The sequence below is a fragment of the Pelophylax lessonae genome (genome assembly GCF_965119305.1).
Source record: "Pelophylax lessonae genome assembly, chromosome: 6".
Lineage (NCBI taxonomy): Eukaryota > Metazoa > Chordata > Amphibia > Anura > Ranidae > Pelophylax > Pelophylax lessonae.
In genome coordinates, this window is record NC_138773.1 from 262,087,130 (window position 1) to 262,375,487 (window position 288,358).

General features: G+C 41.4%; 1 protein-coding gene across 1 annotated transcript; it reads left to right on the forward strand.

Annotated features, from left to right (window-relative positions):
• Positions 1-270: 270 nt before the first annotated feature.
• On the forward strand, positions 271-219,120 carry LOC309558200 (sodium channel protein type 2 subunit alpha-like). Its single transcript, XM_082261220.1, is given in 29 exon segments — positions 271-510; positions 46,083-46,397; positions 77,542-77,659; positions 90,631-90,721; positions 90,810-90,938; positions 95,985-96,082; positions 96,085-96,101; positions 96,103-96,265; positions 97,283-97,546; positions 103,601-103,664; positions 106,359-106,500; positions 110,684-110,890; positions 115,003-115,287; positions 116,626-117,003; positions 124,134-124,266; positions 130,415-130,653; positions 146,207-146,380; positions 149,148-149,507; positions 151,291-151,779; positions 173,428-173,551; positions 176,182-176,336; positions 178,038-178,211; positions 182,950-183,072; positions 202,961-203,245; positions 204,701-204,754; positions 209,563-209,700; positions 211,890-211,994; positions 212,496-212,766; positions 214,973-219,120. Coding segments are annotated over 28 exon segments (6,243 nt in total). The 5' UTR covers positions 271-510; positions 46,083-46,130; the 3' UTR covers positions 216,169-219,120.
• Positions 219,121-288,358: the final 69,238 nt, after the last annotated feature.

Below are 288,358 nucleotides of genomic sequence, written 5' to 3' on the forward strand. Positions count from 1 at the left end.
TGTCTGTGTACCCCTCTCCCTTCCCATTTCCCAGCATTAAATGTTCTGTCACAAATGAATGCATATATAATAAAGTATTCAACATCACGATCTTGTCAGTCATGCGGCAAAGCCTTTGCAGGAATTAAAAAAAAAAAAAAAAAAAAGACAGAAAGAAACATTGTAACTGTATGGTGATAACTGCATGCTGCACTTAGCCGTTTGTCCAGCAGATGGGGCTGGTGTCCACGTTTGCTTTGCAGCCTCTGTATGCCTCTGTAAGCCTTTTCCTGGTATATATTAGCCACTGTAGAGTGATGCTCAGAGCAGGAAGCAAGGGGAAGAAATGAAGAGGGGTTGTGAAGGAGCTTCACGGTCTTTTTCAGTCATAATGGATTAAGGGCAAATGCTTTGTCAGCTTTTGTGGCTTAGGGATCTCAGCATCTTGTACAAGGAGCTCCATTCCATTCTGATTATTCTTGGTGCAGGTTCCCTCTGCTGACATGGTTTGCAGACTTTCTCCTACATCAGGTAAGCCTGCAGCATTCTCTATCCTCCCTGGTAAGCCTAGCTGATATATTAATAATGATTGCACATTGCAGCATTCTCCGCATTGGGTGCAGCACATTGCACTTGCTGTAGATGTGACAAGGCAGAATTTGCAATATTGCATGAATAGCTTTTTTTTTTTTCCTCTGTCTGATCAGTAGCTGACACGGTATAAAAAAAAAAAAATTGCCTGGCATTGCTATATTTTCACTCTACCTTGACTTACTGGCCTAAGGTGGCACATTTAATTAGAGGGTGCTGTGAAGGCATCTGCATGAAGGATGAAAGGAAACTGGAGATTCTCTTTAATCTGGAGCCTCTTAGGAAGTTTTTGCATATGTGGAGGTCATATGTTTTTGCAATAGCAGGGCAGTGTTTGTTGGAGGAGCCCCAGGACAGGGCTGGAGACACATTGCAGAGATTAACACAGCTCAACCTGATATGGATGGTCAATGGAGCTCACCTTGTAAGATTTCAAGATTCCATATACCCAATCCAGTATTATCTAATGGAATTTCAGTTGATTGCATCAAGCACCTTGAAATGCCGCAAATGCCAAAGAAGGCGGCAGGTAGACTCCAAACAGTCATCTGCTCTGCCTAAGTAATTTATATTACAACACTCATTTTTTTTTCTTTTATTTTATGGAGATATTTAAATATGAAAGGCGTTAGGAACTTGATGAAGTTGTCATCTGATTTAAATGTGTTATATTATTTGAAGCCAAAGGGGCTATTGATAGGTCAGTGAGGCCTTTATTGAAGAAAACAGAACTCTATAAAGCTTATTTTGTTATTTTTTGTTGATGTCTTTATCTTTTATCTGTTTGTAAATAAATAAATAAAAAATATGAATTCATTGGAGCAAAGTTTACAAATTAAAAAAATATGCCTTTGTAAAAAGATTTAAGAAAAAAAAAAAAAAAAAAGGTTAGTGTAAACTGTGTATTTTATTCACAGCTTGTGATTTGATGCTAATTGTGAAATTTCTTGTAGCTTGCAAAAAAAAAAAAAAAAAAAATCTGTAATGAAAATTGTTAAAAAAATATAGGAAAAAAAATGATAGTGGATAAATTCAAGAAGCTTTTTTGCTGATGTAAAGCAGATTTGATGATGATGTATGCAGGAAATGCAGGTAAAATAATAAGCTTCGGTGCCCAGCTGGAACACCTTAGCTCAGGAAAATTCAAAGGGCTCATCGGGATGCGGTCCATTAACATGTCTTGTTAATGCCTGTCGTGTCAACATGTTTTTATACCATTAGATGGCACTGTGTCGTCTCACAAACTCTCAGAATGCTGCATATTGTAACTAGCGTGACACCATTGATCTCCTTTGCGCATTTTCCAAAATGTATGGGCTAGTGTACAGTCTGAATACAGACATCAGGTCCCTCCAGATTTACATTCCTCTCAGAAATGTGCAGCCTAGATCAGCCTCAGAGTGGCCCTGCAATGTATTGAACCTCTGCGAACACAGAATCCGTCTGCTGAAAAATATTCCCAATCAAAGACTTCTTTTCCCTTTGAAATTACAAAGCTCTTTTTTTGTGCCATTGAAATGATATTTGGCTTTGGATTTTATTCCAATTTGCACGGTATTATGTTTATTTTAAGATTAAGTGATCGCAGTGTTCCTCCCTCAAATCTCTGATGTGTTGCACCGTATCTTGGGTCTTGCTGTAGATTAAGGGCCCTGCTGTTTTGTTTCGCAACATCAAAGGGCACATTAGTTTGTGTGTGTCTTTATATGGGATCTTTTCATTATCCCGCAGAACAAAGGGAAGATTTGTGTTGGCTGTAGTAAAGGATTTTTTTTTTTTTTTTTTTTTGCTGCAGTTGTCTACATTATCCAATTCACCTGACTCATCATAACATGGTCACTTCCTTTGAAAAGGTCATTAATTATACAGTAGTTCCTGTCAGAATCCTTTAGCATGATATGAGGTCTCAACTAGGGCTGTGATGTGTGGCTTTTATGGAGCCGGCATATGGAAGACCATTTGTATAATGACCTTGTCGTATTGACGTTGTTTTTAGACTCAAAGCCAAAGCTGCTGACTTTCACTAATATTTGGTGCAATTTGTCTAGAAACCCATACAAGGCTTGCAATCATCTTTTTTTTGGAGAGATTTAGACAAAATTGTTGCAGGCTAAATGTTATTACGTGATATGATCTACCTATGCCTGGTTGTGTCAGTGTTATTGTATATGGATAGAGGAACCATCTTGAAAAAGAAGGAACTTGAGCAAAGAGCCTCCTAAAAAATAAAGTGTTAAATATATCTAACCTAGATAAAATAAAACATATGCAGTTATTGCAAATTGAGGTATATATTATTTTCATTGGTAATCATGAGGATGGAGGCTTTTAGGCCTGAAAAAAAATCATAGTTACCAACATTTTACATTTCCAAAGACAGTTGGTTGTTGGGCTGATGATTCAAAGCCCATAATAGTGCTTAAATTTTAATATACTGAAAACGACTATAACACCATCATTTGACAATCTGACCATGTATTGTAGTACACAGGCCATCAGGACACTGATCGAACAGGTTAAGACTATAGCCCACTATAGCCATCTGTTATTTAAGCAAACATAAGGTGTTATAGTCAATGGGGTCATATAGTAAGCAGTAGATGAAAGAAAATGTTAATCATTTGAAGGTATGATGCATCTTAGAGGAACGGTCAAAAACCCTGGTATTGTGGACAGTTCTATTTCTTATACCAACCCCCTCTCCTCACAATCAGCTTACTCTCTGTGCTCCCCCGTATAATCAATATAGTGAAATGGTACACTTTTTCCAATATGATATGTCAAGCTAAAATATAGTCTTAGTGGTCAGTAATGCATACCATTGTGTTTATTCAGAAGAGGCCAAAAAACCTTTTAGAATTTAACCACATCATTTTACAGAATATATATATATATATATATATATATATATATATATATATATATACATACATACACACTATTGTCAAATGTATTGTGACACCTGCCTTTACACTTTACACGCACATGAACTTTAATGTCATCCCAGTCTTATTCTGTAGGGTTCAATATTGAGTCGGCCCACTCTTTACAGCTATAGCAGCTTCAACTCTTCTGGGAAGGCTGTCCACAAGGTTTAGGAGTGTGTCTATGGGAATTTTTGACCATTCTTCCAGAAGTGCATTTGTGAGGTCAGGCACTGATGTTGAACGAGAAGGCCTGGCTCGCAGTCTGCACTCTAATTCATCCCAAAGGTGTTCTATTGGGTTGAGGTCAGGGCTCTGTGCAGGCCAGTCAAGTTCCTCAACCCCAAACTCAGTCATCCATGTCTTTATGGGCCTTGCTCTGTGCACTGGTCCACATCATTTGGTGGAGGAAGGATTATGGTGTGGGGTTTGTTTTTCAGAGGTTGGGCTTGGCTCCTTAGTTCCAGTGAAGGGAACTTTTAAGACGCCAGCATACCAAGACATTTTGGAGGATTTTATGCTCCCAACTTTGTGGGAACAGTTTGGGGATGGCCCCTTCCTGTGCCAACATGACTGCATACCAGTGCACAATGCAAGACAAGGATAAGCAAGTTTGGGGTGGAGGAACTTGATTTGCCTGCCTGACCTCAACTCGATAGAAGTCCTTTGGAGTGAATTAGAGCGCAGACTGCGAGCCAGGCCTTCTCGTCCAATATCAGTGCCTGGCCTCACAAATACCCTTTTGAAAGAATGGTCAAACATTCCTATAGACACACTCGTAAACCTTGTGGACAGCCTTCCCAGAGAAGTTGAAGTTGTTATAGCTGCAAAGGGTGGGCCAACAAAATATTGAACCTTATTGACTAAGACTGGGATGCCATTAAAGTTCATGTGTGTGTGTGTAAAGGCAGGTGTCCCAATACTTTGACAATATAGTGTGTGTGTGTGTGTGTGTGTGTAATCAATATTAAAATGTTAAAATGTAACCTAGGTTGGAATTGTAATGCAAAGGCACCCTTCCATATATAAAGCACATCAGCATTCACAGCTAAGCCCAATGAAGGAATTATATTTGGGTATTTCCTGTCATTCCTTTGGATGCTACAGTAAGTATTTCTGTTTCATTTAGGCATAGCTGATTGAGGCTAGGCAGCCCCCCCCCCCCCCTAAAGTTGAATTTGGTTCATAGATACTCTTGGGTGCACATAACTTGGGATCTGCCAGTTCATTATTCTGGTGATGATTGATGAGACTCTTCTCTTCTGTATGCATCTGAATATCTGATTACTGTCTGAGACTTGCTGAGATGCACATTTTACTTCCAGTACCTATTCAGTACCATAGAAGTGGACAGCTGCTGTAATATAAAAAGCCCATAATGTGTTTGTATTTTACAGCCACAAACATGTCCATTTACTTCGTTTTTGGCCTTCAAAATTGATTGAGATATTACATTAAATGAGTGAGGATCATTTAAATTTAGCCTAACTTTACCTAAATCTACTCTTCCACTTCCACTTAAGCTCCACTGCATTAATTACCCTTCCACAGCTGCTTATCTACCTGTGTTCTGGTACTTTGGCCTTTTCTGACATTTAGACAAAATCTGTTCAGGGATAGCCACGCCTGTGAACTGTGTCCCCATAGGCTTGAATGGACCAAATATGGGGACTCATCAGTCTGACAGCAGGACTAGCAGAGGAACGTTCAATGGACTCATGATCCCGAGAGTCTGTGGCTCAGAAAATGACACAGGACTAGACGTTTTCTATGGAAATATAATTTATCATTTGTTATGTCTCAAAAAAGATTTGTTTCCTGCTCATAAGTGCTTTATATTCTACAATTTTTTTTTTATATTTTACGTATTATATGTTCTAGATTGTAAGCTCTAACGAGCAGGGCCCTCTAAATCCTCCTGTATTGAATTGTATTGTAACTGTATTGTCTTCCCTTATATTGTAAAGCACTGCGCAAACTGTCGGTGCTATATAAATCCTGTATAATAATCAGTGGCGGCCGGTGCATAGGGGGCGCCAGGGCGCCGCCCCCCCTGAAAAAAGGAAGAAAAAAAAAAAAGATAAAAAAAAAAAAAAGATTGCAAAACGAGCAAAAAAGTTTGAAAAAAAAAAAAATTGCGTTCGCCGCCGCCGCCGCCAGCCGATGTGGAGGGGGTGGGGGGGTGGGGTTACCACCCAGAAGAGGCGCCGATTGGCTGCCTTCTGGGGGGCGTGGGGGGCGTAACCTGGGCGCAAGGCAGATTCCTTGGAAACCCCCACTTCGTGGATTCCTGGCTGTGATTGGTCCAGCCTCCAGCCTGGACCAATCACAGCATCCAGGACATCCAACGCTGACCCCGCTGACGTCACTCGCAGCAGTGGACCGGACCGCGGGCGATGGAGTCGGGTGGACACCGGACGGGAGTGACGGCGGCACCGGAGAGGAGACCAGACCACCGGAGGTCATCTGCTGGAAGAAGACATCACCACCGGTGAGTCCTCGTGGTCCTCCTGTCCTGTCAGTCCTCCATGACCATCCATCCAGCTTTTCCACCGCTATCCCCCTATGCTCTGCCTCATCCCATGAGTCATGGGATGAGGCAGAGCAGAGGGGGATGGCGGTGGAAAGGCTGGATGGATGGATGGTCATGGGATGAGGCAGAGCAGAGGGGGGTGGCGGTGGAAAGGCTGGATGGATGGTCATCATGGGCCATGACCATCCATCCATCCATCCATCCAGCCTTTCCACCGCCATCCCCCTCTGCTCTGCCTCATCCCATGACCATCCCTCCCACCGCCATCCCTTTGCCTGATCCCATCTCTCCCACTGCCATACCTCTGCAGGGGGCATGTACGCTGGTCACTGCATTGAAAGGGGGCCTGTATACTGGTCACTACATTGAAAGGGGGCCTGTACGCTGGTCACTGCATTGAAAGGGGGCATGTACGCTGGTCACTGCATTGAAAGGGGGCATGTACGCTGGTCACTACATTGAAAGGGGGCATGTACGCTGGTCACTACATTGAAAGGGGGCATGTACGCTGGTCACTGCATTGAAAGGGGGCCTGTATACTGGTCACTACATTGAAAGGGGGCATGTATGCTGGTCACTACATTGAAAGGGGGCATGTACGCTGGTCACTGCATTGAAAGGGGGCATGTACGCTGGTCACTGCATTGAAAGGGGGCCTGTATACTGGTCACTACATTGAAAGGGGGCATGTATGCTGGTCACTACATTGAAAGGGGGCATGTACGCTGGTCACTGCATTGAAAGGGGGCATGTACGCTGGTCACTGCATTGAAAGGGGGCATGTACGCTGGTCACTGCATTGAAAGGGGGCATGTACGCTGGTCACTGCATTGAAAGGGGGCCTGTATACTGGTCACTACATTGAAAGGGGGCATGTATGCTGGTCACTACATTGAAAGGGGGCATGTACGCTGGTCACTGCATTGAAAGGGGGCCTGTACGCTGGTCACTACATTGAAAGGGGGCATGTACGCTGGTCACTGCATTGAAAGGGGGCATGTATGCTGGTCACTACATTGAAAGGGGGCATGTACGCTGGTCACTGCATTGAAAGGGGGCATGTACGCTGGTCACTGCATTGAAAGGGGGCCTGTATACTGGTCACTACATTGAAAGGGGGCATGTATGCTGGTCACTACATTGAAAGGGGGCATGTACGCTGGTCACTGCATTGAAAGGGGGCATGTACGCTGGTCACTGCATTGAAAGGGGGCATGTACGCTGGTCACTGCATTGAAAGGGGGCATGTACGCTGGTCACTGCATTGAAAGGGGGCCTGTATACTGGTCACTACATTGAAAGGGGGCATGTATGCTGGTCACTACATTGAAAGGGGGCATGTACGCTGGTCACTGCATTGAAAGGGGGCATGTACGCTGGTCACTGCATTGAAAGGGGGCCTGTATACTGGTCACTACATTGAAAGGGGGCATGTATGCTGGTCACTACATTGAAAGGGGGCATGTACGCTGGTCACTGCATTGAAAGGGGGCATGTACGCTGGTCACTGCATTGAAAGGGGGCATGTACGCTGGTCACTGCATTGAAAGGGGGCATGTACGCTGGTCACTGCATTGAAAGGGGGCCTGTATACTGGTCACTACATTGAAAGGGGGCATGTATGCTGGTCACTACATTGAAAGGGGGCATGTACGCTGGTCACTGCATTGAAAGGGGGCCTGTACGCTGGTCACTACATTGAAAGGGGGCATGTACGCTGGTCACTGCATTGAAAGGGGGCATGTATGCTGGTCACTACATTGAAAGGGGGCATGTACGCTGGTCACTGCATTGAAAGGGGGCATGTACGCTGGTCACTGCATTGAAAGGGGGCCTGTATACTGGTCACTACATTGAAAGGGGGCATGTATGCTGGTCACTACATTGAAAGGGGGCATGTACGCTGGTCACTGCATTGAAAGGGGGCATGTACGCTGGTCACTGCATTGAAAGGGGGCATGTACGCTGGTCACTGCATTGAAAGGGGGCATGTACGCTGGTCACTGCATTGAAAGGGGGCCTGTATACTGGTCACTACATTGAAAGGGGGCATGTATGCTGGTCACTACATTGAAAGGGGGCATGTACGCTGGTCACTGCATTGAAAGGGGGCCTGTACGCTGGTCACTACATTGAAAGGGGGCATGTACGCTGGTCACTGCATTGAAAGGGGGCATGTACGCTGGTCACTACATTGAAAGGGGGCATGTACGCTGGTCACTGCATTGAAAGGGGGCATGTACGCTGGTCACTGCATTGAAAGGGGGCATGTACGCTGGTCACTGCATTGAAAGGGGGCATGTACGCTGGTCACTACATTGAAAGGGGGCATGTACGCTGGTCACTGCATTGAAAGGGGGCATGTACGCTGGTCACTGCATTGAAAGGGGGCATGTACGCTGGTCACTGCATTGAAAGGGGGCATGTACGCTGGTCACTGCATTGAAAGGGGGCATGTACGCTGGTCACTGTATTGAAAGGGGGCCTGTATACTGGTCACTACATTGAAAGGGGGCATGTACGCTGGTCACTGCATTGAAAGGGGGCCTGTATACTGGTCACTACATTGAAAGGGGGCATGTACGCTGGTCACTGCATTGAAAGGGGGCATGTACGCTGGTCACTGCATTGAAAGGGGGCATGTACGCTGGTCACTGCATTGAAAGGGGGCCTGTACGCTGGTCACTACATTGAAAGGGGGCATGTACGCTGGTCACTGCATTGAAAGGGGGCATGTACGCTGGTCACTACATTGAAAGGGGGCATGTACGCTGGTCACTGCATTGAAAGGGGGCATGTACGCTGGTCACTGCATTGAAAGGGGGCATGTACGCTGGTCACTGTATTGAAAGGGGGCATGTACGCTGGTCACTGCATTGAAAGGGGGCATGTACGCTGGTCACTGCATTGAAAGGGGGCATGTACGCTGGTCACTGCATTGAAAGGGGGCATGTACTGTGTGGTCTGTGCTAGGGGGTCTGTACTGTGGGGTTTGTACAAGGGGCCTGTACTGTGGGGTTTGTGCCACTCTGTCAGTGTATCCCATAATAGGGCCCCTGCTCCCTATTATGGGATATACTAGTACTGATGGAGCCCTTAATATGTGATATATTGGGAGAATTGGTTCACGCAAGCAAAATACAGGGGACAAAATGGGTGGGGTCTATAAGGGGTGTGGCTTCTGAGAAATGGGAGGGGCCAAAATAGAAGGGCGGGGTCTTGCGCCCCCCCATCTTAAAACTTCACCAGCCGCCACTGATAATAATAATAAGTAGATGTCATGGAACTGTAGTTTACATGTCACTTTTGTGCTCAGTGGAGATATGTGACACCGATGAACTCAGTGTGTATTTAATCTTTAAGGAAATTTGTAATGTTTTCAGACCAAGCCAAGTAATGCAGCTTCTATGTAGCAGACACCAACCTTTGCCACCTCTCCAATATGCCATTGGACTTCTCTGCAAAATCCAAACTTTTGATTAGGGTCTTTCATGCAGAATCACCCCTTCCCATGATGCTCAGAGTGCTGTCAGTAGTGTATGAGCAACATATAATCAGGCCTGAGCACTGACAGATAAGGAGCAAGGGACATGTAAATTCTTACATTTAGAAAGCAATGAGAAAAACTCCAGGGGTTTATTGGGAACGTGTGGGATATAGATGACAGGAGCAAACCCCATAGGTTACCAACTGAACCGTAGATGTGTTACTCGGCTTTGTCTGCGTAAATTATAGACTTAGGATAGATGTATTTATAAGTCGTAACCTAAGTAAAAATAAAGCATGTCAGGTTTGTACTTCTGTTATTGTTATTACCCTGGTAGGGTGACCAAAAATGGCCCAATAATAGAAAGCTATGTTTGCCCTATTACAGAGAAGAGTGAGGAGGAAAATGTCACTTATGACACCTTCAGCTAGGAAATCCTGTGCTTTCTAGCATTTTGATGACTAACCCAAGGTTCAAAAGAATCCTCCCATCATAGACAGATACCTATAAAACAAATTGAGACTGTTATACCTAGAAGATGGTCCACTCCATATTAATGCCCATGATGTTAGAATAGGGTGTCAGAATCCCATACAGGTGTGATGGTCAGGTGTTCACAAACTTTTGGCTATGTAGTGTAGTTCGCATAGATGGAAGACATTTGTAGACGTTCTGTAAAGCAAATTTAACTTTCTACCCATTACACCAACAGCAACTGATATTGACAGGTTTCTGCTGACTAGGGCAAATTCAAATAGAATAAACACTGACAGTATATGCATTAAGCTAATGACTGTTTATTGGGGACACCTATTCCTCTGACAACTGTAAAAAAGGTGTAGTTTTCCTTGTTTTACAGGGATTTCCTCTTATTTCCTGTTACGTCTCTAGTACAGGAAATGAAGGGCAATCTCCCGAACATGGCAGAGACTGCAAAAAATAACCTTCAGGGGTTTTAAACCTTTTCTATTCTATCCAAAGTGAATGGGTAATGTTAATAACATATGCAATGAATATTTTGTTTTTATTGTTCAATTTAATTGACTAAATAACATTTTGGATATTTTTATATACAAGAGGAATTAGTGGGGTACTATTAAAGTCTTGTTAGATTTACCTGGAGGGATTTTACTGTAAAGTGAATGGTGCACTTTAAGTTTTTAAAGTGAGCCCTAAATGCTGGTGTTAAGGGTCGGGTTAAGTATTTTAGGGTTAAGTATTTTAAGTTCCTTTTAGAGGTTAGAGGTATTCTGTATCTCTACCAAATGCTATAACTCTTTTATTTCAAATAATTTTTATTAAAGTTTAAACAAGTACAAAAACCAAGGTGAGATGTATAAGTTCACAATTATACAACATGAAATATCCAAATTTTGTAACTCTTTGACAAAGCCCCAAACCTTAACCTAACCTGTTACTTAACAATTTACATTAAACCTGCACTTATCCTTATAAAGAACTAAAGTTATTAGCACCAAACTCCCTTCGTCTTTTGGAGATCTCAAGGCCAAAAATAAACTGCTTCCAATTGGAATAGCCACCAGGTCAATTTAAAGGCCTAGATCTGGCCCATAGTTTATTGTGGACTATGCCAACATGGGCAATATTTTAGTGCAAATGAGATTTTATCAGATACTATTAGGAGTCCATTTACTAACAGAGTGTTGACTTAAATGTTCACTTTTCATCCAAACATGTGAATGGAAATATGGAAAATCTCGTTCGTTTTGATTTTTTTTTTTCTTGAACATGTACATGTCTGGGTCCTTAGGTAAACAAACATCCCTTCACCTTAATTACTAAGTGTAAAAAGAACATTCATTTTGCTGCTTGATCAGTTTCTACTGCTTTAGTAAATCAATCCCAGGGGCATATTTATAAAGTAGCAAATGTGCCTTTCACCAAACACTTACTGGTGATGCACCAATCACGGTCATTTAAAACAAACATACCTGGAAGATTCACCTGCAATGTTTGGTGAATCTCACATTCACAGCTTTTCAAATAGCCCCTTAATGTCTGATAAAGAGTTAGAATTTGTAATGAATGTTTTCCTAAAGAGTAACAATCTAAAGAAAAAAACATAGTGGATTTTTCGCTAATGAATCTTCGTATAAAAAAGGAAGGTCATTCTTGAACTGATGATGGGTACAGTATTGGATTTTAATATTAGACAATTAGAAATCCTAAAATAGCGACATAAATAATTGTTGGAGCTCACTCTTAAAATGTCATTTCCATTTGTGAGATGAAAGTGGTTTTATTTTCATAACAGTGGTAACAATGAGACAAGCTGTCTCCAAAGCAGCATTGAGTCACAGCAAGTTGCGTCACGGGATAGGACGGATTTGAGTGAATGTCAGCGAAAAAAGAAAAGCCAAACTCGCATTACCCTCACCAGGCCCATTGTACACTGCTGAAAGGACAAGGGCAAACCAAATAGATATCAGTTTTCTGACAAGGCATGGTGATGTCAAGATCAATTTACTGGAATTCCTTATGTACAAGCAAATGTGTGTGATGGTAAAGGAGTGACATTATTATGGAAAGGTTTTGGCCAAACATGAAGATGATACATTTAAACAAATGCAGAGACACGTCTCTATATCAGATCACAAACTTAGAATACAGTGTACACTGCGAACACATGGGTTTTGCAGGGTCAACATTGTCTTTTTTAAAGTTGAACTCCATGCAGATATAAAGGATTCAAATTAATGCATTTGTAGTCCTACTCCAGAGGGAGCGGCTGAGTGTGGGTCCCCCTGGGTTACCGCTAGCAACAACAGTACCTTCAGACATGTTTTCAAGTGTGAGCACCTTAGACAAGAATCAGTCCAGTTTCTTTGGGTTTTTTTGGGTTTATTTGAGAACTTGGATGGGAGAAGGGAGAAGTGGGATACTCCAACAACTGAACTATGCACAATTAGGCAGGGACACTGAAAAATGCTACTTGGCGTTTTGTTAGCGCTCCTCTGACGCTGATTAACGCTGACTGATGCTGGTTAACACTGACTGATGCTGGCCTCTGCAAGGCCAGATACTGGAACTTCGCCTCTGACTGTAGGAAAAGTCCCTTTAAGCTCCCCAAGACACTCCTTCCTGAGGTAGCTGACTTTAGAGTAAACTGTATTGCTGAACACTTCAGGGCCCTTCCTGGCACCCCCTTTTACTCCCCAACTTCAGGGTTTAACTACTTGGCACCCCCTTTCACTGGCTAGCTGGCTCCTGGATCCCCTTTGACCCCTCTGGATTGGTCTCCTCTCTTGGGCAGACCCCTGGGCAGTTTTTGAGTACTCATGATACTGTTTTTCCTGAAGAATTCTGCCCAGCAGTTCCACTTGGTCAGCAACTCTGGATCCCTTCTGGCTCAGCTCAACCTCAGGTCCCTAGGCCGACTGCTTGGACCACCTTCACACTTTACAGAAGGAGAGACAGCCGTCACCTCCTCCTGGGACTGATGCTCCCGCCAAAAGACGCTCTGTCACATGCTCCCCACAGATTTATTCCCAATCCCAGGGTGCATTGTGGCAGACTTCGCCAACTGGGACAGTTATAAACCCTGGTGTGCCATTGGCTAGGTTTCCTCCACTGCCCAACAAGATCCCTCATTGGATACAGTGGGGAGACTCCCCAGACTCAACAGATCACACCTGGAGGCATGTGACAGATGCTAACAGATCAGGCCCTCCTGATAAGCAGACAGTGCCACAGCTATACTTTTCCTAGCACCTATCTAGGAGGGTGCTACACATTCATAAATACACCCTTATTTATTTTTTAACGCAAGAAGTGTATGTACCTGAATCAGGTATCAGTTATCAGCTGCTTACAATCCCTGTACAGTTGAGCTCAGACTCAGGAAGGGAGAAGCAGCACAATAAAACCACCAGTTGTGCTGCAGTGCAAAGAGCATATTAATTGGAGGAGAAAGCAGAGTAACAGAGAGAATAACTAATCAGTCTCAGTAATCTTCTACTTCTCCTTCACTGGCCAGTCACAGGCTTGTAGGCGGGGCCGTTTTCACCATTTACACAGGGGTATCTTTTGTGCGGAGGGCACTCATCAATGTCTGGGACCAGGCGTAGACTGCGGTCATGTGAAGAATCTAACATTAAGGCAGATCACCTGACTTAGAGATGAGACTTCACTGTGTGCAGTAATACATTATTTATTTATTTATTTTTTCTGTATTCCAAAGGCTATTTTGTTTTCTTATTTTGAACATGTGACCAGCAGCAGAGGACTAGAAGCTCCTCCTGCTAATGATTCCCTGAGTCAAGTGACAGTTGTATATCAATTAGGAAAAAAGGTACTTTAAATTTTTTTAACCACATCTCGCCTGGCCTATAGCAAAATGATGGTCGGGCTTTGGCTCTCCCATTCTTACTGGATGTCATATGGCATCCTTCAAAACAAGCAGGTCGTGCGCGCCCTGGGGAGGGGGGGGGGGTGCGCAGCGCAGCGATCGGTAGTGCAGTGTGTGTCGCTCCGACACACCACATCTCCAATCTCGGTAAAGAGCCTATGACGTAGGCTCTTTACCATGTGATCAAGCTGTGTACAATCACAGCTGATCACAGCATAACTAGGAAGCGGCGGTTATTGGCATTCCTCTATTCACGCTGACAGATAAGCAGCTCCCCTAACGGGAGGGGTGGGGGGCTCTACACTGATAATTAGTGTAATGATTATCAGTGCAGCCACATCAGCGGTGGCCACCAGTGCCCACCAGGGATGCCAATCAGTGCCCGTCAGTTATGCCAATCGGTGCCCATTAGTGATGCCTTACAGTGCCTCCTCATCAGTGTCACCTATCGGTGCTCATCAGTTCCGCCCAATAGTGCCCATCATTGTCCATCAGTGCCCATCATTGTCTATCAGTGCCGCCTATCAGTGCCTATAAAGGCTGCCCATCAGTGCCACCTATCAGTGCTGCCTATAATTGTCCATCAGTGCTGCATATCAGTGCTACCTATCAGTGCCCATCAGTGCTGCATATCAGTGCCTCCTCATCAGTGCACATCAGTGAAGGAGAAAACATACTTATTTACAAAATAACAGAAAGGAAGAAAATCTTTTTTTTTTTTTTTTTTCGGTCTTTATTTTTTTGTTATTTGTTAAGCAAAAAGTAAAAACCCAGTGATAAATAAATACCACCAAATGAAAGCTCTATCTGATCAAAAAAATTGCAAACATTTTGTTTGGGTATAGCGTTGCATGACCGTGCAATTGTCATTCAAATTGCGACAGCGGCGAAAGCTGAAAATTGGCCTGGTCAGGAAGGGGGTGAAAGGGCCCAGTATCAAAGTGGTTAAATTATAATAAATACAGCGCCATCATCCAGATACAGAAGTAGAAGGGACAATGTATATTAAACAGGGTGTTAATGATGAATAGTCCTAAAGGGTGCACAGACAGCAACACAAACCTGACAGATATTCTAATCCCTCTCCACTTCATCCAAAATGTAAACAAAATTTACTTAAGTTATACTCTGACGTGTTTGTAAATCCTTACATATACAGTATCTCACAAAAGTGAGTACACCCCTCACATTTTTGTAAATATTTTATTATAACTTTTTATGTGACAACACTGAAGAAATGACACTTTGCTACAATGTAAAGTAGTGAGTGTACAGCTTGTATAACAGTGTAAAATTTCTGTCCCCTCAAAATAACTCAACACACAGCCATTAATGTCAAAATTGTTGGCAACAAAAGTGAGTACCCCCCCTAAGTGACAATGTCCAAATTGGGCCCAAAGTGTCAATATTTTGTGTGGCTACCATTATTTTCCAGGACCGCCTTAACCCTCTTGGGCATGGAGTTCACCAGCGCTTCACAGGTTGCCACTGGAGTCCTCTTCCACTCTTCCATGACGATATCACAGAGCTGTTGGATGTTAGAGACCTTCTTTTTTTTTTTTAGATCCTCAGAGATCCTCAGAGAGTTCTTTGCCATGAGTGGAAGGAATGGACACACCCAATCCACACGATCTCATAGGTGCACAGCTAAGGCTGTCAATCACAGGCTGTGTGCTGGAGGACCTCTTCCCTGTCCCACTCCATCCCTTGATATTGGCATTAGCTGTCAGAAATTATTTATGTAGAAGCAGAAAAATCAGACAGCATTCAGTGCTTTGGACCAACGCTAGTATACACTATAGAAAGATATGTTTTGCTAATTTTTCATGTCACAGGTTTACAACCACTTTAAAGTGCACCTGTGCCTCCGCTATGCCCATTAACCACTTGCCTACTGGGCACTTTTACCCTTTTCCTGCCCAGGCCAATTTTCAGCTTTTAGTGCTGTTGCATTTTGAATGACGATTGCGCAATCATGCAACACTGTACACAAACTACATTTTTTAAATTTATTTTTGAGACAGATAGAGCTTTCTTTTAGTGGTATTGAATCACCACTGGGTTTTTATTTTTTGCTAAACAAACAAATAAAGAATTTTGAAAAAAAAAATTTTTTCTTAGTTATAAAAAAATTTGTAAATAAGTAATTTTTCTCCTTCACTGATGTGCGGTGATGAGGATGCACTAATAGGTTGCACTGATGGGCACTGATTAGGAGGCACTGATGAGGCTGCATTGATAGGTGGCACTAATAGTTCGGTACCGATGGGAAATGATAGGCTTCACTGATGGGCGCTGATAGGTGGCAATGACAGGCATCACTGATAGGCGGCACTGATTGACACTGACAGGCATCACTGATATGCACTGATTAGCAGCACTGGGGGGCACTGATTGGCAGCATTGGTGGGCACTGATTGGCAGCACTGGTGGGCACTGTTGGGGTGCACTGATAATCAGGACACTGATGATCAGTGCCCTGATTGTCAGTGCAGATGTCCCCTGTGTGGATTTGTCGGTTTTCGGCTCTCCTCTTGCCCTTTCAGCTTGAGGGGAGGATTGCTGATAACTGGAAAATCCTGTTTTCATCCGTGATCAGCTGTGATTGGACACAGCTGATAATGTGGTAAAGAGCCACTGTGATTGGCTGTTTACCACATGATCACAGATTGTTGCTGATTTTACCACATCACAGATCATTGCTCATGCGTGCCGCAGGGGGCACGCAGGCAGCGAGAGCACAGGAGGACGTCATATGATGGCCTCCTGGCAGAGTGCGGCTACAGCGTGGTCGCAAAGGGGTTAAAGTATTTACATATTGTGAACAAGCAATGAAAGCACATTACACACACCAATTGACCTCTGTAGCTGTAGACATTGTCCAGAAATTCATCTCAAGGCCTTGTTTACACAGACACTGAGGCCTATACACGGTGAACGAGCCATTTATTTATGCATACCTCGTGGCCAGCTGCTATGTGCAGGCAGCCCATTCAAGCCTATGAGGACTGCTGCATGGACAGAGCAGCTCGTCCTAATGTGATGTGCAGAGAACATCACAGGGCACATAACCCAGACAGTGCACATTTGGGACTGCTGACAAACACCTGCACACCTGTCACATTGGAATGAGTGGTTGTGTCTGTTGCTGCTTCCTCATATGCTTGAATGGGCTGCCGCCTGCCTGCATGCAGCACCTGCCGGCTAGGGACACATAGACAAATGGCTCGTTCAGGTGCTGTAAGCTGTTAGAAACTGACTAAAAGCCAACTTCAGGGTCTCTGTTTTTATTTTTTAGAATAAATTACTTCACAGTCCAAGCAGCTAGGGAGGTCAGTGAGGGCATGTTTTAACCCAGTGGTTCTTAACCTGGGTTGGATCGAGCCCCAGGGGTTCGGTGGGTCAGTCTCGAGGGTTTCGGCACTCCGCTAGTACCACTTCGCTGTCAGGGACTATTTCTCCAGTTTCGGGCAAGTCCTTCCGCTCCCGCTCCGCGCCGTCATCATGGAAATACATAACATCCAGTGGCGTAGCGTGGGGGGTGCAGGGGGGGCCAGCCGCACCGGGCGCAACATCTGGGGGGGGGGCGCATCCGCTCCGCAGTGTCATATCACTCACTCTGTCATGATAGGCTGGCCGCCCCTGCCCGCTGAGTCTGTTTGCACTCGCAGCTCTCTCTGCCCCTGGCTCACTCTCACTGCTGGCTGTGCAGCTCGGCTCCCGGCCGAATCCGATCCAGCCGGAGCTGGCGTCGCCCACTGTGGAGTGGTGGGGGGGGGGAGACAGGCCAGGAGTGCAGTGTGGATAGGGACTGTCTGGGGGAGGAACTAACTAACCAGTGCAGCGGCCGCCCAGCGCGGGAGAGAACCACCAGGCCAGGCAGCAGCAGAAGAAGCCAGCAGGTGAGAGGCCAGAGAGCCAGTGGTGACAGTGGTGCTGCAGCCTGCAGGAGGAAAACCTAGCCTGTGATCGGTAGTCGGGACACAGGTGAAAAAAAGGTAGGACTGGAGTAGTACTGGCTGTACTAGTCTAGTGACTGACTGTCTGACTGACTGTGTGAGAACACTGAGAAGACTATGTAAAGGGGATCTATTTTATGGGGAACCTGGCTTGCTGTAAGGGGGGAGATCTAAATGGGGGACAGGACCTCACCCTGGCCTGCTGTAAGGGGGGATCTATATGGGGGACATGATCTATATGGGGGACTCCCCCCTACAAACAAAAACAAGGTGGATAAACCACCTATCTCCTGCGCTCAGAAAAGCCAACTCCTTGACTGCTCTGTCCACAAAACTTTCAAAATGGCGTCTTGGATGGCTAGGATCCTGCTGCCTAAAAGGACTGGGGCAGTCCAACAATACTGCAAACAAGAAACACAAAGAAAGGCGCATCGACCTAGCGCATTATCCTCAATATGGGCTTTATTGTTAAAACATAAAAATGGCTACTCACAAGCAAAGGTATAAATCAATCACATCGGACTCAAAATCTTGAGTATCAAGAGTAGTCCACACGAATGTCCTTTGAAAAGGGGATCTATTTTATGAGGAACCTTGCCTGCTGTAAGGGGGGAGATCTAAATGGGGGACAGGACCTCACCTCACCCTGGCCTGCTGTAAGGGGGGGATCTATATGGGGGACCCCCCCTACAGCAGGCCAGGGTGAGGTTAGGTCACTCTGGGGTCCCCATATAGATCTCCCCCCTTACAGCAGGCCAGGGTGAGGTTAGGTCACTCTGGGGTCCCCCATATAGATCCCCCCCTACAGCAGGCCAGGGTCCGGACCTCACCTCACCCAGTCCTGCTGTAAGGGGGGAGATCTAAATAGGGGGGACGTGACCTCACCTCACCCTGGCCTGCTGTAAGGGGGGATCTATTAGGGGGACCTGAGATCTATATGGGGGACCTCACCCTGGCCTGCTGTAAGGGGGGATCTATATGGGGGACCAGGTCCCCCATATAGATCCCCCCTTAAAGCAGGCCAGGGTGAGGTGAGGTCCTGTCCCCCATATAGATCCCCCCTTACAGCAGGCCAGGGTGAGGTGACATGAGACATGATAATGACATGAGAGTGGCACTGGCCAAGATAAAGCCGTGCATTTCTGAACTGGTTTCTGAAAGACAACAGCAGAAGTCACACTAATTTGCAGTAAATATTCATTATTATGTTTTTGTTTTTGTGTGAAAATCATGTTTTAATGGTTTTGTTCTTTGTTCTTAATGGTTTTGTTCATTTTGTGCACCTATGTATAAATATATACCTAAAATAATATATACCTATGTTTTGAATTTGAAAAAATCATATTTTATTTTTCCAATTAAGAAGGGTTTGGTGAATGCGCATATGAAACTGGTGGGGTTCAGTACCTCCAACAAGGTTAAGAACCACTGTTTTAACCACTTCTGGACCTGAAGGTTTTATCGCCTTAATGACCAGGCCATTTTTTGCAACTTGGCACTGCGTTATTCTAACGGACAGTTGCTCGGTCGTACAACGCTGTACCCAAACAAAAAATGATGTCCTTTTTTTCCCTACAAATAGAGCTTTCTTTTGATGGCATTTGATCACCTGAGCAATTTTTATTTTTTGCGCTCTAAACAAAAAAAGAGCGACAATTATGAAAAAAAAAAAAACAATGTTTTCCACTTTCTGTTATATAACATTCCTAATAAAAAAGTAAATAAAGTGAAAATCAAAATTTTTCATCATTTTAGGCCAATTTGTATTCTGCTACATATTTTTGGTAAAAAAAATCCCAATAAGTGTATTTTGATTGGTTTGCGCAAAAGTTATCGCGTCTACAAACTAGGGGAAAGATTTATGTCATTTTTATACATTTTTTTTTTCTTACTAGATTTTTAGCGGGACTGTGACATTGCGGCGGACAGATCGGACCCCTAACTGAGATTTTTGGGGGACCAGTGACATTTGTACAGTAATCAGTGCTAACAATATGCACTCTTACTGTAATAATGACACTGGCAGGGAAGGGGTTATCTCGGGGGTGATCAAAGGGTGAAGTGTATGCCTAAGGGTTTTTTTCTAACTGTGAGGGGCTTGTGGAATCAACACAGACACCTGTGATCCTAAATAGGAGGAACACAGGAGCTCTGCATTGTAGTGATCGCAGGTGCCCGGCGGCAAAACGTGGCCGCCGGCCTTGTGAATCAGCTTCCCCGCTAGCGAATGGGGGCACAAATGCACCTCCAGTGGCACGCGCCCCCAGGAGCGCTCCACAATTCACTGTACAAGCAGTTCTTGCAGCCGAGCCAGCCTGCCGCAGTATATCTGCAGCGGGCGGGCGGTTAAAGGTATTTTACTGCTTGTTAAAAACATGTAATCATTCAATTTCACTAGTCTGGGCACAGGTACACTTTAAAGTATATCTACAACCAACACATCATTTAAAAATGGCTACAGTAGGAGAGGATTAATTTCCCTGTCAAGCTATTTATTTATTTTTTGGTGTCCCAATAGAAAACAAATGTAACTTTCTGCTGTGTTTGTAACACAGGAAGTAAACAAAAATCTCTCCAAAGTGAGGAAATCCCTCCCCTCCTAGACAGTTGTCACTCATAGTTGCCAACCTTTGAGAAAAATTCCCAGGGACACTTTGCAGCACAGCTATTACTTACCACACCCACTTCCCTGAAGCTCCACCCACTAGGCATAATGAATCTACGCCTACTTGTCATCAGATTATAGGGTCTACTCAATAAAGAGAGAATTACAGGAAATTGAAAAGGGAGGTGCACATATAATGAATTATATCATACAGTAAGTGACACATGCTCATTGAAAACACTTTGGTTACATTTGCCCTCCCTTAAGGCTGAAATTGTAATTTAAAATGGTTCTTTCAATATATGCTTTTCCAAGTTTTATTGCATACCATTATTTTTGTAAGCGAAGCCTTGCACTTATAAATCCTATGTTTATTTTTGATGAAGGGTAGTAGGTGCAGATTAGGTTTCCAATGGTCCTTGTAGACCTGCTGTTTAATTCCAGGAAGTGTCTCTGCCTATCTCTTACATTTTCTCCTTTGAAGGCTTCTACTTGTCAGAGATTGGCCGCCAAACCCATTCAAAATTAAAGGCTTTCTCACCTTCCACAGAATATGTTCATCCCCTGCAAGGGGCAAGTAGTGTCCAGCAGCACTCCCAGGTGACGGTCCTTCTCTGCAGCTGACTGTGGCGGCCGGCTCCACGCTGTCAAGAATGAGTGCCTTTGATTTAAAAATGGCGCCAGGCCGCACCATTACGTAAGTGCGCATGCGCCCGCCTCGCCAAGCTTGTACGAGCTTTCCCAAGCCCGGCAGGCGTTGGAATGGCCCATGTGCTGTTACGATGTCGGCCGGTAACCATTTTATTTACGGGCACCGGCTGCCCACAAAGGGCATTTACAGACAGCCGGGACAAATTAAATTATCCGGGACAGGGTCCTGTTTGCCGGGACTGTCCCTGCAAAAATGGGACAGTTGGCAGGTATGGTCACTGAGACAGGTGTCTTCTTTTAAATATTTTCTCCCAGTTGCTGTTCTGGTGACAACAGGACATTTTGGATCGTCCCTTTTTTGAACTCCACAGGACAAATAGAGATGCGCTCCCTAGAGTGGAGACAGCAACCTAGACAGCGATACAAATCTTACAGAGGTTTTACCCTTCTCAACTCTATCCGAAATGAAAAAAAAAATATTACTTTAGATACACTTAACCAGTTTTAGCATTTCTCTGATTGTTTTTGTGACCTGCCTGCAGTAGCTATTGAAATAAGAAGTTTGGGATTATAAAAAAAAAAAAACAATTATACTAACTTAAGTGGATGCAGCATCAATGCAATGCAGCATCTGTCTACCCACAGTCAACAGCTCTCTGCTCTCCCCTCCAACACTCACTGGTTCAATGGGCTGTGGAGGAGGTGGGAGGCATTGGCTCAGGCTCCCAGTGGGCCGCTGATGTCAGCTAACAGTGCTCTTTAGCCCCCTGTCAGCTGAAGACGGGTCACTGGAACTGCACTCCTGTGATCCATAGGAGAAATATGGGCAAAAAAAAAGCTTTGGACATACTTCTCCTTTAATCAGTTGCTGACCGCGCACTGTCGTTTTACTGTTACAGTGCGGCCGGCTGCGCAGAATTACGTATATATACATGATTTTGCATTTCTGGGTAGGGGGCGCAAATTGTTTATGGCTGGGACCTGCCTATCGGCAGAACAAATAACAGGAGAGAGCTCTGTGTAGGTAAACAACACAGAGCTCTCTAGTAACAGCAGGGTTTTGTGCCAGTTTTTGTTTCCCTACAAAGCAGGGAATAAAAAACAGCACATCCCTTAGTAAAAGCACCACAGAGTAAACACTTTACACGTATTAGGGACACAGTTAACCCTTTGATTGCCCCAGATGATAACCCCTTCCATGCCAGTGTCATTAGTACAGTGTCAGTGTACATTATTAGTACTGATCACTGTATAAGTGTCATTAGTACAGTGTCAGTGTCAGTGCACATTATTAGTACTGATCACTGTATAAGTGTCACTGGAGATGTCAGTGTCAGTTAGCCAGTTCCCACAGAGTGCCAGTTAGTGTCGGATTTCCACGCCGAACAATCCTGCTATAAAACAGTCTTGCTATAAGTCGCTGATCACCGCCATTACTAGTATAAAAAAAATACACAAAAATTCCAATATATATTCCATCGTTTGTAGATGTTATAACTTACACACAAACCAATTCATATAAACTTATTCAGATTTTTTTTAACCAAACAAATGTAGCAGAATGCATTTTGACCTAAAATTTATGAAGGAATTAGATTCGTATTTTTATTGGAGATGTTTTATAGCAGAAAGTAAAAAAACAAATTTTTTCCCAAAATGTTTTGATATAATAAAAAAATAAAAAAAAACCCAGTGGTGATCAAATACCACAGAATAAAGCTCTGTTTGTGGGAAAAAATATATACATTTTGTTTGTGTACAGTGTTGCATGACCGTGCAATTACCAGTTAAAGTAGCGCAGTGCCGAATAGCAAAAAATGGCCTGGTCATTATGAGGGTACAATCTTCCGGAGGTCAAGTGGTAAATAATAAAACTTTGATGATGCTACAACTTTCTTCACCCAGTTGTAAGATTCTAAGCTACAACCGAGCAGTATGCTTTGTTAAACAACAGCAGATGGCATCATAGAATACCACAGAATAAAATAATGTCAGGTTTGGTTCTCACAGAGCAAACAGCTCTAATGTTGTGCTATACTGTAATAATAATGAAATGCAATTTTGCACAATCTTCTAAATAATTAAGTAACAGAAGCCTAAGTAACTGAAGCCATTATTTGGCAGGGTGATTCTTAAATTAGTCCTAATTATTATTCATTCTTAAAAATAGCCAAAGACAGGTTCAAAATTAGCCAAACGTATCCAAAACCCCCCTAAAAAAATTGCCCAACCAGGAAAATTAGCTGACATAGAGATCACATGATCAGGAATCACTCTAATTGATTAAAGAGGACTAGAACTGTCATAAATAGCCAGGATTGAAGTGCCATCTGGTGGCTCTTTACTGTATCTGTACATTACAAACTCAAAAACCCTATTACTACAAATTGTCCCCTCCCCCCGGGTTCCAAGCCAGGCCCTTCAGGTCTGGGTTGGATTTTGAGGGGAGCCCCACTCCAAACAAACGGTGTGGGGTCCCCCCCAAAATCCATACCAGACCCTTATCCGAGCATGCAGCCCGACAGGTAAGGAAAGGGGAGGGGACGAGCGAGCATCCCCACCCCTCCTGGACCATACCAGGCAACACGCCCTCAACATGGGGGAGTGTGTGCTTTGAAGCAGGGGGGGCTCTGCAGTCTGCACCCCCCCACCCCAAAGCACCTTGTACCCATATTGATTAGGACAAGGGCCTCTTTCCGACAACCTTGGGTTGTGGGGGTTGTCCCTATGTGTAAGAGTATGAGGTACATTTTACCCCTAACCATTCACCCCAAAAAAGGCAGTGTAGTGTAAATAATGACAAGAGATGGTTTTGAGAAGTCCTTTATTAAAAATCTTCCTCCAATCTTCTCCCTCCGGTCTTCTCCCTCCGGTCTTCTCCCTCCGGTCTTCTCCCTCTGGTCTTCTTCCTCCGGTCCTCCTCCGGCAATGTCTCCTGTGATTATGCCAGCTCTGCTCTTTGCAGCTTCTTATATAGTCATGGGGGCATGGCCTCCTGGTGACGTCACCCAGAGACCCCGCCCCCTTATGTCATCATCTGACGATGCGCGAGGCCATAAGATCATGGGGACGATGCGTGAGGCCATATATAGTCATGGGGGCGTGAGGCCCCCATGATCATAAATATTAACAGGACAGGGCTCTGCCAATTAAACAAAGAAGAGCCCTGTCCTGTTAGTGGGGAAGTAATAGATTTTCTTTCCCTGCAAAGCAATGAATCTATTACTTCCCCTAGTGAAAGCACCACACAAAGTACAAATAAACACTGGTTAGGCACACATTTAACCCTTTGATTGCCCTAGATTTTTATCCCCTTCCCAGCTAATGTCATCAGTACAGTGACAGTGCATATTTTATGCACTGATCACTGTATTATTGTTACTGATTACCAAAAAGTGTCTGAATGTCCGCCGCAATATCGCAGTACCGCTATAAGTTGCTGATCGCCACCATTACTAGTAAAGAAAAATAAATAAATAAATAAGAATTCCAGTATACAGTGGGGAACATAATTATTTGATCCTCTGCAAATTTTGTAGGTTTGCCCACTTACAAAGAAATGAGGGGTTTATTATTTTCATTATAGGAGTATTTTAAATAATAGAGACAGAATATCAACCAAAAACCCAGACAAAACACATGATACAAAAGTTATAAACTGAGTTGCAGTTCAGTGAGTGAAATAAGTATTTAACCACTTCAGCCCCGGAAGGATTTGCCCCCTTAATGACCAGGTCATTTTTTGCAATTCGGTACTGCATTATTTTAAAGGATAATTGCACAGTCGTGCGACGATGTACCCAAATAAAATTGATGTACTTTTTTTCCCACAAATAGAGCTTTCTTTTGGTGGTATTTGATCACCTCTGCGGTTTTTAGATTTTGTGCTATAAACAAAAAAAGAGCGTCAAAAAAAAAACGCCATATTTTTTACTTTCTGCTATAAAACATTCCTAATAAAAATTTTTTTTTAATTACATTTTTTTTATCGGTTTAGGCCATTTGTATTCTGCTACATATTTTTGGTAAAAAAAAATCCCAAAAAGCGTATTTTAATTGGTTTGCGCAAAAGTTATAGCGTTTACAAACTACGGGATCGATTTTTGAACTTTTTATTTTTATTAGTAATGGTGGCGATTTGTGATTTTTAGCGGGACTGCGACATTGCGGCGGACAGATCGGACCCCTAACTGACATTTTTTACACTTTTTGGGGACCAGTGGCACTAAAACAGTAATCAGTGCTAAATAATATACACTGTTACTGTATAAATGACACTGGCAGGGAAAAGGTTAATACTAGGGGTGAGTCATTCCCCCGACGATCAAGGGAGGAAGGCAGTGATCGCCGCCTCTCCTCCCGTGGCCCGCCTCCCGCTGTGTCTAAACACAGCGGGAGTGCGGCTCCGGCGAAGCCGCCGAAACCACAGGCACTCCAGTCACGTAGTACTACGTGAGTGGATGCAGTTGAGCCGCCCTGCCGCAGTAAAAAGCCAGCGGGCGGTCGGCAAGTGGTTAAACCCCAAGCAAAACATGACTTAGTACTTGGTGGAGAAATCCTTGTTGGCAAGCACAGAGGTAATCCGTTTCTTGTAGTTAGTGACCAGGTTTGCACACAATTTGTATTCTGCTACAAGTTTATTAGCAGGAAAGATTTATGTCATTTTCATTTTTTATTTTACTAGTAATGGAGGTTTTTATCAGGACTGCGACATTGCGAAGGACAGATCGTACCCCTAACTGACATTTTTGACACTTTTGGGGGGACCAGTGACATTACTACAGTAATCAGTGCTAAAAATATGCACTGTTACTGTAATAATGACACTAGCAAGGAAGGGGATAACCCAGGGGCGAGCAAAGGGTTAAATGTGATCCTAGGAGGTGTTTTCTAACTGTGTGGGGGTGGGCTTGTGAAATCAACACAGAGACCTGTGTTCTTAAATAGGAGGAACACAGGAGCTCTGCAGTGATTCCTGAGAGAACAATGGTCTGCTGTGTTTCCGCTGTTCTTTCTTCACGGGCAGCGGTCGCGGGTGCCACCTCTGTTTACTGTAGAGATGGTGTTCTTGGGGTCATATAGACCCCCTCCTCAGGAAGGCACATGTACAGTCATGCCAATGAACATCTAAATGATTTAGAGAAGGATTGGGAGAAAGTACTATGGTCAGATGAGACCAAAACTGAGCTCTTTGACATAACTCACCTTGCCGTGTTTGGAGGAAGAAAGAAGCCATGGTTGGGACACAGGCAGCAATCATAACCTGACAAATAAGCAGACAATTTTGGCATTAAATACACTTTGCTTACACTAAAGTCAAATTTGTAACTTTAGTATACACTGTATACCAAACAAAAAAATCTTTAGTGGATCAGTGGGACCTTTCCGCACCAACACATTTAGAACATATGGTAAAAAATAGTAAATAATAATAATTGTAACAACGTTAAAAAACTATTAGGGCTCTTTCACACAGCCGCTCCGTGTGAGAGCTCCGCTGCGGTCCTTTTTTTTTCTTCCACGGAGCGGATGACATTTCTGTCATCCGCTCCGTATGCCCGCATATCATCCCATCCATTTGCGGATGATATGCGGACATAATGTAAGTCTATGGGGGTTTGCGGATGACACCGCTGACATCCGATTTTCCTTCCTTTCCGTTTTTTGGACGGAACAAAAATAGGGTTTTGTTCAGTTCCAAAAAACGGAACAGAACTGAAAGGAAGAAAATCGGATGTCAGCGGATGGTATTCCGCTGACATCCGCAATGCCATAGACTTACATTATGTCCGCAAATCATCCGCAAAAAAATAGGATGATTTGCGGACATACGGAGCGGCCGTGTGAAAGGTGTGATGTCCGCCGGTCACTCGCGATCTCCCGGTGCAGAGGGAGAAAGGCAGGCGGCTGATGTAAACAAAGCCGCCTGTCATTCTCCCTGATCTAACTGCAGAGATCATACGATCCTGCTATGTAGGATCGTATGTCTCTGTGGTTACATCACTAGCCACACCCCTTTACAGTTAGAAGCACGCCCCTAGGGACACATTTAACCCCTGCATCACCAATAAAGTTAACCCCTTCCCTGCCAGTGTCATTTTTACAGTAACAGTGCATATGTATAGCACTGATTACTGTAGTAATGTCACTGGTACCCCCAAAAGTGTCAAAAATGTCAGTCAAGGGTCCGATCTGTCCGCCGCAATGTCGCAGTCCCGCAAAAAAATCGCAGATCACCGCCATTACTCGTTAAAAAAAAAAACAATAAAAATGACAAAAATCTTTCCCTTAGTAAACGCAATAACTTTTGCGCAAACCAATCAAAATACGCTTATTGTAATTTTGTTTACCAAACATATGTAGCAGAAAACAAATTGGCCTAAAATGTTAAAAAATTTTGTTTTTTACATTTTTTGGGGGGGAATTTCATATAAAAAAATGTGAAAAAATTGTTACTTTTTCAAAATTGTCGCTCTTTTTTTATTTATAGTAAAAATCGCACAGGTGATCAAATACCACCAAAAGAAAGCTCTATTTGTGGGAAAAAAAGGACGTCAATTTCATTTGGGTACAGCATCGCATGACCGCGCAATTGTCCGTTAAAGTCACGTAGTGCTGAATTGCAAAATAGGGCCTGGTTTTTGGACAGCCAAATCCTCCGGGACTTAAGTGGTTAAGGCGTCAGCAAACCAAGACATTTTGGACAATTTTGTGCTCCCAACTTTGTGGGAACAGTTTGGGGATGGCTCCTTCCTGTTCCAACATGACTGCGCACCAGTGCACAAAGCAAGGTCCATAAAGACATGGATGAGAGAGTTTGGGGTGGAGAAACTTGACTGGCCTGCACAGAGTACTGACCTCAACCCAGTAGAACACCTTTTGCATGAATTGGAGCGCAGACTGCGAGCCAGGCCTTCTTGTCCAACATCAGTGCCTGACCTCAGAAATGTGCTTCTGGAAGAATGGTCAAACATTCCCATAGACACACTCCTAAACCTTGTGGACAGCCTTCCCAGAAGAGTTGAAGCTGTTATAGCTGTAAAGAGTGGGCCAACTCAATATTGAACCCTACGAAATGGGATGCCCTTAAAGTTCACCATTTTAATTTGCACTGAGATCTGCAAATCGATCTGGGGGTGTCATTAACTTTACATTGACACCCGCAGCAGTTCGCAGATGTCAGTGTGAACCATTTTCAATTCAGATGCAATGCGGGAACCTGCACAGGATTTGCAGGGTTTCCCGCATCGCACCAGTGTGAACCCAGCCTTGGATGGTTCCTAAATAATATATTATGTGATTCTTCACCATAATCTGTGTCTGTGAAAAGCCTATGCTCAGTGCTGAATATACCACTCTTTCATTTAGAAATGCTCCAAAAAAAATGTCCAAAAAATACACACACTGTATTTCCTTTTCCAGCCAAATTCTTTTTACAATCCGACCGCAAATTTAGATGTGAAAATGTATTAAATTGTTATCCTTTCTAAAACAAAGAGAGGAGCTCAGCTGACAATTTGAACCTTACTCGAGCTGTCGGAGGGGCTGGGTTGCTATAAGTTACAGTAACTTTTCTCTATTACTGCGCATAACAGTTCAAATCATTTCTCATTATCTTGGCTCAAGTAATAAAGCTATAATGGGCTGAATCATGTTTCATAACTGGCAGAGAATGAAAAACACTTTTGATATGTCAAGGTCATTTTCAATGGTAACAAAACATTAGTAGTGAAAGATAATGTTCCAAGGCTTTTTTCACATAATGTTTTTATAAGTGCACGTCTGTCATCAGTTTTCAAATGTCTCTGGATGAAGACACGTACCTACGCATATCATGGCTGTCAACCTGATCCCTTTCAGCTTTTAAATATTTTCCAGAAATACAAACTTAGAACCAACTTTTCAGAACATGGAACATGGAATTGCCTCATGGAAATTTTTATAATTCATATATTCATAGTTACATATTTACATTGTCGGTGAGGTTGAATAAAGACAATAGTCCATCCAGTTCAACCTGTGTAGCTGTGTATGGCCCTAATCATTTCCAATACCCCTGAATATTTTGATCATTGAGATGTACATCCAAGAGTCTTTTAAAAATAGCCATACTTCCCGCAGTTATTACCGTTTGTGGTAGAGATTTCTATAGTCTAGTTACTGTAAAGAACCCACTGCTTAGACTGAGGTTAAAACGCTTCTCCTCTAATCGCATTGTATGGCCTCGTGTCCTCATGCATTCCTTGTGACTTAATAGTTTTTTTTCTATGTTGGGATCACCGTTGGGGTATTTATAAATCGCCAATGAGCCTTTAATATATTACTTTAATTATAAATACTGGGCTTGTTAATAATAAAAAAATTGACTGTTTCTAAAATGAATGAGATGAGATTTCACTGGCCTGATTTTCATAAAGTAAAATAGATAGGTTGTGCAGTATAGTGCTTATATTCTCTATATTGAACTGACTCCAATGTGTGCCTGTGGAGAGTTGCAAATATAAAACTTGGTGACCAGCTAACATTCAGCCAACCTGATTATTTAAACCAAATGTTCACAATAAAAAAAAAAAAATCTTCTATTTAAAAAAAAAATGTTAAAGGATAAGTCCAGTCAAAACCTAAATAACGCTAAACCTGCTCTATCCCACATTCTAAGACCATTCTATCTAACCCTATAAAGCAAAAATCACTGTACTCACCTTTCCTACAACCAATCCAGTCCGGTCTTCAATGACAGAAGGCCTGTGCAGGAGAGGACCAACAACAGCTGGCAAATTAATGGGAAGTGACGTCACCCATAGACTTACTATGGGGCTTCCGTTGTCAAGGGCCTCTCCTGCACCATCCTCCACGCTGAAGCCGCCGCTGACAGATCACCATTGGCCTGGACCAGGTCGGGTGTAGAAAAGGTAAGTACAGTGATTTGGGCTTTACAGGGTTAGATAGAATAGTATTAGAATGTGGCGAGGAACAGGTTTAGCGTTAGTTAGGTTTTGACTGGACTTCTCCTTTAATATAGCTGTTATGGCTGACAGATGTAATTGAGTCCTAAATACTGTATAATAAGGCTGGGTTCACATATGTCCAGCTGTGGTTTGCAGTCCGAGGTTCTGTGCCTTTTGGTTCACCGGTTCAGGTGCGATGCAGGTGTGAATTTTTTGCCTAAATTCACACCTGAACCAGACCCAAAAACACACAGGACCCTTTTTAAAACCGTGGCCATCCTGAACATGTGTTAGCTGGCTCCATTGAGAGCCATTCACATTCACACGTCATATGAATTGGATGCGGTTTAAAACGTAATGAGCAGACTATGCAAATTGGTAAAAAATTATAAGCCTTGACATAACGAAAATTTCCTTGCAGAAAATGCAATTAAGAGAGAGGAATAAGGAAACAAAGAAAGTGAAGACCATGCTGACTTTTAGGGCTCGTTCACACCAGGTGTGTTGGGACTGTACTGGGTAGCCTTGCCCAGCACATTCCTAAAACAAGACACGCAGCCTTGTTTTCCTATCATGTCAGTTCAGACCACCACCCTGCAGTAGCGTGCACTAAAAAAAGTTTGGCATGCCAATAGAACTTAATGAAAGGCCACGTTATAACATTTCAATAAAGTTTGCACAACAGTGCAATATGCCTATACTGATGCATTGGCATTGTTCCTTCTAGTGCACACCAGCGGCCATGTGTTTAGTGCAGCTGCTGGTGTGAACGAGCACTTAGTTCTGTTGTGTAGCGGCATGAATGAAATGTACAGTGAATGCATGGTTGACAGTATCAATACCATGTCTTATTTTTACATTTTTCCTTATAAATCTGTAACCGCGTGCTGTACTAAAGCTTACTACAGCTAGCCTTTGTTCAGATGCTTTGATTTAAGCAGCTAACAAAGATTTTATTTCCCAGTTACATTCATTAAACTGCTACAAAAATCCATTGGATGCTGTACCTGTGCTCTCTGTTCTATAACAAGATATAAAGTCTCCCGCTGCTATGCAGTTAGAGAAGCTAGCAGACACCTTTCTATGTGTGCTCATTTTAGAATCTTCAGATCATTCTTCACAATGTGTTCTAGAATATATTGTATTTCCTGTGCCCTTTGTCCTATCAGTTGGAAGATGAATGTTCATTGTTCAGAGTAAAGTTAGAGTATGGAAAACTCCTCAAATGTCTTCAAGCCGAGATTGTTGGAGATTGGCTTGGATCCCTGTTGACTTCAACAGGTTCTTAAGAAATTTGGAATCATTTTGCCGCATTATAGGGTCAGTGTCTCCAGTGTCTCTATTTCTGTTCTAAGTAGACACAACAGGTTTAAATTCCCTTTATACTTTTACCTAAGGATTCTAATGGGAACATCTCTAAATAAAAGTTCCTCCCATGTGCTGCGGCCATTGCAAAGGACTTATTTTGTTATTCTATTTTTAATTCATCTGGGAAAATCTTGCCATCGAAGACCCCAAGAGATATAACAAGCCAGCTGGTGCCATCCATTGACCAACTGTAATATAATTTTTGGAAAACTTGTCACAAACCTAGACAATTTAAACTAAGCATTAGGTTTTAGTTTTATAAATTCAGATATCTCTAGCCAAATCCAAATTTTAGTTTTATTTTTAGCAGATGGAATTCGCAAAAGTCTTCTGGACGAAAGGGACCAAAGGTTGCCTCTGTCTTATAAATGCTTCTTCTGCTATTGCTTAGGCACCCTTAGCTTGATTGCCATTGTCACAATTTTCTGCCTTTCTATCTCATATCCCTGGTAGACATTTTATAGAAAAGTACCTCAAGCTGTTTTTGGCCCCATCTTCTCATCAGGCATGGCTTCCAGGAGCTTCCTAAACCATTCTGCACAATTTTGCATCAATGGTTGCTCTGTAATACGCACGATGTTGGAGATTGGCTTGGATCCCTGTTGACTTCAATAGTCAAAGGGTCACAAATATTAAAACATTCATACAGATTACAATTGATCAATCCTTTCAGAAGTTCACTCATCTCTATTGCCAACATGATGAAAGTATGCATAAACCAAAGTTTACCGCCAGCATAAAACCACATGTCAAAATGTGTACATTTTAACTTTTAAATCTACCTTGGTTTAAACTCACTGCTTCTTGCCTTCAAGACCCCACTGTTGCTCAGTAAAGAACTCATTGCATATAAGGATTCATGGAAGAATCGGGAAGTGAAAAGGGAAGTCTTAACTTCTACAAAAAAGTTATTTTTATTCAGATGCCCTATCTTTAGATCTACTAATTAAGTTGGCATGTGTAAGTAATTTTCTTGTTTTCATCATACCATTATACCTTGTGTATATATACACAGTTAGCGCCTAATATTTTTCAGGAGCTCCTCAGAGCTGAAGGCAAACTATATGACCTAAGTGTGTATACACCTGACCATCACACCAATATGAGCTTGATAGACATTTCATTCCAAATGCATGGACATCAATATGGAGTTGATCTCCACTATACCAGCTATAACAGTCTTCACTCTTGTGTTTTTGGGAGAGTGTGCCAATTGAGGCAAGTAGGCATTTATTTTGAATGGGAAGACCTGGCTCACAAGTCAACCCAAAGATGTTTAGTAGGCTTGATGTCATGCCTCTGTGCGGTCCACTCCAGTTCCCTCTCTTTATGAAACAAGCTTTGTGCAAAGGGGTGCACTCATGATGGAACAGAAAAGGATCTTCCCTAAACAGCTGCCGCAAGTCAGAGGCTCTCAGTTGTCTAATTGCATGCTGCAGCATTACCAGTACTCATTACTGGAAACACCTAAAGTCAATAACATGGACAGGTGTTCACTTTTGACCATATAGTATATTTACAATAAAATTATACTGTGTACAGATTAAGTTTTCTATTGCACAGCCAACTTCCTGTCATCCCATAGGATATTGCTGTCTGATTTAGCTTAATGCTGTATGATAGATCAATATGCTGCAGATTGTAATAACATTCAGTGCCAAATATCTGATTCCTATATGGACATGAATGATCATTGAATGTTTGATGTGTGAATGCTATTCTTTCATCCAAAGTCATATGGTAGACAAAAAACAGGTAAAACAGAATGAAATTCAATTGTATCAGTGCTAACTTGAGGACTTAAGCATTTTATCAATGCCTGCTTTTTTTTAATGTTCTCTGAACCAGAAAAAGCAGTGTTTCACTCCAGTTTTCAAACTGTGATAGCCTCTGTGAATCTAGGATTGACTATTCATTGCAGACATCCCAAGGCGATCCAAAATTGGACTTTCAATGCTGTGTTATACTGATTTTAACAGCTGCAGGGCACTATTATTATTCAGTAGAGGGACTACGTTAAAAAAAAAAAAAAGAAACAAACATGTAGGGGTTGATTTACTAAAACTGGACCATGAAAAATCTGGTGCAGTTTTGCATAGAAACCAATCAGCTTCCAGGCTTTATTATCAAAGCCTAATTGTACAAGCTGAAGTTAGAAGTTGATTGGCTACCATGCACAGCTGCACCAGATTTTGAGTGTACCAGTTTTAGGAAATATCCTGCATAATTTACTGTACTTTAGCTTTAATTGTTTTTTGTTTTTTTGTTTTTTAAGCTGAACTTTAGAAACGCAAGCCTGACAGGCATTTTTCACGTTTCATAAACGCGTGCAAAATTGCAGACTTTTACCAGTTATTGTGGCCTAAGAGAACTGGATTTCCAGCCCAAAAAATTTGTCATTCTGTCCATTCAGTCCTGGCATTTACATAGCTTTTCAAAACAGCAAATTCCTGTTTAGATAAAGTGGGTAAAGTTTCCTGCTGACAATTATTTGACTGTAAAGGCCCGTACACACGTACCGATCGTCGGCATACAAACGTCGGTGGACGAAGGATCTGCCGATTGTACGCGTGTTAGTATGGTGCCTCCGACAGATGTCTGCGCACAATCCGCGGACAAAAGTCTTTCTTGCAAACATGAAAATATTTGTATGCCGACACCAGAACGGACGATTGTTCGCCTGTCAGTACACAATTCGGCCGACAGACCGCAGATTTGCAAGACTGGGCATGCTCAGAAAATAGAAAACACAGGGAAAGTCGGCGGACAAAATTCTTGTGCTGTCCTTGTGCTGTCTTTGCACTTTTCAGCAGACACCGACATCCCGGGGAGAAAAGAGGAACATTTGTAAGCCGACCATCGGTACGTGTGTACGGGGCTTTAGACTCCATTCACTCTTGAGCAGTTTAAAAACGCTGTTGTTTAACCACTTGCCGACCGCCGCACGACTATCTACGTCGGCGGTCAGCCCCTCACAGGCAAACTAACGTAGGGCTACGTTGCTTGCTTGTGAGGGTCTAGGGAGCGAGCGCGCGCCCCCCGGGGCGCGCTCCCGCTCCCGCGTGGTCACGGACCCCCCCGCGCGTGTGACCAGCGGACCCGATGTCCGCCGGTCACTCGGCGATCGGCGGGGGAGAGGGAGAATGTCAGGCAGCTTGTGTAAACAAACTGCCTGTCATTCTCCTCGCTGCAAAGACACTGATAAAACGGATCTGGTATGTAGATCCGTTGATCAGTGTCCTTACAGCTAGAGCCACAGCCAATCACAGTAGAAACCACGCCCCTAGGGACACACACAGCCCCTCCCTTCCAAATAAAGTTAACCCCTTCACTACCAGTGTATTTTTACAGTAACAGTGCATATATATAGCACTGATTACTGTAGAAATGTCACTGGTAACCCCAAAAGTGTCAAAAATGTCAGTCAAGGGTCCGATCTGTCCGCCGCAATGTCGCAGTACCGCAAAAAAAATCGCAGATCGCCGCCATTACGCGTTAAAAAAAAAAACAACAAAAATGACAAAAATCTTTCCCTTTGTTAGTAAACGCGATAACTTTTGCGCAAACCAATCAAAATACGCTTTTTGCGATTTTTTTTACCAAACATAGGTAGCATAAAATAAATTGGCCGAAAATTTTTAAAAATTTTGATTTTTACATTTTTTTTGGGGGGAATTTCATATAAAAAAATGTGAAAAATATTGCTATTTTTGCAAAATTGACGCTCTTTTTTTGTTTATAGCGCGTGATCAAAAAATCGCACAGGTGATCAAATACCACCAAAAGAAAGCTCTGTTTGTGGGAAAAAAAGGACGTCAAATTCGTTTAGGTACAGCGTCGCACGACCGCGCAATTGTGCGTTAAATTCACGCAGTGCCGAATCGCAAAATACCCCCTGGTCGGAATGGGGGTAAAATCTTCCGGGGCTTAAGTGGTTAAATGATACCTGTGTACATCTGAACGCTGAGTTGCTTATCACAAGATGTCTGTACAGGGGTTTTTCTCAGAATTGTGCATTTTTGGAACCATAAACTTCAAAGGGAGTGTCTGAAAAAAGCAGGAAAATGCTTATTGTATACATTTTTCAAACGTTCCCATAATAAAAGTCTATGAGGCCAACAACACTTAATCATAGAAGTTATTGTACAGCCAATCACTCTTTAAACATGCAAAAATGCACAACTTAAAAAACACCTTTTAAAATCACTTAAATACTCTATGCTCAAGTGTGAATGTAGTCCTAGCGAAGGCCACTCTGGTCTTCAACAGCAACATGAAAGAAATAAAATGTTTTTCTATGAAAGAGTAGGGAAAGGCTGCAACCTGTCATATTTTTACTGTGTATATACACTGCTCAAAAAAATTAAAGGAACACTTTAAAATTACATCAGATCTCAATGGGAAAAAATATCATGCTGGTTATCTATATCAATACGGACTGGGTAATGACTTAGGAACGAAAGGTTGCCACATCGTTTGATGGAAATTACAATTATTAACCTACAGAGGGCTGAACTAAAAGACATCCCCAAAAATCAAAGTGAAAAAAATAATGCAGCAGGCTAGTCCATTTTGCTGAAATTTAATTGCAGCAACCAAAAATGGTACTCGGTATTTTGTATGTCCCCCGTGTGCACAGTACCTGCAGTTCCCAATAAGGTCCTCTTCAGCCATGCAAATGAGGGCTTGAAAATGAGTCAGCAGTGATTGGTCAGATAGCTTGACCAGAAGGACTGCCATGCAAATGAGGACTTGAAAATGAGTCAACAGGGATTGGTCAGTAGGGATGATCGAACGGTTCGGGTCCACCATCGGTTCGGCCCGAACATTGGGTGTTCGAGGTTCGGCCGAATTTAGAACTTTTTGCCCAAAAAGTTCGGAATTCGGCAACCAGAACCGCCCAAAATGCAATGCTTCAGGAAATGGGCTTTAAAAGCCCGTGATTGGACCAGAACCATTAGCAAAAGCCAATTGAGGGGGCAGAAGAATGCTAGGAATGTGATTGGAGTGACTAGGGGGTCCCTAGACCAATCATTAGTGAATACGCCCCCCAGTATATAAGATCGCCCCCGCCATATTCCCAGCATTGTTATACTGGACATGGAAGAGAGTGGAAGCAGTTCTGTTAATTTTACTTTAAAAGTGTCATTTAGCTATTTTTAGTGTGAGGAAAGGGATATCTAGTGTAGTTAGAGTGCTCCTTTACACTTAAGTTAGCTTCAAAAATTTAGTTTCTGTAGGGAAAGTGTTAAGTGTCAGGGGACCGTAGTGTAGTGTAGGGTTAACTGACAGTGACTGCTATGGCAGGGTGACAAAACCCTTCCATAGCAGGGTGACCGCTATAGAGAAATGATCATTTCTCTGCTTCGGGACAGGAATGTGGCTTCTCACCAGCAAGCATTTTTTAATGCTGCAGGGGCTGCCACTGCCAGTGCTTTTTTGAGGACATGTTTGATGTCAGACATGACATCTGAATATGTGTATAGGGGGTATATATAGACATATATGTCTGAATATATACCCCTAGACATATATAGGTGTGATAGTAGCAGAAATAAATGCTTGCGCTAATGAAATCATTTACAGTAATATATTTCTGCTACTATCACACCTATATATGTCTAGGGGTATATATTCAGACATATATGCCTATATATACCCCCTATACACATGTTCAGATGTTTTGCCTGCCTCAAAAGAACCCCAAAAAATGCCAAAAAAACGCTAGTGTCAAAAAAAAAAATGCCCAGGTGTGTTTTTGCTGGCATTTTTTGGGGGGTTTTGGAGGCAGGCAAAACATCAGAACTTGTGCACAGTACCACTATACACAAGTTCAGATGTTTTGCCTGCCTCAAAAGAACCCCAAAAAATGCCAAAAAAAACGCTAGCGTCAAAAAAAAAATGCCCAGGTGTGTTTTTGCTGGCATTTTTTGGGGGGTTTTGGAGGCAGGCAAAACATCAGAACTTGTGCACAGTACCACTATACACAAGTTCAGATGTTTTTCCTGACTGCAAAGAACCCAAAAAAATGCCTGCTATTAAACCGGCAAGGTGTTACAGCAGAGAAGCCATATTCCTGTGCTTAAAGTTTTCTAATACAAACGATCTTTTTTTTTATGGTTCTGGACATGCTACAGAGCTGAAACTTCACAGGTACACCTTTTAGACCCCCCAGACACAAAATCACACAAAAAAAAGTTCTTAAAAATTGTCATTTTTGATAAAAAAGCCAATTATTGAAAAATTAAAAAAAAAAAAAAAAAAGAGATTTTTTGATTTTTACTTTGGATTTAGTATCTGGGGGGTCTAAAAAGTGTACATGTGAAGTTTCAGCTCTGTAGCATGTCCAGAACCCCCCAAAAATTAGCATTTTCTTATAATTTTTATTAGAACAGGAATACGGCTTCTCTACGGCGCTTTTTCTTGCATTTATCGGGCATTTTTGGAGGCAGGCATGACTTTTTTTGGATTTAGTGTCTGGGGGGTCTAAAAAGTGTACCTGTGAAGTTTCAGCTCTGTAGCATGTCCAGAACCAGAAAAAAAGATAATTTTTCAGTAGAGCAGGGATGGTGGGACCCCTCTTTTACACTTATATGATCTTTTTTTGGGGTTCTGGACATGCTACAGAGCTGAAACTTCACAGGTACACCTTTTAGACCCCCCAGACACAAAATCACACAAAAAAAGTTCTTAAAAATTGTCATTTTTGATAAAAAAGCCAATTATTGAAAAATTAAAAAAAAAAAAAAAAAAAAGAGATTTTTTGATTTTTACTTTGGATTTAGTATCTGGGGGGTCTAAAAGGTGTGCATGTGAAGTTTCAGGTCTGTAGCATGTCCAGAACCAGAAAAAAAAAGATCGTTTGTATTAGAAAACTTTAAGCACAGGAATATGGCTTCTCTGCTGTAACACCTTGCCGGTTTAATAGCAGGCATTTTTTTGGGTTCTTTGCAGTCAGGAAAAACATCTGAACTTGTGTATAGTGGTACTGTGCACAAGTTCTGATGTTTTGCCTGCCTCCAAAATCCCCAAAAAATGCCAGCAAAAACACACCTGGGCATTTTTTTTTTGACGCTAGCGTTTTTTCTGGCATTTTTTGGGGTTCTTTTGAGGCAGGCAAAACATCTGAACATGTGTATAGGGTGTATATATAGGCATATATGTCTGAATATATACCCCTAGACATATATAGGTGTGATAGTAGCAGAAATATATTACTGTAAATGATTTCATTAGCGCAAGCATTTATTTCTGCTACTATCACACCTATATATGTCTAGGGGTATATATTCAGACATATATGTCTATATATCCCCCCTATACACATGTTCAGATGTTTTGCCTGCCTCAAAAGAACCCCAAAAAATGCCAAAAAAAAACGCTAGCGTCAAAAAAAAAAATGCCCAGGTGTGTTTTTGCTGGCATTTTTTGGGGAATTTTGGAGGCAGGCAAAACATCAGAACTTGTGCACAGTACTACTATACACAAGTTCAGATGTTTTTCCTGACTGCAAAGAACCCAAAAAAATGCCTGCTATTAAACCGGCAAGGTGTTACAGCAGAGAAGCCATATTCCTGTGCTTAAAGTTTTCTAATACAAACGATCTTTTTTTTTTCTGGTTCTGGACATGCTACAGACCTGAAACTTCACATGCACACCTTTTAGACCCCCCAGATACTAAATCCAAAGTAAAAATCAAAAAATCTCTTTTTTTTTTTTTTTTTTTAATTTTTCAATAATTGGCTTTTTTATCAAAAATGACAATTTTTAAGAACTTTTTTTGTGTGATTTTGTGTCTGGGGGGTCTAAAAGGTGTACCTGTGAAGTTTCAGCTCTGTAGCATGTCCAGAACCAGAAAAAAAGATCATATAGGTGTTAAAGTTAAAGGAGGCTCCCGAACCACATCCCTGTTCTACTGAAAAATTATCTTTTTTTTTTTCATGGTTCTGGACATGCTACAGAGCTGAAACTTCACATGCACACCTTTTAGACCCCCCAGATACTAAATCCAAAGTAAAAATCAAAAAAATCTCTTTTTTTTTTTTTTTTAATTTTTCAATAATTGGCTTTTTTATCAAAAATGACAATTTTTAAGAACTTTTTTTTGTGTGATTAATAGTTAATGGGGCATGACCCAGAACCCTAGGCACTTTTTAGGGGCATTTATTGGGTTTTAGGGCTTAAAAATGGTGTTTTTTGATTACAGAAGTTCGGGTCCCATTGATTTCAATGGGGTTCTGAAATCCGGGCCGAACTTTCGTGAAGTTCGGGTGTTCTGGTCGAACCGAACTTTTCAAAAGTTCGATCATCCCTATTGGTCAGATACAGAACAATGGTTCCCTAACGAGCCCTCAATACACATTACTCTGAGTGTCAATACATCCCTTAGCAGACAACAGGTGAGGTCATTAGCACACCTGACAATAGGTGAATGGAGAGCCACCTCAGACAGTCCGTCTCCTCAGAACTTTCTGTAATGACCATATTAGGAGTTGACTTCCTGTTCAGAGACCTCATGGCAAATGGGAACAAAAATCTTCATATTACAAGGGAGACATTATTCCTGAATATGACTGTCCCATTTGTAGTAGTCCAAACCATATTTTCAGTGTTCACCACCCTCCTGGTCACCCTGCATCCATAACAGATGCAGGGTGACTTAAACATAAGAAAGCTACACAAGGCTGGACATAGTGCCTCCCAACCTCTTTAAAGGAATTTGGGGTCCACAACCCCCATGCCCAAAGTGACTCCTGTCACAGTGTCCTGGGGTATTTCCTCCCAGATCTGGACCAGGGCATCACTGACCTCCTAAACAGACAAAGGTGCAACCTGGCGTTGTCGGATGGACCAAACATAGTGTCCCAGAGGTGTTCTATTGGATTTAGGTCAGGCGAGAGTGGGGGTCATTTAATGGTATCAATTCCTTCACTCTCCAGGAACTGGCTGCATACTCTCACCACATAAGGCCAGGCATTGTCTTGCACCAGGAGGAACCCAGGACCCACTGCACCAGAATAGGGTTTGACAATGGGTTCAAGGATTTCATCCCGATACCTAATGGCAGTCAGGGTGCCATTGTCCAGCCTGTGGAGGTCTGTGCGTCCCTCCATGGACATGCCTCCCCAGACTATAACTGACCCACCTCCAAACCGGTCATGTTGAATGATGTTACAGGCAGTATAACATTCTCCACGGGTTGTCCAGGCCCTTTAACGTCTGTCACATGTGCTCAGGGTGAACCTGCTCTCATCTGTGAAAAGCACAGGGCGCCAGTGGCGGACCTGCCAATTCTGGTGTTCAAAGGCAAATGCCAATCGAGCTCCATGGACCTGGGTAGTAAGCACAGGGCCCACTAGAGGACGTTAGGCCCTCAAGCCACCCTCATGAAGTCTGTTTCTGATTGTTTTGTCAGAGATATTCACACCAGTGGCATGCTGGAGGTCATTTTGTAGGGCTCTGGCAATGTTCGTCCTGTTCCTCCTTGCACAAAGGAACAGGTACCAGTCCTGCTGATGGGTTAAGGACCTTCTATGGCGCCATTCATCTCTTCTAGAGTAACTGCCTGTCTCCTGGAATCTCCCCCATAGTCTTGAGACTGTGCTGGATGACACAGCAAACCATCTGGCAATGCCACGTATTGATGTGCCATCCTGGAGGAGTTGGACTGCCTGTGCAGCCTCTATAGGGTCCAGGTATCGCCTCATGCTACCAGTAGTAACACTGACTCTAGCCAAATGCAAAAATAGTGAAAATCAGTCAGAAAAAATGAATAGGGAAAATAAATTTTAGTGGCCTCCACCTGTAAAACCATTCCTCTTTTGAGGATTGTCTCATTGTTACCCATCTAGTGCAGCTGTTGCTAATTTCATTAACACCAAAGCAGTTGAAACTGATTAACAGCTCCTTCTGCTACTTATACTTAACTGACCAGGTCAATATCCCAGGAGTTTAATTGATTTGATGCTGAGTATGAGTACTGAGGAGCTACAGTTCATTGAGGGAATCATGAATGCCAACATGTACTGTGACATACTGAAGCAGAGCATGACCCCTCACTTCAGAGACTAGGGGGGGAAGGGCAGTATTCCAACATGATAATGACCCCAAACACACCTCTAAGATGACCACTGCCTTGCTAAAGAAGCCGAGGGTGAAGGTGATGGACTGGCCAAGCATGTCTCCAGACCTAAACCCTATTGAGCATCCTCAAACGGAAGGTGGAGGAGCACAAGGTCTTTAACATCCATCAGCTCCACCAGCTTAGTGGAAGAGGACAGTGGCAACCTGTGAAGCTCTGGTGAACTCCATGCCCAAGAGGGTTAAGGCAGTGCTAGAAAATAATGGTGGCCACAAAAAATATTGACACTTTGGACCCAATTTGGACATTGTCACTTAGGGGTGTAAACACTTTTGTTGCCAGCAGTTTAGACATTAATGGCTGTGTGTTGAGTTATTTTGAGGGGACAGAAAATATACACTGACATACAACCTGTATACTCACTACTTTACATTGTAGCAAAGGGTAATTTCTTCAGTGTTGTCACATGAAAAGTTATAATAAAATATTTACAAAAATGTGAGGGGTGTATTCACTTTTGTGAGATACTGCATATATATATTTATGTATGTACGTATATATATATATATATATATATATATATATATATATATATATATATATAATAAGGGTGACTGTAAAAGGTAGACATAACAGAGACAAAAGGACACAGAAGCCTAGTGCATTACCATAAATACATTTATTAAAGAACAACCCAGTGAGAGCATACCCATGAAAGCCAAAGGCTTAAACAGTAATTAACACACAACGCAAGTGGCAGTGTGGTCCTATAAACATATATATATAACATGACCCTGACTTTGTTCTGAGAAAGAGGGTTTATTCCTTGAAACAAGTCAGCTGTCAAGTCTGAGTGATGTCAGGGTCATGTGATATTCACCTCTGTGATAAATTCATTTATGGCAATGCACCAGGCCTTTGTGCCCATTTATTTTTGTTTATGTCTACAGTTCATGCTTTCCTGGTCTGGAGAGGGCAGCATTGGTGAAGCTTACCAGTCCTTGATGGGATTTTGTTCTCACTAATCTGTTAGCACTATTGTGGCATTTTTGCATGTTGACTGTAAAAAGTGGTAAACCCTGCATGAGACTGTCCAAGCAGGTCTGTCCCGCACTCTTATTCAGCAAGGCAGCCAGCAAACAGTTCAATGCAGGAGGGCTTTGTACAGCAAGTTTATAGCATAAAACAAACAAAACATCTGCTCATCCAAGCCACCAACTACACTTATGTCACTTCTTGACCAACAGGTTGCATACTAATGTGTTCACCAAAACAAACAGGCAGATCATGTACCATTTTAGTGTTCCTTCAGCAGTCAGCCCTTTCACCCAACAGCAGAGAGTCAGTTCATATACTGTATAAAGGCCTGTGCAGAGCTGGGACTAATATCCCACCAAAAGCTATGCAAAGCCTGTAGGCTCCAAGTCCAAATGTAGAATTTATTATTGCATTGTCCAATCATAGTAAAACAATAAGGCCCCATTCACATAGGGGCGACGCTACTTCGCACCGCGACCTCCGCGCCGCGACCTCGGAGTGGCCGCCACGGACTTCATAACATTGAAGTCTATGGCGGTCGCCTCCTGGTCGCCCCAAAGAAGCTCCGGACCCTTTTTCTAAGTCGGAGCGACTTGTGTCGCTCCTATTAGAACGGGTCCGCAGCTTCCCTATGGGAGGCGACCTACGGCGACCTGTGAGGCGACCAGGTCGCCTCACAGGTCGCCTTAGTGTGAACCGGGACTAAATATGCCCAACTGATAAAAGAAAAATAGGGATTTATCATTTTTTTTGCCTGCAACGTTTTTTAACCACCTCCCACCTGGGCCATAGTACATATACGGCCGGGTGGGAGTCTCGTCCTTCTGAATGGACGTTCCGGAACGTCCTTCAGAAGGAGAGAGATTGCGCCGCCGCGGGCACGCGCAGCGGCGCGATCTCGATGTGCCTGTGTCCCTAGGACACAGAGCAACAAGACTCGGCAGGAGGGCCCTGTGATTGGCCCTCCTGATCACATGACGGCTGTGACCAATCACAGCCGTCATGTAATGTCAATACAGCCGTTGTAACGGCTTCAATCTCTTCTCCTCCTGACAGATCCTGTCAGTGTGAGGAGAAGGAGAGGATCGATTCTGCAGCCGGGGTAATCAGTGAGTATTTCTAAATACTCACTGATCACAGGGGGGGTCTGTGCTGGTAATCAGATGATTGATTACCAGTGCAGCCCTGGGGGGAGGGGATGCCACTAGAGCCACCAGGGATGCCCACCCATGACCACCAGGGATGCCCACCATGGCCACCAGGGATGGCAAACAGGGCTCAGAGAGCCTGCCAGTGGTGCCCCCCTATCAGTGCTGCCCACCAATGCCATCTATCAGTGCTGCCCACCAGTGCCCGTTATTGCCATCTATCAGTGCCGCCCACCAGTGCCCATTATTGCCCACCAGTGCTGCCTATCAGTGCCCATCAGTGCCCCCCATCAGTGCCGATCAGTGCCGCCCATCAGTGCCACCCATCAGTGCCCATCAGTGCCGCCTATCAGTGCCCATCAGTGCCGCCGATCAGTGCCCATCAGTGCTGCCTATCAGTGCCCATCAGTGCTGCCTATCAGTGCCCATCAGCGCTGCCTATCAGTGCTATCTATCAGTGCCACATATCAGTGCCCGTCAGTGCTGCATATCAGTGCTACCTATCAGTGCCCATCAGTGCTGCATATCAGTGCCACCCCATCAGTGCCACCCCATCAGTGCCACCCCATCAGTGTCTCCTCATCAGTGCCTGTCAGTGCGGCATCATCAGTGCTCATCAGTGCAGGAAAAAACGTATCTATTTACAAAATTTTATAACCTAAACAAAAAAACTTTTTTTTTTTTTCAAACTTTTCGGTCTTTTTTTATTTGTGCACCAAAAAAGAAAAAACCTGGCGGTGATCAAATACCACCAAAAGAAAGCTCTATTTGTGGGGAAAAAATGACATAAATTTGGTTTAGGTACAGCGTTGCATGACCGCACAATTGTCATTCAAAATGCAACAGCACTAAAAGCTGAAAATTGGTCTGGGAAGGAAGGGGGTTTAAGTGCCCAGTATTGAGGTGGTTAATGAACGCCTGATAGGCTACTGCATTGTTCACATCCCAGCCCCATGTCCATATAGAGGTACAGACCTACCGTTGTAGGGCTGGAGGAAGTAAAAATAGAACTACAAATGAGATGATGTCACCAAACGTGTGTTCTATCGAGATTTACATGTCTTGGCAGATTGTACATTTTCATAGATCCTTGTAAATAGATTGCATGATGTGGCTGTGCCATATTCAAACGCAGACAGAAGGCTGCAGGGAGAAGCACCCCATGATTTTATTAAGTGGGCGAAGGGAGGGGTTTGAGGGAAAAAAGGGAGGTTGGGGAATGTGACCATGTTTCATTTCACATCCTAAATATGGGTGTAACATATAAACTATATTAACAAAAGTATTGGGACGCCTGGCTTTACACGCACATGAACTTTAATGGCATCCCAGTTTTAGTCTGTAGGGTTCAATATTGAGTTAGCTCACCCTTTGCAGCTATAAACAGATTCAACTCTTTTAGGATGGCTGTCCAGAAGGTTTAGGAGTGTGTCTATGGGAATGTTTGACCATTCTTCCAGAAGTGCATTTGTGAGGTCAGGCACTGATGTGGGCGAGAAGGCCTGGCTCACAGTCTCCGCTCTAATTCATCCCCAAGGTGTTCTATCGGGTTGAGGTCAGGACTCTGTGCAGCCCCATCAAGTTCCTCTACCCCAAAAGCACTCATCCAAGGTCAAACATTCACATAGACACACTCCTAAACCTTGTGGACAGCCTTCCTAGAACAGTTGAAGCTGTTATAGCTGCAAAGTGTGGTCTGTCTCAATATTGAACCCTACGGACTAAGACTGGGATGCCATTAAAGTTCATGTGCATGTAAAGGCAGGAGTCCCAATACTTTTGGTAATATAGTGACAATTGAGAGAGAGAGAGAGAGACAAAAACATTTTTGGCACTGCAGATATCTTGGAAATTAGGTGTAAGAAAAGGTGCACATATACACAATTAGAATGTGTGTGTGTCACCAATATTCACCTAAATTAAAATACCAATTCATGCTCACTTCCATCCTGAACTATTTTCCCAGCCTTGTATCTCTTCAGACCTCCATTGGGTCCACTGCAGAAAATGTTGCCACTGGCACCTCAAGGATACTTGCACTAGTAAAGTAAGGTTTCTGATTTGTTACTATCTCTCCTAACTCCCATTTTCGGGAGTAAAAAAGTGCTAGATCTGATCCATATGCTCTGGAGATGCCCAAAGGGAAGGGAAATTATTTTTTTATGTTTTTGTATGGACATTTGTATGGAAATTCTGAATATTGGAAAATAAAAGTTACTATAATAAAAAATGAATTGAATTAAAAAAGTACTAGTACAATGACCACTATTTGACTGAAGAAAAAAGGTCTAAAAAAAAACAAATTGCGGAAGTGGACATAAAACCTTAAAATAATGTATGAACTATAAATGTATTCATTTAAAAGATGTTTAAAAGAGATATATTTAAATTGTTTCTACAGCACCTTCATGTGTGAGAGGCTGATTGGGAATTACTGCAGGATGAGAAGATGGAACAGCCACTTGTACCCCCACCAGGACCTGACAGCCTTCGCCTCTTCACCAGAGAATCTCTTGCTGTTCTCGAGAAACGCTTTGCAGAAGAAAAAGCCAAAAAACCAGCAAAGGACCGCAGAGATGACGATGACGAAAATGGACCCAAGCCTAACTCGAACTTGGAAGTAGGCAAAAGTTTGCCTTTTATATATGGAGACATACCACCCGGAATGGTCTCGGAACCAATGGAGGACCTCGATCCCTATTACAGCAACAAAAGGGTATGTTACTTGATGGTCATTACTGCTTCAAAGTTAAGCTAAAAAACAGTCATGTTAAAGAGTTTTTTAGCCTTTTATAAGTGGTAATATAATCCTACTAGGGTGGCAAAATGTTTTATAGTCCCTTTGCATTTTTTATACTTTTTTATACTTTATGCTACTTTAATGTTCCTTGGAGGTTTTTGTATCTTTCTTAAGAGCTGGGGCATAAGCTGTTATCAGGTTTTATTGGTGTAAGAAGCGGGATGTATGTAAAGATACATTTTTCATTGAGAACTGTTTTACCAGCCAAAAGATTTGTATATCTGTTCAAAGAATTTTGTCATTCACACACAACTGCCAAGCAACACTACCAAGCTGGTATTTTCCAGTTCAGCATTGCAGCTTTCTGTGTCCAATTTTCACCACCATTCTGGCCACTGGACTGTGAATTAGCACCATCGCATCAATGATGTATGGTCTGCTGACCATGTCATTTTCCTGGTTATATAGAGGTCTGTAAATCACAAAACTAAGGATAATTACAAATCCCTTATAGCAGTTGACATATACAATATGTACTTCAAAAGTGTATATAGAGTATTTCCCAGAATTCCAGTTTGAAGCAAAAAAAGTGTTCATAAAACAACTAAACTCTTTACTGTAGGCACAGTGAAGGACACCACAGTGGTAGTTCTGGGGAGCACAAAACATGTAGTCCTGATTAAGCAGGGTATATTCCTGCATCAAGAAATGCATCTGTGCAAAGTAGTGCAAAAGTAGTGCAAAAGTAGCAGAAGTAGAGCAGGGAGGTGATAGGTCATGTAGGGCACAATAATTATAGAACTTTAAAAAGTATGTTTAAAATGACGAAAAACAATATACTCTTCTATCTCTATAATACCATAATACCCTTTGCATGCATCATTTTTTCTCTATCGTTCATTGACAGACACAGCTCCATATCTTCTTGACCATTAGGTTATGCTGCCCCCCTACAGGAGTAGGACAGTAGGCAGGAAAAAACTTTACCACGCCTATGGAGAAGTCCCTGCAGACATACATCCACTCACTTTGCTATAGCCCTCAATTTGTTTCTACCTAGTTTAGGAGTAGGACATAGTTCCCGGCTGGGACTTCGGTCTTAGCTTGTCTTTTTTATTTTAAAGGGAACCTTTGTTAAAAATTTAATTTAAGAGAACTGCAATCAACAGCCAGCCTGGGTTTCGGACTGGATATGCTAGATCCTTAAGGTCTCCCAGCCCTGCCAGTGAGCGTGTGCAGGTTATAGCCCAGCGCTACGCTTCGCCATGACAGAGCCCCAATGGACAGGGGCTGGCCTGCGAGTGAAACACCTCGCCGGGACACACACAACCTGGTTTGGCCTAAGTCGCAGTGTACCCCTTGGCCATCAGCACCCCCACCTGAAGTGGAGAAGTATCCTGTCTGGAGTGGCGCTCACCCGATGTCGTTGATATGGTGAGTAGTGTCCCTCCATACCTCTTGCGGTTTCGGTGTGGACGTGGGCCCCTCCTTGGGATGGTCAGACCCCTGGGTTCCCTTTCATTCCCCCAGCTCCTCTAACAGTCACAGTGGTCTTTTGGCCCCAACCTCCCTCCACCCCCCCCTTCCCGGGGTTAGGTAGGAGCTGGCTTTGCCACTTGCTCCAGTAAGGGGGGGGTGGATGCGGTTGTTGCTGAGTGGACTGTCTGGATTGCACACAGGGGTCTTTGAGCAAGTTCCTGGCAACCTGGGGATTAGTGACTGGGGCAAGGATGTCTTTTGGGCTCCCTGTGGCGGTTACAGGCTTAAGGGGGAGCAGATGTTTCTTCATCTGTGGGTCTGCACCTCACGTGGCTGGATCGGGCCTAAAATTGAGGCCGCTGCTTGCGACCTACTCGCGGCTCTCAGGGTACCATGTCAAGTTGTCCGAGTACCATGTCAAGCTGTCTAAAATGCCTGACTGAGCTGACCAGTGGATGCCGACGGATCCCCTCACACGGCCGGTTCGAGCCAAAAATTGTGGCTGCGGCTTGCGGCCTATTCGTGGCTTTCTGGGTACCATGCCAAGCTGTCCAAGTACCATGCCAGGCTGTCTGAGTACCATGTCAAGCTGTCCAATGTGCCTGACTGAGCTGACCAGTGGATGTCGATGGATCGCCTTATATAGGACTGGATAGGACCGAAAATTGAGGCTTACGGCCTACTCGTGGCTGTCTGGGTACCATGCCAAGCTGTGTGAGTACTATGTCAAGCTGTCTGAAGTGCCTGACTGAGCTGACCGACTTTGGGGCCTACTTAAGGCTGGCTAACCGAGCTGCTGACTAGGTGGTTTGAGATGCTGACCAGGGTGATAGAGCAGCAGGTGGGCACCTGCCCTTCCCCCCTTCCTCAGAGGGGTAGACGTATGGACTGCCTAGCACCCCCTTTGAACCGGGGGGCGCCATGGGGACATTGTTGTGTGAGGGTACCCTGTGTACGTGTCTGCATTATGACTGGCCCCCTCTTCCCCATTATAGGGGGCTATGTCCTCTTATGTCATTTATGGTCTTTAGCCAGCATCTCCTCGCGGGACTGTGGTCAGCGACCTCCCCTGCTTGTTATGCTCTCAGGGTGAGCTTAGCATATAGTGACTCTATTGAGTCGGCGTCCACGCACTTCGGGTGCTCTGCAGTGAGGATCAATCCTTTTTTACTGCACATGCGCATGCAAAGGCACTGGTGGATGCACTGATTGTATCGGTGAAGAAAATTTTAACATTGGGGGCCCCGGTTTCCTCTGGGCCCGCATATCTCCTAAAGGTGGCAAAGGTACTCTCTTTTCCTGCCTACTGTGACAAAATTGTTGCACGTCAGTGCCATTGTTCTAAACGCAATAATGGTAACCACTTATGGTGTGGCTAAAAAGCTGATCTACGGATCAGGCTTCGAAAAAGGCTCTACAGATCTCCCCTTTACGGGGGACTGCCTTTTTGGGTCTTTGTTGGAATCCGCTAAGGTCAAGTCACCGCGTAATAGATGAGGCCCCTTTTTTCAGCAAACAGGTGGCCTTCGGCACGCAGGAGCAAGGGGGGATTGTGACGGTTTTCTCTCGGGAACGCTTTCAGGCATTCTATTCAAACCTGTTTACTGTGCCCAGAAAAGAAGGCAAAGTACATCCAATTCTGGACCTTAAGGCTCTGAACTGCCTTGTTCGGGTAAAGAAGTTTAGAATGGAATCCATTTGAACGGTAGTGGTGTCTCTACACTAAGGAGACTTTTTGGCCTCTATAGATATCAAGGATGCATATCTACACATCCCTATCTTAGCTGGACACCAGCATTTTCTTTGCTTCGCTGTAAGAGAGGAGCATTATCAATTTGTAGCGTTACCTTTTGGTCTCGCCTCCGCCCCCAGGGTCTTTACCAAGGTGCTGGTTCCGGTGTTGGCATTACTGCGCCAACGGGGTATTTCAGTACTGGGATACCTGGATGATCTCCTATTGAGGGCGGTCTCTCATTCAGCCCTGTTGGGCGACTTGATGATCACTGTACAGACTCTGCAAGAGTTCAGTTGGAACATCAATTTAAAAAAATCTGCCCTAATACCTTCATTAAGACTGGATTATCTGGGCCTGACTCTGGATTCCACTTTGGCGAGGGCCTTTCTTCCTCTGGACAAACTGCACAAAGTGCAGGGGGCGATCCATTTGCTGTTGGCAAGCAATCTGTCCTCTCTGTGGACTTGCATGCAGGCCTTGGGTCTTATGGTGTCAACCTTCGAGGCGGTTCTGTTTGCTCAGTTCCACACGAGACTCTTTGAAAGAGAGATTCTCGTCAAATGGAACAAAGATCCAAAGTCCTAGGATACTTTGATTCGGTTGAGTCACAACACAAAGACTGCTCTACTATGGTGGCTTCACTCTTTAGTCCTTCCTTCCATTGTATTGGACAGTGGTAACCACGGACGCCAGCCTGTCAGGCTGGGGAGGAGTGCTGGAGAAGTTCTGCGCCCAGGGGTCCTAGACAGTAGACGAGTCAAAACTTCAGATAAAATACTTTGTAGCTCAAAGCGATAAAGCTTTGCCTGAGCCACTGGACAAATCGTCTGCAAGATTGTCCGCTTCGGATTCAATCAGACAATGGCCGTGGCTTACATCAATCCTCATGGGGGCACCAAGAGTGTCTTGGCGGCACGGGAGGTGGCCGAGATCCTGGATTGGGCGGAAAATCTTGTTCCAGCCCTCTCTGCTGTGCACATCCCAGGGGTGGAGAACTGGCAGGCGGATTACCTGAGTCGTCAGGTGTTGGATCAGGGGGAGTGGTCCCTACACCCGGAGGTGTTTCATCTCTTGTGTGTTCGGTGGGGGACACCCGACATCGACCTGTTTGCTTCTCGACTCAACAAAAAGGTTCAGAGGTTCGTTGCCAGGTCTCGTGATCCTCTGGCCGACCCACAGATGCACTGGTGGCTCCTTAGGGTCAATATCGGCTGATTTATGCATTCCCTCCACCAAAACTTCTGCCGAGGCTTCTTCGCAGGATAGAAGTGGAAGGGGTTCCAGTCTTTCTGTTGTCCCCAGACTGGCCTCACCGGTCTTGGTACACAGACCTGATAAGGTTGGTCGCCGATGCTCCCTGGAGACTTCCTCTCAGTGAAGATCTGCTGTCTCAACGACCGATCTTCCATCCTGCTTTACAGTCACTGGCTTTAACGGCGTGGTTTTTAAAAGCCAGGTATTGAAGGATAAAGGTCTTTCATATTCAGTGATTCCTACACTACTGAAGACCAGGAAGTCTACTTCCAGGAGGATCTATCATCGTACGTGAAAATCGTACATTTCATGGTGTGAATCCTTGAAGGTGCACCTTTGCTTGTCCTCAGTGGCTAGGGTTTTGACTTTTCTTCAAAAAGGTGTTGAACAGCGGTTGGCTCTGGTCACTATCATAGGCCAAGTGTCGGCTCTGGCTGTGTTTTTCCAACGCCCTTTATCTACGCATGCCCTAATTCACACTTTTATTCAGTAGGTTCGCCATATGGCTCCCCGGAGGCGATCCCCGCTACCTCCGTGGGATCTGAATTTGGTATTATCTGTTCTTCAAAAACCTCCCTTTTTTGTAGCGAATGGCGTCTTCAGGAGCGACGTCATTGATGACTAAATGAGTAGGGCTTAATTACGTCATTTCCGCATCACTGGAACGCAGATCCGGCGGATGGCTCGCATAGCGTCCCGGAAGTCACGCGAAAGAGGATAAGCTCGCTTGTTTACCTGTATTGAATGTGAGTACTACTCTTATTTTATAATAAAGGAAATTACTTTTAATCAGTACTTCACTATATGAGGCTCTTTTTCTCCTGTATATGACCCTGGTATTATTTTTGATGGATATGAACCGTACTTGAGGCCCATTTGAATATATTATATACTGTATATGGGAAAGAGGATTCAGGATTTACCATTGAAGTGATCGGCACACAGGATAACACCTTACTGAGGGCATATCTTATTGCCAACACGCTGGTTACCCCTGCAGGGGTGCCGACTTCTGGTGAGTGCGGGAGAAATTGAAGGGGGAGCACTGTTTCCTCACCCCGGCACCCAAACACCTGGATCACCTCAAGAGTCACCTATCGATTTGGCACTCCAATCATTTTGTGAACTTTATGGACTTTTTCTGCCCAACTTTCTGCGATTTTTTATGTAGTCAATTTTTGGCCAATTCTTTGTTTGTTGCTTTTACATTTTTTCACGGGTCCTTCTACCAATTTTATGTTTGGTAGGACCTATTGCACTCAATCACTTTTCCTTGAGATATCTATTCACCACCACTAATAGTTTTTTGGCCATCTTCTAGTCTCACTGGTCCATTTCAGGACCTCCCTGCACTTGATCACTTTTTTCCCGAATTTTATATTTATTCCATATCAATCTATATTGGAATCACTTATTCTTTTATTTACCAGCCCTTGCTGATACACTTGAATATTTCCTTCACTGATATTCTGTTCATATTTCTGAACGACCAATATATAGTCTTCTGGACACCCTTTTTTCACTTCACTTGGTCACCTATAGTTCACCAAGCACTTTACATATATTTATTTATTTATTCACCGTTTATATTATTGCACTTTATATTTATAATATTTTATACATGGTTTATTATTTCTGTATATGATTGTACCATTATTGTGATATTAAGTACTCATTATACCATCAAACCTATAGGCAGCGCCAATAACCTAACCACCCCTACTATGGATCTGCATCTGTCAATGAAGTTCAGAGAAAAGGATATTACAGCAAGTCAAAAATCCAGTTATTCCATACTCTTTCTATACTTTAAAGTGGTATTAAACCCAAAATCAAACATTTTTATATTGCAGCTTACCAATCCATGGTTGTAATGCCTTCTATTTTCTTCTATTTTCATCTGGTGATCCAGTCAGTAAATCTATTGTTTTTCAAAAGAACAAGTTCTCCAGCAGAATGTAACCATTACAAAGATGAGGCAAACCATTTAATACTTGCATGGATGCTTACAATGATCAGTTTTTATTTATTTTTATAAAGCCTTTATCTTAAAAGGAAAAAAGATGTTTCCTGTGACTGCTTATAAAGTATTAGCTGGAGTTCGGCTTCAATTTAGTAGTGTAATTAAATCTGCCAGTCAATCTAACACTCCCCCCCCCCCCCCCAGACTGACAATGCTGCTGTCTAAAGGTGCCCTCTGTGCTCACTCATCCAGAGTAGGGGCACTCTAATACAGAGGGTGTGCTATTGGCCAGATCACTAGGTGAAAACAAAGGGAAAAAGCCTAGGAAAAGAAAACTGATGCAGCCACCACATCTAATGACTAGCAAGCTCATATTTTTGGTTTTGGGTATAACACTGCATTCATTTCAATTGAAAGATATACGCAGTACATATATGTAACTGCTCCAATGGATTTGGCATAATTCATATCATTTGCATAGATGTGGACTGGTGTGTTGTAGAGATGCATGCAGTGTTGTAAATGTCCATGTGTAATTAAAAGCGGAGTTCACCCAAAAGTGGAACTCCCGCTTTAAAGCCTCCTGACCGCCTGACATGGCACATTTGGCATGTTATTTTTTGGGGAGGGGAGCTGGTACCTAGATTTGACATGTACCGCTCCCACTTCAGCACTGGCAGCCTAGGCGGCTCGAGCGGAAGTTCTTCTCTCCTCCTCCCTCCCTGCAATATTCTTGGACATATCACAGGTACCAGAAGATTGCCCATCTACTCAGGGCGTGCAGCAAGACTTGAGCATGCACAGTACGCACCCAGCTGTGAAGCCGCAAGCTGTCACAGCCGGGTGCCCACAGTAGAGATGCCAGTGCCCCGGGGAGAAGAGGGGGAGAACCGAGGCTCCCGCCAGCTGCATCAAGGACCGTGGGACAGGTGAGTGTGTGTTTATGAAAAGTCAGCAGCTACACTTTTTGTAGCTGCTGACTTTTAATAAACACCATAACGGGTGGAACTCTGCTTTATGAGTCGGGCTTAAAGTTCTTTCATGAAAACTTTTGTCTTCGTTTTGAATAGGATAGGGTCAGGAAGACTTGAGACCCTTGTCAGGCTTATGTTGCTGTCTATGGTTCCACTGAGGAAATGCACCATTTCTGCTTGTCCTGGTGACCATTGTGTGAGAAGAAAGTGAGAGGAAATCCAAAATTTTACAGTAGTCATCAAAATAGGGGGTTAACAAAAAAAACCCTAATAGGGATACCTGTTCTGGTGACTTTTCCGTAGCTCCCAACAGTTCCTGATTTTTGGGGACTGTCCCTGATTTGGAACAAAGTCCCTCTGTCCCTCTTTCCTCCTCATTTGTCCCTCATTTTAGTCTGGTCTATATTATTGTAAATAAAATGCACTATTTTATTTATCTTTCAAAAAGTGTTTCCCAGTGCTAAACCTTTCATCCAAAGTCTAAATGGCTGCTTTTGTAAATGTCAAAAGCCAATAGAAAGGAATAGTAGTGTCTATCCACTTGCCGACTGCCGACAGTAATCCTACTACGGCAGTACGGCTCCCCTGGGTCCAGCGATGTAGACCTATGTTGCTGGACTCCTAGTGGTTTTGGCGGCGCGTTTAGACACAGCGGGAGCCGGGCTGGAGGAGGAGAGGCCGCGATCGCCGCCTCTCTTCCCCGATCGTCGGGGAAAGTGTGAGAAGATCTGCCTGCTTATGTAAACAAAGCAGGTGGATCTTCTCAGTGACAGACAGGGAGAGATCACAGAATTCAGCATAGCTGAACCTGCGATCTGTCTGTGTCACAGAAACCCCACCTCCCCCCCCCCCCACACATCAGTAAGCATGAGGCATATATTTAACCCTTTGATCACCCATAGGGTTAGCCCCTTCCCTGCCAATCAGTGGCGTAGCGTGGGTTGTCAGCGCCCGGGGCAAGGTAAGTAATTTGCGCCCCCTACACAAATCTACTAGACCACTACACTGACACCTACAGAGACCTACCTTATACCTACACTGACCTACCTGACCATTACAGAGACCTACCTTTTACCTACACTGACACCTTCACTGACACCTACAATGACCCCCCCCCCACACTGACACCTTCACTGACAACTACACTGACCCCCCCATACACTGACACCTACACTGACCCATCTACACTGACCCCCCTTACACTGACAACTTCACTGACCACCCCTACATTCCCACATACACTGAGGCCTACACTGACACCTACAATGACCCCCCCCACACTGACACCTTCACTGACAACTACACTGACCCCCCCATACACTGACACCTACACTGACCCATCTACACTGACCCCCCTTACACTGACAACTTCACTGACCACCCCTACATTCCCACATACACTGAGGCCTACACTGACAACTACACTGACCCCCCCCTAACACTGACACCACACACTGACTCCCCTACACTGACCCCCCTACACCAAGACCTACACTGACCCCCATACACTGATACCCCCTACACTGACCCCCGCATACACTGACACCCACCCATACACTGACACCTACACTGACCCCCCCCATACACTGACACCTACACTGACCCCCCCATACACTGACACCCCCTACACTGACACCCCCATACACTGACCCCCCCATACACTGACCCCCACTACACTGACCCACACACTGAACCCCCCATACACTGACACCCCCACTGACCCCTCATACACTGACACCCCCTACACTGACACCACACACCGACTCCCCTACACTGACCCCCCTACACTAAGACCTACACTGACCCCCCTTACACTGACACCACACACCGACTCCCCTACACTGACCCCCCTACACTAAGACCTACACTGACCCCCCTTACACTGACACCACACACCGACTCCCCTACACTGACCCCCCTACACTAGACCTACACTGACCCCCTTAAACTGACAACTACACTGACCCCCTTCACTGACCCCCACCCATACACTGACACCAACACTGACCCCCCCATACACTGATACCTACACTGACCCCTACACTGACCCCCCTATACACTGACACCCCCATACACTGACCCTTGCACTAACCCCCCCATACACTGACACTTGCACTAACCCCCCCATACACTGACACCTCTACACTGACACCCCCATACACTGAAACCTACATGGACCCCTACACTGACCCCCCCTATACACTGACACCTACAATTACCCCCCCCCCCATACACTGACACCTACACCGACCCCCCCATACACTGACACCCCCTACACACTGGCCCCTCCCCATACACTGACACCCCCTACACACTGCCCCCCCATACACTGACACCTACACTGACCCCCCCATACACTGACACCCCCCTACACTGACACCTACACTGACCCCCCCCATACACTGACACCCCCCTACACTGACCCCCCCCCCATACACTAACACCCCCCTACACTGACCTATCTCCCCCCTCCCATGTCCACTTCCCTGGGCTCCCGGAGCAGCACATCACTCACCTCTTTCTGTGTCCAGACACTGGGGACTTGAGGAGGCGATCTGGAGCAGAGGAGAGAGCAGCAGCAGCAGCCAGCGTGGAGGCAGCCGGTCCAGACAGCAGGGAGAGACTCCAAGAGCGGCGCTGCACATGCACAGAGCCACCGGTGTTGGCTGCCATCTTCACCCACGACCAGCCCCGCCCCCTGGCCGCACATGACACCTTCAGCGTCCGCCGCTCGTCCTGCACAAACAGGCAGTAAAGGAGCCAAGTGCAGGAAAGAGCGGGCGGGCGCCGGACGAGCACTGTCACAATAAAGGGATGGGGACACTATTATCTTGCGGATGACGGGCGTGGAATGCGCCCCCCTAAATGTTGCGCCCGGTGCGAGTGGCCCCCTCTGCACCCCCCACGCTACGCCACTGCTGCCAATGTCATCATTACAGTAGCAGTGCATATTTATAGCACTGATTACTGTAGTAATGTCACTGGTCCCCCCAAAATGTCAAAAATATCCGATCTGTCCGCCGCAATGTCGCAGTCCCACAAAAAATCGCAGATCGCCGCCATTACTAGTAAAAAAAAAAACAATAGAAATGACATAAATCTTTCCCGTAGATAGTAAGCGCGATAGCTTTTGCGCAAACCAATCAAAATACGCTTATTGTAATTTGTTTTACCAAAAATATGTAGCAGAAAACAAATTTGCCTAAAATGTTAAAAATTTTTATTTTTTTTGGGAATGTTATATAGCAGAATGTGAAAAATACTGTTTTTTTTTTTTTTCAAAATTGTCGCTCTTTTTTTGTTTATAATCGCACAGGTGATCAAATACCACCAAAAGAAAGCTCTATTTGTGAGAAAAAAAGGACGTCAATTTTATTTGGGTACAGCTTCGCTTAACTGCGAAATTGTCCGTTAAAGTAACAAAATAGGGCCTGGTCAGGAAGGGGGTCAAAACTTCCGGTCTTAAAGTGGCTATTTAGGGACTGGCTAAAAAAGATTAGCAGATTATTACTATTAGCACATCTTTCTACCTTCTGCTCTACTACAAAATAAGCTCTTGTGCCTTTTTTGGGCGTCATGCGTCCCGTGATTCTGTTTGCGTGATGTTACCTCGATCCGGCAGGCGGAAATTGCGGCAACATCGCACAGCGTTTGGGGTGCCAGTGCAAATCATGGGCATCACACATGCGTCCCACGATTTGCAATGATTTCCGGATCGCGGGCAGAATCGCGGTGATTCTGCCCGTGATCCGCTACGCCCACAGGTGAACGCAGCCTTAGGGCAGTTTGGGGTGCTATGGTGAGCCGATTCGATGGTTCAATGGGCCACTTGACTGGACTTGCCCCCCCAGGCCTAAGGTTTCCAGCCCTCCCCTGACTACAGAATTGAAATGCTTTCCATCTTTAAAGTATACACATACACTCATTTACTTTTTCTTTAATAAGCAGTTTTCTATGTAGTTCAGAGAGCTTATTTTGACAGAGACCAACGATTGGCTTGGATGCTAGACACCATTTCACAGTAATTGGCAAGTCAATTTCATAGGGACAGGCTAAAAAAGATTAACAGATTAGCACTACTACTAGGTATCTTCCTACCTTCTGCTCTCCTACAGAATTTATATGCTCTCCATCCTATAGGTATACACATACCACTCATTTGCTCTTCCCTTTTTTTTTTTTATATACTTTTCAAACAACAAAGGTCAATTTTTTTGGTCTCCCATGGGCCATTAGTGAGTGGGCATGTGCACCCCTGTTTCTAGTTTTTTCAATAACCTGTGGTAACCTGTAAAGTTTTTAAGCTTTAAGGTGTCGCCTATAGATAGTAAAATTTACATCATTTGTCGCTGTTGCATCAGGGTGTAAAATTTTAAAGCAAACTATTTACTCAGCATAACATCATCTTTTACATTTTATCAAACAATTGGGTGTTATTATGTTGTGTTTTTGTGCATTAAAATTTAAAAAAGTTAATTTTTTTCTCAAAAAAAACTGCATTTGAAAAGCAGCTGCACAAATACTGTGACCTAAAAAATTGCAACACCCATCAATTTATTCTCTAGTGCCTCTGCTTTGATGGAATAAATAATGTTTGAGGGTTCTAAGAAACTTTCTAGCAAAAGAGTACAGATTATTACATGTAAACAAAAAGTGCCAGAAAAGGCCTGGTCTTAAAGGCTTTTAGCCCGTATTCACACCTGAGCAATATGTAGATTAAAGCTCAAGGCCCTAAAATGCTCAACAACAAAAATCTCATGCTTTAAAATTGTGCTTGTTCACATAAGGCCCATTTCACATGGGACAGACTGTGGATGTGATCCCCTTACTCAGCACGGGATCCCCGCTGGACAGGCAGATGACAGGTATGTGTCCGCTCCAGACACAGACCGCTCTCCTCTATGGGTGGCCGAATGTAATTGGACTGCCTATCCATTTACCCCCAACTGCCATCCAATCCACTGGATGGAAGGAGAATGATCCCCATCCTTCTCTTTTTGGCGGAATCGGATTGGATGTCCGTTTACACCTGCCATTCCATAGAGAAGAAGAATGAAACATCTGTGTGAAAGGGGCCTATGAGTGCTCCTCATGTCACATGCCTGACGAAGGGGTCCTGTGCGGCTCCGAAACGCTGCACTATATTTTTTTGATGTGATCTTATCTTGAATAATGTTTTTGGACTGCTTTTGCAAAATCCTTGGTGTGCTGGCGAATATGTATCTACTTGTAACTAATCCAGTTGTCAAGTGGTGATCGCTTCAGCACCCAGTACACACGAGCCTACAAACCAGGAAGGTGTGCGATAGGAATATGAACTATATAATATATACGCTTACAGAGGTGGTCACAGATTAATGGCGTGAAGCCACCGGCTCTGCTAAGTGCATTTTGACACGGACCTATCCAGGCACCACCACAATGGAAGGTCAATCAGAGCTAAAGAAACCTTTAGCAACCTCTGTAGGAACCTTAGGGTTCCATTAAACCTTGGTTGAGAATTGCTTGGTTAGACCCTTTGTCAAGTTTTTATTGCTGTCTGCGACCCCGCTGCAGAGATGTACCCTTTTATTAGCCGTAATGAACAGGACAGAAAGTGATAGGAAATCAAAAACTTTGAGTTTTCACCAGGACACCTGTTCCTGTGACAAGTGTCTACGATGGCAATTGAATTAATTTTGGAGAAATGTATTCTCATTTCCTGTTTGAACTTCAAGGTAGTTCTACCCAGCAGGTCAAAGGCAGAACAAATTATTTAAAATGTATATAAATTAATAAATGATATTTAATATGTAAGGCTGATTCAGACTGTTTAGGTACATAACCAAATGATTGTTATTGTTTCCTATGTTAAAATGCGTTGCATTGAGGCAACCCATTCATTTTGAACTGCAACACAGTTTTCAAAAGAATTGCCACATGTTTGGCTAACATTGTGCACCACAATGTCCACATGGTTTGCATCTGTGAGTTGTAGTATGCTAAATCACATAGGCATTGTGGTGTGGTGAGTATATAAGTACAGATGATCCCACAACTCTTTGCATTTAATTCCAGTTGCTCATGGTTATTTTGTATCACAGTAAGGAGGTTTTTCTTGCTTTTTATGGCCGTGCTCACACTTGAGTGATGCTACCATCATGGGCGTCCGCAGAACTTTTTTCAGGAGGGGCATCATTTTAAGATCACTCATGCTCCGCCCCCTTTCAGCAATGTCATGAAGCAGAGGTGCTTAGTCATTATACTTATTTTGAGTATTTATTTTTAAAGAGCAAACAGCAGCATTTATTTTACAGTAAAAGCATTTGTTAACCTAAAAAAAATAAAAATTGATCATGTTCCCTTAAAGCATGTTATAGAGCACAGTGCTTTGCTGTGTTATTTGGCCCCTTCTATCACATGAAATACCTGGCTGATCCTGCCTGACTATGTCCTCCCCTCTGTAAACTGACCACGGTATACCATGACTGCTGAGCCCTGACACCATGGTTAGTTTACGTGCCTCAGTCATCCGCAGCCCTCCTGTCCTCCTCTGTCCTCTCTCCCCCCTCCCTACCTGTCTGCTCCTGTGTCAGTGCCCGCCTCTCCCCCTCCCCTCCCCTCCCCTCCTGCTGCTGTAGTTTCATTTAAAGTTTCATATCCTGTCTACAGTCTGTTTAAAAATCCTGTGTGCCCCTGTGTATGTGTTTTATAAAAATAAGCCATTCTTTACAAGTTTTCAGAGCGCCACTCTCCGCTCACGTGACCCGTCGCCTCTCTCCTCTTTTCCTTTCACCTTCAACTCTTCCTCCCCTTCCGACTGACATCAGTGAGGAATCCTCAGCCCCGCCTGCGGCAGGCAGCTGTCAGACATGGAGAGGAAAGAGCCGATGGGTCACGAGAGCAGCGCCCGGCCCTCTCAAAACTGGTAAAGAACGGTTTATTTTTTTAAAACACATACACAGACACACAGGATTATTAAACAGACCAGACAGGATGGTATAAAGTGGCCTAATAACCACTTGAAAGGGGAAGTTGAGATTCCAGAGGGTGGCATTTGCCCCCCCCCCCCCTGCCTTTACCTGCAGACGCCCATGGCTACCGCATTGTGTTTTTTTGCGATTTTCTTTAGCGCATTTTTGGAGCTGCACAATTAATTTGAATGGGCCTGCCTCCACTCCAAAAACACGCTAAAAAAATGTCAAAAAACATAGTGCAGTACCAAATTTTGGCACTAACCCAAACGCGTTTTGTATCAAGCTTTTGTGCACTTTTTTGTGCATTTTGTCACATAGAAAATGCATTGAAAAATGGACGCTGCTACTTGCATTTTGGGTGCCATTAAGAACTAATAGCACTGCAAGGCTTTGTGCATTTTAGTGCATTTTTCATGCATTTGCAGGAACATTGGCAGAAACGTAGCTTCTGCACGCGTTTCTTCTTCGCCCAGGGCCTAGGAAGACAAGATACATTGGTTTACAAATATGTAAATGTAAAAATTACCCAACATTACTTTTCCCCTATATATTTGAGGTGAGTTCAGTGCTTTCACTGCATTTGTCCTGGCCTTAGATAAATCATAGATAAACCCAGCAAAATAACCTGGGGGGTAATGGGGTTGCATGGTTTACTAAAAGAAGTCATTAGGTTCTGTAGGTGCCACCAGCCCCCATTTTGGTGGACTGTTAAATAGAAGTTTAGCTCTGCCATACATTTTTAAGTTTTCTTAAAAATCATAATATAACTCAAATGGCTGGATCTTTTACAAATGGATATCATCATTAAAATGTGCCCACAGTGGCATGATGTCTAAGTGAAGTTTGATAAAATCATGTTAGAAGGAATGAAACTAAGGGACCTTTGTGTGTTTGCATATGTACAGTGTTATTAAGACAAGTAAAGTTTTATTTAGATATTGTTCCTCAGGTACTCCAGTTTCTAACTGTAGCATCCTCCTAGCTAGTGTAGATTGCCAGGTAAATTTAGTTTAGCTCATCTGTAGTGGAGGAGGCATTGATAGCTTTTGTCTTCTCAGTGTCTCACAGGGTGCTGATCTGATTGCTTTCCGCTGCATTCTAGAGGATTCTAGAATCATAGTTGGAGGAAAAATAGAGAGGAAGCCGGAATATTTATGGAGATCCAGCCAATCCCTGGGAAGGGGTATCCAGTAGGTGGCTGAAGAGCCCATAAACAGGGGCATGAAGCAGGAAAGATAGCCTGTTCCAGTCCTGCTTAGCTGGGGAAATATATTGTTTTTTTTTTTGTTTTTTTTTTAAATTAAGAATTGTCTGAATTATTTTGTTTATAGCACAAAAAATAAAAATCACAGAGGTGATCAAATAGCACCAAAAGAAAGCTCTATTTGTGGGAAAAAAGGATATAATTATTTTTTTCCGGTACAGTGTCGCATGACCCCGCAATTGTCAGTTAAAATAATGCAGTGCTGAATCGCAAAAAATGGCCTAGTCATTAACCACTTTACGACCAGCCACATAGACCTACATCGGCTGACTTTGCGTGATTGTACCGGGATGATGCCTCTAGCTAGCTAATGTTTTTTTAGAGCCGGCGGTTGGCTTTCCGACGGTAATACCGATGCGGCTTGGGAGCCGCTCGATCGTTACCCCGGCTAGCGGGAGGGGACGTCCCACGGGAGACCCGAGCACCCAGCCGGTGCATCCGCCGGCTGGATGGAGTCCCGATCTAAGCCAGATGCGGCTTCGATCGGGTCTCCGATGACGTAACCCGGAGGCAGCGTCCATGACGTCCATGACGTTACTCGGCTGCTAAAGGCGGCAGTTTTAAAAAGTGAGTGTATTAAAAAATGCAGTTTTCGACGTTTTGAATACATGGAAGTGTAGTGGAGGGGTCTAGGGTCTTTTAGACCCTCCATAAAGAGTACCTGTCACTGCATATTGGTGTCACAAGGGATGTTTACATTGCTTGTGACAGCAATAAAAGTGATCAGATTTTTTTTTTTTTTTAAAAAAAACCTGTGTTAAAATGTAAAAAAAATAAATGAATTGGAAAAAAAAAATGTTTAGCCGCCCTGTCGCGTGGAGCTCGCGCATGAAAGAAAACGTATACTGAAGTCGCGCCGCAAATGAAATCGCTGTTCAAACCACACATGTGAGATATCGCCGCGATTGCCAGCGTGAGCAATAATTTTAAAAAAAGAGCTACACTCTAACTCTAAACTGGTAACCGTTAAAAAAAATGTTAAAGCGTCGCCTATGGAGATTTTTATTGACCGTAGTTTGTCGCCATTCTGCGGGTGTGCGCAATTTTAAACCGTAACATGTTGGTTATCTATTTACTCGGGGTGACATCATCTTTCACAATATAAAAAAAAAAAATGGGCTAACTTTACTGTTTAGTTTTTTTAAATGCAGTGAAATGTAATTTTTCGTAATTTTTCCCAAAAAATGGTGTTTGAAAGACCGCTGCGCAAATACCGCGTGACAAAGAATATTGCAATGACCGCCATTTTATTCTCCAGAGTATTTGCTAAAAAAAAAATGTATATATATATATATATATATATATATATACAGTGTATATATAATGTTTGGGGGTTTTAAGTAGTTTTCTAGCAAAAAATACTGATTTTAACTTGTAAACAAAAAGTGTCAAAAATAGGCTCGGTCTTAAAGTGGTTAAGGAGGAAAATCTTCCGGTCCAGAAGTGGTTAAACAATACACTTTATCAGCTGCAGAACAGAAAGCAATTAACTCACTTTGAAAAAAAAATTGTTAGTGCTTGCCATTGTAAGAAAGCATTTTAGTAAATGGGAAGCAAAGGTTTTCAAAGCTGTTATCTGGTCATGATTTGCAACCCAGAATCAATAAAGTTCTATCCCTGGCTTTCTCTTTGCTGCTGCTTACCACTGGCTTTTTACAAATAATTAGAAATAGGGCCTGGGTCAACAGGATTTTGTTTGCTTCAAACGGAGTTTGCATTTTCATGGACGTCCCCCCATTATTTTATTTTTTTTTAACTAAAAAAACGTACAAAATTTACTGATGCAGCACATTTACTAATAGCCTCAGAAATGGCAGAAAGGACCAAGAGTATGCCTGGCTAATTAGGAATTACTCAACACATGAAACTAAAGCATAAAACAAGACATGGTAAAATAGTGCAATTCCTGCACTACCATGCTCAAAAAAAAGAGAACTCAGATACAACTGACACTACTGTGGAGGCAGTGGAAGTGTATTTTGCCAATAGAGCAGATTATGTTTGTGGTCATAGATGCAACTGTTACATTGGAGACCAGTGAAATATCCTCCAATACATTTGTGGTCATTCCCTTGTTATTCCCCTGTTACACTGAGGTCATTGTAAATTAACCAATTACATTGGAGATCATTGTAAAATCCTCTGGTACATTGATGGTCAGTGTCAATTCCTTTGCTATATTGGTGTTCAGTGCAATTGCCTTTGTTACAATGGTTATCAGTAGAAATTTCCCCATAGAATTTGTAGTCAGTGTAAATTCCCCCATTACATTAGTAGTCAGTATAAATTCCCCCATTACATTAGTAGTCAATATAAATTCCCCCATTACATTAGTAGTCAGTATAAATTCCTCCATTACATTAGTAGTCAGTATAAATTCCCCCATTACATAAGTAGTCAATATAAATTCCCCCATTACATTAGTAGTCAGTATAAATTCTTCCATTACATTAGTAGTCAGTGTAAATTTCCCTGTAACGTTGGTGGTCAGTGTAATTTCCTCTGTTATATTAGTTGTCAGCTTAAATTGCCCTGTTACATTGGTGGTCAGTGTAAATTCTTCTGTTACATTTGTGGTCAGTGTGAATTTCCCCAATACATTAGTAGTCCATTTCAATTTACTCACAGGTGGTCAGTTTACATCCCTCTGTTAAATTGCTGAACGGTGTAAATGTCCCAATAACATAGGTGGTCAATGCAAATTCCTCTGTTATATTGTTTGTCAGTGTAAACTCCCCCTTTACCTTGCTGGTAAGTGTGAATTCCTCAGTTACATTTGTGGTCAGTGTATATTCCCTTGTTATATTGGTGGTATTGTAAATTCCCTCATCACATTGGTAGTCAGTTTAAATGTACTCATTGGTGGCCAGTAAACAGAATATCCCTCTGTAAATCCCCCTATTACATTTGTGGTCAGTAAAATGCCATTGTTACATTGGTGATTAGTAAAAATACTCCATCATATTGGTAGTCAGTTTAAATGTATTATTGGTGGCCAGTAGACATTATATCCCTCTGTTACATTGGTTTTTAGTATAAATTCCCCCATAACATTCGGGGTGGTGAATGGAAATTCCTGTGTTATGTTGTGTTGTGTTGGTTGTCAGTGTAAATTCTCCCTTAACATTGGCAGTCATTGTTAGTTCCTTTTTTTACATTGGTGGTCAGTGTAAATACCCCTGCTACACTGCTTGTAAGTGTAAATTCCCTTGGTATATTGGTGGACAGTGTAAATTCTCCTGCTATATTGGTGGTCAGTGTAAATACCCCTGCTACACTGCTTGTAAGTGTAAATTCCCCTGGTATATTGGTGGACAGTGTAAATTATCATGTTATATTGGTGGCCAGTGAGAATTCCCCTGTTACATTGGTGGCCAGTGTAAATTCCCCTGTTACCCTGCTTCAGTGAAAATTCCCCTGTTATATAGGTGCTCCATGTAAATTCCCCTGTTAAATTGGTGGCCAGTGTAAATTCCCCTCTTATATTGGTGGCCTGTGTAAATTCCCCTGGTATATTGCTAGAAAGCGTAAATGATCCAGTTATATTGGTGGTAAGTGTAAATTCCTTTGTTACACTGCTGGTCAGTAAAAATTTCCCTGTTATATTGGTTGTCAGGATAAATTCCCCCGCTATATTGGTGGCCAGTGTAAATTCCACTGTTATTTTGGTGGCCAGTGTCAATTTCCCTGTTCTATTGCTGGCCAGTGTAAAATTCCCTGTTCCATTGGTGGCCAGTGTAAATTTCCCAGTTATATTGGTGGCCAGTGTAAATCCCCCTGTTGTATTGGTGATCAGTGTAAATCCCCCTGTTACATTGGTGGCCAGTGTAAATTCCTCTGTTATATTGGTGGCCAGTGTCAATTTCCCTGTTCTATTGCTGGCCAGTGTAAAATTCCCTGTTCCATTGGTGGCCAGTGTAAATTTCCCAGTTATATTGGTGGCCAGTGTAAATCCCCCTGTTGTATTGGTGATCAGTGTAAATCCCCCTGTTACATTGGTGGCCAGTGTAAATTCCTCTGTTATATTGGTGGCCAGTGTAAATTCCCCTTTTATATTAGTGGCCAGTGTAAATCCCCATGTTACTCTGCTGGTCAGTGTAAATCCCCCTGTTATATTGGTGATCAGTGTAAATCCCCATGTTACACTGCTGATCAGTGTAAATCCCCATGTTACATTGGTGGCCAGTGTAAATGCTCATGTTTTATTGGTGGCCAGTGTAAATTCCCCTGTTATATTGGTGGCTAGTTTAAATGGCCCTGTTACATTGTTGGTCAGTGAAAATTCCCCTGTTATATTAGTGATCAGTGTAAATTCCCCTGTTATTTTGGTGGATGGTGTAAATTCCTCTATTATATTTGTGGCCAGTGTAAATTCCCCTGATACACTGCTGTTAAGTGTAAATACCCTTGTTATATTGGTGATCAGTGTAAATCCCCCTGTTATATTGGTGATCAATGTAAATGCCCCTGTTATATTGGTGGCCAGTGTAAATTTCCCTGTTACACTGCTTGTCAGTGTAACGTCCCCTGTTATATTAGTGATTAATGTAAACCCCCCTGTTAAATTGGTGGCCAGTGTAAATTGCCCTAATAAATTGGTGGTCAGTGTCAATTACCATGTTATATTGGTGCTCAGTGTAAATTTCCCTGTTACACTGCTTGTCAATGTAAATTCCCTGTTATATTGGTTGTCAGTGTAAATTCCCCTGTTATATTGGTTGTCAGTGTAAATTCCCCTGTTATATTAGTGGCCAGTGTAATTTCGCCCGTTATGTTGGTGATCAGTATAAATTCCCCTGTTACATTGGTGGCCAGTGTAAATTTGCCTGTTATATTGGTGGCCAGTGTCAATTCCTCTGTTATATTGCTGGTCAGTGTCAATTCCTCTGTTATATTGCTGGTCAGTGTCAATTCTTTTGTTACACTGCTGGTCAATGAAAATTCCCCTGCTATATTGGTGATCAGTGTAAATTCTCCTGTTATTTTGGTGGACGGTGTAAATTCCTCTGTTATATGTGTGGCCAGCGTAAATTCCCCTGTTATATTGGTGGCCTGTTTAAACTCCCCAGTTACACTGTTGGTCAGTGTAAATCCCCCTGTTATACTGCTGAACAGTGTAAATTCTTCTGTTATATTGGTGGCCAGTGTAAATTCCCCTGTTGTATAGGTGGCCAGTGTAAATTCCCCTGTTGTATAGGTGGCCAGTGTAAATTCCCCTGTTACACTGCTGGTCAGGGAAAATTCCCCTGTTTTGTTGGTGGCCAGTGTAAATTCCCCTGTTGTATAGGTGGCCAGTGTAAATTCCCCAGTTACACTGCTGGTCAGTGTAAATTCCCCTGTTATATTGGTGGCCAATGTAAATGTCCCTGTTATATTGGTGGCCAGAGTAAGTTCCCCTGTTACACTGCTGGTCAGTGTAAATTCCCCCGTTATACTGGTGGCCAGTGTAAATTCCCCTGTTATATTGGTGGCCAGTGTAAATTCTTCTGTTATATTGGTGGCCAGTGTAAATTCCCCTGTTACACTGCTGGTCAGTGTAACTTTCCCTATTATATTGGTGGCCAGTGTCAATTCCCCTCTTATATTGGTGGCCAGTATGAATTGCCCTAATAAACTGGTGGTCAGTGTAAATTCCCGTTATATTGGTTGTCAGTGTTAATGTCCCTGGTATATTGGTGGCCAGGGTAAATTCCCCTATTATATTGGTGGCCAGTGTAAATTCCCCTGTTACATTGGTGGCCAGTGTAAACTCCCCTGTTTTTTGGTGGCCAATGTAAATTCAGCTATTATATTGGTGGCCAGTGTAAATTCCCCTTTTAAATTGCTGTTCAGTGTAAATTCTTCTGTTTTATTGGTGGTCAGTGTAAATTCCCCAGTTATATTGGTGACCAGTGTTATTTCCCCTGTTATTTTGGTGGCCAGTGTAAATTCCCCTGTTACAATGCTGATCATTATAAATGTCCCTGTTATATTGGTGGTCAGTGTAAATTCCCCCGGTTAAAATGGTGGCCAGTGTAAATTGCCCTGTTAAATTGGTGGTCAGTATAAATTCCCCTGTTATATTGGTGGTCAGTGTAAATTCCCCTGTTATATTGGTGGTCAGTGTAAATTCCCCTGTTATATTGGTGGTCAGTGTAAATTCCCCTGTTATATTGGTGGTCAGTGTAAATTCCCCTGTTATATTGGTGGTCAGTGTAAATTCCCCTGTTATATTGGTGGTCAGTATAAATTCCCCTGTTATATTGGTGGTCAGTGTAAATTCCCCTGTTATATTGGTGGTCAGTATAAATTCCCCTGTTATATTGGTGGTCAGTGTAAATTCCCCTGTTATATTGGTGGTCAGTGTAAATAGCCCTGTTACTTTAAATTGGTAATCAGTGTAAATTGCCCTGTAATATTTGTGGCCGATGTAAATGACAGTAACATGAAGAGGGAGCACACAAAGAGGGAACGCTCCCTTTACTCATGTTGAGATTTATAATGACACCAGCAATCGTTTCATTAGAAATCCGCAGTGGTCAGCTGAGCAGAGAAGGAGAGACAGAACGCACAGCGATTATGTATTCTTATTCTTTTCTCCCAGTTGGAGACTCGTCTCTGTAGGACTGATGTTTTCAGCTAGGAAGAAAGTATTCATGAAGCTCCCGCTCTCTTCCTCCTTCTCTCTGTTCATCGGTCTGGCAGCTGCGGGTGATTAACAAAAGGATTCCTGGTGTCACAATAAATTTTACACAAGTAGAGAGTAAATGGATCTTTCCCTCTAGTTCAGTTCTTCCTCATTCTATAATTGCCACTTTTAATTATGCCTGGTTCCCCCTCTGCTTTGCAGGAAACACCCCACCCAGCATGCAGTGTACTGCTGACAAGTGCCATCCACCAAGCTCTGCTGGGACAGGGTCCTTTAGCACCCAATACAAACATCATATATTTTATTTTTTTAAGCAGAGGTCCTAAAGGATAAAATGGATGGTGTTGCAATTTTCTATGTCACACAATACTTGCGCAGCAAATGCAATTTTGTTTTTGTTTTTAACTACACTATAGTGAATTTTAATGCACAAAAACACAATATAATACCCAAAATATAAAAGATGATGTTACGCCATGTAAATAGTACCCTAACATGTTACTCTTTAAAATGAAGCATGCTCGTGTAACAGCGCCAAACTACTGTACAGTAAAACCTTGGTTTGAGACTAACTTGGTTTGACAGCGCTTTGCAAGACAAGCAAAATTTTTAAATACATTTTGACTTGATATACAAGCGATGTCTTGATATACAAGTAGCGTCATGTATAAAAAAGAAGAGAGGAGCCTCTAAAGTGTAGCAATATGGTTACATTTAATGAAGGTTCAATATTTAGCAACTCACATGGTTGATGATTAAAAGAGGCACATCTAAGTACGCAGGCATCCGGGGTAAAGCTGTCCACATAGATCGTCCTCCCCACCACCATCGACGTCATCCCTTCCACACTGCGCTCCACGAGTTCAAAGCCTTACTTTCAGATCACTCTACTGCAGGCTATTCTTCCCGGTCATGATTGCAGACTGACAGTGGTGAGAGTCGGTGGTTCAGAAGATGGTCTATGTGGACAGCTTTACCCGGATGCCTGCATACTTAGGTGTGCCTATTTTAATCATCAACCATGTGAGTTGCTAAATGTTGAACCTTCATTAAATGTAACCATATTGCTACAGTCATATCTCTTATATTCTGTAGCTCTGCTAGATTTTGCTTCTATTCACCTTGGGAAGGCTGCATATTGTGGATGGACATTTTATGGTAACACAACCTATCACATTGCTATAATCTTTGTATATAGACTATAAACTGAAGGACTTGTGAAACTAATCATCTGAGTTTCCATTATTTCTTATGGGGAAATTTTCTTTGATATAAGAGTGCTTTGGATTACAAGCATGTTTCCGGAACAAATTATGCTCGCAATCCAAGGTTTTACTGTACTTAAAAAATCTCCGTAGGCGATGCTATATGAGCCTTTACAGGTTACCAATTTAGATATTCACAGAAAGTCTGGCGCTAGAATTTTTGCTCTCACTATAACGTGTTTACATATGTGTTTGCGACCTATATATGTGTTCACCTTTGCGTGTGAGCATGGGGGGGGGGGGGGGGGCGTTGTCCCTTTTACAATTTTTTTTTATTTTATCATTTATTTTATTTAAAAAATATATATTTTTACACTGTCTCTCTAATTTTTTTTTTTTTATCAACTTCATTGCTATCACAAGGGATGAACCAAGCTGGGTTTGATCAGATGTTTGTTCAAGCCGGTAATGGCTTGTTTGCATGAGACCAAAACCGGAAGGGACAAAACCCTTGTTGTTTCCGCTTTATGACGTCGCACAGTGGGAGGAACAAAATCAGCCCCTGATTGCACAGGAGAACCACGTAAAGGCGGTGGTGAGAGAGGGGTGGGGCCCCCTTCTGCCACCTGTAAAAGTAATTCTAGCTACTATAAGTTCCATTAAAAAAAATATTCAAAATTAGATGGAGCTCTTGGCTGAATCATTTTAGATGCACAGTGTTGATGGATTAAGGAAATAAGGAATCTTAGTTTAAGTGCGATGGCTAAATATGTGTTAGAGCCGGTTCATATACAGGCGACCCGACTTCCCGGGGCGACCTGTGAAGTCGCGGTGCACAGCTCGCACCACGACCTCGGAGCGGCATGCATGGACTTCATATCATTGAAGTCAATGCAGGTCGCTCCAGGTCGCCCCAAAGTAGTACAGGACCCTTTTTCTAAGTCGGAGCGACTTGTGTCGCTCCTATTAGAACGGGTCCTGTGCTACTCTATGGCAGGCGACCCACGGCGACTTGTCAGGCGACCAGGTCGCTTGACAAGTCGCCCCAGTGTGAACGGGGTCTTATTGGTTCTTAGTGCTGTTCAGATATTTTGGAAGGGAAGTATCCTTGCCCCTCTTCCCTTTTCCCCTCCGCCCCCCCCTTTTTTATTTGTTTTTCTTTCTGTTTTGGTTTTTGTTGTAAATTTTGTGGATATTGTGGGGATTTTTTTTAGTGTCTATTTGTTATTAACGGGCTATAGGTATTGATAAGTGGTGTCTATGGTATTGATGCCCCTACAGGGGTAATAGAAAGTTTTTTGACTTATGGTCCTTTGTATCTATACATGCCGTTATTATTTATTGATGGTATCATATATAAATTGATATTTTATGTTATTTTTGTATTACTATTTTTGAAAATCTTACTAAAGAAACATTCTATAAAAAAAAAGTAATCCAGTGGCTTCTTAGCCACTAGGATTACTTTAGCATTGAAGTGATAACCCGATCATTGCTGGAGCTGCATTGATGACTTATATATCTGTACATTGCTGATCGGCAAGTGTTTTAAGCTTTGAAGTTGAGTATTTACAGTATACTAGCAGCCAAAAATACACACAGACTTTTAATGAATTTTTAGCTCTGTTATAACCCGCTGTACATAAAAAAATGGATATTTAGCAACCCCAATAGGAACATAAATCCCACCTAAAGCAGGTCAATTGCTGGTCTTTAGAAGGTCCACTGTAGATCACTAAAACTGTCCATGAATTCTAAATCAACTCAGGAGCAACTCAGATTGATATCAACCCAATGCCATCAACACAAGCCCCAAAGCCTGCCTACCCAGGCCCTCAGATAGTGACATTGTACATTTGCTGACTTGAACAGCTAGTAAAATAAAGCATTAATATTGTTGACCCTACTGGGAATATACAGTGCAATATTCATTGAATTTAGACCCCACATTCTATTTTCACTATAGGCCAACCATGTTGTTGCAATAGTCCTGCTGGCACCCTCCAACATTCTGAGAAAAGAAATTGCCCTTCAAAGTAGAACTAAAGGCAAAGATAGAGTTTGAAAGAATTATGCCCCAGAGTCCCATTGTTAGATTCCCCTTCAGTTTTTGCCTCATAGCCAAAACAGGAAGTGAGAGGAAATCCTTCCAAAGTGAGGAAATACCTAGTTGTCACCAGGAAAAGCGTAACTCCATTTTTGTTGAGAAAAAAATCATTCCTCTCTGGATGATCTATGTACATTACAAGGATTTTAACAAACTTTGTTACAGATTCTTACCTTTTGTTATTCTGAAGAAATCATTGTTTGTTCCTCTGTGCCTCTCTGCTGAGTGAGTCTAATGGAAGTGGTTTCATAATTATCTGTCAGCTGTGGCAGCTGCAGAGCTCTAATGAGGGAAGCTGCTGGGCCTGCATCCCTTTAGACGTGTTCCTATTAGGATTATCTTACCAAAAATTACATTTTTGTTGCAGGGGATGCCAGAAATATGACTTGTAGCTTAAACAGACTTCTGGGGAAATCGGTGAGCCAATCACACAAGCAGGAAATTATATTTCTGGGGTGTGGTCAGTACACATTCTGTATACAGAACAGCTTTAGGTAGCCATATTGCATTTTCAGAAAATTACAACAGCTGCAGATTGAAAAGGAAAGGTCATTTTTAATAACATTAAATACTAATATGATTTGTGTCGCAATTGTATACGCTATATTTTTTTTTCTTTATTTGCTATTTTTTTCCCCCACGAAAGTGAAGTTACCCTTTAACCGGTTCCTGACCGCCCGCCACCAATTTACTGTGGCAGTGTGGCTCTCCTGCACAAACCGACGTAGACCTACTTCGATCACGCGCCTGTAGCTAAGGGGTGAGCGCACGCCACTGGCAGCATGCTCCTGCCCCCACTTGGCAGCGGGGACTCCGATGCACAGAGCAGGCCTTGATTGCCGCCTGACGCTCGCGATCGCTCCCCGCTGAGAGAGAAGAACGATCAGCTGTTGTAAACACAGCTGAACATTCTTCTCTCTGGAATGATCACAGAGCGCCTGTGATCCTGCTATATAGGATTTACTTCCTGGGTTCAATCTGCCCTTAGTTCAGGCATGCAGGCAGAAGAGTGTGCTTAGCTGAGAAAACCCCCCCTCCCCTCCTGAAGACTTTTTTTGGATGTTTGACATCATTTGCCTAGGCATGGAAACCAGGAAGTAAATAAAGACGTTAAAAAAAAAAGTTTAAAACAAGTAAATATGATATACTTTTCCATCCATTTACTAATTCTGGCAGCATAAGGATTCAAAATATTCAATGTTGATTGAGAGAGTGAAGTTCCACTTTAAACACTTCAGCTCCGGAAGGTTTTACCCCCTTAATGACCAGGCTATTTTTTTTAGATTCGTCACTGCGTTACTTTAACAACAAATTTCGCAGTCGTGCGACGCTGTACCCAAATACAATTGATGTCATTTTTCCTCACAAATAGAGCTTTCTTTCGGGATAGATTTTTGGAATTTTTATTTATTTTTTTGTTTTTATTAGTAATGGTGGCGATCAGCAATTTTTAGCGGGACTGCAACATTGCAGCGGACAGATCGGGCCCCTAACTAACATTTTTGACACTTTTTAATACAGTAAACAGTGCTAAATAATATGCACTGTTACTGTATAAATGACACTGGCAGGGAAGGGGTTAACACTGGGGGTGATCAAAGGGGTTAATGTAAGCCTAACTGTGATTACTAACTGTGGGGGGGGGGGGGGGTTCTGTGACAGGCACAGAGAGATCGCGATTTCAGCTTGCCTGCCTGTCTGACAGAAGACTCGCCTGCTTTGTTTACATAAGCAGGCGGGTCTTCTTTTGGTTTCTCCAACGATCGTGGGAGGGCAACAGTAACCGCTGCTGCTCCTCCCATGACCTGCCTCCCGCTGTGTCTAATCAAAGCAGGAGCACGGCTTCGGCTGCGTGCACGGGCCGCCGACACCTCGTGCACAAAATCACGTAGTACTATGGCGGGCAGTCGCCAAGAGGTTAAGGTCCTCATAAAAGTCCATCATACTTTAACCTCCCTGGCGGTATGATTGTTTCCAATTTTAGGTGCTGAAAGCGTTACCATTATTTTGCATGTAATTCTTAAGGACGAGCAGCCCAAACCAACTATTTACATATGATTTTTTTTACTGTGCGTTCTTCTTTATAACATCTCGGGTATGATAAAGTTTGAAACACAAAATCATAAATTATAATATAATAAATAACTATAAATATATATATAAAGTACAGTAAAACTGCAGGAAAGGGCACTGGGGGCAAACTAATGTCAATTTGTTTTATTTTGTAATGTAATCCAATAGGATTACAATATATCAGTGTGTTTGTGTGTTTTACTCTTCAAATTTGCCGCCGGTTCCACCCCCTGCGAGCGTCACGTCACAGGGGACGGAAGCCGGGGCACACGGAATCGGGCGGAAGATTCGGCCGCCGTATGCGGCAGGGACACATTGCGGGATCCCGGGGACAAGGTAAGTAACCTCTACCAGGATCCAGCGATGCTCCCTGAGTGTGGCTCGGGGTTACCGCTAATGGCACTAAAATTCCACCCCAAGCCACACTCAGGAATACCACTAAGGAGGTTAAAGGACTGAATAAAATCTTGCAGCAGACCTGATTTGGCCCACAGGCCAAAGTTTGGTGACCCCGGCATTAGACCAAAGAGAGAAACAATGGAAGAGAACAGAGGGACAGAGGAATTTGAATCTATAAAAGGAAGGGAAAGTCCTTCTAAAGAGGGACATATGGGAGGTATGTAGACATGTCTCATGAAGTCTTTGAACTAGACATACTGGGGATGGTTTACTAAACCTGGAGCACTCAGAATCTGGTGCAGTTGTGCATGGTAGCCAATCAGCATCTAACTTCAGCTTGTTCAATTAGGCTTTGGAAAAAAAAAACCTGGAAGCTAAATGGTTTCTATGCAGAGTTTTACCAGATTTTTCACTCTCCAATTTTAGTAAATACCCCCCACAATTTCTGTATCAATCGTAAGATCTGTTAGTACCATATGTTTGGGTTGTTGTATTATGATAGTCCTTGTTTACTCCATAGCGGTTTCTACAGAAAAAAAGGTTCTCCAGACTATATCTAGATAAAAATACTGTATCTCTGGCACAGCATGTAAATGTTTTGAAAACCTGAGGTTTCATTTGGCAATTGCTTCCAGAATTTTGCTTTGTCATCTGCTATTTATGGAGACCTTACCACAAATGTCTCTTGTAGCTACAGTCGGCAAGACAGAGGACACTCTGAAAAACGCTAAATGTGAACTTGGTTTGTATTTAACTGCAAAAATAGCTTCTGAAAATCACTGTAACCTTTTATTACTGAGCAAGAGCTCATAATAATAACACAATGGTGATAAAAGTGTCATCTAGCCAGCAGTCTGCATTAAAGTGGTATTAAACCCAAAAGCAAACATTTATGAGCTTACCATTTTTAGATGAAATGACTGCATTACTTTTCTCTTTTAGGCTTTCTTTCTTCTATTTTCATTGTGTGATCCAACCAGTAAGTCTGTTATAAAAAAAAAAAAAAAAAAATTATCCAGCAGATGTAGCAGTTACAGAGATGAGATAAACCATGTAACACTAGAAGGGGTGCTTATAATGATCAGCTTATATTTATTTATGTAAAAACCTTTATCCCAAAAGGAAAAAAAAACTGATGTGACTGCTTATAAAGTATTAACTGGAGTTTTGCTTCAGTTTGTTAGTGTATTTAAATCTGCTAGTACATCTAACACTTCCCTCCCCCCAGACTGACAATTCTGCTGTCCAAAGGTGCCCCCTGTGCTCCTTCATCCAAAGTGGGGGCACTCTAATACAGGAGGTGTGTTACTGGCCAGATCACCAGGTGAAAACAGAGGGGAAAAAGCCTAAGAAAAGAAAACTGGTGCAGCCACCACATCTAATGATTGGTAAGCTGCAATATATTACATTTTTGGTTTTGGGTTTAATACCGCTTTAAGCCGAAAAAAGCTTTATTTAGTGTAACTGGAATAGGTTAAGGAAAAAAAAACAAAAAACTTTTTTTAAGGCTGGACTCCAGAAAGATATAAAAGTAATATATGAACACAGCTCTGTATTCAATAATACATTTTAAAAATTGTATTTGTTTTAATGCATGCAGTATAAGTATCTAAATTTGACTTAAAGGAGAAGCAGCACAAGTAGCCAGGGTAAGGACCATGCCGATAGGAAGAAAGAGTAGAAGAGCAGAGAGTTGAGCTCAGCAGGCTGCCGGTTCCCCTTTTACTGTCCAGTCACAGAGTAAGGTTGGGGAGGGGACCTGTTAGTTAAAGTGACACCGCGGCAGTAAAAGATCAAGTTCCTCCCCTGGCTACACATGGCTGTGCTGTGTGGCAAGAAAAGGTAAATCTCATAAATCTCAGGACTGGTTGGACAGAAATACAAATCATTTGAAAGGTAAAACAGCTCATATATGTATATATATATATATATATATACATATATATATATATATATATATATATATATATATATATATATATATACATATATATATATATATATATATATATATATATATATATATATACATATATTATATAACTAAAAGTATTGGGGCGCCTGCTTTCACACACACTTTAAACTTTAATGGTATTCCTGTCTTAGTCCGTGGGGTTCAATATGAGTTGGCCCACCCTTTGCAGCTATAACAGCTTCAACTCTTCTGGGAAGGCTGTCCACAAGGTTTAGGAGTGTGTCTATGTGAATGTTTGACCAACCTTCCAGAAGCACATTTGTGAGGTCAGGCACTGATGTTCATCCCAAAGGTGTTCTTTCGGGTTAAGGTCAGGACTCTGTGCAGGCCAGCCAAGTTCCTCCACCCCAAACTCACTCATCCATGTCTTTATGGACCTTGTTTTGTGCAGGAAGGGGCCATCCCCAAGCTGTTCTCACAAAGTTGGGAGCATGAAATTGTCCAAAATATCTCAGTATGCTGACACCTTAAGAGTTCCCTTCACTGGAACTAAGGGGCCAAGCCCAACCCCTGATAAACAACCCCACACTATAATCCCCTCTCCACTAAATGATTTGGATCAGTGCACAAAGCAAGGTCCATAAAGATATGGAAGAGCGAATTTGGGGTGGAGGAACTAGACTGGCCTGCACAGAGTCCTGACATTAACCCGATAAAACACCTTTGGGATAAAATAGAGCGGAGATTACGAGCCAGGCCCAACTTCAGTGCCTGACCTCGTAAATGCACTTCTGGAAGAATGGTCAAACATTCCCATAGACACTCCTAAACCTTGTGGACAGCCTTCCCAGAAGAGTTAAAGCTGTTATAGCTGCAAAGGGGGGGCCAACTCAATATTGAACTCTACAGACTAAGACTGGGATACTATTAAAGTTCATGTGCGTGTAAAGGCAGGGGTCCCATTACTTTTGACAATATAGTGAATATATAATCTGGGTATTTAGATATTAAAGGTTAGCATATTCAGAATAGTCGTTTGTTAATGTGACTGTACTATACAAATTCTGTTCTGCTTTATTAAATAAGATTTATTTATTTTAGTGGAACTACTGTATAATGCTTACTATGTTGTACTATTACTAATGAATCTTGTCTTTTTTCCTTCCAGACCTTTATAGTATTGAATAGAGGGAAGGCAATCTTCCGCTTCAGTGCCACGTCTGCCTTGTACATTTTAACTCCCTTTAACCCCATTAGAAGAATATCAATAAAGATTTTGGTACATTCATATCCTTTTCTGGTATAGAGTCTGACAATGGAATACATAGTTTCAGGGGCAGAATTGTTGTCTCCAGAGACCCTGAAAAATGTAAGAAGCCAGTGAGTGTTTTATACTTGTATTTGCATGCAATGGATTATGGAATATTAGTTTTAAGTTTATTGGCTCTTTTATTTATTTTTGGTTTGTCAGTAGTAAATATCTAACTCACTTTAATGAGGCCTCTCCTAGATTATATAAAGATGCTCTCCACAGTGAAAAAGAGTTGACATGTTCAGAGATTTGTATAGTAGATCAGTGCCCATTTAATCCGTTTTACAGCTCCTCTGCAGCCTTCGGTTACTGGATTCACATCCCGCTAGTCTGGATCAGAGGTATACACACTTTCGAAACAAAGGACCAGTTTACTGCCCTTCAAACTCTAGGGGGGGGGGGGGGCAGACTGTAGCCAGTGGAAGTAGAAAATGCCCTGCTATCAGTGGAAGAAAACAATGCCATAGGCTCAGTAGTCGGCAGGAGTAAAAAAAATTACATCATTGGTGTGAGTGGGAGGAATAGTGTCCCATTGTTGGTGTCACTGGGAGAATTAATTCCCCATCTCTGGTGTCAGTGCAAGGAATAGTACCCTGTTGCTGGTATCAGTAGGAAAAATAGTACCCCATTGTTGGCGTCAGTGGGAGAATAATTCACCATGTCTGGTGTCAGCGGGAGGAATAGTACCCCATTGCTGGTATCAGTTGGAGGAATAGTGCCCCATTGTTGGTGTCAGTGGGAGAAATATTTCCCCATCTCTGGTGTCAGTGGGAGGAATAGTACCCCATTGCTGGTATCAGTAGGAGGAATAGTGCCCCATTGTTGGTGTCAGTGGAAGAAATAATTCCCCATCTCTGGTGTCAGTGGGAGGAATAGTACCCCATTGCTGGTATCAGTAGGAGGAATAGTGCCCCATTGTTGGTGTCAGTGGAAGAAATAATTCCCCATCTCTGGTGTCAGTGGGAGGAATAGTACCCCATTGCTGGTATCAGTAGGAGGAATAATGGCCCTATAGGCGTGCACACGGGTTGTGCCGGGTGTGCCCAGCCACACCCTAATCACCCTCGTGCCCTGCAATCCTTCCTTGCAGGTTCCACCATGGCTGCCGGTCCGCCGCTGAGTCTGCTCTTCCCCTGGGCTGGCTCACTGCTCGGCTTGGCGCCGCTCAGCTCCGGACTGAATCGGAGCCGGCGCCGCACACTTTGGAGTGGTGGGGGAGACAGGCGTGCGGTGCGAAGAGGGACTGTCTGGGGGAGGGACTGCCTGTGCAGCGGCTGCCCATCACAGCCAGCGCGGGAGAGAACCAGGCAGAAGTGTGGTGACGTCACGTGACGGTCTGTGGTGCTGGCAGCAGGAAAACATTGCCTGGGGAGTCGGGCAGGTGAAAAAAAAGGTAAGTAGAGTAGTAGCACTAGTGTGTAATGAAAACGGAAATGTTTTATTTACAAATTTTACAATTTCACTATCATTTTGTTGAGAGGGCAAGAACCAGGGAAGGCAAAATATAGGCAGGTTACATTTTATGGTCCCAACTTTCTATGGTACATAATGCAGTGACACCTTTCCCCCATCAACAGGCTCCTGTAAAAAAAAAAAAAGAACAAGAATCTAGCTACATGCAGCCTTGTTTCGGGTCCCGCTGCATCCTACAACTGACCAGAAATAATTCCTCAGCACAAGCCACCTGTTGGTGCAGTTTTTCTACACCATAGATGCAGAGCAGTGTTCCCAAGGTTTTTGTGTGGGTTAGCTGCACTTTGCCATAGACTTCTATTATGTCCCATGTTTTGATGCCCTTTTTGAAAGTGCACCAAAACTGCCCTTTCAGTTTTTGTTTTCAGAGAGTGCACCAAAACTGCGGGATTTAATAGAAGTCTATAGAAAAGTGCAACAAACCCACACGAAAACTGCAGGTACACTGCACTGGATCCATGTAAACCATATGGCATCAGTGTGAATGCACCCTACTGCGAGGAGGGAAGACCAAAAGCTAATTTTATGGGTACAAAAAGGCTTTTGTTATGTTTATCCACATCCTCCAGGCCCCTCCCACTGAAAACAGAAAATTATCACACCCACCATTCACCGCGGCTTTGGGGTGCACACCCTAATGCAGTGGGCTGCGCACACCTATGAATGGCCCATTGTTGGTGTCAGTGGGAGAATTAATTCCCCCATCTCTATTGTTAGTGGGAGGAATAGTACCCCCTATGCTAGTATCAGTAGAAAAAATAGTGCCCCATTGGTGATGTCAGTGGGAGAAATATTTCCCCATCTCTGGTGTCAGTGGGAGGAATAGTACCCCATTGCTGGTATCAGTAGGAGGAATAATGGCCCATTGTTGGTGTCAGTGGGAAAATTAATTCCCCCATCTCTATTGTTAGTGGGAGGAATAGTACCCCTTATGCTGGTATCAGTAGAAAAAATAGTGCCCCATTGTTGGTGTCAGTGGGAGAAATATTTCACCATCCCTGGTGGCAGTGGAAGGAATAGTACCCCATTGCTGGTATCAGTAGGAGGAATAGTGCCCAATTTTTAGTGTTAGTGGGAGAAAGAATTCCCCATCTCTGGTGTCAGAGGGAGGAATAATACCCCATTGCTGGTATCAGTAGGCGGAATAGTGCACCATTGTTGGTGTCATTTAAGGCTGATGATTTATGTAAGGGATATAGACTGTTCACATAGCAGCATGTTCATTCACTTTGAATGGCCAATTATAAGTAAGAAATATTTCACCATCCCTGGTGGCAGTGGAAGAAATAGTACCCCATTGCTGGTATCAGTAGGAGGAATAGTGCCCAATTTTTAGTGTTAGTGGGAGAAAGAATTCCCCATCTCTGGTGTCAGAGGGAGGAATAATACCCCATTGCTGGTATCAGTAGGCGGAATAGTGCCCCATTGTTGGTGTCAGTGGGAGAAATATTTCCCCATCCCTGGTGGCAGTGGGAGGAATAGTACCCCATTGCTGGTATAAGTAGGAGCAATACTGCCCCATTGTTGGTGTCAGTGGGAGAATTAATTCCCCATCTCTGGTGTCAGTGGGAGGAATAGAACCCCATTACTGGTATCAGTAGGAGGAATAGTGCCCCATTGTTGGTGTCATTTAAGGCTGATGATTTATGTAAGGGATATAGGCTGTTCACATAGCAGCATGTTCATTCACTTTGAATGGCCAATTATAAGTAAGAAAAAAAATGCATTTTTCCTAGAACATGATTGGGTAATTACAGTGAATAATACAGTTATGCATTTTTTTTAAAAATTACTTTGGTTGACTTACCAAAGGTTTAGAGAGGGGTTGGATTACTAAAGGCCAATCGACTGTGCACTTTGCAAAGTGCAATTGCACTGTGCAAGTGCAGTTGCTCCAGAGCTTAGTAAGGGTGGTAAAGCTTCACTTTGCAAAGAATACCCAATCACATACAGGGAAAGTGAAAAAAAAAATGCATTTTTGCTTGCATGTGATTGGTAGTTAGGAGAGCTTCTGTTCATTTACTAAATTCTGGAGCAGAGTGCAACTGCACTTTACAAAGTGCACAGTCTATTTGCCTTTAGTAAATCAACCGCAGAGTGTTCACTTTGCAAAGTGTATGTTCACTTAGTGGGGGAGATGTACTAAGAGTGTAAACACCAGTCTACAAAAGTGTACTTTCCCTGAATAAGTAAAAGCTATGTTCATTTCAATCATCCAATCATGCACAAGCAAGATCCAGGTCGCTGGGGAACACAGATATTTGCAGCTGTCCCCGCAGCCAGTGATTTCCTGCAGTGATCGCTGGTTGTGCAGAGAGCTGCGAATAGCTGCGGTCACCAGCAAGCTGTCATTTTAGTGAATGAGGCCAGCACCTAGCTGCTCAGAGCTGCAGCAGGAATCTTGGCGCTACAATTTGCATTGGCTTAAATCGCTGGTGTGAATGTAGCCTTACTGTCTGAAAGAGTAGAGCATGTTCACTTCCCAAATAAATGTTTGCTTAGCTTAAAAAACAAACTTAGCTTAGCAAATAAAGTGAAGCTATGTTCAGTTTAATCTTTGGTCTTTGATAACGCCCATTAAGGCGGGCGAAACGCGTCAACGCACTTCCGGGCAGCGGAGCATCGCACGACGTCATTTCCTCTTAACCACCGTGGAACGCACGCCGGCAGCGTACGCGGAAATGGAGGATACCGTTGCAGATGTAATCCATGCTCTTAAAAACTTTACGCTTGTGAGTAGCATTTTGTTTAATGGCTTCACTATTATGGCTCCTTCTCTCCTTTACAACATATGGACCTGATTAAGTGGAAAGGAGTAAGCTAAAGGCATCCTAAAGAGGTTGTGCAGGATCCATCCATCTGTCCAGGGGATACTGTGTGAGCTTAATGCATCCTTTTTCTCTCCATTTGGTGAGTGCATCCCCATAGGGGGCCTTCTTCTTGAGAGCACTTGGGCACTTTTTGTGGAATATTTAAGCACTTTTCAGCACCTTAGTTCCTCTGAGGAAACCATCTTTTTGGACTGCACTTTATTAATTTTTTGCACCAATACATGTTTGATTGTTTTATGGACATTTAAATTGTACTTCACTTATGCATTTTGGATGAATCTTGAACACATTGTGCACTTTATCCATTATTGTATACACGGATTCATGTGTTAGAATGGCCCAGTCAAAGTCCAGACCTAAATCTAATTAGGAATCTGTGGCAAGACTTGAAAACTGCTGTTCACAGACGCTCTCCATCCAATCTGACAGAGCTTGAGATATTTTTAAAAGAGGAATGGGCACAAATGTCCCTCTCTAGATGTGCAAAGCTGGTAGAGACATCCCCAAAAAGACTTTCAGCTCTAATTGCAGGGAAAGGGGATACTACAAAGTATTGACTCAGGGGGGCTGAATACAAACGCCAGCCACACTGTTCAGATATTTATTTGTAAAAATATTTGAAAACCATTTATCATTTTCCTTCCACTTCACAATTATGTGCCACTTTGTGTTGGTCTATCACATAAAATCCCAATTAAAAACATTACGTTTTTGGTTGTAACATGACGAAATGTGGAAAGTTTCAAGGGGTATGAATACTTTTTTCAAGGCACTATATATATATATATATATATATATATATATATATATATATATATATATATATATATATAATATGTGTGTGTGTGTGTGTGTGTATATATATATAGAGTATATATGTATATATATATATATATATATATATATACACACACACACACACAAATACTGTTGATAAACACAAATGTTTTGCCTTTCATTTCTATTCTAAGGTGAATGGGTTGTTTTACAAGATGAGGGATATATACTTTAATGACTGGTTTGTTATTGTTTTATACTGTAATCAAAGTAAAGAAAAATATGAATTAAGATATTTATTACATCTCTCTCCTTTAGTGAACTAGCACAGGTCAGTTAGTGGTCCGGCTGCTCTAATGATTCAGAGCTCAGCAAGGTATTCTCCTTGTTTACATGCTCTACATAAAACCACATTGTGAAGATTCTGTGCTACAATGCTGCTAATAATAGGACCTATAAATACATAGGAGTGCTGAGAGCACTTTCCACCATAAATTAGATCCATGATTAGATTTTGCATGGCGCCTGTATGACAAAGGAGCCCATCATATGCGGCCATTATTTCTCCATCCATTGTCAGGTGGTAGCTTCTAGGAAGTAATATAGGGGTAATGCTGTTATTTTTATATTTAGTTTGTACATTACAGGGGAGATCTAATGTACTGTCGTAATGTGATGCTAATTTAAAAGGAGATATCCTTTAATTTGAATGATGTAAAATGTTTACTTATTCATCTATATATCGTAAATAGTACTGATTGATTAATTGCACCCCATCAATGTCTTCCACATGGCTATGCTGAACATGCTTTTCATTGGTTTGGATCACTATAGCATGTACTTGCCTCCATCTAAAGAAGGGTGATTTCTGTCTGCTGCCTCATTCCTCTGCTACCCTCACAAGTCTGACCGCTTTTTCCGACTCCAAGGGATTCCAGGGTGATGGAGAAGGAATATTCCAGCACACAGCAAATTATTGAAAGTCTCAGTTGTGCCTGTTTCTCTATGAGACTCCACTCGAGTCTCTGGTTACACTCAGAATGCTGCTATATGCTCTGCAGTGTGCAACATCAGACACCCCCACTCTCACCTGCTAAAGCTCAGAAATGCTGTGTAAAATGTGTGCTTTAGGAGGTTGTAGAGGAGAGGTGGCTGCAGATAAACAGGTAAAACATATGTAGGATGATTTGTTTCATCTCTGTGTATCACCTGTGGCTAGTCACTTCAGTGGCTTAATGTGAGAGTTTGCAGCCACCCTCTCTATATTTCCTGATGACTTTGTCACTAGGGGGGAGATTTACTAAAAACTGGTGCACTCAGAATGTGGAGCAGCTGTGCATGGTAGCTAATAAGCTTCTAACTTCAGCTTGTACAATTAAGCTTTGGCAATAAAACCAGAGTGGCACCAGATTTTGCTCTTTACAGTTTTAGCAAATCAAGCTCTAGGACTTAAAGTAAGAGGAAATTTAAAATTACAAGTTGTCACTGGGTCAGCAATGGAGGGTAAATCTTGCAAGGGGACACTTGTTACCTTGGGTCTCAGAGAGGATGCCTTAAATTAGAATAGAGCTCCTCTTAACTCTTGTTGTATCTTGAGTAGGAAAGTACAGAAAAACCTCTTCACACAGACACCAGAAAAAAATGTCAAGGGTTTTAACCAATGTTTTGGCTTTAGATATAATTTTAAGCTGAATTGTAGGAATTCAACAAGTTTGTACAAAGTGCAGGCATACTGAGTCAAGTCCAAGAAAGTGCATGTCCCCTCCTGAACTCATTTCTATTATGTACATCTGACAGGTTTATGGCACTCCCCAGAGGGAACACTTAGGGCTGTGAGAGGAGATAAGCACACACAGCAGCTATGTCCCCTCCTCTCCTCTGCTGCCCATTCACAGAAGCCCTTGTATTTTGTGAATGAGTTCACATAATATAAAAACTTCTGTGATTGGGCAGGAGGAGGGGAGAGGTGGGCACAGCTGCTGCATTGACTTAATACACTTGAAGGAGCTGAGAGCAGAATATCCAGTAACAGAGCTCCAGATGCTATCTTCCTGGAACGCAATAAACCTGTAAGATATAAATACTAGAGATATCACCACCTGGTGGCATGCACCTTGTTGGACTCTAAATGCACTTTTTACAAAGTTGCTAAATTCCTGGAGTTCAGCTCTAAAGTAGTTCTAAAGGCTACATTTTTTTACCACTAGTACTTTTACTACCCCCCCCCCCCCCCAAACACTTACTTTCTATCTGATCTATTGCTCCCCAAACTTCTGGGATTCAGGGCAGACATTGACAGCAGCAAAGCACTAGGCTTTGCTGGCAGCAAGGGGCAGAGGCTGCCTTGCCAGTGCTCTTTGTGTCTATTGATTCACACAGCTTGGCTAGGAGAGGGAGCTATCTAGAGAGACACCTGCAAAAAGGGAGCCAGGGATATCTGACTATAGGAAAAAAGGGACTTTTCTGGAGAAGAGGACTACACATAATAGGTATGTGTGAACCACCCCTTCTGAAAGAGGGTTTAGTATTCCTTTAAGGAAAATTCATTATTAAAATATGAAACTGTCATTTGGTGTACATTGGTCATTGCTTGAATGTGGTTAACTTTGATGTTCTGTTATTCCAGTTGTTTTTTCCACAATAATTACCATATTTTAAGTGCTATCTGTATTAATAAAAATTGTAAAATCAAAATCAATGGAGATTTCTAAATGTAACTCATATAACAAATACACAATGTAAAGATAGCAAATTTAGGTATTTAAAGCAGTATTAAACCCCAAAGCAAAAATGCATTAAATTGCAGCTTACTGATTCTTATATGTGATGGCTGTATTATTTTTCTTTTTTGCTCTTTTTCCTGTATTTCACCTGGTGATCCAGCCAGTAGGTCTGTTATTTTTCTGCTTACTTTAACATACCAAGATGTCCAGGAAAAGTAACAGTTAAAGGGTTGACATAAACCCATTTACCACTGACAGAGGAGCTTACAATCATCAGCTTTAATTCATTAGACTTTTTACTCCAAACGAAAACAAACTGTTTGCTGTAGTTTATCACAAAGTGTTAGCTTGAGTTTGGCTTCAGTTAATCAAATCTAAATCTGCTAGTCTAAGGCCCCTTTCACACTTGTGCAACTTGTCATGCAACTTTGGACATCAGAGTTGCACGACATGTCGTTGCCCATGTTTTCCAATGATAACCATTCATATATGCGCAACTTAAAGTTGCAGCAACTTCAAAGTAGTTCACGCACTACTTTGGTCTGACTTTCATGCAACTTCAGGGCCATAGACTTCAATGTTAACCCTCAGAAGTTGCATGAAAGTCATACCAAATTGTTATACTATGCAACTTGTGTGCAACAGTTGTCCATTAAAACTGGTCAAAGCCAAAGTCGTATCCATGTTGCACCCGTCCAAAGTTGCGTCAAAGATGCATCAAAGTTGCATCAAAGTTGCACCAAAGTTGCACTCCAAAGTCGGTGCAACTTTGGAGTCCTATAAGTGTGAAAGGGGCCTAAAGGCCCGTACACACTTGACGGAAATTAGACGAAATATCCTCCAATTTTTCTCTCTCTTGCTCAGCGTTCATTACCGTTTTTAGTTGACAGTGCATAAATGTTCACGAAGTTTCTCGTCCGATTTTTTTTTTTTTGGGACATTTGGTCCTAGACTTCCGGGTTGTCAGCAACTTCAGATCATGCGCGGTCTTTCGTATCCGATTTTTCGCGGACGTACTGCATGCACATTATTGGTCGAAAATTGGTCGTCTGGGGACGGACGGTAAAAATGTTGGTGTTTGTCCCTCCGTTTTTTTTCGTTGAAAATGTCGGTATCGGCTGCTGAAAATTGTTTACACACTAGCCGAAAATCGTACGATTTTACCTCGGAGGGGAATTTTCAGCAGATTTTCTACTAGTGTGTACCCCACTTAACACTCCCCTCCTTCCAGACTAACAATGCTGCTGTCCAAAGGTGTCTGCTTTACTACTTCATCCAGAGTGGAGACACCCTAAGGAAGCATGTTACTGGCTGGGCCACCAGGTGAATTATAGGGAAAAAAAAGCCTAAAAAAGAAAACGAATGCAGCCATCACATCTAATGATTAGTAAGTTGCAATTTATTCAATTTTTGGTTTTGGAATTAACTAGTGATGCACCGAAATTTCGGCCAAAAATAGGGTTTTCAGCTTGTGCGATTTTACCGCAATTTTGTTATGATTTTGCATTGCTTATGGTGTGTTTATCACAAGTCACGTGTCTCAAAAAATAGATCAAAAATGCAACACGGGTGCATTTTTTATGTCTTCTTGCTGTTTTTTTTTTAATGCATTTCAATGGGAACGTGCGTTTTTTTGGGCAGTTTCGCCAAATTTGCACCAAAAATGTAGCAAATTCATTTTCATTGAAATTCATGATTTTAATTAATAAGTCAAATATAATACAATTATTTATAAAAATATATTTTTTTTTAAAAATCGTCAATTACAGTTTCTGCTAAGTGCATCCTGAATTTTTGGTTTCAGTTAGGGCACAGAAATTTTTATTAGATTTACCACCATTTTAACTGAGGGAAAACCTTTACGTTAAAAGGGCAAACTTCATAATAATGACCTCCTAAATCTTCATATAATGTGGGAAATGTATTTCTAATAATGACGGTAATACTGAATGAATAATAACTGTAATTAAAGAGATGCATTATATATTCTTTTTAAATATTAATTACAGTATTGCTGTGACAGTTAATGAAGGTCAATATTAAAAAGGAAGCCACTTTTTTTAACTAGTTTGACAACCTATGGGCAACCTAATACATATGCTAAATAAAGTCTACAGCATCCAGTGTTCTATTTTTACACTTTTTGATTGTGCTGCGGTTTGATATCTCCCGTAGCTGCAAAGCATAATAAGGAGGAAAATATATATTGAATTACAGCAGACTCTGGTGAACTCAGGCAAATGTGATATGCCTCAATGTGCCCAAGATTGACAGTTCCGCCTGTAAGAATCCAGCGTAATATCACCTTTAGAAGGAGTTTGCTCTAATATTCTTTTTCAGTAGGTAACAGCATACAACTCTACCTGCACTCCAATCTTCTAACTCTGCACTTTATAATAAGTGTTTCTATTTGCATAAAATATTTTTTCCAAGGTCAAAAAATAATCCAGCATGCCAATATATCTCCTTCCTCCCTTGTGTTAGGCCAAGGGAAAATGATATACATATACAAAAGGATCTGATGCAGCCATCAGAATGTAAATCATGTGCAAGTCAAGATTCTGTCTAACATCCTTTTTTTTTAAAAGCTGAAATCTGGGGAAACTACCCTTGCAGCGCTACCCCCCACCTCCCTCCTCCCATATACACTTTCCATCACCTTTGTTAGGTACACCTTGCTAGTACTGAGTTGGACCCCCTTTTGCCTTCAGAACTGCCTTAATTCTTCATGGAATAGATTCAACAAGGTGTTGGAAACTTTCCTCAGAGATTTTGGTCCATATTGACATGATAGCATTAAGCAATTGCTGCAGATTTGTCGAACTGCACATCCATAAGCGAATCTCTCGTTCTACCTCATCCCAAACATTCTCTATTGGATTGAGATCTGGTGGCTGTGGAGGCCATTGGAGCACAGTGAACTCACTGTAATCTACAAGAAACCAGTTTGAGATGATCTGAACTTTGTGACATGGTGCATGATTCTGCTGGAAGTGATTAGCCATCAGAAGATACACTGTAGTCCTAAAGGGATTAACATGGGCAGTAACAATAATCAGGTAGGCAGTGGCATTTAAATGATGCTCAATATACCCACCATCATTACCAGCCTGAACCGTTGATACAGGACAGGATGGATTCATGCTTTAAAGTTGTTTATGCCAAGTTTTGACCCTACCATCTAAATGTTGCAGCTGAAATCGAGACTGATCAGACCAGGCAATGTTTTTCCAATCTTCTGCTGTCCAATTTTGGTGAGCCTGTGCGAATTGTAGACTCAGCTTTCAGGAGTGACACCCAATGTGGTCTTCTGCTGTTGTAGCCCATCTGCTCACGGTTCATGTGTTGTGCGTTCAGAGATGGTATTCTGCATACCTTGGTTGTAAAGAGTGGTTACTGTTGCCTTTCTATCATTCTCGAACCAATTCTCCTCTGACATCAGCAAGGCATTTTCGTCCACACAACTTCCGCTCACTGGATATTTTATCTTTTACGGACCATTCTCTGTAAACAGTAGAGATAGTTGTGCGTAAAAATCCCAGTAGATCAGAAGTTTTTGAAATACTCATCTGCCACTTTCAGAGTAACTTAAATCCCCCCCCCCCATTCTGATGCTCAATTTGAACTTTAGCAAGTCGTCTTCTCTGTGTCTAGCTACCTAAATGCATTAGGTTGCTGCCATGTGATTGGCTGATTATCAATTTGTGTTATCAAACAATTGAACAGGTGTACCTAATAAAGTGGCTGGTGTAAGTGGAACGTTCAGTCTTCCAGTCTCTATGTAAACGACTACTTAAAATATAAAGAGACTGTTCATGCAGGAACGTATAAGAGTTTTCAAAGAAAGCATGGTTTCGCTTATTTATGGGTTTTTAAACAATGGCAATAATTTTGCACTTAGTAAATAGACATCAAGTCTTTATTGCATGATATTTTCTTTCTTTTCTCAAATTTATTTTTGTTCCTAAGATAACTTAGTTAGTACTCAGTTCAGGTTAGTTGTTTAGTTTAGGGGTTATATGCAGGTTAAAGAACTAAAACTTTTTTTTTCTTCTTTTGTTTTTTTTGTAGCATAGGGAATGGTTAACAAGGCTTGTTTTTGATTCCCCCATTGTGGAGGACTTCCCCTTGCTTCATAAATTACCATCACGAAAAGGAAATCTTTGGGATGGTCTCCAGAGGTCACAGACAACAAAGAAAGTTGGGTTGTAAAACCATATCTTCAGTTCTGATGACTTTCCTATTTCTCGGGCTAGCTGAATGCTTCCAAGTATGCCAAAAGATTGAGAGCAACAAAAAAAAATTAATTAAATTAAAATTTAATATGGAAGCAAAGTGCTTGGCTTAGAAAATGCTGATGGAAGCTGCCATTTTCTGACTCATATGCAGCAAATTAGATCCAGTGCAAAGATTTTACTTGCAGTAAAGCTAAAAATATTAATTTTCATTGTTTCAAAATGAGTCATAAAAATTAATGGATAGGTAGCTTTCATAAGTCTCATCTAACATTTCTTTGTGAATGATTTCCTTTAAAGTGAACTTGTGGAAATTATATGGATGTTCAAAAGTTTAAAAATTCTTAACAAACAGTAAATGTGGTTGGCAACAAGTCCTCACTGGCCTCTGTAACTACAGGCACTTTAGATTAGTTCACAGAAAAACCACTGAAGTCATCCAAGTCATTCTTCCAGCAGCTCATCTCCCCCTTTCAGAGTTCCTGTTTTGTGTTCAAATCAGAGATTTAAAAGCTGGAAGGCTGATGGGGGGGGGGGGGCAGAGGGGGCTGAGCTGCAGAGAAAAAGGATTTCATCTCATTTACTGCTAGTGAAGAAAATATAAGTACTTGAATGCCAATAAGCTGGCCACAAATTCACTTTAAGTATGTCTGCATACTATAAAGACAACAAAAGTCATCACAATTTCAAAAGGGGGTTTGTTAAGATAAACAGGCAAACATTAGCACTGTAATTGTGTGGACCTTCATTATTTGCATTGTGCTTCTACAGCTGGGCAAAGTTTTGATCCTTCAGCACACACCAAGGCGTTTGCTACCTAGATTCCTTGACAGTAGCAGGTCGCTTTTTGCATACATCTGTACACTATTTGTACCTCTGAACGGTATATTCCTTAACTACATCTTACGTTATTCAGCATGCTCATTATGTGCACTATTTTGACCAACTGTGTGTTCATGACCATGAGTAATCCCCCAGAATGGACCAAGAATGTAGAGTAAGTAATACACCGACCTACACCAAATCCTTACCACAGCTGTGCCATTACAACCCAATGTGAGACATTCTCCATATTGTGACTTTAGATACACTTTCACTGGGATTTATACCTTTGAATCACTAATAAAAATTCTGGCAAGAGGATTTTGCTTAGAAGGTTTCACTTTCCTGCGGGATCCATGGAACTGGCTGGACTTCAGTGTCATTGTCATGGCGTAAGTATTCAATATGTTTTATTGATTTTAAATGTATTATCTTAACATACAGCCGCAAAGAAGTAGAGTTCATTTTAAAGCAGAAATGTAGTTTAGGTACAGATGTAATGCTGCTAAAGAGCAAGTGAGATTGTTAGATACCCCATTTAGTTTTATCAGTAATGATGCTCTTAGAGCATTTTGGAAGTGTAACACTTAAAACCTCCACTTCCTTTATATGTCTGTTTGCATGGTACTTCTAGGCAGTTAGGTTGTAAAAGAGTTAGATTTCAAAGGCACCAATGTTATTAAATTGCAGTTCCAGCCAAAGTATCTTTTTTTTTCAGTTTTTGGATAGCATTGGGAGGGTTAGAACCTCTCTTGATTTTGAAAGGTTGTATGCGTCCCCACTGGGGAGATTTACTCTCTCTTCCTATCCTGTTTGACACCTGTCACTTTGATAGGATGGACGGGAATGTCTTTATTCTGCTAAAAATGTGTCTCCATTGAAAAGATTCTTCCTGTTCTGACACCCATAAAATCAACAGGAAGTGAGTGAAAATTTCCCCATCAGAGACACAGACAGCAATAAAACTTTACACAAGTCCTAACCTTTTTTCAATGTATCTATCACTATAAAAATTGCCTGGCTTTCTAGTTTAATCACAAAACATCACTATCAGATATACCAAAATGCTGAAAATTAAGCTCTTAACAGCTGCTTGGTAATATGCTTATATATGATAAATAGGATATACCAGGGCTTATAAAACTCCCCCTTCTGAGTGTCCACCTCCTACCAACCTCAGATCACAATCACTTGATTGCACCCCCTACCCACCTCCCAGTGCAGCCCCATTTAAGAAAATGCAGAACCAAGTACTATTTTGTGGTGCTAAGTAATTTATTTGGAAATTGTTAATGATAACAAGAAAGGAAGTAAGTTAGATCCCCTGCTGCCAGCAACAACAGACCCCCCCGCCCTCCAGCAACAATAGACCCCCCCTTAACAATAATCCTCCCCTCCACCAACAGATACTCCTCAATAGATCCCCCCAGCAACATTAGACCCCCTGAAACAAAATACCATCCCAGCAACAAAAGACCTCAGCAGCAACAACAGATCCCCCAACAGCCATCAGCAATAGACCCTCCAGCAGTCAGCATCAATACACCTCTCCCTCAACAGTAGATTCCTCCCAGCAGCGTAGGACCCCCCAGAAACAATAGACTCCCCCATGCAAAAATAACTTACCTCCAGTGACAATAAATCCCCAGCAGCTAGCATCAATAGACCCCTTCAGCAGCCAGTATTAATACACCTCTCTCTCAACAGTGGATTCCTTCCAACAAAATAGGACCTAGGACTGCCCAGCAACAATAGACCCCCATGCAAAAATAGACCCCCTCTAGTGACAATAGATCCCCCAGCAATTGATAGACCCTCCAGCACACTCCAGCACCCCTTGCCATTACATACATTCAGTTCTGGAGGTGCCGGAACTGCGTTCCCCCGCATTTCTTCTGAAAAAAGCCCTGGGAAATACCATCATGATGTCAGCAGCTGTCCTTAAAGTGAATCTGTGACCAGGCAATGGACATTCAAGTATTTACATATTCTTAAACACACACAATATTAAAACAATCCCTTACTGATATCTGTAGCTGCATGCACTGTGGAGTAATTTATCCTTTAAGATCACAACAGAGACTTTTAGTAGCCCCTTATTCCTGAACACCTTACAACACCTTCTGTTTGTTTATATTTGAAGTCTGGCAGGCTGCCAGGGGTAATAGGGGCAGATGAGTTGTGATTTCAGGGCCTCTGTTATAAGCTTTTGGAAAGAATTGCCCCACAGTACTGGTGGCTACAGAGGTCATTGAGGGCTTGCTTTTGAAACAAACAGTAAATGTGGTTGGCAACAAGTCCTCCCTGGCCTCTGTAACTACATGCACTTTAGATTAGTTCACAGAAAAAGTTACTTGTTAAAATATATAAACATGTATATTTCCATTGACTGGACACATATTCACTTTATGAATGCAGAATACCTACCCTTAGAAACACCATCCACCCTAGTAGAGTTGTTTTGCTGAAAAATTATGTAAAAAATGATAAAGCTGAAAAAGGGCTCTTAAAATATAACCAAGCCTAAACCAACAGATGCCTTAAACAAAGGCCACTCATGACATTCACAATTATGAATGTATGCATGTTAATACCTTGATAGCAATTAGATATTTTAGACTTTATTGTATTTACTTATGTACTGTTGAGTGCATCCTAGCATTTTGTGTTATCAGTCTTTTTATTATGGCAAAACCTAAAGACAGGCTGAACCTTCAGTATGATCTAAGTATAAGTAAGTTGTCCGAAGCAAATAAACTTTCTTCACAGTCACATATATCCAAATATTTTTAGTCCTGAGACTCCTTAATAGAATCTCAAGCTTCTTCAAATATTAATCTCAATCTTATGTTTTTTTCACACTTTAGCTTACTCCTTTGACTGGTTCTGGCATTTTACTTTGATTGGTTCTTTAATTTATAAATAATATTTAACAGCAACAGGTGAACAAAGAAATGATAAATAGTTCAAAGTGACATAAAAGACAGTCAAAAATAGATCTCTAGTTTTCTATGCATGCCTAATGTGTAAGATTTATGCTCCCTGAGAAGTATGTGCTAATATTCATTCATTATTACTGAACCTGATATGAAAACTTGTTTCCATGACAAGATAGTGTTGGACGAGAGCAGTTACTAAGTAAAAATAGTTATTATTTAGAATGTGAATAACTTCCACAAAGTTTTAGAAGAAGATCTTTCCGGCTTTGCTTTTCTACTGGAAGGAATATAACTGCAAGTAACCCAACTCGAGCCAAAAATGAATTTCTATTTTGAATAGAGTAAGAATAGTTTAGAATCTCTGTCTGTTTTTCTATTGGGAAATTTTCCCCTTACTTCCTGTTCTTGGGAAAAGGAGTGGGAGGGACATGAAGAGAGATAACTTATCCCCAACAAAACTGAGATTGCAACAAATTTATTTTTAGTAGAATGGGTAAAGCATATAAACTGTGTGCAGTTTTTATTTCTGTCTCAGTAAGCTATTTCTCCTCATTTCTTGTCTTGATGTCACAGGTAAAAAAAGTGACCATAAAGGCACGTCTGTTTATCATGCCATAAATAAAATATTCATCTGTTGATATTTTAGTATCAATTCATGAACTCAAGAATGATTACTAGTAAAAAACCTGCCCAAACAAAGACACTATTGAACTCGAAAAGACACTTTACTTGTGTTTTTGGCATGAAATCTATAATTTTAATCTATTTTAATTGATTTTTTAATTGATTTTAATTTTAATTTGAACGTTTAAAATTCTAACTTTTTGTGGATGCAAGGGGGAACTTTTGCCTCAGTTTTCTTAACCCCAAATTTTATATGTAAGCCCCACCAATGAGACCAGTGTTGTTCTTTTCTTTGATCTGGCTATATGGTTTATACTGTACATCATAGATATTTTGAGGCATTTGCACACTTAATTATATATAAGTAAAGCATGTACAGACCTCACTATTGGATTCCAAGGTCAAGTAACAACATTTCATTATCTCAGCTTGAGCAAGTATTTATCTAATTCCTTTTTCCAAAAATGAGATGGGGCTTGCAGTGCATGTTGGAGGGGAGGGAGGTTAGAGGAGGGTAGAGGTCTTAGGTGTGGATTAGGGTTGGGCATTTTTGAAACACAAGATAATAAGCTGGGCTTGTCACGTACAGGGGGAGGCATTGGTGTTAGGAGGCTGATGTAGGTCTGTAGTTGAACATTTTGGGTTCTTGGCTATATCCTGTGAAGGACCTACGTGCGTTAACCTATACCACTGTTCAGAGAATGATTAACTAGACATATACCCATCACTTCTGGTCACCTTCTAATCATTGTTTGACTCTTAATAACTTTATTGATTACAGCAGGATTGCTGCAATTCAATTACATTCAAATTTTTTATACCGTAGCAGGGCCACAGAATGCAGAACAGGCAAATTTTTTCATAGATGAAAGGACTTGCTTTTTTTTTTTTAACTTTTCAGCTATCTTTTATATCATATTGTATGTCACCATAACTACATTAGACAAAACTCCATGGTAACACACAACTGAAAAACAGACAGAGATATATACTGTACATTTTAAACTATTAAATATTTACAAAAAGAATGTTTAGCAAATCTTTAGCTTGTATATTAATTTTACTACATATTAGTTACATTGTTACATGGATTCTGTTTTATAATCAATGTTCTGTATATAGTATATGAAAAAAAAGTTTGTTTAGTTATATATTATATATTTATTTGATGTTTGAAAAATTGCAGTTTTTCTGACTAGTTAAAGCAAATATCAAGCTCTTAATCCATAGATACGCATAAATAAAAGATTATGCTCTTTAAAAACAAAAGGGAATATAATTAAATGCTCCCTACGAATCAATTATTTAAAATCAGTATCAAACAAGAAAAAATACTAGGCTTTTAAAGGTCGTTATTGTAATCAAAGACTTGTCCCATCCTAATGCTTCAGCCTAGGCTTTGAATTGCAGATTGTCCATTCTGGCACTTGCCAGTTGGCCAGATTCATATAAAAGTGGATGCAATTTAGTATAATAGATGCTGTGGACTGCTTAGTCTCAGCTAGTTCCACTTCTGTCAGTTATCAGAGTTCCCTGAGGCCCATATATGTTATGCCCATCCTTCATGGAGTTGACAGAGTTAACAGTTTACAGAAACTATATTGCCCCATTGAACGTAGCACTTATTTAATATATATACACTTGTGGGTCATCGTGGCTTATATGCTAGGACTATTGTAGTCCCAGCAAAATAATTTCCCAATTGGCTTTCAAAACTGTAGCTTGACTTTGACCACACCACCATGGTTTTAAAACCATCTCTCTATAAATTTATATTCATTAGTGATTCGTGGTTTTGAATTAAGCACCAAAAAAAAAGGTCTTAAATGGAAGACCTTTTTAGATATCCTGAATAACTCTGATTTAATCCTACAGGTATGTAACAGAATTTGTAAACCTAGGCAATGTTTCAGCTCTTCGAACTTTCAGAGTATTAAGAGCTTTGAAAACTATTTCTGTAATTCCAGGTAAGAAGTAATTGGTGTGAGGTGTTAGGCCCCTTTGTACATCCAACTGTTTCTTTGTGTCTGTCATTGTGTTTGTGTGTGAACTCCCCTATTACAGATATGTCACAGAGTTTGTGGACCTGGGCAATGTCTCAGCATTGAGAACATTCAGAGTTCTCCGAGCATTGAAAACAATTTCAGTCATTCCAGGTGAGAGACAGGTTAAACACGTAGGCTGATTTCACTTTTTTGCTCATCTTTGATCTCACTTTGAGCCCAAAGCCTCGTTGCTTGCCATTGCAATGCAAGAAAGCACAATTGATGAGTTCAAAAGCACAAATCACTTGGCAAATGCCTGATTTCCAAACGATTTTTGTGCTTTTAACCATTTTGAAGCTTTTCATTTTTTTCTTTCATTTTTTTTTTAAATCAGCCTTGGAGTTTAACAAAATTCTTGCATGGGACATCGCAATAAATACCCAGCCTGTGTGATGTTTGTTTCGTTTTCTTTTCTGTTTCCCATCCAACTAACCCTATATGTGAATGTCTTTATGATTGTTTAATTCATGAAATGTACTCTACATCCCCGACAATGCTATGTGTTATGATTACATGCTCAATTTGAAAAACCATCATTGCTGTTTCTCTCTTTAAAACAATCAAATATAAAAAAAAAAAAAAGAAAAGAAATAAAGAAAAGAAGTTAAAAGTAAAAAAAGAAAAAGAATTTTGAAAAAGTACATTCCTGAAAACATGGGCATTGCATGGGAAATATTATTTTAGAAAAACAGTGATAAATATTGGCATCTAAAACTTGGGCACAGTTTTATAATATACAATCATAACAATCTTTATGAATTGTAATTTTGCAAAAAATGTTGAGTATGTTATAAAATTGTCAGAAGATGTACTGTCTAGGCTGCAGGAATGAATGCATATATTAGATTTCACCCGTAGCATGAAACTCAAGGTGTCTTGTTTTCTTACAAAACAAGCATAATTCTTTATTTCTTGTAAAAATCTTCAGCATCCATTATCACTCACTTTTCTTCAAGTAACCTCCATATACTTTCATCTTCATCACCTTGCTAAACACCCATCATAGCTCACAATTTCACAAACATCAAACTTTATTTAGGCTGATGCATGGAATTTCAAAACTTCTATAGGGCACATGTTTCCTGCTGTGGTCTCTTGGCCTACACTAACCACTTGCCTGTTTTTTAGGCTTGAAGACCATTGTGGGTGCCCTGATTCAGTCGGTTAAGAAGCTTTCGGATGTCATGATTCTCACAGTGTTTTGTCTAAGTGTGTTTGCACTTATAGGACTGCAGCTTTTCATGGGACACCTACGAAATAAATGTGTACGGTGGCCCCCAATATATGAACCAAATATTACCTCCTACTTTAATTCCTCCTATGGCATGAATGGCTCATATGTCAACATAACTTTAAATCCATTTGACAGAGAAGAATACTTTCTAAATGACAGTAAGTATGCATGTTAATACCTGATTAAAAACGTTATATATTTACAGCTAGAACTGGCTAGATTATATTGAAAAAAACTTGAGCATTTGGCTTAGATTATTCAGCAGGATGATCTGTTTTCCATGTAAGCAGACATACGTATCATTGTAGATATATTTAAGAGGTATTAGTAACAACTGTATTCAGTTTAGAAGATACCAAAAATGTCTGACACTTTGCCAGTGTCTTTTACTAGCTCATCCACTGTCTTTTACTAGCTCATCATTCCACTCATAGTAATGAAGCTAAAAAAAAGTTTAACAAAGCTTACACAAGGTTTAGGTGTCACTCATTCCCTCTTGTAACTTTTTGAGCTTGGTGATTGGGTGCTCAGGCTTGACTTTTTCATTATATGGAGCACTACATCAAATGGAGCAGAAGAGGGGTATTAGAAAAGTGAATATAAGTGGTTTGGTAGTTGGGCTAGTAAAAGAATCTCACGCTTTGCACATGCATTCTCTTTAAATAGAGGGATCCCAGTAATATGGACTATATATATATATATATGTATATACACAGTATCTCCCAAAAGTGAGTACACCGCTCACATTTTGTAAATATTTTATTATATCTTTTCATGTGACAACACTTATTATATCTTTTCATGTGACAATGGTACTTTGCTATAATGTAAAGTAGTAAGTGTACAGTTTGTATAACAGTGTAGATTTGCTGTTCCCCTCAAAATAACTCAACACACAGCCATTAATGTCTAAACCGCTGGCAACAAAAGTGAGTACACCCCTAATTTAAAAAGTCCAAATTGGGCCCAAAGTGGCAATATTTTGTGTGGCCACTATTATTTTCCAGCACTGCCTTAATCCTCTTGGGCATGGAGTTCACCAGAGCTTCACAGGTTGCCACTGGAGTTTTCTTCAACCCCTCCATAACGACATCATGGAGCTGGTGGATGTTAGAGACCTTGCGCTCCTCCACCTTCTGTTTGAGGATGCCCCGCAGATGCTCAATGGGGTTTAGGTCTAGAGACATGCTTGGCCAGTCCATCAACTTTACCCTTGGCTATCGTCACTTTCTTTAGCAAGGCAGTGGTTGTCTTGTAGGTGTGTTTGGGGTCGTTATCATGTTGAAATACTGCCCTGGAGCCCAGTTTTCAAATGGAGGGGATCAGGCTCTACTTCAGTATGTCACAGCACATGTTGGCATTCATAGTTCCCTCAATGAACTGTAGCTCCCCAGTGCTGGCAGCACTCATGCAGCCCCAGACCATGACACTCCCACCACAATGCTTGACTGTAGGCAAGACACACTTGTCTTTGTACTGCTCACCTGGTTGCCACCACACACGCTTGACACCATCTAAACCAAATAAGTTTTTCTTGGTCTCATCAAACCACAGAACGTGGTTCCAGTAATCCATGTCCTTAGTCTGCTTTCCATTAGCAAACAAGCTTTCTTGTGCATCATCTTTAGAAGAGGCTTCCTTCTGGGATGACAGCCATGCAGACCAATTTGTTTGCCAAGACCCTGAAATTGAGCTGCAGCACAGTGGCCAAGACCATACAGGGGTTTAACAGAACAGGTTCCACTCAGAGCAGGCCTCGCAATGGTTGACCAAAGAAGTTGAGTGCACATGCTCAGCGTCATATCCAGAGTCTTTGGGAAATAGATGTATGAGTGTTGCCAGCATTGCTACAGAGGTTGAAGGGGTGGGGGGTCAGCCTGTCAGTGCTCAGACCAAATGCCACACGCTGCATCAAATTGGTCTGCATGGCTTTCATCCTAGAAGGAAGCCTCTTCTAAAGATGATGCACAAGAAAGCCCACAAACAGTTTGCTGAAGACAAGCAGACTATGGACATGGATTATTGGAATCATGTCCTGTGGTGTAATGAGACCAAGATAAACTTATTTGGTTCAGATGGTGTCAAGTGTGTGTCGCGGCAAACAAGGTGAGGAGTACAAAGACAAGTGTGTCTTGCCTACAGTCAAGCATGGCGGTGGGAGTGTAATGGTCTGGGGTTGCATGAGTGCTGCCGGCACTGGGGAGCTACAGTTCATTGAGGGAACCATGAATGCCAACATGTACTGTGACATACTGATGACTCCAAACAAAACTCCAAAACGACCACTGCCTTGCTAAAGAAGCTGAGGGTAAAGGTGATGGACTGGCCAAGCATGTCTCCAGACCTAAACCCTTATGAGCATCTGTGGGGCATCCTCAAACATAAGGTGGAGGAGCGCAAGGTCTCTAACATCCAACAGTTTAGTGATGTCATCATGGAGGAGTGTAAGAGGACTCCAGTGGCAACCTGTAAAGCTCTGGTGAACTCCAGGCAGTGCTGGAAAATAATGGTGTCCATACAAAATATTGACACTTTGGGCCCAATTTTTACATGTTCACTTAGGGGTGTACTCACTTTTGTTGAGTTATTTTGAGGGAACAGCAAATTTACACTGTTATACAAGCTGTACACTTACCACTTTACATTGTAGCAAAGTGTAATTTCTTCAGTGTTGTCACATGAAAAGATATCATAAAATATTTACAAAAATGTGAGGGGTGTACTCACTTTTTTGAGATTATATATATATATATATATATATATATATACCGTATATATATATATATATAGATATCCAAAAGCGGTTTAGAGACACTCTCAGGTCTTGCAGAGGAGGAAGATAAAGAAATCAGTGTTTTTATGTCCATCTTTCTATAATTGGCTTACAGTGCTGCTCCTCCTTCTCTTGCTCTTAGTGCTGCTGTGAAGAGAAGTAAAGGAGGTTATTTGCAAGATGGATTCAAGTATAAATGCAAGCAATACGTGAAAATATATAAAGATGCTTGAATTTAATACATACCTGGATTGAATGAAGACAGAATAATTTAACTACATAAAAGTCTGTTTGTGATCATTATGGGCAGACTAATAAACTTGCATAAAGAAAGAAGAACAGTAAAGTGCAAACACATTTACGTTTCTAAACTGTTTCTTAACACATTGATAGGATCATCATTTAGACTAAGCAGATCACAAATACACTTGTGTCTAACAACACCTTAAAATAACAACACTTTAAAATACTGAACCTTCCTATTAAGTAGGACATAATATAAGGGGGGTTAAGACACAGCATAGATTGAGTAATTATTATATATTTATCTCAGCGAAATGTAGTAAATGCAATTATTATTTGAACAGTGTGTTCTGGTATTAATTTATGTTTGTTTCCTGTGTCTATCCTGCTCTAAAGCTATGCAAACTTAAGATGGTATTTGCATGTATAGTATTGATCCAAGTGGTGACAGAGCCAGATCTGGGGCCTCAGAGACTTATAAGCTTGGCTTGACCAAGAAGGGAGCTGCAGAATGACATCCCCAGCATGGCTTTATCCATGGGGAAACAAGAAACAATAGCGAATCTAACAGGGTATCAACCTTTAGACATACAGAAAGGACCACCAGAGCAAAACTGGATGAATGAGGCCAAGAAAATTGTAGTCATTGTTAAAAAAGTAATATAAAAAGGTCCTAAAAACAATTAAACCAGCAATTACAATTATTTTGGACTCTTTTATCCAGTTTTGGTCTGGCACTCCTTTCTGTATTTCCCATTGAGGGACGCCTTGCTGTGCGAGAGCTGGCTCATCAGAGCTTTTGAGCTTGTTTGAAGTTTTCCTTCATTTGACTACATGTGCAAGCTCCCAGCGCCTCTTTGAGTATGTTGTTTTGGAGGTTATCTAACCTGTCTGACTGATCTCATCCCCAGCAGGCTGAAAACACCAAAGACATTAGAATTTCACTTAGTCAAGCCAAAAAGATCTGACTGGGAGATGCTCATTTGTGAATTCCTTAGTGAGCACATAGTCGATGATTGCACACTTTTTAAAGTGTACAGTGGTGATCGAAAGTTTTGGGCACCCCAGGTAAAAATTTGTATTAATGTACATAAAGAAGCCAAGGAAACATGGAAAAATCTCCAAAAGGCATCAAATTACAGATTAGACATTCTTATAATATGTCAACAAAAGTTAGATTTTATTTCCATCACATTCCGACACTTTCAAAATTACAGAAAACAAAAAAATGGCGTCTGCAAAAGTTTGGGCAGCCTGCAGAATTTATAGCATGCACTGCCCCCTTTGCAAGGCTGAGACCTGCCAGTTTCATGGATTGTTCTCAATCATTGTCTGGGGAGACCAGGTGATGTCAATCTCAAAGGTTTTAAATGCCCAGACTCATCTGACCTTGCCCCAACAATCAGCACTATGTTGCCTAGAAAACTGAAGCAGTTGCCTAGAAAACTGAAACTGAAAATAGTTGACGCTCACAAAGCTGGAGAAGGCTATAAGAAGATAGCAAAGCGTTTTCAGATGTCAATATCCTCTGGTCGGAATGTAATTAAGAGATGGCAGTCATCAGGAACAGTGGAAGTTAAAGCAAGATCTGGAAGACCAAGAAAAATATCAGACAGAACAGCTCACAGGATTGTGAGAAAAACAATTCAAAACCCACATTTGACTGCACGATCCCTCCAGAAAGATCTGGCAGACACTGGAGTTGTGGTACACTATTCAAATATAAAGAGATACTTGTACAAATATGGTCTTCATGGAAGAGTCATCAGAAGAAAACCTCTTCTACGTCCTCACCACAAAAATCAGCATTTGAACTTTGCAAATGAACATATAGACAAGCCTGATGCATTTTGGAAACAAGTTCTGTGGACCGATGAGGTTAAAATGTAACTTTTTGGACGGAATGAGCAAAGGTACGTTTGGAGAAGAAGGGGCACAGAATTTAATGAAAAGAACCTCTGTACAACTGTTAAGCATGGGGGTGGATCAATCATGCTCTGGGGTTGTATTGCAGCCAGTGGCACAGGGAGCATCTCACGAGTAGAAGGAAAAATGGATTCAATAAAATTTCAGCAAATTTTGGATTGTAACTTGATGCCATCTGTAAAAAAAGCTGAAGTTAAAGAGAGGATGGCTTCTACAAATGGATAATGATCCTAAACACACCTCGAAATCCATGGGGGATTACATCAAGAGGCGTAGTAGAAACTGAAGGTTTTGCCATAGCCTTCACAATCTCCTGACCCCAACATAATTGAAAATCTATAGATAGACCTTAAAAGAGCAGTGCGTGACAGACAGCCCAGAAATCTCAAAGAACTGGAAGACTTTTGTAAGGAAGAATGGGCAAATATACCTCAAACAAGAATCGAAAGACTATTGGCTGGCTACAAAAAGCATTTACAAGCTGTGATACTTGCCAAAGGGGGCAGTACAAGATATTAACTCTGCAGGGTGCCCAAACTTTTGCAGACGCCATTTTTTTGTTTTCTGTTATTTTGAAAGTGTCAATGATGGAAATAAAATCTAACTTTTGTTGACATATTATAAGAATGTCTATCTGTAATTTGATGCCTTTTGGAGATTTTTCCATCTTTCCTTGGCTTCTTTATGCACATTAATACAAATTTTTACCTGGGGTGCCCAAACTTTTGATCACCACTGTATCTAAAAATGTTTTCCTTTTTTTGGGGGTTTTAGTTTTTAGAGAGTGTAACGCTCCTATCATTTTTTTCTTTTATTGTAGTCTAATGCCCTGCTATGAAGTGTAACCCTTTCTATTTGTTTCGGTGACCACTGTCACTGGGACAAAAAGTGATGGGAAATCAAAAAAGTGTCACTAGAAAATGATTAAAGGGGAAATCTACCAATGGAAAACAGCTAACTAATTGACAACTGTCTGAGAAAGTATTTCCCTCATTTTTTGGGGTGTACAAAACAGAAAATGAATAGAATTGTCCCCATTGGGAAACAGATGGCAAAAATGCAGATTGGTATACATGGTATTCATAGAGCTGTATAGTACAATCACACGAGAGATTGAGTGGAGTTTTAATAGGTTAGAAATGTGTAACATCCTGACCTCTTATTTATCAAGACCAGGAGTTCCCAAACAATATTTCAACATTAGTTTACACACAGGAGATGTGTGGTATGTTAATCTTAAAAGTTAAAATGTGCCTTTCCTCTCTTACAGAAAATTTCTATTTTCTGCCCGGCCAGAGGGATGCTCTTCTGTGTGGCAACAGCACAGATTCAGGGTAAGCAAAAATGAACACACTTTGATGACAATTGTAGAAAAGGTTATGACTGTCACCTGTGTTTTACAGTACCTGCCATATATATCCATATGCAGAGTGTTTGTTTTCAAATGTAATTGCTCGAAAAAGTAGTCCCCAAAGGTGAACCTCAAACTAACGCTAGGAAAGTTCAAAACTAATTTTAAAAAGTTTTACAGAATTCCCCATAACAGCAGTTAATGGTTGGATCAGACTTCCAGCAGAGGTAGTAAGTCAGTCAACAGGAAGTGAATTCAAACATGTTATTATATACTTAGGTCTATACTACACAAAGATTTTTAAAAAAGTAGACAGAAATGAAAATTATAGGACAAAACCAAGGAAATTTCCAAGCTCAACTTACCGACCAGCCTGCGACTAACCTAATTGACTTGTCCAACAGTATGCATTAAAAACAGGGGTTTAGTTGCGCACAATTGCAAATACATGGGTAAGCCACAGAGCCCCAGCAAGGCACCCCATTTTCTGTGGACCTAACTCTAACTTCTGTGAGTCTCCAACGATGGAAGCACATGCATTTAAATGGGGCTCTGTGGCTTCCCTTGGTTTTGTCTTATATGCGTTGTCCTTCCAATGCTCCTTGCTACAGTGACCAGTTAAAGGTGGGGGCAGTGGCCACTTGTTTGCACTGAGAAATGAAAATTAGGCTGTGTGATGAATACATGGTGCAGGCATATTTCTAGTGCTTCAGGGGACCCTCATGTTGGCAATGTGATGAACTGGACGTAGAGCACTCATCTCTCCCTAAGGCTAGGTTCCACGAATGCACGTTTTTGCTTGTTTTTTGTGCATGTTTTTTTTTGTGATTTCTGTCTCCTCGCTCTTCCTTCTGCTATCTACATTAGTCACTTTTGACAGGTTATCCCAACAGCACAAAATCTTAGGAGGCAACCCCAACCCTCTCCAGCACACAGAATGTGATTGACAGCCTCAGCTGTGCATGTTTCCATATGAGAGTCTGTAGAGGGATGTGTGTCCTTTCCCTCCACTCAGATTACACTCAGCACTCCTCTATGTTCTGAGCAGTGATGTCATACCCCCCCCCCCACCACCACCTCCTGGGATTGAAAAACAGCCTTTGATCTGTGTGTTTTAGAAGGTTATAGAGGGGGGATTGCTGTAGATAAACAGGTACAACTTATGTAGGAAGACTGGGTATACTGTATGTAAGGGTTTACAACCACTTTAAGCTAACCCTAACCATCTCCAGTCTGGGGATAAACTAACCTCAAAAACACTCAATTAACCACCAACACCTAACTTTAACCAAATTCCATTTCTGATACCTAACAGCTTACCTGCACCTAACACCTATCTTAAACATTCACCTAACCTTAAGAGTCTAAACATACTTTTGTTCTGCAACACAGGTTACTGTACATTTCATGCATTAGAATGTTGCAGTAGCATTCATTTTGAATGGCATCCCAATGCACTAAGGCAACACAGCTCTGGTGCACATGCATTGCGATGCACAATGCATGGTAATGTACTACCATGCGCTGCGGTGTTCTATATGTGTGAAAAATATTCCATGTCTGTTTTTTTTTTGGTCAATTTTTATGCATTGGCAGCCCACTTAATGCATGGTAGCATGTGACACACTGAACCTTAATGTGTGACATCACATGTGATAGTGCGTGTGCGTTAATGCAGCGGACAAGAGCAGGCAGGTCTAAATGGGCCTTAAAGCAGGCCTTGCATTAAAATGCTAGCTCCACCACTTATGATAAAAGCACAGTTTCAATTATGGATCGTTAGCAGAAAAAAACTGAATAAAGTTTACCTTACATACTAAATTCCTGAAAGCTTGCCATGGCAAAGAGTAAAGTCACTGGGCTATTTTCTGAGATTCTGGGAAAGCTGAATTTCCCAAATCTCATTAGTAGACAAACTTGCACTGGGTAGGAGTGAATTCCCACTAGAATTGGGCTCATCTTTATTTCCAGAAGAAGACCTTGTGACATCAACTCCACCTACAGGTAGTGATCAGAAGTGGGGGTATAAGGCTGGGTTCACACTAGTGTGAATTGGATGCGGGTCTCCCCGCATCCAATTTGCATGACAGGAGAGTGTACCTGGCTCTCAATGGAGCCAGTTCACCTATCTCTGTGGCAGCTGTGGAGCGGATTGCACAGGGGTCCTTTGCATCTTTGACTCAGTTTCAGGTTTGAATTCAGGCAAAAATTTAGGGCTGATTCATACCTGAAACAGAGAACAGGGACGCACCGGACCCCTGCTGTGAGCCGCATCCGTATTAAGTGTGAACCCAGCCTAAGGAATATTTGGGTTAAATTAGTTTAAGGATATATGCAAACTATCCAGCAAAATATGTTTCCTAGTGTACCAGTCTGTTTGTGTTTTGGTCACCCATATTTTGTTGATAATTTTAGAGATAATTTGCATCTCTTGTGACTATCCTCACATGCTATTAAACTCAGATAGGCCGACCCAAATGAGACATACAGCATTCTAGAGCTATAGCCACAGGTTTACTATGGCAGTGTGTACTACCTTAACAGTTGTGATAACAAACAAGTGTGCCTACACATGCAGACTTGCGCACCAGGAAAAGCATCCCAGCAACTTGTCTGTGCCTACCTTTAAGCATGATTTTCCACATTTATTCATATATTTATTATTTTATTTATTTAGCCAATGCCCAAAAGGATATGTATGTTTTAAAACTGGAAGGAATCCTAACTATGGCTACACCAGCTTTGATACCTTCAGCTGGGCCTTCCTCTCCCTGTTTCGATTGATGACTCAAGACTTCTGGGAGAACCTTTATATGCTGGTAAGAAACAAATAATTTTTATCACTTTATCAGCCTCGTCAGAAGAGTGAGGGTTTGGGTACTGACTGTCTTCTGAAAATGGCAGTTACCTGGCCATCTCTATATTAAGTACTCTGTATAATATCTCTATTTTCAATACTATGTGAATCACATGCCTGAAACAAGCATGGAGAAAGTAAAGTATATGATGTCAGAAGGTAATGAAGAAAAAGGTTTACCAAGTCAGCTAGGCAACTAGAATTTTGAGAAAGGGATCAGCAATTATAGGTTGTACATTTCCTCCTCACAAGGTTCCTTTTCATATCATTTACCTTTTTTTTTTGATAAACATTTTATTAAAGTTTTGCAGTACAGAAAGTACAATATAATGCGGTACATGCGAAGAAAAAACAACAATGTAAACAAGATGAAACAGCATAGCACCTCCATTAAGTATGGGTCAGGGGGCCTGCAAACTGAAGCGATCTTGGGGGGGGGGGGAAATCAGGTAGGTGGGAAGAAGGGGGGGAGGGGGGTGGGGTAGCAGACGTCCGGCCGATTAGACACACGAAGTTCCATTCAAGTCAATTCCATTCTGTCATGCCGTGACTAGGGTTGCATTACAGAAGAGTAAACTAAAATCTCAGGTGTACTCAACCATTCTTAAAGCTGCAGACTCACAATTGCATAACATCTCATACAGTACCTGGCACAGTCTAAGGTAGGGGGCGGGGTCTCAGAGCCTCGATGTGTGCGTAGGGGGAGGAAGTGGGTACACTGAGCGATAAGTATGCCATTTCCTTTGGAATCGACTATGTGCTGAACCTCCGCTATGGTTCATGTCTATGAGGTCTCTCCGTAGTAGGGTCTGCATGTCTTGAAGAACCTCACACACTGATGGGGGGGATGCAGCAGTCCAATGTTTCAAGATTGCTCTCCTTGTTACCATAAGGCAATTCAGAATCCAGGGTTTATGATGGGCTAGGGACTTTCGAGCGGCTTTGTTGAGGAGGGATGAAGCGGTGTCCAAGTGGCCAAATAATAGAGCATAAATGTCTTTGGGTAGAGAGAGGCCAATTGCGTCCAAAATGAATCTTAGAATTTTGTCCCAAAAGCGAGAAATCTGAGGACAGGCCCAAAATTTGTGGAACAAGTCAGGTAGATACGCTCCACATAGGGAGCAGATTCGGTGCTTGTGTTCCGGTACCCACTTCAGGCAGGGGAGATATGCTCCATGTAAGATTTTGAGCTGCTGTTCTCGCCAGAAGTCGTTATGGACAAATAGGCAAGTGGAGTTGTAGCCCCTAAGAATGCGGTCTCGGGCATCCGGGGAAGTTAGTGTCTTATTCCAAGTGCTGGCTACCTGGAATGCCGACACGGCATGCCATTCTTGACGCAGTGGGTTGTAGATAGAAGAAATCCTGTGCCTGCCCTGTTCAATCAAGACATCTATCAACGTTGGCGCAAAGCGCTTAGATTTGTCTATACATAGTGATTGCACAAAACAGAGACATTGTTGTATGAATAGGTGATGCTTGAGAGGAATACCATATTTAGCCGACAACTCAGACACACTGTAGGGGTGACCCGTAGAGGCATCATATAGCTGAGAGAATCTGGTCAAACCCATACTGGCCCATTGTGAGAAGGCGCTATGCTGTTGCACTTGGGGGAACAGAGGGTGGTTACAGATAGGAAGACGGAGAGACAGTCTCTGAGGAGCTCTCAACTTCTTCCGTATTTCCCTCCAAGCCATAACGGTATCCCTAATCAGGACATTGTGCCGTAGACCGTGGGGGAGATCTCTGTGCCCGCAGTGCAACAGGGTCACTAGATTATAGGGCCGGACCATTTGAGATTCTAGTGATATATTGGTGTATTTAGATTCCCCTGATATCCAGTCCAGGCCACCCCTGAGTAAACACGACAAGTTATATAGACAAATGTCAGGCAGGCCCACTCCCCCGTCCCTTTTTGGCAGGTACAATTTGGTCATGGCTATACGGGGCTTTCGGCCCTTCCAGATGAAACTAGCTACCGCCCTATTGAGTCTGAGGACATCAGTGTGCTTCAGGAGAAGGGGAATAATCTGGAGGGGGTATAGTAGTTTAGAGAAGCTCATCATCTTATAAAGATGGCATCGGCCCAGGAAGGAGATGGGAAGATTGTGCCAGTTGTGCAGTTCAGCTGTCACCTTGTCTATAGTGGGGGAAAGGTTCAAGTGATACAGGGAGGATGGATGTTTACCAATTTTGATTCCCAGGTATGTGATAGAGATATGAACTACTTTGAGGGGAGAACAGGATGCCCATGGGGGTCGATGTGAGGAGTGTAGAGGTAGAACCTCACTTTTGGAGAAGTTTATACGGAGCCCGGAGCATTGGCGAAAGCGCGCAAATACCTGCTGTATTATCGGGAGATCATTCGGTGGGTTAGCTGTGAAAATGAGGATATCGCCCGCAAAGAGCGCTGTGCGCAATTCCGAGTCACCCACCGGGATCCCCTTTAGATTTGGGTGCGATGTGAGGAGGCGAGACAGCGGTTCTATGGCTAGATTAAACAGGAGAGGGGATAATGGGCAGCCCTGACGTGTGCCTTTGAATAATCTGAATGCAGGGGATGTATGACCCGCCACCACCACCTGCGCCGTGGGTTGGGCATACATAGTCTGTATAAGATGAGAGAAGGGGCCAGAAAAACCTAACTTTGCAAGAACAAACTCCAACCAGCGAAAGCTCACATTATCAAACGCTTTTTCAGCGTCGAGCCTTACTATAGCCGTGTCCGCAGTTGGGTTGGCCCCCGCAAATTCCAGAGCCGTGATGACCTTCCTTATGTTAGAGGTGGCGGACCTCCCTTTGGTAAAGCCTGCCTGAGAGGGGAGGATGTCAGCCAGTCGGTTAGCCACTATCTTGGATAGGATTTTAGCATCTAAGTTGAGAAGGGAGATGGGCGGTAGGAGCCTGGATTGGTGGGATCTTTACCCTTTTTGTAGATGAGCTTGATAAACGCTCGGTACCCTAAAGGTGGGTAGGGGCCACCAGTGTAGATGGAGTTTAACATGTCTAGAATAGTGGGTGCGATTGCTCCAATTGCCAACTTGTAAAAATCAGACGTATAGCCGTCAGGTCCCGGGGCCTTGCCAGGGGCCAAGGCCTTGATCGTGTTGAGCACCTCATCCAAGGATATCGGTGCGTTAAGCATCATTTACCTTTTTAATGCACATAATATTCAATATCCTCCTTTGAAATAAACTATTAGAGAGGGAGTTAAATATTATGTTATCCAATATTATCCAAGCAGTGAATATATTTAACAGGAATCTGTTAAATGAAACCTTATTGTCATTCGTAAGCAGTACAGTCTATTACCAACCTTTAACTCTAAGCTACAAAACATCTCCGGCTGTGAGGTTGGAAGAAAAGCTAAGCTTTCTTTGTAAACATAGTAACATTTATACGTGGTCTATTTCCAATATAGGGATTCATTACGAAGCCTATTCAGGGAAAAGCAACAGGTATACTTTAGTCTAGGTTCACACTATTGCGACCTGCGTTCTATGTGTAGGCAGTCCTACAAAATTTATTGCAATGGGCTGCTCTACCCGTAGAAACACAGGGAAAGAAGTCCCTGTCTCTTTTTTAAAATCATGTTGCATTTGAGCCATATGGTGAGGCGACACCATTTGATTGGAGCACAAAAACGAGATGAGGGTACCGATTTTGGTGCTGGGTATTTCACATCTGTTGACTTTGCAATGAATTAATGACACCTCAGTGCGTCTGCTAAAGAGCAGAATGTTTGTTTGGGGGTGGATGTAGTTTTGTGTGCATTCCTGACCTGCAATAATGTATATGGAGCCTTAGTCCCCCTTTACCTCACAGGTTATACTTACCATTGCTCTCCTCCCTACTACTCTACTCTACTCTACTACTCTGTTCAGCATCCAAAGTCACAGGAAACACCAAGTACTTCTGGGTATGGAAGAACATGGAGAACATGTAACACACTCTAGGTGACAAGGATTGGCCAGTGCACATTGTTATATGGGTGTCCATAGCCCTGTGTAAGCTTTGACTCATTGGGGGACATTTCAATACTAGTAGCTGAATAGGAAAATAGGAGAGGAGGAGAATAGGGAGATGAGGGTGAAAGGGAAGTATGTAAAACAATGAAGGTTTGTTTTTTTCTTTTTTTGATTTAGACCCTGCGAGCTGCTGGCAAGACCTACATGATCTTTTTTGTGCTGGTGATCTTCTTGGGCTCCTTCTATCTTATTAATCTGATTTTGGCTGTGGTGGCCATGGCCTATGAGGAACAGAACCAAGCAACGTTAGAAGAAGCTGAGCAGAAAGAAGCAGAATTCCAGAAAATGATGGAGCAGCTAAGACAGCATCAAGAGGATATTCAGGTAAAATTCCACAACATTCTGTTAAGTTTTGAAACATGTACCCTGATGCTACCATATCCAACAAGCCTTGTTGCACTAGTGGACATTCAAATGCATGGTGCTTAGGTTGTTGTGTTTGTTGTTCACTTCCAGATTATTCTGTAATATACATGACTCAAAACAATGTTTTCAATTGTGAGTGACATAAGGCTGCTTTCGTGTATGAGCTGGGCTACTTATTTCCTACAACTTACCCAAAAATTCCTATGGGAGATTACTGCACTAGTGAACATTCTGAAGCATAGTGCTTAGGTTGTTGTGTTCGTTGTTCACTTCCAGATTATTGTGTAATATACATGATTCAAAACAATTTTTTCAATTTTCAGTGACATAAGGCTGCCTCCATGTGTGAGCTGTGCTACTTATTTCTCTGGTCCTTGCAACTTCCCCAAAACGTTCTATGAGAAATTTTCTATGCCAGAAATGGTATAGCATTTCTGTGCCCTACATCCTTTTTTGGGAAATAATTTGTATAGTGAACACACCAGTGACCACATAAGTTTTGCTGAAGAGCAAAGGTCTCAATCAGTCACGAAAGTGAGCAAAGCTTGTCACCATATACAAATGAAAATATTTTGGGTAGTTCAACTTTAAAGCCCAATTTAACCTTCAGTTTAATTCAGCTAAAATAATTCCAAGTACATTAGAATGAAAGGTGCTTAAAGTATAATAGTTTTTGAGAAGCAACCTGTAGAGAGATAAGCCATTCGTCCACCAGCATGCTGCAGAGAAGGGCCCTTGCTTACTGTGTGGAATCAGTGGGCCTTTTCACCCCTATCATAAAATCAGCAGTGGCATACTCATCGTGAAGTCTCTTCTAAGCACCTAATCCACTTTCTTGAATTTATTAAAGTTTATGGTTAGTACAGAGCATCACTGCTCTGACATGAGGGCAGCCTTGTTTTACTCAGTAGGAAGAGAACTAAAAATAATGTATTGATCTCTCCATAAGTAATGCTTACGATAATGTCCCTCTAATGCTTGATTGATTTCTGCATTCGGGGAACAAAAAGGTTAATTTAGAGTCATTTTCTAAATAAATAAATAAATGTAGAAAGTATCAGATACAATGCATTCTAAAAAAGCCACAAGATATGGCGATTTAGAAAAAAACATACTTGCAGTTGCTGTGTATTAGGCTGTATTTGTGAAAATGTTATTGTAATAAAGTGCATGTGTTCCCACACTATGTACCTTAAAGTGTTTATAATTATCTGAACAAGCTCTCATACCCCACTGTAGCTGCAGAAACAAATCTTCAATTATCACAACAGATGCACTGAACTTACAGTGCATTTCTTTAAAAGAGAAGTATGGGGTTTGCGGTTTTTGCAGATTTATACTTACCTAGGTGGAAGCAACATCATTCCAATGCTGCTTCTGTCCCCCACCGCCTTTAACACTGAGAACTGAGCCATCAAAAACCACAGAGCGCTCGGTTCTCACAGCTCCCTGAGCAGACAGCTGCTGTCAGTCACCGCTCTCTGCTCTGTCCCCTCTTAGCTCATTGGAGCGCTGGGCTGTGGAGGGGGCAGGAGCGGCTGGCTTAGGCCCTGAGCGGAATCAGGTGCCTGTCCAGGCATGTGGGTGGATCCCAACCACAGTGTCGCGATCTTGCCTGAGTCCGTACCGGAGCCTCTGTGACGTCAATGGTCTTCAGCCACCTGTCTGCTGAAAATGGGTCAAAGGAGTGCAGAACAAACTGCACTCCTGTGATCCACAGGAGAAGTACAGCCAAAAGAGCTTTGGCTGTACTTCTCCTTTAAATTCAATGAAAGCAAGGATTTGGCTGAATGCTAGCCATCTACTGCAACCCAAAAGCAGGTCTTGACCATCCAACTAAAACTGAGTCTGTGCTGTGGTCTATGAGAATGAATTCTTATAAGCAGATATAGAGGTCAGTGTTGGCTGGTTTTACATTTCTTTTTTCGCTTGGAATGTGTGAATACCTTCAAGTTGAACTCCAGGATAAGCAAATATTTTGTAAATTGAATCTTGGTGTACTTTTTCCGATATGTGTAGTAATATAGTGTGAATTTTTGCCTCTCTACAGAAGCTTCTTATAATAAAGACCAGTCACTGCTGCTCTCTCGCCTTGTGCAAGGTGACTGGTCTTGCCTCCGCTGCTTTCAGTGGTTTTTGTAGGCAGCCTGTAGTGGGTGGGGCCTGCTGGGCCTCTCCCCCAGCTCTGCTGTCAGCATAGGCTATGCACAACACAGTGATGATGTCACTGCTTCTTTTGCAAGTAAATATTTAGCTTTGTAAAGGTTTTTGGTGAACACAAAGTGGATATATATCATTTGAGGCTAATAAGGAATATGATTAAATGAATGTTTTTGTGCTCAGAGTTCAGCTTTAATGGGTACACTTTAAAGGCCAGCTATGTACAGTAAAAACTTGTGCTCAACGGTGGGTTTATTTGCGCTCTAGCTTTTGACATCTGCTGGAAATTTAGGTGGTATGTTTTTTCTCCAACAGTGTCTGCTCTTATTTTTTGGGTATTCTATGGATCCAGTGGGTATTTCACATCTGTTGACTTTGCAATGGCTGAGGCTGTTGGCGAGAACTGGAAGTTAACAAAAGATTTGCCAACAACTGTGCGAAACAGAAAAATCACTTTGGTCGGCAATTGCACTTAAAATGCCCCTGATATGCCAGCTATGCATAAGGCACACTCTGACCACTTTTAAGGCAAATAGTTTTCCAAGGCATGCAGAGCACTATATGAACTTGGAAGCTTAGTATTGCAAGGGAGGAAGGGTTAGATCCATTGTTGATATTTATTGCTTTATCCCTGATAGGGAGACCCCCCCCCCCTTACTTATGTGTCACTAGGGCAGTAAATAAGGACACAATTCTACAATGAGAACAGGTAAGGTGATACAAACACTTTCTTTTGTGGATTAGGGGAGGATTTTGAACTTGAATTTTGAGTAATGAAGGCTTATAGGTTATATAAAACACAAGAAGAATTATATTGGCCCAGGTGTGGCCTAAGGCTTATGGTCCCATGTGTCACCTCTAGAGTGGAAGCTTACTATGTTATGAGTGTGGAGCGTTCCTGGTTTTAGGAACTGCAGTGGATGACGTTGTGTGTGCCTGGCTTAGTTGCAGATCAGTCGAGCCCTGGCTTCTTATATGCAGGTATTGACCTCTCTATAATTTAAGGGTTACCATCATTCAGTAAGCCCCTCTTTCCACAGTGGTGACGTGTGCACTTTTTTCACATCAGTTGGTGCTGGGATCTCCTTCAGCATCTTTGCCATCTTTAATGTTTGGATTTTATGTATAGTGCTTATCAGCACTTTTTAGTTGGTGCTGTACCCTTTGTTTTATATTTGTATTGTGGGGGTATGATCAAGCCTGTTGTTGCCAGCTGCCAACTTCATTATTCTACAACCAAGCGCAGATATATATTTTGTTTTTTTTGTAAGGCTTATAGCTTATCCGGCTTCTTGGCTAAAATTCTAGCATTTTTAAGGCATTCTATGGTGGGGAAGTGTAGAATTTGCCATTGGCATCCCCTCCTTTTGAATAACTAGTTATATAGCATTTATACTAATAAAAAGTTTTAAGTACTTTGTAAGCCACTTACAATGAACATGTATGCAAATTAGATATTATCACTTCACTATACCTTTACTGATTTGCATACTTATTCCAGGTTAGTGTTTCCAAGAATTGAAGCCAGAGACAGCCAGTTAATTAGTACTTTCAATGTTTCTTAGGTTTACCAATTTCCTTTAAATGCAGTAACATATAGCAGCCATTCGGAATTCACTCTGCTTAAGGCACACCAGTAGAAGATGGATTCTGGTTGGCTGTGTTGCTATTGGTTGTGGGCTACAGGAATTAGCCACTGGGTGTGGGTTATGGCATTTTAGAATTAGTTGTTAATTAATTATACATTGTTTTATTGAATAAGGCTAAAAATCGGTTATTCAGTAACACCTTTTTGCTTTTTACAGTATTTTTTGTAAAGAAGAATATAAAATAATGATATTGTTTTTTTCATAATACATAAAAAGGTCTTCTTTTATGGTTGTTGCGTGACAATCTTAATCTTCTTATAGGCAGCAGCATTGGCAGCACATGAAGCAGCTACTGGATCCAGAGATTTTAGCGGAGGGACAGGTTATGGAGGCCTGTCAGAGAGCTCATCTGTAACATCCATGCTAAGCTCCAAAAGTGCCAAGGAAAGAAGAAACAGAAGAAAGAAACGAAAACAAAAAGAACAGGGTGAAGAGAAGTGCGATGATGAGAAATTCCGCAAGTCAACATCAGAGAATAGCCTGAAAAAGTTTCGTTTTCCTGAGGGAATGCGGTTGATCTATGACAAGAAATCCTCTCCCCACCAGGTACTGTGACAGCTCTTCTTATCAACACTTTTACTAAATCAAAGGCCTGTACACATGATGAGAATATCAGATGAAAAAAAACGCATTTGGAGCGTTCGTCCAATAATCCATTCGTTAGTACACAGCTTTCGAGAGCCGATCATGACAGTGCATGTGCAATTATCCGAAGGGACAAGTACGAAAACGTTTCTTTTTAGATTGTACGATTTTTGTGTCAATAGTATAGTATTTGTACGAAATAAATTATGTGACCAAGACCACACATGCTTGGAAACAAAAGAAGACATTAAAATACAATACATTACATCACTTCTGAAGTTGTATTCTGTCTTACGAGAATTTTCGTAACTTTAGTAACCTATTGATTTTCGATATGAGACTAGCATACAAAAAACATTCTCATCATGTGTATTAGGCATAAGTGTCATCCAGTTAGGGTTTACATCAGCTTCAATGTCCTGTTGTCACAGATAATAGGGAGCATAAGGGATCAATTAGATGGACAGATAGTTTTCCTCTGTCTGGTGGGCCTATAAAATGCACACCAAACTCAGGACAGCAGATTGGCAATTCCTTCAATGATGTAGTGTAGGTGGCATTTTTTTTGCACTGCATTTCTATGGGTGCAGCAAGTCCTGCTGAGATGCATTTGCATTACAGACAAGGCAAGGCTAACACAACTTTTTGCTGAGTATTGTGTTTGAATGCTTGTGTTTAAAAGTGGACCTTGCTATAAAATGCAAGATCCATATATACTCTCCAGGCCTCCTCCTCCCGTAAAAATCATCTGCTGTAATTAAATGTAAACTGTACCTCCAAAGAAAAAAGTTAGATTTTTTACTTACCTTACTCTCATGTTCTGCCCAGGGCACCTAGGCAAGGGTAATGTCACACACCCTCCAGCTAGATCCTGGGGATTACAGAGCAGCAAAAATCTCATGAGAAGATGCTTTTGCAATGGACTGGAGTGTCTTTTTGCAAGATTTGTCCTCCACTGCATTCCCCAGGAATCTTGCGGTACAAATAGTGACTTCTTGCCCAGCGATACAGAAGACAGAGGTAAGTATAAATCTAACTTTTTTCCTTTCAAGCACCCTTTACACATTCCAGTTTCAGATCCGGGGGAAGGGCCCAGGCAGTATAAGGTGACCTTGCATTGTACTACATGGTCTGGTTTAAACAGCACTGTGCTCGGCAAAAGTCAGCATGTGAGTCAGCAGGGCCTGTCTACTGTTTCTTTAACTATTGTGGTACAGTATTTTCTGGCTGACAGCTAAACCTTCTCTACTTATCACCTTGCCTAAAAATAACTTACACTATTTGCCTTTCATTTCACAGTCCCTGCTTGATGTCCAGGAGGTTCTATTTTCACCAAGGCGGAACAGTAGAACCAGCCTTTTTAGTTTTCGAGGCCGTGGGAAGGATGTGGGATCAGAGAATGACTTTGCAGATGATGAACACAGCACTTTTGAGGACAATGAGAGCAGGAGAGGCTCTTTATTTGTACCACGCAGACATGGAGAGAGGCGGAACAGCAATATCAGCCAAGCCAGCAAGGCTTCAAGAACCATGCCAGTGTTGCCAGTGAATGGGAAAATGCACAGCACAGTGGATTGCAACGGAGTGGTCTCTCTGCTGGGTGGGCCATCACCAACATCGCCTGCTGGACTTCTTCTGCCAGAGGTGATAATAGATAAACCAGCTTCTGATGACAATGTAAGGAAGTTTCAAATAGTTTAGGCATGGTAGCCTTTATTGAGTGCTTCCCTCAGGAACACTCCATTATTGGTTGGTCGAGCTTTGAATGTGACTGCTTTTTTGCAATGCCTATAATATATACTAACAGCACAATCTACTATAACTTAGCCTATAAACTCCACTAATTCTATTTTTAACTAACAAGGTATGGTATTGCAGAATATATATTTCAAGCTCAACAAATGTTTTATGGAGATACATAAATAGGGACAAGCCCAATTGTGAGTTTACATTTTCATAAACGTTCAGAGAAAATCAGGAGATTTCAGCAAAATGTTACCATTTTGACAAAAGATATTGGAGCCAATGGGGAAAAAAATAAGGAAGATTTTTGGTGGCTTTTAAGGGTGCAATAGGATTTAAATGGTTGCTGAGAATTATGGATGTATGCTGTCATCCTATGCACTATCCTAGACCTATTCTTGTGTCACTAAACAACCCCTCATTAGCCTCATTATTTTGTTTTGTTTTTTTTTAAAAAAAGTAAAGCCACAGTATAAAAATAATAATAATTATACAAAAAAAGGAAAAAAAAACAGAAATACAAAGCACAGTCATGACCTCTTTACATTACGCATTATGTGCAGCGGGTTACAGCTCATCAAGCTGCATTGCAGTGCACAAACTAGAAAAAGACTAGCAGCTTTCATCAAAGCTATCTAAGACAGGCTTTAGTCAGTTGAGTTTGCTCAAGGATCCTCTGCATTCAACACTCTACATATATATATATATATATATATATATATATATATATAATTATACTATACATACATATATTATACTATATATACATATTCAGTGGCATGCTGAGAGGCTGAGCCAGCTGCTGGTCAGGCATCTGGGTGGATTCGGACATTATAACTGGGATACATCCAGAGACTGGAGCGGCTCTGTGATGTCAGTGGACTTTAGCCTACTGTCAGCTGTTTCTGGGTCACAGGAGTGCAGAAAGAAGTGAACTCCTTTGACCCAGGAGAGAAGTATTACCAAAAAAGCTTTGGCCACCCTTTTCTTTTAACTTTATTTGGATTCACATTTACTACTAAATTTATCTAAACTATACAACAGTATTTTACTTTACATATGCCATTTGAATCCTATTCTTTTTGCTAATATTAGGCTTCTTAATCCAATTTATTTATTTATTTTTAAAGAAAGCAAAAGCTCTTAAATAAAGCAGTATCAAAGACAGAACTCAATTGTTAATATGTATCAAAATCAAACTTTTTTTTTCGTTTTGATAGAGTAGACAAGGGTAAAACCCTTTTGGGTCATGCTTCTTGCTGTCTTGTGACCACTTTCGTACATGGGGCACAACAGGACATGGAGGAAGAATCTTACCAAAGTCAGTGGAAATCCCTTACTAAATAGTTGTCACCAAAACAGGTGTCCCTATCGGAAGATTTCCTCTCACCTCTTGTTCTGGAAATAGCCATAACATTTTAGATTTCCCATTAACTTCTGTCTTTGTAACAATGGTCCTTAGAACAAATATATAGGGTAAAACTTACCAGCGGGTACACGGACAGCAATACAAACCTGACAAAAATTCTAGGCCTCCCTTGCTCAACCCCTGGGGTCAGCAACCTGTAGATCGCGATTTACCAGTAGATCTCGACCATGGGAATGGTAGATCATGATCTGGGCTTGCTGACCTGCCATCCCAGTGCCCTGCAATCTTGTGCAGTACAGCAAAAAAAAAGAGTTACAGCAGACAGCATTGTGTTGCTTTCTTACCACCTGCTTAAACCCCTTGGACCCCACAGAAGCATGCAATTAAGGGGCTCTTGCAGAGTGGCCTTATTTACTTGAATATGTCATGAATGGCAGGTGATAGCACCCACCAAAAGCAACAGGGTGTTTAATTCCTGCTGCGCTATGTGTACACCTTTGGCTGCTGCCTCAGCAGCTAAAGGGGGTAGGGATTGGGGGCAGTAAAACTGAGACTCAGCCGCAGAGTTTTACCACACCCCAACTTTAGGTGTGAATGAGCTCTAAGGGTGCCACTGCTGAATGCAACCAAGGGCTCGTTCATAAGTGTAGCTGGCACTGCTGCTCCTCTGAAAAGTGATGTGAGTGTGTTTGACAGGTGGTGAGGAGGCAATATGTTACTTCCTCACCACCTGATTTAAATCCATGATTGCCGTGCAATGTGCACAATTGCAACATGGTAGTAAGGCAATTAGAGATTTAAATCAGGTGTGAGAAGGCGACCCTGGGTCCTGTGATCTTTAACTTCTCCCATGTTGTTCAGGTAAATCTCCACCTCTTTAAGTTTTCCTACCCCTGCTTTATCCCAAATAAAAAACAAACAGACCAAGATACGCCTAAAGGTAAAGTGCAGAGCTTTATAATGGTTAATCAAACGACTGCCTTAACCCGATTAAAGCAGAGTTTCACCCGATTTTGTGTTTCAGCAGCTACAAAAAGCTGCTGACTTTTAATAAACACACACTCACCTGTCCAATAATCCAGCGATGCGGCAGACGAGAGCCTCGGTTCTCTCCCTCTTCTCCCCGTGGCGCCGGCACCTCTAGTGTGGGCACCTAGCTGTGAAAGCTTGTAGCACGTCCTGAGTGGATGGGAAATCTTCCGGGACCTGTGACGTGACCCAGAAGATTGCAGGGAGGGAGGGGGAGAGCCTCCGCTTGAGCCACCTAGGTGGCCCGAGCAGAAGTGGGAGTGGGTAGCGGTCAGATCTAGGTACCCCCCCCCCCCAAAACAAATGACATGCCAAATGTGGCACGTCAGGGGGTCAGGAGGCCTTAAAGCAAAGTTCCATTTTTGTGTGGAACTCCACTTTAAATATGATCTTTGATTTATAACTGCAGCTTTTCGTTATATATGCTCCTTGTATTGAAAGTTCAATTAATTCTGTCTAATTAGTCTTTAGATTGGTTTTCCACACACAGATACCACAGATCTTTAAAGAAACCCATCACCTTAAAAAAATGGGAGACTTAATTGCTGATTTATTTGCTGATGCAAGCTCCACGTTGGTATCATTAGAATTGTTTTACTTCCTAGGACCATATTGATCAATTGGCAGATCATTGATTTACAGATCATTTGCTGTTTTTTTTTTTTTAAATGCACTTCAGAGCTCCATCTACAAGATTTCAGACGAAAGTTCACATATTTATAGCCAAATTGTTTCCTTTTCAACACACATATCAGAAAGGTTAAATTCTTTGAGGCACAATGGCTCAGGAGATTTAACCCAAGTGATTTTGATTAAACAGAAATGTGATTTCCAGTCAACAAGGATACGGATTTTTTGCATAGTTACATTGATCCTGTGCGGACTTATGTAACTAAGCATATGCCATACCTGTGGGACTGCTGTGAAAGTGGGCATTCACTCTAGTAGTTACCTTTACTACAATGCTCGCTGTTGGCCTCTGGCTCCTGGGTTCCATTCACAGAATGCCTTAAATGTTTCCAAATTAATGAAAGGCTTTCTCTGAATGACAACACAATCAACACCTCATTCAATCAGTGAACATTTTATATTCCTTGCGGAAAATGCAAGGTTCTGTGAACGGCACCTGTGCCAAGAGAACCCTTGTGTTCACTTTGTAGCAGGACAGCCGCAGGAGACAGCAGTGATTACTGCACTGGCTGTGACCATAAGGATTTGGCAGGTATGGTTTATGCATACTGTATTTACACTGGCCCAACCTGGATGTAACTTTCTAAAAAAAAAATTCCAAACATGGATTTAAGCTTTAAATGGTATTTAAAATCCCACTGGTAGTCGAGCCTGTATTGTATCCATCCTGTGTTTCTGTCTTTAAAAACCTGGTCTGGGTATTATGCAGCTGTTAAAGTTTTTCTTTTTTATTTAATGAATGATTTATGGAGGTTTTTACAGTTAGAATATTGTATTTTACCTTAATTTGTAATGAATATCACTCAAAATTAACCTGTGTCTGGGCTATGGGCACTCAAGTGTTTACATATTCTTAAAGTGGAACTAAAGCCATAAATAGTTACCTCCACTCCAATGATTAGACGTAAGCAAGGTCTCTTACCAGTGCTTACATATTTATCTGGCTTCATTGGTTTTTTTTTTTTTTTGATGGTGAAATTTAGTTTTTTTTTTTTTTGTTTTTTTTAAAACATTTTATTGAGGTAAAATGGTATGACATAACAAGTGAACATCCTTTTTAAGCAATACATAGTGCATCAAAAAGAAAAGCTAGTTAAACAGCAACAGTATGCACCGTGAATAAGGTTGAGTAAACAGACCTCGTCATAATCATACAGTGAAGTACAGGAATGTACAAGATCAGCACAAGTCAGGCAATGTAGACCGGTCAGTAAAGTGAGGACAATCTTGGTCCCCATACTCTTGGTGCCGGGCCATGGGGATAACACATAAACAAAAACAACAACAGAAGAAAAACCCATGGCGACCTCCACCATGACTGGGCGTGTGACGGATAAGGCTCCTCCAAGGGCAGTGGTGGTTGCCCCCACGTGTCCGGACACCCCCAAGGGGGAACATGCTGTATCCGGGCATAGGGGGCACCCATCAAAAGCGTATATGCCGTCTCGGGGTGGGTAATTCCGAAGAAACCCACATAAGGGGCCAGTGGAGGTGAGTGTTCCGGCCCGTGGGCGGAGTCGAGTCTGCGGCTTGGGGGGAGCAGAGGAGCATCCGGGTGTGGGGGGGGGGGAGGGAGAGGAAGGAGTGGGTAGGAGGGTCGAGGGAAAGACATGAGGAGAGGACGTTAGACAGGAAGAAAGAGAGTAAAGGGAGAATAAGGAGAGAAATAAACAGATGGGGGGCATGAGGCCCGTGGTATTCGTGAGAGGGACTCGATCAACTAAGTGTAATCAGTGGCCGACGGGAGAAGATGTCCGAAGCATCGCACGTCCGGTAGAATTTAGCTAGCATCTAGGATGTAGTGGTCAGTCTCTGGAATTCAGGAAGAGTTGTAAAGTGTGTCCAGGAAGCCCAGGTCGTGTAATATTTGTGGTGGGTATCCTTAGCCTGCGCAATAGTGTCTTCCATTTCTGCTACCCTCTGAACCCTCTTCAGCCATTCCGCAACTGTGGGGGGGGAAGTAGAGCGCCAATGACAGGGCACGTGGCTTCATTGGTTGTTTAGATTGGCCAATGCAAGATGACCTAACTCTTTTCTTTTCTCCTGGTACACAGGCACCGTGCCAAGAATGTACCTTGAGCTGTACATTGTAAAGAACAATGCAAATAGGCAGGTTAGGTTATTTTTTTGCAGAAGAGACAAAGCAAGTCCCTTCTGCATGAAAATAGCCTACCTGCTCATAGTTTGCTGGTTTAACACTTAAGTTCAAATTTAACAAGCAGTAAATGGGTATTAAAACAATATTTCAGCAACCTTAGTACCTGCAGACACTGTGGAGTGATTCAGCTTTGAATTTTCTCCATGCACCGCTATGGAGAGTCGGATGTCAACAGTGATATCTATCCGATCCGATCTTGCCCGTGAAATCCAGATGGATGGAAACCCTTTTTCCCATCCGTCTGGAGGATCGGATGAAAACTGATTTTCATCTGATCTTCCATAGAGAAGAGCGGGGATCTGACAGCTCCGTCTCTGCAAAGTAAGCGGAGACGGACCTGTCATCCGCCTACTCAGTGGGGATTAGCAGATCGATCCCCGCTGAGCAAAACTGAGTCCGCCTGGCGGAAAGCCTGTGTAAAAGGACCCTTTGAAGACAATTTAAGGGTTCTATTCCAAAGATTCAGTTGTGTCTACAGAATCCCTAGGGTAACAAGAAAAAAGCTAAACTTTTCAGTGGGATAGAATTTAAAAAAAAAAACTTGCAACAAATAAAAATACAAGATGGAAAAAAAACTGATGCACTTTTATAAAAATCTTGCAACACGAACACTTTCCGGCTGTAGAAGTTTACGCAGCACACCTTGCAGCCCTCTCAGGACTTGGGAAAGTTTAAAAAAAGTACTGGAAAAATATAAAGAAGAGAGGGCGCACCAACCTGGTGCATTATGCTAATAGCCTCTTAAGGTTAGTAAAAGTAAGCAAGTGACTACTCACAAGTAAGCAAAGCTCATTAAAAGTGTGCACTTGTTCAGGCTGCTCTGTAGGCTACACCTTAGGTTGTGGCTTGGAGGAGGAGGGTTTATTCTTGAAACGTGTAAGCCAGTTGGAGCTCAGAGATGTTCTCCCAAGCTCCAGGAGCATACGGAGTGGCCTGAACAAGTGTACCATTTTGATTAGCTTTTCTTCTGTGTTTGTAAGTAGTCGCTTGCTTACTTATATTAATGATAAAAGGCTATTGGAATAATTCACCAGGCTGGTGCACCCTCTCTTCTTAATCTTTTTCCATTATCTTTAAAGCATTACGCTGCCAAAAATTTTAGTGTTGGTAGGAGCTGCTTGATTCAGTAACCTACTGGCTTCTTTAAACTCCTACTTCTGTAGTTTTTAACCTGTGCTTCCACCAGTTTGAAGACTTGGAACTCTTGTTGCTTGAGCAGGGCAGCCTCACACAGAATTTGCTATTATATTAAATAATGAAAAATGCAACAAAGCTATTAAAACATCCTGTAGCTCCAAGAAATATAGCAGGTCAGTAGCTGTTTTTTGCCTACCAAAAACTAAAAAACGTACTAATACTATATTTATGTCTGTTTAATGTTGGCTTTCAGTGCTAAATATCATTAAAGTGCACCTGTGACCTACACAAAGGCAGCCATTTTGTAGAATGAGTCAATATTTCTTAGACAGAAGCCATTTCCTGCATTGTCATTAAAAGTACTTCAGTCCATAAAATGGTGGACTGAAAATACTCTAAGGGATGAGCAAGTACAGATTGCAAAGTTTTTGCACATGGCAGTGGCATGCCAACTTTTATTTTGTTATTGGCTACCTTTTGCTGCGTTAAATGTAGAAGGGAACTGCTATTGCATGTGGTAGGCCATGCAGCTGCTGAATATGAAAGCCACATAAAAACGAATCATTATAATCCAAAACTGAGGATAGCTACACATGCCGCATGTTGCATGATGCTGCCAGAAAAATTCTAGGAAATGTCTGATTCCAAATGCAGCGTATTAACTTTTTTTTCCGTTTATAGGGTACAAACACAGAGACTGAGATGAGGAAGAGAAGGTTAAGTTCCTATCACGTTTCTATGGATTTTTTGGAAGATCCAATTCTGAGACAAAGGGCTTTGAGTATAGCCAGCAATCTTACCAACACAATGGAGGGTAAGTTTTTTTTTTCTTTACCACATATGTATAGTACATATATGAACAGGAGGGGAGGGCGCCAGGGGAATCTCATGAATTTATTAGTTTCATTCACTGTCCAAACACAGGCAGGGGCGCGTCATAGACCAGGCTGTATGCTGTAGTCTAGTTTGCAGAGAGATTAAGGACTAGCTATGCTGTCTGGCAGTGTGACTTGATCGCAAGGCAAGCTGTGTAGGTTTACAAATCTTTTCTCAGGCAAAACAGTTTATAATATATATGTATTTCAGAAGGGTAAACATGATTCCAGAAGAATTTGTTTTGTAGGCGTGGGTGGGGGGTATGTACCAAATATGGGGAGCCTACAACAGTCCAAGCTATATCTGCCTCCATATCAGCTGTAGTGTCTGGTGAGGGAATCTGTTGAAAATTTGGATTGAGATTTGGTAGAATTGTTCTTGGTATTTTCCACAGCAAGGCTCATTCTATCAAAAAACATTCATGCTATATATGTAATGCACACAGAATTTAAACCTTTCCTAGGCACTTCAGGGTATACAGTATATCAAAAGAAATATGTTTTTCCCAGAAAGCTTGAAGTTGGCTTCACTTGCTCTTAAAAATCTAACTCTATCCCAAACCAACATTTTAGGCTTCATGCACACAGGCATATAAATTAATGTTGTCAGAAAAAAATATTCATGTATTCTGGCCATTAGAATAAATTTACATGCATAATTGTGCGTTTATGCACGTTTATATGCATTTTTTTTTTCAAAGAACACGTGCCTGAGACATTTTTTTTGTCTGTTCCTTAAAGCTGCGCATAAAATCAAACATATTAGCTAAGACGCAGGTGTGTTCAGGGGTGGGAAAAAAAAGCCAAACGCCCGTTAAAGCAGTTTCTTTTTTTGCATCCATGTGCATAAAGCTTTAGGCTGGCCATACACCGTGCAAAATTCGCATGATTCCCTCATCAACACAGACAGTGCTGACAGGGGAATTCCTCCTGCCCAGCAATTGTCTGCTCCCGGCAGGGGTGGGCAGGGAAAGCCATCCCCACTGGGAGAAGACAGTGATTATTGCTAGCGGCTATAGCAGCCGCTAGCGATAATCACAAGGGAATCCCACAGGCTGGTTGTACCCTAGTTGATTCAGCCTGCCCATTAATGGTTTGAATCTTGGTAGGTTCCTGCTGAACTGGCCCGAGATTTGAACCGTGTATGGCAAGCCTTATTTTTCATGGCCACTGGACAGCTTCATTGCTCAGCATATACAACAACAGGGGTGTACTGGCGCAAAAGAGATTGAAGGATAACCATCAATAAACCTTCTATAAAAACCATATAGGAAAAAAGGAAGATCTATAAATGCATAACACATATACAGAGTCCATAAAGTCCATTAAAAAAACACAGCAGGTCTGGGAACACTTGAAGGCAGCTCTGTCACAAGTGAAGAAGATGAACTTGCAGAGTGCTATGAGAGAGAGACAGGCGCCACTCTAAGTGTAATATGACTTTGTGTTTATTGGAAATTCACCATATTACATACTCACAATCGTGCAAGTAGCAAAACAGCCGTGGATATACATCTAGAGGGAGCGATGAATCCGGGTGCCTCTGCAGAAGAAAACCGACTGGTCCCCTATAGAGATCCGTTGCAGCCAGTGTAGATCGGCACTGTCAGAGCTTCCGGCGGCGTACTTCCGGTTTGGGCGTGGAGCGTGATGACGCAAACAGGCGACGCGTTGTCGGAGCATGCGCTCCTTCCTCAGGCCTCTAGTCTAGTCCTCTAGGCCTGACTAGAGGCCTGAGGAAGGAGCGCATGCTCCGACAACGCGTCGCCCGTTTGCGTCATCACGCTCCACGCCCAAACCGGAAGTACGCCGCCGGAAGCTCTGACAGTGTCCCCAGGGTCCGGGATATGCCGATCTACACTGGCTGCAACGGATCTCTATAGTGGACCAGTCGGTTTTCTTCTGCAGAGGCACCCGGATTCATCGCTCCCTCTAGATGTATATCCACTGCTGTTTTGCTACTTGCACGATTGTGAGTATGTAATATGGTGAATTTCCAATAAACACAAAGTAATTTTATACTTAGAGTGGCGCCTGTCTCTCTCTCATAGCACTCTGCAAGTTCATCTTCTTCACTTGTGACAGAGCTGCCTTCAAGTGTTCCCAGACCTGCTGTGTTTTTTAATGGACTTTATGGACTCTGTATATGTGTTATGCATTTATAGATCTTCCTTTAATATGTAATATGGTGAATTTCCAATAAACACAAAGTCATATTACACTTAGAGTGATGCATGTCTTTCTCTCATTGCTCAGCAGCTTCTTCTGTATTTTAAGAATTTGAGCTATGAGATCTTCTAACGAATGTGCCCAGATTTCTTTTTTTCTAACAAAAATTATACCTGCTATTATTATTTTTTTTTTTTTTTTTACTTTACATTTACTTTTTTTTTTTTACGTTACTTTGTTTTTAAGAAGCTTTTCTTCTTCATCTGCCTTTCTGGAATATCTGCTGATGGAAGCAGGCTGTCATATGCATGTCTTTACACCTTCCAGACACAGAGGAGCTAGACTCTGAGTCCTGTAGGCATGTCAGGGCTGTGCCCACATGATGCTGTCATGTCCTATAGAAGGTGTCAGAGAATAATTTGTGCATTTGATGTTAATAGTGCCTAGTGAAGTTTTAATTCTTCTTGTCTTTTTGTTGAAATGTAATTATTGCAGAAGGTTTTATCATTGAATTGTTCACAGAACGTGTCAATCACTGTCCATTTAAAAATTATGTAGTCCGTCATTTGGACAGGACATTTTGCACAGGCTATAAGGTTGTTTGGAAGACTGGGACAACTATAGATTAGTTGCATTGTTACAATGTAGCAGTCAGCTAAACTATGAGGTCTGGGCTCTTAAAAATGGAAAAAAAATACCTTGCAAAACATTTGGGATATTTATGCCTTGGCCTTTTTTGCCCAGCCCCAAACCATCCTCTGCCAATTAAATGAGGTTGAAAGTTATTGAAAGGTGCAAGATCCTTTAGGATTCATTCACACTCGTGTGATGCAGGAGTGCATTCAAAATTGTATGCGTTTCATAGCACACAAAAAACACGCATCTTTTTTAGAGACACGCTGCAGTGCCATTAATTGTTATTGGCTCCCAACCATTGCTGAAGTGAGTGATAAATCATGCAACAAAATGCATTGTGATAAAAAAAGGATCATGCACTTCTTTGGTGCAATTTAGATGCAGTAGGCAGCCTATACAAATGAATAGGCTGCCCTACCACAATGCAAGGTAACGCACACAAAAAAAGCACAGACACACGTGTGCTGCCGCATTGCACATATATGAATATAGATATATTTGAAGTGTCATCATAGGATGGCGCTGTGGCCACTAAAGTAGACCCGTGCCTCGTCCTAATATGTATGTAAGAAATAAAGGGCTTGGCACATCACAATTGACACCATGTCATAAAAACTATACATTTTATTCAAAACATATTACAATTTGGATAACAAATCAATATAGCATTGTCATTAAAAATAATATGCAACATCATCACTCCAAAATATTAACAATCGACATGTGAACCCCACCACACCAACCGATATTGTAAGCAGTATAATGAAAAAAAACATACGTTCTATTACTAGAACTTCATAGGATATAAAGATGATGAGTGGTTTCCAACGGAGGCGGTGGATTCACTGTTAATGATCCAATTCTCTACATGTTTCGCGCTGCCGCGCTTCTTCTGGAGAGTATCAGAATAAAATTTGATCACAGTGTCTAAGAGGAAAAGGATAGGAATGAGAAAACATCCAGCGTGACCATATTTTCAACAACACAATGCTCTTTTAAATGTGTATATACATACATACATAAGGATACATATATACGTATATACACATATAAGAATGTACATATATCGCCCTACCAATAATAATTCAAATGTTGCAAGGTACAAGGCTGATTTGTTTATTCCTTGTACCTTGCAACATTTGAATTATTATTGGTAAGGCAATATATGTACATTCTTATATGTGTATTATACTGCTTACAATATCGGTTGGTGTGGTGGGGTTCACATGTCGATTGTTAATATTTTGGAGTGATGATGTTGCATATTATTTTTAATGACAATGCTATATGGATTTGTTATCCAAATTTTAATATGTTTTGAATAAAATGTATAGTTTTTATGACATGGTGTCAATTGTGATGTGCCAACAAAGTCCATCTCTAGCCCTTTATTTCTTTCATATATGAAAATAGTCTTAAGAAATACTGTGCATTACCTAATATTTCAAAATATCAATTCAAACCATTCTTTATAATACCGGTAAAGCCCCTGAAAATTACATTTTTAATCTTCTCTATTGCACCAAGGTAAATCAAGCCTTATCCTGGGCTGCGATTCACTAATTAACCGATGAGCAAGAAATAACAAACGAGCCTTTCTGTGGATTCCGATTGTAATTCCTATTGTTATTTGTAACATGCCTTTAAATTTGCCAGGCTTTTACTGAGATTGTTAGATGGCCCCAGAAAAATCTAAGGCTGGCCATATATTATACAGATTTGTTGTACATTTTTCCTTTAGATTTACTAAAAACACTTAATATGAGGTCAAACTTAAACAACACTTTCAATTTGTATCCAATCAGGAAGGCCCTAGCACTACATAGTTGAAGTTACATCTAAAGGAAATTGTACAGAATTTTTTTCACGAAAATTGAGTAATATATGGCCAGATTTACAATATTATGTTTGTTACCTGTTCTTAAATATTATTATACTGTTTATGTTTTTTTTTTTTGTTTTGATTCTTTTTTTCTAAACTGAAGTATATATATATATATATATATATATTGTTTAACAAATTAATTTTTTTACATGTTTCCCAATATGTTGTTCCAAGTGTCTGTATAATTATAATATATATATTTTATATTTCCCCCTAGCCTCTTCCTAGCCTAAAATAGATAACAGTTAGGGATGAGATTCAGAATCGCCCAATGATGAATTTGCAGTGAATTTCTCTGATTCGAATTTGCTTTGAACAGGCGATTTTAGGAAAATGTGCATTGGGCAAATTTTGCTGCCACTCTGTGCACCCTGGCCAACAAACTCCCAACAACCAATAATAGAGAGGGTACTGTTCCAGCCCCTTGCTCTAAAAGGGCTATCTAAAAGCAGCCATAATGCCAGTGTGTAGGGAATAATAGGGAGAGATCACTGATTACACAAGGAGAGATTAGAAAGAAACAGAAAACGATATTTTACTTTTATAAATTGCAGTGCTGGATTACATTCTCATGTGCAAATGTTTTGATGAACAAATCAATTTTCCCCCAATTCTCTCATCACTATAGACAACAACTGTTAGTAGAGAGTTCTTTCAAGATGTTCAAATTGTCTCCATATAAAGAACATGCAGCTAGCTGAAGATGCATTCATAGCCAAAGGTTCTGTCTTAGAATTGAATTTTAGAGTTATACCCAAAGCACATTAGTAATTTAGGAGGTAGCCTCTGCACTTGGTTTTACTAGTGTTGAATATTTTATGTTGTGCTTAAGGCCTACTTTAGTCCTCTGTGACTGTTTGACTGTCACCATGGCAGCACTGAGGTATTACCACTTAACACCCCAGAACATTATTATACCTGACAACTTATAGTGCCTACTCTTATCTTAGCCTTTCTGCAGCTCCCTATAATCATACACAAATTTAGACTTTCTGAAAGTCAGTATTTGCATATAATTTGCCACGCCCACCAGGTGACAGTGCTTTTTCCTTGTGTTTGGCCAGTTAGATTTGTGTTTGGCCAGTTAGATTCAGTATATGTCCAGAGATGAATGCCTGGGACACAAGAAGTATGTGTTCCAAACATGTGTCCCTGTGCACGGTACTGCCCTAAACATTAGTACAGATCGGTTCATCATCCAACTGCAGGAGCTACCAGCCTCTCATAGAGTTTGACATGCTGCTGGTAGCGGGGCTGAACGATGCACATGTACTGGCATCTAAATGCTGGAGCCTCATGCATCGGGGCTAAATGGTCAGTGTGCATAGAACCTTACAGTGTAGTGAATTAGTTTGATGTAAAATTGTAATCCTTATTTAACATTTTTATTTCTACAGAATTAGAAGAATCCAGACAAAAATGCCCACCATGCTGGAACAAATTTGCCAATACCTACCTGATATGGGACTGCTGTGACACCTGGTTGAAAATAAAGCATGTGCTCAATGTTATAGTGATGGACCCTTTTGTTGATCTTGCAATCACAATCTGCATCGTTTTAAACACCTTGTTCATGGCCATGGAGCATCATCCCATAACGAATGAGTTTTCTAATGTGCTGGTTGTTGGAAATCTGGTAAGTTGTCATTATTTATGTTGCTGCTGTTACCATTTTTGTTACGTACGGGTATGTTGCTGGACTTCAAGTGGCTGCAGGCATCATATTGTTTTTTTTTTTTCACCCAGCGGTTGGCTTTTTTGTAAAAGCAATCCTAGTGGCTATTTCACCGCTGGATTGCTTTTACAAGCAGCAGAAGGGACCCCCCTACGTTACCTTCCATGGCTCTCTCAGGCTCTCCCATCCCACCAGGAGACCTGAGCGTGCAGCCGGAAGTCCCGCCAGTTGAACATAGAGCTGTCATAGATCATCTCTATAGTATAGGAAACACACTTTTGGTTTGGCGGTTGTAAACAAACTATTAGGGATTAAAAAAAAAACATAGAATCATACCAATCTTGGTTTTATATGAAGCTTTTAAGGGCAGAGGAGAGATCTGAGGTCTAATAGACCCCAGATGTCTCAGTAAAGAGTACCTGTCACTGCCTATTGCTATCACAGGGGATATTTACATTCCCTGTGATAACAATAAAAATGCTGTAAAAAAAGTGACAGTTAAAAAAAAAAAAAAATGTAAAGCCCCATCGCTCCCCGTGCTTGTCAGTCATCCCACACAAGCACAAACAGCGATCACTCCATACACGTGAGGTGTCACCTTGAACATCAGATTATGGGCAGTGATTCTAGCACCAGACCTCCTGTGTAAATCTAGAGTGGTAACCTGTAAAGGCATTTAAAGAGTCGCAAATAGATAATAAAATATAAATGTAAATATAAAATAATAAAATATACGTAGTTTGCTGCAGTTTTAAAGAGTGACATGTCTGGTATCTAATTACTTAGCATAACATTATCTTTTATATTGTACTAAAAAAATGAGTATTATATTGTGTTTATGTGCATTAAAGTTCTAAAAAAAGGGTACCTTTTCCCCAAAAAATGCATTTGAAAAACCGCTGCGCAAATACAGTGTAACAGAAAAAATTGCAACACCCACCATTTTCTTCTCTAGGGTCTATGCTTTAAAAAGAAAAATATGAAATGTTTGGGGGTTCTAAGTAATTTTTTAGCAAAAAATGATTTTTAAATGTAAACAAAAAGTGTCCGAAAAGGCCTGGTCTTAAAGTGGCTAAATAATTTTGTGGTGTAGATATGTTCTCCACTGCATTCTTAGGAATACTTGAGTAAAAAAACGGTTGCACAAAGGGAAATATGGAATTCTTTCCTCTAACACTTATATACATAGTGCTTTTTCAATTGTTGGTCACCCATGGCTGCTCTCACTGCATTCACTGTGGATAAATTGCAGAGATGAACAGAGTCCAGCTGCAGTAAGACCTCAGTTTATTATGGTCTCCAGAGATCCCCAGAGACCACAGTGTGCATTAGCTAAAATTCTACTCTGTTCAGGGTCTGCAAGATAGTACTAGGTCCTGCATACTGGGACCCAAAAACTTAGGGTCACTGTCACCTTGCCCATGCGGGACAAAGTGACAGAGCCTTTTCAAAGGTAGTCCTCCATCCAAGTGACAGAGCTTCTGCATAGGGCATTGTCTTGCAAAGTGATAAAGACTCTACAAAGGCTCCCATATACTTACCCTATCTGAGCTCCCTTGCAACCCCTTTCTCCTCTGCAGCTGGGACTGAAATCTGCTTATGTTAGCAACACACAGGAGTGATGATGTCACATACTTAGGCACGTGACAGTGCTTGGGCCTAGCAAACTAGCGATTGGACCAAGCAGTGATTCAGGGGAGCAGGTCACATGCTCCCCTAAATGCTGAAGTGCAGGATATTGTTTCTGACTGCAGAGAAGAAAAGGACTGCAAGGGAGACTAAGTAAGGTATATTAGCATCAGGGGAAGCTCTGCATTGCCAAGGCAGCAGTGTTTCTTTAAAATAACCTCTATCAAAAGATATGGTATACTTTTGCTGATGTTTTCTTCAGAAACTGTCAATTCCTTGGCTGGCTTGCTGATGCAGTAGCTTTAGCAGTTTCTGAGTTACTGAACCAAACTATTTAGATATATTAAGAAGATCTAACTTTATTTGCAACATGCTTATTCTGGGTCAGACACAAAGCCAGGCAAAGAGTATTTTCAGAGGGAAGTTAGCAATGTCAGCCTACATTTTTTCTCAGTACAGGTTTCTTTTTAATGTACGGTATCACTTATCATAGTAGTAGGTTCACTGCTGATTACTTAGCTGAGATAAGACAAATTTAAACTGTAAACATAATTTCCACATGAACGTATCATATAGAGCAGCCTTTTTCAAACAGGTTACCCAGGCACCCTGGGGTGCCCTCAGGTTTCTTCAGGGGTGCCTTGGCAAAATGCTTAAAAGTTGCCCAAAATTGTATGCAAGCCAGCAGTTGGAGCAAGCCTGCCTTTTAGTTACACACTCTGCACTCTTCTCACTGTGCACCCTTACAACCTTCTACCCGCTGGCGTCCTAACAATCAATGACATCATCGGCTGATAAGGGTGATGTCGGGTGCCTACACAGTATACTTGTTTGCCCCACCCCTGCCCCTCACTATTAGCACAGGGGTCACTGAGTGAGGGCGAGAAACTGAGGGCAGAGGGAAACTTTGGAATAGCAGTCACTACCAGTGTGCAAAGGTTTATTTGCTTTGGAAGAATACATTACCTCTAATATTTGGTGTCCTATGTGTGTGGATATTGCTGCATAATGTTAAACTCTTTGCTTAGATATTCACATTTTTGGATTGGGTGCCTAGAGATTATGCAGAATTTTAAAGAGTGCCTTGACTGAAACATGGTTGAGAAACACTGATATAGAGAGAGGCAGTTGGGATTAGTGGATAAGAGTATTTAATGTTTTTTCCTTAACCTTCTTAGTGGTATTCCCGAGTGTGGCTCGGGGTTAAATTTCAGAGCCAAAAGCAGTAACCACACTCGGGGTACGGCCAGAAGCATCGCTGGATCCTGTAAAAGAGGTTTCTTACCTTGTCACCGGGATCTAGCGATGTGTCTAGGCGGTGTCTCGCGGCGGATCTTCCTCCCGATCGTCTCCCCGCCCCGGCTTCCGTCTCCTGCGACGTGACGTTCGCAGGGGGGTGGAACCGGTGGCAAATTCAAATGTAAAAACACACCAAACACTCTGATACCATTCAAAATAAAAAAAAAATCACATTAGTTTGCCCCCCCAGTGCCCTTTCCTGCAGTTTTACTTTACTTTTTATGTAAATATATATATACATACAGTATATATATAATATATATATATATATATATATATATATATATATATATACATATATACATATATATATATATATATATATATATATATATATATATATATATATATATATATATATACATATATATATATATATATATATATATATATATATATATATATATATATATATGTAATTCTTGTGAATGAGCAGCCCAAACCAACTGTATACTTTATATATATATATATATATATATATATATATATATACACATATATACGTATATATATATATATATATATATATATATATATATATATATATGTATATATATAATATATATAATAAATGTATACAGTTGGTTTGGGCTGCTCATTCACAAGAATTACATGCAAAATAATGCTACCGCTTTCAGCACCTAGAATCCAAAAGAATCATACCGCCAGGGAGGTTAAAGGATAAGTCCACCCTAAAACTAAAATCCCCGCATCTATAGATCTTCATATTCTAACGCTAACCTATCTAGCCCTGTAAAGAGGAAATTGGTATACATACCTTTTTTAAAGCCGATCAGGACTCGATCTCCAGCAGCGGAAGCACTGCAGATGACACAGCCAACAACAGATGTGAAAAAAATGTGATGTGACATCACCCATAGACATACTATGGGGCTTCCGTTGTCGGCTGTGGCTTCTGCACCCCCCTCCACAGCGAAGTCGTGGCTGACAGCTCAGCATTGGATCGGGTCGGAACGCCTTCAAAAAGGTTAAGTATACTGATTTTTTCTTTATGGGGCTAGATAGGTTAGTGTTAGAACATGGAGATCTATAGATGCAGGGATTTTAGTTTTAGGGTGAACATATCCTTTAATGCATTCTTTGCATTAAGGTAAAAACCTTCTGTTAGCTATTCCTTCATCTCTCCTCCCTAAACACTTACCTGAGTCCTGTATCCATCCAGTACTGTGCCCGGCTGCAGGCCTTCTCTCCCCTCCTCCCTCTCACGCAGGCTTGGCTGAGAACAGTGGGAGCCATTGGCTCCTGCTGCACTCAGTCAAATCCTGTGAGGAGGGAGCATGGGGAGGGGTTGATCCACAATGTGTGTGTCTATGGACAAACACAGCAGCCTGACTCTGGAGGGAGCCTGGACGTGTGACACCTTAGGAAGCGGTTTGCTAAGGAGGCACACGTAAAAGATGTGGAGCAGAGAGCGTCGGCAGGGAACACCCGAAGAGAAGGTTCAGGGTTGCTAGGTAAGTATAACATCTTTTTTATTTTAGCACAATAAAAAATGTGATTTTACAACTGCTTTAAGCCCATGTCTTTCTGGCTACCATGCAGTGAAGGGAAAAACATAAACTGGCTATGCATGCGTAGAATTTTGTTTGCTCAATTTTCTGCTTATTAGCAGTGTCAAATGGGCATTCGTTTTCGATTGCAGTGACAAGAAACAAGACAGAAAATGTTTTTGAACTAATTTGTAACAGTGAATGTGGTTTTTGTTTGGGAAATTAGTTTTTTTCCAAAATCAAAAGTTAAAAGCAAAAGAAGTTTTGAAGTACTTTCAAACTATTTATATGAACATTTGTTCATAAATCTACTGGTGTGGGGCCAGCTATAGGCCCCATTCACAGTTGACATTTTTGCAGCTGCTTTTTCTGCCTCTAAACTCATGTTAGCCTATGTGTCCATACACACATTGGCTTCTAGCAGCGTTTAGTGGCAGAAGAGTTTACAGGCAGAAAAAAAACCCACTATCAGTGCATCCAGCAGCAGCAGAGTTTTGACAGAAAAAACACTTGACGCTGTAAAACGTATCTAAACGCTCCTAAACGCTAGGCACATTTAGCACTTGAATGTTGATTCATTTCAATGGGCAGAATAAATTATTATTCTGGTCAATTAAATTAATTAACACCCAAGCTCTTAACGCCTGTAAAAACTTGTAAAAGCTTTTAGACAATTTTACAAGTGCCAGGCCTTTTTTCTGCCAAAACTCTGCTGCCAGGAGGAAAGACTTCTAGGAAAGTTTGCAAAACGTCCTGTGTGCATGAGGCCTTAGGTCAAAACAGCTGCATAATTTAGCAATAATTGAGGAGCACCTAAAAACATTACTCCCTCCAACATAAACACCAGCTGAGGGGCATCGAGTCATGTAAAATTTTCTGATTAGTACTGCAAACATATAAATCATATTGTGGCTTGGTATATGGCGTTGTCTTATTTAGCTTATGCTTGGCGTTTCTAGCATATGGTTTATCTAGCTATAGATTTGTTCTTGAATAAGTAACTGTATAAATTGATTGCTGTTTTTTTTTTTTTTTTTCATTTCATCATTGGGTAATTGCATTGCATGATACAATCCTCGGGTGAAGAAGAAAACCAATATTTATTGGCGTATTGGTGTAACAAGCTGCAAGTGCTGCAGTCACTGTAGGCTCAGTGTTCTGTGAAATCAGCAAATGTTCTGACTATGCAGAATGCATCCTGCTGAGGCGGCACAATGAAAGCAGTGCAAGCTTGTGTTTATTGAATGCTTTCACTTGCAGCACTTCTAACAAAGGTCTCATTTGCATTGAAATGGAGAGTCTGTGAAAGATCATAGCACTGTGCATTTTTCTGACAAGCCTAGACAGGGCAGGTCAGACTTGGTCAATAAGGGTGTTTTCTTATTCCAGTTTTATTTTTTTATTTTTTTTTGCACAGCTTTTCTTAAACTGTGCATGATAAACTACCCATAAAATAAGATTGAGAGCATTGGCTACAGTAGATAATCCATAGTTACCATAGCTCCCAAATACCCCTGATTTCGAGGGACTGTCCCTGATTTTGACCTAAGTCCCTCTTTCCTCCTCATTTGTCCTTCATTTTGGTCTGATCTATATAGTTGTATAAAAAATGCACTATTTATCTTTCTAAAAGTGTTTCCCAGTGCTAAACCTTTAATTCGATCTCTAAATTGCTGCATTTGTAAATTTCAAAAACCAGTATAAAAAAATAGTAGTGATAAAAAAAAAAGCATAACTAATCCTTATTTTTTTTAATTCTCCTTTATGAGGGCGTGGCAGGGGGTATGTTCTATGCCTACATATGTTTTCTAATAGATGTCCCTCGTTCCCATCTCAAAAATTTGGGAGGTATGTTAGTAATCCAATGAAACATTTTGTTAATTGAGGACTCACAGGAGGCATATCAGTGTGTACCCCATGTGAGGGCCATGTTTACCCACACAGGGATGCATAGGTGTTCTTTGCATTTGCATGCAAGCAGTCCCATTGATGTAAATTAGGACACAGCAGCTGCATGGACACAGCTGTTCCAAGTATGACATCCATGTGGGTGTGTGTCCCCGAACTTACACTGTCTGCATTTGGAGCTGTGCACCCGCACCCACACCGATGTCATAGTTGGAGCAGCGGTCACGTCTGTGCAGCTGCTGTGTCCCAATTGACAACAACGGGACTGCCTGGACAAGGATGCATGGAATACCTGTGCATCCCGATTCCTAGTGTGGGTAAACACGGCCCGCCCTCACATGGAGTACACATTGATAAGCCCCATGTAGATGAGGCCTAATGGTGAGAATATACAGTGGGGAAAATAGTTATTTGATCTCCTGCAGATTTTGTACATTTGCCCACTTACAAAGAAATGAAGGGTCTATAATTTTTATCATAGGTGTATTTTAAATGATAGAGACAGAATATCAACCAAAAATCCAGAAAAAACACAATACAAATGTTGCACTTCAGTGTGTAAATTAAGAATTTGAACCCCTACCAACCAACAATGATTCTGGTTCCCATAGATTTGCTACAGTATGTGCTCATGGGGTACACAGGTTAGTCCTGTCAATTTAAGAAGGTGCTTCTAACGACAACTCGTTATATGTATAAAAGGCACTTGTCTACAGAATCTCTTTCTTCCATTTAAACCCACCATCATGGGTAAGACCAAAGATCTGTCAAAGGATATCAGGGACAACATTGTAGACCTGCACCATGCTGGAATGGACTACAAGACCATCAGCAAGAAGCTTGGTGAGAAGGAGACAACTGTTGGAGCGAATAGTCGCAAATGGAGGAAATACAAAATAACCATCAATTGCCCTTTGCCTGGAGCTCCATGCAAGATTTTGCCTTATGGGGTAAGAATGATGATGAGAAAAGTGAGGGATCAGCCCAAAACTAAACTGGAGTAGCTTGTGAATGATTTCAAGGATGTTGGGAGAACAGTCACTAAACAAATCATTGGTAACACAATACGCCGCCATGGATTGAAATCCTGCAGTGCCCGCAAGGTCCCCCCCTCAAGAAGGCACATGTACAGGCCCCTCTGAAGTTCACCAATGAACATCTAAATGATTAAGAGAAGGATTGTGAGGAAGTACTGTAGTCAGATGAGACCAAAATTGAGCTCTTTGGCATTAACTCGACTCGTTGTGTTTGGAGGAAGAAAAAAGCTGACTTTGACCCTAAGAACACCATCCCTGCAGTCAAGCATGGAGGTGGAAACATTATGCTTTTGGGCTGTTTCTCTTCTAAAGGTGCAGGCTGACTTTGCCGAATTGAGGGGCCAATGGATGGGAAAAACAGAGTTTCGATCTGCCACATAGAATATAGTTAAGTAGCCTCCATCCCTATAATGTATGCAAAAAAGTCCCGTTACTCTGGTTCTTTCCTTTTTTGCGGGCCAATGGATGGGGCCATGTATTATAAAATCTAGGATGGGAGCCTTCTTCCCTCAGCAAGAACATGGAAGATGGTTAAAAAGGGTCATTTGAAGGCTTAATAAAGTAATGTGGAATTGTCATCTAAAATGTATAGATTTTGTTCCCAAGTCAGGATGCCAGTTTCAGCTGCACGCTACCCATTCTGAAACAACTCACAGCTATGGAGTTTCATAAATAACATCATATGTATAATATCAATGGCAGCTTCCAGTTTTGAATGCTAAATTTAGCTATATTTTTTGAGCTCTAAGAGCAATTTAAAGGTTAACAAAAAGGCTTCTTGATTATGAAACACACTGAGGTGGTGTTGGAATTAAAATTTATATTATTTTTTACCAATCTTTTTAAAATGTTCAAGTACCTTGTAGTAGCAATCAGTATTGCATGATCACACAATGCTATATTTATATGTGATTGATCACCTTCAGATATTACTACTTGTGTAGTGTTCTCCATAGGGAGCCCTTTGTTCTATTTGTTTAGCAATTATTTGCTACACCCCCAGCAATTTTAGTAGCAGGATTGAGCTACTGAAAATTTCCCATGTAGCTCTAGCCTATTAAGGTGACTGCCAGCAAGTGGTTACATTTCCTAGTAGCAAGAGATTAAAGTGAAAAGTTGGTGATTTTTTTTTCATCACAGGGAATGGTACTTACATGAATGATGAGTGCCCTGTGTGCTGGGGGCTGCTCTGTTCCTTGAAATCTTAATTCCTCTGCACCCTGCATGCTTCTGCAGCACCGGAAGGCTCCACCTATTACAGGCACTGTTCAAAAGTGCAGACTAGACTATGCCCTTTCTGCCCCCCTGCTCCATTCATAGAAGCTGCACTATCAGTTCCCATTATGAAAAACACTCTATGAATGGAGGATGGGCAGAGGAATGAAAGGTACTTTTCCATTGTGGGAGCCAATAGAACACAGGGAGGGATTCCTTCGTAAACACTGACTGTGTTGATAGAAAAATCAAACAATTTTCTTTCCCGCAACCAAAATTGCATCATCCACGGCTTGCTTTAGAGTGCCTCCTCTCTGAAAGAAGGAGCACAAGGGGCATTTTGGACAGTAGCATTGGTGGGGGATGTGAGATGTACTAGCAGATTTGAATACAATAGATAAATTGAAGCTGAACTCCAGCTAACACTTTATAAGCAGTGACAGCAACAGTTTTTTTTCTTTTGGGATGGAGGTTTACATAAATAAATAAATAAATAAATACATAAATGTTGATCATTGTAAGCACCCCTGTCAGTAGTAAATGTTTTTTTTTTCTCCTCCCTCTAACTGCTACATCTGCGGGACATCCTGTTCTGTTTAAAAACAGTAGACTTAAGCTGGCCATACATTATACAATATTCTTGTGAAATTTCCTATAGATTTACCTTCAACTATATAGTGCAAGGGCCTGCCTGATTGCATACACATTGAAAGTGTTTAGGTTTGACCTCATATTATATGGTTTTGGTACATCTAAAGTAATATTGTACAAGAGAATTGTATAATGTATGGCCAGCCTTACTGGCCAGATCACTAGGTGAAAAGAAAGAAAAGAAAGCCCAACAAATCGAATGCAGCCACCACATCTAACAGTTGGTATGCCGCAACATAATAAACTGCAATATAAAAGTATCCCTGCCTATAAGTTCAAACATTCATTTACTTTATTTCCTATAGGTTAATGTTTTATAGATAAGCATAGCATAGTTGCCAACATTCCAACATTTAAAAAATATTTCCAGGAAGACTTTGCAGCACAGCTATCAATCACTTACCACACCCACTTTCCTGAAGCTCCCCCCCACTCCACATAATTAATCTCCGCCTACTTATCATCAGATTATAGGGTCCACTCAATAAAGAGAGAATTACAGGAAATTGAAAAGGGAATTTCAAACTTAAGGCCAAAGTAGCAAAGTAAATTACCCAGACAAGGTCCTATTAGCTGGGACTGTCCCGGCAAAAGCAGGACAGTTGGCAGCTATGGCATAGCTTATTCCTCTTATTTCAGGCTATTGTGGAGAGCACAGTTGATTGTACTGGCTGTGACTTTATAACAAGGGTCACCTTTACTATGTAATGTGACAAAACATAGACTGCTTATGTAGCAGATATCACAGCTGCCTTGTAGAAATATTGCTGTGTTCCTATGGACTGGCACTGAAAAATGATATGAGGCATATTTCATGTTCTCTGCAATTCACCACACTATTTGCATTAAAAGCACTGCACAACCAGTTGGCGCTATATAAATCCTGTATTATATTAATAATCTCTCTATCTAGAGTGTTTATAAATGCATTTGATTTCATATATATATATATATATATATATATATATATATATATATATATATATATATATATAGACAATATGGGCTATGTGGGACTTTAAATGAGACACCGGCAGGTATGCCCAGCGTCTCCATCCCTGTATCGGAAAAAAACAAATTGAAAAGGATTAAAAGAGGTGCATGGAACATGGAAGCCAGCCAGCCCCCAGTCTGATGTACTCACCCTCCAGTCTGCCACCAACCAAGTAGACCTGTCTCAATAAACATAAAGAACAGGGGTTTAGTTGACACACATTTGCAAACGCATGTGTAAGCTGCAGAGCCACGACACGGCACCCTGTTTTATCTGCAGTCCCTAACACTTTTAAATTTAAGTGTCTCCACTCTGGGAGCACATGGTTGCTAATGGGTGGATAGGAAGCAGGTGGGAGGGAGCAGCCCAAACTTCCCCCACCCCACTTCCATCCACGACTGGTATGGTATCTCAATGCTCTAATAGCAATGTTCTTAAGATGGTACAAACTGAAAACGACCAGCTGAAAAGCATACACCTCCAATCCCTTGGCGGATGCAGTGTAAAACACAGATTGGGACTTTATATGAGGCAGTTTGCCTGTATAGCTCAGTGCCTCCATCCCTAGTTACATAGACAATATGGGCTATGTGGGACTTTAAATGAGACACCAGCAGGTATGCCCAGCGTCTCCATCCCTGTATCGGAAAAAACAAATTGAAAAGGATTAAAAGAGGTGCATGGAAGCCAGCCAGCCCCCAGTCTGATGTACTCACCCTCCAGTCTGCCACCAACCAAGTAGACCTGTCTCAATATACATAAAGAACAGGGGTTTAGTTATATATATATATATAATGGTAAAAGAAAGTTTTTGCATTGTTAAAGTTTTATTAAAGCCATTTTTCTTTTTTTTTTTTTTAGATAATGAGATGCTAATAGCAGGACATACATGCTCTTTTTTTTTTCCAACTTTCTTTTCTACGCTTGCTCCTCAGGCCCATTTTTTTTTTTCAATGTGCTTGCTTTGCGTTTCAACTTCATCTATGTGGGTATCCCTGTGCCTGTTTGGATGTATGGAATCCCGCTGAAGTCTCAACTTCATGCTTTCTTCCGTTTTAAACTACAAGCTTACATATAGCCGCTTCCAGAATCGCACACACAGGCACATAATGGACACAGAACCAAAACCACTCCTTTCTTTGTCTTCCACAGCGGTAAATGACAATGGCTCTTGAGCTTTGGCTGTGATTCTGTGCATCTCACGCTGCCTGTGTGTGCGGAGCTGGGAAACGCTGCACATAAGCTTGTAGTTCATAATAGGAGCATGTACAAAATGGAGACACCAGTAGGACATTATAGTTCCTGGCAGGCACAGAGGGCACCCACATATATGGACCCAGGCAGTGCAGATGGAAGACAATAGGCGGAGAATGCACAGAGGAGAAAAATTGAAAAACATGAGCAGCAAGGGCATATAAGTCCTGCTATCATCATCTCATTTTACTTTACTTTTTCTTATTTAAAAAATACCTTAAAAGTCACTTTGGGCACACTTAAAGAATCATCCACCATTTCTATTTTTGGCATAACAGATAAGGATTCAACGTACCCAAAAGTTATTTTTTCTGTTTCTAATGAGTGAAGAAATGTTAAATCAACCAATGGCACCTTATCCCTCTTAGGAACTCTGTTGGGGAGACCTTTGAACCTAAGCTCCCAAACTATGAGGTCCCATACCAGTTTTGTTAAACTTTAGAAGGAACCCGTCACAAAGGTGATAGTTGTTTCACTGACCAGAAACAAGCATTGGCCAGTGGAGTCTCACTGTATGCTAGTCAGCCTATACATTGATATGCAGTGAAGAAGAAATAAAGTTGACAATCCCACAATTTGTATTCTTGCATTGAAAAATGAAATTTTCTTTGAAAAGGGCACCCTTTGACCCACATATTTCTACCTTTCCTGCACTCCCTCCAGCTTCTTGCTGCACTGCAGATGGCACTAAACTTGGCAGTGCCAGGGACCTGAGGGAGCAGGGACATCACTCCCTTGCTCATGTGGCTTAACTATTTGACTGCTAGATTAAGGCACTGGCTCAGGTAGGCAGGTGACATGATCCACCCATACACAGAAGTGCCTGGTATTCTCTCCAGCTGCTGAGGAAGAAGTAGGAACAATGGAGCACCGGCAAGGGGAGTATAAGAAGACACATTTGGGACATTATCACTTTGCTCTGCATTGACAAGGTGACAGTATCTCTTTAATGACAAGTCAGCAATTAAGGTACCCATGTTTCTAGTTTGACAGGTTTCCTTTAGAATGTATTTCTTATTTATAATTCTGTCCCCAGTGCAGGTGAGTCAGTGCTGAATAACGGTCAATCATTTGGAGAGCTGTCATACTGGGACTTCTCTGGGGTTTTCTTACAAGATGTGGAGCTAGATTGGCAAGCCTTTCATCTGCACAGTATAGTATAATCAAAGTAGAGATGCCAGGAATTTATTTTGAATAAAATGCTCACAAATACAGGGGGGAAAGTTGCATTAAAATAATACACCGAGCAGGATTTCAGCCCAAAAACCAAGTTTTCGCACACTAACCAATTAAAGTGGAGTGAGCATGAGAAATATTTTTCATGCTCAGGGCATGCATGCAAAGCAATGTGTAAGTGTAACGCTTCTAGATATTTTCTGTATTATGCCTCACACAGATTACAGTACTCCCCCTGGCAAAGTCCTAACTTTCTTTACTTTCATAATTGCCATGGGCACAAGCTCAAAGCCAGTTGACATAGCACAGGCCCTTAACCACTTAAGCCCCGGAGGATTTGGTTGCTCAAAGACCAGGCCCTATTTTGCGATTCGGCACTGCGTGACTTTAACGGACCATTGCGCGGTCGTGCGACGCTGTACCCAAATGAAATTGACGTCCTTTTTTTCCCACAAACAGAGCTTTCTTTTGGTGGTATTTGATCACCTGTGCGATTTTTACTTTTTGCGCTATAAACAAAAAAAAAGCAACAATTTTTAAAAAATAACAATATTTTTCACATTTTTTTATATGAAATTCCCCCCAAAAAATGTAAAAATCTAAATTTTTTAACATTTTAGGCCAATTTGTTTTCTGCTACCTATGTTTGGTAAAACAAATCTCAATAAGTGTATTTTGATTGCTTTGCACAAAAGTTATTGCGTTTACTAACTAAGGGAAAGATTTTTGTAATTTTTGTTGTTTTTTTTTTAACGAGTAATGGCGGCGATCTGCGATTTTTTTTGCGGGACTGCGACATTGTGGCAGACAGATCGGACCCTTGACTGACATTTTTGACACTTTTGGGGGTACCAGTGACATTACTACAGTAATCAGTGGTATACATATGCACTGTTACTGTAAAAATGACACTGGCATGGAAGGGGTTAACTTTATTGGTGATGCAGGGGTTAAGTGTGTCCCTAGGGGCGTGCTTCTAACTGTAAAGGGGTGTGGCTAGTGATGTAACCACAGAGACATACGATTCTATATAGCAGGATCGTATGATCTCTGCAGTTAGATCAGGGAGAATGACAGGCGGCTTTGTTTACATTAGCCGCCTGCCTTTCTCCATCTGCACCGGGAGAACGCGAGTGACCGGCGGACATCGGGTCGGCCGGTCACACGCACGGACATGTCAGGGAACGAGCGGGGGCGGCGGTGCACGCTCGCCCCCTAGAGGCTCTCATGCGAGCGACGTAGTACTACGTCACTTTTCCTGTACGGGGCTGACCGCCACAGTAAATAGTCGTGTGGCGGTCGGCAAGTGGTTAAACATTCATTTTATGGTATCCCAGTGCATCTGTTATCCATATAACATAGATTTGAACTTATGTGGCTATTCCTGCACCTTCCCAGCATAATGGTCTCCTGCTATGATGCAACAGAATATGTACTTGTTATACTTTATATAATCTGTGCTGCCAATCAACATGATATCATATAACGGAGAGACACAAAATATCTGAGGGTGTCAGGTCCTGTCCCACATATTATTTGTACTCTATTAAAGGAAAGAAGACAAAACCAGACATTTGGTAGAGTTAAAACCCTTCTCACTCTAACAAAAATGTATCTATAGTAGGGTTTTAAAGTGAAACTTCACTTTTATGGACAAAAGCTGCTGTCTTCAAGTCTGTTACATACAATACAGAGAATCTTATTGCAGACCCTTAGCTGCTTCTGTTCTGCAGGTACTGAGACAGGTCAGTGCACCAAATTCCTACTATTGAAGAAACCGGGGAGGGTCTGCCTGCCATAATCTCCGACTAGACCCCTAGTTGTAATAAGAGAAATGCTCTTGGAAAAGTGAAGTACCTGAGTATGTAGAATGCCCTCAATGTTGCCATGTTTGCAAAGCAGCAACCCTTGTATTTGTTGCCACAGTTTAGACAACACAGCAACCCCAAATGGAAATTGAAGGATTATTTTTAATAACATAATGGCTTGTATTTTCTATTCTTTTCATATTTACATTTTTAGGGTGTATTTTTTCCTTAAATTGGTCGTATTTATTGATATCAACAACTCTTCACTTTAAAATAAAATCCTACTTTTCAATTAAGCCAGAGTTGTTCTTTAAGCCCTTGGGTCTCATTGTTAATACTATAAACACTAAAGAAAGTCCTTAAGTAGTTTTGAATCTGACCCAGATAAATGTCATAACTTTCCCGGATTAGCCATAATCCACTACAAATTTTTCAATTCCTCCTCTGCCAGCACAGATTTTGCACTGTGTTGTTATCCTTTTCTACCACAGCCATGAAAAATTAATAGACTGCAGTGCACTTTGTGTGCCATCTAATTAGCAGCCACACTTTGGCTGAGGTTGTCAACTGCATTGTTTATTCTCTCTTTCATGTTCTTTGGAGGGGGAATGAATCATTAAACAGATTGTCACTCTGCACGGTACCTCTGTAAAGACCCAAATGACTGGTTTTGTGTGTTTAATGGGAATTGAGCTGCTACCTACAGCAGCTCCTGTTTGTTTTTTTCCCTTTGAAACACAAGCTTTTGTGAGTCCTTTTAAGCATTTACAAACCTTTGTGGGGATAATTTAGGAATTCAGGGTGTGATTTTGTGACGTCAATGCTGGAATTATTAGTACCCCCAGACATTGAATTTCCTTGTTATAGCTGACCCATGGACACAGCATACAGTATATCCTTACAGTTTCTGGTGTTGTCGTGTTCTCAATGGCTATAGTTGTCATCTGAATGGCCAAGTATACCAGATGGATTTTGTGAACCATTGGTAATTGCGTAATATTAACATGTTTTGTGGCATTGTCTTTTCCTTAGGTATTCACTGGTATTTTCACTGCAGAGATGGTCTTCAAACTCATTGCATTAGACCCCTACTACTATTTCCAAGTGGGATGGAATATATTTGACAGTATTATTGTCAGTCTGAGCTTGATGGAACTTGGTCTATCCAATGTGGAAGGATTGTCTGTACTGAGGTCCTTTAGATTGGTGAGTATACCAATCACTATGTAAACATGGTAATGGAGTGTAATGAGAACACAAGGAAACATTTCAGTGATAAAATGGTTTGGGTGAACTCTATGAATAAAATAAAAAAAGTTTCATCAGTTTTTTCAACAATACGTGGAAATAAAAAGGACCTATAGTCATATTTCAAATGAAATCACATGAAATAATCAATTTAGTGTGATGGTTTAAAAACCCTTTTCCAATTTATATAATTTGTAACTGATAATGAACATGGGGGCTGCCTTATTTGTTCATTGCATAAGCAGGCTCTGCTTCTTTCTTATCTTATCTCACTAATAAGGTCTTTCTAATTAAAAAATATAGCTTTCTTTCTAAACCTGAAAGAAAGAACACATATCTTTTTTAGTAATGGTATTTGGCAGTGCTGCCATTGCCTTTTTGATGCATATCAAGTGCGACTTGTCACACTTGAGATAAATATAAATAAATAAATAAATAAATATATATATATATATATATATATATATATATATATATATATATATATATATATATATATATATATATATATATATATATATATATATATATATATATATATATTTATTTATACTGTATATAATTATACGCATCCCTTACTTAAAGTGTAACTACAGGCAACATTTTTATTCAGTTTTGGATATAGTGAAAAGGGATTCGAACACCTGTCAGTTTTTATTGTTGTATGTGAAAGTAAAAGTAAATCCCAAATTTTCAGTTGACTCCTGAACAGTAATAGAGGGGAAATTTTTCATTTGGGCAATTGGGACACTATTTTTGTTGACCTTGGTGACACCCTGCGATTCCCTCTCTTTGAATGGATTTCCTCTCACTTCCTGCTTTGGCTATGGGACAGAAAGTGATAGGAAATCCCCCCTATGGGACCAAGATGGAAAAATAACTGACAGGGTTTATACATTCCCTCACTCTATCCAAAATGCTTTTAGTTCAACTTTATTGACCCAGTAAGCGATTTTTTTTCCTCCTTGTAAAGTGTTCTGTGAGCTTCTGAGCCTCTCTCCTACCACCCCTCACCTCCATTTTGGAATGAGCATTGAACGTTAGTTGCGATCATGTACGCTGCTCTATGCACACTACAAATCCCATAGTCCCAGTCTATCTTAGGAGCAAACAAGTTTAGAGATGATCAAAGACGCAGGTAATGTGACAGGTGATATGTGTATAGAAGATTCAGCGCTGAATAAATAAATATGTGATAAGACCAGCAGCTAACACTCAAGGGCAATGCAACACCTTCAATAGAGTAAATAAAAAATAGTGTAGCGCAGTCTAATAAATATATTGGTAATCAATCTTTGGGTAAAAACACTTTAAACCAATAGTGATACATATAATAAAATAAATCTTAAAAGCCAATGCACAGATAAAAGAGACAGTTCATATATGAGGTGATAACAGGTTTGTCAGATGGGAAAAACTTATATAGTCCACTTGTGATCTGGTGAAATGACAACAGGTGTGACTTCGGTGCTCATAAATTCCCACCACCAAGCATTATCTGCCTCTCACCTCCAGAACTCGACCCTGCAGGGTCTAAAAGCATAAACAATCTCCACGGCACACAGCATGTGTTGTTCCGATATAAAACAGGACCAAGCCTCCAGCACTTGTCAGCACAGATAAGAGTATATACTGCAATGGGTACAGCTCACACTCGATTCCAAATCCATCCCAAGACACATAAATAAAAAGGGGGAAATCTAGTGCTCTCTGTTGCAATAATGGGACTTTATTCATTCAAAGATATTGCACTTACATTGTATCCATCAATAGCGAGCATAGCAATTGCAGAGCGTGCAGCATGCTGGATGGTGCCTGGTTCCTTCCTGATTGACAGCCGTAGGGCCGGGGGATTGGTCACTCTAAATATTGTTTTACTTTAATACCATTAACTACGGTAATATTTCAGAATATAAGTTAGCAAATACACACTAAACTTAAATTGGAGGAAATGCTTTTAGTTTATAAATGGTATGCTTTATAACATAATTTTGCAGTTAAGTGTCCTGGCCCTTTTCTCATGGATAAATTAGAGGATAAATAAATATCTAAGAGCAATTATTATTATTTACTATAGCCTGGAAACTGACCCGTCTCATTCTAGCAACATGAAATGTAGTAAAACTACAAAAACACAAACAGCAGTTGTGCAATGTGTAAGATAATGTCATAATCAATCAAATATTTCTGCTAATAAACTTTTAACAAAGAAACCACAATGCTCAGATCAACCTGCCTAATTACCAGCTTTCAGGAAAACTGTAAACACTTGGGAGAGTCTTAGTTTAGAGAGCGATGGCATTTTTGTTAAATAGTAAACTAATTCCTAGAGATCTCTACATTATATCTAGGGGTGGCCATATAAACAGTATTATACCCCATGACAGCCTGATGTTATGCTCATGAGAAGAGGATATGGAAGCACGGGCATAGCATATGTTACCATAGTGACATCCCAAGCACTTCTGACTTTCAGAAGCACTGTAATTTCACACAAAGATGTGATTGGGATGGTGCTTTACTTTCCTGTTCTCACTGAGAAAAAGGACATGAAGTAATTGACTCTGTCTGTGCCCTTTCTGATTGTTGGCTAAAATACGATACGTCATGGGTAGGTGACGCATGCTTTGGGAGAAAACCTTATTAGAAGGATTGGGTTTAAAAAAAGGGACAGTTTGGAGCTACATAAAAATATTTGCTTATCTCTGATGTTCCTATTTTTTAGCTCCGAGTCTTCAAGTTGGCAAAATCATGGCCTACTCTCAACATGCTTATCAAGATCATTGGCAATTCTGTGGGTGCTCTGGGAAACCTGACTTTGGTGTTAGCCATCATTGTGTTTATTTTTGCTGTGGTCGGCATGCAGCTCTTTGGTAAAAGCTACAAGGAATGTGTCTGTAAAATATCACCTGAGACATGTGAGCTTCCACGCTGGCACATGAATGACTTCTTCCATTCCTTCTTGATTGTCTTCCGAGTACTGTGTGGAGAGTGGATAGAGACTATGTGGGACTGTATGGAGGTGGCTGGACAATCAATGTGCCTAACAGTGTTTATGATGGTTATGGTCATTGGAAATTTAGTGGTAAGTGTCTTGTATGTAATAAAAAACAGTTCCAGCTAAGTGATATATATTCTTTGTTTAGATGTTTAAAAACTAAAACTCTTGGTTCTTTATGTGAAGTACTGTGTATCATAAAATTGGCTAAACAGAATCACAAATATATTCGGAGGTAAAACTGTTTACATATATGTATTTCAACTGCACATTAGTTGTTTTGATTAAGCTTTATTAGATTATGTAACTACATTTTTGTGGCCCATTTGTTTAAACTTGAAAATTAAGGGCATTTTCAAGGTCAGATTTTCAAAACTGTTGCAGGAAATCAGAGCTACTATAAATAAAAGAAGTGCAAATAGGTCTATAATCTATACAGGCCTTCTACATTTTTTTTCAGTAAGGCCCCTTTCACACAGGCGGACCATTCAGATCCGCCTGTCCGTTTTTTTGGCGGATCTGAACGGTCATCTATATGGGGGATCGGATGTCAGCGGAGAATTGTCCGCTGACATCCGATCCGATCCGACCCGTCAAATCTGGACGGATGGAAACCCTATTTTCCATCCGTCCAGCGGATCGGATGGGATCGGATGAGAACGGACCGACGGTCCGTTCCCATCCGATTTCCCCCATAGAGATGCATGTGGAACTGACAGCTGTGTCTCCACACACAGCGCGGAGACACAGCTGTCATCCTCCTGCTCAGCGGGGGATCGGCGGCTCGATCCCCAGCTGAGAAAAACGGAATCCGTCCGACGGACGGATAGTGTGAAAGGGGCCTTATAGAAGTGAAAACATTTCTGAGCTTAACCATTTAATGTGATTTCAAGCTAAAATTTCTGTAAAAAAAGCCAAGCATCACCAAGCACTGAAGCAGCCATGAATCTGTTTTTTAATGCACAAAAACTTGACAGTAAAAATGTCCTAAGCAGCAGGTTGGCAGAAAAAACAAATATCTGGCATAGCCTATTGATCACAGGGTTGGCATGTTTTGGTTAACTGTCACTGTTCCAAAATAAGGAAAGGGTTAGGAGTCCCTGCTGGTTTTAGAAATACATGATTGTGATGAATGCTAAAGCCTGACCATACTATAAAGTTGATGTTTAGTGCTTGATCCAGACTGAATTTATGAAACAATTTACAACAGTCATCAGAATCAAGAATGTGCTCAGCTTGGCCTAAAAGGAATATTCATCATTGCAAAGGATAACATCAAAGGATTAGCTTACCTAAAGTTATGTCTTAGTCCTAGGTAGAGCCTGGCTTTTTATGTTTCAAAAATTATACCGACAGAGAGTTCTCTTTGCCTTAATTCCCGGTCCTGTTCATCTCCAATGAAATTGATCTATTATGGCCATAGGGTCATATTAGGTTAATGATGTCACAAGCATTTCCTGTCCCTTTGTGTATGTGAAGCTGCAGGGCAGGCAATCCCCTGCTTGCAGCACATGGGCCAGATACTGACAGCTGCCTTCCAGATACGGTTGAACATGGGTTCAGACTAAACTTGGAGCTGAACCCAAGCTCATGCCTACTCTCCCCTTGGGAGTTTTGGGTGCTCCCAACCACCCTTTGCATGTTCCATCTCCTCCTGTTGCATTCTGCAGAGCAAGAACCCCTCATAATGGCCATAGCAGACATGCAGACGCAGGAGTTCTAGTGCAGACACAGAAGTTCTAGTGCAGGTTGACTTGAGCAGTTACCAAAAGCTAACCTATCTGTTTTTAGTGGACTGACGTTTCATGTTTGCGTACAATAATGCTCTAGTAGACTGATATCTTCTCTAATCTTTTAATTGCATTCTTAGGTGTTAAACCTGTTCTTAGCTTTGCTGCTGAGCTCATTTAGCTCAGACAATCTTGCTGCAACAGACGATGATAATGAAATGAATAATCTACAAATTGCCGTGGCCAGAATGCACATTGGGATTGCGTGCGTGAAAAGGAAAGTACGGGAGTTCATCCAGAACGCATTTGTGAAGAAGAAAAAAGAGCTGGAAGAAAATAAACCTCTAGAAGACATGCAGAACCAGAAAGACAGTTGTATATCCAACCACACCACAGTGGAAATAAGCAAAGATTTTGGTTACTTGAAGGATGGGAATGGCACAACAGCCACAAGTGGTATTGGAAGCAGCGTGGAAAAATACAATATGGACATTGAAAGTGACTATATGTCATTCATACATAACCCGAGCCTCACAGTAACTGTACCAATAGCAGTAGGGGAATCAGACTTTGAAAACTTGAACACAGAGGAATTTAGCAGTGAGTCTGACCTTGAAGAAAGCAAAGAGGTAAGCTATATTATTGACCTTCAAATATTTATTTTGTAGGTATGTAGTGCTCTCAGGGTTTTGAGGGGAGTGTCTTTAAGTACATAAATAATCATAATTAGATTCTGCACATTCTGCACAGGGAAGTTGGCTGTTGACATCAGATGGTTGTTGCGAATAAGAGTCTGATGGCTGAACAAGCTTTTGCCTATCCGATGAGCAGAGACTTATTAAAGCAGAACAGGGCTCTAGGAAATATAGAAGCTTTGCCCCCACCCTTGCCGCCCAGCATCTCTTCAATTGGCATTATTACAGATTGCAGTAGAAAAAGACAAGCAGGCCACTTTTCATTGTCTGCACTGCCATGGACTGCCCTAATAAATATCTACTGTAGAGATGTCCCAAACTATTTGCCGGCGAACAGTTTGCGGCGAACATCGCTTGTTCGCGTCCGACGCTGTGGGCGAACATATGCGATGTTCGGTCCGCCCCCTATACTTCATCATTGAGGCAAACTTTGACCCTGTACCTCACAGTCAGCAGACACATTCCAGCCAATCAGCATACCCTCCCTCCCACACCCTCCCACCTCCTATAAAAAAGCAAGGGCAGCATCCATCTTAGATCATTCTGAAGCAGTGTGTTAGTGAGAGCAGGGAGAGTGCTGCTGCTGCTGTTAATAGGGACAGTTGTTAGATAGTGTTCTCGGTCCACTCCTGCTGTAAGGACAGCATCCTGACAGCACCCCAAAAAGCCCTTTTTAGGGCTGGTATTTCAGTCATTTTTTTTTTATATATATATATATATCTATTGTGCAGTTGCCTGCCCGCCGTGTGTGAGAGGCCACAGACCCACCACAGACTGTACTGTGTGCACACCACACTCATATTGGGTGGCACAGTACCTTGCAGTTTAAAAATTTTTTTTTTTTCCTCTGTCATAATTGCAGTTGCCTGCCAGCTGCCAGTGAGTGTCAGGTCCACAGAGTGTACTGTGCCCACTGCAGTGCCCACCACTGATTTATACAGTGACACAGCACCTTGCAAATTAAAAAAATATATATTTTTTATAATTGCAGTTGGCTGGCCTACCACTGAGTGTCAGGTCCACAGAGTGTACTGTGCCCACTGCAGTGCCCACCACTCATATATACGGTGGCACAGCACCTTGCAAATTAAAAAAAATATAAATTATTTATAATTGCAGTTGCCTGGCCTGCCAGTGAGTGTCAGGTCCACAGAGTGTACTCTGCCCACTGCAGTGCCCACCACTCATATATACGGTGGCACAGAACCTTGCAAATTAAAAAAAAAATATATTTTTTATAATTGCATTTGCCTGGCCTGCCAGTGAGTGTCAGGTCCACAGAGTGTACTGTGCCCACTGCAGTGCCCACCACTCATATATACGGTGGCACAGCACCTTGCAAATTAAAAAAAAATATATTTTTTATAGTTGCCTGCCAGTGAGTGTCAGGTCCACAGACTGTACTGTACCCACTGCAAATGGACTGTTTGCGGTTGTTTGCGGTGCGTTAAACGGGGAGTTTGGTCTGTCAGAGTTTGGTCTGTCACTGTGAAGCGGGCGTAACCCTTACACTACCTGATTGATACAACATCATGCCTGATCGTATACAAACACTGGATGTTTTAAAGCACGTTATTCCAAACAATTTAGGAATGTTAGGTGATTTATGCCCTTTATGGATTAAAACCCGACTCTGCGTCTACTACGTAATTTTCCATGGGAGTTTTGCCATGGATCCCCCTCCGGCATGCCACAGTCCAGATGTTAGTCCCCTTGAAACAACTTTTCCATCACTATTGTGGCCAGAAAGAGTCCCTGTTGGTTTTAAAATTCGCCTGCCTATTGAAGTCTATGGCGGTTCGCCCGGTTCGCCCGTTCGCGAACATTTGCGGGGGTTCGAGTTCGCAGTTCGCGAACGGCAAATTTTAGGCTCGCGACATCTCTAATCTACTGCCTACAAGTCATCCTGACTTGTTAAATGACTAGAAGGTGCACAATTTTGGCCAATAAACTTTCCCCCAGTCCCAGGCGTCTGCCCAAATTGCCTTGTGGATGATCCAGCTCTGCTGATGGGTTTATAGACGCAACAGCTGTATAGTATACATTTAAACAAATATGACTTGTGCTTCAGGACTTGCTGCTAGGAGGATATAGACAAGCTAAAACTACTATCGATAGTTGATTGATATATTGATCGTGCAGCCAAAAAATGACTGACCTGAGAAGTTCAAAGATAAAAGAAGAATGAAAGGGTGCAACTACCTTGTTCACAAAGTAATCCATTTAATAAAAGAAGGGTAAAATACACTCACAAACATTTCAGGAGAAAGTCGCATTTTATAGCCTGCAGCATGGGTTTGCACTGAGATGACCCTCGGATTTGAGTAGTAAAGTTGCAAATTCAAGCCGAGAACCGTACCCTCAAGCAGAACTGACACAATGGCAGTGCATCTGCCATTCGATGGAGTGAGGCTGGCTTCGGGCAAAACTTCCAGGTTGTGAGGTGGTAAGGTTGCTTGGCAAAGCATTTTGGGGAACTCCTCCCTTTTCCCAAGGCTAGTACATGGGCTGATGGGACTGACTTTGTAGAAGTGACTGCTAACTGCTGCCATGTCCACAGTTAGTAATAACCTCTATAAAGGCAGTCCCACTAGCCTACAAACTACAATTGAGAAAGGGGAAATAAAATCCCCAAAACACGTTGCCGCAGCAGCCTTACCACCTCACCAGTCAGAAGTGTTCCCAAGAGCCAGGAGGATTCCACTGCATCTCTCCATCATTCAGTGGGTCCTCTACTATACTGTCATCAGTGATCCAGGATGCAGTTCCTGGCTTGCATTTGCAGCCCCACCGCTGACCACTGAGAGCTACCTGATGCCCTATGCTGCATTCCAAAATGTTTTGCTGTGAGTGCATCTTAATCCTTTTTTAAATAATTGATTATTTTGTTTTCAATGCACAAGTTTGGTGTGCTTGTTCTTTCCAGTTTTATCTTTGTATTGTATACATTTGTATTTCTTAGTGCTCTTTAGAGGTCCCAGTGTAAGCATTATAACAAAAATGGAAAGGCAAGGGCCACATCACAGCTAAGAGGTCCAGATACAACTTTATTCCAATAAAATTGAGAACGACAATACAAGGCTAGCCAATGCATTTCAGGGGTCCAAGACTGCCCCCTTCATTAGGAATTGATTGACATCAATGTTAATAGACTAGAAGTGATCTGGAACTGTAATGTTATTTTTTCCAGTGTGATTGCAAGCACATGTCTTGTCAGCAGCTGGTTTGGCCAGTGTCAGCAATAGCTAGTAGTTATCAGTGGGGAAAATCTGGTGGTTTGACAGCAGATTGGGGCAGTAGGGGAGCACGAGACAGTGCAGGATGCTTGCTGTGTCTGCTGAACATTTTATGTTGACTACTGTTGGCACAGTATAGGTTTGCTTTAAATTGTTAAAATATCGATTTTAATTCTGTGATAAACTTTGGTACCGTAATTCCAGAACTGCTACCAAATTGCAGCAATGCACTGTAACCTAGTATACTATTGGGGCAACAATTTTAGAGAGTTCTAAACATGTTTTAAAGTGTCTTCTTTGAATCCTAACTGGCTTTTCCTGCTATATCTACAAACCTAGCTTTCTAACCTTATATGCAATGAATTAAAAAAAAAAAAAAAAACTGTGTAAATGTTTTATTGCCGATAAAGTCCATCACTGAGATGGAAAAAAATAGGAAAAATGTCTTAAGAAGGCAGTAATGATTGTAAATCAGTGCAAAGTGGATTTTCTTGTTTTTACAGCTAATGCTGATAGTAAATGTTTCTGAATTTACCAATGATTGTATAGGCAATGCTAGAATGTTTAACTGTCTATTGCTTTATATCGATGCTTAGAACTGCAAAAGATTTTGGTATCTCTAGTTACTGTTTCTTGCATTTCTGTATTTTTTTGCTTGTTATAGAGTTCTGGTTTGGAAGATCAGTGGAACTGCTAGATAATTTCTAGAGTATTTCCAGTCTTTGTATTTAGTGATGGGCTTGTTGTGTATAAGGGCTTGGTCAAACTAGTGTTTTTTAAAGAAAATCTGCCACACTCCTGGGCAAACTGAGAATATGATGAAAAAATTACATGTGACCTTGTGTGAAAACTTCATGTCAAAAAGATCAGTATATACATAGACAAAGTGTAGCCAAAATTTTATGCTAATCCATTTTTACGGTAGAAGTTCAGAACTATATATCTGAGGTCACCCATCACAAAAGCAATAAGGGAATTTGGGAGGCAGGACAAGCCAGGTTCAAGATCAAATTTTACAGGAAAAATGAGGATGTATACATTTAGCAGCCTATATCTCTGCATATACTGACTGAATTAACATGCAGTATACATTGAAAGTGGATTTTGCTAGGACGAACCTACTTAAAGTGAAACTAAACCCTGCTATCATTTACAGCCAAGGAAGTTGCCATCTTAGCCTCTATTTGATCTGCAGTTGCCATGGTGCTGCACATGTGATCAGCAATGACACCAGCCATTTGGTGGCTTGACAGTTCAGTTTTAAAAGATAAATTCACCTTTCATAACATGTTACATTTAACACCCATAATCAGGTTGTAACATGTTATGAAAGGACAGACCCCTGTCCACCCAAACCCCCGCTCCCCCCTGTGACAGCTAGTACATTACTCATTCACATTTCTCTGTAAAAGGAAAACTACAAGTCCTGACAGCCTTAGCGGCTGTCGGCTTGTAGTTCTCAATAAACTACCATGGCACTGTGAGCACTGTGGTAGCTCATTGATTATACAAGGTATGAGCAAGCAGATACACTGACAGGTCTGCAGGAGACCTGCATAGCATCATAGCATGCTGATCGCTGGTGCAATGCTTTCCAGGCTCCTGCAAGAAAAAATATTAAATGCACAGTTTTTAAATTGCAAAAAAATGTGCATTTATTATTTCTTTGCCAAAAGGTGAACTTATCCTTTAAAGTGTTTGTAAAGGCTCATGCTTTAAAAAAAAAAAAAAAAAAACTTGTTATACTTAACCACGCTGTGCAAAAATTTTGCACAGAGCAGCCCTGATCCTCCTCTTCTTGGGTCTCCCGTTGGTGCTCTGAGCCCTTCCCCCCAGCCAAGTGCCCCCATAGCAATGTAAACAAAAAAATCGGATAGGCTGCACACCCACAGAGATACATCAGTTCAATCAATGTATTAAAGCATCATAGAAACACTGAATGGGTACAGGCAGAGGAAGAGGAACGAGGTTGATGCCTTTCACACAATTTCCATGCTTGCTATGGGGGAACTCGAGTGTGCTCGCTCCTGAGCCCCACTTACTGTGTCCTTAAGTCCCAGATGTGCACAAGAGCAGTGGCTTTCCTTGGCCTCTCCCTCCTTGCTGGCTGTGATTGAAAGCAGCGGGAGCCAATGGCTCCTGCTACTGCATCTCAGTCAATGAGGAGCGAGAGGCCCAGGAAAGCCACTGATCTTGTGCACATCGCTAGATGGAGAGGCTTAGGTAAGTATTAGGGAGGGCTGAGGGGGAGCTATATAAGGAAGGTTATGTACCTTCATAGAATATAAAAAACCTTCAGCCTTTAGAACCACTTTAAAGTAATAGTAAACGCAGAACATTTAATTCACATTAGCCCTTCTAATGAATTTTAATGATGGTAGTGAATTTTTTTTATAAAAATAAAACTGCTAAGTACCTTTTTTAATTAGCGGTATAAAGCAGTCAAGCAGTTTATTCTTCTCTCTTGTCCCAGTGCAGAGAAACAACTGGGAGGAAATCCTCTGTGATGTATGTTGTAGTATATCAACAGAGCTGCTTTTTGGGGCCATCCCACCAATGATGTCTGCACCAGATCTCATTTATGTTACTCATGAGGTTTAGCGTTGTGCATCTATAAAACGAGGATATATGCAACCAGTCATAATTACGAGGTTTGTTTACCAATGCCAGAAGCCTGGCCAACAAAATGGGAGAGCTGGAGCTACTGATGTTTGAGGAGGACTTAGATTTTGTGGGCATAACAGAGACTTGGTTTGACAGCTCTCATGATTGGATGGCGACCATTCAGGGGTATTCCCTTTATCGCAGGGATAAAGAAGGTAAAAAAGGGGGAGCAGTATGTCTGTATATTAAGAACAGTGTACAGGTAAATATGAGGGATGATATTATTATCCCTATGGGGAGAACTTAAAAGGGAAGGCACTACAGGGAAGGTAATGTTGGGTGTATGCTATAGGCCCCTCAACCAGAGGGAGGAGGGGGAGGCGGAGGCGGACCAAATATAGACTGGGCAGAAGGAACCGCGCATTCAGCCAAGGCTCTGCAGTTCCTAAATGTTTTGCATACATATATACATTTAAATAAAAAGTACAGTAAAACTGCAGGAAAGGGCACTGGGGGGCAAACTAATGTGATTATTTTTTATTTTGAATGGTATCAGTGTGTTTGGTGTGTTTTTACATTTGAATTTGCCGCCGGTTCCACCCCCCTGCGAACGTCACGTCGCAGGAGACGGAAGCCAGGGGGAGGAGACGATCGGGAGGAAGAACCACCGCTAGACACCGCCAGACACATCGCTGGATCCCGGTGACAAGGTAAGAAACCTCTTTTTCAAGGTTCCAGGGATGCTTCTGGCGGTACCCCGAGTGTGGTTCGGGGGTTACCGCTTTTGGCTCTGAAATTTAACCCCGAGCCATGCTCGGGAATACCGCTAAGAAGGTTAAGGGCATATGATTCATGTAAAATGAACTTCCCGGAATCCATCTGCCCTGAGCTCAGGCAAAACCCCTCCTACCCTCCTGATGACTCTTGGGGTGTATGGCATAATTTGCCTAGGCCTGGACACTAGGAAGTAAATGAAGAAATGTAAAAAAAAAATGTAAATAAATCCAATCATCTCCAATCAGTCCATAACCTCTTTGCTACTATATTATCTAAGCCATTTCTCACCCTGGGTCTCAAATGGTGGATGAATAAGAGATTTCAGCACGTATCAGACTTCTGTGTGGGGGTTAAGTCTCTTTTGCTCTAATTATAACGGGAGGGACACCAACTCAGCGACACAGAGGTCTACCGTTATACACAATTACTTTATTTCTTACAGTCGATAAAGTGACTGAGGGATGTTACTAGCCAGACTGCTTTTGAAAATGTATGTATGTAGGACATGTCACAAACATGGTGGGATTAGGGGCTAAACTTTTCTCTACTCATTAATGCTCATGACTCTTAAAAAGAATCCACTGGGCCACCCAATTTTAAAAGCCCCACGATGCATGAGGAAACTGACCTGTTTGTTCTTTTTGGAGGCCAGCATTATGATAGCTAAGTCATGGAAATCCCCCCTGTTAACGCTTGACCTAAATAATGATCAATGAGAAGCTCTCAACCATCCTCAATGATAACATTCTACAGTTCGAAAACATTTGGGAGCCTTGTATTAACTACCTGGTAGGGCATTTGTAGAGTCTGAAGATGCTTCTGGATTCGAAGTTTGGAGTATTATCATCTCACCAAACACCTTACTTACTCTTTACTTTTCCATTTTTCTTTTCTTTTTTGTTCTTCCTAGACTACACCCCCAGACTGATTATTCGTAGCCTGGGAATTCTTCTATTAAAGAGGGGGGGGGGGGGGTAGTTTTAAAGGCCTACTCTCAGGCCATTTTTATATGTTATCATTGGTTAATCTGGATGGCTAATCATTCTCTCTATTAAAACTTTGTATTTGTTTGATATGCATTACCTGAAATTTACCAATAAGAGCTATTGTTATAGAAAAAAAAGTTTAAAACAAGTACATATGATATGCTATTCTGTTCATTTAATAATAAAAGCAGTATAGGGATTAAAACTTATCAATGCTGATTGAGAGAGTGAAGGTCTGTTTTAACGTAAGTTTATTTTTTGGCTAAATGCAGAGCTTTAGTTGAATGTTATGCTGCTTTTAGATCTGCAGTGCAATGGGCTAATATCTGGTTTTTGGGTAAAAGGTTTGCTTTAAGCATTTTTACTTCATAAGCTTCATTTGAATTGCCCACATTTGTGACAGGTTTACTACATTGGACTGATGATTATTTTTTATTTTTTTCATATCAATGACACATTGGAATTGCTAGTATACTGTCCTATGACAGCATAAGTGAATGTGCATGTTTTTGCAATGTTTGACAGCCATTATCTCTACCTGTATTAATGAATGGACCAAGCTTCAGCTTTTAATGATATAACTATGTGATGTTTTGGTGATTAAAGATAAGAAGTGCTGTTTGTTTAAATATTACTGAAAGATTACAGATAGACTAATCACTTTTTTGAACAGATTTCTGAATTAGAGTAATTCCTAAGAATATTAGGAGGTCCTCAAAATCATTGTAGCTGCTAAATATTGTCAAAGATATTATGACATGATACATTGGGCTGATTTAGAAAAACGTGGCAGAATAAAACCTGCCAGCCAATTAGAATCCTCCTGTTATTCTGCACAAATGAGGGTTATAGGGTGACTCCTACCCATTAGCAGCAAAGATGCTTCAGCATCTAATAATCTGCCTATTGCTCCATCCAGTAATGGTCATTCACTGTTCTCTTCCGCTCAGGCTATCTATATGATTAAGACATGGAAGGGGTCGCTTCCTAGATTCCAATAACATGCATTTATTTATTGTAATGTGTGCCCTTTACACAATTTCCTGGAAAAACTACATCTACACTACAGCCTTGATCAATACTCTAGAGCTAAAGAGGCTAAATGCAAGACAATATAGAATGCTAATAGTAATGCTCTCATCTTCCCAACCCAATAAACATAGATGGGGATTCCTGAAATATGATCACGACATTCAGAAATATTTACTCTATTTCATTGTTTCTGCCTCAAACACAAGACTCACCAGTACAGCTGTCAGTATTTTGTTTTTTTTTTTTTTAGAGAAAGAAGGGGGGAAAGGAAGGGATATAAATTCAAAAGGATTAAGAAGAGGGGTGGGGGGGAGTGTTATGAACATTTTAGGAGAAAAGTATCTATACAAATGACATCCAAAGTATAATTTAAACAAGGTGGATAAAAATCAATGATTTATTTATTTATATATTTTAAATAAAAAAATCTTTTTTTTCCATTTATATTGGATTTTCTTTTACTTAAATCTGATTTTTTTTTATTTTAATCAAATTTATATTAATAAAATGTTTTTGGAGTAAAAATCTATCTAAAGATGGTTTTCTATTCAAGGTAAATCAATAATTTAGTTTAATTCAGCATGAAATGGAGCTTAGTTATGTAGCATGAGGCTGTATATTCTGCAATATTCACATTTTTGGTAAACTCATTCAATGAATGCAAGCTCTGCAAGCTGAGATAACATGCACTGCATTGATGCATTCACACAATTTCACACTACCAGCATGAATAGGTCCTTACATTTAACCACTTTACCACCGGAGGATTTTGCTGTCTTACGTCCAGGTCACTTTTTGCGATTCGGCGATGTGCGACTTTAACTGACAATTGCGTGGTCATGCGACGCCGTACCCAAACTAAATTTACGTCCTTTTTTTCCCACAAACAGAGCTTTCTTTTGGTGGTATTTGATCACCTTTGCGATTTTTACTTTTTGCGCTATAAACAAAAAAAGAGCATTTATTTTGAAAAAAATAACAATATTTTTAACATTTTTTTATATGAAATTCCCCCCCAAAAAATGTAAAAATCTAATTTTTTTTACATTTTTGGCCAATTTGTTTTCTGCTACATATGTTTGGTAAAAAAAATCACAATAAGCATATTTTTGATTGGTTTGCGCAAAAGTTATTGCGTTTACTAACTAAGGGAAAGATTTCTGTCATTTTTGGTGGTTTTTTTTAACGCGTAATGGCGGCGATCTGCGATATTTTTTGCGGGACTGCGACATTGCGGCGGACAGATCAGACCCTTGACTGACATTTTTGACACTTTTGTGGGTACCAGTGACATTTCTACAGTAATCAGTGCTATAAATATGCACTGTTACTGTAAAAATGACACTGGCAGGGAAGGGGTTAATTTTATTGGAGAGGGAGGGGTTAATGTATGCCTGGTGCTTACTAACGTGTGTGGGGAGAGGTGACTGAGTGACACAAGGACAGATCGCATGTTCAGCTATGCTGAACACTGCAATCTGTCACTCCTTGTCACTTAGGAGATCCGCCCGCTCTGTTTACACAAGCGGGCGGATCTCCAAACTCGATTCCTCGACGATCGGGGAAGAGCAGCGGTGATTGCCGCCACTCCTCCCCTGGCCCGACTCCCGCTGTGACTGAAAACAGCGGGAGCGCGCCTCCGGCGGTGCGCGAGCGCCGCCTACAGGGGGAGGAGTCCAGCGACGTAGGTCTACGTCGCTGGACGGAATCGAGCCACTTTGCCGCAGTACAGTCCCAGTGACTGGTTGGCAAGTGGTTAAAGAGCCTCTCATTTCAGATCCATCATGGCAGTGCCTGTTAGCGGGCATCCACTCACCTGCTGCCGCCACTTCCCTCACCTTGTTATGTCACTGCCGCATTACCAGCCATCACATTAAAGTGAAAGGGACTGTCGGTGAGTCAACAGCAGGCTAGAGGAGGAGCCACTGCAGAACAGAGATGACAGTTGCTCTTTAAAAATTATGATTCAAATCAAGTTGGTTTAAATCAAATCCATGGATGTGAGTTTTTATCTTTTCATTTAATAATAAAGACAGTCATCTAACAAAGAAAACACACAATCTTTAAAACATTTTGTACATATTTTGAATAAATGTTTTAAATGATCAATATCACCAATGAAAAAAAGCTTCACCTTTGCTTTATTGACAATAATTTCAACCACCATCTTTGTGTAGTTGCCTATCAGACATCAGCAGAAGTTAGCCTGCAATAATTGTTTAAAGGGACTAATTCAGTTTCTGAAAGAATTTCAATAGGAATTAGGTTAGAACAGTGACTTTACTGATTTCTCATTTTAAGACCCTTTGCTGTTGACAGTTTCTGGAATTGCTACATTATGAAGTGTGAGCCAACTTATTTTGCACTGCCGATCATGCATACAGTGGTGATCGAAAGTTTGGGCACCCCAGGTAAAAATTTGTATTAATGTGCATAAAGAAGCCAAGGAAAGATGGACAAATCTCCAAAAGGCATCAAATTACAGATTAGACATTCTTATAATATGGATATAAAAAAGCTGCACAGCTTTTTTCTATCCATTTTGTGCTTGGTGTTGTCTCACTGTAAAGCTGCTGCTCTCATTTTTAGTTACAAGCGTGGTTACACAAATTTTACATTCTTATAATATGTCAACAAAAGTTAGATTTTATTTCCATCATTGACACTTTCAAAATTACAGAAAACAAAAAAATGGCGTCTGCAAAAGTTTGGGCACCCTGCAGAATTTATAGCATGCACTGCCCCCTTTGCAAGGCTGAGACCTGCCAGTGTCGTGGATTGTTCTCAATCATCTTCTGGGAAGACCAGGTGATGTCAATCTCAAAGGTTTTAAATGCCCAGACTCATCTGACCTTGCCCCAACAATCAGCACCATGGGGTCCTTTAAGCAGTTGTCTAGAAAACTGAAACTGAAAATAGTTGACGCTCACAAAGCTGGAGAAGGCTATAAGAAGATAGCAAAGCGTTTTCAAATGTCAATATCCTCTGTTCAGAATGTAATTAAGAAATGGCAGTCATCAGGAAGAGTGGAAGTTAAAGCAAGATCTGGAAGACCAAGAAAAATATCAGACAGAACAGCTCACAGGATTGTGAGAAAAACAATTCAAAACCCATGTTTGACTGCACGATCCCTTCAGAAAGATCTGGCAGACACTGGAGTTGTGGTACACTATTCCACTATAAAGAGATACTTGTACAAATATGGTCTTCATGGAAGAGTCATCAGAAGAAAACCTCTTCTACGTCCTCACCACAAAAATCAGCGTTTGAACTTTGCAAATGAACATGACCGATGAGGTTAAAATCAAACTTTTTGGCCGGAATGAGCAAAGGTACAGAATTTAATGAAAAGAACCTCTGTCCAACTGTTAAGCATGGGGGTGGATCAATCATGCTTTGGGGATGTATTGCAGTCAGTGGCACAGGGAACATCTCACGAGTAGAAGGAAAAATTGATTCAATAAAATGTCAGCACATTTTAGATGGTAACTCGATGCCATCTGTGAAAAAACTGAAGTTAAAGAGAGGATGGCTTCTACAAATGGATAATGATCCTAAACGCACCTCGAAATCCACGGGGGATTACATCAAGAGGCGTAAACTGAAGGTTTTGCCATGGCCTTCACAATCTCCTTATGTTTTGTAGAAAGAAAGCGGCACCTCCAGTCGTAGAAAACTTGAAACTTTATTGTGAAATCAAAGGTCCAACACCGAACATACGTACAAGACAAACTGGATCAGCAGACACATTTCACACCATGTGCTTAAACAGCACTTGAAAAAAGAGCGCGCACGCCCACTGTGAGTCGTGCGCAAGCTCTGAAACGCGTCCTGTCATTTTCCATCTCCGGTGACGTCACGCAGCGTGCGCTGTGTTCCAGCGTGGTCCTTTGGCGCCCAGCCGTACCTGGAATCCGGAAGACGTGAGGATCCCTTGCCTAGCGTCCTATCATCCACCCGACCAGCACGGAGCATTCTACTCTGCGGGACCCCTGGGGCTACATCCACCTTCTGACCCACCACCGGAGTGTACAAGCCTAGATTTTACTTTTCATCTAATGAGTTGCTAATATATAGTGATGTCAAGTTTATAATAAATTGCTGCACTTAGAGGCGCTCTATCTCTCTTTTTCTCCACATGTATCCACAGCGTTGACTTCACTGTGTCTCCTGGAGCTAGCCCTTACAGCAGCAATTACCATCTATTGCACTATTGAACTACTTTGTTTTTAGGGACTTTACCTTTGATTTTTGGGACTTTCCCTTTGGACTTTATCTAGGGACTTTTTTGAAATTCAATTACAGTCCAGTGTTTTGTCCCTGTCCTTATCATCCTACAGCACCATATATTGTTCCTTTATTTGCATATTGCTATCATCCCATTCAGCCTGTACCAGAGCGCTTGCTCCCTTACTTGATTGTGAGGCTCTAGGGGGCGAGCGCGCACCGCCGGAGGCACGCTTCCGCCCCTGCTCGTTCACGGACCCCCCGCGCGTGTGAGCGGCGGACCCGAAGCTGAAGTTAGAAGCTGATCATCTACTATGCACAGCTGCACCGGATTTGACTGGGAAAAACTACAATACAACACCAAAACCTGATTCCATCTATGAAGCATGGTGGATGAAGAATGGCATGGGGCTGCTTTCCTGAATCAGTCTAAACAGCATGCAATCACTAAAGCACAAATATATTAAAAAGTGAATCATGAAATTCTACAACAGAATTGCCAGAGCACATACAGTGGTGATCGAAAGTTTGGGCACCCCAGGTAAAAATTTGTATTAACCACTTAAGCCCCGGAAGATTTTACCCCCTTCCTGACCAGGGCCTATTTTGCGATTCGGCACTGTGTGAATTTAACGGACAATTGCGCGGTCGTGCGACGCTCTACCCAAATGAAATTGACGTCCTTTTTTTCCCACAAACAGAGCTTTCTTTTGGGGGTATTTGATCACCTGTGCAATTTTTTGATCATGCGCTATAAACAAAAAAAAAAAGAGAGTCAATTTTGCAAAAATAACAATATTTTTCACATTTTTTTATATGAAATTCCCCCAAAAAATATTTAAAAATCAACATTTAACATTTTAGGCCAATTTGTTTTATGCTACCCATGTTTGGTAAAAAAAATCGCAAAAAGCGTATTTTGATTGGTTTGCGCAAAAGTTATTGTGTTTACTAACTAAGGGAAAGATTTTTGTCATTTTTGTTGTTTTTTTTTTTAACGAGTAATGGCGGCGATCTGAGATTTTTTTTGCGGGACTTCGACATTGCGGCGGACAGATCTGACCCTTGACTGACATTTTTTACACTTTTGGGGGTACCAGTGACATTACTACAGTAATCAGTGCTATACATATGCACTGTTACTGTAAAAATGACACTGGCAGTGAAGGAGTTAACTTTATTGGAGAGGGAGGGGTTAAGTGTGTCCCTAGGGGCATGTTTCTAACTGTGATTGGCTGTGGCTACATGTGTAAGAACAGTGATCAACGGTCCTACATAGTAGAACCGTGTGATCTCCATTCTTACACAGGGAAGAAGGACAGGCGGCTTTGTTTATATTAGCCGCCTGCCTTTCTTCCGGTGTAACGGAAGATCGCGAGTGCCCGGCGGACATCGGGTATGCCGGGCACACACGCGAGGGGGGGTCCATGACCGCGCGGGAGAGTGCCTCCGGCTCCCCACGCTCGCTCCCTAGAGCCTCACAGGCTAGCGATGTAGACCTACGCCGCTTTGCCTGTGAGGGGCTGACCACCGCAGTAAATAGTCGTGCGGCGGTCGGCAAGCGGTTAAACTGTTTAGTAAAGATATAAAAATGTAAAATGCTGTGTGTTGATTGTTCATGTGAAATTATAATTATCCTGATTTTAGTAAAGAAGCATGTTCACTTTTCTTAGTAAATTACTTTTCACTTTTCTCAGTAAATTATGTGAAAAAAAAGTGAAAATTCACTTTGCAAAGAATACCCAATTATGTACAAAAAGAAAAAAAAGACTTTTGCTTTCCAAATGATTAGATGAGGTCAGCACAACTTCACCTCATTCTCTTCGCAAAGTGAAAACTGACAGTGTGAAATTAAAATTCACAAGTGAATAAGGTAAAGTTGTGCTAACTTCAATCATTTAATCATTTGTAAGTGAAAATCCTGTTTTTTTTATTTTCCTTTGGAAAGTTAGTTTTATTTTGTTTTATATCATTTATTAAGATAAGTGAAAATCCCCCTTGCAGTGTGACAATTCACATTTTTTAAGTACAGATTCTCTATTCTTATAGTAAATCAACCACAATGTATTTTGTTTGTACATCTTAACCCTAATTTACTAAAGAGATGGGGCACTTTGACTTTCCAAAGTACATTTTTATTTATTTTAATGAATGAGGTGAAACAAAGTGAAAATTCACTTTGTGAAAAATACCCAATCACGTGCAAGGAAAACTAGAAAAAAAAAAAAAACTTGATTTTTGCAAGAACATGGCTGAATAATTGAAGCCAGCACAATTTCACCTGGTTCACTAAACGAGGTGAAAATTCACTTTGAAAGTTACCATGCTCCACTCCTTTAGTAAATGAACCCCAGTAATTTATTACTGCAGTGTTTACCCTAAATAGAAGGTTGGTAGATTATCCACTAGAGGCATAATAGATTAAAGTATATGTTCACATTTTTTTCTAGCTTTAAAAAAATTGGGGAAGGTTTAAAACCCATCAGGTTTTACTGCTAAGTGAGGTTAGATTTTCTCAGAGTCTTTCCTTCATTTACTATTTTGCTGACGTTTCATCAGACAGAAAGTGAGGGTAATGCTGGATTAGACTTAGGGTCCTTTCACATGGCCCGCATCCCCCAACGGAGCCGTTCTGCTCAGCGGGGGATCGATCCGCCGATCCTCGCTAAGCAGGTGGATGACAGCACACAGCGGAGACGGAGCTGTCAGATCCCGGCTGTCCTCTAGGGGGGAATCGGATGAGAATGGACCACCTATTCGTTCCCATCTGATCTGATCCGCTGAAAACCCGATTTTCCATCCATCCGGATTTCACGAATAGGATCGGAAGCGGATAGCAGCGGGTGTCAGCGGAGATGTCTCCGCTGACATCCGCTGCCCCATAGGGATGCATGGAGGGTCCGATCAGGTCCGCCTGAAAAACTGACAGGCGGATCTGATCGGATCGTTTGTGTGAAAGGACCCTTAAGCCTAATACACACGGGCGGAATGTCGGGCAGCATTGGCCGGATTCTATTAACATTTGGCCCGTGTGTACTGCAGTCGACTGTTTGGATAGCTTCTGTCGAAGGAGCATGATCGAAAAAGGTCTGCCAATCGGCTCCTGATCAGCGTTCTCAGCCAAAAAACTACTAGTGTGTACTTAGCTTTATCAGTAGTTCATGGTTGAAAAAAGTCAACCCGACTTATACAGGGCGCAGGGACTCTGGTGAGGCCACTTCCAATTTAAACAGGGGGCCCCTTAGCTATGGGACCAAGAGTTTAGAACCCATGTGTAATGAGTCTGAGAGCACCAGATCAAAGATCAGAGGCCAAAAACACATAATACTGGTGTTCATAACAAGAAAACTTAAAACACCTAAAGGGTTTCAGAGGCTCAGGAATCTCCCCCTTCCTCAGTGCTCAACGAGGTAACACCAAAAAAGCTGCTTTTACAGGGATTTGAGTTTGTATTTCAGCTTGAAGAAGCTTATGCTTTTTTAAAAAAGGATTTTTATTGAGCTTCTTTAAGCTTTTTTGAGCATGAGGGTTTTTTTTTCACAAACCCTCCCCTCCTTTTTCGTTTTTTCAAGCTCTTTTGAGCTTTTTCATGATTTTTCACGCTTTTTTGGGCACTTAGGCGTCTTTTCTGCCCTAAAGCTCCTCTCGAAAATGCAAGTTTGCTGGGTTTAAATGTTTTTCTGCCCGTAAAACACATTTTTTTAATTGCTGTCATTGTCCCGGTTACACAGTGTACCATGGCTTCATACAAGCTTGGCAATGTCCTTACTTCTACTTATGAAGCATTAATAGGGTGTACTGTTTTTTTTTTTTTTTTTTGTACAGGGCTGTTATTATTTATTTGTTTTCCATTTGCAAAGATGAACATAAGTTTTGCAACCCACCTGTTATCTAAGGGCCTCACTATTCATGCAGTCATTTGCTCTCTACACAGAATAGTAATCATATAATCAGAAATATTCTGCACAGAAATCCTTCTTTAATAGTCTGTGTACACTTAACAACTGATCTTTTTGAGCCTAAAGTTAAATGTGATGTCTGTGTCAGAGTTTGGTTAAATGTAAGTAGATTACTTTGTTACCCTCACATCTGAGTCTGTGTAAAATCCTTGGAGCTTCATTAGCAGATTTTCTGAACATGTTAATGCAGCTCTATTACAAGCTAATTATGGGTCAGAGGATCGCAAGCACTGCTTTAGCAATAATCCAATTTTGTTTTTATGTCTGTAGTTATAAAAATAAAACAATTATTCTTAGAGTGCTGTCTAATTGAAATGTTTTACTCTGAAAGATAAATAGCTTAAACTGTGGTTTAGCAAAATAACTAAAAAATCCTCTGCACAGATTAGTCGGATAAAACTGTATGCTTAAATTATAAGTATTTTTTAAAATTTTGTATAGATTAGGGAGGAGTTAGAACCCCTGTCAGATTTTATTTGCTTTGTCCTTGCTTTGGAGTTTCCCTCTCTATCCATGCCAGTGGTCATTGTCATTGATATTAAAGGTAACTGAGAATTACACATTTTGAGCCGTGACCAGAGTAGAGTAGAACAAAACATGGTGTATAACCATTCTCTATTCTATAAGAAAGCACAGTTTTGAGTTTTGCTATGCTTTAAAGTTCAACTGCTATGCTATAGGGGGACAAGATGGATTCTAGCAGTGTTAGGAGGTTAGGTTCTTGGAGAGTTAGGTGACTCTGAACTGATTAATGTTATTATTACATTTCAAAGATTTTATTACATAAATGTAAACAGATTAGTTGTTGCCAAGACCAGCTATAAAGTAAGAATGCAATGCTTTCAAAGATATATATTTTAATTGTTTATTTTTATCAATTTACAAAATGCAAAGTGTGCAAACAAAAGAAATATCTACTTTAAATCAATATTTGGTATGACTACCCTTTGACTTCAAACAAGCATCAATTCTACTAGGTACACACAATGCTTGTGCACACAGTTTTTGAAGGAACTCTTCTGTGGATGTAGGCAGCCTCAAATCCTTCTTTTTCTTTAGACAGACTTGATGATGTTGAGATCACGGTTCTGTGGGGGCCAAACCATCACTTCCAGAACTTCTTGTTCTTCTTTATGCTGAATATAGTTCTTAATGAAATTGGCTGTCAATTTGAAGTCATTGTCCTGTTGCAGAATAAATTGGGGCCAATCACATGCCTATCTGATGGTATGGCACAATGGATAAGTATCTGCCTGTATTTCTCAGGATTTAGGACACCATTGATTGGGCAATGTTGAGGACCATAGACATAGTGGTCAGCCAAGGAAACTTAATTCAGCAGATGAAAGACACATCATGCTTGCTTACTTCCTTTTGACATCAAAAGATGTGCAGCAGTGCCATCAGCACATAACTGGTGGAAACCAGTAGGGCCCAGGTACACCCATCTACAGAGAAATCTGGCTAGAAGTGGACTTCATGGAAGAATTGCGGTCAAAAAGCCCTACCTCTGATGTGAAAACAAAGCTAAGTGACTCATCTATGCATGAAAACATAGGAAATGGGATGCAGAAAAATGACAGCAGGTTCCCTGGACTGATGAGTCAAAATATGAAATATTTAGCTGTAGCAGGAGGCAGTTTGTTTGCCGAAGGGCTGGAGAGCGGTACAATAATAAGTATCTGCAGGCAACCGTGAAACATGGTGGAGGTTTCTTGCAAGTTTGGGGCTGTATTTCTGCAAAAGGAATTGGAGATTTGGTCAAGATCAATGGTGCCCTCAATGCTGAGAACACCATTGATCCACTGACATCAATGATGTGGGAATCTCAACATCAAGGCTGTCTGGGACTATTTGAAGAGACAAAAGGATTTAAAGGCAGTCTACGTCCACAGAAGATCTCAGCCAATAGCTCTCCAAGATGTTTGAAACAATCTACCTGCCGAGTTCCTTTGACTATGTGCACAAGCACTGTATGTGCCTAGAAGAATTAATGCTGGTTTAAAACCAAAGAGTAGTCACACCAAATATTGATTTGGTTTGGATTTCTCTACTGTTCATTTACATTCCATTTTGTTTATTGATAAATATATATTTTTTTACAGCCCTTTTTTAAACCTGCCTAAAACCCTTGCACAGTAATGTAGATATATATATATATATATATATATATATACAGTATCTCACAACAGTGAGTACACCCTCCACATTTTTGTAAATATTTTATTATATCTTTCTATGTGACAACACTGAAGAAATTACACTTTGCTACAATGTAAAGTAGTGAATTTACAGCTTGTACAACTGTGTAAATTTGCTATCCCCTCAAAATAACTCAACACACGGCCATTAATGTCTACACCACTGGCAACAAAAGTGAGTACACCCCTAAGTCAAAATATCCAAATTGGGCCCAAAGTGTCAATATTTTGTGTGGCCACCATTTTTTTCCAGCACTGCCTTAACCCTCTTGGGCATGGAGTCCTCTTCCACTAATCCATGATAACATCACAGAGCTGGTGGATTTTGGAGACATGCTTGGCCAGTCCATTACCTTTACCGTCAGCTTCTTTAGCAAGGCAGTGGTCATCTTGGAGGTGTGTTTTGGGTCGTTCATGTTGGAATACTGCCCTGTGGCCCAGTCTTCAAAGGGAGGGGATCATGCTCTACTTCAGTATGGCACATTACATGTTGGCATTCATGGTTCCTTCAATGAACTGTAGCTCCCCAGTGGCGGCAGCACTCATGCAGCCCTAGACCATGACACTCCCACCACCATGCTTGACTGTAGGCAAGACACACTTGTCTTTGTACTCCTCACCTGGTTGCCGCCACACACGCTTGACACCATCTGAACCAAATAATTTTATCTTGATCTAATCAAACCACAGGACATGGTTCCAGTAATCCATGTCCTTAGTCTGCTTGTCTTCAGCAAACTATTTGTGGGCTTTCTTGTGCATCATCTTTAGAAGAGGCTTCCTTCTGGTATGACAGCAATGCAGACCAATTTGATGCAGTGTGCAGAGTATAGTCTGAGCACTGACAGGCTGACCCCCCACCCCTTCAACCTTTGCAGAAATGCTGGTAGCACTCACACATCTTTTTGCTAAATACAACCTCTGAGGTTGTATTTGGGAAATAGACGTACGAGTGCTGCCAGCATTGCTGCAGAAATTGAATTAGCATGTCAGTGCTCAGACCATACGCCGTGCACTGCATCAAATTGGTCTGCATGTCTGTCATCTCAGAAGGAAGCCTGTTCTAAAGATGATGCACAAGAAAGCCCGCAAACAGTTTGCTGAAGAGAAGCAGACTAAGGACATGGATTACTGGAACCATTTCCTGTTGTCTGATGAGACCAAGATAAACATATTTGGTTCAGATGATGTCAGGTGTGTGTGGCAGCAACCAGGTGAGGAGTAAAAAGACAAGTGTGTCTTGCCTACAGTCAAGCATGGTGGTGGGAGTGTCATGGTCTGGGGCTGCATAAATGCTGCCACCACTGGGGACCTACAATTCATAGAGGGAGCCATGAATGCCAACATGTACTGTGACATACTGAAGCAGAGCATGATCCCCTCCCTTTCAGAGACTGGGCCACAGGGCAGTATTCCAACATGATAAAGACCAGGACACACCTTCAAGGAGACCACTGCCTTGCTAAAGAAGCTGAGGGTAAAGGTAATAGACTGGTCAAGCATGTCTCCAGGCCTAAACCCTATCGAGCATCTGTGGGGCATCCTCAAATGGAAGGTGGAGGAGTGCAAGGTCTCTACCATCCACCAGCTCCATGATGTCATCATGGAGGAGTGTTAGAGGACTCCAGTGGCAACCTGTGAAGCTCTGGTAAACCCCATGCGCAAGAGGGTTAAGGCAGTGCTGGAAAATAATGGTGGCCACACAAAATATTGACATTTTGGGCTCAATTTGGACATTTCCACTTACGCTTGTGCTCACTTTTGTTGCCAGTGGCTTAGACATTAATAGCTGTGTACACTCACTACTTTACATTGTAGCAAAGTGATATTTCTTCAGTATTGTTACATGAAAAGATATAATAAAATATTTACAAAAATGTGAGGGGTGTACTCACTTTTGTGAGATACTGTGTATATATATATATATATATATATATATATATATATATACATGTGTGCGCTCAAACTTTTTTTTTTTTAGTTTGGATAAAGTAGGAAACTGTTAAAACAACTGTCAGGTTTTGGTTGCTATCTGTTTCCAATTCAAGAGATTTTCCTCCAATTCTTGTCATGTACACATAACAGGAACTGAAAGGACATCTCTGTTAGAAATATTTAAAAGAATTGTCCCCATTGGAAGATTTCTCATCTGTTCTTACTCTGGTGTCAGATCAAAAATGTTGATTGACCCATTGGTCACCAGGACATACAGAATGAGAGAATCCCTCTAGCAATGACCAAGACAGCAATAAAAACTGACAGGGGCTCCAATGCCTTGCCACTCCACCCAAAGCTGATCCAAAGCTATAAAAAAAGTTTTGGCTTTATAATATATGTATATATATATATATATATATATATATATATATATATATATATATATATATATATATATATATATATATATATATATATATATTATGTAGTTAGATTGAATAGCTGGAATAAGAAAAAATATTTAGGGATCTAGTGAAAAAGTAATATTGCACTTTTATTACTAAGCAATACATTTTAGCTTGTCTATAATGTATTCCACTGTGATGAACCATTTTTGTTGCAGAAACTGACCTGTTCAAGCTCATCAGAAGGCAGCACTGTTGACATAAGGCCAGCCGGGGAAGGTGAACCTGCAGCTTTAGTGGAGCCGGAGGAAATTATGGAGCCAGAAGCTTGCTTTACAGAAGGTACTTCTATCAAGCTGTGACACATTGTCCTCTACACGTTCACGTTTGTTGTTTTCCATATATTCAGTCACAGCAGAAAAATATTAATCTCTAAATTAGCCATTTAAAGTTTCAATAGATGTATTTCAGCACCATAATAATTACCCTCCGCGAGTTTAATATATTTCTCCCTATGGTACTCCCTACACAATTACAACAAAAAAGAAATCATTAAACACAATGAGGTTACACATGAAAGAAAAAATAAAAACTGAATCAAACACAAAACTGGCAGGAAAAGCTTGCATATGGCAGTTTCAAATGTATTTTTACTAAGAGATCCTTTTCCTATTTTTCAAAATCTTGCCCCTGTAAATGCCAAAAGCCTAAAAGAAATGGATAACATTATGATGACATACAATTCTGACTGTAAATTTGTAGTTTTAACATGAAAAGTGTCAGAAATAACAATAGTGCTGAGATGCGGGCACCTGATGCCTGTAAGTACTGGTGTTTGTCTTCTAGTCAGTCCTTTTGATTCTAGTCCCAGGCTGCATACGATCTTCACCTTTTACCAAAGTCGAGATTTACTTTCTCCATTCCATCCCAGCACTAAGCCCTACATCATTATTCTCTCTCCTATATCAGAGCCCCTATTGCCCAATAAAGAGAGAGACTAAAGAACAGGGGAGACCATAAAAAGTTACTTCACTTTTACCAAAAGACTGTCTATGCAGATAAGGGGTATCTGTAGATAAAAACAAGCTGTGCAGCATTGACCAAAGTTCTCGCTATATGTGTAAGCCCTTTACATTCCTCATGAATCCTGATTGGGATACTTCTAGGATGTTGCTATGGATGCTGCTAAGAAAAGTCTAGTGCTACTGCTCACCTTCACCAACACAGGAGAGAGCTCTCAAATGCTGAGCTCAGAGCTACTGCATCATGGGAGAGAAATCGCATTTGAGGGGGTTTGAATCAGAGAAAGAGCTGCTCCTGTGACTGTGAATGGCGAACAGTAGCATTAGGCTGTTCTTAACAATGTTGGATGTCACAAGGTACATAAATGGCATACACCTATAGCAAAGGCATTATTCCACTTGGGTCAAAGCTGCACAGCTTGTTTTTTCTACAGATGCCCTTTATCTGCACAGGCAGTTTTTTGGTAAAGTTGAGCTATGCATTTAATGAGTCTTAGAGACTAGGATTAAGGGGCTTCATGGGAACCCATATATTTACTTGAAGATTTAAATTTCAGCACCATTATTAATTTAGATATATTTTGGCTGCTATTGGTAATCCATCTTTCTGAATTTGTTAGCTTCCTGGCAAGGGCGTAGCTACAGGGGTTGCAATTGCAACCAGGCCCCATGCTCCAGGGGGTCTGGGTGGCTCCCCTGTACACCTGGATAGAAGGGGCAGCGGGGGCAGCATTTAGAGAAATCACTGTCCTCCTTTTTCCTCCTGTAGCTGCAGGAGGAAAATGGTGAAGATTGGTTCCTCTGTATGCTGCCCTCGCCACTTCTCCTATCCAGTTCACTTGTGTTCTGCTGTCCCTAGGCCCCTGTATGCTCCCCTGGTCCCCCTCCTAATGTGCTGCCCCCCCCTCAGTGCTCCCTCCCCTTTCCAGCCGGCTGCTGCAGGGGATGTGTCACAATAGAGAACCAGGAAGGGGTCGGTAAATATGTAATTTACCAGCTCCTTCCTTTTCTGAATGGACAGAGTCATAGTCAGTGACATTGTAAATAATAAAATAAAATGATAAAAAATAATACAATTAAAATACCAAAAAATAAAAACTACTGACAGCAGTGGGTGAACTTCCAGGATCACAAAGGTCACACTTGCGACTGTGCCCCTTGCATTCAACCAGCGTGGGGAGGCCCCAAGATGGCAGGAAGGGGGACCACTGCAGAACTTTTGAAAGGGTCCCACTGCGGGACCATAATAAAGGGCCCCGCGATGAGAGTAAAGGGCCCCAGGATCAGTGGGAAGAGCCCCAGGCTTGAAGGGTAGGGCCCCGGCCAGGGGTCCGGGGGGCCCTTTATGGTTTCTTGCACCGGGGCTCTGAAGGTTCTAGTTACGCCTCTGCTTCCGGGCCTACATTTAATTGCTTAAAGACTTTGACCCAGAGCCAGTGATAAGGTCAGGAGATCTGACCTACTCTGGTTTCACTTGTTACATGCATGTGTCAGTGACTCAAGAAATATGGAACTCAGGGAAAGACAAGCAACTAGCCTCTATGTTTCTCTAACCACAGGTTTTCTTTTTATTTAGATGGAGCCTTACTCTAATATTCTTCCCCTCTGTATGGTGGCTCCTCCAGCCCTTTCTTTTACATAGCCTTATAAAGCCATGCTTTAGGTTTTTAAACCTGGTTTTTCAGAAACAATCCATGTGACAACACAAGGAGGAAAGAAGGAAAGGAAAATTGATTGTTTTTAGTGATTACTTTACCCAGACAGAATGGGTGAGAATTAAAGTCCAAATAGGGAAACACTGTTCCCCACGACAATGGGACAGTTTAGTAAAGGGCCAGTTTGTATCCATAGTAAAGGCATAAGATCATGGAAAAATAACTATTGCCGAAAAAATTCCAACTGCACTGAATCTATTTTAATTGTCCATTTCTTTTGTGATTGTTTTTTCAGGGTGTATCAGAAAGTTCCCATGTTGTGATGTCAGTACTCTAGAAGGGAGAGGCAAGCAGTGGTGGAACCTAAGAAAAACATGTTTCAGAATAGTAGAGCACAACTGGTTTGAAACATTCATAATCTTTATGATTCTTCTTAGCAGTGGAGCTTTGGTAAGTGTTGCTCAGTTGTCAAGATTTCAGTTGTCACGTACTTCCTTGTACAAATAAGATCAGCAAAATATTTTGCAAAGCAGCAAAACACGTGAGCTTATTTTATAAGGGGAAATCTCGCGCTTTTGATAATCACACCTTGATGAAGTGAAAATCAAAAATAGGTGTATATAAATAAATAAATAAATATATATATATATATATATATATATATATATAAATGTGAATGCATGTGCCGCAACTTAATATAAAATAAATGAGAAATAATGAAAAAAGCAACACTAGTTGCGCACAAAAAGAAATAAACAGTCTCTTATACCATAAATGTTAATATACAGTGAATGTATAACCAAACGTAATATAAGTGATAAATAAATGTGACTATAACCAAATTATCAGAAAATAGTCCATAATTAGATCCAGAGCAAAGAATTAAATTAAAAAGTCCAAAAACAATATTGTAGTGATGGGGAAAAGAGTCTAAAAACCAATATTGTGGTAGTGATAAACCAGGAGATCCTGTGAAATTCCAGTGCTAATTAAATGAGGTAACACCCAGAAGATCCACCGCCGTTGTGATCCACACCCCTCAGATTAGCATTAGCAACTCACTCTCACTTGTTGCCCACCACTCTCGTGGATGAAGCTAACAGCGCTATAGACAATCCAACTTGGCAATCAAAGAAGAAGCACTCATAAAGCACAGGTCGATGGGAAAACCTCCTCAGCTCATTTGCATGTGAAAAAAACACAATAGAGGGGCTCCTCTGGTGCAATACCGTTAAACTACTTTATTGAAATGAAAAAAACAACTTAAATTGTCCGTACATGTCATAAACTTGCCAAGCGCATAATCATAACAATAGCACAAATGAGAGGGGATAGGAGAGCTCACTCTAGTCCCGGATGCTGCAGCGTTGTATAACGATGTGTTCCTGGAGCCAGAGGAACATCTCTGCTCACCTCGATCAATCCTCCAGTCAGCCGTGTGGCCACGCTACTGACGTGTTTCGTCACTTCCTGACTTTGTCAAAGTTTCACTATTTCTCATGTGAGCTTATTTGTTAAAACTTTATTATATATATATATATATATATATATATATATATGCATATATATATATATATATATATATATATATATATATATATATATATATATATGCAACATATGCATATATATATATATATATATATACTGTATATATATATTGCTTAAAAGTGTTTTTATTTTTTTTACTTAAAAGTGTTAGCTAGAGTAAGGTTTTCTTTTGTTTGTCACTTGCTTCAAGTTTGAAACTTCATGTCTATCTAAGACTACCTTGTTAACAGGATGACAATGCTGCAGTGGGATTTCACTGCTGGAGAAACAATGTTGTTGTCATCCTGGTAAAGGCAGTGACAAAATATTAGCAGGATCAACAGCTAATAATAAAACTATATCTGTTGTGTTAATGTTGTCTACAGACTGTATAGTAAATGTAATTTTTGATTTTGCTCATAGTTCCACTTTAACTAACGTAAAACTGTATTGTCTGCACTGGTGAAGTTACACAATTATTACAAAATTATTAAGCAACATTTCTTTTCACTTTTATGGTGTTTTAATTAATGCATAAGTACAGTGTAACTTTTTTCATCTTTATTTCAGTAACATATTTAATATGGTTGATTCAAAACTCTAGACTTTCTTTAATTTTAGGCTTTTGAAGACATTTATATAGAACAAAGAAAAACAATTAAAACCATGCTAGAATATGCTGATAAAGTCTTCACATACATCTTTATCCTTGAAATGCTTCTGAAATGGGTGGCCTATGGATTTGCTAAATACTTCACCAATGCCTGGTGCTGGCTGGACTTCCTGATTGTCGATGTAGGTATTTAGGAATGTATTTCTTTCCCTAACTGCCTTTCATTTATTCTCAATGTATGGTGGCTAGCAACAATAAGCATTTAACGTTCAATATAAAATATATAATTATTACTTTAATAAATGTTTGTGCAGCAATCCTTCAAACTGTTTTTCTATATATGACCGGTGGGATTTCTGATTGCATTGCACATGGCAACTAGTGACATGCTGTTCACCCCACCATATAAAAATATATATGTTTACTGACTGTTCCCTGTGTGGTTGTTGTGCATATAGTGATATGAGCTTGGTGGGCTTTTCCCTCACTGTAAGAAAAACATATATAACCAGTAATGTGTAGAAATTCGGAGCATCTGTAGGCCCTTCAATATTTCATTTACAAGGTGGAATTTAACATCCTATCTCTTGAAACTCACACAATATTTTTTTATGTATGTAGCATTAATATGTATTAGAATTAATTTACGGAAATAATTTAGATTAATTTAAGGAAATAGGCTGTTCACTTTGCAATAAAATTTAGTTAATGTGGTAAAATTCACTTAATTGTGCAAGGGAAAAATAAATAAACAGCATTTTTACTCACACGTGATTAGATGGTGAAGGTCAGCAGAGCTTCATCTCATTCACTAAGCTAAGGGAAAATTCTCTTACAAAATGAAATTCCCTTCCAAAGTGAACAGCCTATTTGTCTTTAGTTAATCTAGCCAACTAAGTGTACTTTTAAACAAAATCAGTTTGACTACATATTCACTTTTTCTTCTTTTCTTCCAATTTTAATGCCACATTGATAGCATTTTCATATTTTTTAATCAAAATTAAACTTATAATTGTTTGACTGTGTACATTTTTATCCCAATGAGCTCAGACATCTATTTGAATTAGCAATATGCCAGGGGTGTTAGGTGGCAACATTTTGTTTTTAAGTTACTGTCTGAAAAGTATAAGAGATTTTAAGCTGACACTGTCTTCTAGACATTATCATTTAGATGATTTAAAGTGTTTGTAAACCTCAGACATTAAATATGAAAAAAAAGCACATCCTTTTATAGTGTGTATTTGTCTCTCTCCAAAGCTGGAGTGAGATTTCTCCCTGTTGTCTAGTTCTAAAACGAGTCACTTCTAGCAGCTTTTCCGACACCAAGAGTTAAAATGGTGACAGGGAAGGGAGCTGCAGCCCATGACTGTTACCCACAGCTGTGCTTGTTTTCCATAATGTGTGAAGGCTCATTTTCAATTTATTTTTGATTATGCAGACCTTGAGCCTGTCATCACAGACCTGGAACAGGTATACAGGATGGTGGGTCAGACTTTTCTGACTTTGCCAGCTGCATACTTGTTCTTAGTCAGTGATTTACTAGGGAGTGAAACCAGGAACAGGACAACTGCTCTGTGCATCTTTTTAAACACTAATGACACATCTTCTCAAATTCACAAAAAGTTAATTAGCCTATTTTTAAGCGGAACTAAAGTATACCTACCTGTTTACAGTGATCCCCGAAATTTAAGCTGAGCTGCGCATGTGCTGCTCAGTTTACAGCGGCTGTACCGATCCTGTGTGTGGGGATGACTAGCTCCTACGCATGATAAGTCGACCCCTTAATAATTCCACCAATCCTACCAAAGTGTCCACAAAGAACATCAATGTTAGTTTTAAAAAAAGTAGAGAATGTGGGCTTAATTGGGTGGCAGATTTAGTGGCATTTGTGGATTTCTGCAATCTTCAAAATAAACCCAAACAAAGTTCTATGTTCAAATGAATGGGTTAATAATCTAATCTGTATTTAATATATATTCTTTAAAACTGTGTTGCCCCTGGCTAGCAATGATTACCGGTCACATATCCATTCACTTAATACATTTGTAATCATAATGAATAATGGTGTTTTAGTATGATGAATTATGGTGTTCTGTGGTCTTTCATATTTGATGAAATGATAATGATCTGCATTACTTTGCTACATTTTTTTAATGTTATGTTTTTGAATGGCCACTGCAATTGTTAAATACTGAAACAATGATTATTTATTATTTTCACAATATTTAAATGCTGAAATAAATCAGGCATTCCCCACATGTGCAACAACCACAGTACATGGTAAGTACAAAAACTAATAATAACACATACTTTTTCATCAAGGCCAAAGAGCACAAATGAAGAAGACTGGGAGGTAATCAGAAACTTTAAGGTTGAGTGCCAATTGCAAAGGAAACAGTGGTGCTAAAATTTTTCAGTAGCGGGTATGTTAATCAGCTGCATTATTGCCCTGTGACATTCTGTGTACCAAGCATTGGTCGAAGTTAAGCTTTTGTAAAATTTAGTTACAGTTTTTGAATTTTAGAAAAAAAATTTTTTTAGTTTAAATTCAGAAAAAATAAATAAATAAATAAATCAGCTTGCCCAGGCTAATTCATACAAATGCATTCGATCACTGCTTGCAGTATGATTCTAATGAAAGGAGTTAGAGTGGTGTGATTCTTTGGAGCGTGATTTCATTGTTGTGTATGTCATCTATTTTATTCATTATTATTTTTGTTCTGCTTTGTGTTCCATTTGTGAAGCAAAAATCTTTCATTAGAAATCATTTAGTGTCTTTACATAAAAACAGACATTCATTTTATTTTTATTTTTATCTTTTTTTCCCCTTCCCAAGAGGGTATAACAATTAGGGCAATATGAACATGTATATAAATTAAACTTTTAGTGAACTAAAATTATAGTGGTTTTGGAGCTACTTTATTACTTCATTATTTTGAGGAAATAGGTGATTTATATCTACTAATACATCAAATCTTTATTTTATAAACAAATAGTTAATACAAGGTGCACCCCTGACACTGGTGTCACAGATCATTGTGGGTTTTCAAATGCAGCAGCAGATGTTTACTTTCAGGCTTTCTCTATATAATTGAAACATTCTATTGGGATAGATAAGTCACTCTTATGACTGATTCAGCTGTGTATGTGTAACTTAAGCTTTAGCCTAATAAACATATGAAAAGAAACCCAGAGCTTCACCTGCTGGATGTAAATTGTTAATATGGGATTTTGAAGTAGCCATATTTGATATTAATCTAACTACATTAAAAAAAGTAATTCTGAACACAATTAATAAAGATAAAGTGTATGAAACACTACATGTTCCCTTTAAAATAGGCCAACCTTTGTCTTATTTGTTTAGAAAATAACTCATATGTCTTTGTGATTTAAGGGAATGTATAGTATTATGTACAGATTTACTCCAGCACACTTTCCATTTCTTTTGCTAGGGGGTTTACTACTATTTTGAATAGCTTAGGTAATTGAATCTTCTGCAATTTGTTTTAAAAACACACATAGATAAATGGAGGGACACCCCCCTTTCCTCTGGTAGCTCATATGGATTATCAGATAGAGAGAGGCAGTCAATGCTGGACCATAATATTAGAAAGTCTAGTATGTTCTGCAAATTAAATTTCATAGGTGCACATTGAAGTAAATGTTTATTTATAAAGTAAAGATTGTAAACAAGTAAAGAAAATTATTTAAAAAATTCTCATTTATAATCTTGTAAATATTCAAATCAATATAATAATAGATGTAATCAAAATGTAAGGGAAACTAACCAAAACTAATATAGTTTCCCCAGTAGTCACTAGTATTATTACATTTTCATTACCAGGTATTCCCTTTTTTCTTTTTCTTTAGTTTAAGATAAAAAAAATGACACCGATCAAGCTATTTTGGTTGTTATTTTATAATTACTTCAACTTTCCCTCAGTAAATGCTTTTCTCAATAATGTGTAAAAACAACATAGACTTCTCTTATTCGAATATTTCGAATGCATGCCTCACCTTCTAAAAGTCCTGTCTCTTTTAGACTGAAACTTAAAATATCAGTAAAATATCTATTGTATATTATTATTTAAACACTTGTAAATCAAAATAAAAATATAATACATTTTAATATATGTTTACTTGATAATTTAGCAAACAGTTATCAATTTTTTTTTGATAAAAGCATTTTAAATTAATAATTTAGTATAGATAATAAGTCATTAAGTTGTTTAGACTATTCTAAATATTTTAAAGAATGTAATCACTTACTTTTAGTTTCTTTTTTCAAGTTAATGGGATATTAATATAAATAAATGCATTATTTTTCACTTTATTGAAATTTGATATAAGCAAATGTTTATATATAATTATAATTGTATTTTTGGTAGATTATGCTCTACGTTGTACCCTCTACTATGTGCAAAACACAATATCACCTCACCGCAATTTCTAAGGCCAAGCCTTAGAATAAGAATTAAGGCCCTAATTAATGATGCCATTAATTCTGAACAGATTTCGATCATATCTCTTTTGGCGGTGGCCCTTGGGTATGATCAACTAGCCGCTATTAAGTCTCTAAGGACCTTAAGAGCACTGAGACCTCTACGTGCATTGTCAAGATTTGACGGCATCAGGGTAAGCTCAATATACACACACAGGGAAATAGTGCTAATTTTTTTAATAGGTACCTACATAAATTCAATTCGTCAAGCTGGCCTTTTAATAAAAATTCGGTAAGAAGACTAACATTTTTCTTACAGTTTTACCAACAGGTTTAACATCATTTTCTAATATCTTTCACAGTTTTTCTTAGGTTCACCTGGACTTCCTGGAGTATTTTAACAAAACCTACATTTCTTTAATGTCTAAGTAAAAAAATGGGAAGATCAATGAGATTATTACTTTTGTGTCTTTGTGTAGGTGTCATTGGTTAGCTTAGTAGCTAATGCCTTGGGCTACTCAGAATTAGGGGCTATAAAGTCCCTTAGGACACTGAGGGCATTGAGACCTCTGAGGGCCCTGTCACGATTTGAAGGGATGAGGGTAAGACCACCTGAAAGACGCTAAGATAATGCATGCATAGAAATGAATCGTGCATGTGAAAACAAAGCATAAGATATGATAAATCCATGCAGAGATGCTGCAATAACCTCATACATACTGTTTAGCACTAACAGATGTGAGGTAGGATGCTTTAACACATTGCAAAACCATATGCTATCACAACATACCAGCTTTTTTTGTTAATATTTGAGTCTATTCAACAGAAATTAAATAGTTAAAGTAAAGCAAGGTGAGGTTTAGTGGTGTCACATTTTTAATACATTTAGGCTAGTTTTTAATACCACAAAAGAGTTAACAGTACTAAGGTTTGCACCGAATTGTATTAGGACTAGTAGTAATCTACATTGTTTCATGAACAGTGGCTCCTAGGTGCAACCAAAGTAAATTTCTCTGAAATGTGATTATTTGTATACTAAGGACAACTATCAATAATAATAGCCAAATTGTCTTTTGGCAAATGGATGCCATGACACCTTTTTAAGCTATATTCATAAATGGTGACAAACACACACAGTTTCATTTACTTGTTCTAAATGCAAACTGGATAGTCCAGTGAAACGAGGTCATTTTGTTTTTTTTTCTGTTTAATAGACCCTTTGATTTTTGTTACTTAAGGCGACCAGAAAATAAATGTATTTTCATCTGATGCATGGATGCACTGTCAGTGTTTACATATTTGGCAATAAAAACTGAAATATAAGCATTCCCTGACCACTATCTGCTGCCATATCATATGTGGTGAAACACTGTTTAACAAAGTAAACACATCTGCTTTAATTAACCTGCCCATTAAATATACTGAGCTATTTGTATACACATTTATGGGAACATCTGCAGACTGACACACAAGGGTGCTTTAAGAATGTATTTAACAAGATGATGGCATGGAACCCATTTTCATTGTATGTACAAGTACATTACCCGACTAATGTATGAGGTGAATGCTTTAAATTAAAAAAAAATAAAAAAAAGCTAACTTTACATTTACCAATGGATTTAATTATTTTGATCATTTTATTTGTGTGACTAAAAGACACAAAAGAGGAAAGAGCATAGGTTCAATGAAAAGGTCAAAAACATAAAGAAATGTTCAAGTGCCTTTTGCATACAGTTAATGACATTGCAAAGACCATTGTGGTGATTTGCATAAAAAGTTCATTTTTGCTAAGTGAATAAGTATTCACATTGAATATTCATTCATGTGTAATGCGATTAAAAGAGGAATTTGCTTTGCACACGATTGGATGATGGAATTGATCACTTCATTAGAAACTCAAACCCCAGGAGAGTGTGGGACCCAAAAACGGGTAGTACACCAACAGAGAGGGGGTGATTTTACAATATGGAACCTGAGTGAGGAAATGAATGGACATGGTGGAGAGGTGTGACATTGGAATCACACTCTCCACCTCGTCCAATGAGAGAATGATCTGCAATGCATTCTCTTAATGGTGCTCTTGCCAAGTGGCTGACTTCCTGTGTTCACAGTGCATAAGAACAGTCACTCAGCATGTGACCTGGAAGCAGTGTTAATTTTGTATATGAAAATATTTTCATCAACTAAATTAACACTATTTTAGTCGACTAAAATATGACTAAAACTAAAACAATTCAGATGACTAAAATACTACTGAAACTAAAATGGCATTTTAGCCAAAAGACTATGACTAAAACAAAGCTAAAATTTGATGTCATAATTAACACTGCGCTACCACATAAGAATAAATAGGGGGCATCTACTAATCTACTGAAAGAAAAAAAAATAAGAAAAGGGATTTTCTTATTTTTTTTGTCTTAATATTGGTAATACACTGCTCAAAAAAACTAAAGGAACACTTTGAAAACTCATCAGATCTCAATGGGGAAAAATATCATGCTGGATATCTAAACTGATATGGACTGGGAAATGTGTTAGGAACGAAAGGATGCCAGATCGTTTAATGGAAATTAAAATTTTCACCCTACAGAGGGCTGAATTTAAAGACATAAAATGCAGTAGGCTAGTCCATTTTGCTGAAATTTTATTGCAGCAACTCAAAATGGTACTCAGTAGTTTGTATGGACCCCACGTGCTTGTATGCATGCCTGACAATATCAGGGCATGCTCCTAATGAAATGACAGATGGTGTCCTGGAGTATTTCCTCCCAGATCTGGACCAGGTCATCACTGAGCTCCTGAACAGACTGAGGTGCAAGCCGGCGGCATCAGATGGACCAAAACCTAATGTCCAAGAGGTGTTGTATTGGATATAGGCAGGGCTTTTTTTCTCAGAAAATAGGTGCAGGAACTCTCCCTCTCTGACCAACTCCCCGCCCCCAAACACCCCCAACCACCCCCAAACTCCACCCCAACCACACCCAAACTCCACCCCAACCATGCCCAAACTCCGTCTCCAACCATACCTTCCTTAGGGTAGAGAAATAAGCACCAAATAATGTTAATAAGTGAAGGCTTAGAACTGCATATTGCACAAGGCACATGGTTCAGAACTGTGTAACACAAAAAGTACAGGGCTCAGGAGTGCAAAACACCCAGGGCTCAGGAGTGTCAGGAATATGTAACATATAGCTCAGCACACAGAGTGCAGCAATAAAGCATATGTAAAATGCAATCCAGCATACAGAGTGCAGGGCTCAGGAGTATGTAACGCAAAATCCAATGACAAGAGTACAGCATTCAGGAGTACCATCCCAAGGCCTTTACTATGTTACATACACTGTAAAGATATATGTATCATACAGCATACAGAGTATAGCAGTTCTTGAATATGTAATGTACATAATGTTACAAAATTCTCACCCCTGGACCTGCATGCTGTGCCATACATTACATACTCTTAGTCACTGAACTCTGTATGCTTTACTGTCCCGCAGAAAATTTCCCTGGTCTTCCCTAAGCAAACCCCCCCTCACTTCCCTCAAGTATCACCCTCAAATTCTCACCTTTGCACACCTCTTTGCTTACCTCTGTTTTCTCCATCCACAGCTTGCCTTTGCAACCCTTATTCACAGCTCAACTTTTTTTTTCCTCCTGTCCACAGCTCAAATCTGCACCACTATCCACAGTTAACCTTAGCACCCTCCATCCACAACTCACCTTTGCCCCCTCGTCAAAATCTCACCTCTGCACCCCTCCAACCCCAGCTTACAACTCACCTTTGAAACTCCATTCACATCATCTCTGCCCCCATCTGCACCCCCATGTTTGACCTCTGCAACCCCGGTGTCCCCCACAGCTCTCACCTCTGCACAATCTGTTCCACACTCCACAGCTCTCAGTATGCACAATCTGCCTTGTGTGACTCTCCCCTCTGCACAAATCTCCCCCTTTCCCAGTTCTCCCCTCTGCACAAATCTCACCCTTTCCCAGTTCTCTCCTCTGCACAAATCCCCCCTTTCCCAGTTCTCCCCTCTGCACAAATCTCCCCCTTTCCCAGTTCTCTCCTCTGCACAAATCTCCCCCTTTCCCAGTTCTCTCCTCTGCACAAATCTCCCCCTTTCCCAGTTCTCTCCTCTGCACAAATCTCCCCCTTTCCCAGTTCTCACCTCTGCACAAATCTCCCCCTTTCTCAGTTCTCTCCTCTGCACAAATCCCCCCCTTTTCCAGTTCTCTCCTCTGCACAAATCTCCCCCTTTCCAGTTCCCCCCTCTGCACAAATCTCCCCCTTTCCCAGTTCTCTCCTCTGCACAAATCTCCACCTTTCCCAGTTCTCTCCTCTGCACAAATCTTCCCCTTTCCCAGTTCTCCTCTCTTCACAAATCTTCCCCTTTCCCAGTTCATCTCTCTGCACAAATCTCCTCCTTTCCCAGTTCATCTCTCTTCACAAATCTCCCCCCTTTCCCAGTTCTCCTCTCTGCACACGTCTCCCCCTTTCCTAGTTCTCTCCTCTGCACAAATCTCCCCCTTTCCTAGTTCTCCTCTCTGCACAAATCTCCCCCTTTCCTAGTTCTCCTCTCTGCACAAATCTCCCCATTTCCTAGTTCTCCTCTCTGCACAAATCGCCCCCTTTCCCAGTTCTCCTCTCTGCACACATCTCCCCCTTTCCCAGTTCTCTTCTCTGCATAAATCACCCCCTTTCCCAGTTTTCCTCTCTGCACAAATCTTCTTCTTTTCCAGTTCTGCTCTCTACACACATCTCCCCCTTTCCTAGTTTTCCTCTCTGCACAAATCTCCCCCTTTCCCAGTTTTCCTCTCTGCACAAATCTCCCCCTTTCCTAGTTCCCCTCTCTGCACAAATCTCCACCCACCTGTTCTCATCTCTGCTAAATTTGCCCCCAGCTCCCCTATTTGCATAAATCTCCCCTACACACACACACACACACTTTCCCAGTTCTCCTTCATGCAAAATCCCCCCCCCCCAGCCTCCCTCACTGTTTAAACCGCCCCCAGCTCTCCTCTCTGATAACCCCCCCCAGCTCCCTTCTCTGCTAAACTCCCCACCCACAGTTCTCCTCTCTGCACAAATGACCCCCCCCCCAACACTCTCCTCTCTGCTAAAATTCCCAATCTTTCCTCATTGCTAAATTCCCCCCAGCTCTCCTCTGTGATAAACTCCCCTCTCCCAGCTCTCCTCTGTCTCTGTGTACAAATTACCCCCTTCCCCCACTCTCTTCTGTGCTAAAACCCCCTCCAGCTCTCCCCTCTGTTAAAATCTCCCCCATCTCTCCTTTCTGCTAACCCCCACCCCCTCCCCCACCTCTCCTCTGTGGTAAAATCCCCTTCAGCTCTCCTCTCTGTTAAACTCCCCCCCCCCAGCTCTCCTCTCTGCCTAAATCTCCCCCAATTCTCCTTTCTGCTAACCCCCCTCCCCCCACCTCTCCTCTGTGCTAAAGCCCTCTCCATCTTTCCTCTCTGCTAAAAGCTTTCCCCAGCTCTCCGAAAAATTACACCCCATCCCCCCTTTCCCAGTTCTCATGTGTACAAATTCCCCAAAACCCCACGTTTACAGCTCTCTCTGCACACATTCCCTCTCCTGAAAGCTCTTCCCCTCCCCTTCACAGCTCCCTTACCTCCTCTGGAAAGCCGACACTGCTGTATGCGTGGGCTTTATCTTTTAAAACTCGGCACAGTAGGAGAGCTCCATCCATCAAAACTGTCAGAGTAGCGGCGGCAGGCGGGGATGTAATCTCCCTCCCGTATCACCTCAAGCAGCTGCAGTGCTGGAACCTGACTCACTATGGGTCAAGGGCAGCAGGACTCACCAGGGCTCACTATTACAGAGAAGCCAGTAGAGGAAGTAAGTTGTGCAGAAAACTTCCTCTGCCAGCTAATGTGTTATATGACAGGTCGGAGTAGAGAGGGCTGCCATAGGTGGCGGAACGGCGTTCAGCCACATTCTCTGCAGAAAAAAAGCCCTGGATATAGGTCAGGTGAGCGTGGGGGCCATTTAATTCTGTATTCAATTCTGATTCCTTCATCCTCCAGAAACTGGCTGCACTCGCACACGAGGCTAGGCATTGTCGTGCACCAGGAGGAACCCAGGACCCACTGCACCAGCGTAGGGTCTGACAATGGGTCCAAGGATTTCATCCCAAGACCTAATGGCAGTCAGGGTGTCATTGTCTAGCCTGTAGAGGTCTGTGCATCCCTCCATGGAAATGCCATCCCAGACCATCACTGACACACCACCAAACCGGTTAATGCTGATTGATGGTACAGGCAGCATAACGTTCTCCACGGCTTCTGCAGACCCTTTCACGTCTGTCATGTGCTCAGGGTGAACCTGCTCTCATCTGTAAAAAACACGGGCTGCCAGTGGCAGATCTGCCAATTCTGGTGTTCAATGGCAAATGCCAATCGAGTTCTATGGTACAGGGCAGTGAGCAAAGGGCCCACTAGAGCAGGGGTAATTAATTAAAATTCATGAAGGTCCAGTAGGTAAAATTTTCTTCCAACTTAGGTCCGAATCATATGTTAGGCTCTCAATGTCACCTCTGCACAATGCGCAAACATGGCGCGTCTCTACGAGTGCCACATCACATGGTGCCACAGTACCATGCAGCTTGGTATGGCGCAATTAAAAAAAAAATAAAAAAAGGTCAGGGACTTATTTTTCTGCGTTTCTGCTTACAAGTCAGCCCACTGAAATAAATGGGCCGCCTACACGCGTTACGCAATAATGTGAAGCTAGTCTACGATACTTCACATCACAATCCTTTTTATTACATCAGTGTTCTCAGTCCCCCTGCACATCATCCCCCCTTCACATTACAGTCCTTAGCCCTTCACATTTTTGTCAGCGGCCTCCCTTTATATCACCCCCTACTTTAAATTGCAATTCCAAGCCCCTTTCATATCACCCACCCTTCAATTTCCTGTTCTCGCCCCCTTTATAGTACCCCTCCTTCACATTGCAGTCCCTGGCCCCCCTTCACATTCCTGTCCTCACCGCCTGTACAGCACCCCCTTCACATTCCTGTCCTCACCCCCTGTACAGCACCCCCTTCACATTCCTGTCTTCACCCCCTGTACAGCACCCCCTTCACATTCCTGTCCTCATCCTCTTTATAGCACCCCCCTTCACATAACTGTCCTCCCCTTTATAGCACCCCCTTCACATAACTGTCCCATCCCTTTATAGCACCCCTGTCCCATAACTGTCCTCACCCCCTTCATAACACCCCCGTTCACATAACTGTCCTCACCCCCTTCATAGCACCGCCGTTCACATAACTGTCCTCATCCCCTTCATAGCACCCCCCTTCACATAACTGTCCTCACCCCCTTTATAGCACCCCCTTCACATAACTGTCCTCACCCCCTTCATAGCACCCCCTTCACATAACTGTCCCCCCTTTATAGCACCCCCTTCACATAACTGTCCTCCCCCCTTTATAGCACCCTCCTTCACATAACTGTCCTCCCCCCCTTTATAGCACCCCCTTCACATAACTGTCCTCACCCCCTTCATAGCACCCCCTTCACATAACTGTCCTCCCCCCCTTTATAGCACCCCCTTCACATAACTGTCCCCCCCTTTATAGCACCCCTTCACATAACTGTCCTTACCCCTTTTATAGCACCCCCCGTCACATAATTGTCCTTACCCCTTTTATAGCATCCACCTTCACATAACTGTCCTCCCCCATTTTATCGCACCCTCTTCACATAACTGTCCCCCCCCATTTTATTGCGCCCCTCCTTCACACTGCAGTCCCCAGCCCCCCATTAACATTCCTGTCCTCACCCCCTTTATAGCACCTCCCGACATTCCTTTACATTAGCAGGGCCCTCTTCCCTGTCCTACCTTAAACAGGGCAGCGTGGCTGACATCAGAGGCACAGCAGCTGACATCGGAAGTGCAGCAAAGGGATGGACAGAGGGCGGGACCTGCCCCAGGTAACTGATTGGTTGCTAGAATACAGGGCAGTTCTAGCAACCAATCAGTTAACTGTACCAGCCCCCGTCCTCCGTGAATCACTGCACTGCTCCTCCGATGTCAGCTCTGTAAAGACAGAGCTGCAGCGGCGGCGGCAGAGGGAAAATAAACAGATCCTAAATGGCGCGACCACTGCGGGGCTGGACGGAATATTGATTGGGTCCGGACTTGGCCCGCGGGCCACCATTTAGTGATGCCTGCACCCTCTGGCCACCCTCATGAAGTCTGTTTCTGTTTGTTTGGTCAGAGACATTCATACCAGTGGCCTGCTAAAGGTCATTTTGTAGGGCTCTGGCAGTGCTCATCCTGTTTCTCCTTGCACAAATGAGCTGATACGTGTCCTACTGATGGGTTAAGGACCTTCTACGGCCCTATTTAGCTCTCCTAGAGGAACTGCCTGTCTCCTGGAATCTCCTCCATGCTCTTGAGACTATGCTGGGAGACACAGCAAACCTTCTGGCAATGGCACATATTGATGCGCCATACTGGAGGAGTTGGACTGCCTGTGCAACCTCTATTGGGTTCAGGTATCGCCTCATGCTACCAGTAGTGACACTGACCCTGGTCAAATGCAAAACTAGTGAAAAACAGTCAGAAAAGATGAGTGGGTAAAAAAAAATGTCAGTGACCTCCACCTGTAAAATCATTCAACTACAGCATCTGTTGTTAATTTAATTAACACCAAAGCAGCTGAAACTGATGAACAACCCTCTTTGCTACTTAACTGACCAGATCAATACCCCAGGAGTTTAATTAACTTGATGCTGTACTCTGATTAAAAAGTGCCAATTTAATTTTTTGAGCAGTGTATAGTCAGGTAATATGTGCAATGGCATTACAGCCAATTAGGGTTACAGCAGTGGTTCTCAACTCCGGTCCTCGGGACCCACTAACAGGCCAGATTTTAAGTATTACCTTGGGAAGATGCAGACTAGAGTACTGCAATCACTGAGCAGCAAATGAGATCCCCTGTGATGTAATTTAGTTATCTTGCAAACCTGGCCTGTTAGTGGGACCCGAGGACCGGAGTTAAGAAACACTGGTCTAAGTTTCTTGGGTTTTTTTTATTTTTTAAAGTTGCATTTCTGTCTGTCAAAAAGCATTTTTTTTGTTTGTTTATGAAACTTTGTTTCAATTATAAAGTCGTTATATATCACAACGGCTAAATCTGTGTCTGTAGTGCATGCTCAAACCTTAATACCATAAATAATAACATTTTATTAGATTTTTACTCCAGGAGCATATAATGAATTAAGCAATTCTATAGAAATGCTTAAATAATGCATTACAATTTAACTAAACCCATTTGATTTTAGTCGACCAAAATAGGACTAAAAATAAACAATTCAAATGACTAAAGTATGACAGAAACTAAAATGACAGTTTAGTCAAAAGACAATGACTAAAACTAAAATTGAGGTCAAAATTAACACTGCCTGGAAGCAAGTGGAGATCTTTGGTGTAGCGGTGTGGTGTCTACTTCATTGATTTCCAGTTTTCAGGGGCATCAACCAGGTATGGTATATACATAGTTACATTGGCACAAGCTGGACCAATGTAATTATGTATAAAGTACCCATTCCTGGAATTATTCTTTAAGGGATGCAGATCGTGAATAAATAAAATTCTCTGTAGGTTGTGGGATTGTGTTAATATAAAGGAAGAAAAGGAAGAAATTTTGATGATAACAGAATTTAAATAAATACATTCAGAGAAAACAGTTAATCCAAAAACTGCTCATTTCATAGTTATGTAAAGTAAATGTAACAAAGATAGCTAAGCAGAGTAGCTAACAGAATTATTATAATTATTACACAGGATTTATACAGTTTGCATAGTGCTTTACAAAGGGAGACTACAGCACAAGACAAGAGAGCCCTGCTCTTGAGAGCTTACAATCTAATAAAATGAATTTGTATATATCCATACATTGTTAGTATTATTATTATTGGTATTGTTATCAGCATCACTATTCTATACTACAGGACATTTAACTTTCACCAGCAATGTACAGATGCTATGATACCTAACATTGCACATTTCTTGTGTGTCAGTCAATAATAAATTCATACAGTAATTTTTGAGAGGGCGCGTGGACTAAAGTTTTTGCTTTAAAACAGATAACAGCTTAGAGCTTATTCTATAGCTAAGATTCTCAGGAACAAAATGCTACAGATTTTGCTTAAATTAAATAAACTATATTATATGAACCACCAATCCACAGACTAAATGGAAATTTAATGGAAAAGGTTTTAATTCACATTTTTACTTTTACTAATTGTTGGTGAAACTGTATGTGCAGCAAGAGTCTCCATTGATTTAATCAAAAATACAATATTTCAATGCATGCATTCAATGGTTAAAAAAAACACGTAAGCATGGTACACTGCTTGATTTTAAGGATAAAAAAGACAACTCAACTTTAAATATAAAAAATAAAGTTGAACTGTCAGATATGCATGCTCACTGGATTGTTCTTTAATCAAATTGCATTTCAAACTTCAAGTCCAATTAAAATAAACCTGTGATTAGAACCAATTCAACCAGTTTGATTCCTACATATAACTAGTGTAATGCTCATTTTACAAATTTTAAAATGTGCATGTGTAAATTTGACTATATCATAGAAATTAATAATTTCTTGCATTGTTTCATACAATAATAAACCACTTAGGTTATAAGACATAAAAAATCCCCTGAGCTAAAGAAATTGATCTTCAGTAGCCCTGATTTTATAAATGCTAATATATATTTTTTAAAAACTCTGTATTTCGGATTTTGTTATCATAGTTTTTAAAATTACAGTTAGAATACTACATTTTTAAAGTTTTAATGTACACAGTTGTTTTATTGCAAAGAATTTGTCTCTGCCTTTGTTTTACTGTACAATGTGTCATTCAATGTTTAAGAAAGTAAAGGAATGTCTGCTTGTACAAAAAAATAACATTTTAGTCATTATTCTGTATATATTGTGAAGTGTTGAGTAATCTCTCAGTGCTATATAAATGTGGATAATCAATAATGTTACAATAATAAATAGCCTTATAATTACCACACTTAATTTACTAAAAATGAATAAAATACATCCTGACATCCTTCGATATGAAAATCATGGAACTTGGGTGGAATATTGTTGGCTGGAGAGTGGCTGCATTTAAACAGATGCATCCATTGTTCGGGTACTTTGGGTGCTGGCTGTCAGAATACAGTAGCCATCAGGGGAGATTCCCTCATCCACACTGTTTAGCATGAACGGGGAAAATGATCAATTTTTCTTATTCATCCCACAAGGTTGAGCAAGAGACATAAAGGAACAATTGATATCTGGAGCCAGTGATGCCTTTCTGACACAAAAAAAAAAACAAATTTCTCTTTCGTTCATTGACGGACACAGCTCCTTATCTTCTTGACCATTGGGTTATACTGCCCCCTACAGGAGTAGGACAGGAAAAAAGGCAGGGAAAAGCTTGACTTATGGGGCAGTCCCAGGAGGTATACTCCCACTCTCAGCTATAGGCACTCAGTTCTTTTTCTGCCTAGTCAGGAGTAAGGCCTAGCTCTCTGGTCCTGGTAATTTTTTTTCCTCTTAACTTGAACTTTTTCCTATCTTTGTTATTTTGTTCCTGTGAGAATCTACAATCAACTGCCAGACTGGGCGATGGACTTGATAATCTAGATCCAGAGGGTCCCCAGTCTGGCCAGTGAGCGTGCACAGGCCTCAGCTCTGCGCTAGGTCAGGTGTGACATAGCCCCACTGGGTGGGGGCTGGCCTGCAAGGTAAATGTCTCGTGAGAGCACATACAACTTGGCCTCAGTCTGAGTCGCAACGTTCCTCCTGGCCAACAGCCCTCTATTCCGATGGAGAGGTGGTCTGTCAGGAAAGGGGCCCACCCTGTTCCTGGTAAGATAAGTAGCTGTCCCCCTCTACCCTTGGGGGGTTTTGGGGTGGACGTGCCCCCCCCGAGACAGTGGGATGCCCAGGTTTACCCCCTTCCCCCCACCCCCTCTAAAATTTGGGTGGTGACTGTCAGTCTTCCGCCCCCCCTCCCCTCCTTGGTGAGGTTATGAGCTGGCTTTTGCCACATGCTCTTAAGGGGGACTTGTTGGGGGTTGCTGCTGGCCGGATTTTTTCCTGGTGCACAACGGGGGGTTGAGAAGGGTTCCCTGCCACCCTGGGAGTTGGTGATTAGGGCAGGGATGTCCTATGGGCTCTCTACTGCTGTTGTTGGGCTGGGGGAGCAGATGGTATAGCATCAGCGGGTCCGCGCCTCACGTGGCCGGATCCAGACAAAAATGTAGGCGCAACTTTGTGGCCTACTGGTCGGGATCTATGTGGCTGAAGCCACTACCCTCCATTTGGGCATCCGCCCTCCCCTCCGCTGCCCCTGGGTGGTCCCAGTGGGTTTAGCTCTTCCTTTGGATGTTATCCATTCAGCTGTGCCTCCAAATTTAGACTGCGGCTTGCGGCCTACTAGGCCATGCGGCCAGCTTGGTGCCTCCCTTGGAAGGGGTGATGCTGTGGGGGCAGTTTATTTTTTGATGGCAGCCATGCCGCCATTATTGTGTAGGGCACCTGCCCTTTTTAGAGCTGCAAGATATCTGGGTACCCTGCCTGCGAGCCTACGTCCCAGTGGGCGTCTCCCTTTTAAGGGGGCTATTTCCTGTTATGCAGGCCTCTATGGAGGATCTTGGAGGACGACCTCCTTGTTTTTGTGGCGTCCAGTAGGTGGTCCATTCATGGGCCCTTGGTCAGTGTCCCCTTTGTGGGATCGCAGTCTGTGGCCCTCCCCTGATTATTTTGTATCTGTGTGTGAAACCTTGTAAGTGGAGGATGTGGCTGATGCTGCGTCTGAGATGTTGGTCCCTTTTGCCACCCACAGGCCCTCCAAAGCGGCAAGGGTGTTCTCCTTTCCCGCTTTCTTTGACAAAATTGTCACAAAACAGTGGGGTTGTCCAAAATGCACTCTTGTGGTCCCTAAATGTTTTGCTATGCAGTATCCTTATGAGGACTCCCTGCTTAAAAAGTGGACAGTGCCACCTGTAATGGACTCGCCCATTTTCAGTTTGAATAATTCTACCTTAATCTCGGTTGAGGAGTCCCCGTCTTTTAAAGAACTTGCTGATAGAAGAGCGGAGGCTCTGGCCCGCCATATGTTCACTGTGGCTAGTTCAGCACTTAGGCCGGTATATACTATTGCCCTGGTGTTGCAAACTCTGATCGAGTGGGCTAAACTTTTACGCCAGGGCTCCCCCTGCTTTTCCGGAGATAGTGGACCAGTTGGTCCAGGGGCTGAAGTTTGTCTGTGATGCCTCTTTGGATGCGGCTCCCTTGGTCTCTAGGCTGTCTGTATCAACAGTGATCCATCAGCGTATTATTTTGCTGAAATGCTGGTCTGCAGACCAGACTTCTAAGAAGGCCTTATCTGATCTTACTTTTATGGGGGATCACCTGTTTGAAGCTTCCATAGATGACATCATTAAGGGTCTCACAGGGGGGAAGAGTACTTATTCCACTGGCTTCTTCCACTTACCAAGGGCAGGGAGCCCCGTCATAGACGTGGGCCATTCTTTTTGCCTCATAAGAGGTTTTTTCGTCCCTCATGGTCTCAAGACAAGGGATCAAAGCTCTTCAGGGCCATCACTGGAGGTTTCAAGCGGACCTGGTCTGACAAGCCAAGAGCAGGCTCTTCCAGACCTGCGGACAAGACTTCCACTGCATGAAGGGGCCGTATCTGGGGTGGGGGGACGTCTTCGCTGGTTTCTGGACCCGTGAACCTCCCTGGTTCAGGGCAAGAGGGTCCACAATTCGGTCTGGCTACAGATCGAGTTTCGGCCTTATCCTTAGGAAAGGTTCTTTCTCTCAACCTGCACTTGTCCACAGACCTCTTACGGGGTATCTTTGGGGCTGTGCAAGACTTGTTACTTCAAGGGGTCATTGTCCCAGGTTTGGACTTTGGAACATTTTCGGGGGTTTTACTCAAACCTGTTTACAGTTTCCAGGAAGGAAGGCAAGGTACGTTCAATCCTGGACCTCAAGGCGCTAAACTGATTTGTGCGGGTACAAAAGTTCTGAATGGAGTCCATTCACACAGTAGTAGTGTCCCTACATCAGGGGATTTTCTCGCTTCTATCGACATCAAGGATGCTTACCTTCACATTCCAATATGTGCCAGTCACCAGCGCTTCCTCCACTTTGCCGTGGGCAAGGAGCATTATCAGTTTGTGCCATTACCCTTGGTCTCGCCTCCGCTCCTCGGGTCTTCACAAAAGTGTTGGCCCCCATGCTAGCATTGTTGCATCGGGGGGATCACGGTACTGGGGTACCTAGACAATCTTCTTTCTGTGAGCGGAGTCTCTGACTGCTCTGATGGACAATTTGGAAATTACTCTGCGAACTCTGAGGAAGTTCTGTTGGATTCTGAACCTCCAGAACCTCCAGAAGTCTGCTCTGGTTCCGTCCAACAAGTTGGACTTTCGGGGTCTGACTCTGGACTTGGCCTCAGACAGAGTGTTTCTTCATCTGGACAAAACTCCAGAAACTGCAGGATGCAATTCAGCTGCTGTTGTCCAGCAGACGGTCATATCTCAGGACTTGCATGCGGGTGCTGGGTCTGATGGTGTCTACCCTTGTGGCAGTTCCGTTTGCACAGTTCCACAAGAGATCTCTGAAAAAGAAAAGAGATTTTTTGTCAAATGGGACAAGGATCCACAGTCTCTTGACAATCTGATCCTATTGAGCCGGGGTACAAGAGGGTCCCTGAGCTGGTGGCTTCGTTCTCTGGCACTTTGACAGAGCAAATCTTTCCTTCCCCTGTACTAGATGGTGGTCACCACGGATGCCAGCCTGTCCGGGTGGGGAGGTGTGCTCGGCACAGATTGTGCTCAGAAGAGTCCAGACCGCCGATCAATGTACTGGAACTCAGAGCAAACAGACCTTGTCTGGATCATTGGACAAATTGTATTTAGGGATGTCTGGTACAATTTTAAGCGGACAATGCCACAGCTGGGGCCTATGTCAATCACCAAGGGGGCACAAGAAGTGTCCTGGCAGCTCGGAAAGTAACCATCATGCTAAGGTGGGCAGAACGCTTAGTTCCAGCCCTCTCTGCTGTGCACATTCCAGGGGTGGGAAATTGGCAGGCAAATTATCTCAGTCGACAGGCGCTGGACTAGGGGGAATGGTCACTTCATCCGGAGGTGTTTTATCAGTTGTGTCCCTGGTGAGGTACTACTGAGGTGGACCTGTTGGTCTCTCGCCGCAACAGGAAGGTACAGAGGTTTGTGGCATGGTCTTAGGATCCTCTGGCCGACGCAACAGACGCACTAGTGGCTCCTTGTTGTCTGATTTACGCTTTCCCCCTCCCCCAGAAGAGATTCCCGTTATTGTAGTGGCTTCAGACTGGCCTCGCAGGTCTTGGTCGACCAGTCTGGTACAGCTGGTTGCTGATGCTTCTTGGAGACTTCATCTCAGGAAAGATCTGCTGTCTCAAGGGCCAATCTTCCATCCTGCTTTACAGTCACTGGCTTTAACGGCTTGGCTGTTGAAAGCCAGGTGCTGGAGGATGGAGGCTTATCTGAATTGGTGTTAAAGGCTAGAAAATATACCTCTAGAAAGATCTACCATCGTAGTTGGAAGATGTTCATTGCATGGTGTGGGTCTCTTGGGGTACACCCTCGCTCCTTTTCGTGGCTCAGATCTTGTCTTTCCTCCAATGAGGGCTTGAGCAGCGCCTGACCTTGAGTATCATCAAGGGCCAGGTTTCGGCCTTGGCGGTTTTTCCTTCAACGTCCATTGGCCACACATTCCTTGGTGCGTATTTTCTCCTGGGAGTTTGACACTTGGATCTTCCAGTGCGGTCTCCGCTGCCGCCATGGGACCTCAATTTGGTGCTGTCAGTGCTCCAAAAACGTCCCTTTGAAAATATTTGGGAGGTTCCCCTGCTTACATTGTCCCAGAAGGTGGCCTTTTGGGTGGCTATTACTTCTGCGCGCAGGATGTCGGAGCTAGCAGCGTTGTCTTGTTTTTCACTTTACCCGGGGGTTTACAAAGATAAGGTGGATCTTCGCCCCTGTCCGTCGTTCCTTCCAAAGATCATGTCTGCTTTCCATTTAAATGAAGACATTGTGTTGCCTTCCCTGTGTCCCAGACATGAACATCCTAAGGAAATTGCCTTGAATTTCCTGGATGTGGTTTCGGGCACTTAGAGTGTACCTGGCAGCTACTGAGTCTTTTAGGATGTCAGACTCACTATTTGTACTCTCGGATGGACCTCAGAAAGGGTTGTCCCTTCTGCTGCGACCATTTCCAGATGGTTAGGAAAGACGATGATTCAGGCATATTCAATTAAGAGTCAGGTTCCTCTTTTCTCTGTTACGGTGCACTCTACTCAGGTACTTAGTGCTTTCTGGGCCTTCTGTCATGAGGCATAAGTGATGCAGATTGGCAAGGCGGCAACCTGGTCATCTGTGCCCATTTTTAAATTATTGTATAAAGTGAATGTGTTGGCATCTACAGATTTTTCTTTTGGCTGCAAGGTTTTACAGGCTGCTCTTTAGAGGACCTGGTCCTCTTTCAGGGTGTTTTAGTTTTTTTTTCAGGCAAGCTCCCATTGTTTATGGTTGAGCTCCATGTTACCAGGTTGCCTACAGTTTAGCCTTTGGAATTTTTTCTTGCTGTTCCCACCACTCATGTTTGACGTTGCTTTGGGACTCCCAATGGTCAAGAAGATAAGGAGCTGTGTTGGTCAATGAATGAAAGAGAAAATGGGTTTTTTGACCTACCGTAAACTCCATTTCTCTGATGTTCATTGACGGACACAGCACCCACCCCTCTGTGGAGGTGCCTTACTTCTGACACTGCTTGTAACAATACTGAATGCCTATAGCTGAGAGTGGGAGTGTACCCCCTCGGACTGGCCCATAAGCGTAGTCAAGCTTTTTCCTGCCTAGTGTCCTACTCCTGTAGGGGGCAGTATAACCCAATGGTCAAAAAGATAAGGAGCTGTGTCCTTCAATGAACATCAGAGAAATGGATTTTACGATAAGTCAAAAATCCAATTTTTCAGAAAGAAAGTTAATGTTTTCTAAAATCAATATATATAATAATAATATTATTTTTTATGTGTAGCGGAGTACATATTTATTTTAAAGTGTACTTTTTAATAACAGCAATTACAGAGAGGCCTTTTCTCTTTTTACTTTGATTAAATTACTTAACCTGTCTTATCACACAAACATGGGTCACTTTATAATAAGTAGCTTGAGTAGGAATTATGCAAAGATTTCTACTATTTTGCAGGGTCTTACAGAGTCCCTGACTACAGTAAACCAAATTTATTTTAATGTTGCCTACTGGGGTATGCACCACCACTTGAGTGTCAGCCTTTTATTACCAGGCTATTTTTTTCAGTTTTCATTGCTGTCATAATTTGACTGACATTTACTCCGTCATGCAACACTGTACCTAAATACATTTTTTTCAAATTTTTTGAGACAGAGCTTTCTTTTGGTAGTATTTAAAAACCACTGGGTTTTTATTCTTTACAATACAAAGGGAAGATACTAAACATTGTGTTTGCTTAAACATACCTTTAATTTAAGATCCCACGATCATTGGTGGTCAGTGACACTTTAACACCCCCCAGCCTTAAAAAAAACAATAATCACTGGTGGTAAATTATGCTTTAAATCCGAAACTTTAAGAAAATCCCACAATTAATAGTGTTCAGTGGCACTTTAAAACCTCAGCTCCCAGAAAAAAAAAAAAAGCAATCCTACAATCATTGGAAGCCAGTGGCAATCTATCCCCCCCCTCCTTCCTGCTGTGCTTGGAAATATTCAGCCTATTCACAACAGAGGAAGGGGAGCTTCCTCTGTTGTTAATGAACTAAATGTTTCTATACAATGTTAAATACAAGGTACACAGCAATTACAAGGTACAGAGCGACTCTGTTGGGCCCTAAACATTGTGAATGTAATCTAAGCTGTCCAGTGACAGCTCAGACCACAGTCATTCACAGACACACTGGCTGCCCGAGTGTGTTTTCTGAAGTAACCCTGAAAAATGGCACTCCAGAAATGCTGGAGGCATATGTGGTATTTTAAAAGAAATACATACATTTTTATTTATTTATTTATTTGTTTATTGCATTTATGTTAAGGGAACAAAGAAAACTTGAATGTACTGCTGATTTTAAACACATTTCAGGCTTTGTTATATTTTATGTAATTTAAGATTGATGGTTTTATGAGCAGGATCCAAGCATGGAATTCTATGATTCCCTCTCTATAAAATATATATCACAAGATCTTGCAATGTCACAGTAAGTATTTAACATCAACATGGTAGACAGTCCTTTTGAAAAAAAAAATTAAATATATAATATTATTAACCCTAGCACTAACATGTTAAGCACCGTTTATCTAATTAGTTAACTATATTAACTATAAAAATACAAAATAGCTTTTTAGATATTATAAATATTCACTTCTATTTGGCAATAAAGCAATTCACCAAATTATCATTTTATGTTGTCTCATTAAAATTACATATGAGCATGAGACCAGATTCCTATATTTTAAGGACAGCAACATCAATTTAGAATAAATTATTTATTTGCCTTTTAATGACTTTACAAATTCAGTTCAGATACTGAGGCTTATGACTGAAGTTTGAAATTGAATGCAACAAATATTTTGTCTAAATGGAAAGAGTTTTATTTGCTAAGAATGTTTCCATATAGAGAATGGAATAAAAGTCTTAGTGAATACATCATTACTGCGTGCCTGGCTTTATGCACAACAATAGTAGCTACTAGTACAGCAGTTTGTGAATGATTCATGTGATGCGATTGCTTGCTTTAGGAGTTCTTCATCCCCAGTAAAAAATCCCATCTGCATGATTACGTAACACTGTCTTTGTTCTCAGCTGTCATATGTTTAAGTTGTGTGTTTTCTTTATTTATTTTGTGAACTGTATTTATTAAACTGATACAGGGTCATTTATTTAAAAAAGTCTTGTCCTTGGCCAGCCTGTGGTTGGCACTTGAATCAACTTGCGATTTCACCAAGCTGAAAAAAAAATTGAATTCTATTATTAAAGCTGAAAGGTTAAATTTCTTATCTATAGCCAGCATGTAATGAGGAGTTGTAGAACTAGCACTTTTATTGGAGGTTTTCTGGACAGGTTATATATTTGGGTGGGTTTTCTCACCAGTCTTTAAATAAAGCATAATAGTTATGTATGTATATAATAGGAGAAGTAAATCTTTAAATTAAAGCGTTTATGGTATAAGGTTGGGCAGCATCCGATAATAGCAGGCCTTTTCAACAACTGTGTTGCATACACAGGGGCAGTCATGTCAGTTTCAATGAAGCCAAAAACCTAAATTGCCCTATGCATATAATGGGGAGTTACAGATTTACCCATCCCACTGGAGGTTTCTTGGACAAGTATATAATTAGGTAACAGATGCCCAATAAATTCTTGGATATTCAAATTTTTTGTTGATCTTTTTAAGGATTTTTCCCTATTCTTTGATGAGAACTTCCACCAAGGTGGAAACTTAGATGCATGATACTCAGTAATTTTATTACAAGCTGGCTATGAGAGTCCCTTTAACATTCCCGACCAGCATACATCACTATTATATAGATAGATAGATAGATAGATAGATAGATAGATAGATAGATAGATAGATAGATAGATAGATAGATAGATAGATAGATAGATAGATAGATAGATAGATAGATAGATAGATAGATAGATAGATAGATAGATAGATACAAAGATAGATAGATAGATAGATAGATAGATAGATAGATAGATAGATAGATAGATAGATAGATAGATAGATAGATAGATAGATAGATAGATAGATAGATAGATAGATAGATAGATAGATAGATAGATAGATAGATAGATAGATAGATAGATAGATAGATAGATAGATAGATAGATAAAGAGAGAGATAGATAGATAGATAGATAGATAGATAGATAGATAGATAGATAGATAGATAGATAGATAGATAGATAGATAGATAGATAGATAGATAGATAGATAGATAGATAGATAGATAGATAGATAGATAGATAGATAGATAGATAGATCAGTGAAATTGCCCAACTGTGTGGTGTTAGCAAATGACCCTTGTATCTAAAATGTATCACATTTATTTAAGTTAATTTGCATGTTTATTTAACAAATTTATTTACAGTATGTATTTGATCATCTTTTAATTTGTATTGTTATTCTAAAGTGTGTTAAATCTCAAGTTATGTAAATCATCTAAGTGTTTTTTTTTATATTTTTTGTTCTTTCTTCTGATTTATATTTTTTTACATTATTGTGAAACTCTTTTTTAATGTTTATTTGTATGAGTTTAATCTTAGATATACAGTCATTGCTCATCTCATTATCATTTTTTCAAAAGACTATGGACGCTGTTGGTAACATGTATTTCCTCCGTCTCAATTTTTTGTACTAGGTGGTTGTAAATGCCCTTATAGGTGCTATACCTTCCATCATGAACGTGCTGCTGGTTTGTTTAATATTTTGGCTAATTTTTAGCATCATGGGGGTGAATATGTTCGCTGGAAAATATGGCTACTGTCTAAATACCACATCGGATGAATACTTTGATGCTAGTGTGGTCAATAATAAATCAGAGTGTGACGCCCTGATAGCAGCCGATAATCAAAGCGCAAGATGGAAAATCGTAAAAGTGAACTTTGATAATGTTGGCTTTGGTTATCTAGCTTTGCTTCAAGTGGTAAGATATAAATATATATTTGTTATATTTTACTGTGTAATGCAGTTTAACTCACCCAATGCAGTACAGGCTTTGTATTTTTAATGATCTGTTATTATATGACACTTTACTATTTGTAAATCTCTCCTAAATTTTTCTTAATGCACAAAAGTTAGTTTAGCAATTTTATTTGTATTATTTGTTCATTAGTTTAATAAGCATATTTGCTGCTTGGACCAAGGTAGAGTATTTTATAGCACTTTACAAACATCTGTTTATGATTTGTATTTTCTACAAAAACATTTGCCAGCAGCTTACTTAAAGTGTTGCTAAACCCAGGAGCCTGCATTCACTATATTTGGTCTTCCACAGTACACAGAACATGGAAATGCAAAGGTTAAATACCTTTCATCATCAGCAGTTATAACAGTCTTGTGACTTCTATTAGTGTCAAGCAGGGCACTGGTTAAAGCTTGTAGGATGAGTTTTCATTCTCCCCTGATTGTCCTATGGGGCTGCAGTACCCCCGACCTCCTGTCTTGGAGGACAATGCTGATTGACCCCGTGCTGATCACATGCACTCTCCCAAGAAAAACAAAAAACAAACAACTCTCTAGCAATACACACCAAACTGAGCATGTGCAGCTTGCCCCCAGGGCTCTGTTCTATTAGGAGATGGGTTGGGGACTGTGAAGGAAGGGGAGGATCAGAGGAGGCAGGATCAAACAGCTGTTTTGCACAATGCAGAAGACTAACTCCTTAGGTTCCACAGTAAGTATAAAAAGCATGCTTTACTGTATAGACTGATTTTACTGTTTTAGGTTTAGTAACACGTTATTAACTGCCATATTAACCATTAGGACAATAGCATCTATAATAAATTTAAAAAAATCCTTACATATGTGTATCAATGTAATATAATCCACATACTAGCTATAATCTAAATGAATAAAATATCTAAAAAAATATTTATTATTGGTTTGTGAGGAGAAACAAAAAGGGAAGTAGGACATTTAGAGAAGATATAGATAATAATATGCCCCTGAGACTAAAGCAAAGGATTAAGAAAAAAAATGTTAAATGAACTACAAGCTTTAGTAGACTGCTGACAACATGTATATCTTCATGTCAATCACATATTTCACTCCTCCAGTGCCAGCTGGAGCTCCCTAGAGTGTGTCTACTTCCCAGTGGTATAAATTAGGCATGTCCCCGTCTTCTATCATACAATGTAATGTACAAACGCATAGGGTGCCTAAACACTCTATCAGTAGCTCTGGTATTGTCACATGACAGGATTGCCTATGGTTATGCAAATAGTCATCAGAAAATTTGTATACGCACATCCATTTTTATCTGCCACAGCTTGTAATTTTTTAAATAGTTTTTTTTGTGTTGAGCTGTTTTAATATAATGAATACTTCCTCATTGACAACGGACTTAAAAAAAACGAATACTATAATTTTCAATTTACAGGCAACATTTAAAGGCTGGATGGACATTATGTATGCTGCTGTTGATTCTAGAAAGGTCAGTATTGCCTAATTTTGGATATACAAACTTTCTAGATATTCTTCAAATAAAAAATTTGCTTAAAACATACACAACTTATATTTGTAGTGTTCTAGGTATGTTTATATAGGTATCTAGGTTGAGTCTTGGAAGATCTATTATCGAATTATTGATTCAAATACAAGGACAGCACATGTGATCTATTTATAATCTTCATGTCGCACAGGTTGCTAAACAGTCCAAAGCAGATTCATGTCCATTTATATACCTTTATTATTGGAAGTTAAATTGGTTTATGGGGAGTAAAGGCATATTATAGGGTCATGTTTTCTAACTAATCCACCTCATATGATCTATGCTACTATAAAAAGATTTGAAAAGGAGCAAGAAGTAGGGGTGATTGAGTTAGGAGAACCACTGATTCAATACTTTTTGTTGCCGCTAAATGTTTGCATGTGGATCAGTCTAATCTACAAATAATAATCCTGTTTAGGAATATAGGCAATCACAATTCATGATATAAAACAAAACATACTCACACAGCAATTGCACAATATACCCTTTTACCCCATGGTCAGTCCTTACAGGTTATGTATACATACAAGGCTGGTATGTACATGAAATCCTTTAATAGGTACAAAAAATCTCTAAAAGTAAAAAAGATGCACCGACAAAACCGCAGTGTATACCCTCTGCAATATAAAAAAATAAAGAAGTCTCAGTATGAGCAATGGACTCACCTTACCATAAAAAGTAGCTGGAGGTTTTAGGGTCTTCCAGGAGCTCCTGGAGGTGTTTGCAAGACAATGTTGAAACGATTTGACTAATGGCTTTACTCAAGGGCAAAATTTAGTGCAAATTACCTTTCCAAAGCTCACATATCTTAGCTAGAATGCTAGTTATTGCTTCTATGTTGATGCCAGCACATCCACCTGTATTATAGCAGCGTTTCTCAACCGGGGTGCTGCGGCACACTAGGGTGCCACAGAGTCCCCAGGGTTGCCATGGCAAAATGACCAAAAACCTCCCTAAAACTAACTAGGCATCCAGCAAAATATTCTTCTCGCCACCAGTTAAACTTTTTTCAATTACAGCGGTGCGGGTCCGCTGTCTCAAACATGCGTGCAGCTGCCACAGTCACTCAGAAAGCAGAGGGGGCTGCCTGCCCATGTCTTAACAACCAATGACATCATCATCAGTTGCTAAGGGCCTGGTCAGACACCTGCACAGCTTTCTGGGATGTTCTCTCGTGGTTTGTTGGATGGGATTCTTCCTCTTCTTCTGTTGGCGTAGCTGGGGAGGCACGTGCAGCAGTGTGAGGAGTAAAGAGAAAAGACACCGCAAGGAGGCTGCATTTGGAGGTACAATATATAAATATGCAGTATGTATACTGTGTAGAAATGTTAGCCTTTCTCAACCGGGATGCTGCAATCCTGTCTGCTCTCCCTCTGCGGACAGTGTGCAGTTTTGCCAATTCCTGCCCTGTATACAGAGCTGAGACTGGCAGAGTTTCATACTGTCGGTAAAGTGAGAGTTGACAGTTATGAGCAGAGCCGACAATGTGAAGAGCCCTGGAGGGGGCAGGGAGGCTTCGTGCAGTACATGTGGTTGCAGCAAGGCCCCATTCATCAGTAATGCCTGCCGAATGCAACAGGGAGTATAATTCCTGCCATAGCCACAAAGCATTGTGGTTATAGCATGTGGACCAGCCTGGCTGCTGTCTCTGCAGGTAAAGGTAAAGTAGTTGGGGGGAATGGTACAAACTTTGCTCAACTGCATTGTTTTACCATCCCCCAACCTCACATGTGAATGACCTCTTAGGCTATGTTCACACTGCTGCAGCTCTGCTAACTTCGTTTTCTCTTGTATGTCAGCTCATTCAATTGAATGGGCTGCTGTACCTGCGCTTCATGCAGAAAAACAGTTCATGCACTGTTTTTAAACCACAGCGCACAGGAAATGCTTCTGCATCATGCGATTTTCCCAGCAGTTCTCACATCTGCAAACATTTTTAGATGCGTGGGGGTACCATTCAGAATGACTGGCAGCCCCGCGTGTCTGTAAAGAGCAGCACAATTTAGTTGCAGGTGTGGGAACAGCTGCGATTCCCACACCCGCAAACACCTGCATTCGTGTGAGCCTAGCTTTAGACTGGGGTGCCTTGAGACTGAATATGCTTTCAAAGGGTGCCTTGTCTGAAAAAAAGGTTGAGAAACACTGTATTATAGGGAATCTAGTTCCTTCATTCCTTATTGTTTATGTAACAACACAGTACTGAAAAGCCTTCCATCTGAAATCAGTTGTACAAACTTGCAAGCATCTATTGGCTCAATGCTGCTGATTTGATTTGGCATTCGGAGAACACCATACTGCTTAGACAGCACAGTTCCACTACAAATCCTGGTCTGCTTATCATGTGACATGTTACATCAGCAATCATTCTTCTCTTAAGTCTACTTCCCAGCATCCCTTGGTAATTATGTAACAGCGCACTAAAATTAATTTCATATGAATTCAGATGTACAAACTTGCAAGATGTTTGGTAAGACAACACACATATATTGGTTTGAGGTGGGGTGGCTTAGAGGTGAACAAGAATCCTCATTTACATATATAATGTATGTACACTGCTCAAAAAAATTAAAGGAACACTTTGAAAACATCAGATCTCAACGGGGAAAAATCTCATGCTGGATATCTATACTGATATGGACTTTAATGTGTTAGGAACAAAAGGGTGAGTCATCATTTAATGCAAATAAAAATTATCATCCTACAGAGGGCTGAAATTAACGACATCCTAAAAATCAAAGGGAAAAAATGATGCAGAAGACTAATCCATTTTGCTGAAATTTTATTGCAGCAACTCAAAATGGTACTAGTTTGTATTATACATGCCTGACAACATCAGCCATGCTCCTAATGAGACGACGGGTGGTGTCCTGGGGTAATTCCTCCCAGATCTGGACCAGGACATCACTGAGCTCCTGAAAAGACTGAAGTGCAACCTGGCGGAGTAAGATGGACAGAAACATAATCTCCCAGAGGTGTTCTATTGGATTGGGCCATTCTGTTTGAATGTGGGGGCCATTCAATGGTATCAATTCCTTCATCCTCCAGGAACTGGCCGTATACTCATGAGGCTGGGCATTGTTGTGCACCAAGAGGAACCCAGGACCCACTGCACTAGCTTAGGGTCTGACAATGGGCCCAATGATTTCATCCCAATACCTAATAGCAGTCAAGGTGCCACTGTCCAGCCTGTAGAGGTCTGTGTGTTCCTCCATTGATATGCCTCCCCAGATAATCACTGACCCACCACCAAATCAGTCATGCTGAACGTTGTTACAGGCAGCATAACATTCTCCACGGCTTCTCCAGACCCTTCCATGTCTGTCACATGTGCTCAGGGTGAACCTGCTTTCATTTGTAAAAAGCACAGGGCACCAGTGGTGGACCTGCCAATTCTGGTGTTCAATGGCAAATGTCAGTCGAGCTCCAAAGTGCTGGGCAGTGAGCACATGACCCACTAGAGGACGTCGGACCCTCAGGCCACCCTCATAAAGTCTGTTTCTGATTGTTTGATCAGAGACATTCACACCAGTGGCCTGCTGGAGGTCATTTTGTAGGGCTCTGGCAGTGCTCATCCCATTCCTCCTTGATCAAAGGAGCAGATACCGGTCCTGCTAATGGGTTAAGGGCCTTCTACAGCCCTAACCAACTCTTCTAAAGTAACTGCCATTCTTCAGGAATATCCTGCATGCTCATGAGACTGTGCTGGAAGACACAGCAAATCTGGCAATGGCACATATTGATGTGCCATCCTGGAGGAGTTGGACTGCCTGTGCAACCTCTATAGGGTCCAGGTATCGCCTAATCTTACCAGTAGTGACACTGACCCTGGTCAAATGCAACACTAGTGAAAAACACTCAGAAAAGATGAGTAGGGAAAAAATGTCAGTGGTCCTCACCTGCAAAACCATTCCTGTTTTGGAGGTATTCTCATTGCTGCCCATCTAGTGCACCTGTTGTTAATTTCATAAACAATAAAGCAGCTGAAACTGATTAGCAACCCCCTGCTACTTAACTGACCAGATCAATACCCCAGGAGTATTATTGACTTGATGTTATACTCTGATTAAAAAGTGTTCCTTTAATTTATTTAACCTCCCTGGCGGTATCCCCGAGCGTTATTCGGGGTGGATTTTTTAGACTAGGATCGGTATCCCCGAGTCACGCTCGGGGTAGATGTGCAGAGCGCGCAGCGGTGTCTCTTACCTTCTCCTGGCGATCCAGCGATGATCTCTCATTGCTGTGACCGCCAGCCGAGAGTCCCACCGCTCGTCCATCGGTATGATGACTTCCTAGTTCCGTTCCCTGCAGCAGCAATGCTGCATGGGAGCGGAACTGGGAGGGAAATTCAAACGTTGCACAAAACACAAACACATAACACATTTATATTATATATGCACACACATATATATATAACGCATGAATTATAATCTAATTAATAATATAATTTTATTATATATATTATATATTATATAATAAAATTATATTATTGATTAGATTATAATTCATGCGTTTGTGTTTCAAATTTATCACATTTGGGATGTCTACTAGACTCTTGTTTTGGTCAGGTTTAAGTCAGTAATTACTAAGAATTGTAGGCCTATAATACATAACGCCAAATTTCCATGAAAAATTTTTTACCGCTTTTGGTACATAATTCCTGACATAATCAAGCCACCAGGGAGGTTAAGCAGTGTATTTGACTGTCTATTTCTTTTTTTTTTTTTACTGAATAAGACTGTATTCACTTCCAGGTAGAACAGCAACCAAAATATGAAGACAATCTATACATGTACCTTTATTTCGTCATTTTCATCATATTTGGATCCTTTTTCACACTTAATCTTTTCATTGGTGTCATCATTGATAACTTTAATCAGCAGAAAAAGAAGATAAGTATTACATGTTTACTAACTGCTAAAAAATATTGTTTCTGTTGTCAAAAATCCATATAAAACTATACTTTAGCTAAATTGAAGTATAAAAAATTGTTATACATTTTATTTTCCAAACATAAAGCTTACGGCCTCTGCTGTTTTTTTTTCCTTTTTACCTGTTGTCTAAGTCCCCGATGGGTAGGAAATCCATCAATTTCAATCCTCATTGTAACATTGTCCAAATTAGGTAACTTGATGCTTGCATCAGAAATCACCCACATGCCTTACTCACTGTTTTATAAAAGGAGCTGATCTGTGGTTACCAGGTCCCAGAGTATTCTGAGAATACCTGTACTGAGAGAAACATGCGGGCAGCCATCATGAAAATCCTAGCTGTCCTCCCTGCTCCAGTAGATTCACTTGTTTCACAGTCACTAACCTGGAACATGTAGATTGGGATTTTTAACTTCACTTCAACTCCACTGCCAACTAAAGCTGGAGAGTACAAAAATCAGGCTCACTTCTACATGGAAACCAATCAGCTTCCAGGTTTTATTACCAAAGCTATAAGTGGAACTTTATTTATGACAACTTGATAAAAAATACTGTTCTTTTGCAAGGAACATACATTCCACAATGACTATGCTACCAAAATTAGTGAGTGCTGTAAATTGCCTCCAGCATTGCTCCTATTTCTTCTTGCTGGAGATGGCCATTTTGCTGAAGCCCAGAGCCCCTGAACAGCAGTAAATCATAAAACAGAACTAAACAATGTATATTCAGGTATTTTCCTGGAAAGCTGGGATTGCTAACTGTCACATTTGCTTGTGTCTTTAACCTAACTGTCAAACCATCAAATGGCTGCTGTCATAACTGATCTCATGTGCAGCACCATGACTGTTGCAGATCAAACAGAAGCAGCTTCATTGGCTGTAAAGGATAGGAGGGTTTAATTCTGCTTTAAGGCTGTCAGCAGATCGACCTCTACAAACTCAGCAGTGCCTAAAAATGGAGAGCAACTGAGCATGTGCAAAGCAAGGTGAGACAGTGTATTACTAGATTTTAAAAAGTATAGGCTCTTTTTTTCAATGGTTTACATAGCTATACCTGCAAAAAGGGTAGTGCCTGAACTGATCTAGAAGGACTTCATTTTTTGACTAAAGTTCCACTTTAATTGAACAAGCTGGGGTTAGAAGCTGATTGGTTTCTATGCAGAAGTGGGGTTTGCACTCTCCAGCTTTAGTAAATAAACCCCAGTATGATTGGTCTATGTCAGGAATTCAGAAAGTATTGAGACAGACAAAAAATGAGTATAGTATAAACAAAAGTTGTCAATGGCAGCCTCCATATTATTCCTGTCACTTATTTTTTACTTAAAAGAATACAGTAACAGCCATGACCTTGCAGTATGCAAATAAAAGCAAAGTGACAGCGCACGGATTTGCATGTACAGTAAGTGGAAAAACACTAAATATAGTACAAAAAGTCACATTTTGGGAAGCAGATCAGTAAGCATGAACAATCCAGTTACTGAGTGTGGGGATACTGATGATTTTAGCTAGTGGCGCAATCAAGAAGCGATATCACAGACCGCCCAGGAGATCATATAGGCAAAAACAGTAGTTCAGCTCTACCTACAGTAGAGCTCACTGAACACTATAGGTGAAAGCTTCCTTAATTTTTCAAGAGCAAGTTTACTTTAAAGCAGATGTAAAACCCAATACCAAAAACAAAAAACAAAATAAATGCAGAAAAGGTATAAAAACAATTAAGAAACAAATTACAAATAAACATAATCTTTGATTTTGTTAGGGTTTACACAACTGCTTTTTCTGTGGATCTCTGTTAAATGACTGAAGCGGTGAGTGGTTGATGAGGGCGTTACTTTCGCCAACATGACTTACTGATCCTAAATTTAAACCCCCTCCTCCTGTAAGTTAAATAAGCTTTCAGGCACATAAAGAGTAATGCTGCATTGTATGGCAGTGGGTGAACATTGTCAATCTAAAAAAGAAAGTGGCCGGGTATGAATGTTTAGAGTTAACTTCATTAATAAAGCTGGAGGAAAAAAAAAATCATAAAGCTATTAGGTTTACAGGTTGCATATATCAAACAGGGGCTTTTGGGTTTCCATACAGTACATTTTTATTCTGTCATAAAAGTGGTTGATTTGTCATAACCATTTTTATGTTTTTTTCCTATAATTTGGAGGTCAAGATATCTTCATGACAGAAGAACAAAAGAAATATTACAATGCCATGAAAAAACTAGGATCCAAAAAGCCACAAAAGCCCGTCCCTAGGCCACATGTGAGTCATTTACCTTCATTTTATGAAAGGCTTACTAGAAGGCAAATGGTATTAAGAAGATGAACTGCACATAGGTAAAATGTCTCAGAATCCACAGTCTACAACTGTGGTGCTCAACTTAGAAGGTGTAAGGGGGTTTGCATATGATACCACCAGGGGGCTGCACATAATATATATTACATATAATGCTAAAATAAACTGGCAGAGACTGCAGACATACTACAGGAGAGAGTCAGAGACTATGGACATGCTACAGGTGTGGTTGAGGACAAGTTACAGGAGACTGCTAGAAATCAATGGCATTACAGCCTGCTTTAAAGTTGTTTTCCCACTTCTACTAAGAACTGCTGGGGGTACTAGTGACATATGACACGTATCGAACAGTTGCATGTGAACTTGCGGTGCAGGTTGGAAAATAAGGGTTTACAACGTCTTTTCATCTAAAATGACAAAAAAAATAAAAATACAATTTAAAGTAACTTCTTGTTTTGTGTATTTCAGAATAAATTCCAAGGTGCTGTCTTCGATTTTGTGTCCATGCAACCATTTGACATCACCATTATGGTTTTGATTTGCTTGAACATGGTAACAATGATGATAGAAACAGACGACCAGAGCAAAGACATGGAAAATATCTTGTACTGGGTTAATGCAGTCTTCATTGTGCTCTTCACCGGAGAATGTGTGCTCAAGCTTATTTCTTTACGACATTACTACTTCACAATGGGATGGAATATATTTGATTTTGTGGTTGTGATTCTCTCTATAGTAGGTAGGTTTATCAGTAACTAGAAGGGAGAACATCATTTCTAAAAGTTAAAGGAGGACAGTGGAGATGGATAGCGGCCCTCTGGAAGGCTGAAACTCTTCCAAGAAGAGATCTTCTGGACAGTCCAAAAAGGACCACTGCCTCCTACGTCTTCACCAATATGAAATATTGAAATATGATGCAGATGATCAAAATATAGAATGAAGATGATGATGAAAAAAATGTTTTACCAAGTATATAAAAATATTTGTTGGTTAAGGCAAGACTGTGACAACTGCAGCTCATTTTTTTCCAACAATACAAGTATATCCTAAATGAATGATATATAGTTTGCTAAAGCACTGTGTATCACAAACACTTGCTATTTTTTGATTAAGTTAAATGTTTTACTATCCTTTGCTGTATTTCAGTGCTGCTAATATTCTGCAGTCTCTTTGCAGCCAGTTCTTGTCCACAAACGCTCACTCGAATAAGTGGACAGATGGATGTATGGCTTTTCCCAGGGCAGATTTCTTGTTAGTGAAAACGAACCATACTTACATGATGGGTGTTAAAATAGTTCTTTGTAGTCTTCGCTGGAAGCCCATGTAACAGAGATACAATGCAGAAGTACAATTGCAAGACTGGGACAGAGCATTGTCACCCTATAACAGAAAGTGCCTGAACAAGGAAATCATCATGACATGGATACCATGTGCTATTTTAAAGCTTTCCTGGAATGCTGGGATTGCTAACTGTCAGAATTGCTTGTGTCCTCAACCAAACTGTCAACTCCTCAAATGGGTGGTGTCAGAACTGATCACATGTGCAGCACCATGGCAACTGCAGATCAAACAGAAACATCTTCCTTGGCTGTAAAAGATAGAAGGGTTTAATTCCGCTCTAAGGCTGTCAGCAGATCGGCCTATATAAATTTGACAGTGCCTAAAAATAGAGAGCAACTGAGCATGTGCAGAGCAGGGTGAGACAGTCTATTACTGGCTTTTAAACAGTATAGGCACTTAGCTCTTCCTGCAAAAGAGATCAGCTTGAAGTCAATCTAGCAGGACTTAAAGTGGAGTTCCAGCCAAAAGTGGAACTTCCGCTCATTTGCTTCCCCCCCCCCCTCCAGTGCTACATTTAGCACCTTTCAGTGGGGAGGGGGAAACAGTGCCTGTTTTTGACAGGTACCCTTTCCCACTTCCGGGAGATGGAGCCGCCGTGCCATACCTTGGAAGTTTGGCCCCCTCCTCCTTTCCCTGCCACTGAGCCAATCCGAATGCACAGCACGCTTTGCGCATGCACAGTAAGGACCCGCCCGTCAGCTGATGGAAACTTTTAATTATTTGGAACTCCGCGGAACTCTTCCACTTTAACAGATCCAATTTAATAAGTGACTGTTTTGAAGGAATGTCTGCAAAGATGAGGATATGTTACCAAAGTGTAGACAACAACAACACTAGAAAACGTTATCAATTTCCTGTGTTAATAGTTATTATTACCTGTATTATAAATACCATAAATGTGAATTGAGAAAAAGAGGAAAACCCCCAATGGGATTTTTTAGGTCTTAAATAGTACTCCACTGCTGTTACAGTAATGAAAAAAAGGAATAATAGTATTTATATAAAAGGTTAAATTTTATTTTACAAAAATTGAAAGAAACAAGGGATACACAGAGTAACAAAAAAAGACAAGAGCCATGGGTGGCTAGCCCTAAAATGACCACATCATGTAAATATATAGGTACATGGTATCAAGGAACAATTGAATCATAATAATGAATATACCCATGGGGTGTACATTATGTATGGCTCAATTCACACTAGACATGCACCAAAAACGTGCAGGACTCTTTTTTTTGTCCGCACTGGAATCGGATTGCAGAGATGTTCAGACCCATGCGATCTGATTCCATCCGATTCCACAGTTCACACCGTGTTCTGTGAACCAATTTTGGGGGTGTCATTAACTTTATATTGACACCCACAGCGGTTTGCATAGCACAGTGTGAACTGAATGCGATTCTGATGCAGTGTAGGAACCGCACAGAAATAAATGTGGTTTCCGCACCGCATCAGTGTGATTTGGATTAGATCTAATTTAATGAATTCTGACACTTTTTAGTGGAACCTTTGCCAACTGCTTTGCAAAATTGTATTGAAGTCATATGTTTGTTTAATATATTGTATGTATGCTCATTTTTTTCTTTTCCTTCTTTTGCCCATAGGTATGTTCCTTGCTGATCTGATTGAAAAATACTTTGTATCACCAACCCTGTTCAGAGTAATAAGACTTGCCAGAATAGGACGTATCCTGCGTCTCATCAAAGGAGCAAAAGGCATTCGTACTTTGCTGTTTGCTTTGATGATGTCACTTCCTGCTTTGTTTAATATAGGATTACTACTTTTCCTTGTAATGTTCATTTATGCTATCTTTGGAATGTCGAACTTTGCTTATGTCAAGAAGGAAAGTGGCATTGATGACATGTACAATTTTGAAACTTTTGGCAACAGTATGATTTGTTTATTCATGATTACAACATCAGCTGGGTGGGACGGCTTGTTAGCACCTATTCTCAACAGTAAATACCCAGACTGTGATCCAGCCGTAGAACATCCTGGAAGTTCTGTAAAAGGGGATTGTGGTAACCCCACTGTTGGGATTTCCTTCTTTGTAAGTTATATCATCATATCCTTTTTAGTGGTGGTAAACATGTATATCGCTGTAATTTTAGAGAACTTTGGTGTTGCAACAGAGGAAAGTGCAGAACCTCTTGGAGAGGATGACTTTGAAATGTTCTATGAAGTCTGGGAAAAGTTTGATTCAGACGCAACACAGTTCATTCAGTACAATAAGTTGCCTGACTTTGCTGATGCTCTAGATCCACCTCTTCGTATACCAAAACCAAACAATGTACAGCTTATTGCAATGGATCTTCCCATGGTAAGTGGTGACAGAATTCACTGCCTTGACATCTTGTTTGCTTTTACAAAGCGAGTGTTGGGAGAAGGAGACGAAATGGATAATCTCCGTCAACCAATGGAGGAACGTTTCATGGCTTCCAACCCTTCAAAGGTCTCCTATGAACCAATCACTTCTACATTACGAAGAAAACAAGAGGAACTGTCTGCTGTTGTGATCCAGCGCGCCTTTAGAAGTTATATTTTGAGGAAAACTATTAATCGTGCTTCCTTTATGTACCATCATGGTAAAGACAAAGATGGAGACAGTCTAATAACGCGAAAGGATGTACTGAGCGATCGACTCAATGGGAACTCTACAACAGACAAAGTAGACATAACACCTTCGACAACGTCTCCCCCATCTTATGACAGTGTTACAAAACCAGACAAAGAGAAACATGAAAAAGACAAAACAGAGAAAGAAGACAGGGCAAAAGATATCAGGGAGCGTAAGAAGTAACCTTTTGTGGCAAAATGTTTACAGCCTGTGAACATTTTTTATGTCAGCAGGACTCCTTTCAGAGAATTATGCCAAACGGACAGTTCTTAAAATTATGTACTTATGGTCAGTGCCTACAGTACGACAGTGACCCCTTGTCAGGAATGGACTACAAAGACGCTCGTTGCCCTTGACTGGAGGTTACTGATTTAACCACTTCACTGCTATAGAGGCTTGCAATGCATCGCCCAGGGATGTTTTGCTGGCCACTTAGGAAGTAAAGGGGTTGACTTCCCAGCTGACACTGCTGAAGAGGATAGTCAAAATGGCTGCTCAGACTGTGCGGAATGGGGACCATTTTGTGGGATACAAACCTATTGTTTTGTTTTGTGTGTTGAACACTTTAGTAAAGTACTTGTATCCACTGTTTGCATTTCAACTGCCATAATTGCCATATGTTTACAAGTTCTATGTTTATGGATTCATCCTTTTTTTGAATTCATAGGTTCTCTACAATTATATGCGACTATTTTTGTAAATGGGTTTTATGTTGGGAAGGAGCTGATAATAACGATTTCAAAGGTATGGGAACCAGGTGTTCTTCAATATCTTTCTCTATAACATATATGAAGAAAAGTGATTGCATGAACGCATGCCAGGCTCATAGGTCATGCATGGGGGAAAAAATAAAAAAATAAAAAAATAAAACATAGAGACTAAAAAAGATGACCATTATGTGACACTATTTGTTGAGGTGCTTAACTGTTCATGCAGTGTCACATAAACAAAGTTGAAAGGTGCCTGTTTTGCCCCAATTTAACCCCATGTCATGGGGAAGATAGAATCATTTTTATGCAAGAGATTGGCAAAGTTTTGGTGCCTGGAGGGAATAATTACATTTACAACTTTGTTTGAGTAAAATTTATTTATTTGACTGCACAGGTTGACCAAAATCCATTTTTTTAGGCTTTATCCTGCATTATTGTTTGGCCATCTTCAGCTTGTCAGCAAGGTTGACTTTGTACAAGCCAATGGAATTGCCTGTGTTACAGTATGTAAATAGCTCCTTTACTACGTGGTGGATGTTTGAGCAAGGAAATAATGATTTGGGCACAGTATTTATTGCATCAAATATGTACCACATTATGTGTAGTTTGCAAGCTTCTGGAAAATAATAGAAAAAAAAAAATATTCTGTACCAATATAAATAGTTTGGACGCTATCACAGGTGCATGTTCATATTGCCTGGGCTGCTTATGATGTTTTATTTCCCCACCATCCAGCAGTATATTATGGAAAGCCATACGTCGTTGGTTAAGTAAGACAAATTGTTCAGTGAGGTCTGATTTCTTTGTTGTTAACCTCTTCGCAGTTCGAACTGGTTACGCAATAGTTTGCAGCTTTTCTTTTATGTTCCATCTTTTTTTTGGTTTTCTTCTTGTGTTTTTTTTGCATTCTGTTATTTTTTGCTTTTGTTACGAAACGTTTTGTATTGATCTAGACAAACAAATTGGAAATGTTGCAAACTGCATTCAAGGACACAAGAGTTTTTAACAAACGGATTCTATAAATACTGTAAATATTCATTTAGCTTTATTTTTCAGCATTTTGTACATAAGAGAAGAGAAGAAAAAAATTAACTGAACTTCAGGGGTTAATGTTGTGGTCACTTTTCGTACTCGCCCACACTTAGCACTATTAAATTGGAGAGCTTTGCAAATAAAAAAAAATTAAGAGAATTGTAAATTTTGCTATTTTATTATAATTTTTGGGGGTTTTATTTTGGTGCACATGCTGAATGTGAAAGTAAATGTGTGAAATTGGGGACCACAGCTCGCACAAGAAAAATATGTTTATATTGAAGATGAACTTTAGAAAACACCAGGTTAAATATGCAGAAACTGTGAGATATGCCTGCATCAGGGATTTAACCTTTTTAGCACCAGGGTACTCTGCATACTTGAGATACAAGTTCTTTCATAAAGAGATGGCTGAAAAGGTTAAATATAGTTGCATTTTTGGTTGATTTGCATACGGTTTAGGCAACCTGCTGCTCTAACAGCAGTGATAGGGCACCTGGCTCTGTACATGGACATTTCTGGGCCAAAATCGGTACATAATTGGCTCATAGTATTTTGTGGGCTTGAGATCTTAATGGAATGTAGGGCCTGAATGCCGACCAAAAAGTAGCCCCAGTACCAAGGTGTTTGTCTTTAAAATTAAGCAGCAATGATGTGAAAGTCATTTGAAAGTTGCTCTGTATTCACCAAAAACCAGAAAAATCAAAGGCACTTTCTGGGTTATCCAGAGCTGAGGCAATATCCACTGGAATGCTAACTGGTAATTCTTGGATACAATACCATAACTGATGCACTTAAAGCCTCAGTTACATGAAGGGCTTCTAGAGAAGTTATTGATGATCGCTATTCCTTTGAATACTACCTCAGCTCAAAATGGCTACCTCCACTGTGCCTCTAATTTTTACTGGATTGACTTTGTGCTGGATAATAACGGCTCTGGCACTTTTGTGCAGCTAACAGGTGCTCTTTAAGCTGCAAATTTTAGAATGTGCTGTCAGTTTAAAAATCCTGATTAAAACCTTCTAGGAAATGCAGTTTATCCAAAGCTGGCAAAGCGCAGATTAGACTTAAGTATAGTTTACTTTTTGTTTCTAAAGTCTAACCGAATTACTCATTTTACTATTGTTAATTCATGCTGCACTGGAATGTTTAGCCAACGTGTGGGATCCACATGCTTCATTTCTCCAAAAGAACATGACTTTGCTTACGACACCATGTTACCTTCAGTTCTGTTTTGGACACACGATGACATTCAATGTAGACTCCTTTGCTTTCCAGGAATAATGACTTGTAGTGTACTGTGAACTGCATGCAGGAAAATGCTATTACCTAAAGTTACAGCTAACTACATTACAAACAAGCCAAAAGAATAAAGATTACATTTTGTATTGTATATTTGTCTTCTGGGTCTGTGTTTTTCTGTTTCAGTCTGTGGATTTTTCATACAAGTGCAAATTAAAGTAAACCTAACCTGGTCATTTCAGTTAGCTTAAGTTAGACTGAGCAATGGCCTTGGGTACCTTTCAACTGTGGAAGAAAGCCCATAGATGACTTATTTTATTGGAGGGGGTGGTAAACTGTCTGAGGTGAATTTCTTTCAAAAACCGCCATTGTGCCTGCAATAATGTTACTGGGGATGTCTGCAAAATGTGTTTACTGCCGCACTTGCTCAATAACAGTATGCCTGCTTGTGATAAGTCTTTCAAAAATAAGCAGGTCATTAACTCATGTCTGTAATCACTTTCAGAGGCCAGTTTAGGCAAAAAATATATAATTCAGGCTGCCTAAAATACTATGATGTTTAAATGTCTTGCTGTTATTAACTATTCGTTTAAAAAAACTATTAGATGGGCACCTTAAAGACCACAACATACAGGGGTATACAATGTACAGTTAACAGCAAACACACACACACATCATAGGTTGAACTGGATGGACTGATGTCTTTTTTCAACCTCACTAACTATGTAACTATTAGTTATCTTTTTTTTAACTGCTTCCCGACCACCCGACGCCTATTTACTGCTGCAGTGCGGCCCTCCTGCACAAACCGACGTAGACCTATGTCAGTCACGCGCCTGCAGCTAGGGGGCGACCTACTCGGACGACCCACTCGGCATCGGGGACTCTGATGCACGGGGCAGGCGGCTCTGATTGCCACCTGACACCCACGATCGCTCCCCGCTGAAAGAGAATAACCGGGAATGATTACAGAGCCCCTGTGATCCTTCTATATTGGATCGCAGGGCTCTATGATCATTTCACAAGCCACGCCCCCCCCCCACAGTTAGAATCACTCCCCTAGGCTCACATTTAACCCCTTGATCACCCACAGGGTTAACCCCTTCCCTGCCAGTGTCATTATTACAGTAACAGTGCATATTTTGTCGCACTGATTACTGTAGTAATGTCACTGGTCCCCCCAAAAGTGTCACAAATGTCAGTTAGGGGTCCAATGTCACAGTCCCGCTAAAAATCGCCACCATTACTAGTAAAAAGAAAAAAAAACAATAAAAATGACATAAATCTCTACCGTAGTTAGTAGACGCGATAACTTTTACACTTATTTTGATTTTTTTTAACCAAAAATATATAGCAGAAAACAAATTGGCCTAAAATTTTAAAACATTTTGATTTTTTTTGAGAATGTTAAATAGCAGAAAGTGAAAAATATTGTTTTTTTTTTTTCAGAATTGTCGCTATTTTTTTTGTTTATAGCGCAAAAAATAAAAATCGCATAGGTGATCAAATACCACCGAAAGAAAGCTATATTTGTGGGGGAAAAAAAGGACATCAATTTTACTTAGGTACAGCGTCGCATGACCGTGCCATTGTCCATTAAAATAACGCAGTGCCAAATCGCAAAATATGGCCTGGTCATTAAGGGGGTAACAGTAAGACATTTAAAATGTATAGCTTTTATGCCGCAGCAATTTAAATAGATATTTGTTTTTTGAAACTTCTATTGGGCTTAAAATGATGTAAAGTTGTTTGAAATTTTATATAAAATATATGTATAGGTGAAAAGAGTAATAATCTTATTGGCATGCTAATGTTTTTAAAAAATCTGTGTTTAACCTGTATGCATATGTACATGGGAACAGAGCTGTATTTAACAAAATAGCATTGTTGGCCAGTGCCTAGGAAAGGAAGGTTATAGGGACAGAACCAAGCCTCAGATTGTACAAAACGTCTTCATTTTATTTAAATTGTTTTCCTCTATTATCCACATTAAATTATATTTGTGGCAAAATGTATCCAATTACTTATAAGAAAAAGGCGGTACAGGGGATTTCAAGAGAAGACTCAATTATAGTCCAAGAAATAAAAAAAAAAAAAAACACCTTTTGGGATGGGCCATGTACAAAAAAAAAAAAACCCCTCAGAAAACCATGACTAAGCAGCATGATCTCTAAAAGAGTACAGAGCTGCTTGGGGGCAGCTATATTTGCTCATTATAAATGTAGAATGCTCTGCCTGCTTTTTAAGGATACAAGGTAACTGTGCTTTACTCAGAATTCAAAAATCTTCTATTGCGCAAAAACCCATGTATATACGTTTGTAAGCGTGTAAATTAAGTGGGAAAATAAAGAATCATAAAAACAAATTGTTAATATTAATGTTACACATATGTGTCTTTACGCATTTAGTGCCGGTTCACACTTGTGCGATTTTACTGCGAATGCGATGCGTTTTGAAAAGTCTAAATTCGCATGTATTCCCTAAATACATTGTATTCGCGATGGTCGTTCACATCTATGCGCTGCGATTCAGATGCGAATAAAATGCGATGATGAAAAGGGTCTTGTGCGAGTTTACAGCGCTGCGTTGCGAATTTAGTCTCCATAGACATCAATGTAAATCGGTCTTGACTCGCATTATCAGTTCAGATATGTGCAAATTCTTATGTGCGAATTCTTATTTTTTGTTTTAGTTTTCCCCTCAGCTCCACCCCTCCTGAGTTTAATTAACATAATCAATGCAATCAATTTTCATTACAATCACGCTGGTACTATTGAAAAACGCAAGGTAAACTCGCACTGCAAATTCGCATTGCAATCGCATACGTTCGCAATCGCACAAGTGTGAACAGACACTAAAACCCATCTTTATGCAAGTATTTTACTGGTCATTAAGCGGGAACTTTTCTCCTAGAAAACACGTGTAAAAACATCAGTAAAATGTTCAACGTCATGTGAATAATGAATTATAGGATTGTTGGCAGAAAGATCCTGAGTAAAATGTTCTGTAATGACCTTGCATAAATGTGTGTATAGGCACATAAATGTATAAGCATAAGCATAAGTGTAAAAAATTCTTCTTCATTGCCAGTGCTGCAATATACGCACAGTACTGTGCACATTTTGAGGCAGGTGTGAAGATATGTTGTAAAGTAAAGATACTTTCTAAAATATATATTTTAATTGTTTATTTTGATCAATTTACAAAATGTAAATTAGCGAACAAAAGAAAAATCGAAATCAAATCATCTAAATCAATTCAAACCAGCATTAATTCTTCTAGGTACACCTGCACACAGTTTCTGAAGGAACTCGGCAAGTAGGTTGCTCCAATCATCTTGGAGAACTAACCACAGATTTTCTGTGGATGTAGGCTGCCTCAAATCCTTCTGTCTCTTCATTTAATCCTAGACAGACGTGATGATGTTGAGATCAGGGTTCTGTGGGGGGTCAAACCATCATTTCCAGGGCTCCTTGTTCTTTTTTATACTGAAAATAGTTCCTAATGACATTGGCTATATGTTTGGGGTCATTGTCCTGCTGCAGAATAAATTAGGGGCCAATCACATGCCTCCCTGGTATGGCATGATGTATGAGTATTTGCCTGTATTTCTCAGAATTGAGGACACAATTATTCTGGCAACGTTGAGGACCGTAGACGCAGCGGTTAGCTAAGGAAACCTAATATAGCAATTGCAGATCACATCATGCTTACCGTATATACTCGAGTATAAGCCGACCCGAGTATAAGCCGAGGCCCCTACTTTTACCACAAAAAGATGGGAAAAATGATTGACTCGAGTATAAGCCTAGGGTGAGAATGCAGGGCGGCGGGCATGGTGCAGGAGAATGCAGGGCGGCGGGCATGGTACAGGGGAATGCAGGGTACTGGCATGGTACAGGAGAATGCAGGGTGACTGGCATGGTACAAGAGAATGCAGGGTGGCTGGCATGGTGCAGGAGAATGCAGGGTGGCTGGCAGGGTACAGGAGAATGCAGGGTACTGGCATGGTGCAGGAGAATGCAGGGTACTGGCATGGTGCAGGAGAATGCAGGGTACTGGCATGGTGCAGGAGAATGCAGGGTACTGGCATGGTACAGGAGAATGCAGGGTACTGGCATGGTACAGTAGAATGCAGGGTGACTGGCATGGTGCAGGAGAATGCAGGGTACTGGCATGGTGCAGGAGAATGCAGGGTACTGGCATGGTGCAGGAGAATGCAGGGTGACTGGCATGGTGCAGGAGAATGCAGGGTACTGGCATGGTGCAGGAGAATGCAGGGTACTGGCATGGTGCAGGAGAATGCAGGGTACTGGCATGGTGCAGGAGAATGCAGGGTACTGGCATGGTGCAGGATAATGCAGGGTGACTGGCATGGTACAAGAGGATCCGGGGTTGTGGGCATACTACAGGAGATGCAGTGCTGTGGGCATGGTACAGGTGGACCATGCCCGCAGCACTGCATCCCTTGTAGTATACCCGCAGCCCTGCAGAATGGCAGGTAGTGCAGCAGTTTCCCTTACCTGTTCCAGAGGCGCCTTCATTTTAAAAATGGCGCCGCCCGGCCCCGACACGTCATTGCGCACGCGCCGCCGCCGCTCGTATACTTTCGGCTATTCCCGGCCTCTCCCGAGCGGCGCCGGGAATAGCCGAAATTACACGAGTGGCGGCGGCGCGTGCGCAATGACATGAATGCGCCTGGCGGCGCCATTTTTAAAACTCAAGCACGTCGGAGCGGCCGGGAACTTTTTTTCTTGACTCGAGTATAAGCCAAGGGGGACGTTTTCAGCACAAAAAAATGTGCTGAAAAACTCGGCTTATACTCGAGTATATACGGTACTTCCCTTTGATATCAGAAGATGTCTAGCAGTGCCATTAGCACAAAAATGGCGGAAACCAGTGGAATTCAGATACAGCCATCTACTGTCCGGAGAAGTCTGGCCAGAAGTAGTCTTCATGGAAGAATTGTGGCCAAAAAGCCATTCCTCTGACATGGAAACAAGGCTAAGCAACACAACTATGCACGAAAACATAGGAACTAGGGTGCAGAAGAAAGGCAGGGGGTGCTCTGGACCGATGAGTCAAAATTTTAAATATTTGAAATATTAGCAAGAGCTGGAGAGCGGTACAATAATGAGTGTCTGCAGGGAACAGTGAAGCATGGTGGATGTTCCTTTTGGCTTCTGTTTGGGGCTTCATTTCTGCAAACAGAGTTGGAGATTTGGTCAGGATCAATGGTGTCCTCATTGCTGAGAAATACAGGCAGATACTTATCCATTATGCCATACCATCAGGAAGGGAATTGATTGGCCCCAAATTTATTCTGCAGCAGGACAACAACCCCAAACATACTGTACAGCCAATGTCATTAAGAACTATCTTCAACATAAAAAAAGAACAAGGAGTGGAAGTGATAGTTTGGCCCCCACAGAGCCCTGATCTGCACATCATCGAGCCTGTCTGGAATTACATACAAAAACAAATAGATAGATTTGAGGTAGCCTACATTCACAGAAGATCTGTGATTAATTCTCCAAGATGTTTGGAACATCTTGCCAAACATCATGCTGAGTTTCTTCAAAAACTGTGTGCAAGTGTACCTATAAGAATTGATGCTGGTTTGAAGCCAAAGGGTGGTCACGGAAAATATTGAATTGATTTGGATTTCTCATCATTTATTTTTATTTATTTAGTTAATTGATAAAAATAAACTATTAACACGTCTATTTCTGAAAACATTCTTAAATTACAGTACCTGCCTAAAACTTTTTCACACTAGTTTATATCCACATAAATTACTGCACTCGATTGTAACATTTTCTATTTTTGTTTTACGGCTCTGTACTCATCGCTGTTATACTGAACTTTACGCAGCTGTGTGCATTATTTCATAGACAACAATACAGTGCCTTGAAACAGTATTCATGCCCCTTGCAATTTTCCATATTTTGTCATGTTGCAACCAAAAACGTAAATGTATTTTATTTGGATTTTATGTGATAGCACAAGACAAAGTGGCACATAATTGTGAAGTGGAAGGAAAATGATAAATGGTTTTCAAATATTTTTACAAATAAATATCTGAAAAGTGTGGCATGCATTTTTATTCAGCCCCCTTTACTCTGATACCCCTAACTAAAATCTAGTGGACCCAATTGCCTTCAGAAGTCCCCTAATTCGTAAATAGAGTCCACCTGTGTGCAATTTATTTTGTTCTGTGAAGCACTCAGAGGTTTGTTAGAGAACCTTAATGAACAAACAGCATTGTGAAGGCCAATGAACACACCAGACAGGTCAGGGATAAAGACTGCTCTCTTGGAGCACTGCTCAATCCATCATCCAAAAATGGAAAGAGGATGGCACAACTGCAACCCTATTAAGACATGCCGTCCACCTAAACTGACAGGCCGGGCAAGAAGAGCATTAATCGGAGAAGCAGCCAAGAGGCCCATGGTAACTCTGGAAGAGATGAAGAGATTGACAGCTCAGGTGGGAGAATCTGTCCACGGGACAAGTATTCGTCTGGTCTTTATGGAAGAGTGGCAAGAAGAAAAGCCATAAGAAGTCCCTTTTGCAGATTGCGAGAAGCCATGTGAGGGACACAGCAAACATGTGGGAGAAGGTGTTCTTGTCATATGAGCAGTGGCGTAGCGTGGGGGGTGCAGGGGGGGCCAACCGCACCGGGCGCAACATTTGGGGGGGCGCATCCGCAGTGTCACTCTGTCTGTCTGACTCTGACATACACAGTTCACACACTGTCTGCGGCTGCCTCCATCTTTAGGCTGGGAGATATCCAGCGTGGCTGCCCTATGGATGAAAATGGCAGGTCGGGACGGGGCTGGACTGTGCCTCACCTGTCCATTGGTGTAGGGTGGGGTGGCGGTGCCTCTCCTCACTGTTCAGTCAGTTTAGCAGCGAGTGAGTAAGCAGCCTGGCGCTGTCACAGAGTGGGTTTTTTTTAATCGCCTGATTAGAGCCAGAGGCTCTAATAGGCTTCAAAAAAGGGTGGACCCAGGGCGCAGAGCAGTGCGCCCCGAGCCCACCCATTGTGTGACAATAGCGAATGAAGATTTGCTATTGTCACACGGATCCTCCTCCTTGCCAATCAGGAAGCGGGTCCGAGACCCGCTTCCTGATTGGCCGAAAGGCGAACACATGCCATTGGCCGAGGAGGAGGCGGGAGGACTCAAGAAGATGTGGGGAACCGAGGAGAAGCCGCCGCTGCAGGTATGTCTCTCTGCAATGAAAAGGGGCACGCTGGTCTCTCTGCATTGAAGGGGGGCACGCTGGTCTGTCTGCATTGAAAGGGGGCACGCTGGTCTGTCTGCATTGAAAGGGGGCACGCTGGTCATTCTGCATTGAATGGGGGCACGCTGATCATTCTGCATTGAATGGTGGCACGCTGGTCATTCTGCATTGAAAGGGGGCACGCTGGTCTCTCTGCATTGAAAGGGGGCACGCTGGTCATTCAAACTTGTATTTAGATGCATTTTACTTTAATTACATCAGTATTTTCATAACAAACAATACATGTGCTTCGGGGGTAAGGGTTTATTTAACTAATCTAGTGGAAGAGACTCGAGTGCTAAAATCCCACGGGTTAGGGGGCGCAAATTACTTGCCTTGCCCCGGGTGCTGACAACCCACGCTACGCCACTGCATATGAGAGCAAAATTTTACTTTTTGGCCTAAAAGTAAAATGCTATGTGTGGTGGAAAACTAACACTGCACATCACCATCCCCACCATGAAACGTGGTGGCAGCATCATGTCGTGGGGATGCTTTTCTTCAGCAGGGACATGGAAGCTGGTCAGATCTGATGGGAAGATGGATGGAACCAAATACAGGGAAATCTTAGAAGAAAAGCTGTTCGAGTCTGCAAAAGACTTGAGACTGGAGTGGAGATTCACCTTCCAGCAGGACAATGACCCTAAACATACAGCCAGAGCTACAATGGAATGGTTTAGATCAAAGCATATTCATGTGTTAGAATGGCCCAGTCAAACTCCAGACCTAAATCCAATTGAGAATCTGTGGCAAGACAAGAAAATTGCTGTTCACAAACACTCTCCATTCAATCTGACAGAGCTTGAGCTTTTTTGCAAAGAAGATTGGGCAAACATTTTGCTCTCTAGATGTGCAAAGCTGGTAGAGACATCCCCAAAAAGACTTGCAGCTGTAATTGCAGAAAAAGGTGGTTCTACAAAGTATTGACTCAGGGGGACTGAATACAAATGCACGCCACACTTTTCACATATTTATTTGTAAAAAATGTTGAAAACCATTTATCATTTTTCTTCCACTTCACAATTATGTGCCACTTTGTGTTAGTCGATTACATAAAATCACAAAAAATACATTTACGTTTTTAGATGTAACATGACAAATTGTAGACAGTTTCAAGGGGTGTGAATACTTTTTCAAGGCACTGTACATCTATAATCAGATCAGTAAAAATGTGCCATCTCTTACTCCCATGTGCAAGAAGCCTTACTCAGAACAAAATACTTGTTTTACTATTTATGACCTTGCTTAGAATAAGGTGACAATATTGTACAAATATGTTGTTTCTACTGATGGGGTAAATGATGTGTCTAGTAACTTTACAGGGAAAAGTCAAGTATTTGTTTCTGCAGGGCTAGTGTTAACTCCACTTTTTCTTCCTGAATGCAAATCAGTTTGCCCACTTCGCACATTCTGTATGTAGCATATATTTTTTCCTAGCAGTTGTTTTGCAAGCATGGTGACAGTCCTCTCTGAAATATGGAGAGTTCATATAACAGGGGTAGGCAAACTTTAGCCCTCCAGCCATTGTGAAACTGCCACTCCTATGACGCTTTGCAAGACTCAGACAGCCACAAGCATGACTCCATTATGTTTATAATGTAGCAGGTTTTGGAGGCATTGGGCCTGATGTGGGTCTGCCATTGTTACCGGTTACCTCTCCAGCCCATGTGAGCTGCGACCCTGGGTGTGAGAACTGACACATTGACAACTCCGGCATCTTTCTTTGGTTGTTTTATTGTATTTTTAGGGGATGGGGGAAGGGAATGAGTGGGATACTCCTTTGGTTCAACTATGTACAACACCGGGACTTTTATAGCAAAAATGCCTGTTAGCACTGTCTTGACGCCAACTGATGCTAGCCAGCGCTTACTGGCGCTTTGAACACACTGTATCTCTGAAAGCTGTGCTGGAACTCTGATTTAAGTCCAGAAGATCCAGGACTGAAGAATATTGAACTTCTGCCACTGCTGGCACTCAAAAGTCACTGACTACTCCCTCCAGCCTTGCACTGGCTTGAGGTAGCTTGTTGTGAATTCCTGTATGGCTGCAACTCTTAACTGATGCACTGCACACTGTGCACTGACTCTTCAGGGCACAAACTGCAGGCGCCCCCTTTAACTCTTCAGGGTCCCCTGACTAGGTAATTCCTCTGTCACTTCAGGGTCCTCAACCTAGGTACCCCCTTTACAGCTAGCTGACATTTGGATCCTAGAACCTTCTCCGGAGTGGTCCCCACTGACACTAGGCAGACCCCCAGGGGCCATCCTCAGTACTCACGACCTGTGTAGGTTTTCCTGGGACTGGACCCTCAGGCAGCACCCCGAGACATCGGCTTTCTCTAACAGGAGGAGAGAAAGACATTCTCTCCCTCCTAGGACTCTGCTCCCGCCAAAGACGCTGAGTCACGCACTCCCCTCAGACTTATACCCACTCCTAGAATCCTTTGCAGCAGAAACTGCCTTCTGGGGTAGTTACAAGCCTGAATGTGTCCCTGATTGGGTTTCCTCCACTGCCCTATGAGAAACCTCTCACAGAGCCAGTGGGGAGACTCCCCTCTCACAGACACACCTGGAAGCCATGACACCCTAACCAAAAAGCAATCATGGCCCTGCTGTTAGGCAGACAAGGCCCACTATGCATTTGCCTAGCACCTACCTGTAGGGTGCTACACCCACCCCACACCAAAATGAGTCAGGTCCCTCTGGCTCTGAGGCAGCCTCCTCCTGTCAAAATTCTGCCAAAAAAACAGGAGTATCCCACAAAAGGGGGAAAAGGGAAAAAATAATTTACAAACAAATGACTGTAAAAAAATAGATCTTTACACTCTGCTGTACACATTTTTACAACCAGTTTAAGCTGCATGAAAACTGATGCACCCCCACCAAATAAACTCACTTGGTGGAGAACAACAAAGAAAAATACAGTGCAAACATCCTGACTGTCTATCTCTAAGGTGATCCCACCTGTAAAGAGAAAAGGAAGCAAAAGTTAGTCAACTGCACACACATAGGAAATTCAAGCCTAACTATCTGAAGAGTTGAGTGGAAAGATCCTCCTTCCTAGCTGCAAGGGCGACCTTTCAACTCCCTCCCTGTCTGTCTCTGCCAACCAGTGTCTTGACACTCCGGGGTCCGCTCTCTCCTGGAAGAGCTTGTCCCCTAACACTAGCTGTCTAGACAGAGTCCTTTTGTTGAAGTGGGGCACAACACCCTCTGTTGTCCTTCCAAGCACATCAGTAAGAGAACGGGCAGTTCACAGTCTTTCATGACCTACAGTCCTGCTGTGTCAGGAAAAACATCACAGGGGTCCTGCAGGGCACCCCCCACCAAAGTTCTTGGACACACTTGAACTTTGTAGCAACATCTTCATCTGTCAAGACTGTGGATGAAGTCCCACGCAGCCATTTGTAATCCACAAAAGATCCTGGCCCGATGGCCCAAGGGATCTGGCACAACAAACAATTTCCCAAAAGACCTGGGCCCGATGGCCCTAAAAGGTCTGCAACTGCAACATTTGACTTCCAAAAGACCCTGGCCCGATGGCCCAAGGGGTCTGTTTTAAACTTTAAACACTTGCAACTTTACTTCAGCATTATATAATTTGAAAGTCTCCCTGGTCAGTTGTGGTAGCCAGCCGGCCACACAGTTTGTTAGTTTGTCTTTTGCTCTTGAAAACTTCTTTGAAAGCAATATCTGCAGTCCTCATATGTAATACTCAGGGTGAGGCACTTGAACATATTCCCCTTGCTCATTCTTGACCCGGATGTACCAAGCGTGTCTTGACCCATCTGGGTGGCTGATCTCCACCCTGTCTATATAGATGGAGCACCCATAGTACCATTGGGTCTTGACTTTGTGGAATTTCTCCTTAAGCCCCTCCTTCGGAGAATCTCTGTAGGGTTTTGGGACGAATAGGAAATCCCAAATTAATTTGTCACACCAGAAATCCCTAAACTTTTCCACCAAAAGCATTACCTCCCTTGGTGCTTAGGGGTAGTCATAGCCATACTCCAGTGCAATTTTCTTCTGCATCCACCGTTGCATCCTGGACAAACGGGGGAGAGTCCTCCTGTTTCCTCTCCCTGGTGGAGAAAATGGGGTACATACCCTCTGTATCATCTCCTCATAGGCCGCATTTTGGTCTCTGGCCCTAGCAATGTTACCTGGGGGGGTGAGGTCTGGGACCCTGGCAACGTAGGCATCGCAGAACGCCAATTTTTGGGCTAGTTCCCCCCTCTCTATAGCCTCCTGGGCTTCCTGATCCAAAGGCACAATCACTTCAGGGCCTGGGGAGCTGCTCCCAGCTTCTGACCCCCATTCCCACTCAGTTTCATCAATAGATCCCCAGTCATCCATTTCTCCTTCCAGTGATCCATACCGCATTTAAAAGGATGGGGAATCAATTCTTACAGGGCACCTCTCACCCTCACTGCTTGCACTGGACGGTGATGCCTGGATGACTGCTGGCTTAACAGACTACGGGACACTAACTGTCTGGGTGGACACGGATCCCCTCACTATGGAGCTCTGCAACCGAGCCCCGTTCCCGCAGACTACAGGCCCACCGACTACTGGCAGGGCCTTCAGCTGCATTGTGAGTCTGAGCATGCCCCTCCCGGCTCCGCGGAGGAACTTTGACTCATTCCCAGTCACCTCCTGAGTGGGGCCTGTCTCCCACATAATGGTGAGCTTCTTAGGGCGGCCCTCACTCTTCTCTGCCCTGAGCAGCAGATCACCACATTGCCCACATTGAACCCACGGCTGCACCCACAAAGTAACAGTGGCACATTTAGGACATACCATTCCCAGGAACTCTCGGCCGCCTCCGGTGCACAGCGTGAGTCCACCGTCCGGTACCATCCGGATACCGGTATCCCAGACTAGAGGGGGATCGGGCTGGTGGATCTGTTTCTGGCTCAGCTTCGCTGGATCTTCGCCCATGGTGGCAGTAATAGCGGTAACACTCTTTGCTCCTCTCACGAACAACATGTCTCTCTCTCCTACACGTGTCTCCCGCAGGGCCACACCCGAAGGAGGGGATATTAATAGGGTCCCCTGAGTCACTCCTGATTGGCCAGATGTTCCTGCTGTCTCCACCCTTTCGCCATATTGGACGATGACTCCTCCTGCTGGGCAGATCTGCATGTGGCACGCTTTCCTGCGCAGTACTGTAACTCTTCCCCTGCCATGCTTCTTCACTGCAAGCCTCTGGGAAATAGCTGCTAAGTGGACCATGTCACTTGCTAGACATGCATCCGCCCATCTCAATTGCACTAAAGCCACAACTGCGCCTTCCTTTACTGAAGCCAGCTGTCCCTCCTTACTCTGCAAGAGTAGCATCCCGCTGTTGGTCGCACAGCCGATACTTCTGTTCCTTGCCACACACGTGCAATCCTCATCTTCCATACTGGCTCTGGGATTATCCCCACTGCCTCTCTCGGCATGGCCGACTATGATCCCCACAGTATCGGTGCAGCCACTATAGAGAATAAATGTCCCGCTGTCAAATGCACGGTCAACATCCTTCCATATATTATGCACAACTAATAGGCCCCTAGCAGCTCTCTTTCCATGCCCCCGGCCTCCATTTTCACTGTCCTCACCAGGACCTCTGGCGTCCTCTTCTCTGTCCACCCCGGGACTCCTGACGCCACCTTCACTGCCCACCCTGGGACTTCTTACTGTTAAGCTGTTGCAGCATTCATACACTCTGACACCTTAGCCTCCTGCTCTCCGTTTTCTGATAGCAGAGTACATTCCATAGTCCATATGAAAAGTCTTCATTACATTACAATTTTTCTTAGAACATTTACGTTGCCACAAGCACCCTTCCATGTGGGCTTCCAACTTCAACCTACTCTCCTTGCCTCCCGCAGCTGCAGTCTCACACCCAGCCTGGCGTTTGAATAACAGTTCTGGGCACAAAAATTGACTTTTTGGATGTTTCTTTTTGCCGTTGCCAGGGGCAGCTCGCCCAGTAACTAATGGCAAAATCCCGGACGAGCCCCCAAATGTAGCAGGTTTTGCAGGCATTGGGCCTGATGTGGGTCTGCCATTGTTACCGGTTACCTCTCCAGCCCATGTGAGCTGCGACCCTGAGTGTGAGAACTGACACATTGACAACTCCGGCATATTTGTTTGGTTGTTTTATTGTATTTTTAGGGGATGGGAAAAGGGAATGAGTGGGATACTCCTTTGGCTCAACTATGTACAACTCTGGGACTTTTATAGCAAAAATGCCCGTTAGCGCTGTCTTGACGCCTGCCGACGCTAGCCAATGCTTACTAGCGCTTTGAACACACTGTATCTCTGAAAGCTGTGCTGGAACTTGCACTGGCTTGAGGTAGCTTGTTGTGAATTCCTGTATGGCTGCAACTCTTAACTGATGCACTACACACTGTGCACTGACTCTTCAGGGCCCAAACTGCAGGCGCACCCTTTAACTCTTTAGGGTCCCCTGACTAGGTACCCCCTCTGTCACTTCAGGGTCCTCAACCTAGGTACCCCCTTTACAGCTAGCTTACAAGCTAGCTTACACTTGGATCCTAGAACCTTCTCCGGAGTGGTCCCCACTGACACTAGGCAGACCCCCAGGGGCAATCCTCAGTACTCACGACCTGTGTATTTTTTCTTGGGACTTGATCCCTCTTTCTCTCCGCTGGTTCTCGGCACACCGTATCCCCACAGCTCAACTCACCATCCTCTGGATTCTCAGGCAGCACCCCGAGACATCTGCTTTCTCTAACAGGAGGAGAGACAGACATTCTCTCCCTCCTGGGACTCTGCTCCCGCCAAAGATGCTGAGTCACGCACTCCCCTCAGACTTATACCCACTCCCAGAATCCTTTGCAGCAGAATCTGCCTTTTGGGGTAGTTACAAGCCTGAATGTATGTGACCCTGATTGGGTTTACTCCACTGCCCTATGAGAAGCCTCTCACAGAGCCAGTGGGGAGACTCTCCTCCCAGCAGACACACCTGGAAGCCATGACACCCTAACCAAAAAGCAATCATGGCCCTGCTGTTAGGCAAATAAGGCCCACTATGCATTTACCTAGCACCTACCTGAATTGCTTTCATGTACATGCTACAAAAATAGAATGTCGTTTTTTTTTTTTTTACAACTGCAGTGATTGAGAGGGAAAGGCATCCACTACAAATAACATCAGGCTGTATATAAGTGTATGTAGCAGAGGTGATGCTTAAAGAGGAATTTCAGGCTACTTACCTGATACTGTGTTCTGCACAGTAAGGATACTCACCTAGCCAGCGCATCCAGCATTGAGCTGCTGCTCCTTTTTGCAGCCGCTGCATGGGTCCTGTGACAGCTGCCGGCTCTTCCGGGTGTAGGCGATGCTAGGCCCAGCCTCCTCCTCCTTACCCAATGAAACTGTATGTCATGCATCCCAGGAAGCATCGGGGGCACCACATCATTCGCCTAGGTAAATTCCAGAAGTTGGGGGGCAGGCTGAGCATTTTAAGCCAGGAAAAAAAATCAGTAAGTAAACAAAAAAAATTAACCCCATATCACTGCTGCGGGGGGGGGGATGTTTACTGGGAGGGGGAAGGTCCACTTCAACACACTGGGGTTGATTTACTAAAGGCAAATAGACACTGGGATTGATTTACTAAAGGCAAATAGACACTGGGGTTGATTTAGAAAAGGCAATAGAGTGCAAAGTACACTTGCTCCAGAGATAAGTAAATGAGCAGAAGCTCTGTTGACTTCCATCTTTCAACCATGTGCAAGCAAAAATGCATTTTTGTTGTGTGTTTTTTTCCTTGCACGTGATTGGTTATTCTTTGCAAAGTGAAGCTTTACCTCATTTACTAAGCTCTGGAGCAACTGCACTTACAGAGTACAACTGCACTTTGCAAAATGCACAGTCTATTTGCTCTTAATAAATCAACCCTTCCATTTTTTTTTCGGCACCAGCTTTTTTTAAGCCATGAAAGTTTCACTTATGTTTGAGAAAAAAAAAAAACATAAAGTGTATATAATCCCCAACAATGAACTTCTCATATTTGCTCTCTTTTGGCCTGTTAAATATATAACATTGAAAAATGTTTTGGTAAATCTGTTGAACAAGTGCAAAAGTACCTGTCAGAAATCCAGAGAGCTAATCATTTTCTTTAGTGATTCAACACAGTGCCTTTGATGCATATTCTCAAGCATTATTATGATCCATGCCTGTTTCTCTTTGTAAACTACAGAACACCTCCTCTCTATGTTTCAGAGAAGAGGGAAGAGAGATGTATTCTTTGGTAGTCCTAACATACTTCCTGTCCTAGGGGGGGGCAATTCTACCCCTCAGCTACAAGTTAGTTCTGTGCAACATGGCTGATATGGAACTAGTATGTGGTCCAAGGGTCAAATAAGGCATCTACAGTGAAAGCATACTCAGTAAAGTAAGGATCATTGTACTAAATTCCCATTAATCTGACCCTGCAATGGCAGAATTCTGAAAGCTGCTATTGTTAGCATGTTTTCCAAGATTGAGTTTTTTTTGGGGTCCTTTTACAGATCCTGCCTTAACCAACTAGTGATTCATAGATCCATACGTCCCAACTGTTTGTGATGGGAGCGAGGGACACCTATTAGCAAAAGTAAGTAGGAATAGGACACACCCCCTGCCACATCCCCGTAAAGAAGAATTATACAAAAAAAAATATCAGTTAAACCCACAAGTGCTTTTTTTACCACTACTATTCCTTTTTGCTGGCTTTTGAAATTTACAAATGCCAAAGTTTAGAATTTGGATGAAAACTTTAGCACTTTAAGACACTATTTGAAAGATAAATAGTGCATTTATATACAACTACACTGTTCAAAAAAATTAAAGGAACACTTTGAAAACACCTTAGATCTCAATGGGGAAAAATATTGTGCTGGATGTCTGATATGGACTGGGTAATGTGTATGGAACGAAAGGATACCACATCCTTTGATGGAAATGAAACTGATCAACCTACAAAGGGCTGAATTCAAAGACACTCCAAAAAACAAAGTGAAAAAAAGATGCAGGAGGCTAGTCCATTTTGCTGAAATTTCATTGCAGCAACACAAAACGGTACTCAGTAGTTTGTATGGCCCCTATGTGCTTGTATGCATGCATGAAAACGTTGGGGCAAGCTTGTAATGAGATGACAGATGGTGTCCTGTGGTAATTTCTTCCAGATCTGGACCAGGGCATCACTGAGCTCCTGAACAGACTGAGGTGAAACCTTAGGGTCTGACAACGGGTCCAAGGATTTCATCTAAATACCTAATGGCAGTCAGGGTGCTATTGTCTAGTCTGTACAGGTCTGTGCCTCACTCCATGGATATACCTCCCCAGACCATCACAAACCTACCACCAAACTGGTCATTCTTCTCCAGACCCTTTCACATCTGTCACGTGTGCTCAGGGTGAACCTGCTCTCATCTGTGAAAAGCAGAGGGCACCAGTAGTAGACCTGACAATTCTGGTGTTGAATAACAAATGCCAATCGAGCTCCAAGGTGTTGGGCAATGAGCACAGGGCCCACTAGAGGACTTCGGGACCTCAGGCCACTTTCATGAAGTCTGTTTCTAATTGTTTTGTCAGAGACATTTACTGTTGGAGGTCATTTTGTAAGGCTCTGGCAGTGCTCATCCTGTTCATCCTTGCACAAGGAGCAGATACCAGTCCTGCTGATGGGTTAAAGACCTTCTACGGCCCTGTCCAGCTCCCCTAGAGTAACTGCCTGTCTCCTGGAAACTCCTCTATGCTCTTGCAGGGATACACAGCAAACATTCTGGCAATGGCATGTATTGATGTTGATGTGCCATTGTGGAGAGGTTGGACTGCCTAAGCAACCTCTATAGGGTCCAGGTATCACCTCATGCTATCAGTAGTGACACTGACCATAGCCAAATTCAAAACTAGTGAAAAACAGTCAGAAAAGATGAGTAGGGAAAAAAATGTAATTGGCATCTACCTGTAAACCATTCCTGTTTTGAAAGTCGTCTCATTGTTGCCCATCTGCACCTGTTGGTAATTTCAATAACACCAAAGCAGCTGAACCTGATTAACAACCCCCTTTGCTACTTAACTAACCAGATCAATATCCCAGGAGTTTAATTGACTTGATGCTATACTCTGATTAAAAAGTGTTCCTTTAATTTGTTTTAGCAGGGTATATAGATCAGACCAAAATGGGAAAAATGAGAAGGAAAGAGGGACAGAGGGACTTTTTTCCAAATCAGGGACAGTTGGGAGCTATGATAGACCTGGGACATTTGTATCACCAGCAAAGTGGGAAATGTCTGAACTCCTGCCCAGCATACTTGCTCCAAGTCATTGATTGGCTAGGTACTATAGTATCAGGATGACTGTTATGCTGCTTTCAAGCTGAAAATATTTTCTGCAATGGCAGTGCCCATAATTCTATCACCACAAAGTTCCTTAAAAAAATAGAGAATGCAAAAGGATAAAATATTGAATAATTTAAGGGAAAAAGAGATTAAATAGATGCCATCACTTTGCCCTCCATAGAGGATAAAAGCAAAGTGACTGTGTTTCTGCAAAGGGCCCCATCATATATACTCACCTTGTCTCTGCTCCCTCACTGCTCTTTCCTCCATTGCCAGCACTGAAATCAGCTGTTTTCACTACCAGTGTGAGCCGAAGCCTGATTGCCATGGTCATAATGCAATGCTTGGGCTTAGTAATTGGCTGCAGGTTCAGGCACTGTCACATGGAAGAAGGTCACATGCTCCAACATATCGGCAGCACCAGGTAGTGTCACTGGCTGTAATGTAGAAAGGAGAGGTAGGGAACACTTGACCTCTTCTGGCCCATGCTTACCACTCACTTTTTTGCAAAATCAGGTACTGACATATAGGCTGGCCATAGATGATGCAATTTTCTTTACTGCAACCACGGGTTACAGGGAAGAAAGTCCCTTGATTCCCCCATGAACACAATCGGTGTTGATGGGGGAATCAACACAGTTGATGTGTTAATGAAGGAATACCTCCCGTGGAGCTATTGTGTTCTCCAGGTGGGGGGGCACCCCCCTGCCAGGAAAACACAGTGAATATTGCTACCGGCGTTAACCTCTGGCAATAATTACATGTAAAAATCAGATATGCTCATTGTACCCAAGTCGGTTGATGAATCGACTTGGGTACAATCAGCCTGCCCATAGATGGTTTCAATCTCAGCTGGTCCCTGCTGAACCAGCTGAGATTCGAACCATCTACGGCTTGCTTAAGTGATACATTAAGATGCTGCCATCATACATTTCCTTTTTTTCTACTCCAACTACAGGGTTGGTGATAAACAGAGAAATAAAAATCTAATTTAGGCCTTAGATTTTTTTAAATAATTGCAGGCCAAATCAGAATGCTAAGCTTATCGCAGATTCCAGATTCACTGTATGTTATCCCTGCTCCACCCTGTTTAAGACAAAGGGAGAATATTGCTAATTCAGGGATATTTACTTGAGTGCATTATTGCTCTTGCTCTGACCTGAATGTTGTTCCCTGGGGACGAGTGTTAAGGCAAGCGTCTAGTCATTAATGTAATCCATTTAGCTACTCTGACCTATTGAAAAGCAGTAAATGATTTATTACATAAGAAAAATGGAGTAACTGACAGCAATGTTGCAGCTAAAATCCATAATGTTCATCTTATATTTTCAAGTGTGGATGTATTGTATGTTTTACATTACTGTTGTTTACTCCAAAATGAAAAAGTTTAATTTAAGTAGGCAGATTTGGTTTTGCTACAGTGGTGGATATCAGTGATCAGGATGATAGACAGGGAACCAGAGGTCAGCAATGGCAGCTCCTGTATTTCCCTTATAACAGTTTTTCTTTAAAGAGAATCTATCACATTAGGAGGTTGTGTTGCTGACTTGCTTTTGAAGGCACAGGTTCCAAGAATGTCTATTTATTTTTACTTAAATGTTGACAAGATGTGAGCTCAACAACATTTGCTTTCTTTGAATGGAACCCCAGTGCATCTACATAACCCTTCTGCTATGCAGCACACTGCAGGGCACCACATTGCACTATGTGCATTGCAGTGAAAACAAAGGATGGAGCAAGAGCATTTTTTCCCACATTGGAGCCCATTCATATGGACTTGGCAGCGGCAACATAGTACACCTCAACACACAGTTAAAGTAGATTGAGATGAATGCATTACCACAATGCACCATGGTGTGAACAGGCCCTGAGTGCACTTTTCTGTAGCCTTTAAGGTATCAGAAAAATCCAATAAGACTCCTGCATATTCTGAGGAGAAGTGAAGAGCACTAAGACCAGATGCATCCTGTTTAGGGTTAAGCGAACACGGACTGTATTGTTCGGGATAGTACCGGACTTTTGGGTATTCGGTACCCGGACAGGGACCCGAACATTTCACTGTATGTTCGGGATACAGTCCATTGGTAATGTTATTTCATGTTTTGGCGCGGTTTTAATGGCGCTGTTTCAACAGCTGCAAGGCAGCCAGTCAGCAAGCGTTTAACTAGTGTGCCCTTAGAAGCCATCACAGCCATGTCTACTAATGGCATGGCTGTGATTGGCCAGTGCAGCATGTAACCCAGACTCTATATAAGCTGGAGTCACATAGCGCTGCGCGTCACTCTGCTCAAACTATACTAGGGAGAGGTTCCTGATGCTGCTGAGGGAGAGATAGGAGATTATTGTAGGGGCAGGCTGGAGATTGCTTTCAGGGAAAGAATAGGAAGAATCTTCTTTAATCAGACAGCGATCTACATCGATTATTGTGTGGGGGTGCAGTGCGGAGGAGGGAGGAAAAAAAAACTTTTATCAGTCTGTTAGGTGGGCGGTGGGCGGCGTGCAGTGTGTAGCGGCCATGTAATGCAAGCTCAGTGCATGTGTTTCTGCTTAATCTGGATTTAAAAAAGAAAAAAAAATTTCCTTCATATTTTACTGTGACTTACAGCGTTTAGACAATGCAGTTCTAATCTGATCTTCAAAAAGCACCAATGTAAGGCAAAAATAATTATTTTTCAGTTTTTAGAGAAATAAAAATATTTTTCAGTTTTTCATTCAAATGTTTTTTTTTTTTTTTTTTTCAGTAGCAGAATAGAACAACAACAGTATCCAACCTGTTAGGCGTGCGGCGTGTAGCGGCCATGTAATGCAAGCTCAGTGCATATGTGTCTGCTTAATCTGGATTTTAAAAAGAAAAAAACATTATTCCTTCATATTTTACAGTGACATACAATGTTTAGACACTGCTTTTCTAATCTGATCTTCAAAAAGCACCAATGTAAGGCAAAAGTAATTATTTTTCAGTTTTTAAGGAAAAAAAATATTTTTCAGTTTTTCATTCAAATGGGTTTTATTTTATTCAATAGCAGAATAGAACAACAACAGTATCCAACCTGTTAGGCGTGCGGCATGTAGCGGCCATGTAACGCAAGCTCAGTGCATATGTGTCTGCTTAATCTGGATTTTAAAAAAAAAACGTTTTTCCTTTATATTTTACTGTGACTTACAGCGTTTAGACACTGCAGTTCTAATCTCCTATTCAACAAGCACCAATTAAGGGGACAATTATTTTTCAGTTTTTCATTCATACTTTACTGTGACACTGTCATACAGCGTTTAGACACTGCACTTCTAATCTGCTATTCAAAAAGCACCAATTAAAGGGAAAAATTTTAAATTTTCATATATACGTTACAGTGAGATACACCCATTGGATACTGTTGTTGTATTCCGCTTTGCAATAAAAACCCATTTAGGGGAAAAAAATTTAATTGCAGCCTAGTCTGTATATGTTACAGTGAGATACACCCATTGGATACTGCTGTTGTATTCCGCTTTGCAATAAAAACCCATTTAGGGGAAAAAAAATAAATTGCAGCCTAGTCTGCATATGTTATAGTGAGATACACCCGTTGGATATTGTTGTTGTATTCCGCTTATCAATAAAAACCCATTTAGGGGAAAAAAAATTAATTGCGGCCTAGTCTGCATATGTTACAGTAAGATACACCCATTGGATACTGTTGTTGTATTCCCAGGCTGGGCTTGAGGCTCATCGCACCAACCACTCATCGGTCTGCTGTTCCATGCTCCTCCACAACTCCTGCGTGGTGTGGGGTTTTTCCCCCAAACAGGCAAGTTTTAAAACTGCCTGATGTCGTTTACCCCTAGCTGTGCTGAAGTTGGTGATGAAGGTGTTACGCTGACCGGATGCGGAGGCTGTAGAGGATGAGGAAGCGGAGTAGGAGGAGTTAGGAAAAGGAGGCAAACTGAAGCACCCTGCAATCCTCGGTGGTGAAAGGACATGCGCCAAACTGCTATCCGCCTCAGGCCCAGCCGCCACTGCATTTACCCAGTGTGCTGTTAGGGAGATATAAAGTCCCTGACCGCGCTTACTGGTCCACGTATCCGTAGTTTGGTGGACCTTGCCACAGATGGCGTTACGCAGTGCACACCTGATTTTGTCACCCACTTGGTTGTGCAGGGAAGGGATGGATTGCCTGGAAAAGTAGTGGCGGCTGGGCACGACATACTGTGGGACAGCCACTGCTTTTAAAACTCTGCGTCTCCAACAGACGGAATGACAGCATTTCAAAGGCCAGGAATTTTGAAATGCTGGCATTCAGAGCCAGGGATCGCGGGTGGGTAGGAGGGTACTTCCTCTTCCGCTCCAGTGTTTGAGAGATAGAAAGCTGAAGCTTCCATGGGACATCGTGGAGATGGTTGTTGGTGACCCAGGTGGTGGTGTTGCTGGCAGATCTTCTGTTTGTGGGGTGGCAGGTGCCACTGTCACTACAGAGGTGGATGAAGAGGCAGAGACTGCAGCAGAAGAGGAAGCAGGAGGAGCCAGAGACCTTTCTTGGTTTTTGAGGTGTCTACTCCACTGCAGCTCGTGCTTTGCACTTAGATGCCTGGTCATGCAGGTTGTGCTCAGGTTGATATGATTTATGCCTCACTTCAGGCTCTGATTTCACAGCGTGCAAACCACTCGTGTCCTGTCATGATCACATTGTCTGAAGAACTGCCACGCTAGGGAACTCCTGTAAGCTGGCTTTGGTGTGCTCGGTCCCTTGCTGCGTTGGGCAGTAGCAGACGTAGTGTCTAGGGCACGGCCGCTCCGCTTTTGCACCCTGCTCCCTCTTCTGCTGTGCTGGTGGCTCTGTGCAACCACCGCCTCTTCCTCCAAACTACTCAGGTCACCTGCATGACGTTCATTCCATGTGGGGTCGAGGACCTCATCGTCCTCCACATCGTCTTCCACCCAGTCTTCACCCCTGCCCTCCTTGTCGGTCAGCACAATTCGGAATTCTGCAGCAGTTGGCACCTGTGTTTCATCATCATCCGAGACGTGCTGCGATGGTCCTCCCATGTACTCACCTTGAGACATAAGTGGTTGGGCATCGGTGCACTTAACCACCCCCCATCCGCGCTACAGCCTATATACGGCTGCAGCGCGGACTCACATTTTTGGGAGGCCGTCTTTATACGGCCTCCCAATAACCCGCTCCCCGCGCGCTCCCGCGAGCGCGCATCGGGGAAATTCTGTGTCGGCCGTGTCCTTTGGACACGGCCGATCACAGATCGTGGTGAATGGCCAATCACAGCGGCCATTCACCACGTGATCGGACCGTCCAATGAGAGATGATCTCATATGTAAACATATGAGATCATCTCTCATCGCCGGCGCTCCTTCCTCACACAGAGCCTGCGGTGTGAGGAAGGAGGGGGAGCCTCACAGCGCCGGGGACACACAGCAATGTAATCAGGGCACTGATCACCAGTGCCCTGATTACTAAAGGTAAAAAAATACACAAATTGCCCCCCATCAGTACCCACAGTGCCCGCCATCAGTGCCCCCCATCAATGCCCACAATCAGTGCCCATAGTGCTGCCAGTCAGTGCCCATCAGTGCCTGCTCATCTAGGCACTGATGAGCACTGACTGGCAGCACTGTGGGCACTGAGTGTGGTGATGGTGCTGCCCATCAGTGCCGCCCATCAGTGCTCATCAGTGCCACCCGTCAGTGTCCATCAGTGCCATCCGCCAGTGCCCATCAGTGCCACCTATCAGTGCCCATCAGTGCCACCCGTCTGTGCCGCCTCTCAGTGCCCAGCTGTGCCACCTCTCAGTGCCACCTCTCAGTGCCCAGCAGTGCCACCTCTCAGTGCCCAGCAGTGCCGCCTATCAGTGCTCATCAGTGCCACCTATCAGTGCCGCCTATCAGTGCCGCCTATCAGTGCTGCCTATCAGTGCCGCCTATCAGTGCTCATCAGTGCGGCATATTAGTACCTCCTCATCAGTGCCCATAAGTGCCACCTCATCAGTGCCCATAAGTGCCACCTCATCAGTGCCCATCAGTGCAGCCTATCAGTGCCCATCAGTGCCGCCTCATCAGCGCACATCAGTGAAGGAGAAAATTTATTTTCAAAATTTACTCGCAGAAAATAAGAAAAACTTTTTTTTTTTTCAAAATTTTCTGTCTTTATTCTTTTTTTTTGTAAAAAATAAAAAATCCCAGAGGTGATTACATACCACCAAAAGAAAGCTCTATTTGTGTGAAAAAAATGATAAAAATTTCATATGGGTACAGTGTAGCATGACCGTGCAATTGTCATTCAAAGTGTGACAGCGCTGAAAGCTGAAAATTGGCCTGGATGGGAAGGGTGTTTAAGTGCACAGAAGGCAAGTGGTTAATCTCTTCCACTTCTGGGGCAGGGCTAGGTGGATGGCCCTGGGAAACCATGCTAACAGATTCATCAAAAAGAAGAAGAGACTGCTGCATGACTTGGGGCTCAGACTGCTTGGCTGATTTGCAAGGGGGTGAGGCGAAAGATTGATGGACATTGGCTGCAGGTGCCAACTCTGACCTTTTAGCAGAAGACTGGGTGGGAGACAATGTGAAGGAACTGGAGGCACCGTCAGCAACCCAATCTACTATCGCCTGTACTTGTTCTGGCCTCAAAATTTGTAGAGGCGCATTAGGCCCTGCCAAATACTGCTGCAGGTTCTGTCGCCTACTCGCAGCTGAGAAAGGTGTTTCACTTGCTGGCACAGATCAACCACGTCCTCTCCTTGCAACAGGAGCTCCACCAGCAGCACCACGACCCAGCACTAACATGGTACAGCAGTATGTGTGCACACGCCTAGATGTACTGAATGATGGGTCTGCCCCCTTCAACTTCTGGGTCTCCAAGTTGGGCACATGGCCTGAGCTTGCCCTTTATGCCTTGGAGGTGCTGACCTGTCCTGCAGCCAGTGTATTATCTGAACGGGTATTTAGCACAGCTGGGGGCGTTATCACAGACAAGCGCAGCCGCCTGTCCAGAGCCAATGTGGACAAGCTCACGTTCATTAAAGTGAACCAGGCATGGATCCCACAGGACTTGTCCGTACCTTGTGCAGAATAGACATGTATACCAAGCCATTGTTGTATTTGATCTTTCTTACTCTTTTGGGGTGTACCCTAATTAAAAAAACAAAAAACAAAACCAGTGTTGGCTACCTCGTCCTCCTCCTCCACCGCCGCCGCCGCTTCCACATACACCGCCATATCCACCGCCACCTCAACCTCCTACTCCATATGGGCCTTTTTTTTCAAGTTCGGCCAGACCAGTCGAACCCGGACATCCAGGTGTTCGATCAACACTAATCCTGATCTCTGGATCAGGGCAGACGTATGTTAAATATAATTATACTTACATTATCCCCATTTAGAACATTTTAAAGCTTGGAGGTCTCCTGTAAAGTAGAACTAAACTCTCATAACAGGAACTGGATCAAATTTTTTTTTTTCATTTTTCCATCCTCTCTGTACAGCCATGGCCAAAAGTTTAAAGAATGACACAAGTATTAATTTTCACAAACTTCAGTGTTTTAGATATTTGTGTCAGATGTTACTATGGTATAATGAAGTATAATTACAAGCATTTTATAAGTGTCAAAGGCTTTTATTGACAATTACATTCAGGGCTGCCATCAGGGGGGGACAGCCCATACACATGTAGGGGGCCCAGGCATTCCAAGGGGCCCAGCCGCCCAGGCCCAACCAACGAGATCAAGTTGTTGCTACTGTAGTAACTAGAAATTGCTCAAGCAGGGTGGTGGCAGAGTAAACTGATACAGCCGAACTGATGTCTCTTTACTGGATTGGGCTGTCACTTTGCTGAATATATGAGGTGGTCTCTTTGCCGGATTTGGATGGCTTTTTGCTGGATTTGGTTGTCTCTTTGCTGAATATATGAGGCCGTCTCCTTGCTGGATTGGGCTGTCTCTTTGCTGAATATATGGGGATGTCTCTTTGCTGGATTGGATGACTTTTTGCTGAATATATGGGGATGTATTTTTCCTGGATTGGATACAAGAGTGTTAAAACAAAAGTGGGTGCACTGAAGGACTTTGTGGGATGGGCAGAGGGCGGATTCGGTGGGACGGCCAGAGGGCCTAAAGCTGTGTAAGGGGCCTCAAAATTTCTGATGGCTGCCCTGATTACATTAGGTATATGCAAAGAGTCAATATTTGCAGTGTTGACTCTTCTTTTTCAGGACCTCTGTAATTTGCCCTGGCATGCTGTCAGTCAACTTTTGGGCCACATCCTGACTGATGCAGCCCATTTTTGCATAATCAATGCTTGGAGTTTGTCAGAATTTGTGGGGTTTTTTTTTGTTTACCTGCTTCTTTAGGATTGACTAATGGGATTAAGGTCTGGGGAGTTTCCTGGCCATGGACTCAAAATGTTGATGTTTTGTTTCCCAAGCCATTTAATTATCACTTTTGCCTTATGGCAAGGTGCTCCATGATGCTGGATAGGACATTGTTTCTTACCAAACTATTCTTGGATGGTTTGGAGAAGCTACTCTCAGAGGATGTTTTTGTACCATTCTTTATTCATGGTTGAGAAGCAACCCTGCTTCGAAGCTTCCGAAGACGTCACACATTGATGACAAAACGCGTCAAGCTGGGACGCATGTAGCCTCATTTTCAAGTGGTATTTGGACTGCAAACAACAGACAGGTTGTTCCGCGTAGCGGTGAGCAGGCCGACACATACCTGGACTGGCTTCCCTGTCTGTTTTCAGTGAACGGCTCCGCATTGCACTATCCACATTGCTGTACCACCAACGTTTTTTTTAAATTTGCTATTTATATTTTAATAAAACCCTTATATTTTTACTACTACACCACGAGGAGTGCAATATTTTCATCCCAAAACACCCACTGTTAAGAGGATCCAGGACCCCCCGAGCACGGACGGACGGGACTCCTGCTGACCACCTACCTATAAGCCTTATTGACCCACTTACCGTACGGTATTGGGGGTCAACAACATCCAGTGAGCGTGAATTTTTACCCCATTCCTCACATGCACAGAGGGTGACACCACCACTGCATATATATCTGGGAAGATCCATCCACTATTCCTGATGAAGAGGAGTTTTAACGCCATCACAGCACAAGCACATTTTTGGATATATATATTTTTTTGAACATATTCATAAAAAATGGACCCGTAGCTCTTTTTATTTTATTTATATGCTTCATTTTATGATAATTTCTGGGCACAATATTTACTGCATTGGTTTTATGAGCACAGGAAGTGTTGTTTTTACAGCTTGCACAGATATGTATTGATTTTTCAACACATGCACTATATATATGCACTTTGTATATATTTGGGGATACACTTCATATGACGCACTTTTTATGATGTATGTTGTTTGATATGTGATATAGCATAGCTCACTGCTACGCATCAGGCCTCAGTAATCACATAGCCTTTTCTTACATATACATTTCCCCACTTATTATTTTTCTCATACACCTGGAGACATGCGCTGTTGGTAATAAATATATTTTTTTATTACATTTATTTCATCCTATACCACTGTGTGTTGTCTACAGCAGCAGTCCCCCACTTTCGCGTTTTTTTATATTTTTTATATATGTTTTTTGGCGCGAGTGTTCATCATACTATACATTATAAATGGACTACCAAATGCAAATGCATGACAACAAATGAAAAACTGTGCTTGAGATTCTTTTTAAAATTCAGCACAATATATGCATTTTGGAGAGCTGTGCATTGTATTCTACTCTACAATGCATTGGGGTGCCATTCACAATGAATGGCAGCACATGGCACTACACACAGTAGATGCTTTGCCATCGCTCGTGGTAATGCATATTAATTCATGCATTTTGTCATGTGTGGCCACAATATATGTTTGCCTAGGCCTTTAAAGAGATGCTTATAATGAACAATATACAAATAATAAAGTAAAAAAACGTATTGTTTTTGTTTGTTTTTTTATTTGGTTTTACCTGCCATATCAGTAATCACTTGCTGGAAATAGCAACAAACATGCAGCAAGTGCGATTCATTAAAAAAAAAAAAAAAAAAAGAAACACATCTGACCTAAAACATAGAGATATGAACTGTGCATTTGTCAGGAGAAATCATTTTATCTTCTAGGGATTTCTTCAGAAAGTGCTAATTGCAACCGCTGTAATTATTAGGAAAACCTTATGCTGAGTTACTAGCATTTACAAAGCATTAGAAGCTTTTCAAGACGGCACTGAAGCTTTGCAAAGCAGAGGGGAACATGTCATTTCTGTACCCACATCCTTTCAGTATGATATATATTACGAAGTGACAGAAGCATTTTAAAATTTTGCATTAGAGAGGTCATGCATGACTGTGAAAATAATACGACGGACATGAGCACAGCTTGTGACAACTGGTAATGGTGACAATATATTGGGGATTCCCTAAAGTATGGGTTATAACTAGGGTTAGTTCTACACCTTGGTGGTATGAGAACCACATGCTGGACGTATAGGACTAGATCTCTGAATAATTGAAAGGTGAATTCCAAGTATGGATATTTTATACATAGCTACATTGATCCCGTTTTAACCAATTTAACTATGTATATACCATACCTGGCTGATGCCCTTGAAAGCTGAAATTTACTGAAGCAGACAGTCAGTGATCTCCTCTTGCTTCCAGGTCCCGTGGCGAGCGGCTGCTCTGTTGCATTGTGAACACAGGAGGTGGGCCACTCGGCGTGAGCATTATTTAAGGAATGCTTTGACTTTTCTGAATGAATGCAAAATGTTCTCTGACTGGAGTTTGATGATATTGCTCAGTCTTTCCACCCTGTCCAATTGAACACAGATAGCAAAAATTAAGCTGTCAGGGATCCTTAACAAAAATGAAAAAAGTTTTGCCTTTAAGCCTTGTTCACATAGGGCATTTTCTTTTATGCCCTATGCAGAGCCATGTTTTATTGCCACGGGGATGCAAAGGTGTTGCATGCATTCCCATTCTGTCAGTCTCATTGCTGTCTATTGGGACGCAGAGGCTGCAGAGACACAGCCGCTATTCTCAATATGCCATTTGTTCAGGTGAAATAATTTTAACAAACTTTATTTCAGATCCTTACCTGCTAGTTCTGGCAAAGCTGATCTCCATTTACCTAAGTACACAATTAAGCTAAATACATGTGAACTGTTGTGACAGTTTCAATCAGTCCTTTGATCCAGGCATCCCTGTGAGATGGCACAGCAAAGACCGGCATTCCCTAGGACCTCTTTGCAGAATACACTGCAGTTGAGTGTTACAATCTGGTCTAGGATCATCCCAGCCTGGATCAGTCAATGAGGGAATAGAAGCACCTTGATGAGATCAACATTCTGCTCTCTTCTCTCTCAGTAGGCTGTTTTTAGAGGATGTACAGCACTGCACACTGTACTATGGTAATGATGAATGCCTAACAAGGAACTAGACAACAAGGGAGTAGAAGCATACTGATGAGATCAATATTCTGCTCCTTCTTTCTCAGGAAGCCGCCTTTGTAAGACTGACAGCACTGAGTACTGTTTTACAGTGATGGGTGGCTAACAGTGATGCACCCTTTTCACAGCCTGAGTGTTGCTGTACATAAGATAACAAGATTTTGATATTAACCACCTCCCTATCACTGTGGTACATGTAGACATCTAATTCTGGAGAGCTGTTTATAAATGGAACTCCAGAAATAGCCCTTGGGCAGCCAGTATGCCTGTTAATGAATGTGAATCGAGCCATCATGGAACAGCTTGGTTCACAGACACAGTGTACAGAGCCAATCTGAGCTGCTCTGTACCATGTAATCTCTGTAATGACCAATCACTGTTTAAAAAGGTAAACAATGGATTGCTTACATTTGGGGGCCTGACTCTTCCTTTTACAACAGAATTAGGAGGAACTAATCAATTATTGATAATTCATTAGTTCCAGGGCACATGTAGCAGCAGAGACAGGGTAGGAGGGGGTTTGATTGTAAGTTTTCTTTTTACACTTTCACCTCCAACCTCCTCTCCTGTAATCTCAGCTCCAGCCTGTCTCTATTGGACCTGTATATCACTCCTTCACTTTCCTTTATCCTACACATCTCTACATTAAAGATGAAGAATGAACAAATCACATCCCTCTATCGTGTGTACTAGCCTAAATACAAAGCATGAAGTGTGGTTCCTCTCTGAAATCTCCTCTCTCTGCATGAGACAATTCTGACAGGTTACCCCTGACACAACAATCTCCCAGGAGACAGGCCATCCCCCATCCAACATAGTGGTTTATTTACTAAAGGTAAATAGACTGAGCACTTTTGCAAGTGCAGTTGCTCCAGAGCTTAGTAAATGAAGTAAAGCATCACTCTACAAAGAACACCCAATTACATGCAAGGAAAATTTAAAAAAACAGCATTTTTGCTTGCACATGATTGGATGATAGAAGTCAGCTCTCTCTCATTTACTAAGCTCTGGAGCAACTGCATATGCAGAGTACACAGTCTGTTTACCTTCCATAAATTAGCTAATCGAACAGAATTAAATTCCCAATCCCCATTAAATTAGTGGGTACGATGTCTGGTGGTGTGGAAATGCGACTCGGTGTACATCTTGTGGCATGTATGCGTTCCTCGATCGTCTGATCGAGGGTGAATACAGCTGCTCAAAATGTAAGCACATTGCTTCCCATGAAGCTTAGGTCCTGAATCTAGGGAAGCAATGGGCAACACTGAGAAGAATATCCATACTGAAGGAGAGCTGGGAACGTACCCAGAACAGGAGCCAGCACAGAGGCAGGTGGAGCAGGCACCAGAGCAGAGTAATTGGGTGACAGGTAGGGTAGAGGGGAAAGAGTCAAGGAGGCAGGTCCTGGGCTGGAACATCCCAATAAATACACCCTGTTGCGTGATATTGGGGAAACCAGTGAGGGACCAGCATTGCTGGAGCAGAGTGACGCCCCTAGCTGTCGAGGGAAGAACTCTTTCAGTGAAGGCGAAAGCTAGGCTTAGTGGTGGTGGTGGTAGGGGAATCAATTATTAGAAGGACAGAGAGGCAATCTGTCAAAAAGACTGTATGTGCCGAACTGCTTGTTGTTTACCAGGCACTAGGGTTCAGCACATCACAGATCTAGTGGACAGATTATTGGGTGGGGCTGGGGAGGACCCAGCTGTAAGGGTACACGTGGGTACCAATGACAAAGTTACAGGGAGATGGAGAGTCCTAAAAAACAATTTCAGGGACTTAGGAGCTAAATTAAGGAGTAGGACCTCCAAGGCAGTATTCTCAGAAATACTACCTGTACCTCGAGCCATGCCAGAGAGGCAGCGGTAGATTTGGGAAGTTTACAAGTGGCTGAGGAGCTGGTGTAGTAAGGAGGGGTTCGGGTTCCTGGAGAACTAGGTTGACTTCTTGGTCGGCCACCGACTCTTTAGTAGGTATAGGCTGCACCTAAATAGGGAGGGTGCAGCTGTACTGGGAGAGAAGATGACTGAAAAGTTAGAGGGGCTTTTAAACTAGGTGATGGTGGGGAGGGTCCAGATGTAGAATTAGCCAGTGGGGAGCAAGTTTCAGTGGGCATTATTGGGTAGGTAGGTAGGTAAGATGACAAATCGAAAGTGCAGCCTCATGAGGATATAGTATGCAACTGGACACAATTATGAGGTTTTTATGCCAATGCTAGAAGTCTGGCCAACAAGATGGGAGAACTGGAGCTGCTAATGTATGAGGAGGATTTTGATTTTGTGGGAATTTCGTAGACTTGGTTTGACAGCTCTCATGATTGGCTGGCAACCACTTGGGGGTATTCCCTTTATCGCAGAGATAGAGAGGGTAAAAAAGGGGGAGGGGTATGCCTGTATATCAAGAACAATGTGCAAGTGAATATGAGGGACAATATCACAAATGGAGCTAGGGAGGAGGTAGAATCCCTATGGGTAGAGCTTCAAAGGAAAGGTAATATGGGGAAAGTAATATTGGACGTATGCTATAGGCCCCCCAACAAGAGGGAGGAGGGGGAGGCTGACCTATCACAGCTTGGAATGGCAGCATAGATGGGTAATGTCATTATAATGGGGGATTTTAATTATCCAGATATAGACTGGGCAGAAGGAACCACGCATTGATCTAAGGCTCGCCATTTCCTAAATGTTTTGCAGGACAATTTTATGGGTCAGATGGTGAACCTAGCGACAATAAACAATGCATTACTAGACCTACTGATTACTAACAATACAGACCAGATCATGGATGTAGAAATACATGGGAAACATAGGAAACAGTGACCATAGGTCAATTAGTTTCAGTATAAATCAAAGAAATAGGAAACGCAAGGGTAATACAAGGACAATGAACTTCAAAAGAGTCAACTTCTCTAAACTGTATACAAGAAAAGGAAGGTGCCATGCCTAAACTGGCCAGTGAAAGGTGCTAGGGGTCACTAGTGTCCAACATGTTTCGCCGGAAGGCTTCTTCTGGGACAATAAAAGGTGCTAGGGGTCACTAGTGTCCAACATGTTTCGCCGGAAGGCTTCTTCTGGGACAATGAAACTGTACTCTTTGTTAGATGATATAAAATGGGATAAAATCCTAGGAACAAGGAACACAGAGGAAAAATGGGAGTGCTTTAAAAACATACTAAATAAAGGTATTGGCCAGTGCATTCCAATGGGGAAGAAGTTTAAAAGAGCTAAAATAAACCCTGGGTGGCTAAACTCCAATGTACAAATGCATTTATAAACAAAAGAAAAGGCCTTCAAAAAATACAAGGCTAAGGGGTCATTGGCAGCATTCCAACATTATAAAGAATGCAATAAGAAATGTAAGAGCACAATCAAGGCGGCTAAAATAGAACACGAAAGGTACATTGCAGAAGAAAGTAAAAAAAAAAAAAAGACATTCTTTAAGTATAATAATAGTATGAGAGTGAGGCCAGAACACATTGGCCCCATAAAGGACGACAAAGGGAATCTGGCTACAAAGGACAGAAAGAAGGCCAAGGTGCTAAGAAAATTCTTCTTAATCTTCACTAAAGAATTGGGGGGGATACAGTAGCCTAGACTGTAATGTTAAAGTTAATAACACATCACAGGAAGCACTCTCATGGATAACAGAAGACAGACTCAGAACTAGACTTGAAAAACTTAACATAAATTAGTCACCGGGACCAGATGGCTTACACCCAAGGGTCCTTAAAGCCAAGTGATAGCCAGGCCAGACCATTGTTCCCAATTTTTATGGATAGTCTACTGACGGGAATGGTACCAGCTGATTGGGAAAAAGCCAACGTGGTACCAATATTTTAAAAAGGGCCGAGATATATCCCTGGGAACTACAGGCCTGTTAGCCTAACATCAATAGTTTGTAAGATATTGGAGGAGATGATAAGGGACTATATACAAGACTTTAGTAACGAAAACAGCATCATTAGTAGTAATCAGCATGGATTAATGAAAAATTGCTCTTGCCAGACCAATCTATTAACCTTCTAGTAAGAAGTGAGCTGCCATCTAGATAAAGGAAGGCTGGGGGATGTGGTATATCTGGATTTTGCAAAGACATTTGATACAGTTCCCCACAAATGTTTACTGTACAAACTAAGGTACGTAGGTATGGACCATAGAGTAAGTACCTAGATTAAAAGCTGGCTTCAGGGACGAGTCCAAAGGGTGGAGATAAATGGGGAGTACTCAGAATGGTCTGGTGTGGAAAGTGGGGTCCCCCAAGGATCTGTCTTGGGACCAATCCTATTTTATTTCTTCATAAACAACCTAGAGGATGGGATAAACAGCTCAATTTTCGTATTTGCGGATGATATTAAATTAAGCAGGGCAATAACTTCTATGTAGGTTGTGGAAACCTTACAAGAAGACCTGAACAAAATAATGGGGTGGGCATCTGCATGGCAAATGAGGTTTAATGTTGAAAAAATGTAAGGTAATGCATTTGGATGCCAGAAATCCGAAAACAGGTTACTTCCTAGGGGGAGAACCTTTGGGGTAATCTAAGATGGAAAAGGTCCTGGGGGTCCTAGTAGATGACAAACTCAGCAATGGCATGCAATGTCAGGCTGCTGCAAGCAAAACTAACAGAATACTGGCATGTATAAAAAAGGTGATTCACTCCAGAGATAAAATGATTATTCTCCCACTCTACAAGACTCTGCTCTGGCCGCATCTCGAGTATGCCATCCATGGGCACCGGTCCTCAGAAAGGATGTGCTGGAACTGGAGAGAGTCCAGAGAATGGCAACAAAGCTAATAAAGAGACTGGAGGATCTCAGCTATGAGGAAAGACTACAAGCATTAAACTTATTCTCTGTGGAGAAGAGACGCTTGAGAGGGGATATGATATCAATGTACAAATACTGTACTGGTGACCCTAGCATAGGGAAAAAACTATTCAGCTAAAGGGAATATAAAAGGACCTGTGGCCATTCGCTAAAATTAGAAGAAAAGCAGTTTAATCTTGAATTTCGTAAAGGCTTCCATACCGTCAGGGCGGTAAGGATGTGGAATTCTCTTCCACAAGCAGTGGTGTCAGTGTGGAGCATCGTTAGTTTCAAAAAACGATTAGATGGGCAACTTAATGACCAAAACATACAGGGGTATACAATGTACTATTGACATAAACACTTATACACACATTCATCATAGGTTGAACTGGATAGACTGATGTCTTATTTCATCCTCGCTAAATTTGTAACTATGTAACCCCATCTCCAAGAGCTGGAAAAATGCTTTAATTTGCGTTGTTTTAGAAGGCTCTACAGAAAAAATGGCTGCAGATAAACAGATACAACTTATGTAGGAGGATTTGTTTAATCTCTGTGTATCACCTGGGGCCAGTCACTTTCCTGGGTTTATGTAAGGGTTTTCAACCTCTTTAGCCCTACATTTGCATCCTTTCACTGTATGTGACCTGTAAACAACTCTTCACCTACTCCCTCTGTGTATGACCTATTAGGCTGCTGTATCAAGTTTACCATTTCATACTTCCATTTTTTAACCTGCTCAATACCATCATGTTTTTTCATTTCCTAAAAATTGTGGCAAAAATGGGTTCACCTTGGGGTGTCTACTTTCCAAAAGGGGTCATTTTGGGAGAGATTGAACTGTGGTGGCATTTTTATTTGCCATGTTTAACAGAAATTAAGAGAAACAGTTTCTTGTTTTTTTTTTTTAGTTTTTTTTTTGTCTTTCTTCCCTTACATAGTAAAAAAAGTGGTTATTTAATACCATGCAAAATCTATCTGACTCAATGAAATAAAATTCATTTGGGTACAGTGCTACATGATGACTTATTAGTTGTCAGTCAAACCATCAAAGAAAACTGCACAGAAAACAGCACTGAAACTGAACATGGCCTGGTAATGAATGGGATAATACAGGCTGGTACTCAAGTGGTTAATCACGTTGGAATACTTTTGCCAGCTCTGCTATATGTAACAATACATGTAAATAATTTTAATGATTCCATGACTATAATAAATAACGGTGTTTTATATATGCCTACATTCCAGGTTTAAAGTATAACTAAAGGCAAAACTTTTGTTTTAGTTTTGGATAGAGTGGAGAGGGATAGGATTACCTGTCAGTTTTTTTTGCTGTCTGTGCCCTCGTTCAGCAGAGTCACCCTCTCTATTTGTCCTATTTACTATTATCTTTGAAAGTCAAAGTAAAAGAAAACCCCAAATTTTGGGTTGTCCCCAGAAAAGTAATAGAGGGGAAATCTTCCAATGGGGACAGTAGTTCTGGTGATCTGGGTGTCCCCAACGTATTCCCTTAATTTTCAGGGATTTTCACTACCTGTTTGGCTATGGGACAAGAAGTGAAGGGAAATCTCTGTAACAGGACAAAGATGTCGAAAAAAAAAAAATCTGACAGGGGTTAGTACTCACCTTTATTCTATGCAAAATGAAAAACAAAAGTGTGCCTATAGTTCTACTTTAAGTAGATAATAAGGTAATTCATTATAATGAAAAAAAAAGAGGCAACTTCCAGTGAGGTAAACCTATGAACAATGTCTGGGGTTCTCCCCTTCCTTAACCACTTCCCACCCAAGGACGTTCCTGTACGCCCTTGGGTTTCAGTGGTTATACTGGGATGATGCCCGCACCTACAGGCATCACCACGGTATTGATCTTTTCAGCCAGCAAATCTCTCCATAAAGAGGACTTCTCACAGCCCATACCGTCACAAGGGATGTTGTTCATCCCTTGTGATAGCAATAAAGTTAGTACAAAAAATTATTTTAAGAAAGTGTAAAAAAAAAATGTTGTATAAAATAAATAAATAAATAATATTTTAAAAAATGTAACGTGCCCCACCGTGCTTACGCGCAAATGCAAACACATACGTTACTCCTACATGCATATGTAAATGGTGGTCGTACCACACATGTGAGGTATTGTTGCGAACGTCAGTGCGGGAGCAATAATTCTAGCACCACACCACCTGTGCAACCCTAAACTGGTAACCTGTAAAGGCATTTAAAGTGTTTCCTATGGAGAGTTTTAAGCACCGTGGTTTGCCGCCATTCTGCAGGCAGATGCAATTTTAAAGCATGATATGTTAGGCATCTATTTACTTGGTATAACATCATCTTTCACATTATACAAAAAATTGGGCTAACTTTATGGTTTTGTTTTTTATTAATTCATGAAAGTGTTTTTTTCCCCCAAAAAAATTGCATTTGAAATACCACTGCACGAATACCATTTTATACTATAGGGTCTCTGCTAAAAAATATATATATATATATATATAGTGTTTGGGGGTTCTAAGTAACTTTCTAGCAAAAAAAAAGTGGATTTTTACATTTAGGAACGAAGTGTCAGAATAAACTTGGGAAGGAGGTGGTTAATCACTTACCTGACTCCTATCACTGCTCCAGCGCTGTCCTGGCTGCAGCACCGCGCCCCTCACTTCCTGGTCTCACAGGAGATGCTGAGAGCTACTGGAGCCATAGGCTCCTGCTGCTGTCAGTCAAACACCTTTGAGGAGGGAGTCAGGATTTGGCTTAACAGCACTGTGTGTGTCTATGGATGTATACAGCCTGGCTCAGGAGCGCACATGTATTGGAAATGTTTTACCTAGGCCAGTGATGGAAACCCTTAACTCCCCCCCCCCCCCAAAGATGTTTTTGCCCTACATTTCCCATAATGCTTATGTACTCTGCAGTGTAGGTGAGCATCATGGGAAATGTTACAAAACACCTGTGTTGCCAAGGTTCATCATCACTGACCTAGGCCAACTAAAAAGGTGAGTGAGCGCTGCAGCAATCTTTTATTTAGTAACCATTTTTAGTGATTTTTTATTAAATGTTTTGGTTACATTCATCCACAGAGGCTGAATGGATATTCCTTAATTTATATATATTTGTAGCTAAATATATACATACACACTTTAATTATTTCTTACAATTTAGCCCCCCCACACACACACACTCCTCCCCCCCACACATACCGCCCCCCCACACACACACCACACCTCCCACACACACACACACACCTCCCCCCCACCCACACACACACACACCACACCTCCCCCCCACCCACACACACACCTCCCCCCCACCCACACACACACCTCCCCCCCACACACACACCCACACCTCCCCCCCCCACACACCCACACCTCCCCCCCACACACACACACCTCCCCCCCACCCACACACACACACACACACACCTCCCCCCCACCCACACACACACACACACACACACCTCCCCCCCCCACACACACACACATACACCTCCACCCCCCCCACACACACACACCTCCCCCCCACACACACACACACCTCCCCCCCCACACACCTCCTCCCCCCACACACACACACACGCACCTCCACCCCCCCCCCACACACACACGTACACCTCCAACCCCCCCCCCCCCCCCACACACACACACACACCCCCCATACACACTTCGCTGGAGTAAAGGGAGAAACCCTACCCATGTTCATACTGTACTGCCATTGCACACACAAAAAATACAAGAAATGGATTACATTCAATAGACACAAAAGATATCTGAATTACATCCAGACAAATATGAAGAAAAGAAAACAAAAAACCAGGAGCTGTGTACAAATGAATAAGCTTTATTGAACATGTATAAAACATCAGTAATCACTCAAGCAGGCATATGTGAAATGTGAAATGCCCCCCCCCCCAAAACCTCCAAATCAAGTAATTTTTATTCGAATTACAGTGCAAAGATACAACATATGATAGATAGATAGAGCTTACAATATCCAAAAGTCAAGCAAAATAAGTTGTAGACACCTTAGTATTAAGCATAAAACATACCCAACGTACTTTTATGTTTATTGTTTGCATGAGCCTGCCTTTCTATTTAAATACCATCAAATCAGTAGAACATACAGCTACACAGAGGCATGAAAATAAAAAAAACGCATGTATAGCTACAGTACATAAAGACACACTTTGCAAAAACTATACAAAACATTTAGAGCATGAAAAGTATTCATCCAACAAAATACACTTACTGCAATATGGGTCCTTAGGCATGCCAGCAAACCCTCACCCCCCACCCCCAAAAGCAAATTCGGACATAAAGACTTGTGGCCCTGCCACAGGCCAAATGATATGCTCTTATACATCCCATTATATAACCTTGGTTAAACTACACCCACCCAGTATAGGAAACGCCCAGCAAAGTAATTAATTGGGTCTGTTGGTTCCTAAATCAAAATCGCCAGTTCACTAATGAATGAGTGTTTGGCTGGCCATCCATGATCCAAGTTTCTTACAAGTCAACACACATAAGAACCCTTAACTTCAGAAGGGCAAACTTTCCAAAATTGTACTCATTGATGGAAAGGGTAAACTGGGACCGAACCCTAGGATCCCTGACCACAGAGGAAAAATGGGAATGCTTTAGGAACATATTAAGCAAAGGCATCTTGCAGTGCATTCCTATGGGAAATAAATTTAGAAGAGACAAGGCCAAACCTGGCTGGCTAAACCGTAGCGTTAAAAATCTTATTAGGGGAAAAAAATTGGCCTTCAGGAAATATAAATCAGAAGGCACAGTATTGGCTTTCGACCAATACAAGGAGGCAAATAAGAAGTGTAAACACGAAATCAAGATGGCTAAAATAGACTTTGAGAGACAAATAGCGGAGGATAGTAAAAAAAACCCAAAGAAATTCTTTAAGTATATCAAAAGCAAAAAACTAGGGCAGAGCATATTGCACACATAATTAGCGATGATGGGAGGATGGTTACAGAGGACACTGAAAAAGCAACCGCGCTGAATGCTTTTTTCTCGTCAGTATTTACACAGGAAACGGAGGGGTACACTGACCATGACTGTTTGGTTAGTAGTAATACACAGGACTTGCCACTATGACTAACAGAGGGTGAAATCAGGGAAAGGCTGGATAAACTTAACACAAACAAATCACCAGGCCCGGATGGCGTACATCCGAGAGTACTCAAGGAACTCAGTAAGGTTATATCCAGACCACTGTTCCTGATCTTTGCGGACAGTATTAGGACAGGAGATGTACCAAGAGATTGGAGGAAAGCTAACGTGATTCCGATATTCAAAAAGGGTCAGAGGCATATCCCGGGAAATTATAGGCCTGTCAGTTTGACATCGATAGTATGTAAACTTCTGGAGGGGATGATAAGGGACTATATCGTAGAGTTTGCTAAAGACAACAGCATCATCAGTAATAACCAGCACGGGTTTACAAATGGGCGTTCTTGTCAAACCAATCTATTAGCATTCTACGAGGAGGTGAACTGTGAGCTAGATAGGGGCAGACCAGTGGATGTGGTGTACCTAGATTTCGCTAAGGCGTTTGATACAGTTCCCCATAAGCGCTTAATTTATAAAATAAGGTCTGCAGGTATCGACAGCAGGGTTTGCTTTTGGATACGGAACTGGCTAAAAGGCCATGTCCAAAGGGTGGTAATAAACAGCGCATACTCAGACTGGTCTGAGGTAGTAAGCGGGGTCTCCCAAGGCTCAGTCCTGGGACCAACCTTGTTCAATTTATTCATAAACAGCATTGAGGTTGGGGTCAGTAGTTCAATATCAGTTTTTGCAGATGACACAAAATTGGGCAGGGCAATAACTGCACAGCATGAAGCAGATATCCTACAGGATGACCTGGACAAAATAACGGAGTGGGCAACGACTTGGCAAATGAGGTTTAACGTAGAGAAGTGTAAGGTTTTGCACTTGGGGACTAGAAACATAAAAGCACAATACATGTTAGGAGGGGAACCCTTGGGGGAATCAAAAATGGAGAAGGATCTGGGAGTCTTGGTTGATGATAGACTAGGCAACAGCATGCAATGTCAAGCGGCAGCTGCCAAAGCTAGCAGAATATTAGCATGCATAAAGAAAGGGATGTATTCCAGAGATAAGACTATAATCCTTCCACTTTATAAAACTCTGGTCCGACCGAATTTGGAGTATTCTGTCCAGTTCTGGTCACCAGTCCTCAGTAGGGATGATCGAACTTTTGAAAAGTTCGGTTCGGCCAGAACATTCCCGAAAGTTCGGCCCAGATTTCAGAACCCCATTGAAATCAATGGGACCCGACTTCGGTAATCAAAAAACACAATTTTTAAGCCCTAAAACCCAATAAATGCCCCTAAAAAGTGCCTAGGGTTCTGGGTCATGCCCCATTAACTATTAATCACACAAAAACAAGTTCTTAAAAATTGTCATTTTTGATAAAAAAGCCAATTATTGAAAAATTAAAATAAAAAAAAGAGATTTTTTTGATTTTTACTTTGGATTTAGTATCTGGGGGGTCTAAAAGGTGTACCTGTGAAGTTTCAGCTCTGTAGCATGTCCAGAACCATAAAAAAAGATTGTTTGTATTAGAAAACTTTCAGCTCAGGGGGTTGGCTTAGCTGCTGTAACACCTTGCCGGTTTAATAGCAGGCATTTTTTTGGGTTCTTTGCAGTCAGGAAAAACATCTGAACTTGTGTATAGTGGTACTGTGCACAAGTTCAGATGTTTTGCCTGCCTCCAAAACCCCCCAAAAAATGCCAGCAAAAACACACGTGGGCATTTTTTTTTGACGCTAGCGTTTTTTTTGGCATTTTTTTGGGTTCTTTTGAGGCAGGCAAAACATCTGAACTTGTGTATAGTGGTATATATACACACATAATTATATGTATATAGACACCTAGCCATATATAGGTGTGATAGTAGCAGAAATATATTACTGTAAATGATTTCATTAGCGTAAGCATATATTTCTGCTACTATCACACCTATATATGTCTAGGTGTGTATATAAATATATGGATGTGTGTATATACACCACTATACACAAGTTAAGATGTTTTGCCTGCCTCTAAAACCCCCCAAAAAATGCCAGCAAAAACACACCTGGGCATTTTTTTTTTTTACGCTAGCGTTTTTTTGGCATTTTTTTGGGTTCTTTTGAGGCAGGCAAAACATCTGAACTTGTGTATAGTGGTATATATACACACATAATTATATGTATATAGACACCTAGCCATATATAGGTGTGATAGTAGCAGAAATATATTACTGTAAATGATTTCATTAGCGCAAGCATATATTTCTGCTACTATCACACCTATATATGTCTAGGGGTATATATACAGAGATATATGTGTATATATACCCCCTATACACATGTTCAGATGTCATGTCTGACATCAAACATGTCCTCAAAAAAGCACTGGCAGTGGCAGCCCCTGCAGCATAAAACATGCTTGGCTGGTGAGAATCCATATTCCTGTGCCGAAGCAATTCAGAGAAATGATCATTTCTCTATAGAGGTCACCCTGCTATGGAAGGGTTTTGTCACCCTGCCATAGCAGTCACTGCCAGTTAACCCTACACTACACTACACTACGGTCCCCTTACACTTAACAATTTCCCTACAGAAACTAAATTTTTGAAGCTAACTTAAGTGTAAAGGAGCACTCTAACTACACTAGATATCCCTTTCCTCACACTAATAAATAGCTAAATGACACTTTTAAAGTAAAATTAACAGAACTGCTTCCACTCTCTTCCATGTCCAGTATAACAATGCTAGGAATATGGCGGGGGCGATCTTATATACTGGGGGGCGTATTCACTAATGATTGGTCTAGGGACCCCCTAGTCACTCCAATCACATTCCTAGCATTCTCCTGCCCCCTCAATTGGCTTTTGCTAATGGTTCTGGTCCAATCACAGGCTTTTAAAGCCCATTTCCTGAAGCATTGCATTTTGGTCGGTTCTGGTTGCCGAATTCCTAACTTTTTGGGCAAAAAGTTCTAAATTCGGCCGAACCTCGAACACCCAATGTTCGGGCCGAACCGATGGTCGACCCAAACCATTTGATCATCCCTAGTCCTCAGAAGGGATCTGTTGGAACTGGAGAAAGTCCAGAGAAGGGCAACTAAACTAATTAGGGGATTGGAGGACCTTGATTATGAAGAGCGTCTGCAATCGCTTGATTTATTCTCCCTGGAGAAGAGACGCCTGAGGGGGGACATGATAGCAATTTTTAAATATCTCAATGGGGATCTCAGCAAAGAAAAAAATCTATTTAGTCTAAAGGATTGCATGAGGACTCAAGGGCATACAATGTGATTAGAGGAGAAGCGTTTTAACCTCAGGCAATGTGGGGGGTTCTTTACTGTTAGGGCTACAAGATTGTGGAATTCTCTACCACAAGAGGTGGTTTCTGCGGGTAGTATGGTGGCTTTCAAAAGACTATTGGACGTGCATCTCAAGGATCAGAACATTCAGGGGTATGTGAGATGATTACAGCCACACACACCTACACAGGTTGAACTGGATGGACTATTGTCTTTATTCAACCTCACCTACTATGTAACTATGTAATAAGAAATGCTTTCAATAATCTCAGCATGAGCACAAAGTGGCTTTTTCATTTAGACTAAGGCTGGCCATACATGTTCAAATTTTCTTACAATTTTCTTGAAATTTACCTTCAAGTATGTAGTACAAAGGCCTGCCTAATTAGATACAAGTGAATGTGTTGTTTAGCTTTGACCTCACATTATGTGGTTTGTGGTAGATCTACCAGAAAATTGTACAACAAAAGTTGAACATGTATGGCCAGCCTAATGGGCCATACACACTATAAGATTTTCTGAAGACTTTTTCCTTTAGATTTACCAAAACCAGATAATATGAGGTCAAACCTAAACACTTTCAATTTGTATGCAATCTGGCAGGCCCTTGCACTACATAGAAAAGGTAAATCTGAAGGAAAAAGTCTTCAGAAAATCTTATAGTGTGTATGGCCATACATGTTCAATTTTTGTTGTACATTTTTCTGATAGATTAACCACAAACCACATAATGTGATTTCAAAGCTAAACAACACTTTCACTTGTATCCAAATAGGCAGGCCTTTGTACTACATACTTGAAGGTAAATTTCAAGAAAATTGGACAGAAAATTGTAAGAAAATTGGATCATGTATGGCCATACACACTATAAGATTTTCTGAAGACTTTTTCCTTCAGATTTACATTTTCTATGTAGTGCAAGGGCCTGCCAGATTGCATACAAATTGAAAGTGTTTAGGTTTGACCTCATATTATCTGGTTTTGGTAAATCTAAAGGAAAAAATCTTCAGAAAATCTTATAGTGTGTATGGCCCATTAGTCTAAATGAAAAAGCCACTTTGTGCTCATGCTGAGATTATTGAAAGCATTTCTTATGTGTGTTGACTTGATGTAGAATTTTTTTTTATATATATATATCTATATATCTTTTTTTTTTTTTTTTTGGGGTTGTTGAATTCTGAGTTCTGGGGTTCCACTGCATATGTTCAATCAATTTGCAAATTCTCAGATTTGCAAGCTCAAACACTGCTATTTTTCAGAGTTTAATGTGGCTCTATATAGGAAGCAACACTAATATGGCTCCCCACTCGACAAATATATTAATTTCACACATATACAATGTTTCATTTTTGGGGAGAAGCCGTATTAGTGTTGCTTGTCATATATAACAACAGACAGTTGTAGGTAGTTCAGGGATTGAACACCCAAATACAGTGTTGCATGGCAGATGTGCTAACCACTTGGATATTTTGGTCAGTTTATTTAATCAAGCTCAAGCTCAATACATATTTGCAATATTTTTGCAAAACACAATTTACACAAACATAATCACTTTGTTACATTTATTTCATAATATATGCCACTGATAGTTTCTTAGCCTATCAATTTATATTTTAAATACAAATTTTTCACAGAAATAAATGTTTTAAACACCTATATATAATTTCCAGCATGCAGGATTATTTTTTAAAAATGTGTTGATTTTATACAGTTTCACTAAACTTTTTTTTTGTTTCTTGTTATCTTTATACCAAACATACATGCACTGGCACCTTAAGAGCCCATACACATTGAGGCGACATGACTTCGGGGGGCGACCTGTGAAGTCGCGTGCACCGCTGTGCACCGCGACTTCGGCGCGACTTGCAGAGACTTCACATAAAGGAAGTCTATGCAAGTCGCTCCGAGGTCGCCCCAAAGTAGTACAGGACCCTTTTTCTAAGTCGGAGTGACTTGTGTCGCTACTATTAGAACTGGTCCTGTACTACTCAATGGACCGCGACATTCCGCGACTTGTCAGGCTGACAAGTCGCCTGACAAGTCGCGCTAATGTGAATGGGCTCTAAAAATTAATATAGTTTGATTCGATTAGTCCATCAAAAAATTTTAATAAATAAAAATTATTTGAGCTTGAATTGGGTCTAAATAGAATATATATATATATATATATATATATATATATATATATATATATATATATATATATATATATATATATATAGCCACACACACATATATATATATATATATATATATATATATATATATACTGTATATATATATATTTTTTTTTTTAAAAGCACAAATCACACATGCTTTGAAAAAAAATTCATTAGCCTTAGGTAGTTAGGTGGTTAGCACAGCTGCCTTGCAACAGTGTATTTGGGTGTTCGAATCCCTGAACTTCCTACAACTGTCTGTTGTTATATATGACAAGCAACACTAATACGGCTTCTCCCCAAAAATGAAACATTGTATATGTGTGAAATGAATATATTTTTGGGTTGGTTAGATATAGGAAGTAACAATAATATATTGTTTTTTTGCATATATATATTTCCTGGCTCTGCGTCATGCCATCATACTACGGGTCAACTCCGCCCCTCTGACCCCCATAGGACATCCCTGAAATAGCATAAAAGGCAGGCAGTACCTGGTGGAGGTGTTCTTTTTTTTGTCCTCTCTCCGGACACCTTGAAAAATATGTTATCCTTCCTTGTGGCCTTCCCAGGTTCAGCCTCTCTCCTGGGTAACAAGACCCACTCTTATGGGCTGTAAATCTCCCTCGATGGTGGGTTCCCCTTGGTGCTGGGGGTAAGTTACATTGCAGTATAAATTGCTGCATTTTCATACTGTTACCATTAATTGACAGTCAAAACTGACACAGATGCCGTATTACAGTGGAGGTTCTTTCCTTGCTGTTGTTACAGTATGAATGATGATATGAAGCTGGCTGGCAATTTTTTTGCTGTGTTTTTCTCCAGGTCAGGGACCTTCTCATCTGCAACGGCCACACTCACCCCAACTCAGCCTGTCTGGCCTTGACAGCATGGAATTTGAGAGGAGCAAGCTCCAGAATCTAAATCTCTCTGACTCAGTAATGTCCACCATTCTGTCATCCAGGAAAGAATCTACTAAAGGCCACTTATTATAGAGTGTGGCAGAGGTTCGAGGATTTCTCAGTCCAACAGGGATTTTCTTTCCGTTTGCCCTCAGTGGCGAATATATTGGATTTTCTGCAGTACGGCCTCGACTCGGGACTAAGCTTCAACATGCTTAAAGTACAAATTTCAGCACTTTTGGCTCTTACCAATACCTCATGGTCAAAAGAGTCTCTAGTAGTTGGAATCCTCCGTGCGGCAATCAAGATATACCCGCCTATTCGTCCTTTTCTTTCCAAAATGGGATTTACTGTTAGTATTAATGGGGTTGCTAAAAAGCCCCCTTTTTTCCCCAGATTTGGACAGTCCTTTATGGTACCTGACATTAAAGACGGTTTTCTTGACAGTTTTGGTCTCAGCCAGATGAGGCTCAGACACTGCAGCCTTCTCCTACAAAGAGCCATTCTGCACCTTCCTTCAGGACATCGTAGCGTTACAACCTTCTCCGAAGTCCTTTCCTAAAGTCTCGTCGGAATTTCATTTTAATTGGGAATCTGTTCTCCCGGCCTTTTCACCTTCTCATCAGACTTGGAGGAGCCTAGATGGTATGATCTGGATATGAAGTCTCTTAGACATACAGTGGGTACGGAAAGTATTCAGACCCCCTTAAATTTTTCACTCTTTGTTATATTGCAGCCATTTGCTAAAATCATTTAAGTTCATTCTTCTTCCTCATGAATGTACACATAGCACCCCATACTGACAGAAAAACACAGAATTGTTGACATTGTTGCAGATTTATTAAAAAAGAAAAACTGAAATATCACATGGTCCTAAGTATTCAGACCCTTTGCTGTGACACTCATATATTTAACTCAGGTGCTTTCCATTTCTTCTGATCATCCTTGAGATGGTTCTACACCTTCATTTGAGTCCAGCTGTGTTTGATTATACTGATTGGACTTGATTAGGAAAGACACACACCTGTCTATATAAGACCTTCCAGATCACAATGCATGTCAGAGCAAATGAGAATCATGAGGTCAAAGGAACTGCCTGAAGAGCTCAGAGACAGAATTGTGGCAAGGCACAGATCTGGCCAAGGTTACAAAGAGATTTCTGCTGCACTTAAGGTTCCTAAGAGCACAGTGGCCTCCATAATCCTCAAATGGAAGACATTTGGGACGACCAGAACCCTTCCTAGAGCTGACCGTCCGGCCAAACTGAGCTATCGGGGGAGAAGAGCCTTGGTGAGAGAGGTAAAGAAGAACCCAAAGATCACTGTGGCTGAGCTTCAGAGATGCAGTCAGGAGATGGGAGAAAGTTGTAGAAAGTCAACCATCACTGCAGCCCTCCACCAGTCAGGGCTTTATGGCAGAGTGGCCCGACGGAAGCCTCTCCTCAGTGTAAGACACATGAAAGCCTGCATGGAGTTTGCTAAAAAACACCTGAAGGACTCCAAGATGGTGAGAAATAAGATTCTCTGGTCTGATGAGACCAAAATAGAACTTTTTGGCCTTAATTCTAAGCGGTATGTGTGGAGAAAACCAGGCACTGCTCATCACCTGTCCAATACAGTCCCAACAGTGAAGCATGGTGGTGGCAGCATCATGCTGTGGGGGTGTTTTTCAGCTGCAGGGACAGGACGACTGGTTGCAATCGAGGGAAAGATGAATGCGGCCAAGTACAGGGATATCCTGGACAAAAACCTTCTCCAGAGTGCTCTGGACCTCAGACTGGGCCGAAGGTTTACCTTCCAACAAGACAATGACCCTAAGCACACAGCTAAAATAACGAAGGAGTGGCTTCACAACAACTCTGTGACTGTTCTTGAATGGCCCAGCCAGAGCCCTGACTTAAACCCAATTGAGCATCTCTGGAGAGACCTAAAAATGGCTGTCCACCAACGTTTACCATCCAACCTGACAGAACTGGAGAGGATCTGCAAGGAGGAATGGCAGAGGATCCCCAAATCCAGGTGTGAAAGACTTGTTGCATCTTTCCCAAAGAGACTCCTGGCTGTATTAGATCAAAAGGGGGCTTCTACTAAATACTGAGCAAAGGGTCTGAATACTTAGGACCATGTGATATTTCAGTTTTTCTTTTTTAATAAATCTGCAACAATGTCAACAATTCTGTGTTTTTCTGTCAGTATGGGGTGCTATGTGTACATTCATGAGGAAGAAGAATGAACTTAAATGATTTTAGCAAATGGCTGCAATATAACAAAGAGTGAAAAGTTTAAGGGGGTCTGAATACTTTCCGTACCCACTGTAGCTGCCCAGAATGGTCTCGTTCCGGAAAACAGATGCTCTTTTTTTTGTATTCCCAAAGGGTCCCAGGATGGGTATGCCAGGCCCTCCAAGAGTCCTCTCGACAGGGATAGTTAAAGCAATCCAAACAGCTTACTCCCTGGAAGGCCTCCCTGCTCCTCAGGAGATCCGAACACATTCCATAAGAGCGGTGTCATCCTCCTGGGCAGCTTGGTCCAAAGTATCGGCAGACGTGGTCTGTAAGGCAGCAGGTTGGAGATCTCCTAATACCTGCATAAAACACTAAGCTGGATGTGATGTCATCCCAGTATGCTCAGATGGGAGCTTCAGTAGTGTCTTCTGCTGTATCAAGATATTACAATTAGTTTCTTGCAGCAGTACCTGGTGTTTGTAATTTATTCTTCCCACCCTGTGTTTTGGCTAGTTAAGTCCCGTAGTATGATGGCATGACGCAGAGCCAGGAAAATGGAAAATTGTTACCAATACTTACCATAATTTTCCTTTCCTGGCTCTGTGTCATGCCAGCACAGAACCCTCCCTGGTCCGTCACAAGCTCATACAGAACACCTCCACCAGGTACTGCCTGCCTTTTATGCTATTTCAGGGATGTCCTATGGGGGTCAGAGGGGCGGAGTTGACCCGTAGTATGATGGCATTATGCAGAGCCAGTAAAGGAAAATTACGGTAAGTATTGGTAACAATTTTCCATTATATATATATATATATATATATATATATATATATGTATATGCAAAAACCCATATATTATTGTTACTTTCTATATCTAACCAACCCAAAAATATATTAATTTCACACATATACATTGTTTCATTTTTGGGGAGAAGCCGTATTAGTTTCCTTTTCATATATATATATATATATATATATGTATATATATATATACACATAGGCAAATCAATAAATAAAACATATATATACATATAATTATTTTTTGGGCATCTATATATATATATATATGTGTGTGTGTATATATATATATATATGTATATACACACACACACATATATATATATATATATATATATATATATTTTATATAGACATACATAGATATGTGCAAAAAAAAAAATTTGCATTTCTCTCATTAGCGCCGGAATAGCGCAGTTTTACTGTGAATTTGCGGCGGTATTTGCCGCAAATTCAATATAACTCCCACTAACGTTTTCAAAAACGTTATTTTCAGCCTAATCTTTGGTTTGGAGCATGCCCACATGGGCTATCTGCCAGAAATTGACTCTGGAGCTATTTTTGCATTTTACACTTTTATTAATATCTTTTTTTCTACTTAACTTTTTCACACAGTTTAAATGCAGTTTAGCTCAAAATCACATAACACATCTTTCCCACACATGTTTTATTTTTTTCCTGCCATATTTTGTGATTTTGAAAAAATTAGTCCACCTTTTAGCTGGACTGTTTTTAAGTCTAGTCCTGCCGTTATTTGATCTTAATGAATTTGGCACTGCTCATAACGTTTCTGATGGTGTTATAGTGAATTGCATTTGCACCTGAAAATAGTCAAAATTGTGGTAAAATAGAACAAAATCAGCGTTGGAGGTACAATGAATTAGGCACTGTGTGTCATAAACAATTACCATTTTGCTTGTTTGCGACTCAGTTCTGTTGATCTCCTGTAGCCTCCTTGCAGCCACTTTGGGGCTACATACAATCCAGCAATGGTTACATGTCACTTCTCAGGTTGATTTTAAAGATGCTGACAACAGTGGACCATGTCTGTGTTATCTGTGTGTTAAAATGCTCATTTGTAAAACTGAAAATTGAAAGGATTAAAAGAGGTGCATGGAAGCCAGCCAGCCCCCAGTCTCATGTACTCACCTTCCAGTCTGCCACCAACCAGGTAGACCTGTCTCACGATATAAATAAAGAACAGGGGTTTAGTTCAGCTAGTCCTTTTCAGTTTTGTACCATTGCTACAACATAGCTATTAGAGCTGTGAGATATTAGACCAAGGAGGGGGAGGTTTGGGCTGTCTCCCCCCTACCTGTCTCCCATCTATCCATTATCAGCCATGAGGTTCCATTGTGGAGACACTCAAAATAGACAGCGTTAGGACTGCAAGTAACACAGGGTGCCGTGTAGAGGCCTTGCAGCTTACACATGCATTTGCAAATGGGTGTCAACTAAACCCCTGTTCTTTATTTATATTATGAGACAGGTATACTTGGTTGGTGGCAGACTGGAAGGTGAGCACATCAGACTGGGGGCTGGCTGGCTTCCATGCACCTCTCTTAATCCTTTCAATTTTCAGTTGTTCTGATACAGGGATGGAGACACTGGGCATTACCTGCTGGTGTCTCACTTAAAGTCCCAAATAGCCTATGCTGTTCAAAATGCTAATTTTGTAGTCTTCATCTGGAGCTCATGTCGGAGGGTGACAACACAGGAGAACAACTGGGAGGCAAAGGCAGAGCATAGTCTTAAGAGAAAGAACCGGAGACCCTAATGGAAGGATCAGTAGGTATTTTTTGAAAAAAAAAAATGCAGATTTTAAAAACTGAATAGGGCTGCAAAGAAGAGACATTATATTAATTTTTATAGACAGTAGGTTCATTTATATAGGCATTAAAATTTATGCATACAGTAAATAGTTTTGTAAGCATCTGCATGTGGCCTCACATAAGTCTATGGACTTTCATACAGCAACATCCAGGACCATAATGTTGCTCTGCATTCAGGAGAATAAAAAAATAGGACACAGCTGTGTCAGAGGCCCTAAATTTTAGCGTTATTTATGCTGGATGCGTGTCAACATAAAAACATAATGTTTACATCTATACAATTGAGTTATTGCAGCCTATTGGCCGCTGCTGGCCGACTGCATCCTAGCAACCTGAAAGAAGCCACCTGTGCTCTAGCAACCTAAGACCATAGGGGTCAAGAACTGCCTGTGTTCTAGCAACCAAACACACTAGGCTGTAAGAGCTACTTGCATCCTAGCAACCTAGGACACTAGACAGGAGGAACCACCAGCATCCTAGCAATGAATGGTGCTAGGCAGTAGGAGCCACCTGCATCATAGCAACCAAAGATGCTAGGTGGCAGGAGCCCCCTGTATTCTAGCAACCAAATATGTTAGGGGTCAAGAACTGCCTGTCTCCTGGCAACCAGCGCACTAGACAGTAGGAGCCACCTGCATCCTGGCAAATTAGGACGATAGGCAGGAGGAATCACCTGTATCCTAGCAACGAATTGTGATAAGCGACAGGAGTTATCTGCATCATAGCAACCAAAGATGCTAGGCAGCAGGAACCACCTGTATTCTAGCGACCAAAGATGCTAGGCATCAGGGGCCTAATAATAATGTTTATTCAGTGATACAGGTGCCATGACTACACATTATTGATACACAACAATCTGTGCATGTGCAGCTTACCCCCAGGGCTCTGTTCTATCAGCAGATGGATTGGGGACTGTAGAAGAAGGGAAGGATCAGAGAAGTCAAGATCAAACAACCTTTTTACACAATGCAGAGTATTAACCCCTTAGGTTCTACAGTGAGTATACCAAGCATGTTTTACTGCATATACACACTGATCTTACTGTTGTGGGTTTAATTAAACAGGATGAAGTTAGAAGTTGATTGGCTACCATGCAGAGCTGCACCACATTTTGAACTCCCCAGTATTAGTATAATAACCCCATGTGTGTTACATTGATTTTTATTAAATGTGGAGTATACCTTTAAATAATAGTGATTTTTCAGTTACACATTGTAGTGCCATGAAATATCCTGACGCAGTTATTCTGCAGAAAATGAATACATAATGATTGCTGTGTCAAGTCTCTGTATTTGCAATTGTTTCAGTGGGGGGATGGTGTAGTACACAGGAAGATCAAATCCGCAAAAAAAAAAAAAAATAAACAAATTGAAAAAAATAAAATGAGCCTTGTGCTTAATGTGTTACCCTGAATCACCTAGGACTTGATTCACACTGATAAAGCACAGCGTGGACAGTTTGACAATATGGTCCAGGAATGACAAAATCCACCTTAGTACAAAGATTCTTCTGCAGCTGCCCAGTCGTAGAGAGCTGCGGCATATTACAGCCTCTCTGAAGGGCAGAAAATCTTGCAGAGAAACCACATTTTCTATTCAGTGCAGTCTGATGGAAGCTGTAAAAGGCACATCATTTATGATTCATAAAGCACTCCAGCACAGAGCTCACTGTATATTCTGCAGCAGACAGCGCTGTGCTTGTATAATGCCAATAAGCACTTATTTAAAGAAGCCTCGTCTTTTTTATTCTATTTTGTAATGTAGATGTAGACTGAATGACATTTAGCTTGTCGAAGTACTGTATATCATAAACAACTGACTTTTTTTTTTTTTTTAATATATAATGCATTTTCAACTTTTTCATGCTTTGTTGCATCTCAGTGCTGCTAATATGTTTGCAGCCACTTCCTGCCTGCATAAACTCCATCTACGCTTACATGACATTTTTCGTGGTAGATTTCCTGGTGGTGACAACAGTGGACTATGCCTGTGCAATGTGTCAGCACAGTCGCTTAGGCCTGGTTCACACCTATGCGCTTTTTTAGGCTAGATTTACACCTATGCGGCCATGAGGGCTGGGGTGTGCATGGGTACGAGAGCCCATTCATTTGAATGGGCTGCTGTTTCCAGCGAAACGCAGGAAAGAAGTCCCTGCACTATTTTTGAAATCGCAGCCTGCATGGGTACGGAGGTTCCCAGTGTGGGTACGATTTCCAGTGCAGGCGGCGTGCCATTAGGATTAAAGGCACCTGCCTGAGGGTCCCGCGTCTCGCTGTGCGGGTGGTTGCAGCTGTGGGAATTTGTGCGGGTCCTGCACCGGCACCACCTGCACAGGTGTGAACCTAACCTTACTGATTTTGGCAGAATGGCACTGCAGTCCAATCAACATGGTTTCCTATGTTGACATCTATGCTTTTTTCAGCCACTGTGTTTTTGGAAAGGGACTTTTTTTAAATGGTACATTATTATGGTATAAAAATGTGAATCAGAAAATTTGGGAGAGACCAGCCCTATATATATTTATCCCAACAAAAAGAGAGGGCAAAGAAATGAATCTTGCCGCACACAAAGTGGTCCTTTAATTTCTATCTTCCAAAGGGTATGTGGCAGCCAGTGTTGGGGGTAACTAGTTACAAATTAACTGATTACAGTAACTACATTACTTTTTTTGGTAACTAAGTAAAGTAACTAGTTACAATACTAATATTGGTAACTACACTACTTTACTAGGCTATAGGAGGTAACTACACTACTTTACTAGGCTATAGGAGGTAACTACACTACTTTACTAGGCTATAGGAGGTAACTACACTACTTTACTAGACTATAGGAGGTAACTACACTACTTTACTAGGCTATAGGAGGTAACTACACTACTTTACTAGGCTATAGGAACGTGCTTTCCTGCGTTACCCAAGCCGTGCAGTACAATCGTTATTTCGAAGAATAGAGAGGGATGAAGTTTATGACTTTTTGTTGCACTTTATGTTTTATTCTGTTTTTTCAGGTTTTGTTCTCATGTTTCCCAAAGCCTGTGTTTATACAATAAACTCTATGCAGAAAGAGTGTCATGTATCTTCTTCTACACGGTCAATTAAGAAAGAGGAAAGTAAAGTAATAAGTAGTGAAGTTACTTTTCAAATGCAGTAACTAGTAAAGTAATCTCATTACAATATACAGAAGTAACTAGTAACTAGTTACATTTTTGAGTAACTACCCCAACACTGGTGGTAGCAACACAGATATCTAATTTAAAATGAACAAAAATATATTTATTAGACACATAACATCATATACATAGCTATACTGTATCTAGAGCCACAAAGAGGGGAAGGGCCCTTAGAACATCATACATACAGTGACATCAATAGTATATAACGGATATAAGTACAACAACAATGTCAACATGGTGGGGCCCCTGTTTGTTTATACATGGCTGCCTTTTTAGACATCGGGCACTAAAGATACGATTGTCCACCTTTGGTGACGTGGGATGTGACAGACTGCTCATTTCACAGTTGGTAGTCCTGATGTACTTCTTGATAAGTACTGACACTTGCAAACTCCCCTTAACTGGGACATATCCGACAACACTTGCCTTTTTCTGTTTTTATGGCATTTGTGAAGTATATGCGGACAACAAAAGCCCTGAAGAAGCAGAATATGTATACCCGAAACATGTTGGCATTCTTTGTACTTATATCCATTATATATCCATTATATACTATTGATGTCACTGTATGTATAATGTTCTAAGGGCACTTCCCCTCTTTGTGGCTCTAGATACAGTATAGCTATGTATATGATGTTATGTGTCTAATAAATATATTTTTGTACATTTTAAATCAGATATCTGTGTTGCTATCACATACCCTTTGGAAGATACAATTTAAAGGACCACTTTGTGTGGGGCAAGATTCATTTCTTTTTTTTTTTCCCCCAAAAGATTAATTTCTTTGCCCTCTCTTCTTGTTGTGATAAATTACTTTTTTTAAGTTCAATAGGTTTTTATTGAATATTTCAAATTAACACAAGTAACAGATATAACAGATACAACAGGCGATGTTCATGTCGTGATAAGAACATTACAAGTCACATTGCAGCAGTGGGTCAACTCTAAAAGCCAAGAGAGGAGGGAGAGGACCCAGCTCGTCCGGTGCCAACCCCAGCCCCTCCCCGGATCCCTCATCAATTAAATGTCTTTTTTTTTTAAATGCACAGCGTTTCATTTTTGGTTCAATAGACTTAAATGAAGAAGTTGCAGAAAAACATGTAGTGTGCTTTTGCCACGATTTTTGATTATGCCGCATTTTGCGTTTTTTATCTGCCCAACAACAGTTTGGTCAAAAAACAAACATAAATAATGCAAAATGCATCAAAAACGTGTGTAAAAAAACACGCCACAAAAAGCACTGTGGAAACAGCAGAAATTGATCAAAAGCAAAGTGCATAGGTGTGAACCAGGCCTTATACCCTCCACCAGGGGAAAATGTGACAGGGTAACAAGACAGGTACACAATTCGGAGAATTGGGACAGAACGTGCCCCAAGCGTCATAGTCACCTAATAACAAGAAATGCCTGGTTTTTGGTGCCCATTTTTTGGTGCTTTTTTTTTTTTTTTTTTGCAGAAACACACTACAGTCCATTTACCACAGTTTCCTATGGGACACATTCACATCTATGCTATTTTCAGCAGCTGCGCTTTTGGAAAGGGTCAAAGACTTTTCTAAAGAAGAACAGCGGCTGGTGGGCTCTCAGGTTGCATTTACATCTACGCAGTATATACCGATATCTTGCACTAAGCTACATAAGACTTCCACACAAATTCATCAGACCCTTAAAGTGATTGTACACGATCACCTTGTAAAACAACCCATTCAGCTTAAAATAGAAATGAAAGGCAAAATATTTGTGCATAGAAATAAAATAAATTATAAATACCTTTTTTTCCTTTTTTATAAGTGATCACATTCCCTGTTCTCAGCTGCATAAGAGCTGGGGGAGGAGAAGCAACAGCACACTGAGCTTCCCAGTGAAATGGGTGTGCAATGGGGGCATGTCAGGACAAGTCTGATCATTGGAGGAGAGTACGCTGAGTTTCCAACATAGCTAGACAACTGAACATTCTGTGCTCTCCTGCTTAGTGTGGTCAGTTTTGAATAGAAAAGCAGATGGACTGGCAGGACCACCAGGGATTTCACACAAAAGAAGCAATACAAAGAGAACAGGATACTTCCTCATACAAGTACATGGTACAGCAGGCACATGTTAGGAATATGAAATGTTGGGGTAACAAACAATTACATTTTTAGCAGTACATTCAGGAAAACACAACCTGCATGAATTTATTGTGTTAACAAGTGTTTTCTCAGGGCATAGAGATTATTGATATCGCTGTAAACCATATGACTACTAGACAGAGCTTATTTTTATTTCTTCCCCAGACAAGAGCATGCAAAACACAGAAAACGCAGCAAAAACAAAACTCTTTTAGGCTGAATTCACACACATTTGTGCTGCAACAAGGCACAGTGAAATGCACGTTTTATCTCATGTTACCACAATATATGGCGCATGTATCACAATGGGTTGCGGTACTATTTATTATTTATTTTTAATGACCCCCAGATGTGAACTACTTGTGTGATGTAGATCAGTTGAAAAAAAGATGGTCTATTAACCTCCCTGGCGGTATGATTCTTTCGGATTTTAGGTGCTGAAAGCGGTACCATTATTTTGCATGTAATTCTTAAGAATAAGCAGCCCAAAATAACTATTTACATATGATTTTTTTTTTTCCTGTGCTTTTTTCTTTATAACATCTCGGGTATGATAAAGTTTGAAACACAAAATCATAAATTATAATATAATAAAAAACTATAAATAAGTTAAAGTATGTATGTATGTGTATACACATATATATATATATATATATATATATATATATATATATATATATATGTGTGTGTGTGTATATATACATACATATACATATACACATATATAAATTTATATATATATATACATTCATATATATATATATATATATATATATATATATACATAAAAAGTACAGTAAAACTGCAGGAAAGGGCACTGGGGGGGGGGCAAACTAATGTGAATTTATTTTATTTTGCATTGTATCAGTGTGTTTGGTGTGTTTTACATTTGAATTTGCCGCCGGTTCCACCCCCCTGCGAATGTCACGTCGCAGGAGACGGAAGCCGGGGCACACAGAGGATCGGGAGGAAGATCCGCTGCCACACACCACCGGGATACATCGCTGGATCCCGGTGACAAGGTAAGTAACCCTGCTTACAGGATCCAGCGATCTTCCTAGCGGTACCCTGAGTGTGGCTCGGGGTTACCGCTTTTGGCACTGAAATTTATCCCCGAGCCACACTCGGGAATACCGCTAGGATAGCGCAAAAAATAAAAATCGCACAGGTGATCAAAACCTGCACAGTTGTACATAGTTTTAATTCTAAGTAAACCTATTCCTTATAATAAAGAATTTAGCTGGTAGTAGGGATCACAATGTAACAGACTGTACATTAAATAATCCCTCCAAACCTAAAGTGGTTGTAAAGCTTTGTTTTTGTTTTAAATAAAAATAACAAACATGTTATATATACATGATCTGTGTAATGGTTTTGCACAGAGCAGTGCTGATCCTCTTCCTCTTGGGTCCCCCATAGGCCCTCCAAGCCACTTTCCCTTTGGGCATCCATGTGTTCTCGCTCCTGAGTACCACTCCTGTGTCCATTGACACAGACAGTGGGACTTGGCCCCACCCCCTGCATCACCGCATTTGCTTGAAAAGTCTGCAGAGAGCTTAAAGTCAACCTATAGCCATCCCTCGCAATAGGAGATTGCTCTTTGGTGAGTTACTTTCAAAGACACTAAATGGATCCTATAGTTGCAACTTTGCTTATTGATTCTGATTAGGTAGTAAAGACACACCCTCCCATTAGCAAGCAGCTTTAGAAAGTGTTGGCAAAGCATTTATGAATATTAAAGTGCTACTAAAGCCATGAGAGTAAAATCAGTCTGTATATGCAGTAAAGCAAGCTTGTTATATTAACTGTGGAACCAAAGGGGCTAATCCTCTGCATTGTGTAAAATGCTGTTTGATCCTGTATGCACAGTTCCTCCTTTTCTTCCACTGACTCCAGAACAGGTCCAGATAAGACAGAGTTACTGGAGTCAGGCTGCACATGCTCAGTGGTGTGTATTGCTAGAGAGTATTTTTTTTTTCTTGGGAGAGTGCATGTGATCAGCACAGAGCCAATCAGCACTGTCCATACAGAGGGTCAGGATTCCTGGATCAGGAATAGGACAGCCAGTGCAGTATTAAAACTCCTCCTACAAGCTTAATCAGGAACTCATAGAAGTCAGAATACTGCTATATACTGCTGATGAGAAAATGTATTTAGCAGTTTATATTTACTAAAAATGTTGCATTTCCATGTTCTGTGCACTGTGGGAGACCATATATAGTGAATGCAGGTCCTGGGTTTAGTAACACTTTCACAGAGCAAAAGTACACAATATGTAGTATATGCATACTAAAATCACTGCAAGATATATAGTCCTGTGAAGGAGATGTGAAGGGAAACTTGAAAAATAGGTGCCTGGGTTGTAGTTTGCATTGGAAATCTATATCTCCCTCACTCTATGGGGCTGATTTACTAAAGGCAAATAGACTGTGCACTTTGAAAAGTATAGTTGCACTCAGCAAGGGCAGCTGCTCCAGAGTAAATGAGCATCATCCAATCATGTGCAAGCAAAAATGCTGTTTTCTTTTTTTCTCTTTGCATGTGTTTGGGTATTCTTGCATAGTGAGCTTTATCTCATTTACTAAGCTCTAAAGCAAATGCACTTGTAGAGTGCAACTGCACTTTGCACAATGCACAGTCTACTTGCCTTTGGTAAATCAACACTTATATGTATATAAACATACATACACTATATACTAAATATTCTGTATATATAGTAAATATATATATGTAGCAGGTTTTCCAGGCCTGTGGCCGGATGTGGGTCTGCCATCGGTACCGGTTACCCCTCCAGCCCTTGTGAGCTGCGGCCCTGGGTGTGAGCACTGAGACATTGACAACTCCGGCATCTTTGTTTTGTGGTTTTATTGTATTTAAGGGGATGGGAGAAGGGAATGAGTGGGATACTCCTTTAGGCTCAACTAAATACAATTGTGGGACTTTCTGGCAAAAATGCCTGTTAGCACTGTCTTGACGCCAGCCGACGCCAGCCGACGCTAGCCGACGCTAGCCGACGCTTCCTGAAGCTTGAACGCTGTGTAATTACTGAAAACTGTGCTGGATCCTTGCCTTTAGTCCAGAAGATCCAGGACTGCAGAACTGCTTGACTTGTAACACTGTAATAGCTCAGAGTCACTGAATGGCTCCCTCCAGCACTGCACTGGCTGAGGAACCCCTTGTAAGTTCATGTACTGCTGCAACTCTCAACTGGCACACTTCAAACTGTGCACTGGCACTTCAGGGCCCAACCCGCAGGCGCCCCCTTTACACTTTAAGCTCTTCAGGGTCCACTGACTATATACCCTCTCTGTCACTTCAGGGTCCTCAACCTAGGTACCCCCTTTCACCACTAGCTGGCACTGGATCCTAGAACCTCTTCCGGAGTGGTCCCCTCTAACTTCAGGCAAACCCCCAGGGGCAATCCTCAGTAATCATGACCTGTGTAGGCTTTCCCCTCTGACTCTCCGCAGGTTCTCGGCACACCGGATCCCCTCAGCTTAGCTCAGCACTCTCTGGATCTTCAGGCAGCACCCCAAGATCCTCCTCCTCAGACAGGAGGAGAGACAGCCATTCTCTCCCTCCTGGGACTCTGCTTGGGACCAAAGGCATTGTGTCATGCGCCACCCCCAAACTTATACCCACTCCCAGAATCCTTTGCAACACATTCTGCCTTCTGGGGTAGTTACAAGCCTGGATGTGTCCCCTGATTGGGTTTCCTCCACCGCCCTATGAGAAGCCTCTCACAGGAGCCAGTGGGGAGACTCCCCCTTCAGCAGGCACACCTGGAAACCATGACACCCTGACTAATGAATCACATCCCTGCTGTTAGGCAGACAAGGCCCACTATACCTTCACCTAGCACCTACCTAGGGTGCTACATATATATATATATTTTTTTTTTTTTTTGACTAATGCAAAAATAACGTCATCTGTAGGCTGGTAAACGTATTATTTTCTGTAGTTTGTGTATTTTCCTTTTAATGTATATAAATTACATATAGAAAACATAGCCTGATATTACATGTCTGGTGATTTGTCATTTATTTTTAAACCAAGCCCATCCCTGATTACTAATGTCATACGTGATCTATAAAATGCTTTACAACATCCCAAGGAGGGAGCCAGGCAGTGAAAGTCTAGCAGCCTTTTATTGGTCATTTGAACCTACACACGAGACAACATATTGCATTACAGCTGCCCCCTGGGAATGCGCCAATTTAGCAGACTCGTCATGCTACATCCAAATGCCTCGTGGCTTTTTTAGATTAAAAAAAATGTTCAGAAACATATTTATTCCGTTATTGATATTACATACAGAACATGGAGATTCTTCCTTGTTTAAATCTTTGTTTATATCCCTTGCTTGAGAGAGTTTGTTTCGGTAGTCATCGTAAGCTGCAAAAAGCATCATAGGTAGCCATGCCAAAGAAACACAGATTACCTAGTAGTCAACTCTAGTTGCAAATATCTGCATATATTTTTCAAACCAAGGCTGAAAACGTGGATTTGCATATGAATAAAATATGGTCTTTATGGACACTTAAATTATTTAGTAAATAAACAGAATTGCAAAGCATGGATGCCGCAATCTTCCATGTTGTCTGCTGCAAATGTATATTGAGGCAGATCTTTAAGGAGTTAGAAATCTTCATATAAAAAACTGCAAGAATTTTCACTGCAATTATCCAATCATGTGAAAACTAGTTGCACATGACTGGGTAATCAAAATGAACACGAATTTGCTTTTTATACCTTTGAATAATTGAAGCATACCTCCCAAATGTCCTACCGGCCCGTGGATCTGGGATGTGTTCTACCCGTTGGCAGGGTGCTGAAACACTTATTGGAGGGAGTGAACTCCTGCAGAGGGTAGAGGGAGGCTGCAAGGTGAACAGCAGAACTTCTACAGATAAGCCACTGAACACTAATGACCTGCATCTTAACCTGACCAAGCACCAGTGCCACCCTCTCCCTCAGCAGAACAGCAGTGCCCTTTATCCACCCACAGAGTACTGGGTGCCCCTCTTTTTCCCCCACAGAGCATCAATGTTTCCCCTTTTTCCTGACTGAGCCCCAATGCCACCCCCCCCCCTTCTTCTCCCACTTATCACTAATGACAATTTTTTTTTACCTTCCACTTACCTCTGATACCAGGAATTTTCCCTCCTCCTGATCAACAACACAACATTGGGCATTTCTTACCCCCCCCCACCCCGACCACCGACACCAGACATTTGTTCTACCCCTGACCAACAATGCCAGGCATTTTTTTATTTTCTGCTTTTCTGACAGACATTTTTTTCCTCCCATTGACCACACATGTTGGCCAATTTTTCCTCCTGCTGACCAACAATATAAGGAGCTCTATGACACAAACTGCCAAATTCTGAGCTCTATACATTCTATTATACATAATAAACAAATATTAAAACATAATAAACAACCCCAATCTCAGAAAAGTTGCGACACTGTGTAAAATCTACATAAGAGCAGAATGCAATGATTTGCAAATCTTATAAACCCAAATTTTGTTCGGAATAGAAAATAGAAAACATATCAAATGTTTAGACTGAGAAAATGTACCATTTTAGGGTGAAAAAAAGGTAATTTTGAAATTGATGTCAGCAACACATCTCAAAAAAGTTGTGACAGGGCCATGTTTACCATGGTGTAGCATCCCCACTTCTTTTAACAACACTTTGTACATGTCTAGAAACTGAGGAGACCAGTTGCTGGAGTTTTAGGAGACATATGTTGTCCCATTCTTGCCTGATATAGAATTCCAACTGCTCTTCTTCATCATATTTTTTTTCTAATGGTGAAAGCTCTGGACAGTTAGGCCAGTTAAGTACATGGGCTCTTCTACTACAAAGCCATTGTTATGTAATAGATGCAGTATGCTGTTAACATTGTCCTGCTGAAATACATTATGTAGGGCCTTCCCTGAAAAATGTATTGTCTGGATGAGAGCATATGCTGCTCTAAATATGGATATATGTCTTTCAGCATTGATTTTGCCTTTCCAGATGTAAAAGCTACCCATTCCATATACATTAATGCACCCCCATACCATCAGAGATGCACGTTTTTGAACAGAGTGCTGCTAACAAGCTGGAAGGTCCCTCTCCTCTTTTAGTTAGAAGGATATGGCGCACATGGTTGCTAAAAAGAATATCAAATTTTGATTTGTCTGATCACAGAACAGTTTTCCACTTTGCAACAGACCATTAAAATGAGCTTTGGCCTAGAGAAGACAGCAGTGTTTCTGGATCATGTTCAGATATGGCTTCTTCTTTGCATAACAGAGCTTTATCTTTCATTTTTGGATGGCATGGCAAATCGTTATCACCGATATTCCTGAGTCCATGCAGTGATGTCCATTACAGAATCATGTCTGTTCCTAATGCAGTGCCGACTGTGTGCCAGAAAATCGCAGGCTTCCATTATTGGGTTTTGGCCTTGTCCCTTGTACACAGAGATTTCTCCAGATTCTCTGAATTTTTTGATGACTTTATGTACTGCAGATGATGATATATATATCATCTACATTGTTCTGAAACTGTTTGACAATTCTTACAGATTGGTGAACCTCTGCACATCTTTATCTCTAAACACACTGGGGTTGATTTACTAAAACAGGAGAGTTCAAGATCTAATTTAGCTCTGCATAAAAACTAAAATTAAAGTAGTTTTTGATTATTTTGTTGAACAACTTCTTTAACCACTTAAGCCCCGGAAGATTTTACCCCCTTCCTGACCAGGGTTTTTTTTGCGATTTTCTACTGCGTGACTACGGACAATTGCGCGGTCGTGCGGCGCGACGCTGTACCTAAACTAATTTGACGTCCTTTTTTTCCAACAAACAGAGCTTTCTTTTGGTGGTATTTGATCACCTGTGCGATTTTTTGATCATGCGCTATAAACAAAAAAAGAGCGTAAATTTAGCAAAAATAACAATATTTTTCACATTTTTTAATATGAAATTCCCCCAAAAAAATGTAAAAATCAAAATTTTTTAACATTTTCGGCCAATTTGTTTTATGCTACATATTTTTGGTAAAAAAAAATCACAAAAAGCGTATTTTGATTGGTTTGCGCAAAAGTTATCGCGTTTACTAACAAAGGGAAAGATTTTTGTCATTTTTTTTTTTTTTAACGAGCAATGGCGGTGATCTGGGATTTTTTTTGTGGGACTGCGACATTGCGGCGGACAGATCGGACCCTTGACTGACATTTTTGACACTTTTGGGGTTACCAGTGACATTACTGCAGTAATCAGTAATATACATATGCACTGTTACTGTAAAAATTACACTGGCAGGGAAGAGGTTAACTGTATTGGAGAGGGAGGGGTTAAGTGTGTTGTAGGGGCGTGTTTCTAACTGTGATGGGACATGGCTACTAGTGTAAAAACAGAGATCAACGGTCCTACATAGTAGAACCGTCTGATCTCCATTTTTACACAGGGGGAGATGACAGGCGGCTTGTTTACATTAGCCGCCTGCCTTTCTCCCTTCCCAGCGAACGATCGCGAGTGACCGGCGGACATCGGGTCCACCGGTCACACGCACTGGCTTTTTAGGGAACGAGCCGGGGCGGGCGCGCGCCTCAGCGGGCGTGCGCTCGACCGCTATTGGCTCACAAGCCAGTGACAGGCTAGTGACGTACCGGTACGTCACTTTGCCTGGCCGGGGCTGACCGCCGCAGTTTATGTACTTGCGGCGGTCGGCAAGTGGTTAAGGGTAGGCTAAGACAATATGTTAGCTCTCTGTCCATATTCTGTTTTATTTCTTAAATATTATCTAGGTTTATGTGTGCCTGCGATCACTTGTGGTACAGTAGTTGAGTATTTTTTGAGTACAAGGACTGCAGCATACATGTGCGATGTATACTGTGAATAGGTTTCAACCATGTTCCTATAGGCCACACCCATTATCTGGTGCAATTTAGCCACACCCACTTTCTGAGCATGCCATATAATTCCTCCTTCCCATGTTGTACCTCTTTCTCAAGTTCTCATGTTAGGAGGGTATGTTGAAGTGACTCTTTACATATTTGTTGTTTTGGTGAACATTCTCAAATTATTTAGTAAATCGGTCTCAGTGTGTTCATGGGACAAAAGCATTAATGCCTAAAATATTTACTCAAAATGTAAGGAAACTCTAACAATACGTTTTGGCATATGAAAAGACCACCATAGCACCAAAACGTCCCAAAAAATGGAAAATTCCATATTTGCAATGCAGCACAACACATTGATGGTTCTGTGAGTTGTAGTACATGTGGTACGTTGCAACACATTGAAAATAAATGGCACTGTAGTGCATTGACGCACATAACATAAAGCATGCATTACTGCTATGGAACAAGTGAATGGGCCCTCAATTTATTAGAGAGACCACAATTTTCCTACAACAACCTCTGAGTGGACAGAACTACGAAGAAGATTACTAACAACTGATGGAGATCAAAAGTGATCAAATGATCCAATCTCCAAAAGTCTACAGTATTTTTCCCTGATAAACACAGCTGAATACACTTGTGTAGGTTAACATGATCAGCAGCACCATTACGCTTGTAGAACATTGCTGGGGCAATACCGGACCATACAACAATAGGATTTTTCCTCAACAGAAGTCCTCCAAGACCATCACTTGAATTCAAAGTTAACCTGAAAAGCAGATTGATCCCCATATGATCCATTAGGAATAGCAAATATCAGACAACTCTCTAGAAGTGAGATGCATATCTCTGTATTTAATACAATAACACAAATATGAATAACATAGCACTTAAAAATGTGGCCGTCAAATCAAAAACTGCTGTGAACAATTTTAAATCTGCCAAAGCAAATACCCTGCAAAAGAAGGGTGTAAACCATTGTCCTATTGCCACAGATGTATAGTAACTAAGTAGAACTACTTCACTACTGTACTTAAGTACTGAAAGGCGGTATCTGTACTTTCCTAGAGTAGAATTTTTTTCTCCTACTTCCACTTTTACTTCACTACATTTTTTCAATGATTTCAATACTTCTACTCCAATATTTTTTTTTTGTGCTGCATAGTTACTCGTCACTATTATAAAAATTACCACTGCCAGAACAGTAGATGGCAAGTTTCATGAAGCTCAAAACGTGTATTATCAGCGCATACGAAAATATATGCTACTGTATGTATAAATAAAAGCTGCATTTGAAATAATAAAAAACAATATGATGTTCAATTTTTGACTTATTTCTTTAATAACTACATAACACAGTACTTGTACTTTTACTTTCAGTACTTGAGTAGCAATTTTTTTTTCAAAACTACTGGTACTTTTACTTTCAGTACTTGGATAGCAAAATTTAAAAAAAACTACTTGCAAATGCAATACTTAAGTACAAAAAAATGTTCAATACTTTAGTACTTCTACTCAAGTCACTGTTTGATTGAGCACTTCCACTTCTACTCAAGTCACTATTTGATCGAGCACTCTGTACTTTTACTCAAGTATGGGTTTCGAGTACCTTATACAACTCTGCCTATTGCCCACGCCACGCCATCAACCATTGCTCAGTTCCAGAATGATCTACTGAAGTCCACTGGGAAATTGAAACTATTACAGGTGACAGTGGTGAACCAGTGGTTAGCAGGAGGAACCAAGGAGAGCTGCAGGACCCAGGAGATCAACACACTCAAAAGTATTGGTTTACCCACAGACTTTCACAGTGGTGTTTAGTGGGGCAGGCAACATCTCAGAACATTACAGATGTGTAGGTCAAGGTCTGTAACAAAAAGACTGACAGTAGACTTCTCCCCTTCTATGCTTCTCTGCCTGGTACACAGAAAACAATTTTCTGACTAATGGTCGTCTTTTTTTCTTTTGCATGCTAGTCTCATATTGAAAATGAAGAGTTTACTAAAGTGGCGAAAATTCTGAACAGAATAAAAATTCGAAAGTGATGTAATGACTTACTCATACAGTGCAGCGCAACCAAATACACCAACACAAGCTCCTATATATTGTGTGCCCTTAATTAAAGTCCATTTATATGCATAATAATAAAAAATTAAATGTAAAAAAATATAAAAAGTAAAATATTTCACAAAACAAAGTCCATAAGTTATGGTGATCCACTGCAGTGTTCTTCAATCACTCTTCCACTTATAATACCAGAAAGTGCTTTATGCAAAAATCACTCCTGCAATATCTTGCTGCGATATCCTCCCCCCCCCCCCCCCCCTCCAGGAATCCGGCTCTCTAAGCTCATTTTAAAGCTCAGTGAACCTTGTGTAATCAAAAAGGCATTAAAAAGGCAGACTACATAGTGCTCTCCATTTCAACAATCTTATTAAAATCCCCCCATAAAAACACACTTACAAGATATGAAGTTAAAAAGCGCCTAAATATCCTGAACGCCTGCTTGCTCGCCACTGACGTCACAGGCTTGGCCCCTCCCTCCTATACAAATACCGCCCTCTCATTGGGCTTCTACAGTAGGTCTTCAGTATTGTATTTTCGAATGACAACTGTACTGATTAAACGAAAATCGTACGATCTGGTACGTGGTAGTGATTAAATGAAAGTCGTACGATCTGGTAAAGTGGTATTTTACTTACGATTTTCTGATCGTGTGTACGGGCCAATAATAATAGGGTCAGCTTATTTAAAAAAAAAGGATCCAAGCTTTTGGTGGAATCCGATGTCTGTCGACCCATCATTTTTTTTTTAAGTCTACGTTCCTGCCATTTAGCATCTCCTACTACCCACTCTTGATTTTAAGTGCTCCCACTGCTCCTGTTGAATTTGTCACTATATAGAGAATTTTAAAAATCCAACAAGGACAATGACATTCATAAACCAGCAAAAGTATCACTACTGGAGCCCCTGTGGAACTGTTATGTGGTTAATGTCTCCAGCACACACCAGAAATGAAATATAAGGTGTTGGTGGATTGATCCTTTAAAAAAAAAAAAAAGGAGGGCACATACAGAGAATCAGGTATATGGGTCTCTGGTTCAGAAGATCTTCTAATGTGTACCTAACTACATTTCTAATGCTAGGAGAAATGGTTAACACCAGTCATTTGGAGATCTAAACAAGTGAGCCATTAAAAAGATGAAGGCATTTTAGGAGATTTGCAGCCACTATCAGGAGACCGGGACAGAAAGCTATCTGCTCTGACTTCCCCACCCCACTGCTTTACTGCCAAACAGATATGCACATACGGCACCAGTATATTTTACATCTGTGAATCTTGTTTTTTTTACTATAGTGCAGTAAGGCTGCATTTATTGGAGAAAATGTTCTGCTTTTACCTTATTTTTTTAGCTCCAATCAAGAGTGCTGCTCAGGGAGTGAGATTTCTGGTAGTTAGAGCAATGTCTGGGGAGGGCGTGTCTGACTGGTTGGGAGCCAGGCCTCTGCACCGTGTATGGAAACATCGATCCGGCTCTCCTATGTGCTGCCAACACAGGTCTTTTGATGCCATACACTAAAAAAGTCAAAAAATGTGCACATTTGTTGTTGTATATGCAGCCTGAAAGCATTAGAGCAGGGATCCCAAACTCTGACATGACTAGGCATGATATGAATTGTAGTTCCTGAACAACTGGCCATAGTTTGGAGACCCCTGCTTTAGAGTAATAAATCAAGAGGGTTCAAAAGGGCTTTAAAAAAACAAATATTACTTTTTTAACTACTGCCCGCCCGCCGCAGTTTTACTGCGGCAGGCAGCCCCTCCTGCGCAAACCGACGTAGCTCTACGTCAGTCACGCGCCTGCAGCTAGGGGGCGAGCGTGCACCGCCATGGCGTGCTGCCACCCCCACTAGGCAGCTGAGAGAGAATGATGGTCAGCTATTATAAACACAGCTGACCGTTCTTCTCTCTGGAATGGTCACAGAGTGCCTGTGATTCTTCTATATAGGATCACAGGTCTCTATGATCATTTCAAAAGCCTAACCCCCCCACAGTTAGAAACACTCTCCTAGGTACACATTTAACCCCTTGATCACTCACTGTGTTAACCCCTTCCCTGCCAGTGTCATTATTACAGTAACAGTGCATATTTCTAGAACTGATTACTGTAGTAATGTCACTGGTCCCCCCAAAAGTGTCAAAAATGTCAGTTAGGGGTCCGATCTGTCCGCCGCAATGTCGCAGTCCCGCTAAAAATTGCAGAGCGCCACCATTACTAGTAAAAAAAAATAAAAAATAAAAATGATATCAAATTTTTCCTGTAGTTAAACACGATAACTTTTGCTCATTGCCCTATTGCAATTTTTTTTTACCAAAAATATGTAGCAGACAACAAATTGGCCTAAAATGTTAAAAAATTGTGATTTTTAAATTTTTTTTTTTGGAAATGTTATATAACAGAATGTGAAAAATATAGTTTTTTTTTCAGTATTGTCGCTCTATTTTTGTTTATAGCACAAAAAATAAAAATCGCAGAGGCGATCAAATACCACCAAAAGAAAGCTCTATCTCTAAGCTCTAACGAGCAGGGCCCTCTAAATCCTCCTGTATTGAATTGTATTGTAATGTTATTGTCTTCCCTTATATTGTAAAGCGCTGCGCAAACTGTTGGCGCTATATAAATCCTGTATAATAATAATAATCTGTGGGGAAAAATGGACATCAGTTTTATTTAGGTACAGCATCGCACGACCGCGCAATTGTCCGTTAAAATAACGGAGTGCCGAAACGCAAAAATTGGCTTGGTCATTAATCATCAATTACCAATCCAAAAATAATCTCACAACGTTGTAAATCCAGTGAGCTAGATCATGATTGGTTGTTACAGGTTATTATTCCCACTTATCTTTGTTCATTCTGAATGAGGCTGAGTAAAAAACTGTATTTTTATAGCACAATTCTCTATCCCAATGGGTACAATCGGCCAGGTTGTATGCTGATAAAAAAATATCTGCTCATCTGTATTTATTAGATATTACCAAAAGCAATGCATAAACCTTGCAATTATCTATTTGCTGAAACACTTAGCAACTGTATATATTGATAACTGTAAATAATGCTTGTTTAATAGTGTTGGGAAATATCATGTTTTATCTGCCCTGTTAATGGCACATGTCTGCATAATGAGTTTACATGAGAATGGCTGAACAGCTCAGACCTAGGAACTTGTAAGTCTCTCGGGAAAATATAGATTCATTGACTAAAATATGCTCCACTTTGTCTTAATCCGATTTACTTAGAGAGATTTTTGCAGAAAACTGTGTGATATTCCCTTGGTAGTAGATGTGTACTATCGACACACACAAGGGCCAGTAAGTGCTACTATTCAGTTCCTGTTACACAAATTGGATCCTTACTGGCAGCTAGCAGAAGGTCAGGGTGAAAACTGCGTATAATATTTCTCACACATAGATCTTATGGAGTGCAGCCAAATGCCAAGTGGAGAAATGACTACTATTCACTGACAAGGATGTACTGCCATATACAGTACATTGTTTTCTATGGATTGGTCAGTCATGAGGCACCTTCATCATGCTTGGAAAGTCTGTATGGCACTGGTATTATTTCAATTAACCACCATTCAACTAAAAAACTATAGATATAAGTGCTGGCACTGCGGATACTTGTCCATGGAGTTTTTTTTTCCTACTTCCAAAAGGAACATGCACACACATACATTTTATTCAGATTACACAATGGTACACACAATGGTCATCGTCCAACTTTCTTGGACAGCTTTTTTCTGGTGAAAGCAGCCATTGATGTTTACAGAAGACTCGCTATAGCCTGGCATGGGCAACCATCTCTAGGCAATCTTGCATTTAAATCTTAAGCCTTGACAAGTAATATCCATAGTGAATATGTACCAAGATTTAGGAGTACATACAAAATCCTTTATTTTCCAAACACTAGTTCAGGCTAGGTTCACAAAAGTGCGGTCGCGGTTCCCAACATGGGGTCTGATGCATTCCTGTTCACCGGTTCAGGTGAGAATCAGGTCTAAATTTTAGC